Source organism: Heterocephalus glaber, unplaced genomic scaffold (assembly GCF_053883595.1).
Source record: "Heterocephalus glaber isolate CG9 unplaced genomic scaffold, H.glaber_assembly_v1.0 deba00001497, whole genome shotgun sequence".
In the NCBI taxonomy this organism is placed as follows: domain Eukaryota; kingdom Metazoa; phylum Chordata; class Mammalia; order Rodentia; family Bathyergidae; genus Heterocephalus; species Heterocephalus glaber.
The window spans coordinates 41,991,237-42,279,594 of record NW_028258320.1 but is presented as its reverse complement, the minus strand read 5'-3'; the positions used below and the strand labels follow the sequence as shown (position 1 = coordinate 42,279,594).

Here is a 288,358-nt window from a genome sequence, read left to right as displayed (position 1 = left end):
TAGTCTCTTAATGGGATCATGAAATGTACTGGCAGCTTTATCTTCAGCCAAGGCCAACAATCTGTTGCTTCTCTTGCTGTGGCTGTAGTCCACTGCAGCAAGCTTAGGCAGCTTAGGCAGTTGGCAGTTCAAGGACTGGATGAACTGGCTCACCACAGGAGGTACTTTTAAGGCAATTATAGAGGAGAGATCTTTGCTGCCTCCACTGAATGTAGGGGGCCATTTGCCAAAGCAGGCAAGGTCCCTTTGGGGCTGGATGCCCTGTTCAATTGCCAAAACTCTCAGGCCTTTTCTCAAACAGGAAATGTATTGCTTTATTAGCCATATATATATATATATATATATATATACACACACACACACACACACACATATATATATATGTATATATTTATATTTTTTTTTTATGATAGCAGGGCTGAGGCCACCTTCTTTCTCTTGGCCTTCTTTCCTTTCAGCATTTTGGGTAGCTAGAGGAGAGTGATATATATTCTCTTCTGTAATGTTGATGGATTTTCTATTAAAGACAAATCAAAAAATCACTGTAAGGGAAAAACAATCCCCTCTCTCAAAGGAAAAAATATCTAAACTGCACATCATAAATACATGCTCATGGACACACACACACACATACAGCATTGGGTTATACAGTAATAGAGCTGAAGACAGGCTGCTGGCAGATTTTAGCCCCCCAAAAAGCATCCCCAGTGGTTATTTGATCTCTCCGATGCCTTCCAGGAGCACAGCCCTAAGAAGGCCCAAGAAGGATGGCTTCCAGAGAGAACATTTGAGTTTCGAGAGTCTTTTGAGGCCATGACTCCTGAAGTATTACCCATGCCAGACAGCCTGAGAATGTGTGCAGGCATGCATGGATGGCTGGCTTCTGGAGGACTTCTTAGGGAGGAAGCAAGGCTTTGGAAGGCCCTTGAGAGGACTTGCTCCAGGCTTGGGGAGGGCATTTAGAGCAAAATAGAGATGATGCCTATGGCTTGTGGTAAAGAGGGGCATTGTAGGTGTCTTATCTTTAGGAACTGAAATTGAGCTTGCTACAAAATATGTGAGACTTACTACAGCATTGATATGGCAGCAGCTAAAAGAGGATTGATTTTGCTCAGTGAGACCTTCCCATAGCCTTTCATTACCTCCCTCTGCCCTGTCTTGTTCAACCTATCGTCTAATTACAATTTGCTTGAAGATTTTTCACTGTGACTTGCAAGAATATGGTTGACCATATGCAAACAGTGGGTTTTGCTAGATGGCAGAATTGTAAGTTACATTTGTATTCTTTCTTGTTTCTAAATATTCTCCAGCAAATATGTTTACTTTTGTTGTAAAGAAAAGCACAGCATAATCTTTTTCAATGTTTGCATGCAATTTTACTACCAAGATATTAGAAATTACAGCTTTTGGGGGAGGTTATATCAGAAATACAGGGTTTAGGACAGGTACAGTTACCACCAAGGCTTTGAACCTGTCTGTAGACTTTCTTTTTCCTCCCATGTTCTTTAAGGGTCAAAGGTTTAACTTTTACTCTTGATTCTCCTGCCCTGCATTTCCTAACCCCACCTCATTCCCCCAACACCTGCTAGCTGAGGCATCCTCTTGAACCATATTCTTCACTTCAGCTGCCTTTATAAATTAACTTTCTAAACTGGGAAAGCAATACTCCACACCGATAAGCAGAAGTTTCACTAAGACAGATGGAAACATTGAAACGGGACCACATTCACTAGATGATTTGCATACTGCTAGACACTGAAAACAAGGGCCTCTAGGATTCAGGCAAGGTGTTCTTACAACTCCTGAAAAGTTACCTCTGCCCTTGGTCCCAGGCCTCATTCAGTGACCCTCCACCCTGTAGGGCTGTAGCTGTATGAATGGAGGGTGAAGACCTGCCCCAGAGTCAAGCTGCCTTGGTTAAAATCCTTACACTGCCACTTCAGCTCTGGGAACTTGAACAAATTACTTCACTAAGCCTCTATTCCCTCATCTGCAAAATGGGGATAATGCAAATGAATGAGATAATGCATGTGACATCTAGTAAGCACTTAATGGATGTGAGCTATTTTTAATTTCAGTAATTCTACCACTTCTTCCTGATGCTTCTCAACTCTCATATCTAAATATCTCTCACTTAGATGTCTATTTTTAAGTAAAGAATGTTTATTTTTGCTGGACATTGGTATGTACCTGTAGTCCCAGCTACTCAGGTGGCTGAAGCAAGTTCACCTGAACTCACGATTTCAAGAGTTCAAGGCCAACTTGCCACAAAGCAAGACCCTGTCTCAAAGAAAAAACAAAAACAAAAAAAAAACCCAGAACATTCATTTTACTTTTGGATAATTTGAGGAATTTTGTCTGGATTGCATCAGAAGATCTGAAGTGTCACACATTTCCTGATTAATTGGTAAACTGTAGTTGAACGGTTGCTCAAAATAGTGTTCTGTGTATGGAAGAAGGAAGAGGAGAAGACAGTGCAAACCAAAGGTCTTACTGTAGAGAGGACAGATGAAGAAGTCAGTAAGGAAAGGCTCTCTGGAAGAATTCAATGTTTAATTGCGTCTCAAATAACATGATGGTCAGGGACTGGCAAAAAAACATGGTAGGTTATTAGCTATTTAGAACTGCACATCTACAACAATGATCCTCAATGGGAGGCAAGTACGTTCCTCAGGGGATACTTGACAATGTCTAAAGATCTTTTCAGTTATCAAAACTGGGTGGGAGACATCTACTAGGCAGAAGAGAAATATCCTACCTGCACAACAAAGAATTACCCAGCCCCAAATGCCAGTACTGGTAAGAAACTCGGATCTAGTGTTCCGCTTTTGGAGAGAAGGAGATCCTTGCTTTACCTTACCTTTGATAGATGAGGGTTTATGGAAGTTCTTATAATGTTTTCAAATACTCTTATTCCTGGCAATAAACAGTGTTTTCAGGACTAGCTAATGATCACATCCTCTTTTCCTGTCACTACTTCAGGACTCATCATCACTTACCTAATACTCACCCTACAAAAGCTTCCCTCACCTCAAGAAAGGAATCAAAATGTAGTAAAACAGTAGTCACATGTGCTAATGATTAGGTGATATCACCATAAAATTTCGGTAGACTTCTCACCAATGCTTCTTTAGATAAGGCAAGACACTTCACCAGAATGGGCTGCTGTCCAAGCAGACTAAATTAAAAGAGCTTATAACACACTACAAACAACAACAACAACAAAAACTTATCAACATGATTAATCAGAGTCACACTAGCTGTTTGTTAACATATTTCACCAAACAACTGAGGAATGTGACTGCTGGTTGTTGACGCTGGTAACCCAAAACCACTATGCTGTGTTAAATCGATAAATTAGTAAAAAGAATGTTTACCTCCTTTACTGTATGGCTCTGCTGGGTGTTGTTTTACAAGAGGATGAGGCTTGCTTCCAAGAATCTAATGTGTAAGGCCAGGAGGGCTGCTACAGTGGAACTGGGCTGGCACAAAGGAACTGAGCCTGCTATGTGAATGTATTGTTTTACACTGGTCCCTTCAGTGAAAAAGGCCACATTCAGCTTAGAAGCTACTCCTCTACTCTTGTCCTCTAAGAGAGAAAAACAAAGGTTTTACCATGGAGCCATGAGTGTCTCAGGTGGGAACATTAGGATATGTTCTCCAATCACACTCCCTTTTAGAACTACTTGGCTTCAGTAACTAATGCAGGTCTGACATGTGCCAAGCAAACATAAATGACATTCCAATCAACCATCACTGACCAGGAATTTAAGAAAAGCAATAGCTGACTGGCATTTGTAAGAACCAGTAAAGCTGTGCTCAAGGGATGGTTTACGAACTGTTTGAAAGGAGCTGGCACCGAGGTCAGACTTAATGACTTAATGGCTAAGGAAAAGGGCTACTGTTTATTGAGCACTTATTACAACCATTGTGCAAGACACTTTCTTTTGGATCACTTAATCTTTGCAATAGTCTGTGAGACCAGTATGGTTATACATACCTGAATTGCAGATGAGGAAAGTCTTTGGAGATAGGGATTAAGAAGAATGCTCACAAAATCTGCCTCTGCAAATTTATATGAGTGTTGGTGAGGCCCACAGACTTGTGGAAGCATCCTGAAAGAGACTAAAAGGAATGAAAGCTACTAAAAGAGGGGGTGGTGTAGGCATTCAAGGTAGGGCAGGAGAGATTAAGATAGTCTGATTAGAAAACCATCTGCAAAGGTCCAGAACTCCAATGTGTGCATCCAATAAAGGAATTACTGGCAGCATTTAATAATGGACAAGTCACTTAAAGAGGATATTGGTTTTTCAATTCTCATTTCTTTGTTTGGATTAAATCAGCACGTGTTATATTTGTGCAGCCCAAACTAAGACAGCCTACAAATAAGGAAGAAATTGAAAGCTGGGAGTGACCAAGTGACTTACCCAAGGTGTGGTCTACACACAGAGCCACACCCATGCCCAGGTCTCCTGACTCCTGTGCTGTGCTTGTCCCACTCCACAGCAGCTCACTTTGGCCTGCACCTCCCTCTGCTTTTGCAGAATCCCCAGACCCCACTCAAAGTCTGGCTACTCTTTTGTTTGTTTGTTTTTCTTTTCTAAAGCCAGAATAAAGTTTACTGGCCTCCTTTCATAAAGGCTATTTGGAATGGGGCTATTTCCCAACCCATTAGTCAGAGCGCCTCTCTGCTTCTTTAGAATTCATGATAATGTTAATGACAGTAATAAACTCTATGCAAGGCACTGTACTGAGAGCTTTGCAAGCACTGTCCATTTAAACTCCACAGCAACATTATGAAGTCAACACTATGACTCATTTTAGAGACGTGGCTTTGAGATCTTAAGGCTCAATCATGGGCACTGCTGGAAAGAGCTAGGACACCACACCTGCCTATCCCACTGGAGCATGGGTGGAGTTGATGTGCATTGCCAACTGGTCTCCTTTTCTCTCTCTTGTTTCCCATCACCTAAACCAAGGGGGAGTATATGGCCATACCACCCTTAACGTGCCCGATCTTGTCTTAACCAAGGGAGATCTCTAAGCCTAGGTGCATACAAAAACAAACTGGGAGTCTGTTCAAAATCAGACGCCAACAAACAGACCCACATGCTCTCTTTTTTTTCCTTATATGATGCCCTGCTCTGCCTGGGGCCTTTGTCCACAAGAAGGTATCACCAGATGAGGCCCCCGAGCCTTGTACCTCCAGAGCCAAATTGACAAGCCGATCTTATATGGAAATGCAGTGACCTAGAGCAGTCAAAAATATCTTGAAAAGACAAAGTTGGAAGACTTACACTTCTCAATTTTAAAATTTACTACAAAGAATCTACTGTAAAGCTGAGCATGGCAGTGCATGCCTGTAGTCCCAGCACTCTGGGAGCTTGAGGCAAGAGGATCCAGCCCAGTGTGGGCAATTTAGCAACCTAGCAAGACCTATCTCCAAATAAAAAATGAAAAGGACTGTGGACATAGCTCAATGAAAAGGCTCGAATTCCATCCCTAGTACTGGTTTAAAAAAAATAAAAAAGAATCTATAGCTAATTCCCCTGTTTCTGAATATGTACATAATTCCAATAAATATACTAAGCAGGTGGTATTATAATAATAATAATATGCTCAGGCCTGCAGCTCACCTACTGAATCAGTGTTCTAAGCTACAGCCTGTGAATCTGTACTAAAAACGACCTCCCCAGGTGCTGCTTGGGAACCTCTGTTTAAGTTTGTTGACTTTTCCAGCTGGCTGGAGCCAAAGTGTCTAGGGTGTGAGACCTCCTGCCCTTCTCTTCCCTTCGCAGTGGGCTGCTCAAGTAGTTTTACTTTATATCCACACATCATGTCCTTCAGTGGGAGTGAGGGTACTGTGTTAGGGCAAGGGTCCTGTAAGATGCCTAGCTCTTTAAGAAAATCAAGACTTCAGAGTCCTCCTTCCCAGAGGGAGAGCTGTTACATATAAAGAAAGGCAGGTGGGCAGGAGTCAGGGGAGATGTCATTTCCAGCTTCCCCATCTCCTTTCCCTGGGGAAACACAGTTCTTCCCTGCACATCCCTCAACTCTTTTAGTCAGTGGTGTCCAGCCAGGCCTTGGGTCAGGAAGTGCACAACAGGTTGGTCTATATGATTGAACTGGCTTCACAGCATCTCAGGGGAGGCAGAGCCATGAAAGGTTAGACAAGAATGAGCTGAGGGGTCACTTGGCCATCTTATGGGTGGAAAACTGAGGTGCAGAAATGAGATTAATAATCTTATTTTGGAGGGGGGTATCCTTATTTCAGCTCATATTTAGCTATGGAAAGATTTAGACTCAGTGAAATGTTGAAGAGCTTACCCTGAGTCAAATAGTGTTAACTTAGCAAGTAGATTAGTTAGTTGGCTAGTTATTTAGAACAAGGATTAAACTGGTGTACTGACTGGGTAGGTTTAGAAAGTATAACACTTGTGTCAGTGGGTACACAATTATTTGAAAGTTATTCTCAGAGAGAAGTACTCATATTGCCTAGAAACTTCTTCCCTACCCAAATCTGTCAATATCTAGAACTACAGTTGAGCAGCAGAATGTGGATTCCAGGCATGTGATGAGCCCAGGACTTGCCAATACCTGGGCCTTGGCTTTCATAAATCATTATTAAATCATGGTTGAACTTCATCGGCTCAGCTATTACTCAACTAAATAAATTCTCCTTCTTTTTTTTTTTTTTTTTTTGGTACCAGGGATCAAATTTAGGACCTTGCACTTGCAAAGCAGGCGGTGGAACCACTGAGCTAAGTCCCTGGCCCTAAGCTCTCCTTCTTTAAAAACTTTTAAATTGTAGATAATCAAGTGCCAAGAGTTTTTTACCTGAGCTATAAAATCTTCAGACTTTTTGGGAAAATACTGGCCAATGTTCATTTCCTGTGCAGCAGGCACTGTTCTAAAAACTATAAGCCTCTGTCATAAGACTGTTGCAACAATTTTTTGAGGTAGTCACTTTTTTTTTTTTTTTTTTTTTTGGTACCGGGGATTGAACTCGGGACCTTGTGCTTGCCAGGCAAGTGGCGAAACCACTGAGCTAGATCCCCAGCCCAGAGGTAGTTACTCTTTTTTTTAATAACAGAATGGTCTTTATTAGACTTACAGTTTTGCAGCCGTCACCATGTTTTCCTCATCCCACAAGCGAGTGCACCCTCCTTCCAGTCATCCCCATTCCCCCCTGCTTCCCAATGTTATCAGTGAGTCTCCAGCGGTCGCTTTCTGACCTCCGTTCTCCATGGCTCTGGCCAAACGGGGGTACCTGCAGCGGGCGACCCCTCGCCCGCTCACCTGCGCAGGGAGCCTCGGGTCTCCCGCCATCGGCCTCGGGGTCGGCGCCCCGCGTCCTTCCCTCGCGGCGGAAGCGTCCACTTGACCCCGGTAGTTACTCTTATTATCCCTACTCTATACAGTAAGGATATGAAACTCAGAAAAGCTCCATTACTCTCCTAAGGTCATGCAGCTAGAATCGAACCTCAGTCAGGCTTACTGCAAGACCTGCCCCCTTGACTGTAGTACATTTCATAATTCTGGAAATAGAATGTGCAATATTAAGAACTATCTACTCTAAAAAGATTTCAATGAATGTCTTTTGAGTGCCTTTGATAGGGAAAATTCTGCAATGCATATGAAGGTGTTTAAGAGTCAGCTCTGCTCATAAAGTCAGACAGGTAGTCAACTAACATATTAAAAGGCAGACTAGCTAGGGATTTAGCTCAGTAGCATCAAGCCTGCCTCTCAAGCACTAGGTCCTGAGTTTGATCCCCAATTTAAAAAAAAAAAAAGACAGACTAGTGGGGCATGGTAGCATGCTTATAATCCCAGCACTCAGGAGGCCTAGGCAGGAGGATCACTGTGAATTTGAGGCCAGCCTGAGCCACATAGTAAGTTCAAGACCAGCCTGAACTATATAGTGAGACCCTGTCTCAAAAAATAACTAAAAACAAACAAAGAGGGCTGAATAGCATAAAGTGCAATAAAAAACACCTAAGAGGAACCAGTAGTAGTAGTGTTGCATGCCCATAATCCCAGCTATTCAGGAGGCTGAGCCAGAAGGATCACAAGTTTGAGGTCAGCTTGATCAATTTAGGAAGATCCTATCTCAAAATTAAAAAGTGTTTGGGATGTAGCTCAGTGCGAAAACTCTTGCCTAGCACAGATGAGGCACTGGGTTTAATCCCCAGTACCACACACACACACACACACACACACACACGTGCATGCACACATGGGATGATCAATAGGTAGGCAATCAGCAATGACTTCCTTAGAGGTGGTGACATTTGTAGACCCCTTGAAATGACAAACAATGCATTACTTCAAATCTAGGCTCAAAAAAAAAAAATCTAGCCTCCATCACTTATTAGCTGTGCAGCATCATCTCAGGGCCAGTTTCCACCTCATGCCAAGTGGAGGGTGGTTCCATGAACCTCTCAGGGCTGTTGTGAGATTAATGCAACTCCAGAAGCACACAGGAAGGGCTAACTGGTATTCTGTTCCCTTTTGGGCTCACTGAGTCATTTCAGAACCCATCACTCTGGGGCCACCGTCCAGCAAAGCTTACTCTTCGCCAAAGCGGCGCCTCAGTCCACTATTCAAAAGCAGCTGAGCCACTTAAACTCACTACAGGGTTTGTAAAGGAAATGAGCACTGAGGCTCAACTTCAGTAGTGTGACTAGGAGCTACTGTAATAGAACAAATGGATTGTTTATCAGCTTTCTATCTGCCCCTAACAAAACCATGTGAAATGAGGCATTAAACCCCCGTTTTTTAAAACGATGACAAACACTGGCTAATTTACTGGAGTAGAGCATATTGAGGCAGATGTTTAGTTTTGCATTAAATCTATATCTAGCATTTTCATTAAAAGGGGCAAAATGTAGACTTTATTGATGCTTCAGTGCCCATTTCAGATTAACACTTAACATTGAAAATTGTGCATGAAATCGCAAATGTATCTGCAAACACATCAGAAGGGGAAGGCTCACTGCTGTGCTTATTCATAGCTTATTTGGCCATGCTTGCTTAGACCATGCATTGTTAATATCTCTGATTGCTTAGTTAAATACCCTTTTAAATAGAGAGAGAAAAGACATAGAAGAAATGGGGGGCCATATCACTTTTGTGTAATGAACAATTAAGTCATGATGTACTTCTTGATTTGTAGTTGATATTCCCAGGATAATTAGGTTAGTACCCTTCTGAAAAAGCTGTTAGCTTCCATAACATCATTCATGGTCACAGTTTAGCTGAGGTAGTTAAGGGGGAAAAAAGGATTAAAGACCTTAGATTAAAAATAATCATTTTAAAAATAGAACCTAATTTTTATCAACACCAAAAATAATAGGATGAGGGCCAGGGATTTAGCTCAGTGGTTCCGGCGCCTGCCTCACAAGTGCAAGGTCCCGAGTTCGATCCCCGATACAAAAATAATAATAATAATAATAATAATAATAATAATAATAATAGGATGAAGCTTTTCCCTACTATGAGATAAGAACTTTATTTTTATAACATTAAATCTTGGCTCATATTGTTTATATATGGATAACCAAATGGCTGGGGAGAAATTCTGTTGTATATTTCTCTACTCAGAGTAATAAAAATTGTGACATATAAATGAAAAATGATACAGTTTGAAAGTGAGTTCTGGAGTGTCCTTGGGTTTGAATCTCAGCTCTGGTTCTTACTGGTAATTACTGATCAGCAGATCCACATGAATTTGGTTTGTGTGGTTTTTTGGGTTTTTTTTTTGGTACCAGGGATCAAACTCGGGACCTTGTGCTTGCGAGGCAGGCGCTAGAACCACTGAGCTAAATCCTCAGCCCTCCACATGAATTTGGAATGAAGGAAAGTTAGTTCTTCAAAGAAGGGAGGTGGTGTACCAAGAAGAAAAATGGAAGAGGTGTAAGAGCCATAAACAAATCTTCTGTGTACTTCAAGGGATGAGAATGTAATGGAAGAATGGAAGGCAGGGACCAACGGCACATTCCTAAATCCACAGGACAGACCAGGGTCCAGAGGTTAAATATGTTTAATAAGAGGCCGGGGAATCATTTCCAACTACAAGGTCCATAAAATAGGTTCACACGCAGCCTTGCTGTACAATAGGTGTTCCACATTCATGTTTTTTCCATCTGCTGCAAGGTTGGTGACCACTTAGTCATCAGAGCAAGTTATGTAAACACAGTGGCCAGGAGGAGGAAAGGGGAGCCAATGGAATGGTCTAGAGACTTCCAGACATTATATTTTATCTTACTTTCTTTTATTTTTTATATTTTGCAATGTGAAGGGTTGAACCGAGAGCCTTGATTAGGAATATTAGGCAAGCACTGTATCACTGAAGTACAACACTGAACCCTAGACATTTTATTTTGACTTGATGTTTCACCTTAGTGTTTTGTTCAGCCACCCTCTCTGAAATCATACCATACAAGATTAAGCATGGAATACTCACCAAAGTCATTCCTGACTGCCTCAGAAACACCCAGCATCCAACCCTCAAGCCAGCTTTTGGTTCTAGGAATACTCTCCAAGGATTCATCTGGTACTATTTTCAGCGATCCTTGCTCTCTGTTTTGGTCCCAGAGAATAACAGATCACCCAGGCCTCTATTTCCAAAACTGTGTATGCAGAATATTAATTCTAACATAAATAATGGGTGCTGCATAAGCAAAGAGTTCTATGATCAAAAAATTTTTAAATGCATTTTGTTAAACAAAGTTAAATATATTTCTCTATTCTGCAGGCTTCTCGGAACCTTTAAGATACTAATGTGCCATGTAAATATTCAAAAGAGAATAAAATATGCCAAATTTCTTGTTTATTTTCCCCCAGAATCCTTTTCTCACATTCCATACTTGCTGAGATTAGTCTGCTGTTCTTTTTTTTTTTTTTTTTTGGTACCGGGGATGGAACTCTGGTCCTTGCGCTTGCAGGGCAGGCGGTGGAACCACTGAGCTAAATCCCCGGCCCCTTGTTCTTGTTGTTTTAAGAGACTTTAAGGGATGGGGTCTTTTTACTATTTCCTGGGGTAGCTTCAAATTCCTGGGATCCCACAGTCTTCTTGCCTCCACCTCCAAAAAAGGTGGTACTAAAAAAAAAAAAAAAAAGCTGGTATTACAGGTGTGCACTACCATGTATGGCTTAGACTAGTATATTTGTAAGAGTTACCCCAGAAACTATTTTTCTAAGCTGTGAAAGTGGACAGTTCATTTAGGAAGTAGAAAGCAACAAGGCAATGTTGTTCCCACATTGACAACAAGGATAACATAGATAACCTATAAAATCATAATATTTTTGAACCCATCAGCAAATTGAGCTACAAAACAATGAAATGAACTGAATTCCAAAGGATGACAAGTCCTTCTGAATAGAGATAGGGCCTATAAACTCCCTTTCTTTTTACAGGGAGTAGGAAGAATAGGTAGTCACCATAAAACTAGGTAAGAAGAAAGCAAATCCCAACAGGCTGAGCATAAACTAATATGGCAGTTTAAAATCCCAGAGTGCTCCAGACACAAGAGGAATCCCCATCTGTTTGTCATCCCTTCCCATTGCCTTTACTTGGTGCTCATGAGAAAGACTGGAAGTGGGAAAGAACGTGTGAGAGACCATTCCCTCTTGATGGCGCAACCCTGTAGGGCCTGCCAAACTTTTGGAATGGAGCAGGAACACCTCTCAGCCCTGTGTGGGGAAAAGGTGGTGCTCATCTGCTCTGGGTAAGGGGAGAGAGTTCAAACTATGCCCAGATTCAACCCCAGTATAAACCAGTGATCTGCTGTGGGTGAGGATCAGGAGACCTTCTTGGGCTGAAAATCTCCCAAATGGGAGAAGGGGCAGGACATCTGCCTGGGCTCTCAATCCAGAACTTAGTAGGAGACTGAGGTTGTCTGCTACTGGAGGAAGGGTTGAAATGCTGACCACCCACACACACATATACCATGAACTTATCTATGTTAATGAAAGGGTCAGATTGAAGGACAGGAGGATGGGCTGGCTGGGTGACTGGGAAGAAATAAGAGTGGTTACTGGGGTAGGCACTGAAGTCAGAAGATCTGGCCTGGGATCCAGGATCCAAGTTTTAGTTCCCCCCCCCCCAAATTAAGGAAAAGAGTAAAAATAACTTCTCCAGAGGATTATTGGGAAAATTAGAGTCATAAAACACTTGGCACAGTGCATGGCTCATGGAAAGCTATCAATAGGAAGCTGCTGCTTCAATTCCAGCAGTTGTTGGAAACTGACAAAGAGCAGCTGACCAAGAGCAGAAAGAGACACTTTCCCACTTGTGGCAGAAATTTTTTGGGTTTTTTGTTTTGTTTTGTTTTGTTTTGGTACTGGGGATTGAACTGAGGACCTTGCGCTTTTGGGGCAGGCAGTGGAACCACTGAGCTAAATCCCCAGCCCTGGAAATTTGTTGTTTTTACCTGACAAGCGCACCATTCTTTTTTTTTTTTTGTACCAGGGATCAAACTCAGGACCTTCTGCTTGCAAGGCAGGCATGGCACCACTGAGCTAAATCTCTGTCACCTCAATTCTTTTTATTCTGTTGTCTTCTAGGAAGTCACTTATTCACTAGCAATCCATGTGATTCATGTGGGGCTGACATTCCACCATGCCCATCTTTAGGACTGGGGTCATGACTAATGCCTGGCCAACCATCATGTTCCATCTCTGAGCTACAATGTTCAAGGACAGCCTGGTCTTCACATTGAGTTCAAAACTGGCCTTGACTGTATAGCAAGACTTTGCCTCAAAAAACAAGAAACAAAAGTCAAGACAATGAAAAGATAAGCCATAAACTGGGTGAAAATATTTACAAATCATGTATCTAACAAACAATTTATGCCCAGACAACATAAAAAGCATTTTTCAAAACTCAAAAACAAGAAGACAACCTCTCCCTCCCCCTTAAAACAGGCAAAATATTTGAACATGAACTTCACCAAAGATCTACAAATGGCAAATAAGTACAGTGGTGCCTCAATTCAAGAAATTAATCCTTTCTATGATTCTGTCACAAATCGAACTAGATGAGAACCAAATCAAATTCAATGGCTCGGTTCAATGCTGACCTTATGAGGAAATTTGACTCAGTTCTTCTCCAGTGCAGTTTGGGACCAGACTCATGGAGAGAATTAAGTTCATGAACGGAGGTGCCACTTGTATACAAAAAGATGCTTCACATTATAAGTCACACAAATGCAGCCCCAAACCACTTGATGCACCAATCAGTCAGCTGCTGGAATGTCTTAAAAATTAAAATTTAAAACCTGACAATAACAAGTGCTTGTGAAGATTGGGAGGAACCAGAACTCTGAGACACAGCTGGTGGGAAAGGAATGCAGTATAGTACAACCTATTGCAGAGGGTTGAGAAACGGCACCCTCCTCACTCCTGTAACTCCAAAACCCTGGGTGACTGAGACGAGAGGATGCAATGGAGTCTTGGCTGGGGAGCTTAATGAAACCTTGTCTCAAAAAGCCAAAACAAACTGCTCCTGGTCCAGAGGAAGGGGCTTCCTGGCCACCATCCCTCCCGCTGCTCCCAGCCCACAGGAAAGGGCTTCTGGGTCACCATCCCTACCGCTGCTCGTGGCCCCTGGCCCACCTCACCCAGCTCAGAGGAGGTAATCCGTGCAGGCGCTAACAGCCCCCTGGCCCAGTCGAAATGAGAAAACACGTAACTAAGTCTCAAAACCAGACTTCCAGATCATCTACAGCAACCCCAAAGGGAAATGAGATGGAACACTCTGATACTCAACCACCTGGACCCACTGAACTGGCAACAAAAGGGGATCTGGAAAAAATGAAATCAGAAATAATTTCTCAGATAACAGGAGAAATTGTGCCCCTAGTGCAAGACATGATTAATAAATCTAGAAAGGAGCTCAGGAACATGATGGAATCCCAAAATAAGAAACAAATGGAATCCATAAAACAGATGCAAATAGATTTCCAGGACATGAAAAACTCCATTGAAAGTCTACACAGCAGAATGAGCCAATGTGAGGACAGAATTTCAGATACAGAAGATAAGATTGCAATTAGTGACCAGGAAAAGAAAAATTACTTCAAAATTATAAGGGAACATGAGAAATCAATCCAGCAGCTGCTAGATGATGCAAAAAAGAATAACATAAGACTGATTGGGCTCAATGAAGAAATAGGAGAGAGTGCAGATGACATGAAAAAATCTCTTCACAGAAATAATGGCAAAAAACTTCCCAGGCATGGGAAAAGAGCTTGACATACAGAGAAGTGAGGCATATAGGACTCCAAATAGCCTTGATCAAAAATAATCTACACATAGGCATATAATTGTTAAGATTCCAGAAACACAACAGAAGAACAAAGTTCTCCAAGCAGTCAGAGAAAAGAAACAAATCACATTCAAAGGAAAGCCCATCAGAATCACAGCAGACTTCTCAACACAAACCATCAAGGCAAGAAGAGCTTGGAGTGACATATTCCAAGCCCTAAAAGAAAACAGCCTCCAACCCACATTGATGTACCCTGCAAAACTATCTTTCAAAATTGATGGAGAAATAAGATACTTTCATGACAAAGAGCACCTTAGGAACTTGGTGAATACCAAACCAGCACTCCAAGGAATTTTACACAATACCCTAGGAACAGACATTGAGGATCACAACCCCAGGAAGCAAAGCAGAATGAACCCATCTGGCATGACAAGAAATTAAATGTAAAGGGGGAGAGCCCAACAAAAAGAAAAAGTCATGGCAATGACAAGTCAATACATTTCAGTTAGAACCATCAACATTAATGGTCTCCATTCACCAATCAAAAGAAACAGACTGGCAGAATGGGTCAAGAAGCAAAATCCAACAATATGCTGCATACAAGAAACACACTTAATTCAAAAGGAAACTCATAGACTGAAAGTTAAAGGGTGGAAAACAATACTCCATGCAACAGGAACCCGAAAAAAAGCAGGAGTAGCTATCCTCTTTGCAGATCAAGTAGATTTCAAACCCACACTGATGAAGAGAGATGAAGAAGGACACTACATCCTTGTAAAGGGAAGAATCCAAGAGGAAGAGATGACAATCATAAATATCTATGCACCAAACACTAGTGCACCCAACTATATAAAACAAATACTAACGGACATGAAAAGTCATATATGCACTAATACAATTGTAGTGGGGGACCTCAACACCCCACTGTCACAAATAGATAGATCAACTAGACTAAAAATAAGTAATGAAATACTAGAACTCAATCGAACTCTTGAACAAATGACCTTAACAGATGTTTACAGAGTCTTCCACCCCACAAAATCAGAATACACATTCTTCTCAGCTGCACATGGGTCATTCTCCAAAATAGACCACATACTCACACATAGAACATGTTTAAGTAAGTGCAAAGGAATTGAAGTTATCCCTTGTATATTATCAGACCATAGTGCGATGAAATTGGAGATCCATAGCAAAAGAAACTCAAAAAATTTCATAAACACGTGGAAATCGAGCAACACACTTCTGAATAACCAATGGGTCACAGAGGAAATTAAAGAAGAAATCAGAAAGTTCCTTCAATTAAATGACAATGACAATACAACATATCGGAATCTATGGGACACAATGAAAGCAGTCTTACGAGGGAAATTCATAGCAGTGAATATGCATATTAGGAAAACAGAATGAGCCCAATTAAACAACCTGATGCTGAACCTCAAGCTTCTAGAAAAAGAAGAGCAGGACAACCCCAAAGCTCATACAAGGGAGGAAATTGTAAAGATCAGAGGAGAAATCAATGCAATGGAGACTAAGAGAATGATACAAAAAATCAATGAAGCCAAGAGTTGGTTCTTCGAAAGAAAACAAAATTGACAAACCTTTAGCCAACCTTGTCAGAAAAAGGAAAGAAAAGGCCCAAATCCATGCAATTAGGAATGAAAAGGGTGAAATGACAACAGACCCAGCAGAAATCCAGAGGATCATCAATACCTACTTCCAGAACCTATACGCCAATAAGATGGACAACACAGAAGAAATGGACAGATTCCTAGATGCATATGAATTACCAAAGTTGAACGAAGAAGACCTAAAAATTCTGAACAACCCAATATCAACCAATGAAATTGAAAATGTAATTAAAAACTTAGCAACTAAGAAAAGTCCGGGCCCTGATGGCTTCACTGCTGAATTCTACAAGACATTTAGAGAGGAACTGCTGCCACTACTCTTTAAACTCTTCAATGAAATTGAAAGGGAAGCAATACTCCCAAATTCATTCCTGGAAGCAAGCATCACCTTGATCCCCAAAGCAGAGAAAGACCCAACTGAAAAAGAGAACTATAGGCCAATCTCACTAATGAACATGGATGCAAAAATCCTTAATAAGATAATGGCAAACAGAATGCAGAAGATCATCAAGAAGATCATACACCCTGATCAAGTGGGATTCATCCCAGGGATGCAGGGATGGTTCAACATACGCAAATCAATCAGTGTAATACACTATATCAATAGAGCCAAGGACAAAAACCATATGATTATCTCCATAGATGCAGAAAAAGCATTTGACAAAATCCAACATGCATTTATGATAAAAACCCTACAAAAAATTGGAATAGATGGTCTTTACCTCAAACTGATAAAAGCCATCTATGAAAAACCAACAGCCAATATCATACTAAATGGTCAAAAACTGAAATCCTTCACAGGAACAAGACAAGGATGTCCACTAATACCACTGTTGTTCAATATAGTTCTGGAAACATTGGCCACGGCAATTAGACAAGAGAAAGAAATAAAAGGAATAAAGATAGGAAATGAAGAAGTCAAATTGTCATTATTTGCAGATGACATGATACTCTATATAGAAGACCCCAAGAACTCCACCAAAAGTCTTCTAGACTTAATAACCAAATTCAGTCAAGTAGCTGGATACAAGGTCAACACACAAAAATCAATAGCTTTCCTCTACACCAGCAACAGACTCACTGAGACAGAAATAGGGCAAACAATTCCTCTCACAATAGCATCCAAAAAACTGAAATACCTAGGAATCATCCTAACGAAAGAAATCAAAGACCTCTTCTCTGAAAACTATGGCACTCTGAAAAGAGAGATTGAAGATGATATCAGAAAATGGACAGACATCCCCTGCTCCTGGGTAGGAAGGATTAATATAGTGAAAATGGCCATACTTCCAAAACTGCTATATAGATTTAATGCAATTCCAATTGAGATCCCAGCAGCATACTTCACAGACCTCGAGAAAACCATCCAAAAATTCATTTGGAACAAGAAGAGACCCAGAATAGCAAAAGCAATTCTAGGTAACAGAGACATGGCAGAGGGTATCACAATCCCCAACCTGCAACTATACTACAAAGCTACTGTGATAAAAACAGCATGGTACTGGCAAAGAAACAGACTTGAGGACCAGTGGAACAGATTAGAAGATGCAGAAACAATGCCAGACACACTCAACTATTTCATCTTCAACAAAGGAGCCAAACACCCTCACTGGAGGAAAGATAGCCTCTTTAATAAATGGTGCTGGAAAAATTGGGCTTCAACTTACCAAAGATTAAAACTAGACCTGTATCTCTCACCATGCACTAAACTAAAATCAAAATGGATTAAAGATCTAAATATTAAAATAGAAACTCTGAACCAGTTGGAACAGAAGTTAGGTAGAACCCTTGAAGACAGTGGTGTAGGAAAAGATTTTATGAACAAAACCTCAGTTGCCTGTGAACTAGCACAAACAATCAACAAGTGGGATCTCTTCTTAATAAAAGGCTTCTGCACAGCAAGAGAAACCACCAGCAGTGTGAAGAGACAACCCACAATGTGGGAAAAAATTTTCACCTGCTCTTCCTCAGACAAAGGTCTACTATCTCGAATCTATAAAGAACTTAAAAAGATCAGACTTCCCACATTTAAAGACCCAATCGAAAAATGGGCATCTGAAATGAACAGACATTTCTCAGATAAAGAAGTAGAAATAGCAAATAAATACATGAAAAAATGTTCAACATCACTGGTCATTCAAGAGATGCAAATGAAAACAACACTGAGATTCCACTTTACTCCGGAAAGAATGGCTGCTATCATGAAATCAACCAATAACAAATGCTGGTGGGGCTGTGGGGGAAAGAGGAACCCTTCTCCACTGCTGGTGGGAGTGTAGACTGGTGCAACCACTGTGGAAGTCAGTATGGAGAAACCTCAAAGAACTAGGACTGGAAGTCCCATTTGACCCCGCTATTCCACTGCTGGGGATCTTCCCCAAAGAATTAAAAGAATCATACCACAGTGATATATGTGCACCCATGTTCCTAGCAGCACAGTTTGTAATAGCTAAAACTTGGAAACAGCCCAAATGCCCATCAACTGGAGACTGGATCAAGAAAATGTGGTTTTTTCATAAAATGGAGTACTACTCAGCCATAAAAAATGAGAAATTAGAGACATTTATAGCTAAGTGGATGCACATTGAGGTGATACTCTTAAGTGAAATAAATAGGACACAGATGTGTAAATACTGAATAGTTTCTCTGGTGTGAGAAACTGAAAGTGTAAATAAGGACTAAATGTATAATAGGTCATGTGAAATAGGAAGAAAAGGGGCAAAGGGGAAGGAAGTGAGAGGGCTAGGGGAAAGGATAGAAGGGAATGGGATTAATATGAGAAAATGGAAAAATAGGAACAAAATCTTTGTAAATAGGGAGGAATGGAGGGGTTGGAGGGAGGGTTGGGCAAGGGTGAAAAATAAGAACCAAGAGAGACTATGTAAAGTTGCAAATTTCCAATGATGAATGTCATTATATTGTATACCTAAAATGTACCAATGATTAGAATGAATAATCGATAATGTAAAATAGGAAGAAAAGGCCAAAGGGGTAGGGGTAGTGGGAGGGGCAGGGGAAAGGAAAGAAGGGAAAGGAAAAATGCTGAGAAATGGAAAAAATGGAAATAAAGCCTTTGTAAATAGGGAAGGGTGGAGGGTGTGAAGGGAGGGCTAGGAATGGGGAACAAATAAGAACCAAGGTGCATTATGTAAAGGTACAATTCCCAATGAGAAATGTAATTGTGTTGTACACCTACAATGTACCAATAAAAGAATTTAATACAAAAAAAAAGCCAAAACAAAAACAACTGGGGTTACAGCTCAGTGTGAAGGCCCTGAGTTCCTCCCTAGCACTGTACAGAAAAAAATAAAATCAAGTGAAATAAAATTTAAATCACCACTAAAATTTATGTCCACCTGTCCATCCCAAACCACAAAATGTGAACTTATTTGGAAATAGCGTTTGCAGTTAAATTAAGACAGCATTATACTGGAATAAGATGGGCCCTAAACCCAGTAACCTATGTCCCTAAAAGAAGACGGCACGATGAGGCAGGTGAGAGAAGGCCATGCAAAACTGAGGCAGGAATTGGAGCAATATACCTGCAAACCAAGGAAAGCCAACAATTTGCAAGAGCAAGCAGAAGCTTAAAAGAAGCACAAAAGAATTCTCCCTTAGCACCTTCAGAGAGAATATAACTCTCCAATACTCTGTTTTCAGACTTATACCTTACAGAACTGTGGGGCAATAAATTTCTGTTGTTGTAAGTTACCAGGTTTGGCCAGGTGTGGTGGAGCAAGTCTGTGATCCCAGCACTTGGGAAGCTAAGGCAGGAGGATTGCCTCAAGTTCGAGGCCAGCCTGGGCATCATAGTGAGTTCCAGGCCAGCCTGGGCTTTATAGCAAGACCCAGTCTTTAAAAAAAAATTTTTTTACCAGGTTTGTGGTAATTTATGGCAGCTTTAGGAATCTGAAAATTTTGACAGTTTCTTATTTAATTAAACTGACATTTATTGTACAACTCAGGAGTCCTATTCCTAAATATCTTTCTAAAGAAAGTGGAAGTTATGCTCTCACAAAATCCTTTACATGAAGCCAGCTGTGGTGGTGCACACCTGTAATCTCAACACTCTGGGAAGCTGAGGCAGGAGGATTGCAAGTTTGAGTCCAGCCTGGGCAATTTATCAACTTAGCAAGATACTGTCTCAAAGTAAAAAATAAAGAAAAGGACTGGGAATGTAGCTCAGTACAAAGCCCTGGGTTCAACCCCCCAGTACCAAAAACAGAACAAACAAAAACTTTACATGAGCTGTTTTAAACAGCTTTCTTTGTAATCACGAAAATCTGGAAACAATCCAAATATCCTTCAAGTGAAAAATAGACAAAACAAACTGTAGTGTATCCATATTATGAAATATACTCAGGAATAAAAGGAATTAACTGCTGACAGTCATAAGAACACAGATGAATCTCAAATGAAATGCATTATACTAAGTGAAAAAAACACATGCAAAAATCTTCACACTGCATGGTTCTATTTATATGACATTCTGAAAAAGGCAAGACTATAGAGAGATAGAACAAACAAGTGGTTACTAGGGATGGGGCTGAGAAGAGAGGTTGACTACAAAGGGGCGGCACAAAGAGGGAATTTCTTGGAGTGCTTGAATTGTTCTGCCTCCAAGGTGTGGTGGTGGTTACAGAACCTCATGCACTTGTCAAAACTTACAGAACTGTACAGCAAAGAAAGAATTTTACTATGTGTAAATCATAAATAAATAGAAACTACATCAAGGATTTAGAAATAGTTGCTGATATGATATAAATATTGTGTTGTTGCATTTAATGTCTTGCACACTTAAGATTGAAAAATCTTTGTTGTATATAGATTTTATCCATCTAAGGAGAATGAGACTTTCTCAACTACAATTTAATTCAAAACACCTTCTAAATATCACCCACACTCAGTAGTTTCCCACCTAGTGAAAGACGATGGGAGCTCTTGGTATTGACAAGGCAGAGGACTTCAACAGGAACCACTTTTGAGTTGTTGTGATAATAAATCAGATTTGTGTAATTTTCTCAAAATAGATAATAACCTCAAAACATCCATCTGAAGAAATAAGATCACAAAAAGAGGAAGGCAGAGGAGGATGCAAAACTATCTGAGCAGTCACAAGCCTCACAAAAATGAAGTTTTAAATGTGAAAAGAAAAATGAGTTTCAGTACATTTATCAGCCAGTGGGTTACCAATTAAGAAATGTTCACTAGTACAAACAGATTTTCAACCTTTTTGTTTACCTAACCTTTTGTAAACCTAAAGTAAACAACATTATTAAGCTTCAGTAATCCTTTCTTTTGACAGACAGTATTCATAATTCTTAAGAAAGTGGACACAGGGCAGGGGATTTAGCTCAGTGGTTCCACTGCCTGCCTTGCAAGCACAAGGACCCAAGTTCAATCCCTGGTACCAAAAAAAAAAGAAAGAAAGTGGATGTAGGAGTTGGATAATCTTGGTTTTAATCCTAGACTTACAACCAAATTTGTAACCCTGGACAAATTGTTTAATTTTTTAAGTTCAGGTACCAGTATTTACATTATAGAATTATATAATTCAGAACAAAATTGCATAGCCTTGTTATATAATCATCACAGAAATTATATAATATAATTTAATCACACACATTATATAGCAGAATGTATACTAAGGTTTATGGTAGAATTTGGCATATCTTAAGCCCTTAGCCAAAACAGTCTTGAAAAAGAACAAGGCGGGGGATGCAGCTCAATGGCAGAATACTTACATAGCATGTGAAGGCACTGGACTCAATTCTAGTATAGCCAAAAAAAGAAAAAGAGAAAGAAGAACAAAGATGAAAGACCCACACTTCCCGAATTCAAAACTTACTACAGAACTATAGTAGCCAAAACCATATGGTACTATAAGAATAGACATTTGGACCGATGAACTTAGAACTGAAAGTCCAGAAATAAACCATACATTTATGACTAATTGATCTCCAACAAGTGTGCCAGATGCTTTCAATGGAAAAAGAATAATCTTTGTAAGTGATGCTGGAACAACTGGATATTTGAGTGTAAAAAAATGAAGTTGGATCCTTATCTCATAACATACCCAAAAATTAACTCAAAACAGATCTACAACTTAAATAGAAGATATAAAATCATAAAACTTTTGGAACAAATCATAGGAGTAATTCTCTATGAACTTAGATTTGTCAATGGATTCTTAGATATGACGCCAAAAGCATGAACAACAAAAGAAAAATAGATTGAACTTCATCAAAACTAAAAACTTGTGCATCAAAAAACATTATTTAGGGGCCAGGGATTTAGCTCAGTGGTTTCACCGCCTGCTGTGCAAGCACAAGGACCCGAGTTCTATCCCCGGTACCAAAAACAAAACAAAACAAAAAACATTATTTAGAAAGTGAAAAGACAATCTAGAAAGTGGGAGAAAATCTTTGCAAATTATGTTGTGTAATATACGGCATGGTATCCAGCATATACAGAGAACTCTTACAACTCAACAAAAGACAACTCAATTTTTAAATTGGCAAAAGACATTTCTCCAAGGAAGATACACAAATTTCAAATAAGCACATTGAAGATGCTGAACATTTTAGTCACTAGGGAAATGCAAATCAAAAATGAGATATCACTTATACAGCCATACCTATGAAGTTTTGGTTCTTCTCTTCTCTTCTCTTCTCTTCTCTTCTCTTCTCTTCTCTTCTCTTTTCTCTTCTTGGTAGTGGGAATCAAACTCAGGGCCTTGTGCTTGCCAGGTAGGCTCTATGCCACTGAGCGACATCCCTGGCCCATCTATGAAGTTTTAAAGAAATGGAAAATAATCACTGGTGAAGGTGGGGAAATTGGAATCCTTTTACTTTGCTTTGGGAAATGTAAAATAGTGCAGCTACAATGGACAACAGTTTGGCAGTTCTTCAAAAAGTTAAATACAGAATTACCATATGACCTAATAATCCCACTCTCCAGTATATACCCAAAAGAATTTAAAACAAATACACAAATAGGGCCAGGGATTGAGCTCAGTGGTTTCGCTGCCTGCTGTGCAAGCGCAAGGACCCGAGTTCGATCCCTGGCACCAAAAAAAACACCAAAAACAAAAAAACAAAAAAATACACAAATATTTACTCATGCAAGTTCATAGCAACCCTATTCACAGTAGTTAAAATGTAGAAACAACCAAAATGCCCATCAACTGAGGAATGGATACACAAATTTTAAGTATGCACATACAATAGAATATTATCCAGCTATAAAAAAGAATGAAGCACTGATATATGCTACAACTTGGATGAACCTTGAAATATTATGGTAATGTATTAAAAACTACACACAAAAATCACATATTGTAGTATTCCATTTATGTGAAACATCCAATATAGGTAAATCTAGAGAGACAGAAAGCAGGTTGGTAGTGGCCAGGGACTGGAGGAAACACAGAATGGAAAGTGACTACTTAATGGGTTTTATTTCAGAGTGATGAAAATGCTTTCAAATTAGATAAAGGTGATGGTTTACACAATGTTGTGAATGTACTAAATGCCACTGGACTGTTCACTTTAAAAATGTTTAAGGTGCACAGGTAATGGGGAACAAAATAAGAACTAAGATACATCATGTACAGGTACAAGCACCCAGTGATAAATGTAAATGTATTGTTTACCTAAAATGTACCAATAAAAGAATTTAAGGAAAAAAATGTTTAATCTTAGCTGGGCATAGTGGTGCATGCCTATAATCCCAGCACTTGGGAGGCTGAGGTAGGAGGATCATTGCGAGTTTGAGTCCAGCCTTGGCTGCATAGTGAGTTCAAGACCAGGCTGGACTGCATAGTGAGAACTTGTCTCAAAAACAAAACAAAACTAAAAAAAACACTTTAAAAAAAGCTTAATCTTGTCAAATAAATTTTTCCTTAACAAATTTTTTAAGTTGAATGAGCATGAATTATGATGACATTTATAAAGATTTAGAAAAAATACAAGGCTTAAGTAAGTGTTAGTTATTTTTTCCCCAGCCTTTGCCTTATTTTTTCTTGAAAAAGATTTTCACTAAACTGCCCAGACTGGACTTGAAAGTGTGATCCTCCTGCCTCAGTCTCTCAGAGTACTGGAATTACAGGCATGTGGCATCACGCCTGGCTTTATATTTTTAATCTAAGTTTTTTTCTAATACAATACTGAAGTAGCTAAATTTAAAATATGAACGGACTGGAGGGCAAGACTTGCTCCCACATGTTAAAAGATTCAGTCAGTGACACACATAAGGCTTTCTAAGTTCTATGCCTGTTAAGTTTGGTGCTTTGTATGTCTGACAGTCCATTCATCCATAGCACCAGAGTCGTGAACAGGACAATCCAATGCCAATGCTAGTTGTTATCTATTTTAAAAGCCAGCCCACACCTTAGAAGAAGGAAAATCTGTGTAAGGAAGAGCTGAAGCTCTTATCCTTCTGATGCAAAAAGTAAATTCTAGTCCCAGCTGGGCCACAGATATAGTACAAGCTACAGAAAACAATTATAAGATCACTGTAATTAGTCCAGAAACCAATGTGTTTTTAGACATTTAATATAGGAAAAAGACTAAAAAGAAATGAGTATAGAACAAATAGGACATTTGGTTCAATATTTGAGGGGAAAAGTGGGGTTCCTCACTTGATACTGTAGAGCAAAATAACTAGCAAGCAATTTAAGCATTAAATGAAAAATGAGGATGAGGAAGGAGAAGAAAGAAAAAGTCTTGGGGAAGATTTTTTATGCAGGCATGTTCATTTGCTCTCTAAATGATGCAAGTTCATCTATTTGTCTAACTTTAACAAAAATAGAAGAAATCATAAAGGGGACCTTGTTACATTTGACTACATCTATTACCTGTTTTTCCACATTAAAAGCATAAATGCATTTCTAATAACTATGAAACATTTTGCAATAATTGGAAGGCAAAAGTTCATCATATTCCCCAACCAAAAGAGTTCAAATAAATGCATAAGAAAGGGGCAAAGACATGAAAGCCAATATGCTAAAGAAGAAAAAGAAAATTGATTTGGTGTGTGAAATAATTCAACTTTGGGGCTAGGGATTTAGCTCAGTGGTACCACAGCCTCACAAGCGCAAGGTCCTGAGTTCGATCCCCAGTTCAAAAAAAAAAAATTATTATAAGTGCTCACTTCGGCAGCACATATAATAATTCAACTTTGGTTATAATAAAAGACATAGACTAAGATATATCATGTACAAGTACAAATCTCCAATGATGAATGTGATCATAATGTATACCTAAAATGTACCAATAAAGTTAATTTTTTTAAAAAGCATGGAATATAAAACAAATATGTCGTTCATTACTATTCAACTAGAAAAATCACATTTTCCAATGGTGGAGTGATGCTGGAAATGAGCCCAGTGTTCCACTGATATAATATGGCAGAACTTTCCCAGGAAATTTCAGTGTTTTCAAATATTCATCCCTGTGGCTCAATGAATCACTGAAGTGATAGCAATTGTGCTCATGTTAGAAAATGTTATAATAACAAAACTGACGGTGTAGCTCAGTGGGAGAGGGGTTGCCTAGCACAGAAGAAGACCTAGGTGCAATCCCTAGCACCACAAAATAAACAAATACATACATACATACATACATACATACATACATAAATATCTAACAACCCAACAAAGAAAAAAGAATTTACTGCATCACTACATAAGAACACATCAGGCAATCATTAAAATGGTGTTTATAAAACAAAATATTTATATTTACATAAAATATTAAATACTTAAAACAAGGAATAAAACTATGTTTAGTATAATCTAAATTATGATAAAATATAGCAACTAAATTGGTAATATCTATTTAGATTAAAAATGCATTTATTATACTTCAATTCTACTTCTAGGGATTTGTTCTAAATATGCCAGAGCAGAAATGAAAGACATATAATGGGCCTGAGATTTACCTCAGTGGTACTGCACCTGCCTTCCAAATAAGGTCCTGGGTTCAATCCCCAGTACTGGAAAAAAAAAGAAAAGAAAGAAAGAAATGAGAGACATACAAGGTATTATTTTTTATTTTGGGTGGGGGGTTGAGAAAAGGTCTCCCTATATAGTTTATACTGGTCCTGAAATCACTATATAGTCCAGGCTGGCCTTGAACTTATGGGAATCCTCCTGCCTCAGCCTCCTGCCTCAGCCTCCTGCCTCAGCCTCCTGAGTGCTGGGATTACAGGCATTGCCACCATACACAGGTTACAAGATATTTATTGCAGCATTGCTTGGAATAGCACAAGGCTGCAAACAACCAAAATGTACATCAAATTAGCGAAATTCAGACATAAAATATAACTCAGGCCCCCCCCGCCAAAAAAGACGGAGGCAGAGAAAGAAAAGTTCTAACTATACTGATAGGTAAAAGTTTTAAGATCTATTGCTCAATAAAAAAAAGCAAGATGTAGAAATGAATGAAATATTTGGCACTGTGCTGGTGTACGTGGATGTAGAGACCACTGCTGGAGGGAGACTACCAAGGACAGCAACAAGAAATGGCCTCTGATGGGGAGCCTGATGGCTAGGGGATACGGACACTTTGTTTTTACTCTGTTGATTTTCCTATTATTTACACTTCTATTATTACATATTAATTACATTAATTATTACCTACTCAAAAGTAATGTTAAGATTCAAATGTCAAAATTCTAAAGTACTATATGTATAAACACAAGGGAAAAACAACTAAAGGAAATGTCTGAACACATCTATAAAGTTTAATCCCTGTTAGGATTATGGATAATTTGTTATTTTCTTCTACACATTTTTCTTTATTTCTCAAATATCCTACATTGAGAATGTATGGCTGTCATAACACAAAAAAAATTTTAAGAAAATTAAAAAGTTAAAATTATTTTAGATAGATCAATAGAGTTAGATCAACAAATAAAACATTTTGCTCACGTGTTTTTTTAAAAATGTTGATCAAACCCAAGCCCTTTATTTTAGGATGAGGAAACAGGATAAATGACATGTCCAAAGTCACAATGCTGCTTAACAGCAAACCCAAGAAGAAAGTGCGGGCCACTTTTCCATAGCAGCTTTGTAATTATAAACTGCAAAGCAACCAAAAAATAAAAGTAGAATGGAATGCAAAATAAATTCCTAAAAATACTCAACTAAAATACTATAACTACAGAGAGACCCATGTCCAGAGTTTAAATAATTTTGAGATTTTTTTACTTAACTCCTTAGGTTTTTTTATCATGAATAATGATGGATAATAAAATGAACAAGTGAATTGCAGAGAGTTGTCTTAAGAAGATATGTGTGTGTGTATATATATCTCCTACCTGAGTGGGAAAAAATAACCAATAGCTAAGTAACTGGTATTTCACCCCTTGTAATATGTAAAAGGTTGCATTAATCTGTTTATTGACAACCAGATGTATGCCTTTTTGCTTTCCTTCCTTCTGTGTACCTAGGAGACTCAGAACAACACATGGATCATGTCTTTTGAAAAATAGTTAGAAAATGTGAGCATCATTACTTGTAAATTTTATGATACGATTTTTATATTTAGATATAATATTTAAAGTAGCACAAGGGGGCTGGGGCTGCGGCTGTAGGTAGCTCAGTGGTAAAGTACTTGCCTAGCCTGCTGAAAGCCCTGTGTTCAATCCTCAACACTGGGAAAAAAAAGTAGCATGAAAATCACATAACGGACTACTATATAGTATTTAAGGGTGAACAAAGAACTACATATGATAACATTAACAAATTTTACTAACAAAAAACTAAAGAAATGGGAAACAAAAGAAAATATTGTGTAATCTCATTTTTATGATGTTCAAAAATCAGCAAATGAATCTACATCATCTGGAATCAGGACAGTGTTGCCCCTTGGGGGTGGAGGTGAGGGTATAGGTGAGTTAGAGGGGGACAATAAGGGAACTTCTAGGGACCTAGTAATTTTTTGTTATATGAATTCCAACTACATGCTGTATTCATTTTCTAACCTCTACACCTATCATTTGTATATATTTGGTGTGTTATACCTTAGTAAAGTTTCCTTAATAATAAAAATAAAATCAACAAGTCCATTTTTTTTCCTCTTCTCATATTTTTTCCTTTCCCTTTTTTCCCTTCCCCTACCCCTCCCAATTCCCCTGCTCTTTTAGACCTTTTCTTCCTGTTACACAATATCAGATATACATTTTTTGAATTACTATATTAAGATCTAGGAGACATTACCACAGATTTTACAGAATTTAAAAGGATATAGAAAGCATATTACAAAAATCTTTTTTGAAATAAATTTGACAACTTCTAAGAAGTAGCTTAGAAGAAGACAAATTAATGAAACTAACTCTGGAGGAAATATAAAATTTGAATAGCACCTATTAAAGAAAGTATATTCCTAGCTTGAAAACCTACCTATATAACAACAGCAGGCTCATAAACATTTTAACTGATAAATTATAACAAACATTTAAAGCAGAAAAAAGAAGGAACACTTCTCCCCTCATTTTAGGAACTCAACATTGTGCTAATCCTAAAACTGGATAAAGATAATAGAAGAAAAAAGTATGAATATAGATAGAAATTTGTTTAACAAAACAAACTATTAGAAGTCAGATCTGGCAGGATGTAGAAAGTGGTTTTATTATAGGGATGGCAGTGTTGGTTCAGCATTGGAAGATCCACCCCCCAAAGTCATCATTTTAACAGAGGAAAGGAGAAAACCATATGATCCTGTCACTAGTTGGAGAAAAAGTATGGACTAAATTCTACAGCTGTTCATGGTAAAAGCTATCAGGAGACTAGAAGTAGAACAGAACCTTCTCAGCAGATCAAAGACATGTACTCCATACTTTCAACAAAAATTCCTTCTATGAATGGAGACGATACAATGCTTTCTCCCTAAAGTGGGGAACAAGGGCATATATGCCTATCTGTCCATTAGACTTTGAAACATAGGTCTAAACCAAAATAGTCTGGCAATAAAATGACACAATTAGGATAGGATTGGCAGGGCAGAAGTAAAATCTTTATATGTAGATGAAATGATCATCTACAGAGAAAATACTAAGAAATCTCTAGGAGCCCCTAGAACTTGTACTTGAATTTAGCAGGATTAGAAAACACAAGGTATATATAAAAATTCAGGTCTGTGTATACTTGCTATAAATGAAGAACTGGATATTGAAATTTAAAAGTTATGTAGGAGTACAAAGGACCCAGAAAAGCCAAAAACAAAAACAAAAACAGTGTTGGAAGACGTTTAGCACCCCATTTTAAGACTTCTTCTAAAGCTACCGTAATCAAGGCAGTGAAAAGAAAATGGAAACAAGGTCTTTGCAAATAGGGAAGGGTGGAGGGGGTGAAGGGAGGGCAAGGGAAGGGGGAAAAAAATAAGAACCAAGAGACTCATGTAATGGCATAAGATCCTAATGATGAATGTAACTGTATTTTATACCTAAAATGTACCAATAAAGTTAATGGAGGAAAACAAAAAAAACAAGTCCATATTTTAGAAATGATTTCAAGCCAGGCATGGCTGCACACGAGCCTGTAAACCCAGCACTAAGGAGGCTGAGGCAGGAGGATCACCATGAGTTCGAGGCCAACCTGGGGCACACGGTGAGTTCAAGGTCAGCGTGGACCACTTATCGAGATCCTGTCTCAAAACAAAACAAAGCAAACCAAGAAACGATTTCATTGTTTAAAATGTATATTTTACAAATATAGTATTTTTAAAAAAACTTTCTGAAAAGTAAAGTATATGCAAATGTAAATGTATTTTAGTGCATCATGTTCAGACAGGATGAGTAATACTAAATAATATATATACCAGGAATTGCATGCTTAAATTCTCTGGTCACCATTAGTACTGTCTATTTCTTAATGCCTGAAATAACATCTAAACAAGGGGCAGCTGCTTCTGGAAAAATGGTATTTAGGTGATTTTAAAGACCTTAATGAGATCAGGTAATTGCTTGGTGAAGCTAAAAATTTCACCTTCAATTAACTAATCAACAGCACCATACATCATCATAACTATCTCACGCCCTTCCACCTACGTACCATCAAGTCAATATATTGGAGGCAGGTGTCTAAGAAACCACTTCCTCTGGATGTCTCAACCTGTACTCAGGGGACATTTTTTAAACATTTATTGAATTAGTCTGGTCTAATTTACAATTAATGGAAAGTCTGTCATAATGCAGATTCCATAAGCAGCTAAGAAAGCCAAAACTTTGAACCAGTGTGTGACACAAACACACTTTGCAATCCGTGAAATACTTTCAGAAATCATTTAAAAATGATTTGGGTTTCCTGCTTCCATTTGCTTAAAGGATGATGCTGATTAAAAATAATAACAGGCTACCCCAAAAGGTGTCACTTTCTGGTATATTTTAAATAAAACTCTTGATTGAAATTGAGAAGTGTGAATTGGACATTGAATGAAATTGCCAAGTCTGAAGGGAAAGATAGTCAATAAAAACCACAGAAGCACTTCCTCTTCAAATGTGTGCCAGTAAGAGTGGGGGTGGGGGAGAACATCTTTTAGTGCTTGTTTAAGTTTAAACAGACAAAACCTATCCTTCCTCACTGGTGGCCCCTGTCTGGCACAGACTCTTTCTCCAGCCCTTGAAACCACTACTTACTATGATTTCTTCCGTACTCCTGAAGTCATCTAGGAAAGCCATGTTTCTGTGTGGCCGAGGAAAGGAAATGTAATGAGGATGCAGGACTTGGGGAGGGAAGAAAATCTCTCTTCTCTCTTTAGGGGAGGGTACGCAGCCTTCACTTTAATTCTGTAGTATAATATTTATTACAGCTTACTGCGTGCCACAGTGCTAGATGCTGGTGACAGTAATAAGCCACCACACTGGTATGTTCAGTTTTTTTTGGAATACACATCAATGTGTCCGACAAAATAAGTATGATATTAAGCAGTTTATATGTTGGGAAAGTAACAAAAACCAGAAGCAGACTCTTTAATGCTTTGAAAGTTTTAAAGTGTATTTTATTATGTTCACTTCCCCCAGAAAATCAGAGAGAAATGGTGCCCCAATTGGCTCATTTTCCCAGGATAATAGAATAACATGCTATGTTCACCAAAATTGTCTATCCTGTACATTCTATTGTAATCCCTTCCAGATTTAATGCTATACTTGAACTAAGGAAAAAAACTAAGTAAGATGAAAAAAACCCCTCAGTTCTCTTCTCACAGTTAGAATAAGACCTGACTTGATGCCTTTTCAGGAGTGCAACACATTAAAAGAGGAAGCTCTCATTACAGCATTGGCTGCATATAGTAATTGAGGTCTTGAGTTTAACTTCTTGGTGACAGTTTCCTTATCTAGAAAATGGGGCTGATAAAAGGATCTACCTTGTAGGCTTGTTTCAAGTATTAAATAAAGCATGTAAAGAATTTATATAGCCAGGTGCTGTGGCGGTGTCTGTAATCCCAGTATTCTGGCAAACTAAGGCAGGAAGATTGCAAATTCAAGCCCAGCCTGGGCAATTTAGCAACTTGGTGAGACCCTGTCTCAAAATTTAAAACAGTTTTTAAAGGCCTGAGAGTGTAGCTCAGTGTGAAGGCCCTGGGTTCAATCCTCAGTCAAAGAAACAAACAAGAAATAACAACAAAAACCCACTTTACATATATGTATATATGTTCATTTGTTTCATACAAAGTTACCTAGAACCTATTTTGCATCAGGCTGGAGATATACAGCCCTGAATAAGGCAGACAAAAATATCTACTTCAGGGCACTATCATAGCACTGAAGAGAGATACATAATAAATCAGTAAAAATATTAGATCCAAGTGTAATAAGTAAATAGAGAAACAGTAATTATGGGAAAGGACAAGGAATAGGTGTTGATGATTGTAAATAGGATGGCTAGGGAAGGCCAAGCCTGAGGGAGAGGAGATAGAGAGTCATTAGGTTATTCAAAGAAAGAGGGTTCCAGACAGAGGAAACTTCCAAACACAAAAGTAAAGCATGGCAAAGAGACCTACATGGGCAGAAGGGGAGAATATAGGTCCAGAATCCTTTACCCAGACTTCTGCCATCCAAAAACTTTTGAAAATTCCATGCCCCTTTCAACTTCTAGCATGAGGACATGACTATCCCTCTTCAAAAGCAGCATTCTATTTCCTCTTCTCTGCATGAGGAGCTCTTGCAGATTCCACCACAGCACCTTGTGCCTGCCTTTCCTTGCAATATCTCTCTGCAACTCCTTTACACCCCTAGTGCTACCAAGTATCTGGGCTCTAGAACACTGGGATTGTCATAATGTCATTATCATCACTTATTTTGGTCCCTCCAAAAAGCTAAAGGACTGTTCCTCGAGGGATAGGAGCAGTATGTTAGGACTCCAGCCACATCTCCTGCAGACAAGATTCTCACTTCAGCTGAAAGCTGAACACTTCTGCATAAACATTTCTGCATGTTGGCCCTAACAGTAATATCTAATGAAGAACAATTAGTCATTTTCTATTCTTTTGAGAAAATAAATTAAATGAGGATAAAGAATAGGGGGGTGGTATGAATAAAAAGAAGAAAAAAAAGTGGAGAAAAGAGGAAGGATGGAAGGACATAATTAAACTATAAAAGAAAAATATAAACAAAATTGAAACAAACTCAACAGACATTCTCTTCCTACAAGTGTTTATGAACATGGAAAGGAACCCTTTATCATTGACTCTTTCCTGTACTTATTCATCTGAGATATGTTTTCAGGAAGTGAGGTTTTTAATTTGTATGATTTTTCATGGAGGGAAGCCGGAGAGGGGAGCAAAGGGGAACATAAAAAAATTAAGATCTGTTATGTACGTGTAACAACTCTTCACAATGAACGTGATCATTATGTGCAAATAAACACGTACTAATAAAAATAAATATAAAAAAAGATTTTTCAGTAATACCAACCTCCCTTTTCAGATTAAAAAACTCCAAAAACTGGTTAGAAAATATGCATTAAACAAAAATTTTAAAGTATTAAGTGACGTCATTGCCTTTCTCCCTTGAAACTGATAATAAAATTTTTTTCTTCTTTTTCTCCTTCTTCTTTTTTAAACCAGCTACACAGGAAGGTGTTGGTTGGCCTCAAAAACCTTGTTGCGACCCGGATGCTCCAAAGTCAAGATCCTCCACAGACAGGAAATGCCTTTGCCAACTCCAAAGTCTCCTTCCAGCAGCCCTCTCCATTGTCTAAGGAGATTTGTGTACATCTGACTTCTGAAGGTTTCCCCCCTGCAACTGAATCAAAGAGCTATCTCAAAAGAAGAGACTCACTGGTGCTTTCTAGCTTTTCTGGCTAACATTTGGCACCCATTGGGTGCCAGGTATTAATGCCACTCCAGGGGAGGCCCTCAACCAGCAAAGGAGGTGCAGAGGACTTCACCTGCCCTAGTGCCATCTCTGTTCTTATCCACCACAGTATAAATTCCGTAGAGACAGGGCTTCCTAAAGCCACATCTGAAGGAGTAGCTGCTATTCTGTAGACCTTGGAGCTAATACTTTGGTGGGTGGGAGGAATCTACGAAGTGTTTGTCATCAGGGTTTAACAACAATATCAAAAAAATATATCAAGGGACAAAATTAGATTAGACACAGAGAATCCAGCTGGGATTTCATGAAACTCAATGGGATGAAAAGTAACTGTTAACACAACGTGTGAATATTTTGACCACAAGATACCACACTAGCCATTTAGAAACATCCTGGGTGGCTAGTTTTCCATATTCTGTCCCATGTTACCGTTAGTCACATAACTATCACTTCTGATCAAAGATTTAAAAGACTGTTATTAGATTTTAAAGAAAAGTAAAAGGATGACCTTTTAAGTGAAATGGGAATTTTGGTGCACTCTGTCCCCAGCAAAGTGCATTTTCCTCCCAAGTCCAAATATTCAAGTTTGCTTGAATTCCTGCCCTCCCCCCATTTAACTAAGATGAATATTCACAGTAATAAAACCACAAACACTAAGTTTGTCAGAAATGTTGAAAGAGAATAGGTACTTTCACTATCAGAGATGGTTTCCTCTTTTCCCACAAGATGTCTTATCAGCTTTCACCCTGAGAAAACCATAAAAAGTAAGAAAAAGAAACCTTATGCAATAGTTCTCTAAATAAAATACTACACAACAGGCTAGTCATCCCTAAAAGTGATGTTGTTTAAAGAGTCAAAGTACATCATCCAACAAAATCAATATCCTATTAAGTTAGCAAGGTTTCTGAATATCAAAGAGCAACAAACTGAATAACTTAAAGTATAAGTACACGACCCAGGGGATTAATCACACACTGTCATGGTGAAATTAGGGCAATTCTTCCAATCATTAACGTTTTGCTTACAAAAATGTGCTTTTCTGTTTGTCTTTCTGCTAAATGATAACCGTTTTCAAGTTGAATCTCCTGATAAAAAGAGTTAAAAAACAAGACAGGAGCTGTGCTGTAAAGGTCATACATGCCGCTTCAACATGAAATAGCCAAAAGACAAACAAATAAAAAAATGCCTGGATTGTAGGAAGAATTTGTAAATATTCACTGGCAGTCTATAATAGGGCACTTTAGAAATGCTAATGCCAACTTGCATCCTGAGAATACTGTACCTCTTCCAGTTAACATGCTCTTGATTCTTAAGGACATGTTTAGTTTAGACTGTGAGCAACTTGAAAAGAATTAGGGTTAGCTTTAAATTGGAAAATAGCCTGGATTAAGGAATTGTCAACTTTAAAACAAGACTTCACTCCTCAAGTTTTCAAGTATCAATCAATACATGGTGTTTCTCTGCTTAATAGTCATGATACAGTTACTCATAAGAATAAATATTAACCAGAGGTTATCTGCAGAGGAAAAACACACGTACAGATTTCAGGATTACTTTAATTTAATTCTAGGTCCACAAGCCTTCCATTCTCCAAAAATCTGATACACACAGTCCCTATTTCAGATAAGATTGATTATGGCCTTTGAAACCTTGATGTAACTTGAAAGCTTCGAGTCAGCAGCTGATGGGAAGGAAAACTCTCCCACTGGGTGGCTGTTTTGAGCTCTAATACGGGGAGAAAATGTAGAATGGGGGGAAAATCAAGAGCATGAACTGAGTTGGCAAATGGGGAGCAGGAGAAGTCGTGTATTTCAGCTAGACCATCTTTGTTCTACAAATGAAAGCAATGAGGCCAAGAACTAAAACTCCAGTGCAAATCTTCAAGTTTCCAGGCCTATCCACATCTCTCTGCCTAAGAATCAGCACTCAGTCTCGAAAATCAAAAACACCTGCAATTCCAGGGGCTTTTGTAGAAATCTGCGGAGGGAAGATGTAGCAATCTGCTAAGAGAAATGATTTTTTCACTGTCTTTGCCTGAGGGTCCACATCTGGGCAGCCACATCCCTTGTCAGCCAGATCAGGGTAGAGTCATTCTGTCCCAAGGCCTCACCCAGTTTCACCACAACTGGAGGGTTGCATGGAGGGAGAGATTTCTAGGCCTCTTCCCCACAGGTCTTTGTTGTGGTTTTTCTGGAATGCCAAAGACCTGATGTCCCAGCTAAACAGGGAGGTGGCTGCAGGCTAGCCATATCCAGGACTGTTAGAAGCCTCAGATATGTCCCCCTTTGTCTCAGCACCTTCATTTTCCTAAGTCCCACAATAACCGGTCTTGCACCCTGAACCCTCCTCTAGCCATTAAACTTCACTGCTACCACCCAGGACACTCCCTGGTTCCCATAATCTCTCTCCCTCCTCCTCCCTCTCAGCTCCAACCCCCAACCCAAGGTTGAGCTGTCCCAGTTGCTACCCACACTAAAAGCACCTTAGACAATGGTTCTCAAAGTGTGCTCTGGGCACCAGCAGCTTTGGCAAAACCCACACTCTTGTAGAAACTCAAATTCTCTCTCCCATCCTAGAGCTACCAATCTGAGCTCTGGGGATGATGGGGCAGAGAGTTTCAAGCCCCGTTGGTGATTCTGAAGCTGCCTCAGCAGGAGAATCCTGCCTTGACGCTACCTCTCCGCTCGCCCCAACCCCGGCGGCTTGGCCTAGCAGAGGGGCTCCGGAGCCTTCACGGATGACGCGGTGTTGACTCACATCGGTCAAGGTCAGCGGCCCGGACCAGCCGCGCTGCCCAGGACGATCGATGGGCTCGGGCGAACCCGCCTGCCTCTGCTTGCCGGGCCAACTCGTCCATTTCGGAAAGGAGGGTAGGAGATATCCGGCTAGCAGAAGCCGCACCCAGCACCCCCACCCCACCCGGCTCCCGCCAAACTCCAAACTCACATTCGAGGGACCCTAGTCCACCACGCCAGTCCGCTGCGCCGCCAGGATGCACGGAGCGAGAGGCCCAGAGAGCTCCGCGCCCAGAATTCCCAGTCCCAGAGCACCCCCCTGGCACCCCGGAAGGTATTCTAAGAAAAGGTGTGTGTTTTGGGTTTGTTTGTTTTAAACCCAGAGAATGTGATGTCTCACAAGGTCAGTCGTCTCAAGGACAGATTTATTTTATAGACAATGAACTCATTTTAAAAAATTCTGGCCATTGTTTTTACAGTGAACAATTCTATATACACGTTATACACACTGTCTGATGTAAAACACAATATCTACAATCTACTTACACTTAATCTGGAATTTCTAGTTCATCTGAGATTGTTAGTCACCGATGAGTCAGTTTCTCTGCCTGTAGGACAGCACTATCCTCTTAACACCTCTGTCAAACAGGTACTAAGTGATAGAGCAAAGCAAGTATTTAAGAGCCTTATCAGCTCTGCTCTGAATTGGTTGTGGATTTAAGGCAACAGTTAAGAATATCATATAAAAGTAAAGACCATTTCCTTTTAAAGTATTCCAAGCTGCCTGAAATATGGGCCCCTTTTCCAAGGCACTGGATTTGAGGGTGCTTTCTGCTTTGCCATTAAGTAGGACGTAAATACAGATTACAGAGTCATTCAAGAAGAGCCCATTAAAATCTTTAAAATTATAACTTAAAAAATTTAACAAAAGTTCAAAATTACTTTTTATAAATAGAAATAACAATTTACTTTTTTTCTAAAAAGGGCATGAATTTTTATCAAAACAACCTAAAATCAGTACATACACCATTTGTTAAATTAAAATTAAGGCTTCAAGGTAACTTTTCTAATTAACCAGTGCACCAAAAATTTTTAGGTATCCAGAATACTAGAAAATGGGTTTTCCTTTCTCTTATAGTTTTCCAGTTCTTCTGTGAAGAATTTCTACAGCAAAATGTTACTTCCCAGTCCAGTTTTTTGAATGCTGGTGACCATCATCCAGCGTTAAAATAGCTTTTATCGCCTTCAATGTCCACTTCCTGGTCAGAATTCTCTGAAATCTCTGAATCAAGGTCTTCCTGGGAGGCAGGGGAGGGTGAACACTGTGAACTATCCAAAGAAGCACCTTTATTCTCTTCACTGGGCAAGTTTTGCCTCTGGTCGCAGGGATTGTCCAAACTTTCCAGTTCCTCCTTTTTATTGCTTTGAGGGTTCTCCTGGATGAAAGGGATGAAAATGGAAATAGGTAGGACCATGAAATATGGAGAAGAGGCGTATATCAAAATGTCTTTTCATCCTGCACCATACTTTTTTCGTTTATTAAATGTTTTCAGTTATAATCTTTTCATTTGGAAAATACATTGTGATTCTTTCTTGATTTGAAAGAAATAAAAGTATGAATCACAAATATAAGTGTAAATGTACTGTATCAATGGAACACTTAATCCTTTTATACCTAGTGCCCCACTTTTGGAATGGCATGTAACAATGGAACATAATAAAAAATTTTCTCTTCAAATTCTTATTCCTTGAATTTTCTAGATAACATATGAATTTCATGTAGAAATTCAAAAAATTGCAACCTTCAGCATAAACAGTTAATACCACCCTAGACCCATGGTGTCAGGATTCTTAAAAATTTGAGGGGGAAAACTCAAATCACAACAGCTGCACATTATCTTCATTCTTTAAATATTTAAATCTTGCCAATTAACACAGGCTTATAGACATTTTAAGAACACAAATGTTAGGGATTGGGGCCTGTACAAGGCCCCAGATTCAATCTCCAGCACTTCCTCCCACCCCAAAGTGGTGAATTAAGAAAGTTTCCAAATTATTAGATTGAATTATTTTTCATTCATTTTCTAATGTAAATATACAAACATGTACACACAAATACATAGCAAGTGACAAAATCATGGCAAAGAAAAATATGTAAGTAGAAGAATGTTGCTGAGAAGGGAGAGAATTAACTAAAATTTGCTTAAAATCTAGAGGAAATTTCTGAAAAATATTCCCATATTATATAGAAACTATCCTCGGAAAAGTAGAAACAAGCCTTTGAACAAGAACTAAATAAGTTAGTGAATTTTTAATCCTGTGCTTGTCTAAAATGAATATTAATACTACACAGAAGAAAAATATGATATGCTGTTTTTTAAAACAATATAAAGTAATACATTCAAGTTTTCAACTGTGTAACAAATGCACAAGGTCAGAGCCTGAGAAGAAATCTGCAAACATGTAAATCATGTTAGAATAATAAAATTACGGAAATTTTATTTTCTGTTTTAAAATGATCTTTCTTTGGGATATCATCTTGTTCTTAATGGAAAAGTAATGATCAATAAATTTAACAACCCACATTAAATTTCCTCACCCATATTATTATTTCAAAATATTGTATTTATTGTTTAAAACGGGAAAATTAACAATTCAGCAATTGTCAGATAACTTTGGAAACATATCCAGATTAGGATATCAACAATAAATCTTCAGCTTTAAACAAATAGAGCTTCCTTAAAAACTGAATAGCCCTTTCCTTTTTATCATATATTGCGTAACAAGGTCACTGGAAGAAAGACTGTTAGAAATTTTAAACTACTTTCCAAACAGGCTTGGATATTTTCTTACATGTTTTATATTCATTTTAAGAGTTGGCATTAGATGGAAAATAATTTTTAAACTTTTTGATATTTTATTCTTCTTAAAGACAGCACAAACAAGACTTAAAGGTGTTTGTGTCCTTATATTTACCCTTGAGTTCTGCCGGGTTTTATTATGGCTGTGTAAAGAAAAGAAACAATTTTCTCCCAAAGATAACTGCTTAAATCATTTACTGTCAATTACTTTATCTTTCCTGCGTTAATTAGATAAACAACATATGGGGTTTATAAAACAATTAGCTGGGAGTTTTACTAGCCAGTGTGTGAAAACCCAAGCATAATTGATATAGGAACTGCATTAGGTGCTTTTAGCATTATTGCCACCTGAGCAACTCATCCTGAATTTCAGCAGGACTATTTGCCTTTTTAATCAAGGTGAAGAGGTTAAATAGTCTCTCAAATGACTTTTGCATACAACCCATAACAGGCCTCGCATTGAGATAACATGATACAAATATTTATTCCCATAGAAACAGAACTACTGCGTTGATACCTGTTTTAGTCTTCTCCATTTAGCGCGTCGATTCTGAAACCAGGTTTTGACCTACAGGAAAGAGAAAGAAAACTTATCAAGAGCCCAGAATCCGGAGGAACTTGGGCAGGAGAAGAGAAAGAAGCAGATCCGCGACTGGGGAGCCAACCAACCCTCCAAATATTGAACAGTATCTCAGTGCAACGTGGTTTCTCCCCATTCTGCTGCCCTTGGTCCTGGTGACCCCGGCCGCTCGAGCCAGGGGGCGCTTACCTGTCTCTCGCTGAGCTGCAGCATCTTGGCCAGACGCTTCCGCTCTGGCGGGGAGAGGTATTTCTGCGTTTCGAATTTCTTCTCCAGCTCGATGGTCTGGTCGTTGGAGAACCTCACCTGGCCACCTTTCCTTTTATGTAGAGGTCTCTGCAAGAAGGGACTCCAGAGCACCGGCTTGCCTAGCGCAAGGAGAGTAGTGGTTAGCAACCGCCCTGGAGCTGGAGCCCTCTGGGGCACCCTCTAGACCACCCTGGCGGTGGTGATGAAGTGAGGGAGAAGACGCAGGAAGCCACTCGACCTGACCTACTCATTACAACCCCAGCACAGGGACCCCACGGGCTCCCACCAACCAACACATACCCTGACACACGCAGACGAACACCCAAAGTCACAAACTACACTGTATAGGCACACACTGAGCACCTCGTACACTGGGACACACAATCTTCATACTGATGACTAGGTAAGAACACAAATCTTTTCATCCCCAAACAAATGCTCAATGCCGGCTGGGCTTAAAACACCATGACAACTCTTTCAAAAGTTGGTCTGGAAATTATGCACAACTTTTTGTACCTCTCAGTCCTCTCCGTTGCTGAAACGCGCTTTCCAGAGACGCTAGTGTGTGGGTTTTGGGGAGGAGTGGGGCTGCTACAGCACCCTGGGCCTGGCTTCGTGAGAAGCCCGGGTGCTGGGAGCCGCACTAGGCCGCGCTCGGAGCCTCCAATCCTGGCCTGAAGGCGCCGCGCCTCCTCTGATTTCACACTCGGCCCGCGGGGGCGGCCAGTTAAAACCACCCCATGGACTATGGCAACATTTCCGTCAATGTGTTTCCTGTTGGTCTATCACGAAAAACCCTTTGCTTCCTCCTGCGCGGTCCCAGAAGTCACCTAAGGAAACCCAGGGCGCGATCTGTGAAAACGTTCGTCCTCAAGCCTGGTCGGGCTGAGGGTCCGCTCCGGCCCCCACAGGGGACAGAGCCACCGGGGCCCTGGCACAAAACCCAGTAGGCTGGGATAAAAAAAAAAAACAAACACAAATATAGTAAATAGCCTTTTTAGAAAATGTAACTCACACATCCCAAATCTTGTTAGCGTTGAGAAGCCAAAGTGGACTAAGTTAGACTAGAGACCCTGCCATTATAATGCCGATGAAGCTGCCAATAACAGTGTTGATTTAAAACTCTGGTGGCCCAGGGGAAGCTCCCCTTTCCCTTAACTACCCTAGGGCTTCACATCCTAGGGGCCCCAAGGGCAACCCGCGTCCAGACATTTATGGTGGCTTATTTCTTAGGCTGCGCACGGACGGGGCAAGTCCCTCAAACTGCCCAGTGCGCTGCTCTTCCTAACTGGTGCCCGAGGTCTGCACTTTCCTGCTCTAAAGAGGTGTCCGTCAGTCCGTCCGTCGGTGCGTCTAAAGGCCTGTGCCTAAGCGCTTTGAAAGCTGGCATTGTTTTTTCGAGATTTTGCTTGCGTCAGGCTTCAGACTGGTGCAAAACAGCCTCGAGAAAAAAAAAAGGAAGCAACTGGTTATTTTAGCTGCCATAAAGTCACATCCCACACAGAGGAAATGAACAATATCAGAAAAACGGATCCCGGCTATCAGAAGTCGAGTGTTTCCTGAATTTGTCTGTATTGAGGATGTCGATAAAATAATCAGCAGCGTGCACTACTCCGGGGGAAGGGTCTGCTTCATGCAGCCAGGAAAACACTTAACAGCTTCTGAAACCAGATTTACTCCTATCGAGAAGTCAAGATTTCCTGTATGAACGGAAAGGGTCAGGCTCTTTCACTGCACAAGCTTGTTGAACCAAGTCCAGCCTCGTAACCGCCCGGGCCCGGCAGCTTCCCTGCCCTTCTGGGGCAGGGCCGGGGTGCCTGGACACCGTCCTCCCCGTCCGTGTTGCTGGGGTGCCCCACCCTGGGTGACACGCGCTGCCGCAGGCTGCCCTCCGCAGCCAGCTCCCGACGCCCTCCCAGGGCCGCGCGCCCCGACGCCTGCAAGGTGCAGGAAAACCAATCTGAGTCACTGTGCGGTTAGCGCGGGCTGCGCGCCCCCGGGGTTCGCGCCTCCAATCCCCGCGCGCGCCCGAGAGCCGCTTTTCAATCGTTTTGGCCACAACTTTCAATTGCCTCTCCCCTCCGCCCCCGCCGCCTCCCGGGCGCTGCCACCTGCCGGGTGGCGCCTTCCTAGCAGTCGCCTCTGCTTGGCCCCGCCGTGACCCGGCCGCCTTACCCAGGGGGTCGTGGCGGAGCAAGGCGTGCGTGTAGTCGTTCACCGTCCGCGGGAAGGGGTACAGAGGGCCTCCGAGGCCGCCCGGGCCGTAGGCGGCGGCCAGCGCGGCAGCGGGGTGGTGCGAGAAGGCTGGGTGGATCGGCGTGGGCTCGTACACCGGGGTCCGGTAGGAGGACACGAGGCTGGTGAAGGAGGAGTTGGGGGACGGCAGCGTGGGGGTGGGCGTGGGGGCGGCGGGCCCGCGGCCCAGGATGTCTTCGATGTAGAAGGGCGTCGGGTGCGCGGGCTGCAGCAGCGGGGTGGGCGCGTACAGGGGCACCCCCCCCGCCGCCGCCGCCGCCGCCGGCCCGGGGTGCGGGTACTGCATGGCTCCTGCGCTCCGGGCCCTCGGAGAGCTGCCAGCCCGCGCCGCGGTGCTACATTTATCGGCGCCCCGAGCTCCCGGCGATAGGCTCTGCCGGCCGCGGGGTGGGGCCGGGCTCCTGGTCCCCTTCCTGCCGCCCGGCCCTGCGGCCAATGGCGCTGGTCCCGAGAGCCGCCTCCCGCCCCCACCCCTGGCCCGCCCCCGCCGGCCGAGCTCCACGCCCCCGGAACGCTCTAACTCGGGGCTCCGAGGACCCTTCGCCTAGCTAGGTGGCCTCCGCCGAAGTCGCCACTGGGCACTCCAGGCGTCGTAGCCGTAGACGCCCTTCAGGAAAGGCCGAGGCGCGTCCGTCGGAAGAGACAGGAGGGCAGCAGCTGCCAGGAACGCTGACCCCGGCGGCCATAGCCCCAGCTGGGAGCTTGGTCCAGGCCTGAGTCCAGAGTAGGGACAGCTTGCCCTAGGCGAGGAGCGACCGGATTGGGCTGGGTGGCTTCGCAGTCCCAAGAGAACCCTTCCAGGACGGTGCGCTCCCTGGAATAACGGTGACGCTGGTTATTGCCCGGGGCTCCTCTTACACTCGCAACTGGAGAGTGCCCAAGGCTCCTAGAGCTGCTCCAAAGAGAAGAAACTCCGCCCTTAGCTGCATTCTGGCGGGGTTCAGGCGACTAGACTTCAGGTGCTCCAGCCTCAGGGCGCTCCAGCCTATTTCACTGGGGAGCTCCTGGACCCCAGCCATCTCTGGGATGCTGGCAGAAGCTGCTCAGGACAGGACGCAAGGGGAGGACTAGGTCGAACAGCACCAGGCAGAGGCTATGAAGTCCTCTTGGATGCAATGGGGGATGCTCTGTGTCCTTTCTCCCCAGCCTTGGGGGTCACAGCTGCAGGCAGACGGGATCCTCCGTTTTGCACCTGCTTTCTGTTAAAGGTGGGGCGCTGTCCTTCCTAGTGCAGCGTGGCCTCAGCTCTGTGCGCCTCTGCGCGCCTCCTGTGCAAAGGGCCAATTTCTTGATTGACGCCCTCCTTCGGTCGTCACACCTAGCAGTGTGCTGTTTCCGCTAAGGTTCTATATTAGTCCTGGAAATAGAAAGATTTCCGACCTTTTTCTATAGGATTTTTAAAATTATTATTAAATCTACATCTTTGAACTGTTTCTCCAACTGCAGTGGGACTGAAGTAGGGAGACTGGACCGGGAGCCGGACTGCTTGGGTTCGAGTTTCACTTCGCACATTTTTGTTGAACAACTGCGGTGTGCAGCGAACAAGACATATAATCCTTGTCCTCACGGAGGCAGGAAACAAATTTAACACAGTAACATACATGTGCTAGGAAGGAGACGTGCACAAAGAGCTGAAACCTTATAACAAGAGAACATCACTTAGTTGTGGAGGTGGGGAGAGGGTCTTGGAACTGTAGGGAAGGGAAAGACTTCCCAAAGGGTTGAGGTTTGAAAGATAAGTAGGTGTCAACAAGACTAGAGTGAGAGACAGGAACATTCCAAGTCCAGAGACTTGGAAAGAGTGTTGTTAGCTAATAACGACACTTGGTCAATTCACCACCCTGAGCTTTTCTTTTCTGAAAGACACTTGACTTGTCCATGCCTAGACATAGGCATCTTTCAGGATCAAATGACAGGCAAGAGCTACAAGCACAGACAAACCTAGTGAGTGTAATGTACTATCATTTGAGTTAAAACCTTGGGAGTAAGAACATACCTATCTCTGTGTTTGTCCTATTATATAACAAAAAATTAATAATATTGGTTGTCCAAATAACATTGGCTGAAGACAGGGATGGGGCTGAAGGGAGAATGTGTATCCCATGAATATTTCAAGAATTGAACCATATGCATGTGTGACCCATTAATACTATAATTAAGTCCTTGAATAAGTGGCTGATTGTAAATCTGAGGCAGGAAAGGTACAACATGCACAAGAAACCATGTTGCCAGAAATCATGGAGGGTGGGGAGGCTACCTTGAAGGGGCTTGCTTTGGCTAAATTTGGGGACATTATAACACACTTCTGAAACCCTGTATGAGCTCGTGGTAATAAAGCAAGAGAAAGGGGTAGAGGGTGGGAAAACTGGAAGAATGCCAGCTAACAAATGTAGAAAGTTGATAAAATCAGAAAATATAACATTTCACTCAAAATCATCCTTGGATAGCAAAAGTAATGTGTGAAATGTTAAAGATGAGGAATCTCACAAGGTCTTATGGTATCAAGTTGATTGGACTCTAGGTTTTTAAAAAATATATTAAAAAACTTGTTCAAGGATAATGAAGGAATGTGAGTATGAATTGTATGTTAGTTAATATTGAATATTAAATATGAATTGTATGACAATATTAAATTAGTGTTGTCTTGGGTGTGATGTTAGTATTGTGAGTTATATTGGAAAATATAATTCTTCTCTAGGTTTTAAAGTTTTTAAAGTTTTCAACATGAAAGCTGGGAAAAAGTATGATTTTGAATGTTAAAAATGAAAGCACTGTTTCATTTTTTTGAAGGTAAAAATTATAAATTATCTGTTAAGTCTGCCTATAATTTTAGGTAGCACCTTGCCCCTGGAACCATCAGTAGAGGAGTTTTGGGGAATCATCGGGCTGTGTGTGGGTCAGCTCTGATGTCTGTAGACTCCACCAGCCATCATTCTCATTGTGTAGCCTGCTGGAGAATTTGATCTGTTCTGTGTACCAAGAACAGACACAGGTTCTGGGGACCAAGAAAGGACAGTTACTGTCTGAACTTCAAATATCCCTTCAAAAGTTTTATTTGGTCTTCAAAGATGAGGACCTCAGTGAACTAAGCAAATAACTAAGTATTTTTCTCACAAATGTTTTCCCCTCATTTTATTTTTCTTCATTTTTGCCCCTTCCGCCTAGCGAGTAACCGGAATAATTACTCCTGTTCATTTACAGCCTTTACAGAAATCACTAGGTAGCCTTCATACACCATCTTCAAAAATAGTGTGAGTTGATAGTACTAGTTTATTCTGGGCTTGATGCAGCCACAAGCCAAGAAGATCTAAATCAACAAACATCCCCCCAAATATTAAAATGCTAGAAGAATGATCATTAATAATCACTAATACTAGGGAAATTATCTCTAATCATTAAATAATCACTAATAAAGGAAGCATCACTCTTTTCTTTGATGTCACCACAGACCTTGGGAAGTGGATGTAGACCTTTAAAAAGGCAGTGGTATAACATTCCAAATCAGCTACATAATCCTCACCAGCAAATTGAAGCACTTAATTCTGTTAAGCTATATAACACTACCTTTTCTAAATCCAGTCATCAGATCCATGTTCACTTTGCTGTAGTTAAAAAAAATTACAACCACATTTGTGAATGTCACATTTATTGAACTACATAATTTTTAATATCACTTGTGTGGGTTTTATAGTTTGTTTTATTGTTTTAAAAGTCATTTGGGGCTCTAAAAGAACTAGATTTTTCCAACATTGTCCTTATGATTTTTTTTTCACACAGTCAGAACTAATAAAACAAAACTGTTGTAGCTATTTAATTCAAAATCTCTTGGAGTTTCAATATTTTTTCTCTGCTGGATACTAAAACCAATAAAGCTACATGAGATTTTAATTATATACCGAATTAAACAAGACTCTCTCCAAAAATTTGGCACCATTTATTTTCATCATTGTACAAAGGACCAGATTTTGTAAGAAAAGGTAGTTCTCACCTCTAATTTATCAAGTAAGAACTTAGGTAAATTTTTTGCAACTTATTTCCAATAATTAAATATATGTAGAGGTAAAATTCCAAATTAGCAGTGGCTTGAAAGCACAAATGGATTTTGTTATAGCAATTTAGTTCCATTTCTACTTATACTGCAAGACTTATTACCTTTGAGTGTTGGAATGACAATAATTTTTGTTTTTATTTTTTATTTTTATTTTTGCAGTACTGGGGGTTGAACCCACAGCTTTCACACTGAACTACATCCCCAGGCCTTTATTATTTTTTATTTAGAGACAAGATCTGGCTAATTTGCCCAGGCAGGACATGAACTTACAGCCTTGCCTCATCCTCCCTAAGAGCTGGAATTAGAGACTTGAGTCACCACACCAAGTGGAATGACAATTATTTATTTATTTATTTATTTATTTATTTATTTATTTTTGGTACTGAGGATCGAACTTGGGACCTTGCACTCTCGAGGCAGGAGGCCGAACCACTGAGCTAAATCCCCATCCCTGACGATAATTTATTAAATCTCATATCAAATTGTTTTATCTTATTTAGTATTTGACAAAATCTAATTAGTATTTTAATGGCTTATTGACTTAACAAAATGACAGTCTGATCAAATAGAAATGTTTCATCCATGTGATGAATGGGACCAGAGCCCGAAATACATGGGTGGTAACCAATAATTACTTTATCATCTCTTCACCCGTGCGCTCTTCCCTCATTTTTACTGGCATTCTGTTTATTTGTTTTATTTGCTTTGTTTTGGTTTGGTTTGGTGGTGCTGTGGATCAAGCCCCCATCCACACATGCTAGGCAGGTGTTCTACCACTGAGGCACACCCCCAGCCTCCTTCCCACATTTTACATACTACAATGTGTATCACATAGCATTGTGAAACAGGTGAATTTTACTGACCATGGATCCTTAGGTAGGATTTATGATATTTATTTATTCAATATAAAAGTGATGAAGTCTGCCTGTCTTGCAAGCACAAGGTCCCGAGTTCGATCCCCAGTACCAAAATAAATAAATAAATAAATAAATAAATGTGATGAAGAACTCAAAAAGAGCACAAGAACTGAATAGGCATTTCTCCAAAGAGGATATTCAAATGTCTAATAAGCACATGAAAAGATGTTCAATGTCATTAATCATCAGGGAAATGCAAATAAAAACCACAGTGAGCTACCACTTCTTACATACTAGGATAGCTACAATAAGTTTTTTAAGCAGCTTTTTTTTTTTTTTTTTTTTTTTTTGGTACCAGGGATTGAACTTGGGACCTTGTGCTTGCAAGGCAGGCGGTGGAACCACTAAGCTAAATCCCCGGCCCCACACAATAAGTTTTTTCAAAAACAAGTGTTAATGAGGATGTGATAATTTCAAACCCTCACACTTTGCTGGTAGCAATGTAAAATGAAGCAATTGCTTTGGAAAACAGCCCAGCAGTTCCTGAAAAAGTTAAACATGGAGTACCAGTTCCAGTGGAATACTGTAATTCCATTCCTAGGTATATATGTACCCAAGAAATGAAAACATGTTCACACAAAAACTTGTTCACAAGTGTTTGCAGCAGAATTCTTCATGATAGCCAAAGAGTGAAAACAGCCAAAAACTTGAACAACCCAATGTCTATCAAGTGATGAATGGATAAATAAAATGTGGTATATCCACACCATGGAATATTATTTGTTAATGAAAAGGAATGAAGTTCTGTACACACTACAACATGAAAGAACTTTGGAAATATATTTTTCAAAAGAAGCAAGTCACAAAATACCATATATAAAATGTCCAGAATATTTGAATCCCTAAAGACAAAAAGTAGAGTTGTCTAGGGCTAGAAAAGTTGGAAGTATATGAGGGACAATTGCTAATGGAGTCAGGACTTTTTGGGGGGATGAAAACATTCTAACAGTTATTGTGATTGTTACACAACTTTGTGACTATCTTAGAGAAAAACACTTTAAATTGTATGATATATGAATTATATCTCAGTATTATATAATTTTAAATAATGTAAGGATGTCATGTGGTAGCCAGTAATGTGACATACAATAATTTTTAACAAGTGTTAAAATATCCCAAGTGAGATTTTAACATATTATCTAAGTCTAAGGAGGTACAGCAAAATTCCTAGGCACCAACCTTTGAGAAAGTACCAGAAATGATGGACAGGGATTCTGGCTGTGTGGACCATGGGACTTTCTAATCAGCAGCCCAACCTGCTCCCTTGCATCCTATGCACCTTCATATTATCATTTTGTCACCAGTGAAGTGCCCTTCTTTTTTTTTTTTTAATTTTTTTTGAAGTGCCCTTCTAATGACCCAGAAAGGAGAGGAAGAACTTCATTGCCAAGGGAGCAAATATCTGAAGGAAAAAGGCAGACCAGATTCTAGTCCTGATTTTTAAATTTTCATGAAGTCATTTTAGATTTTATGGGCATAAAGTTCTCCTGTTCTTAACTCTAAAGATTCTATTCTTAGAAAAAGCAAAAGGCAACAAATGGCATGATGCCAGGCCAACAAAGCATTCACAAGACCTATGTTTTTCAGGGATGCTAGTGTGTGTGTATTTGTTTCTGTGTGTGTTTGTATGTGTGTATGTGTTGGGAGGGGGAGAGAGGTTGGTTCAGAGAATGCTGGCTGGAGGGACATTGTGGAGATACAAAATATGGGGCTTTACCAGCACTAGGGATGATCATGCCCTAGAAAAATGGAGAGTAAAGACACTGCAAGTTAACCTACAGGAGCTCCCCCTCCTTTTCCACAGACTTCATCTAAATTCAAGGATTATCTGGCTTCCTAAAGTCACACTTATCCCTCAGCTGTGAAATGGACCTGAAATAATGACTTATTTAAGACATCAAAGAAGTTGTGACTATTAAGAAAGGTGGGAAACATTACTCATACCAAGGTTTGATTCAGAAAGGAAATTAGCTGAAATTACAGGTCTCACAAGAAACATTGCTCACTTAGAAGAAAACTGAATAATGGTGGGTACCTAGGGGACGATGAGATAGCAAGCGGTGGTATGCAGTATACCATTTTTACTATTTGATTTTTGAATCCAGTCTCTGGCATGTAGCAGGGGCTCAGTAGATATTTTTTACAACATCAGTGAGTGGAGTGAAACAAACAATGTTTCAACTGAGTTTTGATTCTTTTCTTTTCCTTCTTTCCCTCCCTCCCTTCCTTCTTTCCTTCCTTTCCTTTTCCTGTGCTGGGATTAAAACCCAGAGACCTGTGGACTCACACATATTAGGCAAATCTGAATATCTTTGGGTTCCATTTCCTTAAAAGTTACATATGAACTACAATAATAGCTCTTTCATCATAGTGCTATGAGGATTAAATGAATTGTTATGTGTAAATCACTGACATACCACCAACCACTCAGTAACTACTCATTAAGTGGCAGTCGTGGTGGTGATGATGATGATACTGTCACCAATGACAACTACAATAATGATGGAGGAGGAGGAGTCCAAGGGGCTTTTAATTCTTTTTTAGTAAAAAAAGCATCTCTCTAGCAAATATTACTTGAAATTAATGCATAGCATTTGGATTTTGTATGTCTTTGACTAGAGGGAGAAATTTCAATAAGATATTCACCCACTATCTATTATATTAGATATAAATACCTAGTGGGGGATATAAAGATTAATCACAGACAAGGTTCCTTCCCTGTTATAATAGTATGGGCAAGTGTCCTGAAAATAAACTCAAGATTTATCTGTAAGAAATTTGATTAGAATGAACATATAACATGAAGATCCAAGGCTGGACATGCAATGAATCTGATACTCAAGTTTCTGTAGTTGTCAGTGTGGCAATGAGCCACATATCCCTAGACATCATTCTAATCTTCTTACCTTTTCTTTGCTTAGCAAATGGACTTTTGTATATTCTTCAGATATATTCAATTTTGTTTTAGCGTTATTAGTTCCTTGTAGATACAGATTGGTTTTTTGTTTTTGTTTTGTTTTGTTGGTACCAGGGATTGAACTCAGGACCTTGTGCTTGCCAGGCAGGCATGGCTCCACTGAGCTACATCCCTGGCCCAAGATGCAGATTTGTTTTATCTTCTTTTCTTTTTTGGGGGGGGTACTGGGGATCAAACTCAGGACCTTGCACTTGCAGGGCAGGCGGAAGAACCACTTTATGGATTGACCTTTGATTGTTTATAAATTGTTTTATTTTCAGTAAAAGAATACTTCTTGCCTTCAACTCTACTTTGATTGGTCTTATTAATTCCTTTCTAATTCCATCTGTTCTGCATTTCTTCCTGCTTCTTTTCCTGCTTTTGGATTATTTTATATAGTTCTATTTCCTCCTCTCACTAGCTTGTTAGTTTTAGATTATTTTACTATTTTTTATGGTTACCTAAGATAATTAAAATTTTACTTATTAAAGGCTAACATTTTCTTTATACTTTACTTACCAGAGTATATTATCAGATAAAGCCTTTTTCACGTCCCCAGAGGATTTTTTTTTTTTGCACTACTGAGGATTGAACCCACGAAGCACTGAGCTACATCTCTACATTCATTTTTTGCTTTTGTTTTTGTTTGGTACCGGGGATTGAACTCAGGACCTTGCGCTTGCAAGGCAGGTGGCAAAACCACTGAGCTAAATCCCTGGCCCTGTCTACAACTGTTTTAATTTTTTTTTTTTTTTTTTTGTACCAGGGATCGAACTTGGGTCCATGCACTTGCAAGGCAGGCAGTGGAACCACTGAGCTAAATCCCCGGCCCATCTGTTTTAATTTTAATTTTAATTTTGAAACAGGGTCTGTCTAAAGTTGTCTAGGCTAGCCTTGACTTTTGATTCTCCTTTCTCAGCCTCCTGAGTAGCTGGTTGTCCTCAAACTCATGGTGATCTTTGTTCCTCAGCTTCCTGAGTGCTGGGAATACAGGCATGCACCACTATGTCCAGCTTATATAGTATTATTTGAAGCCAAGTGTAGTGTAGCATGCCTGTAATCCCAGCACTTGGAAGGCTGAGTCAGGAGGATCACAGTGTGTTCAAGGCCAATCTGGTCTGCATAGTGAGACCCTGTCTCAAAAATAAAAAATAGTATTATTTGAATCTTCTGTTTCTTTCTTGATATTGCCTGCTTATTCTACTATTAAAAGTGACAAAATGGCCAGACATGGCCCATACTTGTAATCCTAGCACTCCAGAAGCTGAGGCAGGAGGATTGCAAGTTTGAGCCAAGTCTGGTCAAGTTAATGACATCCTGTCTCTAAATAAAAAAATGAAAAAGGGATGGGAAGCCAGGTGTGGTGATGCATGCCTGTAATCCCAGCACTCTGGAGGCTGAGGTAGAAGAATTGAAACAAGTTTGAGGCCAGTTTAGGCTACATAGGGAGTTCAAGATCAACCTGAACTACGCAGTGATACTCTCCCTCAAAAAAAAAAACAAAACAAAACATGAAAACAAAACAAAAAACAAGGGGAGAGGATGTGGGAGGGCAGGGCTGGGATGTAACTCCCTGGACCCTGGGTCCAATCCCAGTATGAAAGAAGAAAGAAAGAAGGAAAGAAAGAGAGAAAAGAAGAGAGAGAAAGAGAGAGAGAGAGAGAGAGAGAGAGACAGAGAGAGAGACAGAGAGAGGGAGAGAAAGCAAAAGAGAGAGAGAGAGAAAAGAAAAAGAGACAAAATGAAGTTGAAGCTCCAAATGCTACTTAAGTTACTTTCTACGTCTTCCTTCAATTCTGTCAGTTTCGGCATCATATATTTGAAGCTGTTGTTAATTACATATGTTTATAATTGTTACGTCTTGTGGATTAATTAATACTTTTATTAGTAAAATATGTCCCTCTTGCTGGGCACAGTGGCATGGATCCCAGCACTTGGGAAGATGAAGCAGAAGTCCAGGTATTTGAGATCAACCTGGCCACACAGTGAGACACCATCTCAAAGAAAAAGAAAGTCCCTCTTTATATCTAATAATATAAAATTTATCTTGGAGAATATTAGAACAGGCACTATACATCTCTTTTGGTTATTGAATGCACAGTATTGCTCTTACTATCCTTTTGCTTTCAACATATTTTTATCTTTGAATGTAAAGTATGTCTTGTAAAGAGCATACAGTGGAATTGCACATTTAAAATTCATTCTGCCAATGTATTAAATAATTTTGATTGGAGTATTTAATCCATTTAATGTAATTACTAGTAAGAAAACATTTGTTTATTATTTTGCTGTTTTCTAAATGTCTTATGTCTTTTTCCATCATCTTCCATTACTGCTCTCTTTTTTAGATACTTTAATGTACTATTTTTAACTCTTCTCATTTCTTTTACTATACATATACTGTTTAGATAGATAGATAGATACTAATATACAGAGTCCACTAAAAATGTATACACACTTCAGGAAAAGAAAAACTTGTATAAATATTTTAATACTAAATTTATTGAGACATCATGAAATTAATACAAGTTACTTTCGGCCACTGCAATTAAAAGAGGTGCTCAAAGTGGTGGCCATTAGGTTCCAGACATTTATTAGTATAGCAAACTACTGCTTGGGTAACTGCTGCTTGGTCTTTGAGACTGCTGCACATGCATTTTCAATTTCTTCTCTAAGGGCCAGCAGTGTAGTGGGTTTTCTGCCATATACGTACGACATTCTCTCTGTAATATACAATCATATGAAGGTAACACTATCTGTTGAAAAAACAATCATACTAGTTTTCTTTCTATGAAATGTATACATTTGTGGGTGGACTCTATATATACATATATACTTTTGTTTGGAATGATTTCAATGTACATCTTAATTTAACAATCTACTTCAGATTAATACCAACTTAAAATCAATAGTATACAAAAGCTTGTTTCCATATAGCTGAGTTCCCTTCTCCCTTCTTACAATGTTGTCATACAAATTACACATTCATACATTGTGTGCCCATCAGCATAAGCATAGATTTATAGTTAAAGCCTTATGCAGCTTTCTTTTTAAATCAAATAGGAGGAAAAAAGAATCATAAACAAAAATATATATGTACTTTAAAAAATTTGCCTAGTTACCTTCATCAGTATTCTTTTTGTGTGTGTGTGGCACTGAAGATTGAACACAAGATCTTTTTTTTTTTTTTTTTTTTGGTACTGGGGATCGAACTCGGGTCCTTGCACTTGCTCATCAGGTGGCAAAACCACTGAGCTAAATCCCCGGCCCTGAACACAAGATCTTTACACTGAGCTACATCCTCAGCCCTTTTAAATTTTTTTACATTGAGCCAGGGTCTTGTTAAATTGCTCAGGTTGGACTCACACTTGAGCTCCTCTTGTCTCGGTCTCCCAAAGTGCTGTGATTACAGGCATGAACCACCATGTTCTGCTGCTCTTTCTTTTCATATGGAAACAAGATACTCTTAAGTATTGTTTCATTTCACTGAGACTCTTTTTAATAGTCCTTGTATGGCAGGTTTACTGATGTCAAATTGTCTCTTCTTGTGTGTCTTGGAATAACATATTTTTCTTCTTCTTGAATTATAGTTTTGTAGATGTAAGTCTTGGTTGATGGTATATTTCTTTCAGCACTTTGAATACCCTCTCATGGCCTTCTAGTTTCCATAGTTTGTGATGAAAAATCACTTCTCAGTCTTCTGAAAGGTCTCTTCAATGTGAGCAATTGTATTTCACTTTTCAAGATCCTTTTCTTTAGATTTTGACGGTTTGATCATGATATGTATGGATATGGATACTTTTTTAGTTTGTCCTACTTGGGGTTTGATGAATTACTTGGATATGTAGATTAATGTATTCTAGCAAATTTAGGAATTTTCTTCTATTGTTTGTTTAAGTAATCTTTCTGTCCCTTTCTCTTCTCTTCTAGGACTCCCATTATGTGTATATTGATATATTTGATGATATCTCACAGGTTTCTGATGCTTTGTACATTTTTCTTCTTTCTGTTCTTCAGACTAAGTAACCTCAATTGGCCCATCTTCAAATTTGCTGAGTCTTTTTTTTTTTATCAGCTCTGTTCTTGAGTACACATATTGAGTTTAAAAAGTTTTAGTTATTATACTTTGGAACTCCAGAATTTCTGTTTGGTTCTTTATCATTTCTGTTTCCTTATTGATATTTCTGTTTGTGGCGACATTACTCTCATGGTTTTCTTGATCTTTAAAGACATAGTTTCCTTTTGTTCTTTGAATGTAGAAGAGGAGGCCATTTCCTGATGTTGAATTGGACAACCATAGGTTAACTGGTCACTATGCTTGCTGAGAAAGATATATTGCATCTACAGCCACTGCTGTAATGCAAACTCACTAGAGCAAGACAATCCTCGAAAGCCCTGCCAAACCTCCCTGCTTTCCCTTCATTGCCCTGCTTATGTAATTATTTTTAGATTGATGGCTGTTTCCCCAGCAACTACAGTTGCTCTTTCCCCCTCCCCATAGAAACATAAAGATATATAAAAATGGAAGGAAACTTCTGTTTGAAGCTCTCTTGAATCCCTTGGAGCCACCAGCTAATAAAAAGCTGATTATGGGGGCGGGGATTTAGCTCAGTGGTTTCCCGCCTGCTGCGCAAGCACAAGGACCCAAGTAAGATTCCCCGGTACCACCCCCACCCCACCCCCAAAAGCTGATTTGCTCCTACTCCATGTCCGGTGATCTGTCCAGAGACCCCCACAGAGGTCATGCTTCAAATGCACTTAAAATAAGTAAAAAGGGCTGGCAATTTAGTTCAGTGATGCTGTGCCTGTCTCGAAAGCACAAGGTCCTGAGTCCGATCTCTAATACAAAAAAAAAGGTAATTAAAAAAATTTTTTTTGGTGGTGCTGGGAATCAAACCCAGGGCTTTAAATTTGTTAGGCAAGTACTTCACCAGTGAGCTATAACCCCAATCCTGATGTAAATTCTTTGTCTAGTGAATCTAACATTTTCATTTTTTTGGCATTTTCTACATTTCTCTGCTTCTTTTTCCCTGCTGATTATTTTCAACAAATGTCCTAGGGAAAATGCTGTTCTCACTGTGCAAGATCTAAATCAGGTTAAGTAAAGGGAAATCTTTTGAATAAGGGCTTCCAGAGGATTGCCAGAGAGTCCAAATAATGACAATTCTCTAGGAAGGGTGTTTTGGGGGGACTCCAAACCAGGGGCTAGCCAGTGACTGGTAGGCTATTGGCTTTCTCTACAATTATGGGACTGATGCTTTATAACTCTAATGAAGAGCTAAAAAGAGTGATGAGAAGGCAAGTTAAAAACACCACAAAACTCATCATTCTTTTTTTTTTTTTTCTTGTACCGGGGATCAAACTCGGGTCCCTGCACTTGTGCAGCAGGCAGTGGAACCACTGAGCTAAGTCCCCAGCCCCAAACTCATCATTCTTATAAATGAGTCAATCAATCAAGCAATGCTTGCTCCCTAGACTATTGCAAGCTTTTAATTTCCAGAATTTTGAAAATTTTGAAATGAACAAATTATCTCAAAGTTTTTCCTGTTTTTCTGGAAAAATGGATTTTCATGGAATCTTATTCCACCATTCTCACTGATATCACCTCCTTCAGTTCTTTGGAATTCATTGTTGTTGGTTTTGGTGCTGGGGATTGAAACCAGGGCCTCACAAATGCTAGGTACACGCCATATCACTGATGGAGTGGTATGTAGTTCTTTGAAGTTTATGTAGTTCTTTGAAGCTATCTCATGTAGTTCTCATGTAGTTCTTTGAAGCTATCTGTTGTCTGCTTTTTATTTTTTATTTTGAGACAGGGGTTTCTAAACCATTAATTTGCCCAGGCTGGGTTTGAACTTGTGATTCTCCTGCCTCAGTCCCACTGAGTGCTAAAATTAGACATAGGCTGCCATGCAGAGTTTTATCTTTAGCTATGATGTATTTAGGTATAAATTTGTATTTATTCTGCTTAGGGTTTATACAGTGCTATACACTGAATTGCAACACCACCACCACCCCACCCAGAATCCACATGTTGAAGGTCTAACCTGGAGTATATTTGGAGATTTGGCCTATGAGGAGGTAAGCGTAAAAGAAGACATACGGGTGAGTATCCAATATGATAAGATTAGTGTTCTTATAAGGAAATACTAGAGTGCTCTCCCCAACTTTCCTACCCTGCCATGTGAGGTCACAGTGAGAAGGTGCCATGCACCAGTCAGGAAGAGAGCTCTCACTGGTGTGGTGTATGCCTATCACCCCAGAACTTTGGGAGCCTGAGGCTAAAATGTCACAAGTTGGAGCCCAGCCTGGACAACTTACGGACTTAGACCCCCCCGCCCCGCAAATAATGAAGGGCTGGGGATGTAGCTCAGTGCAAAGACCCTGTGTTTAAGCCCCAGTACTGCCAAAACAACAAACAAACAAACACACCCTCACTAAAACCAAAGTATTCTAGCACCTTGACTTCAGACTTGCAGCCACCACAACAGTAAGACAATACATTCATTCTGTTTAAGCCACTCTGTGGCATTTTATTACAGCAGCCAGGGCTAACTAATACATAGGGCTTCAGTCCCATTGTTTCTCTTGATCAGACTCCAGTTACATATACAGCTACTTCATCATAACCTGTTTGTTGCTCACCTTTTATCTACCCATTCTTTCAGTGTAACTATTCTTTTAACCCGTCATCCACTTTTCCCCTCCTTTTAACCATGGCTACTCAGCAACTAAACTCATCCTTTATTTATTATTTGTCCCATTTTTCAGTTCTAGAATGCCTACTTGTCTCATTTTTATAGTTTCTAGTTTTAGGCCCAAACATTCCATCTTGTCTGCAAATTTTCTGAATATTTAATTAAAGTTCTCATTCCAAAAGTCCATTAGCTGTATTTTCTGTAGTTTGTTTTTCTATCCTTTCTTTTGTTTTTTGATCAAGATTTAGCTACTTGTGTAAGTTTTTTTTTGTGCTGGAGATCGAACTCAGGACCTTGTGCTTATGAGGCAGGCGGCAGAACCACTGAGCCTAATCCCTAGCCCTGTATCCCATTTTTTTAAAAGTAGTGTAAACAGCTAAGTTTTATGGGTATACAACATACACACTACACCTCTAACTTGTAGTATTTTAGAACATTTTTTGAATCTGCTTATTAATTGTCGGGAGCAATGCTACATAATTTTAGGGTAAAATCATTTGGTTAGCCTAGTTCTCTTGCCTACAGCCCAGCTGTGGAATTCCGAGACATAATTCCATTTTGGCCTCTGGTCACAACTGAGACCTCAGTGATCCGGTGATGCTGTGATTCTCCAGGACAAGATTACACCAGTTGAAGACATCCTGGGAGGAACAAAATCTTCATCTACTCAGTTCCTCATTGTTCTTGGATTGTTACATCTTGTTTACTCGGATGTACGAACTCTCTGCAAGTCATTTGTTACATTTGTTTCTCCCGATGTACTGAATAAAAGGTGCGGTAAGCTGGGGGATTTCGTCTTTGTGGCCCAGAGCAGCACTGGTCAGACCCAAAGCTCATCTTCTCTTCTCAGTCTCATTTTTCTGCCTTTCCTGTAATTCGCCTTGTGCTGTCGTGGCTCGCAGGAGACTAGGTCTTAGTGCAGAGGTTCTAGTATCGTTCCCTTTCCCTGTTCTCTACGATTAATACTACCAACAATACTGATAATTCTTATTTTTTTATTAGTATGTGTTTGCAGTCCATAATAAAGGCTTTCTTTTTTGGAAGTTGAAATATATATATATATATATATATATATATATATATATATATATATATATATATATATGACGTTATCTATCTATATCTATCTATGACTTTAATCCTTTTACTCTTCTCCCCATTCCTAGATCCCCTTCCCATCTCCACAGTCTGTTTCCTATCATCTAATATCTCTAATTTAATACGTAATATACCATTTGTGTTTTGAATGACTTTAGGTGAAATTCACATAACATAAAAGCAATCATTTTAAAGTATAAAATTCACTGGCATTTACAGTGTTTTGAAACTACCGTCTCTACCTAGTTCCAGCACATTTCCAACACCCTAAAAGAAACCAACATATCCATTAAGCAGTCATTCCCCAACTCCTCCTCACCCCAGACTTGGTAATCATCAATTTGTGGTTTCTATGGATTTACCTATTCTAGATATTTCATAGCAATCATACAATATGTGAATTTTTTTTTCAATATGTGAATTTTGATCTGTTCATTTAGAATGATGTTTTTAAGGTTCATTGGCAGAGTAGGATGTATCAGTACTTCATTTTTATGGCTAATTCATCACATGTATATATTACATTTTGTTTATCCATTCATATATTGATTGACTTGTGGATTATTTACACCATTTGGCTGATGTGAATAGGGTTGCTATGAGCATTAGTGAACAAATTTTTTTGTGGATGCATGTTTTTTCTTGTAAGCAGACACCTAAGAGTAGAATTGCGGGTTAATATAATTCTGTGTTTAACTTCCTAAAGATCCACCAAACTCTTCTACAGCAGCTAAACCATTTTACATTCCTACTGGCAGCGTACAAGGATTCCCATTTCCTGTCATACCCATCAATACTTGTTAATTTCTGTATTTTTCATGATACCCATTTTCATGGATGTGAAGGGGTATCTCAATGTGGTCTTTGAGTCACATTTTTCTGATGGCTAGTCTCTTATTTCTTTTAAGATTCTATCTTCAGGATTTGAAAATGCCTACACTTGCTCTATTAAATTGGTGGTGGGACATTTTAAGATTAAATTTAAGTCTAGGATGAAAAAAATGTAACTCCATGTAACTCAGGCCTCTTGATCCTGAGGGTCAATGAGGTGCTACTCTAGGGGGTGAGGTGGGTTGGCCCCTGCACCTCTAGATCCTTATTGTGTGCTCACAACCCAGACTCCTCCAGACCTGCACCTCAACACATGTTTCCTGTTTGTCTTGTGTTTTTATTTTTTACTTCCCCCTCTGAAACTAACAGGTTTGTTGTTTCATGCACATGACCATTCTTTATTATCAGTGGTGCAAACCGCAGCTTATTAAAAAAAAAATCCAACACCAACAACAGTATGATTCTATCTTCAGTTTCAACAGTTTGACTATATTGTGTGTCAGAGTATATTTCCTTTTAGTTTATTCTGTTTGGAGTTCCATAACATTTTTGGATGTGTAGATTCAAGGATTCTAGCAAATTTGAGAAGATTTTAGCCATCATTCCTTCACATCATTTCTGCCCCTTCTCCTTTCCTTCTGGAACTTCCATTTTTAAATGTTCGTATGGTACTTAGTGGAGCACCCCAGGTCTCCTATTTTCCAACAACTTAGTTTACACTTTAATTGCTTATGCTCACTTCTACTATTGGAGTTCATTAGTGGTTTGTTTTTACCTGTTATTGTACTTGGAAGCTCCTAATTTGTATGGTTCCTTTTAATAGTTTAAGTTTATAGTTATTTAGTTTCTTTCAACTTATACTTTCTTTATGAATATTCTTTATTTGTTGAGACACTGTTTTCCTGGATTCTTTCAGCTCTTTTGAATGTATTTAGAAAAGTTGACTTTAAATTTTATCTAGTATTGGAAGTTCTGTTGCTCTTTTACACAGTAGGGTAACTATAGATATCAATAATGCCCTCTAGGAGTCTGAGGCATGGAGAATCACTAGTTTAAGCCCAGCCTGGGAAACTCAATGACTTACTGAGATCCGGTATTAAAAAGAAAAAAATAAAAAAGTGCTGGGGATGTAGCTCAGTGAAAAGGTGCTGGGCTCAATATCCACTGCTGGCAAAAAACAAACAGAAAGCTGTATATTTCAAAAAGGCTAGAAGATTTTGAATGTCTTCACCATAAAAGAAAATGAATAGGTATATACTGATTTAAACATACAATGCATACATGTCTCTAAACATACGTTTTATGGTTTTAGGTTAAACAATAAATTTCATCTTCAGAAGAAATTTTTGGCCTATTAAGTCCAATATCTATTCTTCCTTAGATTGTTTCTCCTCATTTTTCTTTTTCTGGTACCAGGGATCGAACTCAGGACCTTGCGCTTCAAGGCAGGTACGGCGCCACTGAGCTAAATCCCTGGGTCTTATTGCTTTTATGAATGAGCCATATATTTTTTCTTTCTGTGCATCAGTTTCATTGGCAAAAGCTAAACATTTTGATTGTAATGTGTTAACTCTGGAATCAGACTCCACTCATCAGGATTTGCTTTTGTTACTTGCTGTGAGCTATAATGCTTAAGACTTTTCTAAACTGTTTTTGTAGTCTCTATTCTTTGACGTACATGGTCTCTAAGGTCTCTTTATTTTGCTTGTGTTCAGCTAATGTGTTGACAGATTTCCTTGGACACTAGTCACTCCAAAAATAAAACAAGAACCCTCCTAGTTTTTACAAATTGGCTGTGTTGGGGAACACCTTCAGTGCCTAGCCAGGGCATTTAAAATCAACCTTTACCTTTACTTCCGCCTTGCACTGAGTGTAGAAATCAGGCACAGGTGGAAACTTGGGTCTTCTGGGTCTTTTCTACATGCAACTCACCACAAGCAGATGTCTAGTTTTCTAAACTTGCAATATATGTAGGTGCTTCTAAATAACCTAATTTCCTTAAGAAATTCCACTCCTTTTCCTTTGAGGTGTCAGGCACTTATTTACCTCAACTGCAATTGCTGCTCCCAGGTGGCAGTGGGCTACTACTCATTTGCCATATATATATTTCATTGTTTATTGGTACATTTTAAGTATACAATAGTTACATTCATCATTGGGAACTTGTACCTTTACATATGTCTTGGTTCTTATTTTTTCTCCATTCCCCTGCCATCCCTTCACCCCCTCCACCCTTCCCTATTTACAAAGACTTTGTTTCCATTTTTTCCTTTTCTCATATTTTTTTCTTTTCCCTTCTTTACTTTCCCCTACCCCTTCCACTTCCCCTATTCCTTTAGACCTTTTCTTCCTATTTCACATTATCGATTATTTTTTTTTTTTTTGGTAACGGGGATCGAACTCAGGTCCTTGTGCTTGCGCAGCAGGCAGCGAAACCAGTGAGCTAAATCCCCGGCCCTATCGATTATACATTTTGAACCTTATTTACACTTTTAGTTTTTCACACCAGAGAAACTATTCGATATTTACACGTCTTATTTCACTTGAGTATTGCCTCAGTGTGCATCCATTTAGCTATGAATGTCTCCAGTTTCTCATTCTTTATGGCTGAGTAGGACTTTGCCTTACATTTTTGACAAATGCACACTTTTCCACCTTGAGTTTAAACTTAATGAAACAAAAGGTGAGTGCCTTGTGTACATCTTTCTCAGACAGAACAATCAAATTTTTGAGAATATAGCCTCTCTGTTGCCTAGGAATCAAGGACCACCAGACTTTATGCTGAGAGTGTGGGCTATTTCCTTTAGAAGATTAATGTAGAGCCTTCAAGATGGGGAGGGAAATGTGGAAAGGCCAAGTAAAACACTACAAAGCTTTCCTATTTTGGGGGGTGGTCTTTTTCTTGACTGCTTCCAGAGTTTGGAGAAGGTTGAGTCTGAATGTTTTTGCTTGAGTTTTTGATGCTTTTGTGAATTAACAGGTTTTTGAAGTTACTCTGCCATTTTTGCTAAAGTGACTCTTGGCTGTTTTTTGAGCATGACATATAAAAAGTTGTAGAGCTAATAATTTATGGTTCTGGATGTTAAAATTTCCTGGAAATTTTTTCTTGGCAGGCATTAGCATTCCTAGATAACTTTTAAAAGTCAGAATGAGAGAACTTAGAGCTGATCTTGAGGTTATGTATGGATGAAGCTATTTCTCAGTCTTGCACCTAAGGTACTCTTAGAGTGCAAGTGGAAGCATGGCATATTTACCAAGCCTATTGTCCCTGTTGGTGACTGTATAGAAGTTTACTTTAGGAGTCTTAATGCGGATTGCTTATACAAATATAAATTGCCAGGTAAGAAATTATGGGGCAAGAAACCAATTTATTAATTATAAATTTACAAAGGAGAGATATACTCTCCATAATCCATGTTGACATATTTGGAGAGAAATTATACCTATAGTTTTATTAAATCTTTTTTTGGTACTAGGAATCGAACTCAGGACCTTGTGCTTGCCAGGCAGGCGTGGTGCCACTGAGCTAAATCCCTGGCCCTAAAATACTACTTCTGCAAGGTAAATTTAGTTCTTCAAAGTTGCACATTTTCTAATTCTCCAATAGGGTCTGGGTTTTGTTAGCTATCAAAGTCTAAGATTTATATACTAAATTTGATGTGGGCACAAAATGGTTTCCTTGCACATATTTCTTCTAAGTGCTCTGTAACTTCATGTTCTCACTTCCAAAAATACGGCTGCCAGATAAAAATATCAGGGCCCTTAGGCATGGTGGTGCAGGCCTGTAATCCCAGCTACTTAGGAGACTAAGGCAGGAGGATTGCAAGTTTAAGGCCAATCTGGATAGCTTGGTGAGACCTTGTCTCAAAACAAAAAATGAAAAGCGCTGGGGGCATAGCTTAGTGGCACAGCACCCTTGGTTTTATGCTATAAAAACCATAAAATGAAAAAGAAAAAGCCAGAGCCCTTCTAAGGGTTAAGATTAAATGTATATAAACATGTTTTATTATATACAAAGAACAAGAAGTTTCATAAGACAAACCAAAGAATATAAATTATAGTCATAATTGGCAGTTTCAAAAAGTCTTTAAATCATGTAACCTTCTCCTAAAAACATAAACCTTAGAGTAGGACCACAAAGCCCCAATTCAAAGATTTAGGAAGCTCTATCATAATAGCAATCTATATATATGGAGGCAGTTTCTTAAGAACTCCGTGTGGGCTAATGTGTTATGTTTTCATGTTTAGGGGAAAATAAAAACTGAAAGAAGAGATACTTCCAGAGGAGGGGTTGGGGGGAGGGGAGAGATGTAGCTTGGCACTCCTCAGATTCAATTCCTAGAACTACAACAAAAAGGAAGAAAAAAGGAACCTTTTTGAAGCTCTAAAAAAGATTCTGTGACAAATGAAGAGAAAGTGACCTGAGAGGTCAAAATAGAAAAATCTAGGGAAAAGAAAAAGACTTAAGTCACAGCAAGAGAATAAATGGGATGATCCCTTGCAAGGCCAAAGGTGAGGGATATTTACTTATTTAAGTTCAAGCCTAAAGCAATGCAGCTCCCATACATTTGCTATTTAATAATATACAAAGGAAATACAAGGGCTACTTTATATGAAAAGCTAGAAACATATTTACTCAATTCAGATCCCCAAATGAAACCCAATTTAATACACAGGGAATTACAAGGATGACCAAAACATGGGTAGATATTAAAGTTAACTACATTTACTAGCTGCCTTGATACATTCTATTCCTTTTTAATCTGTACATAAGGCTCAAGTTCTGAGGCTTCAGGTTTTATTTAAAATCATGTAAATCTCAAGTTAACCAAAGATTTCTCTAGGCTCGAAGTGGTAATCTGCTCTTCATAACAGAGTGCTCTGTCGTTTCTTCCACTTTAGACCTCTCCATCGGATTAATGCCTCTGTTTTCTTTGTCTTTTCCATGTGATTTTTTATGCTAAAGATTTAAGAAAAGAAATTCAGTCAATACAACATTTGATACACATTAGCTATACATTCTTTTCTTTTCTTTTTTTAAAATTTTATTTTATTGGTACATTTTAGGTATACAATATAATGACATTCATCATTGGAAATTTGCACCTTTACATAATCTCTCTTGGTTCTTATTTTCCCCCTTCCCCTGCCCTCCCTTCAACTCCTCCACCCCTCCCTATTTACAAAGACTTTGTTTCCATTTTTTCATTTCTCATAATAATTCCATTCCCTTCTTTCCTTTCCCCTCCCCCTCCCCCTTCCCCTTTGCCCCTTTTCTTCCTATTTCACATTATCTATTATACCTTTTAGTCCTTATTTACACTTTCAGTTTCTCACACTAGAGAAACTATTCAGCATTTACACATGTGTGTCCTATTTATTTCACTTGAGAGTATTGCTTCAATGTGCATCCATTTACCTATAAATGTCTCTAATTTCTCATTTTTTATGGCTGAGTAGTACTCCATTTTATTAAAAAACCATTTTCTTTATCTAGTTTCCAGTTGATGGGCATTTGGGCTGTTTCCAAGTCGTAGCTATTACAAATTGTAATATGAACATGGGAGCTGCTATGAACATAGGAGCACATATATCGCTGTGGAATGATTCTTTTAATTGTTTTAGGAAGATACCCAGCAGGGGAATAGCTGGGCCAAATGGGACCTCTAAGCCTAATTCTTTGAGGTATCTCCATACTGATTTCCACAGTGGTTGCACCAGTCTACACTCCCACCAGCAGTGGAGCAGGGTTCCTCTTTCCCCCCAGCCCTGCTAGCATGTTACTGGTTGAATTCATGAGCTATACATTATTTTCATAAGTTCTGTGGGTTATAAACAAGAAAGCTGAATTATGAAAACCTTCAGAAAAGGTTCAGCACAAATTTGAGCTAACCATTTTTTTCTGGCAAGTACAGGTGAACACCTTCCTTGTTTTACCACCTTCACTGGTAAAGCAGTAGGGGGAGAAAGACTAATTTTCTGCATTATTTTCTAAGGCATAATTATAAATTTTACTATAGGGTAATAATTCTCAACAGGGAATGATTTTGCCCTGCAGGGGACACGAAGGTGACATTTTTTTGTTTTTTACAAACTCACAGTGCCCCTGGCTTTTAGTGACTAGAAGCTATGGATGCTGCTAAACATCATACAATCAACAGGAAAGTCCACAACAACTATTCAATTCAAAATGTCAGTAGTGCCAAGCAGTGTGGTGCATGCCTGTAATCCCAGTGCTTTGGGAAGCTGAGGCAGGAGGATCAGCCAAGCCTGGGCTACATAGCAAGTTCAAGATCAGCCGAAATAGTGAGACCTTATCTCAAAAAGAAATAGATATAACCAAACATAATCAGAAGCAGCATTTCAACTATAAAATGTAGACACCAATGTCCTACTTAAAGAAATTCTTACTTTTCTAGGCTCATACCTTCAAAATAGTGGGAAAGATGACAGGCAGTTTACAGTGCCATGTTTCCAGCAGCGTTAAAAAGGTGGAAGGAAAGGTCACAGCATTTAATTGAATAGGACCAGAGCAAGCAAGACACTCAGGAAAGAGAGGAATGGTTAATAAGAGAAGAGCCTTGGGCATGAAAAATCACTCATATAACCTGAGAGACCTTCAGTGTCTCCATTATAAGCCCCTTAGCCTTCAAAGCCTGACGGAGAGACAGGCTCTTAAGACTTCCGAGTCAGTGGTAGAAAAAAGACAGAAATGACTGATCTCAGTATCCATTCTGAGTAAAAAAGCAGAAAGGGAGAAAATATAATAGTCAAAAATTACCAGCCAAGGATATAAAGTAAATATTTGCTTTTTATTCCTCCTATAGGAAATCCCTTATTAATATCAGACTATGTAGGGCTGGGGATTTAGCTCAGTGGTTCCAGCGCATGCTGCACAAGCACAAGGTCCCGAGTTCAATCCCCGGTACCAAAAAACCCCCCCAAAAAACCCAAATATGAGACTATGTACACAATTTAAATCATAAATTAATAAGCCATTCTAAAAGAATGACTGAAAATTTTGTTTTTCTACAAAAAAAGTAATACCTTTCTACAGAACAGAGGATGACTGACTTAGGGCAGATGTGTAAGGCGTATCTGAAATGATTATCTTCAGTACCTGGAAAAACGGAACCCCACCACTTGAACACTCCACGTTGACATCTGCAGGTGGGTTTTCACTTAGAGGTTCAATGTACTGCTCAAGAACTTCCTTTTCTTCATTCATGACCTACAATAAGAAGTGAGTGAATAAATACAATGGCTTAAATGTTATCACAAAAGTAATTTTCTTCTTTGAATATGATATAATGTACATTATATAAAAGTCCAATCTTAATAAAATTAGTAGAAAGTTGACAAAGCAATAAAAATAATCCCTATTGTGTTTTTATACAAAGAGCAGAAGTGGGCTGGGGATTTAGCTCAGTGGCACTGTGCCTGCCACCCACGCGCAAGGTCCTAAGTTCAAGCCCCAGTAAAGTATCAAGAGCAGAAGTTCCTATTCTACAATCTTAAAATTGGTAAGAGCCAGGTATGGTGGCTCACACCTGTAAGCCCAACACTCGGGAGGCTGAGGCAGGAGAATAGTCTCAAGTTCAAGTCCCGCCTGGGCTACACAGTGAGTTCAAGGCCAACCTGAAGAACATGTCTAGCAAGACCATGTCTCAAAAAAGCCAAATAAATAAAATAAAATTTTAAAATTGGTAATCTCAGAATAATAGGATTACAGTTTACTTTTATTCTTTGTTAATTTCTAAATGTTCAACTTTTCTACAATTATTATTCACTAGAGTACACACTGTGGGTTTGACTGTATAGGTTCTAACTGCAACTTCATCTTTTTGACTTGGGACGAGGCAATTCTTAAGTTTCTTCATCTATAAGATGTGTATACAGCAGTACTAGCATCCACCTCATAGGGTTATTGAAATAACGTTAACATACATATAAATAGCTTAGAACAGTATCCAGCAAATAATAAGTACAGTTTCAACACTGGCTATTATTATCTACTAGTCTAATACTTAAAAACTGATGAGGTTAAAATGAGAGGCTTAATTATAAGATACAGGGTAGGCCTGAAGCATAAAGAGTAACACTCTTCATATAAAATCGACCACATTGAGAATTTACAGGAGAGTTCTCAAATGATGCCTTAAATTTTACCTGACTCTTCTCTTCTTCATTGTTTTCTGAATGGGTCAGCATCATTAACAGCTCAGGTCTTTCTTTTTTCAACTGATCAAGGAGCTGTTCTCGTGGTTCAGTTCTCACCAGTGTTGATGGGTATAAATAACGTTTCCTCTGTGGTGTTGTACCTTTTGCAGACATTAGACAAATGAGGAAAATTGAAGTTTGGTATACAAACAGATTTTTAAAAATACACTAAATGGGGCCAGGGATTTAGCTCAGTGGCACCGCACCTGCCTCGCAAGTACAAGGTCCTGAGTTCGATCCCCAGTACCAGAAAGAAAAAAAATACATTAAAACTTATACTTCCAAATGAGTCTTGTTTTCCAAAAGTACAACCATTGCCATACATGAGAATCAGTCTTACTACCTGTCAGGCACATACTGCTTGCAGTTAGTAATATTCTCCTAGCCCTGGGGATTTAGCTCAGCTCCACTGCCTGCTGCGTAAGCACAAGGACCTGAGTTCAATCCCTGGTACCAAAAAAAAAAAAAAAAAAGAAAAGAAAAAAGAAAAAAAAAAGTAATATTCTCCAATTTGATAACTGATCTTAAATAAATTTCACCATTCTCAATACCTCAAAAATGTGAAGTTTTCCTCTGAAGATATACAGCAAAAGATGTGTGGTAGGTTCTAAAAGGATTATACACAGTTGTGAGAAATGGTAGCATCATTGGAATGACAGTACAGTTTTCCCAATATGATTTCTTTGGTCAGAGTAATCATTTTACTATAAATGTGGTATGACAGTCAAATATTAACTACTTACATTTCTTCATAATGAGTTCATGCTGTTATAATTTACAAAGACATTGCCTTTTCACTTAACATTCCTAATTTCATTGATGAGTGAACAATAAATCTTTTTTAGGTTTTGTTTTTTGTTTTTTCTGAAACAGGGTCTTGCTATGTAGTGCAAGCTGGCCTTGAACTCATTCTGCAGCCCAGGCTAGCCTTGAACTCGTGGCTATCCTCCTGCCTCAGCCTCCCGTGTGCTGGGATTACAGGTGTAGGCCACCATGCTTGACTGAACAATAAATCTTATAGGTCTGTTGGGAAAAAATAAATCACCATTCTTTACCACAATTTGCTTTTTTAATGGCTTCTTTAAAGCTTTGAGGTGTAATTTATATGCCACAATATTCACTCATTTTTAAGTGCACAATTCAATGATTTTTAGTGAATTTACAGGTTATGCAACCATTACCACAATCCAACAAATAACCCCCCAATTAGTTATCCTGTGTAAAGCAACTTCTTATAACCTTGTTCCACAAAGGATTCTCTGAATCCTGATAGCCTACTGATCTTTGCAATGCCTATTCTCTCAAAGTGGTGATTCCTAAATGTTAACAATTCATGGTGATGCCCAATCTTTCAAAATGGTGATTCTTAAATGCTAACACTTCATAAGAGGGACATATAAAAAAATATACAATGTGAACAGTGTGCATTAAACTACAATTTATTCAATTACATTTCTGCAATAGTTTGTTTTTTGTGGTACTGGGGATCGAACTCAGGACCTTGCGCTTGCAGGCAGGCACAGTGCCACTGAGCTACATCCCGGCCCTACAATAGTTTTGGTATTAAAATTGTCTTTTTACAAAGAGTCCTAGGTATATGGTTTGTCAGTTTTATTTTTAAAATGTCTCTTCTAGCCAGGTGTGGTGGCACATACCTATCATCCCAGCACTTGGCTGGGCTGAGGCAGGAGGATCGCCTTATGCCAGCATGAACTACAAAGAGAGAGCCTCTCAAAAATAAAAGTCTTTTGTTAGCTGGGCATGGTGGTGCATGCCTATAATCCTAGCATTCAAGAGGCTGAGGCAGGAGGATCACCATGAGTTTTGAGTTATTGTGAATTACAGAGAGACTCTGTCTGAAAACAAAACCAACCAACCAAAACAAAAATAAAATGTCTTTTCTTAGGCCAGGGATTTAGCTCGGTGGTTCCGCCACCTGCCTCACAAGCGCAAGGTCCCGAGTTTGATCCCCGGTACCAAAAAAAAAAAAAGTCTTTTCTTAACAAAGCTAGTTCCCTGAATGTAAAATTTTCTAAATTATGATGCCCAAATTTCTAAAAGTACATACTGCCTATTATCAAGACATCAAACACTTGATGAAAATTATTTTAGGTTTCCAATTTCTCCATATTTGAATTGATTACAATGAAATCGTAAATTCCTATTCGGCAATGGGAAGACTCAGTTTTAAAGAACACCTAACATTACAAAAAAAAAGAAAAACTGAACAAACAAACCTAACATTGTGAACTCAACTTCAAAATGTTAAATAATTCTATTTCCTTTTTAAGTACCTGTTGCAATATCCAATTTGAGATCTTGCTGCAGAAAGCAATTAAGCTTACTCAGACCCAGTTTTGTAGTTTCATTAAGTTCTAGACTTTGTGCTAACAAATTTTCTTCATCAGTTCTTATCCGGCTAAGAAAAATATCATGCTGGCTCTCATTTTCTGCTTTATGTCCATTTAATTTTTCAGTGATCTCTGACTTTGAAGCCTCCCAACATTCGTTTATACCCTGTACAATGTAAATAAGCAATCATTACTAAAATAAAATTGCCAATGCTTTACTGGATATATCACTTTCCCTTACCTTGACATTTCCATAAATGAAAGTTTTAAGAACACATATAAAAGTAGAGGAAACAGATATATTCATTGTCTGGCCTTAACATTTAGCAACACATAGGTTACAGATAAAACACGACTGAACACCTATTTCTTCTCATACTCAAGAGTTATTTTGAAGCAAATCCAGTATCATTTCATCCATTTACTTTGGCATGTACCTCTTAGAGTTAAGACCATATAAGACCACTGTCACATCTAAAAAATTTAACATTTATTCCTTCATATCAAAAGTCTACAGTGTTCAAATTCCACCAAATATCTCAAATGTTTTCCACAATTGGTTTATTTGAACCAGAATTAATCGCTAGATAAGGTTGATATATTGCAAGTAGGGGATTATATAGTTTATTGCCCCAACTTCTCAAAGCAAAAGGATCCATTCTTAATCATTACCTATCTTTTTTTTTTTTTTTTTTTTTTGGTACCGGGGATCGAACTCGGGACCTTGCGCTTGTGAGGCAGGCACCAGAACCACTGAGCTAAATCCCCGGCCCAATCATTACCTATCTTAATAGATGCAGAAAGATTATCCCAGACAAACTCAGATTTAGTTTTCTACTCATTGGTGTCTTTTGATCTGTGTTAACCTTCTTCATTTTTTTTCCCTTAAAAAACTTTTGTTGATGAAGAAACCAGACTTTATCCTATTGAATATCTCTGCTCTAGATGTGGTTAATTGCATCTCTGTTGTATTTTCAACGTCCATTTATCCTGTGTATTTTTTATAAACTGGTTATCTATATAATGGCTTGATCTAATTCATATTTAATTTTTTAAAATATTTCATAGGTGGTACTGAAAGCACATAATACCTGGTTGTATCTCCTGTGTTAGGAGTAATAAGGGGGTTCGGGTACAGTTACCCTGTTCAGGAAAGTTTCCCAAATCAAATCATTTAAGCAATCATTAATGGCCACCAGGGCTATTTCACAAGAAGCTGCAAAATCATAATATTCTAATTATACCATTTCTTCTCCATTTCACTAGCTGAGATTCTATGAAATATTTTTCTTCATCGATCACCCCACTAAACCAAATATACTTATTTCAACAAAGACAGACAGATGCTCTTTCTATTTACCACCTTACAAAATAACACTGCTTCTCTAGCATGATCCAAAGGAGTTCTGTGAAATTTTTATGAATTTATGAGTATTTAACACGTTTGAATTTTTCCACCTTGGTACTGGGGATTAAACCCAGGGCTTTTGGACTGAGCTATACCCCCAGGCCTTTTATTTTATTATTTTTTGAGACAGGGTCTTGCTTAAGTAGATAAATTGCCCAGGCTGGTCTTGGAACTTGCAATCCTCCTGCCTCAGCCTCCCAGAGTGCTAGGATTAGGGTATGTACCACCACACCTGGCTTCATGTGTTTTAATCAGAGTAACCATTACTCTTTTTGATGCTCAGATTATGTTTTTGAGCAAAAAGAGTGTCATCACGTTGGCTACTAAGTCCTTCTGACACAACCCCAGGAGTATTAATAACTTCCTTACTTTCTGGTATGATGAGTTGTCTAGGCTCATTACTTTGTACATTTTTTGAAATTAGTTATTTCTCTGTGGACCCTGATTACTTTTTTTCCAGTTTAGTTATATAGCTTAGAAAACTTAAATTCCTTTGAATGTAGTAAAATCCTTTTATTGAACAGAAAGGAAAAACCAAGTCACAATGGGTTCAGGCAAATGTAAAGTTCCAGCAAACCCACAAAACTATCAAATATCCTTTGAGCCATTAGAACAATATCGTAAATACTTAAAACAATAATACATTTGAAAGTACCTGAGGAAAGTTAATAAAAATGGAAGGCATGAGGTGTCAAAAGAGAGTGCCCTTCTCCAAAGAAACTAACAAGTCAAAAACCGAAGATAAGGGCTGGGGATTTAGCTCAGTGGTGCCACCACCTGCCTCACAAGTGCAAGGTCCCGAGTTTGATCACGGGTACCAAAATACAAAACAACAAAAAAACCAAGGATATACACAGGACAGACATTAGACAAATGTTAAATAACTTTAAGATCTAGAAGACATATACCTCAAACAAAAACAAAAAGAAAAAACTAAATAAACTTGGGCCGGGGATTTAGCTCAGTGGTTCCGCCGCCTGCCTTGTAAGCGCAAGGATCCAAGTTCGATCCCCAGTACCAAAAAAAAAAAAAAAAAAAAAAAAAAGATGATGTATAAGTATACCAAATATTATAGGTAAGGATTTTGAGTCATCCATTATGTCTTAAAATAGAACTTGTTCTGAAACCAATTCTAGGCCAGAATATTTAATTATCTGGTTATAACTATTTTCCTTAAAGTAGGTTCCAGGTACAAAGTTATTACCTCCAATAAGCTCTGAAGTTCCTCTTCCTTTTTATTTAAGGATGACATCCATTGTTCAGAAAAACAAACTGTACTCATGTTCAGACACTCACATCTTGGTTCAGTTTCTTGAGATATTTTTTCCAGGTTGGAGTTGAGTGTATCACACTGTTTCACAGACTCTTCAACCAATTTTGTACCTTCTTGGTTAAAATGCCTGAGTTTTTGTGACAAGCCATCAAAATCAGTACAAAATTTTTTATTGTGAAAAGTTGCTGTGCTGATTATATCCTTAGATTTCCTATGGGGAAAGAAAATAACACTGTAGAAACAGGAAAGTGGGCTACAACCTTCCAAAGATCAGACAGCTCTTAAATGGCAGATTGAATACATGCAGTTTGGCTCCACAGCCTGTCCTCTTAATGCATTTAAATTGAGCATCTGTGCTTTGATCAATGTATTTTCTAGCAGACTGACATGGCTGTGCCATTAAATGACCTTGAAAAGGTCTTGTCTTATGACACCTTTACTTGTCCTCCTCCAGATGATGCCTTCTTTTGTATCTCCGTTATAGTATCTGATGGTACTGTTATCAAAATTGTCAGTCATTCTACTATTAAGCAGTTCCACTCACCTATGATATAAAACATAAATGTTATTTTAAAATTCAAGTATGGGGATGTAGCTCAGCAGCATAGCGGATGCCTGGCAAGCGTGAAGTCCTGAGTTCGATCCCCAATACCAATCCTCCCCCCCCCAAAAAAACCCCTCAAGTATAAAGCTTTTTTAATAGTGAAAAGAAAACTCTATTGGGGTATGACACACTGATACAGCACATATCATATATATGACATAAACATTAATGTCGAGAAATACATTTCAAATTTATTATTTTCTACTCTCAGTTTCTCTAGAACAGCATTCAGTCATCTCATAAGACCACAGAATTAAACCTCAGAGAATTAAATTCACCCTCTTTTACCACTAGATGGTATGCCATGTGAGTAAACCAACTAAGTAAGCAAAGATGATGAAAATCAACACCTACAGATTAAGTGGCAATGACTAAAAAATGAAAAGTAACATAACATCAACATAAATCACTCCCCTCACAAAATCACAACCTAGTGGTAATATAAGACTTAGTCAAAAGTGACTAGAAACTATCATAAATGCCAAAGTTATCATGTTCAGTGTACTTTACAAGTATTGCTTAGATTCTTGGATGATTCTGATAGTCCCTGGACACATGAGAAACACTGGGGGAGACAGGAAAATGCCGGAACTTTATGAAAGTGTATCATTGTTTCTTTCCCACTTCAATCCTACTAAAAAGACTTAAAAGGGAACATTTTTTCCAGGGCAAGGGGCAGATAGTACTTGGAATTAAACCCAGGGCCTTCACATTGAGCTATAGCTCCAGAAGTCCTGTTAAGTTGTCCAAATTGGGCTAAAATTTGCAATCCTTCTGCCTTGGTCTCTCACAATGCTGGGATTATAAACATGTACCTCCACGTTTGGTGTAAACAGGATCTTGAATCTCCTTACATAATATCCAAAATGTTCAAGACATAACTAAAAAATCACTCCTATCCAGAACCAGGAAAATCACAAGTCAAATGAGAAAAGGCAATCAACAGATGCCAATAATAAGAGAACTTGTATCCTGGCATTATTTAGCGAGGATTTAAAACCAGCCTTTTGAAATAAATAAAGGCAGCCAAATGCCACATTGAGCAGCTTAAACACTCCTGAAAAAAATATTAGCAAAGAAACAGAAGGTATTAAAAAAAGAGCCAAGCACTGAACAGACTGAAAGATGCAGAAACAACTCCAGAAATACTCAGCCATCTCATCTTTGACAAAGGAGCCAAACCCCTTCACTGGAAGAAAGATAGCCCCTTTAGTAAATGGCACTGGAAAAACTGGGTTACCACTTGCTGAAGATTAAAACTAGATCCATATCTTTCACTCAAATCAAAATAATCAAAGATCTAAATATTTAAACAGAAACAATGCTGGAAGATAGAACAGGTAGAACTCTGAAAGACATTGGTATAGACAAAGACTATGAACAAAATCTCAGTCATGCAGGAACTATCAACTTGGGAACAACAACAAAGAATCAACAACTGGGACCTCATCTTATTACAAAGCTTTGGCACAGCAAGAGAAACCACCAGCAGAGTGAAAAAACCAACTCACAGTGTGGGAAAAAATTTTGCCAGCTGTTCCTCAGACAAAGGATTAATATCTAGAATATATGAAGAACTCAAAAAAAAAAAAATCAGACCCCTCAAATTTAAAGACTCAATCCAAAAATGAGCACCTGAAATGCATAGATACTTCTTAGATGAAGTAGAAACAGCAAATAGATATATGAAAAAATGTTCAACATCACTGGTCATTCAAGAGATGCAAATTAAAACAATGCTGAGATTCCACCTCACTCCAAAAAGAATGGATTGCCACTTCAAACAAATGCTGGAGGGTCTGTGGGGAAAGGAACCCTTCTCCACTGTTGGTCAGAGTTTAGACTGGTGTAACCACTGTGGAAAATTCAGTGTGGAGATTTCTCAAAGAACTAAAACTAGAGGTTCCATATGACCCAGCTATTCCTCTTCTAGGTATCTTCCCGGAAGAAATAAAAGCATCATACCACTGCGATATATGCACATCCATGTTTATAGCAGCACAAATGTAATAGCTAAATCTTACAAATAGCCCAAATGCCCATCAACTGATGAACGGATAAAGGAGATGTGGTTTTTTATACAATGGAGTACTAGTCTGCCATCAAGAAGACGAGCTTGAGACATTTATAGCTAAATGGATGCACTTTGAGATCATACTCTTAAGTGAAATAAATCAAACACATATGTTTAAATACCACATTGTTTCTCTGGTATGAGAAACCACAAGTGGAAATAAGGACTAAAATGTACAGTAGACGTTGGGAAATGGGAAGAAAATGTTCAAATGAGAAGAGAACACGGAGGGGGGAGTGGGGAAAGAAAAAATGGACAAGAAAAATAAGAAAAAAGTCAAAGGAGAAAATGAAACAAAGCTTTTATACATGGGGGGATGGGGAAAAAAGAAGCAAGATATATCATGTACTGGTACAAATTCCCTATGATAAATGTTATCATTATGTATATCTAAAATGTACCAATAAATGTTTTCCTAAAAAAAAAAAAAAGAAAGAGAGACAAGCCACCTGTAGTCCCAGCTAGTCAGGAGGCTGAGGCAAGATCATTTGAGCCTTGGAGTTCAAGAGCAGCTTGGGCAGTATGGTAAAATCCCATTTCAGGGGCTGGGGATTTAGCTCAGTGGTTCCACCTCCTGCCTTGCAAGCACAAGGACTTGAGTTCAATCCCCGGTAACGCCCCTGCCAAAAAAAAAAAAAAAAATTCCATTTCAAATGAAACTACGAAACTGTAAGATATAAGACTGAGCCAGGCATGGTGTTGCACACCTGTAATCCCAGCACTCAGGAGGCTGAGGAAGGAGGATTGCCACCAGGTTTGAGGCCAGCTTGGGCTACATAGTGAGTCCAAGGCCAGCCTAAATTATATAGCAAGACCATGTCTCAAAAACAAGATGCAATATTGAAATAAAGTACCTTATTGAATGAGTTCAACAGTAGGTTAGAAATGACATAGGAAAACTCAGTGAACTTGAAAACAGATCAATGGAATTTACCCAATTTGAACAACAAAAAGGTAGATAGATAGACAAGATGATTAGATAATAAAATCTCAGGGACTATAATAAAAGATCTAACATTAGCTCAGTAGTGACGTCATCTGCCTCGTCTGCCTCGCAAGTGCAAGGACCTGAGTTTGATCTCTGGTACCAAAACAACAACAACAAAAGATCTAACATTTATGTCATCAGTTAGTCATAGAAGCAGAAGAGAAGGAGTATAGGGCTGAAATATATTCAAAGAAATGACAGATGAAAATTACCCAATTTTGGTGAAAGGTATAACCTATAGATTCCTAAAGCTGAACAAATTTTTTTTTTTTTTTTTTTTGGTACTGGGGATCGAACTCAGGACCTTGCACTTGCGAGGCAGGTGGGAACCACTGAGCTAAATCCCCGGCCTGAACAAATCTTAAACAGGATGAACTCAGGGGTAACTAGGTAGATACAATGTAATCAAATTTCTAAAAAAACAAAGTCTTAAAAGCAGCTAAAGAAAAACTGCCTATAGGGAAGCATTTCACTTGAATAATGATGGGTTTGTGATCTCCTAGGAGGAAATAAAACAACATATTGTAAATACTGAAAGAAAAGAACTGTCAACCCTGAATTATATGTCCAAGAAAAATATCTTTTGAGAATGAAAGGGAAATTATAACACTCTACTCTGAAGAAAGTTTAGAACTTCAGGAAGGAACAATTAAAAGTGCAAAAACAGGAGTAAATAAAATGTCCTTGTCCTCTTGAATTTAGAGCACCCATAGGCAAAAACAAAAAACAGCTTGACAAACCATATATAGATATATATTTTTTAAATGGCTCATAGACTTAATATACTTAAATCTATACTTAAAACACTGGGATAGAATTGTAGCTCAGTGGTAAATCCTACCTACCATGTGTGAGGCCTTGGGTTTGAAAACAAAAAAAGACAAAAAACATAAAAAGAAAACAAAAGTCTAGCTGGAATGTGTGTAAGCATGTGGGACTAGCAAGTGATGATGCTATAAAGCCTCATCAAACTCTAGTGCAGAAATTAGCCAAGTTTTTCTTAAAAGCTAGATAGCGAGTATTTCAGTTTTATGGTGTATGAGTGATGCAATGATAGTTCTGCTGTTGCAGCGCAAATGCAGTCAAGGTAACATGTTAAGCAAACAGTCATGGCTGTGTCCAGGGAAATTGTAATCACAGGCATCCAGCTCATGAGACAGTGTGCCAAATCCTGCCCCCAGCAGGTGTATTTTTCATCAGTGATATGGGATAGAAATTGTGGAATTACTTTATACTTAATGTATGAGATTGAAGAAATTAGAAAATATGCTGTTAATGAGAGTCAGGTTTCTCACTAAGGAAGTACAAACATGGAATACAAAGGTATTTAGTGTGTATCGACATACAAATATACACATCCACAAAAAACATTAACAAATGAGAAATTTGGTTAAAAGTATACAAGACTTATTTATGCTCTTTGAAATTTTTTTTTCTAAATAATTTTAGTCTTACAGAACTTTAAAAAGATTTAAAATAGCTTACTGCTTTGTATTTTCTTGAACACTACTGAGTGGTTTCCAGACGTTTTCACACTTTTCTTCCAAAGTACAGAATCGCTCTGCCCAAAGATTTATGAACTGGCAGAGTTCCTGTAAGAAATATGAGGGAAGGGGAAGAGACTTGGAATTATGACACTTGAACACTTTTTCTGTATATGACCAATGTTGTGAAGTATTCTCCCATAGGTAAGAATTATACAAATTCTTTTTCTTTTTTTTTAACAGTGCCAAAAATTTATTTGAAAAATGAGGGGTGACGGGACATAGGAAGAACTAGCTCTGCAGAGTGAACTTGGGCCAAACAAAGAGAGGAAAGGATAAAAGCAAAAACAGAAGAGAGACAAAGGTTGGGTTGCCCTGTGAAGTTACAATAGCAGGCTTCTCCTAGCGTCTCCTCTACTTTATGCCATCCACATCTCAGGGGGGACCAGAAGAAGTTCCACCAATAGGGTCCCAAGAATTATTTGGCGCTGTCTGGGTGATAACAGGGGGAATAGATATAGCTCCCAAACCTGCTAGATATCTAAAACTCTAGGTTCATGTAATGAATTCTAGGAAAAAACAGAGGTTAAGAGTAGGAAGAATTTATTGAAAGATAGCTTCTGTCTAAAAGAGACAGAGAGGGAACCGGAAAGTGGGTTGCCCCAGAATTATACAAATTCTTGACAAGAGATCTTTAACTCTACCTCTCTAGCATAGAGCAAATCAGTGACTGCGATACTATAAGGATTTTGTAGGAATTTTTTAAAAAAGTTGATAAGCAAACTTTGCTATTTTAATAGCAAATTACTTCCACTGTATGTCAAAACTAATCAAACATATTCAGATGTCATATTATGTTTAAGAACTACGTTGACAGATACACTATCTGATAACACTACAAGGGGGAATTAATACTGATAACCTGATAACCTCGTCAGTTAAGTAATCCAAAAATATCAGCTACTGGAGTTAAAGAATACTTACAGAGTTTAGTTGGGTCATACTAATAAAAATACACTGTTACGTTTGCTCATACTTGGTACCTTTAAAAAGAACTTCTTTACAGGCACAAAACATGCTACACTGCAACATGAAGAAGCTATACCAAAGACCAATGAAAAGCTGAAAATATATCCAGGACTTTTATTCATTGTTTAATGAACAGTTATAACACATCAGGTGATAATGCATACCTAACATTCTGATTATTAAAAACTCTTACAGTATTTTTATTAGTTTTTATTTTTCTTTTTTTGGTACTGGGGATCAAACTTGGATCCTTGCACTTGTAAGGCAGGCAGCAGAACCACTGAGCTAAATCCCTAGCCCTATTTTTCTTATTTTTGAGACAAGGTCTCACTATGTAGTTCAGATTGGCCTTGAGTCCACTATGTAGCTCAGGCTGGCCTCAAACTCACCACAATCCTCTTGCCTCAGCCTCCCAAGTGCTGGGATTACATCAGGCTTCATTAATCTTAAAAGTAGGGAGTAATGCAGATATTTTCAGATTTATCTTCATGTAAATTTGGGTTCAAAATTTACACATGCCATATATGTATGTGTGTGTGTGTGTGTGTGTGTGTGTGTGTCTATGGTAGGTTTAAGGCAAATACCCTGTGCAAAGGTCTAAGAAATGGCTACAATTTCAAAATGCCAAGAAATGTACAGAAGAAGCACACACAAATGCATGCCTGTCAAGCAACACAATCACTACCAAGATGGAGCATTAGTAAGATGAACACCATACTACTGGGGCTCCCAAGGTCTCATTTTCTTCACTAGAAAAATGAGCAAGTCATAGAATCTGTACCTATACTGATAGGAATAAACACACAGTGGATTGCTTAGTAAATGTAGACCATTATTTCTACTAATTTCTGATGTTAATCCTCATGCTTATCAATTAGGGAAGCTGACCCTCTTAAAGTTGTTTTCACTTATCTAAAAAGCTTAGGTGTGTTTATTTTCTCATTTTTATGACATGCATGAATTCCTTCTCCCTCATTTTGCCAAGGAAAAGAACTCTTTCCTACTCAATATATCCCATCAAGTTTTACTGAGTAGAGTGCTGTCAAATCTTAATAGGCTCATTTAAATAAAACTTTAATGTTCATTATTACTCAAGTCTTAAGAGTAACAGAAACTTCCCATGTATCTAATATTATCGATTATGGTTTGAAGGTTTGGGTTTGGTTTAAAGCCTCATATGCGTAGGTTGCATAGACAAAGATAAGTCCTGAATTGTTTTTATTTATTAGAATTTAAGTGGCTTTCATCAGTGAGACAGAACTAAGAGAAAGTAGGGCTTAGTTTATGAAACATAATAACTACCCATGTCATACTAGAAAGAAACAACTTACATTATATGTTTATTTTAAATGTTATAACCATTTTCCTATGGAAATATGTTTCTTCATAAATCTTTCATCTTGGTATATGGAAGGACTGTTTTCTTTGTCACAATGTGCTTCACCATGAGGCTGTATGTGTAGAAAATTCTCAAATATTAACTGATCAAGAGAAGTATTCTCAATTATTTTAATTACTGTTATAAGCAACAGAAACTATGATATCTTTCAGGTTTCTAAATTAATACTATAGCACTCAGATTGTATAACATCAGTTAAGTCATATCAGTCATCACAAAACTTTATTTTTACACTCTCCTATCAGATACACAAGATACCTGTGAATGGGTTTGCTTTATTGTTTTCACTTCTTCACTTAAGGTTTCACACAGCTTCTGTGATTCGACCAAGGAAGAAACTGTACTCTCTTGTAGTTCACGTAGTCTGTTACACATTATACTGAGAAAGTCATCCATTTCTTTTTTCTGATCTTCTATCTTGGAAAGAAAAAAAAATTAGCTTCTTAAACAACTCATCAATTTTGAGATACTAAGAACATAACAAGCTGGGCATAGTGGAGCACACATATAATTCCAGCATTAAGAGGCTAATTCAGGATGACTGCTGCAAGTTCAAGGCCAGCCTGGGCTACATAGTGAGTTCAAAGCGAGACAGAGCTACATAGTGAGATCTTGTCTCAAAAAACAAAACAAAACAAAACAAAACAACATTTGTTACCTGTCCAGCCTCTGTCAATGAAGTCTTGAAAATATGTTTGAGTTGACTATTGATTTTCAATATAGACACCACAGTAGGGGACAAAACCGTTCGCAGTGAATGTAGAAGGTCTGTTGTAAGTTCATTCTAGTTTCAAAAATAAATAAATCTTTAAGAAGAATATTTTTTACTTCCATAAATCTGGCTGGCTAAATGATAATATTTTAAATATTTCAACAACTAAACATGTACATTAAAATTCTAAATTGATATTCTCTATTCTTTAAAACTCATATATATACACGTATATGTGTGTGTGTGTGTGTGTATGTATGTTTGTTTGGTTTTTGGTACTGGGGATCGAACTCTGGTCCTTGCGCTTGCAAGGCAGGCAGCAGAACCACTGAGCTAAATCCCCGGCCTTACAGATATATTTTTATACCTAGTTTATATTCAACGTAAGTCACTTAGTCCTGACTTTAGTAATTAAGAAAATAAGTCATTTAATATAGATAACATTATAGTCCAGTAGTGGTGAACCTATGGCATACATGCTGCAGTGGGCTATTTGTATCACTGAAAGCTCTAAAAGGTTCGCCATCACTGTTATAGTCTAATGAAACAGAAGTCAGAATTCAGAAGAGAAGAAAATGACAGTCAATTGATAAGATTTCAGTATTCCAAGCAAAGGGAAAAAATTCAAAACCTACAGGTACATTCAAATAAAATAAATTTCAAGCAACTTTAGATAGCTAGTCAAAAAGGTTGAGTCCAAATAGCTGTCAAGAGTAGGGTTTGGGCTGGAGGTATTTAACTGTGAAGACTTGAAGACATTCAACCTATTGTATCAGAACTTGAGACAGTTCTGTTTATTGCCAAGGTATATGGAAAACCGAGGATGTAGTGTAGACTGGTAAGTTCTACTAAAAAAAAAACTGAACTAAGCTCCTTTTACTAATGCAGTAAAGCAAATAACAGAAAAATCTAAAACACAAATGAATTAGTGAATACTTAGAATCTAGGCAAAGGATCAGCTAACACTTGTAGTATTTATTTAGAAAATGTTTAATAAACCATGGAAAAAGCCCTAGTTAAAGCTCAAAAGTTGGCCACATAGTTCTAGCCCCAAGAAATATTACATGTATTTCTAGAATCCTATTTGTTGTTTTTCTTGCATTACTACCACATATTGCTGTTACTATCACCTATTACTACAGTTTCAAAAGTAACTACCCAACACCCTCTTCTGGTTGGGTTAGTGTAACATGGCTACTCCAAGACTCTTGGCATTCCAGTTTCCAACTAACAAACAAATCATGGCTCCTTTGAACTCATCTGGAGCCAAATCTTCCCTTTAGTCATTAGAAGGCTTACTAGTAACTCCTGCTCTTAACCACACCAGATGTGAATGAAAAAAGTTTAAAAGCGGGTCTAGGAGCTGGGCGTGGTGGCACATGTCTGTAATACCATCACTCGGGAAGGTGAGGCAGGAAGATTGCCCCAAGTTCGAGGCCAGCTTGAACTACATAGTGAAACCTTGTCTCAAAGGAAAAAAAAAGCAGGCTGGAGATGTAGCTCAGTAGTAGAACACTTGCTCAGTGTGGACAGGCCCTGTGTTCAATCCCTAGCTCTCTAAAAGTAAAAGTTTAAAAGCTTGGTTGTATATATTTGGAAACCAATCTTGCTAAGGAAAAAACACAAGCTTAAATATCACCTGATTGCTAGAAACCCAAATTATAAATGACGAGCAAAATAAAAGATAGATAATAGGAAGTAGTGAGATAGATGTTTCTGAAAGGGGAGGAATCAAGACATGGAGGGAGGGGAAGGAAAGGGGATAAAAAAAGGAATTAAGATGTGTCATGTACAAGTACCAATTCCACACAAGGAATGTGAACATTATGTACTGCACACATGTACTAAAATTTAAAAATTAAAAAAAAATCTAATCTAAAAACATATAAACATACTTGCATAGTGATATGTCTGTCACTGTGTACTAACAAAGCTTAGCATGAAAGAGCAGTAAACATTTTGAAAATTCATCAAATGTAACTCTTTGAGAAGATTTTTAAGAGATTTACTAACAATCAATTTCTGCAGTACAGTTTTACTTTCTGCTGCTAATGACTGTTCTTCTAGTATCATATTAGAAATTCGAGAAACATGAGTCGACACATTTTCTGAAATAGATGTGAGAGATCCAAGTGCTGTTGTAGTAAAGGAATCTAATGCAGACACACTGGAAGACATCAGATCACCTATCACGGAAAAAAGAAAGATATAAACTTTGGCATAATTAAACATATTTAAATACAATTAGAAGCATCCTCAAAGATGTTGGCAAAATTATATCCTTGTTATGGAATTTTGTTTGTTTTTTCAAAACAGGGTCTCGTTGTAGAGTTCAGGCTTGCCTTAAACTTGTGGCAATCCTCCTGCCTCAGTCTCCTCAGTGTTGGCTGGGATTACAGGCATGTGCTACCATACCTGGCTGTTGTGGAATTTGTAATAACAAGTAAGCTTATTTAAGAAATGACTCACTAGAAAAAAAGTGTCTCACTACAGAAGCAAGGAACGATATATACATTCTATAGTGTTGTACAAGCTCTTGACTTATTTGTGAGTATCAGACTCCTAAATACTACTTAAAGAGTTATCATTCCAAAAGGAGATACAATGCAATGGTTAAAAATGATATATATGTCCAATGATAAATGTCATTATATTGCATACCTAAAATGTACCAATAAAATAAAATTTAAAAAATAAATTTTAAAAAATGATACATGTACTCTGACAATACAGCAAACATTCAACATATACATTCCCAAAAGAAAAATTGCAGAATGTTTACACAGAAAAAATTCTAGGCCAGACATGGTGGCACACAACTGCAATCCCAGCACTTGGGAGGCTGAGCCAGGAGAACTGCCGTAAGTCTGAGGGCACCTGGGCTACATAGTGAGACTCTGTCTCAAAAAAAAAAAAAAAATTCTAAAACAAGATCCAAGAAATTTAACAGTAATACCTATAAAGAAGGAGTGAAGTTCAGAAATAAAGGGGAAGCTCTAAGATTTGTTTTAGTTCAAAGAAAATAAAAGCATTAATTACTTAATCTAAACAATATGTGCACTGCGGGGCATACTAGTGACCCTGTCATCAGTGTTTTACAGAATTATTACTTGGGAAATTAGCCTCAAATGAAACATAAAACAAGAGTAATTAGAAATGCTTGACCTTACCAAACAAGGTCTTGTGAACTTCTAGCATTGCCTTTTGTTTTGAACTGCCATCCTTAATTAATTCTTCCATATTATTAAACAGACTCTTTAGTTTTTTGCCAAAAATATGCTGAGCTTCTGCATTGTGTTGCTCAACTGCCTTCTTACGATCCAGTTTGGAATGGAGACCAGATACATCTTCTGTACTTTCTTTAACTGTGTCAAGCAACTATACAAGAAATTTAGAAACAAATGTTAAGACAAAAAAAATCCAATGACAATATCTAAGCTATACAAGAATTTCTCCTACTGAGAACTAGTAAGATTTAATACTATATCAAAAGAAATACATGCTAATGTATCCAGATATCCAAGAATGTTTAATTCTCCTTTACTAGCTATCTATGTAAGGAAAACTGATTTTGCAAATTTATTGCAGTAATCATGCTTCCTCACAAAATTTTATTTCAGTTGTGTTTTACCATCTCCTCAAAGGTACACCTAATAACCTAATAAACTTAATATTTTCAATATCTTCATATCTTCTTCCATTAGGAGTTAGTATATTCTTTTTGTTTTGTTTGTTTTTTGAGATTGGGTCTCACTATGTAGTCTAGGCTAGCCTCCAATTTGTGATCCTTCTGCCTCAGCCTCCTGAGTGCTGGGATTACAGGAGTGTGCCACCATGCCCCGCCAGAAATTACTAAATTCTTAATGGCTCTTTAGTTTCAATCATTCAATATCACTAGTCTAAACGTCCACCAAATACAGAGTCATGCTCTATTTTCAAAAAATCCAGGTGTGGGGTTTTTTTCATTTTTGTTTTTAAGTCAGCACCTCCAAAGAGAAAAATATGTATGAGATAGTAAAAGTGTGTTTTAAATTGACAGACAAACCTTGCTGGCAGCACCATGAAGCTTCTCCTCATTGTTTTCCAAAGCTGATGAGATGTATTCTTCTTTAACAAGTTGCAATTTAGTTTCTTGCAAATGTTTTTGAGTAGTTTCAAGTTCTTGTGTCTTATTTTGCAGGTCAGATTTACACTGGTTAAGTTCATTTTTATTATCCATAAACAATTCTGTAACCTAAGTACAATACATTAAACATTTTTTTCCTTTTTATAAATTTTTAATTTCATTTTTGAACTCAGGGTCTTCACATTGAGCTATATCTCTAGCCATTTTTATTCTTTATTTTGACACAGGGTCTTGCTAAGATGCTAAACTGCCCGGGTGGGACTGGATTGTGCAATCTTGCCTCATCCTCCCAGAGGGCTGGGATTACAGACAGGCGTGCTTCACTACACCTCCCTACTTTATTTTTTTAACCATCCAGTATCTAATTATCTATATTGCTTCATTTGACAAACATGTCAATGAAAATGCCTTAGCATTCAGGTTTCATAGCTTGAACAAGAAAATCTCACGTCTGATATATAATGGCATTTTAATCAACAAAAGACTGTATATAAGAATGGTCCCATAATATTATAATGGAGCCAGCAGCAGAGGTGTAGGTTGTTCAGTGTTAAGAGTGGTTGCCTAGTATGCACAGGCCCTAGGTTTTACTCTCAGAACAGTCAAGAGGAAAAAAACACTTTATAATGGGGCATTTCTATTACCCAGTGACACCAGAGCTGTCATGTTGTAGCAAATGTACTACTCAACTTTCAGTGATGCTATAAACAAAGTTACTGCTGTATAAAACTACAATACATTCAATATAAGCAGACCATAATATCTGATAATAATACTAGGCTGTGTTGCTTGTTTATATATTTTCTATACTTTTTATCATTAGTTTAGAATGTACTACTCAAAAAAAAACTGTATAAAAAGCCTCATGCATGTAGATCCTTTAAGAAGGATTACACAAGGCATTGTTATGATAGGAGAGGACAGTTCCACGTTACTGGCCCTGAAGATTGTCTAGTGAGACAAGCTGTGGAGATGGAAGGTGGTAATACTGGTGATTCTCACCTTGTGTAGGTCTAGGTTAATGTGTATGTTTGTGTTTAGTTTATGTAGGTTTGTATAAATACAATCTATGATGTTGCAAAACAATGAAATCACCTAACAAAGCATTTCAGACCATATCCTTGTAATTAAGCAGCATTCAACTATAATTTCTTAAAACAGTGTTTTTTTTTTTCTGGTACTGGGGTTCGAATTCAGGACCTTAAAACTACATTTTTTTGTATCAAATCTTTTTTCGTTTTATCGGTACATGTTTACAGCACACAATGACCACATTCCTCATGTGGAGTTGGTACATGTACATAACACATCCCAGCTCCCTTTTCTAGTCCTCCTCTCTTCTCTCCCCTCCCTCCATCTCTTGACACCCTTCCCTTTTGCAAAAGACCTATCTCCCTATTTTGTATTATCTATCTTTTATTTTGCTCTTATTTATGCTTGTGATACTTCAGCTTGTCTGATTAATTTCACTTAACATTATGGTCTCAAGGTGCATCCATTTTCCTAAAAAGTATGACTCAAGTTTATCTTTCTTTATGGCAGAGTACTACTCCATTGTGTATAAATGCCAGATTATAACAGTGTACTAACATAAGTATCAAAATTAAAAACTTTTTTGTTATCATTGATGATAGTAAACATAAAACGTATTTTCAATGAACCATCAAGACATCAGTCCTTCACATTGTAGAATTTTCTTTTAATATTTGCTTTTCACATAACATTGAATATTGTTTTGATACTTACCCTACTTAGTTCCTCCTCAAGAGCACCAATTTTTTCAATGAATTCCACAATCTGCTCTTCTTGAGCAGTTAATTTTCCACTCATGATTCTAAAATAAAGTTTGAGTTTAACAGTTAACATTTTTTCTAAATCCCACAAAATATCTGAATCTAATGCAAGTTAAATAAATTTGTCTCCACCACTTATCACCATCAAAATCACACCTAAATATTGGTAAGCAATAACTGCAAACTACAAAGAACAAATGTATTCTCAGTCTTTGTTTTACTTGAACATTTTTCCTTTGACCTCCCTTCTGAAACTCAAATCTTTACCTATGAAGGGGAAAACAAGTGAGAGTGTATCAAATTTGAGAAACTGGAAAGCCAATGGAGGACTGTAACTAATCAAAAGTAGAGACTAGGAGGATACTACATAATCTAAGTGTCTGTAGTATGGGATATGGAATAAAAAGTGATACTTCCTTAAAAAAAAAGTGATACTCCCTAACCCATGAAAGTTGGAAAAGCTTCAGAGTTGAAGGCATATGAAATATCACAAAAGGAGGGGGTGAGCTCAGGGGCTAAAAATACCTAGAGGACTTAAGGTTATGTACAGAGCAATACCATCCCCCTAACACATATACCATTATCACATCACCACATACACTCTCATGAGATCAAAGGATTATTCTAGAGCAGTTTCTCAGCCTTAGCACCACTGACATCACTAGATAATTGTCTGTTGTGGGAATATCTTGTGTACTTTAGGATGTTTAGTATCATCCCTGATCTGTCCACTAGATGCCAGTAGCACACCCCAACATTTGCCACTGTAATCAAAAACTGTCTCAGCAAGGCACGGTGGCACATGCCTATATTCCAAGCATCACAGGCTCGAATCACATGTGGATAACTTAGTGAGACCATGAAGGAAGGAAGGAAGGAAGGAAGGAAGGAGAGAATGAGAAAAGAAAAGCAAGCAAGCTAGCTAAAGAAATACGGGGGATGTAGCTCAATGTTAAGACCCTTGGTTCAATTTTCAGTGCAACAAACAAAACTCTCTGGACATTATTGAATGTCCTCTAGGCAGCAGCCTTTCCCTGTTCCTTGAGAGCCACTGATCTACAGTAACTGCATAAGAACTTCTAGCTTCACTTTGACCAAACACAATGGAGAGTTGGGAGTAAGGTAGTCTGGAAACAGGTGTTTAAGTGAACATATACATACTGAATGTTGGGAACCTCAGCCCTATGCTCACTAAACAAATATCAGCAGCCAGAATAATCTCTAAGCAGTAGACATGGTCAGTCTTCACAGGAAAATCTAAAAGGTCATCCCCAAAAGAAAAAAATACAACTAAGAAAAAACCTTTTTCACCCGAGAGTAAACCCACAGGTCCACAAGCCTCACCTACATACAAAGTTGTTCTTTAAATGTGTTGATAACTATTATTTATTTTATTGGGGGAGTGAGACAGGGTCTCACTATGTAGCCCAGGTTGGCTTCAAACTCATGGCAATCCTCCAGAGTGTGGGGTGATTACTATTTAATGTCAAAACCAAACATTTAGAAGCATTAGGTATATTTTACTCATTGCTACGAAAGTAAATTCTACTTCAAACAACATGTAATCAGAAAATGCTTATTTTTGGAAATTAACTCTATAGACAAAGGCTTACCTAAAATTTTCTTCAGAAATGTACACTCCATTTTTCTCTCGGGCTGCAGCAAGATCTCGTTTCAGGCGCTCTATCTCTTCTGTATATTCCTACACAAGAGAAGTGACGTAGTGTCAATTTAGTACCTTTTCCCATTCTGTTTGGGGATTATATGCAACAAATAAAACATGAAAAGTATAATAGAAATTTCTAACTATATATATATATTTCTATATAATAGAAAGTTATAACTATACTTTTCAATCAAAACTAATTTGCTCAGAAACAGTCAGTGGCCTTCAAAGCTCCTTTACGTGTATTCATTAAAAACTTCTTTTAAGGGCTGGGGATGGAGCTCAGTGATAGAGCATTTGCTGGTCCTAGGTTTTATCTCCAGCACTGCAAAGATAATAGTATAGTAGTAGCAATAGAACTATACTATAATATAGTAATAGACTAATACTAGTAATAAACAAGGACAGAAAACCTTTTGCCAGGCCCAGCTATTGGAAAAATTATAGTAAGACCCCATCTAAATAATAAAAATAAGAAAAAAATGCCTAATACAGGAAATTTATAAATACTGTTTAACAATTATCTGCTTCAGCTCATTTTTGCATTTCTCAAACAGGAACACATTACTCTACAAAAATTCACAATTACCTTAATAAGAGCTTTCTTGGTGAGTTTCTGATTAACTTCAGGTTTATTCAATATGTTCTTTGCTCTATGAGCATATTCCAATGTACTCAAAGTTTCCTGTCATGAAAACAAAAGTCAACTACTGAAGACTTTATAAGAATAATGTAGTTTTATCATCTACAATGTACTATATAACTTACAGGTAATAATGTGTGGTTATATCTAATCTAAAAATATATTCATTAAGAATACTGTATGTAGCCTGGCCTGTAATCCCAGCAGTCCAGGACACTGAGGTAGGAGGATCCCAAGTTTGAGTCCAGCAATTCAGCAAGACCCTGGCTCAAAGTAAAAACTAAAAAAACCCTGGAGGTATAGTTCAGCACAAAGACCTTATGTTCAGTTTCCAGTAACACATACCCAACACACAACTCATCTACCTAACTTCCTTATTTTTCTCTTTCAACATCTTCCTTCTTACCCTTTTGTTCAATTTATCTTTTGTTCTTTCTCTTCAACTTTGTCCTTATGATAATTTGATCCAGTAATTTTTATCTTTGGATTAGTCTTAAATTCAATGAATTTAACAAATCCATATAATGACAAGATATGGATGAACCTTGACAACATTATGCTAAATGAAAGAAGCTAGTCAGAAAAAACACACATAATTGGAATAGTGTATGATTCCATTTATATGAAATATCCAGAAAGGCAAAGTCAAATCTATAGATACAAAAAGTAGTAGGGCTGGGAATTTAGCTCAGTGGTGCTGCTGCCTGCCTCGCAAGCACAAAGTCCTGAGTTCAATCTCCAGTACCACAAAAAAAAAATAGTTATAAGGTTGGGTGTTGTGGCACATGCCTGTCTTTCCAGCAACTAAGGAGGCTGAAACAGGAGGGCTGCAAGCTCATGGCCAGCATGGGCCAACTGGTAATATCATGCCTCAATAGATATATATATATCTATATCTATATAGATATACCCTGTCTGTCTCTGTCTCTCTCTCATATAGCTATATGGTGAGCTGGTAATGTAACTCAGTAATAGACCAATTGCCTAGCAGGCAAGAGGGCCTCAGTTTAATCCTCTACATTCCCTCCATCTCCCCAAAAAGTACTAGTAGGAGAGAGAATAAAAAGTGTTTATGTGCAACAATTTTGGAGTGATAAAAATGTTTTGTTTCTTTTGAGACAGGGTCTCACTATGTAGCTCACTATGTAGCTGGAACTTTCAGCGATCCTCCTGCCTAGCCTCCAGAGGGCTAGGATTACAGGCATGTGCCGCCAAGTCAGGCTGATAAAAATGATGGTTGCATAAGTCTGAATATAAGAAAATTAAGTTAATATATTTTACATGAGTAGGTTTTATAACAAATGATTATATCTCAATTTTTTTTAAAATGAAAGGGAAGTTTTCTAATACCATTTAAAGCAGATGATACAATAAAATAAGAGCACATTTACCATCTTTGCTAGATCTCTAAGTTTTCCCTTCTATTTCTGCACATTCAACATCAATATCAGAGCTATCTAAGCAGCCTCTGTAATACCAGCATTCATCTGACCCACTCAGTGAAATCCCCACAAACTAGCCACTGCTAATGATTCAAAGTAATTTTCTTTGAAGATGGTGTAAACGTCACTAATTATAAATTAAACTTTTTTATAGTGGTATCCTCAAAGATATGTCCATATGCAATGTCCAGATTCTTTTACAGTGCAGTATAAAATGAAGCCAGTAAATAAACTTTTAAAATACATGATAGCTAAACTGAAAATAGAAGGAAAAAATGGAAACAAAGCTTTTGTACATAGAGAGAAAAGGGAGCTTGGGGGGGGGTATAAAATTTAAAAAATAAAATAAAATACATAATAACTAAATAAGAATTATACCTCCTATACTTGCAGTTTCCTTTCAAAGGGCTTACCTCAAGATTGAGAGATGCAGGAGAAACTGTTGCAATTATAGACGTTCTTGTGCGGCCCCCGAGAGAATCTTGGAGGATTCTAGTTAATTTAGATTCTCGGTAAGGAACATGAGGTGTTTTTTCTACAAGAGCAGTAATCACCCTTCCCAAAGTCAAGAGGGATTGATTGATATTTCCAGCTTCCCGAGCTCTCTTGTCAACAGCTCCAGAACGACCAATGTTTTCACTTCCTGCAAGATCAACCTTGAATTTTAAAAATAAAAAGTCAATCTACTGGATTTGGATTCAAAGATTTTCATCTTATGTATAATGTGCTAAATATACAGCAAAATTAATTTTCTATAACAAATTTCTTCTCCCACTATGAGGTCAGCAATCAAGTGACTATAACAAATCATCTGTAAGTACAAAACTACAAGCTGATCTATGAGGTCAACAAGAATTAAACAGTGATATTAAGGTAAAGGCTTACCAAGTTCAACTTTCCAATTTTAACAAGTTCTTCTCCATCAATTGTAGTTTCTTTCATGTGTATTGTAACAGAAAAAACTGAGTGGGAACGACTAGAAAACAAGATAAGGTTGCCCATTCATTATAATGTAAAACATAGTTTGCTTCCTATATAAAATACTAAAAACAGTAAAGAAAGATCTAAATCCACAAGGACAAATATATTATTAAATAGGAGATATCAATCAGTTTTGTTTTGTTTTTTTGAGACAGTCTTGCTTCATAGTTCAGGCTGGCCTTCAACTCATTGTGTAGTCCAGGCAGGCCTAGAACTTGTGGTGATCCTTCTGCCTCAGCCTCCTGAGTGCTGGGACTGTATGAGTGCGCCACCATACCTGGCTTCAAAAAGATTTTGGAAAATAGGAGATGAAAGAACAATGCTTAGGTTTTTGCTGTCTTTCACATGCTGCCTGCAGGGTACACTCCAATAAACTACTTGGAAATACACTAAGACTTAGATCTAGAATTTCAAGCACCTCTGAAAGCTGGATATGGGGCATTGTCAGGACAGTTGCCTGGTGTTTCATTGTTGAAGGCTCCCAGTTTCCATATTCATAAGAACCACCTGTAATATGTCATTACCCTAAATTCAAATAATACTAGCAAGCCGTCAGATTACAACCCCCCGCTGTGTCAACTCTTGTCTAAGTATATTTCTGTGCTTTGAGAATGTCATCAGAAATAGCTAATTCCTCTTCCTCAACAGCAAAAATAGTAAATAGCAGATTACTGATATACTGCAAAATAATTCCTGCTAGAATCTAAAGTGTTCAAAAGGTATAGTGGCACATATGCATAATTCTAGCTACCAGGGAGGCTGAGTCAGAAGGATTGCAAATTTGAGGTGCTTGCCTCAAAACCTAATTTTAAAAGGTTTGGGGATATAGCCTAGTAGTAGAGCATTTCCTTAGCAGTCACAGGGCCCTGGGTCCAATCCTAGTAGCAGACACACATACAACCTGTTCAAAATTATACCTTATGCTAAATACTGACATTCAGATTTTACTTTATCTTACAGACAAAAATTAAATAGATGCCTAAAGACATCTTTTTGTATCAGTGGCCTTTGATAAATATCATTATTATGATTGTTAGTGTCACAGAATTGGTGGAGAATATGGTAACTTTTAATTTTTTCTTTGTACTTTCTATGTTATTTAAAAAGTTTTATAAGTAGCTTTTTTCTTCTCTTTTTTGGCAGTACTGGTGAATGAACCTAGGTCCTTGAATGGAGCTATAACCCTAGGCCTTTTTATTTTTGATTTTGAGACAGGCTCTCACTAGGTTGCCCAATGTGGCCTAGAATTGCAGTCTTCCTGCCTCATACTCCAGAGTAGCTGGGATTACAAGTATGTCCCACCACACCCACCAAAGTATGATTATTATAAAAATTATTTAAATCATTTTAAGTTTCAGGAATGGAGAAAGTACAAGGATTGCCATAAACAAAACTGTAAGTCTGAGTTATAATATTCATCTCATGTTTTTCTATCATTACCCACCAAGCTCTAATCCAGGATTATAGAATTAATGCAATTAAGCATAGAAGTCAATACTAATTTGGGAAAAATGAATTAATTTTTCCTTCCTTTATGACACACACTCATAAAAAGTGATCTTTAGTCAGGTCTACATATAAAAGAAAGGAGTTCCTAAGTCATAAAAATTTAGAGCAGAGGGCTGGGGATTTAGCTCAGTGGTTTCACTGCCTGCTGTGCAAGCGCAAGGACCCAAGTTTGATCCCTGGTACCAAAAAAAAAAAAAAAAATTTAGAGTAGAAATTTTGTGTTTTAGTGGATGATATTTAGAGAAAATAAATTTGTCCCTTTCTCCTCACAAAAAGCCAGTTTTAGTAACCACATGTCTCTGAACATTTTAAGTGAAGTAATTTTCAACTAAAGATTTGAGCCACCTGTGGCAGTGCAAGCCTATAATCATACACTCTGGGAGCTGAGGTAGGAGGATCAAAAGTTGAAGCCTTGTCTGGGCAACTTACTGGCTTAGCAAAATCCTATTTCAAAATAAAAAATAAGCCAGGAATAGTAACACATGCCTGTAACCTCAGCACTTGGGAAGCTGAGGTAGGAAGATCATGGCAAGTTTGAGGCCAGCCTGGGCCACATAGTGAGTTAAAGGCCAAGCTGACTATCTGAGATCCTGCCTTAAAAAAAAGGAAATGGAACATGGCCTTCTCACCTGGAGTATGCATTCATCAAAGTTGCTGCAGTTGTCCTTTTTGCTGCTCCCTTCTCCAAAATTTGATAGACTTCATCCTTGTTGTGTACTGTAATTTCTTCTAAACCTTTGATTATCACTCCTCTCTGACCAAAGAGCAAAAGAACATTTCATTAAATTGGTTAAAAAAAAAAAAAAAAAGTGAAACTACACTGACTTCTTAAAGCCTTACCTATTAAAATTTGGAAACATTCCATTTTATAATACTGAGTTACCTTGTTACGGGGATCATCAAACATCTGTAATCTCTCAGAAACATCAGAAGAGGGATTAAGAAGATCAAAAAGTTCTTCATTATATATTTCCAACAGAGACACTTTGACTGAAAATTCAGTACCATTATCAGTAAGCTTCTCAAAAATTTGATGAAGTGTACGTGGAATTATACCAGCCAAAGGATCCTGAAATTACAATATTAAATAAGGATTAACATAAAGGAAAAGTGCCATTTACAGTAGCAGATAAAACACAATAAAGGGCCTCCTTTAAAGTATGTTTAAACATAAGTACAGTCAGGTCTCCAGATCTACTGGCTCTGCATTCTACCAATCATGTATAGAAAAATATTCGAAAAAAATGTTGCATCTGTACTGAACATGCAGAGTTTTTCTTATCATTTCCTAAACAACATAGTATAAGAGCTGTTTATATAGTATTTACATTGTATTAGGTATAAGTAATCTAGAGATGATTTGGGTGTATGGGAGGATGGACAAAGATTTTATGCAAATACAATACCACTTAAGAGATTTGAGCATTGTGGGGTTTTGGTATGGTCAGAGGAGAAGGGGCAGTTACCCTGGTATAAAGCCCCATGCATGCCAAGGGATAACTGTAGGCCAAAGCAACTTAAAAACACAATAATCTTTTGGTAAAAGAAAAGATTTTAGGTTTTCTTACCACATACACACGAACAAAATGAGTAAGTGAAATGATGAATATGTTAATTTGACTACTGTAATCATTTTACTATTTGTATTTCAAAACATGTACACTTTAAATATATACAATAAAATTTATGAAAGAAAAAGAAAAGTTATAGGAATTTTCTCAAAAGATCTTTCAAAGAAAAGCAGCAGAAGCCAGAAACAGTGGTAGATGACTGTGGTCACAGTTCCTCAGGAGGCTGAAGTAGGAGGATTGCAAAGTTGAGGCCAGCCTGGGCAACTTAGCAAGACTCTGTCTTAAAATAAAATAGAATAAAATGTCAAAATGGAAAATAAAGGGACAAGGAAAAAAAAGAGAGTAGAAAGAAAAATGGAAACAAAGCTTTCATAAATAAGGAGGGGAAGAAGGGTGGGGGGGTGATGGGAAATAATGAAGAATCTAGATATATCATGCACAGATACAAATTCCCTATGATGAATGTGATCATTATGAACATCTAAAATGTACCGATAAAGGTTTTGCTTCAAAACAAACAAACAAAAAAACCACAATAATCTGTTCAGTACTATTTTTCAAACTTTCTCTTTCTTGGTTAGTCATCTTCCTCCCTGAGAATGCAGATACCAACTGAACCAAGCTACTTTATATAATTTTTTTGTTTTTACACTTTTTTTTGGTACCAGGGATCAAACTCAGGTCCTTGCACTTTTGAGGCAAGTAACAGAACCACTAAGCTAAATCCCTGGGTTTAATTTTTTTTTTTTAACTTTTTTTTTTTTTTTTTTTTAATTGTGGTACTGGTGACTGAAGCCAGGGCCTTCACACCAGACTACATCCCCAGCTCTTCTTTTTAAAAAAAATTTTAATTCTGAGACAGGATCTAAGTTGCCCAGGCTGGGTTCAAACTTGCAAAGTTAAATAATCCTATTCAACTTTCTTCATAAGTAAATAATACCACCACGGAAATTTTTTAAATGGCCCACTGATGAGCATGTTTTCTAATTCTGACATAAAACAAGGATGTTTCTCAAATATACAAGTGTCCATAATAAAATTGTTAAAAATCTCTAATTTTTGAAATTATAAACCAATTTCTTATTTCTCATGGTTATAACTTCATAACTTTATTCACCAAATGTAATATAAGTTAATGACTGAGCTCCATAACCACTAGAACTTGCCTAAATGTTAATAATTTGAAGATTAAGTTAATTAGCTCATTTAAACACATTTGATGAAAATCTTTGTGAAATGTACTATATGCTTTCTACATATATTCAATACAATGGCCTTAATTTCCTGAACTCTTGAGGTTGTCATTAATAAAGTACCATACCATCCCTTGCTGTGCTTTTACTCCCTCACTACAAAGCCCTTTCCTTCAAGCCCTACATGTATTACTACTTTTCCACACTATCACCCTTATAAAGTTTTGCAGTCTGTAGTTTCAGTTACTCACAGTTAACTATAGTCTAAAAATATTCCACAGCAAGTTTCATAAATCAACAATTACTAAGTTTTAATCCTGCACCTGTCAGGATTGGTGTGTGTGGTACTGGAGATGAAAACAGTTTTGCAAAAGCTAGGCAAGCACTGTACTACCGAGCTACATCTCCAACCCTTTGTAAAATTTTATTTTGAGATGTAGTCTTGCTAAGTTGCTTAAACTGGCCTTGAACTTGTGATCCTCCTGCCTTAACCTCCTGAGTAGCTGGGAGAACAGGGAAGTGCCACAGAGCTTAGCTGATTATGCACATTTCTGCATAGCATGAATGATGAAATCTTGCCTCATCTAGCTAGGGACATGAAATCACCCCCTTGTCCAGCATATCTATACTATATGCTACCTGCCATTAGTCACTTGGGAGCCCTATTGGTTATCAGATCAACTCTTCTGGTATCAGAATGCTAGTGTTCAAGTAACCATTATTTACTCAAGATATTTTGTGACTACATTCATGTAACTTTTATTATAGTACACCGCTATATTTGTTGTACTTTATTATTCATCTCTGCTATTAATTTCTTATTGTGCCTAATTTATAAGTCAGCTTCATCACAGTACGTCTATACAGGAAAAAAATGCAGAATTACAGGGTTTGGCACTATCTACTGTTTTAGGCATCCATTGGAAGTCTTAGACCACACAAATACGCGGGGAGCACTGCATTCTGCTCCAATAATTCTGTCCCAGAGAGACCTCTTTTATTACTTCAACTATGCCCTATGTGTTGATCTTCTCTTTCCCCAAGAAACTATGTGTTTCTCAAATAGCAGTTTATATACATACACACAGACACACACACATATATATTTGTATACACACATACACACACATTTCTCTCTCTCTGGTTTTTGAAAAAAGTTCTCTCTACATAGTCCAGGCTATATTTGAACTTGCTATATAGCCTATGCTGGGCTCAATCTCAAGATCCATCTGCCTTAGCCTCCTGCATGTTGGGACTGCAGGCATGTACCACTACACCCATCCCTACCATATATTTTACTATAGTAGTTTATGTCTGACATAGGTACTCTGATATTCTGTATTTCAAGACAGAGGCCCAGAACATGTTTTATTCAGCTAGATTTCTGCCACGTTAGAGATAAAATTATATTACAAACAATACCTCCTCCCAGGTATATGCTTCATTAGGTGACCTTTCACCTTCCATTGTAAAGGTTTTTCCAGTGCCAGTTTGGCCATATCTGTCAAGATTTAAAAACACTGTTACATCAAAATTAAACACACACACATCTAAACTTTTTCATCAACTTGAAAAATAATGTTCTGCTTACGCAAAGATAGTACAATTATAGCCCATAATAACTTCATCCAGAATTGGACAAACAACACTTCGGTAAACATCAATTTGTTTGGTGGATGCTCCAAAAACCTATTAAAAAAAAAAAAGATGTCTTAAAGAAACAAAAATTATTCATTTAAATAATTTTGCTTGTAGTATATTAAGCAATTCAGCCCATTAGAAACCATCTGAGAACTCAAAGAGCCAACTGAAATTCACAATGGTACACCATATTCCAGGGAAAGTATGTGTGTTAGGATTACTTTACAGTAATAGATAATCAAGTAGTAGCATCCTTCTAAGAAGTTGGGCCAGGGATTTAGCTCAGTGTTCTGCTACCTGCCTCACAAGCACAAATAAGGTCCTGAGTTCGATCCCCGGTAAAAAAAAAAAAAAAAAAAGAAGTTAAGTACCATATCAAAAGTATACGTTTTCCTCGAGCTTTTATCGGTCAGTCCTCCAGTTCGTACACTAACTTCTTTCCGTGTTTGATCACATTCTACTACTGAGTGGGCATTAGCTTTCCGCTCGGCCAAATTAAATGGTCTATAAAAAGAAATGCACAAAGTTACTGAAGAACTGTTAGCAGGTTAACAATGAGATTTTCAATATCTGTATTAGTCAAGACAAATGTAAATGGAAATTGTGACTATACCGTTTTTGACTGGAATTAAATGGATACTAAATGATAAAGCAGAATCAATTTTAAGTGTCTCAGTTCCCATAAATAAATTTTTTAAAAAATTGTCAAAGATGTGTACATTACAATTCTAACTGTCCTAGAGAAGAAGTTAAAAGAACTTAACTGATGCCAGGCATGGTAGTGCATGCCTGTAATCCCAGCACACACAAGGCTGAGGCAGGAGAATCACAAGTTTGAGGCCAGTCTGGGCTACTAGTGACTTCAAGGCCAGCCTAACCTACTTAGCAAGACTGTGTCTCAAAACTACTACAAAAAGCTGGGTGTGGTGGCACATGCCTGATATCTGAGCATTTAAAAGGCTGAGGTAGGAGGATTGCTGAGTGTTTGAAGCCAGCCTGGGCTACATAGTTCAAGGCTAGCCTGAACTACATAGCAAGGTCCTGTCTCAAAACGCTCCCCCCCACACAAGAAAAACAAAAACAAAAAGCAAAAAAACACAACCAAAACTGCTAGCATACAGCAAAAACATGGCTAAGAGGGAAATTTATACCTACAAGTCCTTACATTGAACAAATAAGATCTTAGGAGTGTGGCACAGTGGTAGAGTTCAGGCCTTGCATGCCCAAGGCCCTGGGTTCCATCCCCAGCATGGTGAGGCAAAACAAAATAAAACAACAAAAATAAGCCAAGATCACAGCTGGGCATGAAGAAGCATGCCTTTAGTCCCAGCACTCCTGACGTTGAGACAAGAAGATCTTGATAGCAAACCTGGACTACATAGTGAGAAGGTCTGAAAAAAACCAAAACCAAAACCAAACAAAGATCTCATTTCAACATCCTAACTTTACAATTTAAGAAACTAGAAAAAGAACAAAGTTATCTCAACATAAGAAGGAGGAAGTAAATAATAAAGATTAAGATGAAAGACAAAAGCAAATCAATGAAATAAAAATTTGATTTAAAAAAAAATAACAAAACTGATAAGCCCTTAGCTAGAGGGACTGAAGGAAAAATGAAAGGAGATAGGTCGATGCAGCGGCACATACTAGTAATCCCACCTACGTGGAAGGCTGAGGCAGGGGGACTGGAGCTCCAGTGCAACCTGAATCATTTCAGACCATCTCAGAAATACAAAGGGCTGAGGATGTACTTCAGTGGTACGGTGCCCCTTGGTTAAATCCCCAGTATCACAACAAACAAAACAAAACAAAACAACAAAAACCATGTGCAATCCCAGCACTGTGGGATGCCAAGGAAGGAGAATCAGAAATTTGAGCCCAGACTGCGTAACTTAGAGATTTAGCAAGAACCCACCCCCCCCAAAAAAAAAGCTGGGGATGTAACTCAAGTGTGAAGGCCCTGGAGGATGCACACTTCCAGATTTCAACATTTACCTCAAAGGTACAGTAATCAAAACTGTGTGGTACTAGCATAAAGACAAACACAGACAAAGCAAGAGAATAGACCAAAAGAAATCCTTCCCTATATAGCCAAACTAGTTTTTTTGGTACCGGGGATCGAACTGGGACCTTGTTCTCGCGAGGCAGGTGGTGCAACCAATAGGCAAACTAGTTTTGACCAGGGCACCAAGATCATTCAATAAATAGTGCTGGGAAAACTCGACATCCACATGCAAAAGAGTAAAGTTGGCTGGGTATGGTGGTGCACAACTATAAATCCCAGCACTCAGGAGGCTGAGGCAGGAGGATAGCCAAGGCCAGCCTGGGATATATAGTTAATTTAAGACCAGCCTGAACTACGTGGTGACACTGTCTCAAAAATTTAAAGAAAAAAAAAAAAATGAAGTTGGACCCTTATCTAACATTGTGTACAAAAACTAACTTAAAATGGGCTGAAGACTTAAATCTTACACCAAAAACTACACAACTCTTAGAAGAAAGGAGAGGGGAAAAACTTCATGATGCTGGATTTACCAATGACTTGGATATCACACCAAAGGCACAAGCAACAACAAAAATAGACAAATTGGATTTCATAAAAATGTTTAGATTTGTGCATCAAAAGACATTATCAGCAGGGCATGGTGGCATCTGAGTATAAGTCCAGCACTCTGGAGACTGAGGATTGCAAGTTCAAGCCCAGTCTAATCAACTTAGACCCTGTCTCAAAATTTAAAAAAATAAGAAATGTGCCAAGAGATCTTTCTCAAATGGGAAGAGGATCAAGAGATGGAGGGAGAGCAGAGAGAGGGGAAGGAAAGGGGAAGAAAAAGGAAATTAAGATGTGTTATTGACATATACCAATTCCACACAAGAAATATAAACATTGGGCAACCTGCAGGGGATTTAGCTCAGTGGTTCTGCCACCTGCTTTGCAAGGACAAGGTCCTGAGTTCGATCCCTGGTACAAAAAAAAAAGTGGGCAACCTTTTCAGAACCCCTCCTGTCTCTCAGGAGCCACTCCTATTTCCCAATAAATTTTCATACTCTTTAAAATAAAGTTTAATAATAAAAATAAACATTACATACCACAAAGATGTGCAGATATTCCTTGTTTAATGACCTGTTTGACAACTGTTTGGACTTATGACCTCTCTTTTTTTCTGTACAGTTCTGTATATATTGTTTATAAAGCCTCAATCTTTTTGGGTACAATATACCTTGGTAATACAGTACTGTAATTTCTGTTGGTTGTACTACACAGTACAATAGTTTTATGTTGCATTATAAATTACAGTATTGCATGTAAGAGTTATGCAAATAAAAGCAAAGTCATCAAGGGGGAGTTTCCTTTGACCATTTCTTTGTTCTGAATATTGTAATGTACATACTATATACAATTGCTCATTTTCTGTCCAATTCATTTAATGATCTAGTAGTGGTAACTGGACCAAGTCATTAAATGAGGGAAAATTTTAAAGTTTAAAAGCCAAGGGCCAGGGATTTAGCTCAGTGGTGCCGCTGGCTGCCTTGCAACCACAAGGTCTTGAGTTCAATCCCCAGTACCGGGAAAAAAAAAAAAAAAAAAAAAAGCCAAAAAGACTTTGAGCATAATAAAAACATTTGAAAGATGTTTTTTAAAAACTGAGCTGGGGGGGCCAGGGATTTAGCTAAGTGGTTCCGGCGCCTGCCTTGAAAGCGCAAGGTTCCGAGTTCGATCCCCAGTACCAAAAAAAAAGAAACTGAGCTGGGGATTTAGCTCAGCATGAAGGCCTTTGGTTTAATACCCACTATGGGGGGACCAGCAACAGAGTATAAAGACAATCCACAGAATGGAATAAAAATTGTACAGATCATATATTTGAAAAAGGATTAATATCCAGAATAAAGAACTCTTAAAAATCAATAATAAAGTCCAATTTCAAAATAAGCAAAGGACTTAAATAAATATTTCTTCAAAGAAGATATAGAAATCGGTGATAAGCACATGAAAAGATGGGAAATACAAATCAAAACTATAATGACTTCACAAGCGCAAGGCCCTGAGTTCGATCCCTGGTACCAAAAAAACCCCCAAAACAAAAAACAAACAAACAAAAAACCCAAAAACTATAATGAAATAACACTTTACATCTACCAACATGGCTACCCTGAAGAAAACATACAATAATAAACATTGGTGAAGTTGTGGTGAAACTGGGACACTTCGGCACTGGTAGCAGAAATGTAAAATGATATAGCCACTATTGAAAACAGGATGCTAGCTCCTCAAAAAAAATCAAGAATTATTATATGATCTAACAATTCTATTTCTGGCTAAACAATCAAAAAAATTTTAAACAGAGTTCAAAGAGATATTTGCATACTCACATCCTAACAGCATTATTCACAAAATCTAAAATGTGAGAGCAACCCAAGTGTCCATTGAAAAATGAGTGAACAAAATGTGGTATATTGTAGAAGACCACATGAGAAGAATGAGGCATTGGCCTCCTCAGTGAGCACTAAGAAGAGGGCATGCAAGCATGCCAACCTGCTGCAGGGAAAAGTAAAAACACCTGAGATCCTGTTGTTCACCCAGACAAGTACCATGGAGGGAGGAAGACAGATGAATACTGTGTAACTCTAATTACTTGTGCCTGCCTCTGAGTGAATAAAGCCAAGGCACGCCAGTCACTTGGGGCTCTACATCAAGGGAGACACAAGCCCCCTGGCATTCCAGATTTTAACCTGTTTCTGTGTCTATTTTTCATTATCGTCACCCCTTGGTCAGGTTTGAGCTTGTAGGTTGGTTTCTATAGTATATGCACACAAGGATATATTACACAGCCTCAAAAGCAAAAGGACCGGAGTTTGATCCCTGGTACCAAAAAAAAAAAAAAAAGTGAAGGAAATTCTGGCTTGCACCAGGAAGGCTATCTGAAAGAAAAAAGTCACCATAAAAGAAAAGATACAAAGCAAATAAACCACTTTATACCAAAATTATTGTACGTAGGGCCAGGGATTTAGCTCAGTGGCACTGTGCCTGCCTCGCAAGCACAAGCTCCTGAGTTCAATCCCCAGTACCCAAAAAAAAATATTGTACGTATATTAGACATAACCTAACTAATTTCCATTGTTAATAAAGTCAAAGAAATCTAAGGCATGTCTTACAAGCTAACAGTTATCTGACTGGGAAGGAAGAGAAAAGTGAAGGAATCTATAGGAGGCTGTAGGAATAGCCATCTATTTATTTATTAATTGGGGTAACGGATACACAAATGTTTGTTACAGTGTTCTTTATAATATAAGTCTTAAATATTTTACAGGTAACAACAATAAATTAAATGCCAAGCATGGTGGCACACACCTGTAATTCTAGCACTCAGGGAGCTAAGGAAGGAAGATTGTGATGAGTTTGGGGCCAGCCTGGGCTACATTGTGAGTTCAGGGCCAGCCTGGAATACTTAATGAGACCCTATCCCCCCCCCCCAAAAAGAATGAAAGGAATTAAAAGCACGTAGAAAGTTAATATTGCCTGGCTTTATTACACAAAATTATTTTAAAATTTGCATTTGAAATATGTGCTGTTGATTTAAAATCTTTTTAAAAATCTTCAAAATAAGCAATTATTAACAAAAGTCCTAAAACACAACTGCTAAGTGTCCTTGCTAGACTTAAGATAACCAGCAAGTTTCATCTCTGAAACCTAGTTTAGAAACTTAGTTGTTACCTTTGATAGCTAAAGTTCAATTAATTACGCTAACAAGAATCTAAGAAAATTTGTTGATACAGGCTTTTCAAAATAATCTTAATTTTAGAACACTTCTGGATTCACAGAAAAGTTGGAGGATCAAAAGCAGACACACAATATACATACACAAATGAATTCCAGAGAGCCTCTAAAAAGTTAAACACAGTGTATCAATGTCTAACTAAGCAGCAGTTTCTACAACTATGTTCTTCCTCTACTACCTTATTTTAAAATTGAGAAGTTGGAACTAGATGGCACTTTTGGTAGTCCCAGCTACTTGGAAGGGTGAGGCAGTAGGGTCACTTGGGGCCAGATAGATAATATAGCAAGACCCCATCTTAAAAAAGAAAAAGAGAAAAAAAAAAAAAAAAAAAAGGAAAAGAGGAGGAAAGAGAAAAGAAAAAGGAGAGAGGGGGGTGGGGAGAGAAAGTTATTTGGAAACCAGAGAGGACAGCTGAACATCCTACATAACCCCTCATCCCGACAATTGTCTTTTAGTCTGCTATGTCTTTAGTAAAGTTGCAGCGCAGCCAGACACCTACACTAACTTAAGTTGTCTTGATCTTCATAAGCTCACTTTTAAATTTAACTTTCAATGTTTAAATTCAGGAATGTGCATTTGTTAATAGAGATGAAGATACTGCATTTAGAAGAAAGAGAACACATGATTGATTACGTACTTCGAAGTGATAGATGACAACCCCAAGGTAAGCGCTAAAGTATCTACAAAACACGTATGCAGCCTATTTCCATAGTGAAAAACTGAAGTAGCAAAGAAAAGTGACACCTAAATCTTTATCGACGTTTAAAATAACGCACTTCTCAGTAAAGAATGATGTTCACATTCGTTCTCTGAATACCAATTTAACTATTGTCTCATATAAACATCTAAAAGTAGACCCTAGCCAGGCGTGGTGGCGCACACCTGTAATCCCAAGAGGCTGAGACAGGTCTACTGAGAGCTCGAGGGCAACCTCGGGTACACAGTAAGCTCAAGGACAGCCTGGAGTATATAGCGAGACCTTGTCTTAAAAAAAAAAAAAAAAAGTAACCTTAAATTGAATCCTACCACATCCTGGAATCATTTTTATCAAACAGAATGTGGGAAACCAAGAAACAGATTTGATCCCCTCAAAATATGCAAACAATATCCCTCGCCCGGCACCGTACAGAAGGGAGCACAGCAGCAAAGCTCCGGTGCTCCGAACACTGCCAGCTTCTCCCTACCTGCACCTCAACACCACCTGGATGTTCTTTCCCTTATCCTCTTTCTTCTTCGCAGAGGAATTCGGCTGGGACGCCATGACTGTCCCAGCCAAAAAGTCAAGACCTGACGGCGTGGGGTGAGGAGGGCTCAGCGATGGACGCGGGCCTGGGTGTCTGACTTCTCCGCCCCGGTGTTGGCTGGGCCAGGAGAATCCACACAAACAGCTCGGCGACCCCCGGTCCACCCGGAACTCTTAACAGGCGGTGGAGAAAGTCTCCTAACACCCAGACAACTGAATCTCCAATCACTTCCCCGCCCCGGACCTGACCAACGACTCCGCGCCTCAATTTGAAAAAGCAGCAGAGTTGCCAGGCCAATAGCAGCGCAGTTGCGCAAGGCACCATGGGAAGTGGTGTCGTCATTGGAGTCCGTCCTCCGGAGTGGGCTCGCGGTAAAGTGAAAAGCCGGGAGGGGCCACAGGCCCAGAACTCCTAGTGTAGAGGGGTAGTTGTAGGAGTGCTCTGTGGTCCTTCAGTGTGTGGTCCTTGCTCAAGTTACCCATATCTGAAAACGGAAATAATAGGAAACGTCCCAGAGGGCTGTGTTGAGAACTGATGGGCTTGTACGGGTAAGTAGGTTAAATCCGCATATATAGCGAGCGCTCAGGAAAGGCTGACCGTGGTTGTAATTATTATAAAATTGTGAGAGTTATGTGTAAGCACAGAAGAGATGTCCACAGCGAGCAGCGTCCACAATAGTCCTAAAAGAATAATTAGGAAGTGTTAAGAGCTAAGGGTACAACGGGCTCTAAGTAGTGTAGAAGACACTGAATGAAAGTCACATGGAGGACTATTTATTTATCCCTGACTTGAAGAGAAATCATCGCTAAATGGTTCCAAGCGACAAAGTAAGGATCTGCGATTTCAGAGCCGCTGCTCCGCGGGTCTGACGCCGGCTTGGAGGAAATTACGCCTGCGCCTGGGCGCGGCCTACAACTCCCAGCATGCCGCGCTTGCTGCGTACTGGCCGTGGCCTCCGGCCCTCCGTAAGAGCGTCGTAATGGAGACTGGGCCAGTTAGAGAATGTCTTGTGCCCGGGACTTGAACTGGTTCTGGAGCTGCGCTTCTGGGCCACACAGCCAACAGGAACCTAGAAGTCAATTTAGCCTCTTATGTAACAGCCAAATGCAGTAGAAAGCTTTCGTGTACCTTTTCTGTGCCTCAGTTTAAAAACATCTACAGCTCGGACCTCTGATCATATCCATTGTGCACAGCTGATGACTTGCTTTAGGTGGCTCGTTGGTAGCTTTAAACTGGACCAATCCCAAACAAACTGTCTCCTTATCTGCACCTCGATCTTTCCGGTCTGGACGGTTGATACTAACCAGAACCTTTGGCTCCTCCACGTCCAGGGCGTGTTTTATCTACTCTGCTGCCTTGGTCCAAGGTTTTTAATCTTTTTCCTGAAGAAATTAAAAGAGGTCATCAGTTTTCTTAAGTTTCTTCTACTCTTTTCTCATTCCCTACAACATTCACTCAGCAAGGAAAATATCTTTTAAAAAGCAGTTATAGCCGGGGATTTAGCTCAGTTCCGCCGCCTGCCTCACAAGTGCAAGGTCCCAAGTTCGAACCCTGGTACAAAAAAACCCCGCAGTTATGCACTTCTTCTGCTCCCCGACACCACCACCCCCCCTCGCCACCTCCCCCAGGGATACTGAACCCAGGCCCTCTGCACTGAGCAACATCCCCAGAGTCTCCCTAGGTCACCAAAATGCCCAAGCTGGATTCAAACGTGTGATCCCCCTGCCTCAGCCTTCCAGAGTGCTGGGATTACCGGTGTATGCCCAGGCTGGATTCAAACGTGTGAACCCCCTGCCTCAGCCTTCCAGAGTGCTGGGATTACAGGCCATGCCACCACACCCAGCCTAGTTTCAGTATTGTAGATGTGACTGATCTGAATTCTACTAATGCAACATTACTGCTGATGTCTTTGGTCTAGCATTTCTCTTTTAAGAGTGTGTGTATTTCAAGTATAAATTATTTTAAATTGATTTTATTTTTCTTACAGTAAAACATGGAAGTATTTTAAAGGTAAATACAGTAGTTTTAAAAGTCTTATAAGATAAGCAAAAAATTATCTGCTTTATCCAGCCCCAGTGCCTCCAGATCTCTACCCAAGAAGCCACCACTTTCAACTCTTTTAGGTTTTTGTTTTTATTGTTGTTGTTTTTTTTGGTACCGGGGGTTGAACTGAGGACCTTCCTCATTCCAGGCAGGCGGCGGAACCACTGAGCTAAATCCCCGGCCCTCTTTTAGTTATTTTTTAATCTAGCATTGGCACATTTCTATTTTTGCAAGGAATTTGTATATACTGTTACCGTTTTTAGATAGTATTTGTTGATTTATTGTAGATGAAGGTTTAATTCTAAAGTTTACCATCCTCTCCACTTGCTTTGCCTTGTGTACCCAATATTACAATTTTTAGATAAATCAAAAATCTGTATTTAGATTATTATGCCTGTTCATAGCACAGCATTTCGATAGCTGGACTAGAAATTCAGCAGTGCTATGCTTTGGTGTGCATTTATTTTCATCCATTGTGCTAAGTGCTCAGAGAATCCTTTCAGTTTGGCAGTTTATTTCTTTCAGTTCTGGGAAATGTTTTTTAATTATTCATTGAACATTTCAGTCATATTCTTTGTTCATTCGTTCTGGAACTCCAATATATAGATATTAGATTTCCACTGTGCAGCTATTGCTACTAATATTTTGTTCTATTTCTTTCCCATTGTCTGTATTTTAAATAACTGAAGTCATAATTGAATATATACTTTTGAATCCAAAATTACTATAATTTCTGGGTGGTGGCACATGGCTGTAATCCCAACACTTGATCTGCTGAGGCAGGAGGATTGCTACAAGTTTGAGGCCAGCTTGTGATACATAAGGAGTTCAAGGCTAGCCTGGATGGCATAGTGAGACCCTGTCTCAAGGAAAAAAAATTAATAATACTTAAGCATTCTTCCATGACCTTAAAAATTTTTTTTTCAAGAATCAACAAATGGGATCATATCAAATTAAAAAGCTTCTGCACAACAAAGGTAACAACCAACAGAGTGAAGAAACTGCCAGCTATACCTCAGAGGACTAATATCTAAAATAAATAAAAAACTAAAAAAATTAGTCTCCCAAAAAATGGGCAACTGAAATGAATAAAACTACTTAAATAAATACAAATGGGCAATAAATACTTGAAAAAATATTCAACATCTCTGGCCACTAGAGGAATGCAAATTAAAACAACACTGAGATTCTATCTTGTACTAGAAAGAATGGTCATCATCATGAAATCAAATAATAGCAAATGCTGAAGAGGCTGTAGAGAAAAAGGAACTCTTTTACACTGTTGGTGGGAATAAACACTGGTCCAACCAGTATAGAAATGAGTATGGATCGCTTCTCGGCCTTTTGGCTAAGATCAAGTGTAGAAATCAGTATAGAGATTTCTCAAAAAAACTAAAGCTAGAAATTCCATTTGGCTCAGCTATTTCCCTTCTAGGTATCTTCCCAAAAGAATTAGACATCATATTACAGTGATATATGCATACCTATGTTTATACCTGCACAACCCATAATAGCGAAATCTTGGAAGCATCCTATATATTCATCAACAGGTGAATAAATAAAGAAAATGTGGACTACTACTGTGCCATAAAGAAGGATAAACTTGAATCATGGAAAATGTATGCATAATGCTAAGTGAAATAAATCAGACACACAAGCTTAAATATTGCATGGTTTCTCTTATATGAGAAACCCAAAGTATAAACAAAGAGCAAAATAGAAGATAGATATTAGGAAAGAGAGATCACTCTTTTGCAAAAAGGACAAAGAGATGGGGGGAAGGGGATAAAAAAATTAAGATTTGTTCTATACATGTACCAACTAGCCACAATGAATTTAATCATTATGTGCTGCAAACATGTACTAATAAGAATTTTTTAAATTCATAATTATTTTTATTTGTATGTTGGTTTGTTTTTTCATTTGTTTTTTGAGACGAGGTGTTGCTACATAATTCAGGCTGCTCTTGAACTCACTATGTACCCCAGGCTGGCCTTGAATTCATAGTGATCCTCTTGCCTCAGCCTCCTAAGTTCTGGGTTTATAGGCATGCACCACCACATCCAGTATTTGTATGATTTTTCTAAGGCTCTTAAGTAATACTCTTGTGAACAGTTGAGAAAAACATACTTGACTTTAGTCATCTGTTTTCATATTTCCCATTATCATGTTAGGTTTTGTTCCATATGTCTGTGGGTATGAACCCTCAGGAGAACAATACCTATGTCTGAATGTGCTTATAAACTAAGAGAAAAGCCCAATTTATGAAACGTTCATAAACTTCTAAAGAACAGTTTAAAATGCTTATATAGAGTTTCCCAAACCCAAATTTTGGTAACTGTTTTTAGTTTCCTAATAGTAGAATCTTTGAAGCAAAAATTAGGGAAAGGTGTTTTCTATTTCATTTCCTAGCCTCCTGTCAGTCCCTGGAATGTGCCAGAGTCTCTCCTATCCCAAATGATGTTTCCCATGTGTAGTTTTTCCCTCTCATTGATTGCTTCCTTTTACCTTTCTAGCCACAATGTACTCACTTCCTCAGAGTCCTTTCCCAATCACTCTTTCAGAAGTAGCCTGCCAAACTAACAAAACCTCATTTACTTCTTTCTCCACGTGGTAGAAGAGGTGCCAATTTCATTCTCAGTTCTTTTCTTTATTAAACCTTGGGACACTTTCCAAGAGAAAAAAGGGGAATTATGAGGGCCGGGGATTTAGCTCAGTGGTTTCACCACCTGCTGTGCAAGCGCAAGGACCCGAGTTTGATCCCTGGTACCAAAAAAACCAAACCAAAACAAAAGGGGAATTATGTGTTTTTTTAGTACATGTTTTCAGTACATAATGTTTACATTCATCATGAGGAATATATATATATATATATATATGTCACATCTTAATTTTTTTTACATCCTCTTCTCCTTGCCTCCCAGGAATGACATTCTTGTGGCAGGAATGTGAAGAGAAAAATCCATATTCAGTGTTTGTAACTTTAAACTGAAGTCATAAGGGAAAACTCTGAGAGGAGCCCCAGACAAGACAAATGACTAGCCCTCCCCAGCTCTCAACCATTAAGTGAGAAATTTGGCCTGGACATTGGGTGGAGGAAAGAAAGGATGTGAAGGAAAGAAGCTGTGAAGAAGCAAAAAGGTTAAGGGAAGGGGACCTTGTGGAGAGTTAGTACATGAGAAGAGTCACAGACGTTGGCTGTCCATTGACAGCTGAGTCCTCAGCCCAAACACCGACCCCAATGCTCTAAAATGGTGCTGAGCTGCCACCTAAAGTATGCCATGTGCACTCCCCTTGTTGATATCCATGACAGGTGTAAGCCCCCTTAACACACAGGCTGAGATCCTTGTCACCTCCTCCGACCCTGAGGAGCAGTAGCGAAACAGAGTCCCAGAACTGTTACATAGGTGAAACCTACCTTGGTCAACCTAATATTTGAATCACAGTATGAAGCTATTTTACATAAGATTAATTTCCTTGTTCATCTTACACTATAGTATACATTTCTAAGAATAGAAACTTGGTTATTCTTTTCTCTGTTGTGTGTTCTCAACATTGAAAGCAGGGCCAGGGCCCATAATATTTATTGGACAGATAAATCAAGAGTAGTCTTCACTGTGGAAAATATGAATTATTGATTTTTTACATTACTACTTTAAGAACTGTCCATAAAGTAACTAAAACTTATCTTTAAAGACTAAGCAAGTGAGGCCAGGGATTTAGCTCAGTGGCGCCATGCCTGTCTGGCAAGTGGAAGGTCCTGAGTTTGATTCTCGGTACCGAGAAAAAAAAGTCTGAATCCAAAGACTAAGCAAGTGGCAGGCATGGTGGCACATGACTGTGATTCCAACTCTGGGAGGCTGAGGCAGAAAGAGCACAAGTTTGAGCCTAGCTGGGCAACTGAGTGACTTAGCAAGACACTGTGTCAAAGTAAAAAATAAAAAAAGGATTGGGGATGTAGCTCAGTATGAAGGCCCTGGATTCATTCCCCAGTACCACCAAAAAAAAAGACTCAGCAAGTATGAGTCATTTAGGAGAACTCTTTAACAAATTCATAATTAATAAACATTCATCTATAAACATTTTTAAAAATTCATGTTGCTCTTAGATATTATATTCCTATAGACTTAGACTGTCGTTCATTTCACTTTATTTTTCGTTTTTTTTTTTTTGGTGCCGGGGATTGAACTTGTGACCTTGCGCTTTCGAAGCAGGCACCGGAACCACTGAGCTAAATCCCCGGCCTCTTTATTTTGGTTTTGAGACAGGGTCTTGCTGTGTAAGTTAGGCTGGCTTTGAACTCATTAGGTAGCCCAGACTAGCTTTGAACTTACAGCAATCCTCCTACCTCATCCTCCCTTGTGCTGGGAATTACAGGCATGCACCACCACATACAATGTTTTTATACATTTAAAAACCATTTATTATGGGAAGATTCAAACATACAGTACCAAAGAGAATAATATAATAAATATCTTCTATCCTGCTTCAGTAATGATCAGTTCTTGGACAGTATTGGAACTTTTGTTTGTTTTGTGACAGTATCTTTTTTTTTTTTTTTTTGGTATGGGGATCGAACTCAGGACCTTGCACTTTCGAGGCAGGAGTTGGAACCACTGAGCTAAATCCCCAGCCCAGTGACAGTATCTTTCCGTGTAGTCCTGGTTGGCCTTGAAAACATAATCCTCCTGCTTCAGTCTTCTTAGTCCTGGAATTACAGATGTGCACCACTATGTCTGGCTGCCAATAGTATTTTATGCCTACTTTCTTCTACCTCCTTATCCTCTACTGAATTATTCTGAACCAGATCCTAGACCTGATATTATTTCACTTCTTAATGTTTCATTATATATATCAAATTCTTTTTTTAAAAACTGCAGCTTTGAGCCAGGTGTAATGTTGTAAGTCTGTAATCCCAGGACTTTGGGAGGCTGAGACAGGAAGACTGCAAATTTGAGGCCAGCCTGGGCAATTTAGCAAGACCTTATCTCAATGAATGAATCAATCAATCACAAACACTCAGGAAGCCGGGCCTGGTGATGCACACCTGTAATCTCAGCATTTAGGGGGCTGAGGCAGAAGGATTGCCCTGAGTTCCGGGCCAGCCTAGACTCACATAGTGAGTTCAAGGCCACCCTGAACTACACAGCACGCTATCTCAAACAAAACAAAACAAAACAGAGAAAAAGAATAGCTGTAGCTTCTAACAAAACTAATGTCATCATTATCCTACTTTCCTGATTGTCTTGTTTCTTTTTCACAAGGAGCTTGTTCAAGTCAGAATCCAAATAAAACACCAAAATTTCATTTAGTTAATCTCCCTCTCTGTCTCTCTCACATTTTGGAAGATTATCTAGTTTTGCAGATTAAAGTATTGCAGACAGAAAAAAATGAAAATAATTTATAAATGTACAGCTCAGTTAATTTTCAAATACTGTACACACCATGTAAAACAGACCTCTAACCTGCCTCACCTTATTCTCCCTTTCCATCACTGTCACCCTGAGTCAGTAACCACTAACTTGCCTTCTAGCACTAAAGAATGGTACTCTTATTCTTAGTTATTTACGGTACTGGCCTTTGTACTGAGCTGTGACCATAGCCCTTTTCTTATTATTTGAGACTATCTCACTAATTCACTAAGTTGCCCAGGCTAGGCTCAAACTTGCAATCCTTCTGCCCCAGCCTCCCAGAGTACCAGGATTTCAGGTGTGCCCAGCCACAGTTGGCATGGAGATTGGTTTTAACTATTTTTTACCTTTATATAAGTGGACATATAGTATATATTCTTTTGTGTCTGGGCTCCTTTACTATCCTTTTGAATTTTTGTTCTTTTTTTCATTTACTATGTGGTATTCCATGAATATTCCAGTTTTGTTTTTTTGAGATAGGGTCTCAACTATGTAATTCAGGCTGGCCTCGAACTTGCAGTGATTCTCCTGCCTCAGCCACAAAAGTGCTAGGATTACAGATGTGTGCCACCACACTGGCAGTTTATTTTTGTGTGTGTATTTTGCTGTTAGATTGGTTTTTTGTTGTTGTTATTGTTGTTTTAGGGGGGTACCAGGGATTGAACTCAGGACCTTGGCCTTGCCAGGCAGGTATGGTGGCACTGAGCTACTTCCCCAGCCCCTGTTAGATTGTTTTTGTTTTGGAACTATTACTAATCTTGTTATGAACATTCTAGTACATGTACTTTCATACACCTATATTTGTTTCTGTTGGGTTTGTAGCTAGAAGTGGAATTGTGAGGTCATAGCATATGCATAGATTTGCTAAAGCATACATTTAGTAGATACTACTAAAGTTTTCCATGGCCTGCCTTGTCCTCATGCCAATATCATGTTGTCTTACTTATTATAGCTTAATAAAAATTCTTACTATTCAGTAGTATATTCTTCTTCAAAATTGGCTTAGATCATCTTGGCCAATTGCACTTTTACATACATTTTTATAAAAGCTTGTCATGGCTTGTCAATTCTAAGACCTCTTTCATCCATAGGCATTGGCTCCCCCTTATTTATTTGCAGTACTGAGGACTGAACCCAGTGCTTCACTCATGCTCACTTTTCCACTGAGCTACATCCTCAGCTTTTTTTTTGACCTGATCTTGCTATGTGGTTCAAGCTGGCCTTGAAGTATGTAGTTTAGGCTGGCCTTGAACTTGCCAGTGATCCTCCTGCCTCAGCATCCTGAGTGCTGGGATTATAAGCATGCTCACCACAGCTGGAAGGCCTTTTACAATTTTATTTTGAGACAGGGTCTTGCTAAGTTCCCCAGGCTGGCCTTCAAACTTGCCAAATTCCTATTTCAGCTTTACAAGTAGCTAGGATTACATGTATGTGCTACCCTGTCTGGCCTTACTCTCTTATTTTGCAATTATTTATCAAAGAAATCAGGTCATGTGTCCTATATATCCCAAACTTTCTAAATGCTGTTGCTTGTATCCTTATGATGTGATTTGACATGTTTTTTTTTTGCCTGAATGTCCTGTATATGGTACTTAAATCCAGAGGCTTTATCAGATTCAGCAAGTATGCATTTGCTAAGCACGGTGCTTATTGCCAGGTGGGATACAAAAATGACTAAGAAAAAATAAATTTAAAAAAGGAAAAGAAAAAAAGTAGAAAAAACATCAAAATGACTTAGACACAATTCTTAATCTATTGGTTATTATTAAGTATGGAAGATTACGATCCAAATACATGTCTTTAGAGAATGGCGAACTATTTTTCATCTTGGATCAGGAAGTGATTACTTCCATTAGTGTATGTGAGGAATGGAAATGAGAACGTTTTGGGCTGGGCATTTAGCTCAGTGGTTCCACTGCCTGCCTTGCAAGCACAAGGACCCGAGTTCGATCCCCGGTGCAAAAAAAAAAAAGAGAAAGTTTTGTGAAGGCAATAACATTTTAGCAGGACTTGAAAGTTGCCAGAGGACTAACAAGTTAGAACGTTGTAAGCATCAGGAGTCTGTGGGGGCTGAGAATAGAGGCTGGAAGAGGGCTGTAGTCCATGGAGTGATGGCCCTCCAAAGTTACGTTCTAATTCCAGGAGGCTGTGAATGTTAATTTACTTGGAAGGACTATCTTTGCAAATGTAATTAACATAAAGGATGAGATGAGATCATCTCAGAATACTCAGTTGTACCTTAAATCCAATGAAAAATGTCCTTATAAAGAGACAGAAGGGGAAAGACACACACACAAGGCAATGCAAAGACAGGTAAATGGTGCAGTGACATGGCCACAAGGCATGGATGCTGGCAACTACCAGAAGCTGAAAGAGGCAAATGAGTTCTCCCCTAAATCCTCTGCAGGGATACAGCCTTACTGACATCTTGATTTTTTGGGGGGGGAGGTACTGGGGATTGAACTCGGGACCTTGCACTTTCAAGGCAGGCTGCAGAACCACTGAGGTAAATCCCCAGCCCTTGATTTTGTTGTTTTAAGCCATAAATTTGTGATAATTTGTTGTGGAAGCCACAGGAAGCTAACACGTGTGGGTTGGGCCTTGAGTGCATTACAGTGGAATTTTATACTGCATGAGTAGTCAAATTATGCGTTTCTTTAATAAGTATGTTAGGTACATGTAAGACTCTATAGAAACTATAGACTGTATTATGACATTGGGAATACCTCTTCTCTTTGGGTATTGTCTTCCTTCCATTCCAGTAAAAACTAGAGGCCAAGGCGTTTTTTTTTACTCCAGTCTTTGTGACTATCATAGGGTCTTCACCTGTGCTCAGTAAACATTTGTCTAATAACTAAATCGAACTTTAAAGTTTGGTTCATTATTGTTTACTCAGGTGTCCCTTCTCTTTAGTTGCTAGCACAGACTTTTGATTTGGTAGGCTTAGAATTCAGGACATATTTTATTTATTTATTTGGTTGGTTAGTTGGTTGGTTTTTCAGTGCTAGGGATCAAACCCAGGAGCTTGTACATGCTAAGCAAGTATTCTACCACTGAGCTATTATCCCAGATTTTATTTTTTAAATTTTATTTTTAAAAATAAATTTATTTTATCCCATTCCTCCTTCACTTCCCCTCCCCTCCCTATGTACAAAAGCTTTGTTTCCATCTTTTCTTCTATTTTGTTTTTTCTTGTCCTTCTTTCCTTTCTCCCTCCCACCTCCCTTGTTCCCCTTCCCATTTGAACATTTTCTTCCAATTTTCCAATATCTATTATATATTTTAGTCCTTATTTCCACTTTAAATTTCTCAAACCAGAGAAACAATGCAGTATTTAAACATGTGTGTCTGATTTATTTCACTTAGGAGTATGGTCTCAAGGTCCATCCATTTAGCTGTAAATGTCTCAAGCTCATCCTTCTTTATGGCAGAGTAGTACTCCATTATATACAAAAACCACATCTTCTTTATCCACTCATCAGTTGATGGCCATTTGTGCTGTTTCCATAATTTAGCTATTATACACTGTGTTGCTATAAACATAGGTGTGCATATATCGCTGTGATATTATGCTTTTAATTCTCTCGGGAAGATACCAAAAAGGGGTATAGTTGGGTCAAATGGAATCTCTAGTTTTAGTTTTTTGAGAAGTCTCCACCCTGATTTTCACAGTTGTTGCACCAGTCTACACTCCCACCAACAGTGGAGAAGGGTTCCTTTTTACCCACATCCCCTCCAGCATTTGTTATTGTTGATTTCTTGACAGCAATCATTCTTTCTGGAGTGAGGTGAAATCTCAGCCTTGTTTTAATTTGCATTTCATATATGACCAGTGATGTTGAACATTTTTTCATATGTTTACTTGCCATTTCCAATTGGTTTAGTTCAAAAGACGTTCTTCTGAGCTGGGAATGGTGGCACATGCCTGTAATTCCATCACCCTGGAAGGCTGAAGCAGGAGGATCAAAAGTTCAAGCCCAGCCTGAATAATTCAGCAACTTAGTGACACCCTGTCTCAGAAAATAAGCTCTATGCAAAGGCTGTGGAGTGACTCTCTAGTACCACAATAACTACCTACCTAAGTCATTTTTCTGAATTAGGAAATAAGTGCCTATCTGCCAATCCATCACCACTGGGCTTATCCCCTCCCCCATTTCATTAGGAATGGTGAACCACAGTCTTTTCTTTTCTTTTTTTTTTTTTTTTGGTACTGGGGATTGAACTTGGGTCCTCGCGCTTGTGAGGCAGGCACTGGAACCACTGAGCTAAATCCCTGGCTGGTGAACCATATTCTAACTGGGGTAATGGAAGGGACTTATGACCAAAAAAATTTATATTTTGCTTCAAGTATGTTAGAACACTTGTATTTGAATATATATAATTTTCCCATCTGGCTCAACCAATGACTTCAGGGCATTAGTGTTTTCTGCATTTCAAATTGGGTCTACTTGGTATGTGAGGTGGGAAATATACCACAGATCTTCCTATTGCCCACTCTTGTTTGTTTTTTGGAACCGGGGATTGAACTCAGGACCTTGTGCTCACGAGGCAGGCGAAGTGCCACTGAGCTAAATCCCCGGCCCCCTATTGCCCACTCTTTATCATTATTCTGGGCTCTGCTCAAATGTCACGTCTTCAGAGAGGCCTTGTCTGACCATCCCATTTAAAAATAGTCCCTGCTGCATTTCTCCCTGTTCCCATATCTGTTCTTTTTCTCCATATTACTTGGTTATTTTCTGCTTCCTTGTATGGCCAGAGGCGCCACAAAGACAGAAACTTTTGTCTTTTTTCCCCCATTGCTATATTCTCAGCACTTTTAATATCTGACACCTAGAAGGCACTTAATAAATATCTGTCCCCAAGGACTCGAGTTCGATCCCGGGTACCAAAAAAAAAATAAATTAAAAAAATAAATAAATATCTGTCCTATCAACAAATGAGTGAAAGAACCAGAGGTTTTGGAGTCAGTCCTGGATTCCATTTACAGTTCTACTCTTTCTGACCAATTGTTGGCAAACTACTTGACCTCTGTGTGCTACAGCTTTCTAGTGCCTGGTAAGAGGAAATGTCCTTTTGGGGGTGTTGTAAAGATTAATGAAGGATCTATGTACAATGCCAGAAACATTGTATACTCTCAAAATTGTTACTTTCTGTTTACATCCTCTTTATCGAGACTTTAGTGTCCTTTCCTATCAAGCACATCCATTCTCACCAGAGGTAGAAAGATAATGAAGTTTAAATTGCAGGGTTACTCCCTTGCATAGGTCCCAGACTGGGCACGTTAGAGGGGAAGCCATTTGCTGTGTTGGGACTCAAACACTTTTAAGGCAAGTGCTCTAACACTGAGCCTTCTGGAAGATTTAAAAACTTTTTTAAATGGAGGGTCTCACTATGTAGCTCAGGCTGGCCTCAAATTTGGTATCCTTCTGCCTCAACCTCTCAAGTCCTGGGATTGCAGGTGTGTGCCACCTATCCATCTTGGATGCATTTTTTTTTTTTTTTTTTGAGACAGGGTCTTGCTTTGTAGTTCAGGCTGGCCCTGAGCTCACTATGTAGCCCAGGCTAGCCTTGAACTCGAGGCAATCCTCCTGCCTGTGCCTCCCGAGTGCTGGGATCACAGGCGTGCACCACCGGCGGAAGCATTTTTATGCAAGCATTTCTAATAGCCTAGAGTTCTGTATCTCCAAGTCTTGAGTCATTTGCTATGATTTACTTCCCCTTTCTACATATTAATTTAATTAATATTAATTTGTTTTATTTTTCATTTTATAGTCATAATATGCATTCTGTTTCATAAAGAGGCACCCCAAATTGTGTATTTCAGGATCTACAAAACTGAATTTACTCTAGACCGAACCTATTTATAGATTCCATTAAATAAGCATGAATGCATTCAGAGTCTTCATTAACACAGTCAACGGAGGAGCTCCAAGATAATTGTCTCCTCTGCACTGGGCCTAGTAATTTAGGGTGGTTATTAAAACCACTGGGAGGTGGTGCACACCTGTAATGCCAGCAGTCTCGGAGGCTGAGGCAAGATGATCACACATTTGAGCCCAGCCTGGTCCCCAGGGCGTTAGAGCTTTCGCAGTCTATGTTCCCTCCAGGCTCTAGAGGGAGCCCGCGGGTCGCACGCTCGCCGTCGCTCCGGACGACTTTGTCCCAACACCTGCAGAGCCTGGGCCTGAGCCGGCAGGGCTGCCTCGAGAAACAGGGGCCGTGTGCCCTCGCCATTTACGAGAGCGCCTGACCCCATACCAGATTTCCACTGCCGCCCTCACGGGCGCGACCCAACTGTGACCCTCCTGCTTAGGGAATCCTGGGGCCCGGATTTTTGAAGTTCGCCGGCCAGAACCGGACCCACCTGACCCCAGCTCTCGCTACTGGTTCTTGCTGCTGGCTCCCGGCTGTCCTTGTCGGGTCCGGCTCTGCGGAAAACCCGGAGCGGAAGCATCTCCTGCGGCAGGGCGCGAAGTGAGCATGCGCAGTGAGCTGGGCCGGCTCTCAGCGCCAGGAGGAAGCGTTCGCCGTGATCCCAGCGGCTGCGCTGGGGTATGTGGTACCGGCTCGCGTGCCTGCTGCACCCCGCGCTGCCCAGCACCCTCCGCTCCGTCCTCGGGGCCCGCCTGCCACCCCTGGAGTGTCTCTGTGGGTAAGCGATCAGAGCACCCGGCCTTCCAGGCCCACAGATCACGGTGGTTTGGCGCCCGGCTGCAAAGTGGTGATTCAGCACTTAAAGCTGCCGCGGTAGCCCCTCACGCTGACGGTCCCGCCGGCCTGGGGCGCGACGACAGACAGTCTAGGAGGGCGGCTCGGCGGGCGGGAGCCAGGGGCCTGGGCCGGTGAGGGCGGACGCGGGCTGTGAGCCAGCGACGTGGGGCGGGACGTGAGATCGTACTGAGTCGCCGGGCCGCTCCCGGGAGCCGCTCGGGCGGTCTTCCGCTCGGAGCTGGCGACCTACCGGCCGCCCTCGCCCTCAGGTGGAGGAACCGGGTGAGCCGGGGCGGGGACTGGGCCGCTTCTCACCCTGCTCTCAGCTTTATCCTGAGGCTACTGAGTTTCCAGGACCGGGGAAATGCCCGCGTTGGGAACTGTAAAAGTTTTCCTGTCTCTGTGGCAGTGAGGAGACAGTGTTGGAGGATATTGGGGAGCCTAAAGATACCTTGCGATCCTCCGCAGGAGCTCCCTTATTGTACACCTTTGACAGCTGAGCCCCTGAGGGATTGTGTGATTTCCCATAGTTGCAGAGATTGTGTCAAAACCAGGATTAGGACCCTGCTTCTTTTTGCCGTCCGGTGGCGCGCTCCTTCCACTTGAACACTGCTCTGTGTGTACTAGACATTTTCAGTGGTGTAGTAACGCCAAATATCCTTTTGTAAATAGAGACAGGTAGTATTGTCTGGCCCTACTTAGGTCGTTATTTGAGCCCCTCCTAGTTTTAATCAGTAATGTGTAGGACCTGTTACACATGCAGGGCACTGGGATAGATGCTGTGTGTAAGTACGTGGTCGGCCTGCCTCCCAAGAAACTGACTTGGTTGGAGCAGTTTGATATGCCACAACAGTATAGCCAGCCGAAAAGGATGACTGTGACGAAACTAGTAAAATGGAGAATTAGTTTGTCCTTTAGAAACACAGGGAGGGGCACAGAGAGATTAGCGTGTCTAGGCTGGCTTTAGAAGGAATGGCAGAAGGGGTGGAATGTGGGTAGGTGTGGGTGTAATCCAGCCTAGGTGTCCAGGTAATTTGTATTGAGAGGATAATGAAGAGATTAGTTGAAATTTTAGAGAATTTTCCGTGAGGGAATTAGGAGGGCCTGGTCCTATATTATAAGGATAAGATAATGCTAGCCTGGGCCTTGAATTTTAATTGGGATTTTTTTCCCCAATTAAATAAATATGTAGAATAACAGTGAATACTGTATAGGAAGTCGTTAAGAGTTTTCAGCTGGGGGCCGGGGATTTAGCTCAGTGGTTCAGGCGCCTGCCTCAAAAGCCCAAGGATCCGAGTTTGATTCCTGGTACCAAAAAAAAAAAAAAGTTTTCAGCTGGGATGATCTAGTGAATACGGTAGTTAGTGACTGTGTGGGATGTAAGGGAGGAGAGAGGGAAAGAGGGCTGGAGGGAGAAAAGGAAAGAGTGAGGGAGGGAGAGAGGGAGAGAGAGAGACAGAGATCTGAGAAACCTGCCTATGTAGACTTAGTCTTTACTGCTTGGACTGTGATGGCAGCAGTGATACTAAGAGGGGCTAGTGCAAGTGAAGAGTCGGTGGAACTCCCCCCCCACCCCCGCCCTTCGTATTATCCAGGGCGTCACAAAATCCTCTACAACTTGCAAAAAGATCCCTGGGCAAAGAGAAAGAAGTAGGGACAGTGAATATGGGCAGGATGCCTTCTTCAGTCCTCTTGCCAGTCAGAATAATTTCTTTTGTTCCAAATTCATTCCTGGTAGGCTAGGCTTAGCTCTGATTGTCTGCAGCGTGCAGAATTTGTAGTTCTAAAGGAAGCATTTGTCTTAACAGTTTTATATAGGTAAGTGCTTTGTGTGTTTTAGGTATAGATTTCTATATGGGTCTCCCACTGCTTTTCACTTTCACTGATGAAGTCCAGGGCATAGGATGACCAACCAGAACTTTAAGATAAGGTTCTTTGAGAGGGAAGTTCAGAAAATTGAAACCAAGATAACCACACAGCTCTTTACTGGAAGAGCATAGATTTAACCAATGTCTGTATGGCTTGAGAGCCTGAACTATTAACCTGTTGGGTTATTTCTCCTCTCTCAATATTTGGGGATTCGTTTGCTGGTCAAACATCTTGACGAAGAGATATAGAAGATCCTGTATGAACCTGGGCATGGTGCCACATGCCTGTAATCTCAGCATTTGGGAGTCTAAGGCAGGAGGATTGACATGAGTTCAAGGCCAGCCTACATAGCGAGTCTCTGTCTCAAAAAACAAGAAAGATCCTATATGTGTATTTGGATAATTTCTTAGTTTTTCTTTCTGGTTTATCACATCTGAAATCTTATGTAGTATATTCTTTTGTCTGCTTTTAATCTTATGGAAAATTTTTTCTCTGAGTTACTTTTTTTCATTTAATATTTTTGAGGCCTATTCATATATATGTATGTATATATACATATCCATATATAATATACACATATATGTATATTATATATAGAGTGAATTCATTGCTGAGTGACAGTTATATTTGAGTACACCACTAATTTTCTATTCTGTTGTTGATGGTGATTTGCTCCCCTCCCATCAGTAATCCATCTTATTGACCCACACTCTTACCCAATCTTTAGGCATCTTCTCTACTTGGCACTCATCTATTTAGGATTCTCATCCAGTCACATTGATTTAAATTCTATCTGTATATGCTTTGTTTAATATGTAGCCATTAGCAACATGTATCTGTTTAAATCAACAAAATAACAATTTAGTTCCTCAAACAGCCTGGTTTTCAAGACATCTGGCCAAGTGGCTACTACTTGAGACAGTGCAGATACAGAAGATAACCATCACCACAGGAATTCTATGAGATAGGCCTGATTGAAATTCTGACAACTCCCAAGTGTGTATCTAGCCAGAATGTCTCCTCTGAATTTTAGATTTAGGTAATAAATTTCCTATTCAGCATTTCTCCTTGGATACCGTGAGTATTAATACTGATCTGTCAGTTTCATTGGATTAAGAAATGCCTAGCACATTAATAAAGCATGCTTCTGGGTACGTCTGGGTGAGTTATGGAGGCATGACTTTGGAGACTACATATGGTTCCTTGCCCAGTCCTCTGTGGCACTATTACCCTCCTCTGTTTCCCAACCACCATGAACTGAGCAACTTTGCTCCTTGTACTCTTCCAGTATGATATTTTGCCTTGGAACCAGACTATCATTGACTGAAATGGTGAGGCAAAATAAACCTCTCCTCCTTTAAGTTGCTGATGTCGGGTATTGTCCTAGTGACAGGAGAGTGACTGACTGGTACCAGAGAGTGAGGTTGTTCTATGACTGTGGTTCTATGGTTTAGAAGCCTTTGGGTCAGGTTTGCTGGAGTTTGGAAAGGTTTGGAGATGTGGGCTAGAGAAGAAGCCTTAGAATACAGATGGCAGAGCCTGATGGATGGTTCTGGTCAGGGCTTGGAAGACCAGAGTGCTAATAGGAATGCAGATAGTAAAAGCCAGACTCAGGAGATTTCAGGTGGGAACAAGGACTGTAATGGCATTTGGACTAGAGAACATGTGTGTTATACTCTGGCAGAAAATTTTGCTACATTTTGCATTGTCCAGAGACTTTGCAGAGGACTGAGGTTAAGGGCAGTAGACTAATCAGATGAGGAAATTTCAAGACAGCCCAACATTCAGGCTATGGCTGGATACTCTTAGCTGTTTTTAGTTAGATTTATAGTAAGAATAAGGGGCAAAAGGAAGAGCAAAAAGTTTTGGAAAATTTAAATTTTGGCCCAGAAGGAACCGTGCATAAAATTGGGACCAAAAGAGATGTGACTGCTAAAACAATTAGACCATTAAACAGAAACCAAGTACTTTGTACAGGGATAAGAAGTAAGATGCCTTGAGAGCATCTCAGAAATCAGCAAAACCCCACTCATTGTAAGACTCAAGTTTACAAAGTGTCAACCTTTCATTTGAGGAGAGAGTTCCTAGGACCCCTTACTCAAGAAAGGCTTCTTTGGAATTGATTTCCTCAGATTCATTTCACCATACTTCACCAGCCAGGTATTCAAAGGCTGCTGTAGCCAGGGGCCTGGCTACTGTCCCTGCTTACAGCAGACCTTGTCATCATCTGTGATGCTGGTTGTACTGGCATTCAGAATGCAAGGGTTGTGGGGTCAGGGAGGCTTGCACCCAGATTTCAAAGGAAGACCTCAAAGGTCAGGTAAAGAGACCCTGAGAATGCAGTGTATGAAGCAGTGGAGATTCTATGAAGTTGGGAGATCCCAGAAACATGGAATGTTTGCTGAGGAAGCTGGAGGGTATGAGTGGAGCCAGCCCAAGAAAGAGGCTACATGGGCTGTTCTAGCAAGGCCATAGGAATGGGGCCACCCAAGCCCTTTGGAAGTCGTGTCTACCACCACTGCCCCAGATGCTAAACATAATGGACTTAATGTTTGCCCTGCTGAGTTTTGGTCTTGCTTTGGTGTGATTCTTTTTTATCCACTCTTCCTCCATTTTGGAAAGGGAATGTTTATCCTGTGTGATTGTACCTTGGGATTAGGCAGTAAGTTTCTGATTTTTACAGAAATTCACACCTAAGAGTTTGCCTTGAGTCTCAGAAGATACTTGGACTTCTGAAAAATGCTGTAACCATTGAGACTTTGGGGAAGGGATTATTTTGTTTCTGGTTTTGTGTGGGATAGTTCCATTATGTTAGGTGGAATTATGAATTTGCTATTGTTATTATTCTGTATATGGTCTCTTGCCTGTTTCTCTCTGGCACTATTCCCCTGTTCTGCTTCCTGGCTGCTATGAACTGAGCAACTTTGCTCTTCTATGTACTTCCACCATGATGTTTCTGCTTTGGAGCCAGCCAATCATAGATTGCAAATGTGAGCTGAAGTAAACCAAAACTATGAACCAAAATAAACCACTCTTTTTTTTTTTTTTGGTACTGGAGATCAAACTCGGGTCCTTGCGCTAGTGAGGCAGGCGGTAGAACCACTGAGCTAACTCCCCAGCCCTGCTCCTCTTTTAAATTGCAGGTGTGAGGTACTTTGTCTCAGTAATGAGAAAGTAACTAATGGAGATGCTCATTACTGTAGAACCTCGGTTCATGGACTTAATTTTTTCCATGATTCTGGTCCCAAACTGAATTGAATGAGAACTGAATCAAATTCAATAGTTAGGTTCAATGTTGACCTTATGGAAAAATTTGATTTGGTTCTTATGCAGTTCAGTTTGTGATTAGAATCATGGAAAGAATTAAGTTCATGAACTGAGTTACACTGTATCTATTTTATTTTATTTTTTCACGTTAAAATACTGCAGAGTTTTTTTGAGCAAACAGTAATCCACAAGTCAGGCAGCTCCTGATGGCAGGTAGTTTCAGTTCTGATACAGGGTCAGGAGGGGGAAAGCCTTTATGGGTAAAATCCACAGACAAGATTTGAGTAGTAGTTCTTCAGTTCTAGAGAGCTGGGGCAGCCACAGCCAGGGTGGGGGCAGGTGCCACCCTTTTGACTTTGGACCCTTCTGTACCATTTGCATTTCTAGATGAAACAAGTAATAAACAGAGTTTTAATAATTCTTTTTTTTTTTGAGGCAGGGTCTCACTATGTAGTTCAGGCTGGCCTTGAACTCATGGCAGTCCTCCTGCCTCAGCTTCCTGAGTGCTGGGATTATAGGCATACACCATTGTACCCAGTCAATAATTTTGTTCTTATGAGTAGCCTTATTTTTTTTTGAAGCAAAACATTTATTGGTAGATTTTAAATATACATAATGATAATTTTCATTATAGGGAATTTGTATCTGTACATGATACATCTTTTTTCTTTTTTTTTCCCATCCCCCTCCAATCAGCCCTTCTTCCTCTCATTTACAAAAGCTTTGTTTCTATTTTTTCCTTCTATTCTCTTTTTTCTTGTCCCTCCTTTCCCCCTCCCCCTTCCCTTGTTTCTCTGCTCATTTGAATATTTTCTTCCAATTTCCCAATATCTATTTTACATTTTGGTCCTTATTTCCACTTTGGTTTCTCACACCAAAGAAACAAGGCAGTGTTTAAACATGTATGTCCAATTTATTTCACTTATGAGTATGGTCTGAAGGTGCATCCATTTATCTAGAAATGTCTCAAGATTATCCTTTTTATGGCAGAGTAGTACTCCATTATATAAAAAAACACATCTTCTCATCCATTCGTCAGTTGATGGGCATTTGTGCTGTTTCTAAGATTTAGCTATTACAAATTGTGCTGCTGTAAACATGGATATGCATATATTGCTGTGGTAGGATGCTTTTAATTCTTTTTTTTTTTTTTTTTTTTTTTTTGGTACCAGGGATCGAACTTGGGTCCTTGCCCTTCCGCAGCAGCATAGAAACCACTGAGCTAAATCCCCGGCCCGGATGCTTTTAATTCTTTTGGGAAGTTATCAAGAAGGGGGTTAGCTGGGTTGAATGGAACCTCTAGTTTTAGTTTTTTGAGGACTCTCCACACTGATTCCCACAGTGGTTGCACCAGTCTACACTCCCCAAAAGGGTTCCTTTTTCCCCACACCCCTCTAATATTTGTTGTTGGTTGATTTCTTGATAACAGCCATTCTTTCTGGAGTGAGGTGGAATCTCAGCATTGTTCTAATTTGCATTGTCTCAAATGACCTGTGATGATGAACATTTTTTCATGTATTTATTTGCTGTTTCTACTACTTCATCTGAGAAGTGTCTATTCATTTCAGATGCCCATTTTTAGATTAGGTCTTTAAATTTGAGGCAGTCTGATTTTTTTGAGTTCTTTATACAGTAGACGCTCAAGTTACGACTGGCCTGACGTGAACAACTTGGGTTATGTTAATGGAAGATTCATCTGGCTCTTGTTATCTATAGCACACACCTAGGAGAACATCCATATCGCAGTTGTATTGACTTATAACCAACTCTCCCTCAGAAATCAATTGAGTTCATAAGTCAAGGGTCTACTGTACATTCTAGATAGTAGTCTTTTGTCTGAGGAACAGCTGTCAAAAATTTTTTCCCATACTGTGAGTTGTCTCTTTACTCTGTTGGTGGTTTCCTTGTTCTGTAAAAGCTAGCTCGCTCGCTCTTTCTTTCTTTCTCTCTCTCTCCCTCTCTCTCTCTCTTTCTTTCTTTTTTTTTTGTACCGGGAATCGAACTTGGATCCTTGCGCTTGTGAGGCAGGAAGTGAAACCACTAAGCTAAATCCCTGGCCCGCAAAAGCTTTTTCATAAGATGGGATCCCAGTTGTTGATTCTTTGTGATAGTTCCTGTGCGATTGGGGTTTTGTTCATAAAGACTTTGAGAGTTCTACTTATTCTATCTTCCAGCAGATTAATGTTTCTGTTTTAATATTTAGATCTTTGATCCATTTTGATTTGAGTTTAGTGCATGGTGAAAGATATGGGTCTAGTTTTAATCTTCAGCACATGGAAAGCCAGTTTTTTCAGCACCATTTATTAAAGAGGCTATCTTTCTTCCAGTGAAGGTGTTTCACTCCTTTGTCAAGGAGAAGGTGGCTAAGTGTATTTCGAGTTGCTTCTGCATCTTCTAATCATTTCCATTTGATCTTCAGGTCTTTTTTTTTCAGTACTGTGCTGTTTTTTTATCACAGCTTCACAATATAATTTCAAGTCAGGGATTTTGTGGCCCACATGCCTTGCCTTTGTTTCCCAGAATTGCTTTGGCTGTTCTAGGTCTCTTCTGTTTCCAAATGAGTTTTAGGAATGTTTCTCTAATTCTGTGAGATATGCTATTGGAATTTTGATCCAGATTGCGTCAAATCTATATAACAATTTTGGAGGTATGGCCAGCTTTCACTATATTGGTTCTTCCTACCCAAGAACAAGGGATATCTTCCAATTTTCTGATATTTTCTTGGATCTCCTTTTTCAGAGTACGTAGGATTCCATGTAAAGGTCTTTTACTTTCTTTGTTAGATTGATTCCTAGGTATTTCATTTTTGTGGATGCAATTGTGAAAGGTGTTGTTTCCCTAAATTCTCTCTCAGTGAGTTTGTTCTTTGTGTACAGGAATGCTATTGATTTTTGAGGGTTGACTTTGTATCCAGCTGTGCTAGTGAATTTGGCTATCAAATCTAGAAGTCTTTTGGTGAAGCTTTTGGGGTCTTCTATGTAGAGTATCATGTCATCTGCAAATATTGGTAAGTTTAACTTCTTCCTATCCTTATTCCTTTTATTTCTTTCTCTTGTCTAATTGCTTTGGCTAATGTTTCCAGAACTATATTGAATAAGAGTGGTGCCAGTGACATCTTTGCCTTTTTTCTGATTTTATAGTGAAAGCTTTCAGTTTTTGTGCATTTAGTATGATGTCTGTTGTTGGTTTGTCATACATGGCTTTTATCAGTTTGAGATAAAGACCATGTATTCCAATTTTCTGTAGGGTTTCTGTCATGAATGAGTGTTGGACTTTGTCAAATGATTTTTCTGCATCTGTTGAGATGATCATAATGGTTTTTGTCCTTGACTCTTGCCAGAGACCCCTGCAATAAGTTTCTGGTCCCCACCTGGCCAGTCTGCAATGCAGACCTCAGAAAAAAAGTACACTAAGAGACAGAACTAGGAGAGAAAGTGTGGTGCCAGAACGACCAATGCCGATGCAACCGACAAAGGTGCTGGACAGTCCCAGGCACTGACTTTTATTGGCAGTCATTTGGGGCAAAGGCAATGTGTGGTCTCTATAGAAAGTAATGTAAACAAGGCTTATAAAGGGCAAGCATTCTCAAATTAGGAACAGAATAGACAGAATGTAATTAGAACATTGTCCTTCTAGTCAGAAGATTTTACTTGTGGGAATGGAATTTGGGTATGAGCTATTCTGACCTTGGCACATAGGCTTCAGCCAGACTCGCTTCTCAAAACAAGCCAATTGTGGGGTTAACTCTTTACAGCCTCCTTTGGGCATAATTAATATTACAGTCCTCTGCAGGCTCTGTTATATAGTATATTATATTTATTGACTTAACCTATGTTGAACTATGCCTGCATCACATTCTTGATGATTGGTTGCATTTTGTTTGCCAGTATCTTATTGAGGATTTTTCCATCTATGTTCATTAGGGAGATTGGCCTGTAGTTGTCTTTTTTGGTTGGATCCTTCTCTGGTTTTGTTATCAGGGTAATGCTTGCTTCCAGGAATGAATTTGGGAGCACTGCTTTCCTTTCAGTTTCATTAAAGATTTTGAAAAATAGCAGCTTTAGGTCTCCTCTAAATTTCTTGTAGAATTCAGCAGTAAATCCATCAGGGCCTGGGCTTTTCTTTGCTAATAGGTTTTTAATTACATTATTGTTTCAATTTTTTTTTTTTTTGGTACTGGGGATCGAACTTGGGTCCTTGCGCTTGCGCACAGGTGATGAAACCACTTAGCTAAATCCCCAGGCCTGTTTCGAATTTTTATACCTTCTTGATTCAGATTTGGTAATTCATATGTAAATAGGAATTTGTCCATTTTTCTGTTTTCTATCTTATTAGAAGACAGGTTCTCAAAGTAGGTGTTGTTGATCTTCTGGATTTCTGTAGGATCTGTTGTGATTTCATCCTTTTCATTAATAATTGCATGGATTTGAGTCTTCTCTTTCCTTTTTTGGTTAAGGTTGGCTAAGGGTTTGTCAATTTTATTTAATCTTTCAAAGAAGCAACTCTTTGATTTATTGATTCTTTCTATTATTTTCTTAGTTTTCATTGCATTAATTTCTGCCCTGATTTTGTTTTTGTTAAAGCTTAACATTATGTATTTATTATATTTTATAGAACCATGTTATACATGCTTGGTACTTTAAATTGAGTTATCAGTGTTTTTCTGGATGCAAAGCCATCTGATGCTTGATGTGGATGCCTTAAATACTATAATATTTCTGCATTGCCCCGATCTTTATAATTTCCTCCTTTGTACACCCTTTGGGGTTAACTTGCTCTTCTTTTTATAGACGCTCTAGGTTCAACTCTAGTTTGCGTATTTGAGCCCACTCTGTTTTCCTGATATGAGACTACATCCCTATAAATTTTCCTCGTAGGACTATATCCCGTAAGTTCCAGTATATTATATTGGTATTAACATTTAACTGTAGAAACCATCTAATTTCTTCTTTAATTTTATCTGTGACCCGTTGGTGTTCAGGAGAGTACTATTTAATTTCCATGTGTTTATGAAGTTCTTCTGGTTTCTTTTGCCTTGATTTCCACTTTCATTGCACTATGGTCTAATAATATGCATGGGATAATTTCAATTCCTTTGCATTTACTTAGCATGTTCTATGAGCTAGTATGTGGTCTATTGTGGAGAATGTCCCGTGTGCAGCTTAGAAGAATGTGTATTCTGATGTCGTCGGGTAGAACATTGTAGACATCTAGTAAGTCCATTTGTTCAGAAGTTTGGATCAGCTGTGATACTTCTTTGTTGATTTTTTTGTCCAGTTGATCTGTCTATTTGTGACTGTGGGGTATTGAGGTCCCCTATTAGAATTGTATTGATGCTTATCTGACTTTTCATGTCTGTTATTATTTGTTTTATATTGTTGGGTTTGCTGGTATTTGGTGCATATATATTTATGATTGTTAGCTCTTCTCTTGGATTATTTCCTTTACAAGAATGTAGTGAACTTTTTTGTCTCTCGTAATCAGTCTTGGCTTGGAATTCACTTTCTCTGCAAATAGAATAGTCACCCCTGCTTTTTTCTGGTTTCCTTTTGCATGGAGTATTATTTTCCATCCTTTGACTTTTAGCCTATGAATTTCTTTTTAAGTTAAGTATGTTTATTGTATGAGGCATATTGTTGGATCTTGCTTTCTGATCCATTCTGCCAGTCTGTTTCTTTTGATTGGTGAATTGAAACCATTTCCATTGATGGTTATAGCTGATATATATTGACTTATTCTTGTATTATTTTCCTGCTGTTGGTTCCTCTCCTCCCCCACCCCCCACTCTGTTTAACTGCTTTCCTTGCCTGGTGATTCATTGTGTTGGGGTTTATGGAATTGTAGTCCTCGTCATTTCTTTCTAGAATGACCCTCAGTACATTTTGGAGTGCCAGTTTGGTGTTCATGAATTTCCTCAGGTGTTCTTTGTCATGAGGTATCTTATTTCTCCATCAGTTCTGAAAGATATTTTTGTTGGGTACATCAATCTAGGGTAGAAGTTGTTTTCTCTTAGGGCTTGAAATACTTCACTCCAAGCATTCCTTAACTTGAGGTTTTGTGTTGAGAAGTCTGCTGTGATTCTGATGGGTTTTCCTTTATAGGTGATTTGTTTTTTTTCTCTAACAGCTTTTAATATTCTGTTCTTGTGTTGAATTTCTGGAATCTTGACTATTATGTGTCTTGGTGTAGATTTTTTTTTTTTTATCATGACTAATTGGAGTTCTATCTGCCTCACGTATCTGTATGTCGAGTTCTTTTTCCCTGCTTGGGAAGTTTTCTGACATTACTTCTGTGAACAGATTTTTTTTAACGTTGTTTGCCCTATCTTCTTTTTCATTGATTCTGATCAGTCCTATAATATTCTTTTTTGCATTATCTAGCAGCTGTTGGATTGATTTTTTTGTGGTTCCCTGCTATTTTTAAGAAATCTTTCTTTACATGGTCACTAACTGCAATCCTGTCTTCTATATCTGATATTCATCCTCACCTTGCCTCATTCTGTGTATACTTTCAGTGGAATTTTTAATTTCTAGCATATTTGTTTGAATCTGTTTCATTGATTCCTTTTCTTTTTTGTGTTGAGCATTCATGATTTTCATTGTTTTCCTAGGCTTCTCAATTTTTTTATCTCTATGTGTTCTGGAGTCACTAACCCTGTCTTTCATTATGGTCACCATCTCTGTAGGTATCTGAGAAACTATTTCTGCTTTGATTTTTCCTGGAGCTTTATTCATCTGTTTTGTTATTTCTGCTGTTACCACTTCAGAGAGTCTAAGTGGATAGGTTTTGAATTACTTTACCTCATTTCCCGCAAGTCTGCCTTTGGTGGAGTTGCATCTTGTTTAAGTGTCTTCTCATTTTCTATTTTTTTTAAAGTTCAATTCCTGGTTTGAAGCTTGTAAATTGCTTATGGCAAGTAGCTTTATTGCCAGTATTTAGGAACCTTAAAAAATGACTCCTTCTTGGAGTTGTCTTCCAGGTGTAGCTGGCTTTTGGGTATTGTGTCTGTTGCAAGATCCTACCTCTTCAATTTATTTAGGATGAGAATTGCTGCCTATTTGGCCTAGCCCCTTGTTCTTTGGCACTGGCCTATATATATATATATAGTTTATGACCTTTAGGCAGTCTCAGTCTTAGCACACCAGGAAGAACAACTGATTAGAACAACTATGTCACTTTTGCTAAAGTAGTACAATCCACAACAATGATCGCATCAAATACAGCCTAGAAAATGACAAACTGTAGTAACTATTAATTTGCCACTTTCAACTAGAACTAGATTTGTGGTTATAGAACAAAACCTTTAAAAGCCCAGAAAATTCTATACAGTAAATATGTCCTCAGTATGGTGATTTTACCCTCAGTGGAGAAAAGAGGTTAAAGGAGAAATGGGGTTATAAGAGGTTAGGAGGAAAAAAATAGAGAAATAGAAAAAGAGGAAGAGATTAGATATAAGGCTAGAGAACAAAGGAAGATTATGTAAACTTTGGAAAACTGTTGAAGAAAACAGGAGGAGAGGGCCAGGGATTTAGCTCAGTGGTGCGTGCCTGCCTGAGTTCAATCCCAGGTACCAAGAAAAAAACAAAAACAGGAAGGAGAGAGAGAAGGAAGAAATAAAAACAAGAACTAACAGAATAATAACAACAAAGAAACTAGAAACAATGTTCCCACTTATATGAGAACAAGAACAAACAGCACAGAAAACCAAACAAACACAAGGAAATAAAAAAAGGAAATAAGAGGGGGAAAAGGTCCACTTCAAGGCATGTCTCTTCTGTCACTGGTAGACAAAGTGGGCAGAAAGAGTCCAAATCCATGTTGATTAATCCCAGCAAGCTAGCAGTAGATTTATAGTGGGGGTAGTGGATAATCCCAGCAAGTCTGTTTCTTTAGTTCTGAAGCTCAGCCTGGTTTCTGGCTGTGAGGCTAGAACCTGTTTTGTTTAGCCTGCAACACTCCCTGTGCCTCCTGCCAGCTTGAACTCAGGTCCTCCTCACCCTGATGGAGCTAGCCTGCAGCTGCTTTGAGTTCAGAGCTTAGTTGGGCCCACTCTTAAGATGGCTACCTGCCAATTAATTGCCCTCACTTGGGGACATCTGAACCTGAATAACTCACCAGTCACTGCAGTCTGTTAGGTCCCCTGCTCCGTTCCACTGGTATGTTTCTCTGTAGAGCCCTTTAGGATCCACCAGTAGTCACTTGCATCTGCAGATTCTAGTCACCCTTACCACACAGTGAGTCAAGTCCCAGGGAGAAAGCGCCACTTGGCACCTCCTTCTTCATTGAAGTTTCTTCGCTCTCCTCATGGACTTCAGTTTTCTCACTTTATATCCTTGCTCCGTCCTAGGAACCCTTTTCCCTCCTCCTTTTCTTCCTTACATTGCTGTATTCCAGTGTCTGGATACCAAGTCTTGGAGAGGCTGTTTCTCTGTTGTTCACCATTCTGCCATCTTCCTGAAAGTCAAATCACACTGTATCTATTTTAAACTTATGTCTGGAACCTATCTTTGTATCTTTCTCTCTGTGTGTGCATGTGTGTGTGTGCTTGTGTGTGTGTGCTTGTGTGTGTGTGTGTGTGTTGCTGGCATTTAAACCCAAGGCCTTTCATGTGGTAAGGAATGAGGTACACCCCCAGACCTGTCTTGATATCTATGCTCCCAAAGCTATTCTGCCTCCAGTGTTTCCTCCATCTCTGTTTGTGATGTCTCTATTCTTTTTTTTGTTTTGTTTTGTTTTTTGAGGCAGTCTCCCTTTGTAGTTCAGGCTGGCCCGGAACTCTCTATGTAGCCCAGACTGGCCTTAAACTCGAAGTGATCCTCCTGCCCCAGCCTTCTCACACCCAGCTGATGTCTCTATTCTTTTACTTTGTTTAAACTAATGACGTTGAGTCATTCTTAGCTTCTTTCTTATTCTTATATCCCTCATCCAGTCAGTGTGTACATCTCAATTTTGACCATTTCTCATTGCTACCACTCTGGTCTATATTATTCTTTCACCCAAATTAGAATAGCCTCTGAACAAATTGCCTTGAGAGGAGCCACTAGGGATGAGAAGGCATAGAGATTCAGCTGCATATTGTGGGAAGAAGTCCAGCCGGGTGACATGTCAGTCCTGGCTGGCAGGAGACAGGTCTTCCAAAGACCAAGAGAACAGGTTGGTGGATGCTGATAATTACCAAATAAAGAGTAGAGACAGAAGCCAAATTTCACAGGGGACTACAAGGAAGGTGGTTTTGAAAAATGTGAGCTATTGAGTTTGAAAAAATTTTAGATGGTAGCTGAGGAAGAGCATCCTTAAACAAAAGCATGGGGAAAATAAGGACTGTTTTATGGGTAACTGAAGCAAGAAGCTAGTGGAGGAGAACAGTGCCTAAGAAAAGGCTTGTAAAAAGCAGAGTGACTATGAGGGTATAGGTAAAGAGGTCACTGTTAGAAAAATAAAGATTTGCTCAATATAGGTTTTGATTTAGAAGAAACAGTTTCTTACAATAAATGAGAAAAATCTGGGCCTCAGTTTACTCATTTGGAGAAAGAGTCTTTCCAGTTCTAAGTTCCGTAATTTTTTTCTGTGCTGTTACCCTACCAGCCAAGGTGCTAGATTTTTTTTTTTTTGGTACTGGAGATTGAACTTGGGACCTTGCGCTTGTGAGGCATGCGCTGGAACCACTGAGCTAAATCCCCAGCCCACAAGGTGCTAGATTTTTAGGAATGCTACTAGGATCTAGTAGGGAATTTAAGTCCTATATAGTTAACATAATGATCCTTTGATCAGCTTTATAGGCTACTTGTTTTAGGCGTGTGGAATCATACCAGAATTGAATTTTTGACAGTAGACATTATATAAAAGTATTCCTTTTGGGGCCAGGGATTTAGCTCCGTGGTGCCACCGCCTGCCTCGAAAGTGCAAGGTCCTGAGTTCAATCCTCAGTACCAAAAGAAAGTATTCCTTTTGACATCTCATGTGAAATATATCAATGTTTATAATCAGTTGATATTCTTAACTTTTTATTTTTAAATAGCTTTTATTTCCTTTGTAACATAACAAAGTCTAAGTAAACATTATGAGGAAGATACTACTAATTGTGGAGCTTCTTATCCAAAAAAAGGTCCAAGTTTTTTTTTGTTTGTTTGTTTTTCTTGAGACAGTGTCTCACTATGTAATTCAGGCTGGTCTTGAGCTCATTATGTAGCCCAGACTGGCCTCAAATTCATGTCAATCCTCCTGCCTCCACCCTCCTGAGTGCTGGGACTATAGGCGTGTGCCACCAAACCCAGCCAAGTTTTCTTGAAATAGAACATATTTACTGATGCAGTGACTGACATGATGTATCCTGCTATTCATCAGTTAGTTTTTCCTTGTACCTATAAAAGAAAATGACCTGTGAGGTAAAGCAAATACATAGACTCTTTGAAGGAAGAGATTCTGAATTCAGTCTTTGTATTGGTTATTTTTTTTGAATGAGCAACATACCTCATGTGTGAGTCAAACATTCTGCCTTTTAAGGGAAAATTTAAGTGAATCTATTTAATATATAGTTGATTCTTTTTTTTTTGATTCTTAAAATTAATTTTTTAGTGATACTAGGTAATGAACCCAGGGGTGCTGGTATAGCTTGGTATTCTTGGTTTATTAATTTTAGAAATTATCTGTTGTTTTGTTTTTTCTCTCTTTTTTTTCTTTTCAGGGGGTGCGGGGGGGTGTGGGTCAAACTCAGGACCTTGTGCTTGCCAGGTAGCAGCCCCACTGAGCTAAATCCCAGGCCCTGTTGATTTGTTTTTATAGTAGGTAAAGATTTAATTTCTTCCTTAACCATACTGCTTCTCAGCCTTTTGGCTAAGATCAAGTGTAACATTTTCTTTATCCTTCAGTCTTGCCCCATCTTACCAAAAATCACAGATTTGTTTTTTGTTTTATTTTATTTTATTTATTTTTTGGTACTGGGCATTGAACTTGGGACCTTGCACTTTTGAGGCAGGCGGCACCACTGAGCTAAATCCCCGACCCTGTTTTATTTTTTGAGACAGGGTTCTGCTATGTAGTTCAGGCTGGCCTCAAACTCATGGTAGTGCTCCTGCCTCAGCCTCCTGAGTGCTACGGTGGGTGGTTTTTTGTTGGTTTTTTTTGTATTTTTTTTCCCCATTAACTTTATTGGTACATTTTAGGTATAAAATACAGTTACATTCATCATTGGGATCTTCTACCATTACATGAGTCTCTTGGTTCTTATTTTTTTTCCCTTCCCTTGCCCTCCCTTCAACCCCTCCACCCTTCCCTATTTCCAAAGACCTTGTTTCCATTTTTTTCCTCTTCTCATATTTTTTCCTTTCCCTTTTTTCCCTTCCCCTACCCCTCCCAATTCCCCTGCTCTTTTAGAACTTTTCTTCCTGTTACACAATATCAGTTATACATTTTTAAAATTACAATATTAAGATCTAGGAGACATTACCACAGATTTTATGGAATTTAAAAGGATATAGAAAGGATATTACAAAAAATCTTTTTTGAAATAAATTTGACAACTTCTAAGAAGTAACTTAGAAGAAGACAAATTAATGAAACTAACTCTGGAGGAAATATAAAATTTGAATAGCACCTATTAATGAAAATATATTCCTAGCTTGAAAACCTACCTATATGACAACAGCAGGCTCATAAACATTTTAACTGATAAATTATATCAAACAAAGCAGAAAAAAGAAGGAACACTTCTCCCCTCATTTTAGGAACTCAACATTGTGCTAATCCTAAAACTGGATAAAGATAATAGAAGAAAAAAGTATGAACATAGATAGAAATTTGTTTGACAAAACAAACTATTAGAAGTCAGATCTGGTAGGATGTAGAAAGTGGTTTTGTTATAGGGATGGCAGTGTTGGTTCAGCATTGGAAGATTCACCCCCAAAAGTCATCATTTTAACAGAGGAAAGGAAGAAGCCATATGATCCTGTCACTAGGTGGAGAAAAAGTATTGGACCAAATTCTACAGCTGTTCATGGTGAAAGCTATCAGGAGACTAGAAGTAGAATAGAACCTTCTCAACAGATCAAAGACATGTACTCCATACTTCCAGTGAGAATGCCTTGTGTGAATGGAGAAGATACAATGCTTTCTCCCTGAGGTGCGGAACAAGGGCAGATATACCTACTCTTCATCTGTCCATTAAACTTTGAAACATAGGTCTAAACCAAAATAGTCTGGCAATAAAATGACACAATTAGGATAGGATTGGCAAGGTAGAAGCAAAATCTTCATATGTAGATGAAATGATCATCTACAGAAAAAATACTAAGAAATCTCTAGGAACCCCTAGAACTTATATTTGAATTTAGTAGGATTAGAAAACACAAGGTGTATATAAAAATTCAGGTCTGTGTATACTTGCTATAAATAAAGAATTGGATATTGAAATTTAAAAGTTTTGGATATTGAAAAAGATATTGAAATTTAAAAACATTGTTGGAAGAAGACATTTAGTACCTAATTTTAAGACTTCCTCTAAAGCTACAGTAATCAAGGCAGTTTTGGTATAAGGAAAGACATATAGATCATTGGAATAAAACAGAATCTAGAAATAGAACCATTCATATATGGTCCACTGAGTTTTGAAAGATTATTTAACATTAAAATTTTGTAGACTATAAACTCAATTCAAGAGCGGAGGAAAAGATAGTGTTTTCAGCAAATGGCTCTAGAACACTTGGTATCCATATATAAAAAATTAACCTCAACCCTTTATTTCCGTACATAAAAATAACTTGAAAGGATCTATGAACCTAAATATGAAAGACTAAAACTATGAAACTTTAAGAAGAAATTATAAGGGTTGACATTGTTAAGGGTATGACATTGTTAAGAAAATGAAAAGTAATCCTTAAACAGACCATATTTATAATGCATATAACCTATGACCAGAATATATAAAGAACTCTTACAGCTCATTAATAGACAACCCAATTAAAAAGTAGACACAAGGAGATGATGAATAGCCAGTACAGGACAAGGAAAGGTGTGCAACACAATCAGAAAAATACTAATCATTGCAATAACAAGATTGAATTATACACTCATTAGGGAGATGAAGTTAAAAATTTTAAAAGCCTTGTCATGACTTTTTCTTTTTGTTGGATTCTCCCTCTTTGTGTTTAATTTGTCACGCCCAGCGGATTCATTCTGCTGGGGTTCCTGGAGTTGTGATCCTCATTGTCTTTTCCTAGGATATTGTCAAAAATATTTTGGAGTGCCGGTTTGGTATTCATGAAGTTCCTAAGGTGCTTTTTATCATGAAAGTATCTTATTTCTCCATCAATTTTGAAAGATAGTTTTGCAGGGTACATCTGTCTGGGTTGGAGGCTGTTTTCCTTTAGGGCTTGAAATACGACCCTCTAAGCTCTTCTTGCCTTGAGGGTTTGCACTAAGAAGTCTGCTGTGATTCTGATGGGCTTTCCTTTGTATGTGATTTATTTCTTTCTTCTCACTGCTTGTCGAATTTTGTTTTTCTGTTGGGTTTCTGGAATCCTAACTATTATATTCCTATGTGTAGATTTTTTTTGACCAAGGCCAGCTGGAGTCCTATATGCCTCACTTATCTGTATGTCAAGTTCTTTTCCCCTGCTTGGGGAGTTTTCTGCCATCACTTCTATGAACAGTTTTTTTTATGTCATTTGCACTCTCCCCTGTTTCTTCATTGACTCCGATCAGTCTTATATTATTCTTCTTTGCATCGTCTAACATCTGCTGGATTGATTTCTTGTGGTCCCTTATAATTTAAAGCAGTTTTTCTTTTTCTCCTCACTAATTGCAATCTTATCATCTGTATCTGAAATTCTATCCTCACATTGGTTCATTCTGCTGCATAGACTGTCAATGGAGTTTTTAATCTCCTGGAAATCTGTTTGTATCTGTTTTATGGATTCCATTTATTTCCTATGTTGGGATTCCATCATGTTCCTTGGCTCCTCTATTTTTTTATGTGTGTCCTGTCTAGGTTTATTAATCATATCTTGCACTATGGGCACAATCTCTGCTGTTATCTGAGAAATTATTTCTGATTTCATTTTTTCCAGATCCTCTTTTATTGCCAGTTCAGGGAGTCCAGGTGGGTTGAGTATCAGGTTGTTGCATCTCCTTTCCCTTTGGGGTTGCTGTAGGTGATCTGGAAGTCTGTTTTTGAGGCTTGTTTATGTGTGTTCTCATTACGGGGGTGGTGGCATGGTGGGTTGTGCTGCTGGGGCCCGGACGGCTCACCTCCTCTGCCCTGGGAGCGGTGGAATAGCAGCTGGGGAGCCTCTTCCTGAGCGCTGGGATTGGCTCACGTCCTCTGTCCTGGGAGTTGTGGAATGGCGGCCGGGGAGCCTCCTCCTGGGCCCTGGGATTGACTCACCTCCTCTAGGGCAGAGAGGCTCCGCGTCCACCATTCCACTGCTCCCAGGGCAGAGGAGGTCCAATCTTCTTCTAAAATCCCCATCTCTGAATACTTGAAGCTTTGGGGAGCCATCTAGATATAAACCATAACAGTAATACTTCATCTAGTTATCCATACCAGAGACAGCTTTTCTCATGCTGTCTCATGTTATTCATCAGCACCCAAGGCTATTGAAAGTTCTTTAGTTAGACTGCATATAAACCCTTCCACCTCTACCAAAACTGATACAATAGACACATTGAGAACCAGGATATCATAAAGCAGAGATACAGACCTATAAACAAAAAAGATCAGATAAGAAAAGAATAAGCCCATTGTTCAGATTGAGATTGGATAATATACCCATCTTCACTCATTTTTAGGCTGTATGTTCATGGACTAATTTGGAGGTAAATCCATGATATTAAAATACATAATGGCTTGTTATATTTCATTATGGCCTTCCCTGGCTGTTTTTAAAGTGACCTTCAAATCTTTGCAGAAGAATAGGGCTGTACCTGGATCTGGGGTTGCTTTTCTCTAGGACTGGTGACTCCAGGTTGGGTTGTTCTAGGTTTGGTTGCTCAATATTGGAAAATTCTAGAAGTATTCACCAGATGTCCCTGGTAATAGGAAGATTTGAGGCCCAGGTACTCACCCTGAGTCACAGTATTGCTATTCTTTGGACAGTTGTTTTTCTGCTCCGTCTTACTTTTCATTTTCTCTTTGTAGAATCAAGTCTTATCTTGTAGCTTAACCTTTGTAGCTAAGATTCAGGATGTTGAAAAGTTTCTGAATCTGTGGAAGGCCAAAGTATTTCTGTTTCTGAAATCACTGAGCACACACAGTTGGGTGTGAGAGATTATGGCTTTGATCTGATTTCTTGACCTGGCCATTATCTTTCTTACTGCACCATTCTGTATAGAAGCCAGTAGTTTTACTTTGGGACTAGTAGAAGAATCAAGGCTCATCTGAATAAGCAGAGATATGGAAGAAGAAAAGATACAGTCTCTGGATAGGGCACTTCATTAGATAATGTTTACAGATTAAACATAGCATGATTTTCTTCAGACGTAAATTTCAGCCTTGGTGAAGAGTCCCTGTGATTGGATACTTCAAGGCAAGGCAGGTTTGGCAAGAAGAGGAAAAAGAAAAAAAAAGAAGAGCTAGACTATTAGAAAGCCCAATGGTTTAAAAAACTTAAGTTTTTGTTTTGCTGTGCTGGAGGTCAAACCTGGGGGCTTGTGCATATTAGGTGATTGCTGTACCACTGAGCTATTTCCCCAACTGAGAAATAAAATTTTGAGATCGATTGCTTAGCATAGTGACTATAGTTAATGTATTATATATTTCAGAATTGGTAAGAAAGTAAAATTCAGATGTTCTCATCACAAAAAAGATGAGTGATAGATATGTTAATTAGCTTCATTTAATCATTCTGCAATAAGTGCATATATCAAAATACCACATTATACCCCATAAATATATGGAGTTATTATTTGTTCATTAAAAATAGAAGAGAAGGGCTGGGGATTTAACTCAGTGGTTACGCTGCCTGCCTTGCAAGCATAAGGACCCAAGTTTGATCCCCTGTACCAAAAAAAAAAAAAAAACAAAAACAAAAATAGAAGACAAAAGAAATAGAAGAGCAAGAAAGCAGAAGAAAGAGGAGAAAGTAGGCGGGAGTAAAAAGGGAAAGAGGGAGAACATTTTCATTGATATATTACAGTTGTTAAAACCTTAGATCTCATTCAGTTTTCCCACATAGCATTTATTGAAAATAACTTTAATGAAAAGATTCAGTTGAGAAAATGTTGCCTTTAGTTACATCTTTTAGTCTTCTCAAACTGCAACTGTTTTAGTCTTTTATTGCTTTCATAATCTTTTTTTTTTTTTTTTTCCATTACCGGGGATCCAACTCAGGACCTTGTGCTTGTGAGGCAGGCACAGTGCCACTGCGCTAATGCCTGGCCCACTGCTTTCATAATCTTGTCTCTTGGAATTTAGAGCAGTTACTATACTTTGTAGAGTGTCCCTAGTTTTGGTTGTCTGATTATTCCTCGTGACTAAATACAGCTTTGGCAGGAATATCACAGAAGTGATGGTATCTATTTTCTTATTGCATCCCATCAGATGGCAATAAATTTTGATGTTTCTTTACTGATGGTGATTACTTTGATCAATTTAAAATAGTTCATCCTAGGCTTCTCTGCTGTAAAGTTAATCTTTTTCCTTTATTATTATCTTCTATGAAAATACATTAAAACTAATATCTCATCAAACTGTTAATTTGTTCATTGCATTTATGTATCAGTATGGATTTATAATGTTGTATTTTAAAGTTTTTTAATTCATTCCTCTCCTTATTTAATCTTGTACTCAAATTGTCCCAAATATGGGCTTTAATGCTGGCTCCTGCATCTATTTAACATCTATAATTCTTTTAGCACGCGTGTGTGTGTGTGTGTGTGTCTGTGTGTGTGTGCACATACCCACTGCCATGTTTCAGTTTTCTTTTGTAGTTTCCCTATCCTAGCCCTGAAATCAACCATCTTTTCCAGAGCCATGGTTGCTTTTAGCAGAGAAGAAAAATTATAAAGTAAGTTCTGGATGGTAGATATACTCATTGCTATTTAACGAGGAAGGGAAGATTCAGGGCTCAGGCCCTCTTAGTGGATAGTGGACAGAACTAGGAAATACATGTATGCAAACAAATAGGTATTTTACATATGTGTGGTTATATGTGTCCATGTATGTTTATTCATATACATACATGTGTGTACCTATTCATGAATATAAATACATATGGACACAGACATATGTTTATATCTGTATTTCTGTATCTGGCAATAGATACTGAAAATCACAAATTCACACAAACAGCTCTGATTCCAATCCAAAACTACATAGTTCTTTTTAGCTTTTGTCCATTCTATATTTCTGATTATTTTCCAGTATAGTTAGAGCCATGATTCTAAGTGTCCATAGTACATAAACTTGTTTACTACAATCTTCCAAATGTGACTAAGATCACTGTCACCATCCTTTTGCCCTTGAAGTTGATCCTCAGGCTCTGTCACCGTGTATCAGGCTGCCTGGGCTGTTCTCTTGCAAATCCACCTTGGAATTACACTTCCTTGCCCTACTCAGGCTTTAACTACCATGTTGGGCCACCAAGGGCAAGAACATTCTTCTCAATACACTAAGAGATATGGATATTTTAAAACTTGTATTATTTATTTTCATTAACCTTCAAGTTTGTAAATAGAGCTAAGTGCAAGGCCTAACTTTGTATGTTGACGACAAAATTTAAGGAACGGAGTAATGAAGCAGAGGTGTCTCCTTGTATGTAATAAAAACAGTAGCATGTTGTATTTTTCCTCAACATACACTGGTTGGTGGTTTTCAACAAGTACAGAGTGGTTGTTGGGCTGAATTTGTAACCACTTATATAGGAAAAGTATTGTGTATAAATACATTTTCCAGAAGAAGATGGATAAAGAGTGTATTTATTTCAGGATGTTGAAATCTAGGTAATTTGTATTTCTTTTTTTTTTGGTGCTGGGGATCGAACTCAGGACCTTGTGTTTGCAAGGCAGGTGGTGGAACCACTGAGCTAAATCCCCGGCCCTGTATTTCTTTTTTAAAAAATTTTAAAATTTTATTTGGGATTACATAATTATGTTTCATGTGTGTGTGTGTGTGTGTGTGTGTGTGTGTTTCTTTATTGTATGATAATTATAAATTTTTTCCTAATAATAGGAACTTATATTTTAGTATGACCATTTACCCAGTTCTATTCTTAGGAAAACTTCTGATAAACATAATTTAATTTTTTTTCATTGTTGCTTTATGAGTTCTTTATATATTCTGAATATTTACACTTTATCAGGTATAATTTTTGAATATTTCCTCCTATTTCACAGGTTACATTTTCACTGTTAATTGTGTCCTTTGATCCACAGAATTTTATTTTAATTAATTAATTAATTTGGGGGCCAGTACTGGAAGTTGAGCCTAGGCTACTCTACCACTGAGCGAGGTCTTCAGCCCCTTTTATTACTAAGTTGCCTGGGCAGGACCTGAACTTGGATCCTCCTGCCTGAGCCTCTCTCAGTGTTGAGATTACAGGCATGTACTATTCTGCAGAATGTGCCACTGTGCCTCACTGCAGCACCCCCACCCCCGGATTGTACTCAGGGCCTTTGCACTGAGCTGCATCCTCAGCTTTTTCTTTTTTATTTTGAGACAGTGTCTCACCAAGTCACTAAATTACCCAGGCTGGGCTTGAACTTTCTATCTTCCTACCTCAGTCTTCCAGAGTGCTGGGATTATAGGGGTGTGCTACCATGCCCAACTAAGAGTCCATCTTAGTAGAGATACTTTTGGATGTGGGTAAGGTATAGGTAAATAATCAAGTGGCATTGCTATTTGGATTCTGGAGCCACAGTGCCTAGGCATGAATCTGACTCCACTGTTTGCCTATGTGTAACATAGGATCCATTACTTCCTTTTCAAGCCTCTATTCCTCCTCACCAAAATAGGGACAATAATGGTAGGTATCATAGGTGTGTGGTAAGAATTCATAGCAAGATACATGTGATGTGTATGGCTCTATCACATAGCATATGTTCAATAAATCTGAATTAATAACAATGTCAACATAACCGTGGAGAGAAGAAAGTGCTGATATATACATTATTTTTCTGGATGACACAGTAGGGATATAATTTCAGAGTTGTAGGCATCTAGCTAGATGGAAACTGGAGGAGGTTCATAAAATCAAAATCTATATCAAAGTCTGTATCTAAATAGAGAAACAAACCAATAAAATAATTTAATACAAAAAAAAATTAAAAAAATAAAGAGCAATTTCAACAAAACAATGGGAAAAAAAATAGAGAAACAAATAGGTTGGGGGTATGGCTCAGAATACTTGCCTACCATGTGTTTGATCCCCATCCCTGCAAAATATAAAAGAAGGGAAGGGAAAAGTGAGGAAGGAAGGAAGGAGGGAAGGAAGGAAGGAAGGAAGGGAAAGGAAAGGAAAGAGGGAAAAGGAAAGAGAAACAATAGCACCTGTGATTAAAAAGAGAGAGAAAATTGACATTATTTTCTAAAGTACTGGAAGCCGTTATTATCATATGTGCAGAAAGAAACAAAATAGAGCCTAAAGTTGATAGCAATACTGAGCCAAACCACACTGGATCAGCAATTGAGTGAGAAAGTAGGTTCTGAAATTAGTTGGTGGATTCTGTTCCATTGTCTGCTTAGACCTTTCACCTCACATCACAAATGTTTTGGAAGTTGCCCTTGTTATGAGCCAGCAAATTAGTTTTTTAAGGTAATCGGGTTGTCAGCAACAACAGTGAATTGAAATAGAGTCCAGAGTTTTTCTCTGTTCATTAGCCCTATTAAATTATGATGTGGACAGTCCAAGTTAACAAAAACAAATTTAGTTTGGGCATACAACTTTATTAAGCCTAGTGCATCAGAGTCCAGTAAGATTATCTTTTCAAAAATTAAGAATAAAGATCACCTAGCTAGGCATGGTGGCACATGCCTGTAGTCCTAACTCAGGAAACTGAGGCAGGAGGATTGCAAATTTGAGGGCTGACTGGGCAACTTAGCAATGCTGTGTCTCACAACTGAAAAATGAAAAGCACTGGGGATATAGCTCAGTGATAGAGTGCCCCTGGGTTCAATCCCCAGTACTGGAGGTGGGGAGCACCTAATAGTATTAGGTAACCCTCCTCACCATTTCTATGGACTATCTTTCCAGAAATTTAGTCTCTGTGCATAAGCAAGACTTTTTAACTTAGTGAAGTGGTTAAGAGTTTGTTGCTTCGATATATAAAGAATTAGATGTGAGTTCTTGTTCTTCAGTTTAATGCCTTTGTGGCTGTAATCACATAACTTCTTTGGTTTAATTTCTCCATGCAGGAAAAATAGCGACAATAGGATCTATCTGATGAGACATATACAAAAAAGTATATGTGCTGTGCAAAATACTAACTGAACATTCAGTAAGGGTCTCTCCAGTACATTGGCTGAACTCCTTTCCAAGGCTGACCCCTTTATTTGTGCACTAGATGCTTATTCAAAGACAGGCTTCTCCTGAATAAACCTCTCCTGACTTTCTTTCCTTCATTTCAGTATTTCCCCTCTCCCCATTAAAACTTTTTCTGGTTTAAATTTAGATGAGTGGGTGGGTGGATGGATGGATAGATGATAGGAATTTAAAACAGATACCTTCCTGTATTTTGATGAAGCTGTCTCCTGGGCTTAGTTTAAATGACTAGAATTGGTCAAAGTGATTCTTGTCCATAATTTTTAGGTGATAAAATCAGAATTGAAAACTAAGGTCTTTCATCTAAAGCATGGACATTTAAGGTCAGATAATTCTTTGTCATGGAGGCTGTCATGTGCATTGTAGGTTCTTAGCAGCGTCCTCTACTCACTACACACCAGCAGCACTCTTCATTTGTGACAACCAGAAATGGTCACCAGACATTGCCAAATGTCCCCTGGGGGAGTGGGCAAAATTGTCACCTGTTGAGAACTACTAATTGCCTCACCAATAACAATCATATGGGGATAATTATTTGCCTGTTTTCCTCATAGTCTTATAAATTACCATACTATTACCAGCCTGCCCAGTGAATGTTTTTAACTTCTGGAGATGACAGTAACAACTGGAATTCGGATGGTTATACGTTAAGAATGCTAGTGATGACAAGATGATTATTAAGGTAGTCTATTTCCATCTAACTCATAGGAACATAATAATGATGATTATAATAAGGCTGGCATTTCTGGATGCCTACAATGTTGGTTTATTTAAACATATTTTAAAGCTGTTCATGAAGCTCAGTAGTACAATTACTCCCTAGTATGTGTTAGGCCTTGAGTTTGATCCCCAGCACTAGTACCAAAAAACAAAACCATATTTCTTTTAGGAGAAGTCCTATGAAGGCTGCCCAAATCTGACAGATTTAGGTGCCTCTGTCAATTTAGGTGCATGTAAAAATTTCACCTGATTCTTGATTGACAAAACTAAATGAGGTCAAAAAGTCCATTTTGACCAAAAGAGTCCAGCAAAGAGGTCATTTGTTAAAGGTGAAGCATGACTACCAAAATAGGCTAGAAGTGCTCAGTTCATCAGGGTAGGCTTGAAGAATCATACTAAAGGAGAGTACATACTAAGTTTCCTGAACCACCATTATCCAAGGTGGGCAGATTGTCTTCTCTCAGAACCAGGGTGTCCATAATGGGTGCAAATCAGCTGGCAAGGGGAGAAGTACTCTTCTGTTTAGAAAAAAAATTAATCATTTGGTTTTTATTTGTATTACATTTAGTGTTTAGCACTCTAACTTGGCTGCTGAGAATATCCAGGATTTGTTTGTTTGTTTGTTTATTTATTTATTTATTTATTTTTGGTACTGGGGAGAACTCAGGTCCTTGCGCTTTCGAGGCAGGCGGTGGAACCACTGAGCTAAATCCCCAGCCTCCCAATTTTATTTTTAATTTTTTTATCACTTTTTTTTGGTACTGGGGATTGAACTCAGGACCCAATTTTATTTTTAAACTGGAGTCTAAAGTAAATTACTAAAAGCTATTCAGCATGCTTTATTAACTTGGTTTAGTCATCCCATTCTTACTTGGGCCTCCTATTTCTCATGGCCAAGATACCATCAATGGAAATAATTATCTCTGGATACACCCAAGAAGGTTTAGATAATTATCACAATAATTGGACTATTATTTTTTAGCCTTTTAGATTAGAATCTATGGGTAAGGTTAGCTACTTCCTACTATTCAAGTAGTACTAGTTCCAGGATGATTTTTGGTGACTGCTATTTATAATATCAGTGATTCATGTATTCCCCCCTCCCTTTTGTCTTTTTGTATCTTATGATATTTTTAAAAATGTTTTAAGAATTTTTATTGCTATACAGTAAGTATTCTGCTTGATATATTTCACAGAGTGAACATACTTATATAATTGGCACATGACCCAAAGCCCTGTTTATGCTCCCTTCTAATCACTAGTCCTACTTCTAAGGGTAGTGACCATCTTGACATGGAGGCATAATGTAATATTACTTGTGTTTGTGCTTTATATAAATTATAGTCTTCACTGTTTTGTGTTTAGCTCCTTTCATTTCACCTTGTATTAGTGAGATTCATCCTTATTGTTGTATTTTGTTCTATATTATTCACTTTGATTGCTCTATATATTTCATTATGTGATTGTACCACTATTTTTTTTCACTGTTGATGGACATTTAATCATTTCTAGTTTGGGCTATTATGAATAGTGGTGCTATGAATATATGAACATTTATTTTGGATTTGTTTATTTCATTTATTTTGTATATATAACTAACACCAGAATGTTAAGTTATATTGTCAAGTTACAGTGTTAACTTTATAGTGCTGTTTTGCATTTTTATAACAGTGCATGAGAGTTTGGGTTGCTCTGTAACTTCTAGGACTCTGTGTGTGTGTGTGTGTGTGTTTGTGTGTGTGTGTGTGTGTGTTACTAGGAATTGAACCCAAGACCTTTGTTTATGGTGGGCAAGTGATCTGCCAATAAGCTTTATCCCCGGTCCTGTCGTATAACTTGTCTAACACTTGATATCTGCTGTCTTTTTCATTTTAGCCATTCCGGTAGATATGTGGTGGTATTTTAGAAGTACCCTATGTTGGCTGGTGTAGTGGTGCACCTTTGTAATCCTAGCACTTGGGAGGCTGAGCCAGGAGGATCACCTCAAGTTAGAGGCCACTCTGAGCTACATAGTGAGACCTTGTCTCAAAAGAAAAAAAAAAAGAAGTACTCTGTGGTGAATCCAGGTAATCCCAGCTACTTGTGAGGCTGAGGCAAGAGGATCACAGGTTCAAGGCCTGGCTAACTTTGAAATTTTGTATCAAAAAAAGAAAGAAGGAAGAAAGGAAGGAAGGAAAAGGAAAGAAGGAAGGTAAAAAAGAAAGGAAGAAAGAAAGAAACTGGAGATATAGTTTGGTGCAAAGGCCGTTGGTTCAGTCCCCAGTGGGAGAGGGAGAAATCTGTTATGGAAAAAATTAGTTGGAAATCTGGGAGCTCTTGAGACTTTAATCTGCCACCCCTACCTCATGCCACTTCTCAAAGCTTTCATGATATCCCTTATTATGCAGTCGAGTTTGGACCTTTGTTTGGATTGAGAATGATTTCCAGTTTGCACTCAACTAGCAGAATACCCACAGAGAAGAGGTCAAGAGATAATCATCAGCTCACTGTAAAGTTGTGATTTTGTAATTTATTGTGGCCTTGTGTGTGGGGGGAGGGGCAAGGGATTGAACCTAGAGCCTTATACATACTAGGCAAGCACTTTACCACTGAGATTCATCCCCAGCCCTACCGTGGCTTTTCTTATTGTTAAAAGCTAAGTTAGTTTGCCTTAAACTACTATAGCCTTTGTAGAAGTTGAAGTTGTCAATAAAGTCTTGAGATTTTTTATATACTCAGTCATGTCTGTGAATCATGTTAGTTTTTTCCCCTTCCCCACCTTTATGTGTTTTTCTTCTTTTTCTTGCTTTATTGGACTGCTTAGAGCTACCAATATCATGTTGACTAGAAGAAGTGATAGTGAGCGAGGTGTGAGTCTAGCACTGTGGGAAACTGAGGCAGGAGGATTATAAAGATGAGCCCAGTCTGGGCAATTTAGAGACTTAGTACTACATTATCTCAAAAGTATAAAATTTTTTAAGCGGTGGAGGAGTGGGTGGATGTGTAGCTCAGTGTGAAGGCTTTGGATTCAATCCTCAATACTGAAAAATGATAATGGCATCTTGTTCTTGGGACTGGGTCTGTACACGATTTCACCATTGAGTATGATGATTGCTATCCTTCCATAGACACTCTTTTTCACATGAAGCTATTTCCCCGTTTGTTATAAGCTATTTCCCTAGTTTTCTGAGTTCTTTTTAAAACATGTAAGTGAGCTGGGCATGGTGATGGACACCTATGATCCCAGCACTCAGGAGGCTGAGGAAGGAGGATCACTGTGAGTTCCAAGCCAGCCTAGGCTACTTAGTGAATTCAAAGCCTGCCTAGAGTACATAGGGAGACCCTGTCTCGAAAAAATAAAGAAAATACATAAATTGTTGTTGAAAGTATTTTGATACTTTTTCTGCATCTACCAAGATGATTATGATTTTCCTTCTTTGTTCCTATTCATATGGTTTAATGTAGACTTCTGCTGCTTTTTTTTTTTTTTTTTTAGCAATGGCAAAGTTTATTTAAAAAAGTAAATATGAAGAGTGAGGGAGAAACTGGCCCTGCAGAGTGAGCTTGGCCTGAGTAAAAGAAAAAAAAGCAAGATAAAAGTACAACCTGGAGAAAGTAGGGCAGGCTATCATGAGGAAAGTCACGATAGCTTAATGTAGACTTCTGAAAAATAAGTCATGCATAAATGCACTATGTCTACAGTAGTAATTTTTTTCTTCTCTCACACACAAGATAGTTCTATCCAATCTCCCTCTAACCCACTGTACATTTAATTTTGGGTGGTGGTGGTGTTTGTTTGTTTGTTTTTTGGACCTTGCACTTGCGAGGCAGGTGGTGGAACCACTGAGCTAAATCCTCAGCTCATTGTTTGGTTTCTTGAGACAGCATCTCAGTATGTAGCCCAGGCTGGCCTCAAACTCACACCAGTCCTCCTGCCTCAGCCTCCCCAGTGCTGGAATTATAGATGTGCACCACCATGACCATGCAAATGTTATACAATTGCTTTTGTGTGCATTGTTTAGTGAGATATGGTTTTAGCTCAAGGACTTCTTCGGCAGATTAAAGCATTCTTCTAGGCTCCTTATACCACCTATCTCTTTTTTATATGAGGAAAGAGTAAAATTCCTTGGAGCATTTTTTAACCTACTTTTCCTTCCTTCCTTCCTTCCTTCCTTCCTTCCTTCCTTCCTTCCTTCCTTCCTTCCTTCCTTCCTTTTTTTGGAGTGTAAGGAAAGAGAATGGGGTCAGAGAAGGGCTGTGTACTGTGCTGTGTGAGGGTGGTTACCCGGAGCTAGGGATCACCCTCTGCTCCTCCCCTTCCCACGCTTCCTCTTTCTCTGTTCTTCCTGCTTTGCCACAAGTCAGATGGATGATTGAACACCCTGGGCAAGTCACTTAATCGCTGAGCTTCTGTTTCTCTTTTGGGGTTCAAGATGACCATCACTGCTGCTGTGAACCACCACCTGGGGGAATAGGAGGATTATTTATAAAGAGTATGACACTTTTCAAAACATGCTAGCAGTTGTTAGTTTTGTACAGTGGCATATATCTCACATTTTCTAACACCTTGAAGACTTTTCATGTAGAAGGGTTCTTTGTGAAACATCCTTGTCTCCACTGCACCTGTTAGAAACCTCTGTACTTTCCTATGGTAAGAGATATAACTGGCAATAGGTAAAAAGTGGAAGTAGAGTGTTATTTATTTGCTTAAACCTTGCTAATTATCCTGAAAAGATTCCATATGAAGTCTGTCACATTGGGAATTAACAGGCACTGTTAAGCATGACCCAAAACTAAAACAAAATTTGCAAAACCACTTATCTTTTGGGCCAGGGATTTAGCTCAGTGGTTCCGGCACTGGCCTCACAAGCACAAGGTCCCGAATTCGGTCCCCGGTACCAAAAAAAAACAAACCACTTATCTTTTTTTTGTCTTTTTGAGATAGGGTCTCGTGATGTTGCCCAGGCTGGACTTGAACTCCTCTTGACCCTCTTGCTTCAGCATCCCTCGCAGCTATTGGCCAGTGCTACTGTGCCCAGTACAAAAGTACTTATCTTTTCTTTTTTTTTTTTGGTACTGGGGATCGAACCCGGGTCCTTGCGCTTGCAAGGCAGACAGTGGAACCACTGAGCTAAATCCCCAGCCCCAAAAGCACTTATCTGTAAAGTCATGTTACTATAGAACTAGTTGAGATTGCCACCACCCTGAGTCATTTAAGGATTCATTTTTTGACCGTAAATACTTTCAGAGGGTCAGGGCACAGTTAGAACAGCGAACATTCTGCCTGAAACAAAGACAAAGCATCTAATTATAGGAAAGTAAGGTTTAGTTGACAGGATTTTAGTTTATACCCATTTTTATGATCTAGCTGGTATATGAAATGAAGAATTATCTGTCTCTATCACTGAAGAGCAATGGGTAGTTTCCTGAGACATGTTATTTTCCTTTCTGCACAACTGCCAAGTTTTTTGTTTTTTGGTTTATTTTTGGTACCGGGGATCAAACTTGGGACCTTTCGCTTGCGAGGCAGATGGCGGAACCACTGAGCTAAATACCCGGCCGACAACATGTTATTTTTTAGGTCAAGTAACACTTGGTAATTGTGGTCTTGAACTGTGTTAATATATTGAGACATCTTAGGGTTTATACCACTACTTTGACATTGAACTGTCTTGTACAGAAACCAGGGATATTTTGTAATGTTGTCCTGATTCTGGGCATTTTATCTCTATGCCCTTCTTCCACATTTGGGAGTACCAAAGGCCTCGAAAGCTTCCACCTATGGTTTTGGGAGTAGATGGGTGGATTTCAGCCGTTAGCACAGTCACTCACCTGTTCAGGTTTATAGGTCATCATTTCTAAATTGGGTATAACTTTAAATTTACAGAGTACTATGAGAGTGGGTAGGAAGCAAAAGACAAAATAAAATTTCCCAATGTATTATTAAATATGCTGTGAAACATGTAAAGAGGTATGAGAAAAAATTGTAAAAGTGCTTGTTTGCACATGCTAAGCTCACACCCCACTGACAAGGTAGTAGATCACCAGCCTCAGTCCATAATTTTTAAGTAAAGGCCATGGTTGTAGTTTTGTTAACATCAGGCTTCTAAGTTTTTTCCACAGTTTCTCATTAGCAGGTCTTGCTCAGGTGTCCCCTTGCCTTTTATTTGGCATGCTTCTACTCACATATTTTCTCTTTCTCCTCTTCCTAGATAGTGTTAGGTGCCCTTTCTGTCATTATTCCTATAGTGCCCCAGAGACAACTATCACCACACTTAAAAGATAATGACCTATTTTCCTAACTGTTCCTGTTACTAGTCTGGTTTTTTTCAGAGCTAAGGGTAGCCAACATACATGGTGCAGTATCTGGGCTTTATAATAGGCCTTCTTAAATATTTGTTTTGATATGGGAGGTAAGGTTGAATACAGGAAGAGGTTAAAGTTGACATCTAGCCAGGCTCGATGTCATATGCCTTTAATCCCAGCACTCTGGGAGACTGAAGCAGGAGGACTGCCAGTTAGAGTCTAGCCTGTACTGTCTTGTCACTGGCTAGTGGGGGTCCTTGCTTTAATAGAAATGGAAATTAAAAATGAAAGTACAAATATACAGAAAGAAAAACGAATTGAAAAGTTAAAGGGAAAATGGAAAAGGATTGCATTTTAGGTAGCTGGAGGGAGCACACACTTATACAGGGTTTCAGACTGGCCCACCTGCAAAGGTGAGGCCAGCTTTTAAGGATTAACTGTTTGCTGGGGTCTAGGTGATCATTATTTCAGTCCTGGTGTCATAGCTCTGGGGTGAATTTTTTTGACTAAGGGATAGTTTCCTTTCCAGGAAAGGATTATTTGTCTGTGGTGGTCTCAATCTGATGGGGCTCCACCATCCTTGGAATCCAGGTGATCATAGGTTCAGGACAATGGCTTGGATACTTCTAGGCAAAGTTGAATGTCCCTGGAAATTCCACACCCTGGTGTCCTCAGTCTTGAAGAGGGTGAGATTGTATACATTTTAAGATAACAAAGGATACAAAATTATCAAGCTTTGTTCTTAGTTACCTAAAGGGAATCTGTATCCATAGCAAAAATGGTCCATAAGTGTCCCAAAAGAAAACACAAATCGTGTTTTTATTGAGTAGGAGGTAAGGGCCCACCCATGATTTTGCCTGTTTCCATCTCTATGGCGGTCCCTTGCTATGGTCATGACTACATCACTCTCACAAAGTGGATGGTGGTAGAGATGTAGCTCACTGCGTAGGCCTTGGGGTTTTATCCAAACTGGAAAAAAAAAAGATTCTAATTGTAACTTTTTGTGAAATGATTTTGAGCAAGTGGCTCAAGCTTCTTGAGCTTGTTTCCTTATGGATAAAATGAAAGTAGCCCACTTGGAGATCTTATTAGAATGCAGATTTTTGGCTCAATTATTCTATGGTATGTTCTGATATTTTGCATTTTTAACAAGCTCCATGAACTACAGAGGACTAGTTAACATGTAATGGCCTTCCAGCTTTTACCTTCTGTGATTATAATCCTTGTTTTAAATTCCAAACAAAATAATGTCATAACTATTAGACATCTCTCCAGTTTATCAGAATGCTGAAAACTGATCATTGTGTACCTTATGAAGTTTTCAATATATGATAATGTTCCTGTAGTTGAATATAATCTTATTGCTCCTAAAATTTTGACTTTGACAAGTTAAAAATATCAGACAAATGTCTGGGAAAGCATTTGAGTTAGCACTTGCTTGTCATCTGAAATGTCACAATGCTTATTGGAGAACATTTGCAATAAGTAAAGTTACTCTTGAAGGCTTTATGCTAATGTGGAGCTGAGATAGACAGACATGTGATCTCATGAGTATAAATATAAATACAGGCAAGCTGTTGATGAGTTAATCATCAGAGGAGTTCCCAGTCATTCCCTTCAATTCTCCAGAAGGTAAGAATCAAATCTTTGTAAAAAGCATTAGTGATATATTATTGAATATGGAGTGCTGGGGTGGGTCTTGTTTGAAAATGTTGCTACTGTTTTCTTTGGACTTTTAGATCCTCAGGAAATCATGATACTTGATTTGAGATCCTGTGTCCAAATGTCTAAAAGTAGTTGCACTAATTTTTACATGTAACTTACAGAATAAATTTTATCTCTTTACTTTCAGCTGCACCAAGAATATTAATCAGGCTTCAATATCCAAATAAGTTATATCTATCCCTGTGATGGACTCTGATCGTTTATAAATGTTTATTACTGGCCAAGAGCTCTCAATTTCTGCTCTTCTATCTACAATATATGAATCCTACTCTGTTTTAACTTCAGTATTTTGTGTCTGAGAAAACTGAAATCTGTACATCGGAAATTGAGACCCTGACAAAAGTACAGCATGTAGCCTATAGTTGAGGTGGTTATGTTTTTAACCTCTCATAGGGGAAGACAGTTTATACTGCCAAAGTGACCTTTGTTTCATCTTCCCACAACAGGTCTGGATTAAACAGTTTTAGTTTAATCATGAGTAGACCTTTGTTCCCTTAAATCTGTGGTGGCGAACTTAACGTACGCGTGCCACAGCCAGCTGTTTGTTATCATTGAAAGCTCTAAAAGGTTCGCCATCACTCCCCTAAACCAAACCAGCTGAGGAAAGCACAGTAGAGGGAACTGGGTATAAATGGTGTTAAAAGCAAATAGCCTTTGGAATCCTTCACCAGAACCCTGGCCCCTGTTCTCCCTCAAGTAGAGCCTTGCTGAGGGGTGGTGGGTGTTAGGAATTTTCTGTGGTGCACACTGAGCTTCTTATTGCCACCTTTTTATCCTGCCCTTCTTATTGGGGGTGAATTTATGGCTTATTTAATATGTTGCTAGTTTGGAACTCACTTTTTAAAGTAATAATAATTTATGTTGAACTCAAATTAAGATTTTTGAAACAAACTATTTACGGAAGGCACTTGCTGTGTTCTGAATAGATTGTCCTTTGGGAATGTTAACTAGCACTGTTATATCTGAGGTTCCTTGTGCCCCTCTTTGGAGTCTTAAATAGACTTGTTCCCTCCACTGGTTTATCTTTGAATGTGGCTATCCATCTTTTAGGACAGTCAATTCCACTTTTTTGGGGGGTGGGTAGTAGTGGGGATTGAATCAAGAACCTTCTCACTGAGCCATGTCCCCAGCCTTCAGAGTCTCTAAATTACTATTGCCCAGGTTGGGTTCAAACTTGTATTCTTCCTCCTCAGCCTCCCAGAGTGCACCATACCTGGCCAAATCCACTTCTTTTGTTTTCTGGGTAAGAAGCCAGTGTGCTAGCACGGGTTCACTCATCCTGTAGCATGTGGTTTCAGACATGCTTTTGGCTTTACTGGATTGGTACATGAACCTGCCAACAATAACATGTTCAGATTTTTGTCTCTTAAGCAAAAATAACATCAAAGCTGGGCACGGCAGCACATATCTATAATCCCAGCAGTTTGGGAGGCTGAAGTGGGAGGATTGTGATTTCAAGGCTAGCTTGGGCAATATAGTGAGACTGCATCTCTAAATAAATAAATAACCTACTCTCAAAAAAGTTAACATGGAAAATCACTTCACTGCATTAATATATAGTACCAGCTAATACCATTTTTGTGTGCTGCTAGTCCTTTCCTATCATTGTGTCTCCAGCGATCCTAGAGAAGAAAAGAGAATTATCAGAGGAAGCACTTTGTAAGAGAATTTATATAACATCTCTGTTACAATTGCCACACTGTTCATGCCCTGGCATTCAACTCTGCAGCAGATTATAAAAATTACTGGAGTCTTTCCAATTTTTTCTTTGTTTCATGTGGTTGCCTTTGTTGCTTTCATAGGACAGCTCATGCCTCTTACTTTGTGTTAAGGTTTCACAAAATTGTTCCTTATTGCTGGGGATTTAGCTCAGTGGTGGTGTGCCTGCCTTGAAAGCTCAAGGTCCTGAGTTCGATCCCCAGTAAGGGGGGGGGGTATTGTTCCTTATTGAGGATTATTCCCTGTGCTCTTATGTTCTCTTGAATGTGTATCAGACCCATGAGTTCCATATCTGCCATATCCTTGAACATCATCAGGTTGAGCAATGTTTTGGCTGACCTAGTAATAATTCTTTTACAACTTCTCACCTTACTGTAGCAGATACCTTTGAAATATGTATGAAAGTAGTCATTGGTAATTGAAGACTATTCTAGGTCAGTGCACTCACCAACTCATGGCCCAATCCACTTTGTGTCAAATCCCAATCCATGTGCTCTTCTAGATGTAAATATGGCTCTGTGAAAATTGTTATTGTCAGCATTTCTCCAAAAGAATGAGAGGTAAGATGGAAGAGAAGAATGACTAGGTCCTAAAGATAGGTTATAAAAGGTTTCCTCCAGGGTGAAGGATGTAGTTCAGTAGTAAAGGGCATGCTTAGCATGCCTGAGGCCCTGGGTTCAACCTCCACAAAAACAGTGTCCTCCAACTAGTTTTTAAATATGATGATGTATTGTATGAATTTGCTTAAAGTTATTTTAAAAAAATAGCCCAAAACTCAACAATTAATCTTTTTCCTTGCAGCTTTCAAAAAAAGACTTACATCAAAATGAATAATCCAGCTGTGAAGAGAATAGGAAATCACATTATCAAATCTCCTGAAGACAAGCGGGAATACCGTGGACTAGAGCTGGTGAATGGTATCAAAGTACTTCTCATCAGTGATCCCACCACGGATAAGTCATCAGCAGCACTTGATGTACACATAGGTACAATTTAAAATTATAAATCAAACTTTGTTCTGTTTTATTGAGCTAATATTTATATTTATTAGAACTTTCTATATGAGTGTGATTAAAGACCCAGTAGTGATCTGTTCTTTGATAAAAAAACATTTCATTGATTTTTAAATATCTTATTTTGTAATGGGAAGCATTATGCATTTATTGGTAAACTACAATCATATAAATCACAATAATCTTATATTTACCAAAAGTATCTTTTTAGGTTCCCACTTAAGGTGACCTAGCAGCAAGGAAATTTATTCCCGTCTTTATAGTAGTGGTTCTGTTTTTAAATTTTGGTATATTTGATGTCATATTTGCAGATCCTTGTGTGTACATTCCTTCTGCATTTATTGTTACTTAAATTAGATTGCTTTTTACTTGTGTGTATACTTGGCAAGACAGTTTATTTTTTCATAGCTTGCTTTTGTGGGGGCAGTATTGGGGACTGAACTCATGTCTTGGGTATGCAGGGCATTACACTGAGCTATATCTCCAGTCTTTTAACATTATTGTGAGACAAGGTCTTGCTGAGTTGCCCAGGCTGGCCTCAATCTTGTGATCCTTCTTCCCCAGCTTCCTGAGTAGCTAGAATTAAGGCATGGATCGCTAGTAGGCATGCCTGGCTAGTAGGTTTTTTGTTATTTTTTTTTTTAACTCCATAACATTTTAGAATTGAGAAAATAAGGTAATACTGAACTAATAATGGTTGCCAACATAATGCAAAGTGTTTTGCAAATACTATTTTGCACTTATCTTTGAGTAATAAGTAATAAAGATAAGTAATATATTTAAGTAATATATATATAAGTAATATATAAGTAAAGGATAAGTAATATAAGTAAAGATAAGTAATATATATAAGTAAGTAAGGGAAGATAGGTAAGTATTGTGCTTAAAGTCTCACAGCTACAGAGCTGCTAATCTCCAAGCCCATCCTCTTAGTGCTATGTTGTATGGTCGCTTACAATAAAATAAAACCCATAACAAAAAGTTTTAGATCTTATAAAACAGTGAATTCACCCCGAGTTCGATCCCTGGTACCAAAAAAACCGAAACAAAACAAAATAAAAAACAGTGAATTCAGCTTTTTATTTCCTTCCTCTGTGAGGATACTATTTTCCAGAGAGGTTAAGTAATCTCCTAGTGTACCAACTCAGTAATGTCAACAGTAGGGGCTAGAATCCAGATCTTCTGACCACTCATTTACCTTCTAAATAATATAATTTTAGAGCAGTTTAACTTTCTCTAATTATGTGGTCATAGTTGTCATACTAACAAGAATTCTAATTTTCTGTAATTACTAGCTTTTGACATAAAAAATAATTTATTATATATGTGTTTTCTCTTTCAGGTTCATTGTCAGATCCTCCAAATATTGCTGGCTTAAGTCACTTTTGTGAACATATGCTTTTTTTGGGAACAAAGAAATACCCTAAAGAAAATGAGTACAGCCAGTTTCTTAGTGAGCATGCTGGAAGTTCAAATGCCTTCACTAGTGGAGAGCACACCAATTACTATTTTGATGTTTCTCATGAACACCTAGAAGGTGCCCTAGACAGGTAATGCTGAATATATTATAAATTATCCAACTTTGTGCACTTAATCACATTAATAGAAATAATCATAGTTATTTTTACAAAGACGGCTTCATTGCTCTATAGCTTAACAAAATACATTTTAGCCAGTTTTCCCCCCTTATTTTATAAAAAAGAAAGAATAATAAGAAATGTTGTATATTCTGCTTTCTGATAAAGAAATAAATGGCGTGACTTTAAACCAGCCTTCAGGCCCACAAAATATTATATTGATTTATAAAATTCTCACTGGCCCTTTCCATTCTAATTGGCATTGTAGCTAATGTAAACAATAAAGAATAGTGATTAGTGTTGTGGATCACTTTTCAAACATACTTCCTCTCCTCACTTAAGGAATAATGTTTTGACCTACTGTTTGAAACTTGAAGGTATTTTAAAAGTATTTTCTGTAGAAAGCTCCATTAGGCCAGTTTAACTTCTTGGTCAATTTTCTGTACAGCCAACAATTTCCTTTTATCTTTTTTTGTGTTACTGGGGATTAAACGCAGGAGTTCATGAATGCTAGGCAAGTGCTCTACTACTGAGCTCCACCCCCAGCCCTTTTCGTTTTTTATTTTAAGACAGCTTTTTGCTAATTGGCCAGGCTGGCCATGAACTTGGAATCCTCCTACTTCAGTGTCTTAAGTAGCGAGGATTATAGGCACGTGTCACCGTGCCTGGCTACAGCCAGTGATTTCTAATTTTTTGTTGTGTTAGTGATTTGATTTATTATGAAAAGGATAATTTCTCTCTGGTGAGTTTTTATAGTTTTATAGATTTCTGTATTAAGGTGTAGTTTTGCAGCATTTGAAGTTTGACTTTTAGTTTTTTGAATGGTAAGTAAGATTTTACATTTATTAAAGGTAGGAAAAGAAAACTGTGTAGAGTGAGTATGGTCCAAGTAAAAGCAGGAAAACAAGTACACTCTTCAGGATGAGAACAGGTTACTATAGAGAACACAGTAGCCTTAAGTTTGACACTGTAATTTTAGTCATTGCCAGCTTTATTTGCTTATTCATATTAATGTCATTATATTTAAAAAATGAATAGTTTTCATTTATTCTTTTTTTTTTCCTGTACTAGAGATTGTACCCAGGGCCTAATGCATATTAAACAACAAGCTATCCCTTAGCTACATCCCCAGGCTTTGCATTTATATTTTACCACAAAGAATATTAACAGGAAAAGGCATGGGTTTGTGATATATGACTGGATCAAAGTAGCCTGTTTCCTACTTACTCTATATTGTGTTTCAGTCTTTAGGCTGCATCTTTGAGGTGTAGTCATCTTCTGTAGGTATTTCCAAAGATTTCCATTAAGGTGTTCCATGGGAGCATACACTAAATTTCATTTTCTGTTTTGCAAATACTGGAGCAAATTTTATATATAACAAATCTCTGTGTGTTGGAGTAGGTCTGCTGTATAGCTCAGAGTAAAAATTCACTTGTGTAAGAGCATCTTTTAAAAAAACTTGATTATTCCATGTCATAAACACGATTATTTCCACCTATGCAGCTTTGGTCTGTAGCTGTTAAGTATTTTTCCTAGCCTTGATGTATTCAAGTAGGTAAAAGAGGTTACATGTCTATCTCTTTTCATACATCTTTGATTATAAACCCAGGTAGATGGAGTTTCCCTTTGGATTGGCATGTGTAAAGTACTTAGCACAGTATCGTATTCATTATGCACTTAAAATAAATGTTGAGTAATGACAATAGCCTCTTTGACAGCTAGACTGAGTTATGGTAACTGAGACATTTATAGAGCCAACATTCTTTTAGGTCCACTGAACAATAGTCCTGTTCAGAACTCCTGCTATTGGCTTCATCTGAATTCTGGATCTTGTTCCTATATGATAGGAGCTAATGTTTCTTGAGAAGAATTGCTACATGAAACCATGACCCAAATTGCTAATGTAGAACTAATTTATTAACTAAGGGTATTTTAGTTAAACCTTCTTATTGTTTAAGAATAGCCTCAACAAAAGTATAGTGATTACTTTTGTTGGAATTGCATATTATGCTATTTATTTAATCACTGCTTATTAAAAATGCATAGATATTGTTTGTATCTTAATGTTTCATAATCATAGCTAGGTCAAAGTACTATGTCATAGCTCGAGTGTTTCAGTTTAGTTTGTTTGAATTTCTCCAAGGGGGACAAAAAAACAAAACAAACACACACAAAAAAACCCCGGCATGATAGTCCATGCCTGTAATCCCAGTATGGGAGGCTGAGAGTGGTGGAGGATCACAAGTTCAAGCCTAGCCTGGGCAATTTAGTGACACTATCTCAAAAAAAAAATTAAGAAACAACAACAACAACAACAAAAAAGGGCTGCGAGTGTGGCTTAGTGCAGAGGTCTTGGGTTCAGTCCCTAGCACTGCATAAAAAAGAAGACCAAAAAATTCAAATCATGTCTTTTTAAAAGTAGATCACTTAGCTGGGGATTTAGCTCAGTGGTGCCGCCGCCTGCCTTGAAAGTGCAGGGTCCCGAGTTTGATCCCTAGTACCAAAAAAAAAAAGTAGATCGCTTAATTTATGCCTCCTGAGGTGCCCAAGTCTTGGTGAAATTGCACCCAAAACTGTAAAGTTAATATTGAGTTAAGAGCTATTTTCTACTTTCCTTTTTTTTTTCCTTCAGAGAATTAACTACATAAAACAAGGGTTTGTTGTTGTTGTTTTGAGACAAGATCTCACTATGTTGTGCAGACTGGCCTTAAACTCACTATGTAGTCTAGGCTGGCCTCGAACTCACAGTGATCCTTCTGCTTCAGCCTCCCGAATGCTGGGATCACAGGTGCATGCCACTATACGCGGCAAAACAAAGTTTTTAATAGACATTGAAAATCTTTTTTTGCTGGGAGGAGGTTACTGAGAATTAAACTCAGGGCTTTTGTAGTGAACGATATCCCCAGCCTTTTTTAATTTTCAGTTTTGAGACAGGGTCTCACTAAGTCACTAAGTTACCCAGGCTGGCTTTGAACTTGCAGTCCTCTTGTCTCAGTCTCCCAAAGTGCTAGGACTGCAGGGATGTGCCACTGATAATCTTAAATAGACTACTACTATCTCTATAAGTCTGCCTTGAACTTTTGGTGTTATTTATTTCTGTTTTCCACTACTTATTTAGCATCTCTGGAGCAGATCAGCTCCTCTGACTTCATATGTGTCCAATGTTACGTTTTTCTTCTGTTGTCTAGAACTTAGTTTATATTCTTTTTTCTTAGCAGCAAAAGTAGTGTTTTCTGATCTTATAGAATTCATATTTTCTATTTAATAGGATTCAAAACTATTTTTTAAAGACTGGTTTTTTCAGGTAACAGTTTTCAAGCTGTTAATTATATTTCCTACCCTTAGGTTTGCACAGTTTTTCCTGTGCCCCTTGTTTGATGAGAGTTGCAAAGACAGAGAAGTGAATGCAGTGGATTCAGAACATGAAAAGAATGTGATGAATGATGCCTGGAGACTCTTTCAGTTGGAGAAAGCTACAGGGAATCCCAAACACCCTTTCAGCAAATTTGGAACAGGTTTGTCAACAGCGGCTTTCAAACATTAAGCCTCCTTGACCTCATTTAAACTCTTGGCCTCTTTGCACAGTATTGTATTTTACAGTTGAGGATAGAAGATTTCAGATTTTCTCATTCAAGTAGGGGTCTAAATGTTTAGAAGTTAGAAAAACAGTTAGAATTGTGGACAGATATTAACCAGCATTTCAAAAGGAGAAGATAATAGATTCTTTTATTCTGGAGTCTACCTTCTAAATGGGAGTGCTTTTTTAACGTTCATTTCAAGGCTTTTCTAATCCTCCTACCCAAATTGCTCATCCTCTACCCCTCCAGATGTGTAGCATCTGCTGTGGGGGGCAGCTACATGGGAGATAGGACACTAAGGCCTCTGCTCTTAGCAGGAAATAAGAGGGATGACAGAGAGTAGAATAAAATAAATATGGAGGTTCTTGATTTTATAATTGTACCCTTTTTCTTTATTCAATTTTTAGTTCGAAAGTACATGTTTAATTTACACAATAATTTCACAATAATTTCATAATAATTTACACAATAATTACACAATAATTACACAATAATAATTACACAATAATTTCAACAATACAAATGTATTTAAAGTATAAAACAAAAAAAATAAGATGTGTTATATACATGTGAATTAAGATGTGTTAACATGTACCAACTCCCCACGAGGAAGGTGATCATTGTGTACTACAAACATGTACTAATAGAAAGATAAAATAAATTTGCAAAAAATAAAGCAAAAAATAAAAGCAAAAATCCATTTTCACTTTTTCTCATCTTACTCTTGCCTATCCACTCACCAGAGGTAATCATTTTTTTTATACATTACCATGCTTTTAAAACATTTTATGTGTTATAAAATTACTTAAAAATGATAATAGATTATTTAATGCACTTACAAATATGCTTTTTTTAAAGGTTAATTTTGGGAGAAATTCAGCACTAAAAAGTCATTTTTTAAAAAGTTTGGATACAATTCTGATCCATCCAACAACAACCAGGGAAGTTACTTACTGTAGCTTTATTAAATGAGGAGGAAAAGATAAAACTAAAACTAGGAGAAGTTTTCAAAAATTGCAGGGAGAAACAGCGATACTATATTGTTATACTACATGCCACTGAATATCAACATCACTCCTAATATAAATACTGTGGTCCTTAACGTATAACACTAACTTTTTTTGAAGTTATTTTTAGCTAGGTGTGGAGACATACTCCTATAATCCCATCATCGCTCTGGGAGGCTGAAGCAGGAGGAAGATCTGAATTTCAAGCCCAGCCTGGATCACTTAGCAATTTAATATGATGCTGTCTCAAAATAACAAATTTAAAAGGTTGGAGATGTAGCTCAATGTGAAGGCCCTGGGTTGAATTTCCAGTACCACAAAACAAAGAAATAAGCAAAAGATATAAATATGGACCATGAAAGCATATTTGAATGCCCGATAAACATGAGAAAGATGCTGAAATCATTAGTAATCAGGGAAATACAAAGTGAAAAACACACCATTTCACCCTGAGTATGGGGGCATACCAGTTGTAATCCTAGCTTTCTGGGAGCCTGAAGCAGGAGGATCTCAAGTCCAAGCCCAGTCTAGACAACTTAGTGAGACCCTATCTCAAAATAAAAAGTAAAAAAAGGACTGAGGATGTAGCTCGGTAGGAAAGCCCCGGGTTCAATTCCCAGTATGGGGGGCAGGGGAGAAGCATTTCATCCTTTTAATACCTATCAAGTTGGCTTCAAAGTCAGACACAACCAGGTGTGTTGTTGAGAATATACAGAAAATCAGAAACTCATACTTTTTTGGGAAAATAAATTGGTTCAGCCACAATGATAATATGTAATAAATTGGTGTGCCTGTCTACTAACACAGGGACTCTACTTCTTGACATATATCCTAGAAATAAATAGCTGTAGCATTTGTGCACAGGGAACTCACAAGAATGGCATGAAGCATTTTTTGTACTAGTAAGAAATAGAAAATGGCCCATGAACAGTTGAATAAATTAGTATATTTTGGTCAATTCATACAATAGAGTATTCTGTAGCATTTAAAATGAGTGAGCTAGAACTCATATATATAGAGGACTAGGTAGAGGAAATATTCTGAGTAAGATGCAAGTTGCAGAGTATGTTTAGTGTGATAACTATATAAAATTTAGAAACAGGCAAAACAGTAGTACTACATATTGTTGAGGTCTGTATGGAATATAGTACACAAATATGGGAATGATTAAACACCAAATTCTGAGTGGTAGTCTCTCAGGAGAGAGGCAAGGGCTAGAATTTAGTTCAATCCCTATTTTATTATAATTAATTGATTTATTTATTTACATAGTACCGGGGATTGAACCTGGGGCTTTCACACTAAGCTACATCCCCAGCTCTTTTTTATATTCTTAATCTTGAGGCATAGTATCACTAAATTGTCTGGGCTAGGCTTGAACTTGTGATCTTCCTGCTTCAGCCTCCCAGAGTGCTGAGATTACAAGGCATGTACCACTACATCTGGGTCCTACTATTTTATTATTTGAGGGAAAAATAGATTTGAAATAAATATAGCATAATGTGAAGACTGAGTAAAATGGGTTGTGAGTACAGGGGTATTATATACTCCTGTATATTTAGGTATTTTAAAATATTTTAAAGTTTTAGCCGGGAATTTAGCTCAGTGGTTCCGCTGCCTGCCTCATAAACACAAGGTCCCGAGTTTGATCCCCAGTACCAAAAAAAAGAAGCTGAAAAATATTTTACAATTTTAAAATTGGAAAAGAAATGTAATATTTCTTGTACCTCTTTAACCAAAAGGGCAAGTAAAAGACAGAGGATGATACTCTTCAAGATAAATAGGAGATAGCTTTTGTGTTTTGTGTGAGAATTATTATTAGGTATTGCTTATACCATCCAGGAGTCTATGTCAAAAGAAACTTGTAAGCTGTGTTGCCCTAGTAAGTCTTGGGTTTTACAAACCTTTTTCTGACAAAATGGAACAAGCCCCCCAAAATGCTGTTCTTTCTCATGTCTCGAGGATTCACATGCTCTGAGTTCTTACATTTTTAAACTGATAGCTGGCAAGAAGTTTTCTGTTTTGAGTCAGCTACTTTCTTTGAAAGTTGTTTTCATAGATATTCTGGGTTAAATCTGTCTCCACTGAACCTGTCTGCATCTGTCATGGTGGTACATGCTTGTAATCCCAGCACTCAAGAGGCTGAGTTCAGGGTAGTCTGGGCTACATAGTGTGACCTGTCTCAAAAAGAAAAAGAAAATTCTGTCTCCATACAGATCTTCATGAATCCCTGTGTAACTTTCCTAGCCTCAAAGTTCAGCTTCTATTAGCATTTTCCCAGGTGATTTAAAGTTTCTCTCTGAGGTTGAGTAGTGTCAGCTATGAACCTCTGCTCTCCTGCTAGCTAATGAGAAACTAGACAAGTTTCTTAACTTCTCTCAGCCCATTTCTTCCCATATCCAGTTGTGAGACTTATGTGCAGTTGTGTATGTGAAGTGGTTGCCAAAACATCTGGCCATAATAATGCTCAATAAATGGTAGTAGCCTTCATGATGACAAACGAAAGCTGATTAATAGATGTGGGAAGGACATCAAGATTTTGAGAAGGTCCTTTCTGTGAAGGATGGGCAGCCAAGAGCTTCTCAGAGCTGGTACATTTGATAAAATAACTGTAGGTCTTATGTTATTAGAGAAATATCTTATTTTCTTTTTAAACTGATCTCATGGTATCCACATGCCTTTGTCCCTTCATTTATCATTCACATCATGTGGCTTTAGTTGTAGTTCTATAGTTTTGTTTTGTTTTCTTGGTACCACAGATCGTATTCTACTGAGCTGTATCCCCAGCTCTTTTTAGTTTTATTTTGAGACAGAATCTCACTAAGTTGCCTGAACTGGCCATGAATTTGTGATCCTCTTGTCTAAGCATACCAGAATACTGGAATTACAGGTGTGTGCCAAGTCCAGTTTAGTTCTGGTTGTTCTTCAGCAATGTCTTCCTCTAAATATAACTGCATAGACACTGTGGGAGCAACTGGCTTTAGTCAGCTGTAAAGGAAATAAAAGAAGGAAGTCAAAGGCTGGGCAGGGGAAACAAAACAGACACTCTTTTGTATGGAGGTAGAAGGAAAGGCAAACTGGGAGGATACATGGAAATGGAGGGTGGAGCTGTGTTTCTGCTATGAAGGACGTTTTTCTTACTTGTTATGTATTCTAGTACCCTTGTTGCAAGTGCCTTAAGATTATAAAGGGCCAAGGATTTAGCTCAGTGGTGCTGCCGCCTGCCTCGCAAGCATAAGGTCCCGATTTCCATCCCTGTACCGGAAAAAAATGCAAAGAAAAAAAGGGAGTATTTCTCTTTAGAAATTCCCTACTAGTCCAGAGTACTGTCTGCCATCTGTCTTTCTCTTTCCCCTTTTCCCCCATCTTCAAATAAATCATCATCTTTTACTTAAAAAAAAAAAAAGAAAGAGGCCAGGGATTTATCTCAGTGGTTTTGCTGCCTGCTGCGCAAGCTCAAGGACAAGAGTTCGATCCCCAGCACCAAAAAAAAAAGAAAGAAAATGCAAAGAAGCATAACCAGTATCTTTGCTGAAAGGTGCTTAAAGTTTAGGTGAGGAGGCAAGGCAAATCCAGGGTTTCACTGCAATATAATTTTAGCTTTGATATTCGGGGATTGTCATCTCTTGAATACTTAGAATATTTAATTCACACAATAATGCTAGTAGGTAGATGTTTTTAATGTCCGTCTTATTCATGAGTAAACTAAGACTTAAGAATAATTGCACAGGATCAGTCAGTTGGAATGAGGACCTAGAGATTTAAAGAATCCATTCATTAATTTCATTCCATATGGGGGGTGGGGGTGGGGTCCACTACCAGCAAGCTACACCCTTTAATAGCCCTTTAAGTTTGTGATTCTTTTTTTTTTTTTTTTTTTTTTTGGTACTGGGGATCGAACTCGGGTCCTTCGGGTCCTTGTACTTGCAAGGCAGGTGGCGGAACCACTGAGCTAAATCCCCGGCCCAACTAGCCCTTTAAGTTTGATTCCTGAGTTGATGCTTGTAAATTGCTTATGGTGAGTAGCTTTATTTCAGTATTCAGAATCCTTAGGAAATGACTACTTCTCAGAAGCGTCTTCCAGGTATAGTAACTAGCGTTAGTGTTTTGAGTCTGTTGCAAGATCCTACCTCTTCAGTTTATTTGGGATGAGAAGTTTCTGCCTACTTGGCCCACCTGCCAGTTCTTTGGCACTGGCCTATAAGGGGTTTTTTTTGAGACCCTTAGGCAATCTCAGTCTTGGTATACCAGGAGAAACAACTGATTAGCACAACTATGTTACTTTGGCTAAAGTAGTATAATCAACAATGACAGTAGCATCAAATACAGCCTAGAAAATGACAAATTGTAGCCCTTAATATGGCAATTTTACCCTTAGGGATGAAGATTTAAAATGAGTTAGGGGGTAAAAAACAGAAGTAGAAGGGGCGGGGATTTAGCTCAGTGACACCATGCCTGCCTCACAAGTGCAAGGTCCTGAATTTGATCCCTGGTACCAAACAAACAAAACAAAAATAGAAGAAAAGGAAGAGATCAGAAGCTCAGAAGCAAGGCTGGAGGACAAACTTTAGGAAACTGGTGAAGAAGACAGGTGGGAAAGAGTAAAGGAAAAAATAAAAACAAGAACAGAACAGCAACAACAACAGAAAACTAGAAACCATGTTCAAACAATCAAGTAGAAACAAAACAAAAACTAGAAAGAAGGAAAAAAGAAAAAAAAAGAAAAGGAAAAAGAGAAAAGAGAAAAAATCCCCCAAAACGTCCAATTCAAGGTGTGTCTCTTGCTGTCACTGTTAGGCAATGTGGGCAGAGTCCAGAGCCAAATTGATTAATCCTAGCAAGCTAGCTGCAGCTTCACAGTGGGGTAGTGCATAATCCCAGCTAGCTTGCCCCTTTAGTTCCTCTGAAGTTCAGGCCAGTTTCAGGCTATGAGGCTAGAACTGGATTCCTTTGGCCTACAACAGTCTATGTGTCTGCTGCTGACTTGAACTCAAGGGACCAGAAGCCATTAGATGGAGTCCACCCTGAGCTATTCTCTGAGCTCAGTTCGGCCCTCTCCAAGATGGGTGCCAGCCAGTAATCCTCTCCCAGGGTCTGAACCTGGATAACTCAATCACCCTCTCCCTGAGGTCTGAACCTGGATAACTCACCAGCTGCTGCAGTCCAGTGCATCCACTGCTCTGTTCCACTGGTGCATTTCTGTGTGGAGGCCTCTGGGGTGGGGTCTTCAGTAGTTATTGTGTATCTGCAGTCAGCCCACCATTCTCATGGAGAGTCCAGGCTCTGGGAGAGAGTGCTGTTTGGTACCTCCCTCCTCTTTGTTAAAGTCTCTCTCTTCACTCTCCCCATAGACTTTAATTCTTGCCTCTTCCCTCCTTGTGCTGCTATATTCCAGTGTTGGGACACCAAATCTCGGAAAGACTTTTTCTCTGCTGTTCACCACTCTGCAATCTTCTCTCTAGCCCTTTAAAAAAATTGTTTTTTTAAGACAGGATCTCACCAAGTTGCTCAGGCAGGACACAAACTTAAGATCCTCTTGCTTCAGCCTCCTTAAGTGCTGGAGTTACAAGGTTGTGCCACCATGTATGGCTAGATTTGGAGCTTTTAACCACTATTCTATCTGATTTGCTTTAGTGTTGCCTGAAATTGAATTTTCCAGGATATCGAAGGAGATACAAATTCAATTCTCCTGAAAGGTAGGTAGGATTTTCTTTAGCAGAAGGAAGAGCGATTCAAGTGGAAAAGGAATGGGATTTGTTATGTATTGTATGAGCACTAAGTGCTATATACTCAGAAGGGGTTTTCCTTAATACTCATTAAACCTTCACCACCACAATACTAAATTTCCTTACCCCTTTTGAGAGATGTCAACAATGATACTAAGAATAATGAGACCAAAGTTTCATATCATTGCAGTGAGTGCAGGGGCAGGGAGGAAGGGTGGTAATGAAACTGTTTTCAGTATCAAGCCAATTGGAACTCAAAGCCTGTTCTGCCAGGTGGACTAGCGCATACCTGTAATCCCAGTTACTCAGGAGGCTGACATGTGAGGAGAGCAAGTTGGAGGCCAATGAGCAATTTAGCAAGACCTGTCTCAAAATAAAAACTAGGCTAGGTGTGGACTGCAGTGATGGAGTACTTAACTTCAGGTGCCCAAGGCCCTGAGTTTAATTCCCCACCACACTAAAAATCAACAAAAAGCCTGTGTTCTTTGTGATGATGTTAAATTGACCTCCAAAACCATGACAAGAAAAGGCAAAGAAGGGAGCCCAGGGTCTTTCAGTGAACAGGAGTTAGGATAGTTAGGCCTTTTTTTCCCTTTTGTGCTGCTGGAGATCAAACCTAGGACTTCAAACATGCTAAGCAAGTGCTGTACCATTGAGGTACATTATTTGGCTTTAACAAAGGATATCTTTGCATTGGAAGGTAAGAAGGAACAGAATAAGAAAATGAATTTAGAATGATGAATTAGAAAACAACAAAAAATTTGAAATTTTAATTAGCAGTCAATTCAGTGACTATTGATCCTGGGAGGTAGATACTAAAGCACAAAATCAGACTGTAATTAAAGTTCGTTTGCTTTTTCTGCTTTCTCTCCTACCCTGTTTCCTTCTTTTATTTTAATGAAGAATAAAACCCTACACAAAAGCACACAGAATACTATAGTGAACTCCATTTCTGCTTCAGCCTGCCTTGTCCTATGCAGTCCATCTTCCCATTCATTCTTTTGTATTGTTTTCAAGAGGTCCTAACCATCCTATCCTTTCACTCATAAATATTTCAATACGTACCTTTAAAAGATAATGACTTCTTTTTTTTTTTTGGTACCAGGTATTGAACTTGGGTCCTTGCGCTTGCGCAGCAGGTGGCGGAAACCACTGAGCTAAATCCTTGGCCTAAAAGATAATGACTTTTAAAAAAAAAACCAGGCATGTTGCCGCACTCCTGTAATTCCAGCACTTGGGAGGCCGAGGTAGAAAGATCACCTCGAGTTTGAGGCCAGCCTGGGCTACATAGTGAGTTCAAGGCCAGTGTGAACTACATTGTGAGACCCTGTCTCCAAAAAACAAATAAAATAATAACAAAATAATATCAGTATCATTAAATATCCAGTCACTGTTCAAATTCTTAGTTGCCTTATAAAAATCTTAATTTTTAAAAGCTTATTTGAAGGGCCACAAGTGTAGCTGCACATTTTCTTTGTCCATTCTTTTATTAATGGGTGTATAGGTCATTTCCATATCTTGGCTATTGGGAGCAATGGTACAATACATGAGAGTACAGATATCTTTATGAGGTGATAATTTCCCTGTACTCAGAAGAGGCATGGCTGGGTTGTATGGCAGTTCTGTTTTTAAAAATTTCTTTAAGAACCTCCATTCTAGCCAGGAATGGTAATACATTCCTGTAATCCCGGCAGACTGGGAGGTTGAGGTAGGAAGATTACAAGTTTGAGCCCAGTTTGGGTAGTTTATTGACTTAGCAAGATCCTGAAGATGTAGCTCTTTCTGAAGGCCCTTTATTCTGTTGTCTATAATTGCTGTACCAATCTACATTCAAACAGTTTACTAGGGTTCTTTTAGTTCAGTTATTTGTTTTCCTTTCTTTGGTACCAGGAGTCGAACTCAGGACCTTACACTTGCCAGGCAGATGCGGCACTGCTGAGCTACATCCCTGGCAGTTATTTGTTTTTCTGCCATTGAGTTCTCAGAGTTTTTTATAAATTTTCGATATTAATCCCCAGATATGTGGTTTGCAAGTGTTTTTTCGTTTTGTTGATTGTTTCCTCTGCTGTGCGCAAGTTTTTTTGTTTTTTTTTTGATACCGGGGATCAAACTCGGGACCTTGTGCTTGCGAGGCAGGCGCCGGAACCACTGAGCTAAATCCCCGGCCATGTGCACAAGTTTTTTAGTTTGATTTAATCCTGTTCCTTTGTTTTGCTTTTGTACCTTCTGCTTTTGGTGTAATACCCAAAATATCATTGCCAGGGCCAATATTGAGCAGCTTTTCCTCTGTGTACTTTACTAGGAATTTTATGGTTTCAGGCCTTACGTTTAGGTCTTCATTCATTTTGGGTCAACTGTATCTCCTGTGTTTTTACAAATCGGCAGGAGCATATGAAGCCTTGATCAGATTCATGTTTGATTTCTTTATTTTCTTTTTGACAACACAACTTTATAGATGGTGATGTTTTTCCATTTGGTATGCAACATTTGCTTGTCTCTATAATATTGCAAACAATGATCCTCAGTGCATCACCTGTAATTCTAATTCTTTAATTCTCCTTTCTTCTCTGTTGATTAACTTGTATACTACTATGAAAAGAAAATCTTTTCTACTACTGTATTTGGCTTGTCACTGGTACAATTACCTTGTAAGAGACAGGACAAATACTTGATTCATTCCATTCACTCACCAGTTTTCAAACTAATGAGTTGGTTCGCTAGCATCTTTCAGTAGTAACTAACTTGTTTTTGAGTATCACAGTAAATTCATGGATATAAAATATTTGATATTTCAACTCACTTAATCATTTATTATTCCTAAGGCTTTTCGATAGATTTTGTTACGGTCTTTTGTGGGGCGGTGGATATGTGTCTAAGGAAATTTATATATTTATTGCAAACAGGAATTGGATTAATCAGGTACAGAGGTGCTTTGTGATGGCACTTAAGAGGTTTATGCTGAAGTACCTTGTCATAATGTGGATCGTACTTGCATGCACTTACCCATGCATATACTTAGCCAGGGAGAATTGCCCTTTTTAATTTTATATGAAACAATACACATATATATTAAAAAGCTGTATTATTTTAAAAAGTTTTTTAAGGTAATTTATTTTTCTGGACCCATTTTAAATTTTTTTGTTTTTGTTTTTGGTACTGGGGCCCATTTTAAATTTTTATAAAAATTAATTTTATTGGTATATTTTAGATACACATATTGATCATATTCATCATGGGAAATTTCTACCTGTATGTAAATGTACTGTGATTCGTCTTTTTTCCCCAATTCCCTCTCCTCCCTTCAACCCCCCAACCTTCCTTCTTTATAAAAGCTTTGCTTCCATTTTTTTCCTTCTGTTCTTTTTTCTTTTCCTTCCCTTCTTTTCTCTCTCACCCCTCCCTTGTTCTCTATCCCATTCAAACATTTTCTTTTTATTTCCCAATATCCATTATATTTTGATCCTTGTTTACTCATCTGGTTCTCACACCAGAGAAACAGTGTGATATTTAATTTATTTCTTTTAGGAGTAGGGTGTCAAGGTGCATCCATTTACCTAGTAATGTCTCAAGTTATATCCTCCTTTATGGCAGAGTGGTATTCCATTGTATTAAAAAAACATCTTTATCTATTCATCCATTGATGAGCATCTGGGGTGTTTTCAAGATTTAGCTAGTACAAATTGGGCCACTATAAACATGGGTGTGCGTATTTCACTATGGTATGATGCTTTTCACTTTTTCAGATACAAAGAAGGGGAATAGCTGGGTCAAATGGAACCTCTAGTTTTAGTGTTTTGAGGAACCTCAACACTGATTTTCACAGTTACTGCACCAGTCTACTCCCACCAACAGTGGAGAAGGGGTCCAGAAAAGATTTCCTTTTTCCCCACAGTCTCGCCGAGCATTGTTATTGGTTGATTTCTTGATTATAGCCATTCTTTCTGGAATGAGAAGAAATCTCAATGTTCTTTTAATTTGCATGTCTCGAATGACTAGTAACGTTGAACATTTTTTCATATATTTATTTGCCATTTGTACTTCATCTGGGAAATGTCTATTCATTTCAGATGCCCAGTTTTGGATTGAGTCTTTAAATTTTGGGGGGGGTGTCTGATTTTTTTGAGTTCTTTATATATTCTAGATAGGCCTTTGACTGAGGAACAACTGGCAAAAATTTTTTCCCACTGTGTAGGTTGTCTCTTCACTCTGTTGTTGGTTTCTTTTGCTGTGCAAAAACCTTTTTAATAAAATGAGATCCCAGTTGTTGATTCTTTGTAATACTTCCTGTGCAATCGAGGTTTTGTTCATAAAGTCTTTGCTATACTTGTCTTCAAAAGAGTTCTACCTATTCTATCTTCCAGCAAATTGTTTGTTTTAATATTTAGATCTTTGATCCATTTTGATTTCAGTTTAATGCATGGTGAAAAATACAGATCTAGATTTAATCTTCAGCATGTGGAAAGCAAGTTTTCCTAGCACTATTTATTAAAGAGACTACCTTTCTTCCAGTGAAGGTGTTCGTCAAAGATAAAGTGGCTGAGTATGTTTGGAATTATTTCTGCATCTTTTCATCTGTTGCATAAATCCTCTGATAGTTTTTTTTGTCAGTACTGTGCTGTTTTTTTTTAATCACAGTAGCTTCATAGTATAATTTCAAGTCAGGGATTGTGATGCCCACCCCCTCACTCCCCCAACCTCCCAGCTTTGCCTTTGTTGCCCAGAATTGCTTTTTCTATTCTGGGTCTCTTCTGGTTCCAAATGAATTTTAGGATTGTTTTCTCAAGTTCTATGAAGTATGTTATTGGAATTTTGATCAGGACTGCATTAAATCTAACAATTTTGGAAGTATGGCCATTTTTACTATATTGGCACTTCCTACCCAAGAACAAAGGATATCTTTCCATTTTCTGGTATCTGTTTTTTGAGAGTACTGTAGTTTTCCATCAAAAGATCTTTAACTTGCTTTGTTAGATTGATTCCTAAGTATTTTTTTTTTTATGGTGTTGTGAAAGGTGTTGTTTCCCTAATTTGTCTCTCAGTGAGTTTGTTCTTTGTGTACAGGAAGGCTATTGACTTTTGAGGGTTGACTTTGTATCCAGCTGTGCTAGTGAATTTGGTTATCAGAGTCTTTTGATGGAGCTTTTGGGACCTTCTATGTAGAGTACCATGTCATCCGCAAATAATGATAGTTTAACTTCTTCCTTTCCTGTCCTTATTCCTTTTATTTCTTTCTCTTGTCTAATTGCTCTGGCTCGTGTTTCCAGAACTATATGGAATAAGAGTGGTGACAGTGGACATCTTTGTTTTGTTTCTGATTTTAGAGTGAAAGCTTTCAGTTTTTGTCCGTTTGGTATGACGTCGGTTGTTGGTTTGTCATAGATGGCTTTCATCAGATTGAGATAAAGACCATGTATTCCAATTTTCTGTAGGGTTTCTATCATGAATGAGTGTTGGACTTGTCAAACATTTTTTCTGCATCTGTTGAGATGATCATAATGGTTTTTGTCCTTGACTCTGTTAATATAGTGTATTACATTTATGGATTTACGTATGTTGAACCATGCCTGCATCCCCGGGATGAATCCTATTTTGTCATGATGTATAACCTTCTTGATTATTGGCTGCATTTTGTTTGCCAGTATCTTACTGAGGATTTTTGCATCTGTGTTCATTAGGGAGATCGGCCTTTTTTGGTTGGATCCTTCTCTGGTTTTGTTATCAGGGTAATGCTTGCTTCCAGGAATGAATTTGGGAGTACTGCTTTCCTTTCAGTTTCATTAAAGATTTTGAGAAGTAGCGGCATCCTCTAAATTTCTTGGAGAATTCAGCAATGAATCCGTCAGGGCCTGGGCTTTACTTTGTTGGTAAGTTTTTAATCACATCTTCAATTTCATTGGTTGATAATAGTTTATTGAGACTTTTGATGTCTTCTTAATTCTGCTTTAGTAATTCATATGTATCTAGGAATCTGTCTATTTCTTATGTGTTTTCCATCTTATTAGAAGACAGATTCTTGAAGTAAGTATTGATGATCTTCTGGATTTCTGCTGGGTCTGTTGTGATTTCACTCTTTTATTCCTAACTGCATGGATATGAGTCTTTACTGTCCTTTTTTCTTTTGGTACCAGGGATCCAGCTCAGGACCTTGCGCTTGCAAGGCAGGCGTGGTGCCACTGAGCTAAATCCCCGGCCCTATCTTTCCTTTTTTTTTAAAGGTTGGCTAAGGGTTTGTCAATTTTATTTAATCTTTCTAAGAGGCAACTCTTCAATTCATTGATTCTTTGTATTGTTTTCTTAGTCTGCATTGCGTTAATATCTGCCTTGATATTTATAATGTCCTCTCTTGGGCCAGGGACTTAGCTCAGTGGCACTGTGCCTACCTCGCAAGCACAAGGTCCTGAGTTCAAGCCCCTGTACCAAAAAATAAAATAAAATAAAATAAAATAAAATGTCTTCCCTCATATGAGCTTTGGGCTTGACTTGGTGTTTTTTTTCTAGAAGCTCTAGGTTCAACACTAGCTTGTGTATTTGAGCCCCCTCTGTTTTCCTGATATGAGAATACACCACTATAAATTTTCCTCGTAGGACTGTATCCCTTAAGTTCCAGTATATTATATTGGCATTATCATTTAACTGTAGAAACCATCTAATTTCTTCTTTAATTTTATCTGTGACCCATTGGTTGTTCAGGAGGGTACTATTTAATTTCCATGTGTTTATGAAGTTCTTGTGGTTTCTTTTGCCTTGATTTCCACTTTCATTGCACTATGGTCTGATAATATGCATGGGATAATTTCATTTCCTTTGCATTTACTTAGCATGTTCTATGAGCTAGTAGGTGGTCTGTTTTGGAAAATGTCCCATGTGCAGCTGAGAAGAATGTATTCTGATGTCGTCGGGTGGAACATTGTAGACATCTAGTAAGTCCATTTGTTCAGAAGTTTAGATCAGCTGTGATACTTCTTTGTTGATTTTTTTGTCTAGTTGATCTGTCTATTTGTGACTGTGGGGTATTGAGGTCCCCTATTACAGTTGTATTGATGCTTATCTGACTTTTCATGTCTGTTATTATTTGTTTTATATTGTTGGTTTTGCTGGTATTTGGTGCATATATATTTATGATTGTTATCTCTTCCTCTTGATTGTTTCCTTTACAAGGATGTAGTGACCTTTTTTGTCTCTCATAATCAGTCTTGGCTTGAAATTCACTTTCTCTGCAAATAGAATAGCCACCCCTGCTCTTTTCTGGTTTCCTTTTGCATGGAGTATTATTTTCCATCCTTTGACTTTCAGTCTATGAATTTCTATTTATTTATTTATTTATTTATTTATTTTTAGTACTGGGGATTGAACTCGGGCCCTTGCGCTTGCAAGGCAGGCGGAGAAACCACTGAGCTAAAACCCCGACCCTGTGAATTTCTTTTTAAATTAAGTGTGTTTCTTGTATGAGGCATATTGTTGGATTTTGCTTTCTGATCCATTCTGCCAGTCTGTTTCTTTTGATTGGTGTATTGAGATCATTTCCATTGATGGTTATAGCTGATATATATTGACTTATTCTTGTCATATTATTTTCCTGTTGTTGGTTCCTCCCCTCCCCCACCCCCCACTCTGTTTAACTGCTTTCCTTGCCTGCTGATTCATTGTGTTGGGGTTTACGGAATTGCAGTCCTCATCATCTCTTTCTAGAATGTCCCTCATTACATTTTGGAGTGCCAGTTTGGTGTTCATGAATTTCCTCAGGTGTTCTTTGTCATGAAGTATCTTATTTCTCCATCAGTTTTGAAAGATATTTTTGTTGGATACATCAATCTAGGGTAGAAGTTGTTTTCTCTTAGGGCTTGAAATACTTCAGTCCAAGCTTTCTCCTTGACTTGAAGTTTTGTGTTGAGAAGTCTGCTGTGATTCTGATGGGCTTTCCTTTATAGGTGATTTGTTTCTTTTCTCTAACAGCTTTTAATATTCTGTTCTTGTGTTGAATTTCTGGAATCTTGACTATTATGTGTCTTGGTGTAGATTTTTTTTTTAATCATGGCTGATTGGAGTTCTATATGCCTCACTTATTTATATGTCAAATTCTTTTTCCCTGCTTGGGAAGTTTTCTGACATTACTTCTGTGAACGGGTTTTTTATGTCATTTGTGCTATGTCCTGCTTTTTCATTGACTCCAATCAATCTTATGGTATTCTTCTTCGCATCATCTAGCAGCTGCTGGATTGATTTCTTGTGTTTGCCTGCTATTTTTAAGATATCTTTCTTTTTATGATCGTTAACCACAATCCTGTCTTCTGTATCTGATATTCTAGCCTCACCTTGGCTTGTTTTGCTGTGTATACTTTCAATGGCATTTTTATTCTCCTGGATATCTGTTTTAATCTGTTTTATGGATTACATTTCTTTTCCATGGTGGGTATTTGTGGTTTCCATCATTTTCCTGAGCTCCTCTGTTTTTGATTGTTTGTTTGTTTATCTGTATCTGTTCTAGAGTCACTAACCATGTCTTTTATTCTGGTCACCATCTCTATAGCTAACTGAGAAATTATTTCTGCTTTGATTTTTTTTTTTTTTAGAGTGTCATTCATCTACTTTGTTAGCTCCACTGTTACCATTTCAGAGAGTCCAGGTGATTTGCTTTGAGACTGTTCCACCTCATTGTCCCTGAGTTTGCCTTTGTGAGCTGAAAGTCTGGGGAGAGTTTGCATCTTGTTTGTGTCTTCTCTTTTCCATTGTTTTTTAAGTTTAATTCCTAGGTTGATGCTTATAAATTGCCTAGGGCAAGTAGCTTTGTTGCTAGTATTTAGAACCATTAGGAAATGAGTACTTCTTAGAGATGTCTTCCAGGTATAGCTGGCTTTTGGGTTTTGAGTCTGTTGCAAGATCCTACCTCTTCAATTTATTGGGGATAAGAAGTTGCTGCCTATTTGGCCAAGTCCCTGGTTCTTTGGCACTGGCCTATATATAGTTTATGACCCTTAGGCAATCTCAGTTTCGGCCCACCAGGAAGAACAACTTATTAGAACAACTATGTCAGTTTCACCAAAGTAGTACAATCAGCAACAATGATAGCATCAAGTACAACCTATAAAATGACCAACTGTAGTAACTATTAATTTACCATCTTTAACCATATGAATTTTATTTTTATCTATATAACAAAATATAAAACAATAAATATACCCTCAGTGTAAGGGAGGGTATTCTCTCCTAAGGGAGAATGTTTAAAAGTAGTTAGGGCTACAAAAATAGAGAAATAGTAGAGGAAGAGATTAGATGAAAGAGTAGAGAACAATGGAAGAGTACACAATCTTTGGGAATCTGGTAAAGAAGACAGGAGGGAAAAAGAGAAGGATGAAATAAAAGTAAGAACAGAACAGCAACAACCAAACAAGAAATAATGTTCACATGTATATAAAAATAAGAACACTCAAGAAAAAACAAAATAAAAACAAAGGAAAAAAGAAAAAGAAATGTCCACTTCGAGGCATGTCTCTGCCGTCACTGGTAGACAAATTGGGCACCGAGAACCCAGATCCACGTTGAGTAATCCCAATAAGCCAGTGGTAGATTTACATCAAGGTAGTAGTTAATCCCAGCAAGCCTGAACCTTTTATTCTGAAGTTCAGGCTAGATCTGGCTATGAGGCTGGCACTTGATTTGTTCAACTCACAACATTCCCTGTGCCTCCTACCTGCTTGAAAGAGGCTCAAACCACTGATTTGAAGTCAGTTCTGCTTCACTCTAATGGAGCCAGCCTGTAGCTGCTCACAGTTTTGAGCTCAGTTGGGCTCTCTTTAAGATGACTACTAGACAATAGCCTTCTCTTGAGGGACATCTGAACCTGAATAACTCACCAGCTTGTGCAGTCCACAGCATCCACTGCTCTGTTCCACTAGTGTGTTTCTCCATCAAGGCTTCTGAGGAAGTCACCAAAATTCACTGTGTGTCTACAGGTTTGAGCTGCCTTTCCCACTTAGTGAGTCAGGACTCAGGGAAAGTGCCACTTGCCTCCTCTTTCTTCTTCATTGAGGCCTCTCTTCACTCTACCCATGGGCTTCAATTCTCACTTCAGATTCTTGCTGGGGTCTGGAGACCCACTTCCCTCCTTTTCTTCCTCATGTTGCTATATTCCAGTGTCTGGATGCTATATCTGAGAGAGGCTATTTCTCTGCCGTTCATCACTCCGCCATCTTCCTGCAAGTTTGAGAAAGTATTTCTGATTTTTTTTTTCCTAGAGCCTCATTCATCTACTTTGTTACTTCTGTTACTATTTCAGAAAGTTCAGATGAGTGGCTTTTGATTTCTTCCACCTCACTGACTCCTGGGTTTTGCCTTGGGCGAGCTGGAGGTCTGGGGCTGCATTTTGCTTCCTTGTCTTTCTATTTTGTTATTTTAAACATTTGTTTTCTGCATTGGTGCTTGTAAATTGCTTATAGTAGGTAGATTTATTAACTAGTATCGAGGACTTCTTAGGGAGTGACTACTCTTCAGAAATGTCTTGAAAGTGTAGCTGGATTTTGGCTCTCCAGCCTGTTGCAAGATCCTACCTCTTCAATTTATTAGGGATGAGAAGTTACTGCCTATTTGGCCTAGTTCTGGGTTTTTTGGTAGTGGACTCTAGTATTGTTTACGACTCTCAGACAATCTTGGTCTTGGCATACAAGGAAGAACAACTGACTAGAACAACTATGACACCTTGGCTAAAGTAGTACAATCAGTAATAAGAATGGGCTGTAGCACAGCCTAGAAAATGACAAACTGTGGTAACCATTAATTTGCCATTTTTAACCATGTGAACAAGATTTATAGTTATATAACAAAATCTGAAATCAACCAGAAAATTATGTACAACAATTATCCCCTCCATTAGGTGATTTTTACCCTCTGGGGAGAAGATTTAAAAGGGATAGGGGAAAAATAGAGAAAGAGGAGAGTAGAGGCAAGGTTGAAGGACAAAGGAAGATTACCTAAGCTTTTTGGGACTAATAGAAGACAGGAGGAAAACAAAAAGAAATAAAAACGAGAACTAGGGCCGGGGATTTAGCTCAGTGGCACCGCACCTGCCTCGTAAACATAAGGTCCTGAGTTCGATCCCTGGTACCAAAAAAACAAATGTCACTGAAAGATTGAACCTAACTAAAGAGATCTTCATATTGATAATAAACTTCACTCTCTTTGACCTCAGTTCTCACCAACAAAACAAAAAAAAAACAACTAAACAAACAAAAAGTAAAGACAATGTTTACACTCTTAAACAATATACAATTTTTAAAAAGTGAGATTTCAAGCCTGTGGTTATCTTCTGGGTTCTACAGTTCTGTTGTTGTGGTCACTCCAGGGCATGTCTCTGCTGTCTCTGGTAGACAAAGGAGGGAAATAGAGCCCAGACCCTAATTGTATGATCCCAGCAACCCTATGGTAGAATTAGGGTGGGATACTATATAATCCCAGCTAGCCTGCAATAGAAATAGGGTGAAGTGCCAATTCAACTCTCTAGAAGTTCCGACTAATCTCATTCTCTGATTGTGGGTCTGTGACTGGAATTGTTCAGTCCACAGTGTTGTGGGTGTTTCTTACTGGCTTGATCTTGGCTCCCTGACCCTGGGTATCTCCCAGGGCAGCACCTCACCTAGACATTGGGAGCCCAAGATGAGTCTAACTTATGGCTGCTCCAAGTCCCAGGTTCAGCTGGCCCTACCCCCAAATGGCAGCCGGTCAATCACCCCCTCATGGGGACATTTGAACTGAGGTCACTCTCACCAGCCATTGCAGTTCACAGCACCCACTTTTCTGCTCCTTTGGTGTGTTTCTCCTTGCAGGACTCCAGGGACCTCCCCTGGCATCACTGAACCTCTAGGCTCAAGCCTCCTCTCTCCTGCTGTGAGCTGGGAGTCAGGGAGAAAATGCAGTTTGCCACCTCCCTCTTCTGTGTTGAGGTCCTTCACGTTGCTGTCCCCTTGGCCTCTGATTCTCCCTTCAGAAGTTTCCTGGGTCTTGGAGATGCACCTCACTCCTATTTCTCTTCCCCAAGTTGCTGTATGCCAGCAACTGGTCTCTAAAAAGCTTTAGTTTCTTCTAAGATTTTTAGAATATTGCTATAGCATGACGAAAGGGCTTTTAAAATAAAATGTTTATAATAATTCCAACAAATAAACTATAGATGTATTAACCTAACCTTCAGATTCCCAGGTTTTCAGAGAACATTTAAGATTATCATGATTATAGCTATCAAATTGACCTTTTTTGAGAATCTTATCTTACATATTCTTAGAGACAGATTTTTAAAACATCAAACTCATTCTTGCCTATAGTGTAGAAAATATATTGCTGGTATATTGCTGGCCTCCGAATTTTTTGGGAAAGTATATTTTATAAGCTTGTTTGTTTTAAGTAGCATTTAAAATAGCTATTACAGGGCTGGGAATGTAGCTCAGTGGCATAGAGTCTGCCTGGCAAGTTCAATTCCCAGTACCAAAAAATAACTTAAAAAAATTTTTTTAAATAAAATAATTATTTACAAGCTGGGCATGGTAGCACATGCCTATAATCATAGCACTTGGGAGGCTGAGGCAGAAGGATCACCGTGAGTTTGAGGCCAGTCTGGACTACATAGTGAGTATATCTATAAATACTATAAATCTGGCTGAAAGCAGCCAGCACTGCCCATGTCACAGCCTGAATGTTGGGCTGTCGTGAAATTTCTTCTGCCAGATTAGGCTGCCATCTTGAATCTCCCACAGAATCTCAGGACATGAGAAAAATGTAAAAAAATTTTCTTCCAGAGTGTAACACACATGTCTTATAGTCCGTTGTCACTGGAGTGCTTGTTCTCAACTGAAACCTCCCGGGTCTGGCCTTTACTGTTCACATTCCTGTCAGCATTCTGGTCTTCTGAGCTGTGACCACAGTCACCTGTCAGGCTTTATTTGCTGCATTCTAAGGCTTCTCTACTCTACATTTCCAAACCTTTCCAAACTCTTCCTGGGAACCAGTTCCAAAGGCTTCTGAACTACATGGTCAGGTACAGTCATAACAATGACTCCACTTCTCTGGTACCAATTTTCTGTATTAGTTAGCTTTCCCATTACTGAGACACAATACCTGATACCTGCAACTTAAAAGGGGAGAAGTTCAATTTGGCTCCATGGCTTTAGGAGATTCAGTATGTGGTCTGCAGACCTCCAAGGCCAAAACATCATGGTAGAAAGGTGTGCCAGAGCAGTCACGTAGTTCTTGGCAGTTGGGAGCAGAGCAGGGAACAGTGCTGGAGAGAAACAGGCTAGGGACTATACATAGTACTCAAGGTCACGCCCCTATGGCCCATCCAAACATACCCAGTAGCATGCTTTTCTAATTTAGCGTTTCTTAATCCAATGAAGTGGACAAATCAGGATTAATAGTCATACACACACACACACACACACACACACACACACACACACGCACACCTGCTTTTTAAAAATAATTTGAGACAGGATCTTGTTAAGTTGTCCAGTCAGGCCGCAAACTTGTGATCCTTTTGCCTCATCCTTCCAAGTACCTGGAACTGCATGTATGCTCTCCCACACCCAGTGGATTACTTATTTTTAGTCTTCATAGCAATTGATGAGTTGATTATCTTATGTTGATTTATGAACAAGTAATCTATGGCTTATAGAGGCTAATCTGTGTCTCACTGCTAAACAATGATGGAGTCAGACTTGAGCCCTTACTCTTTCTTAGCCACTGGGCATCTATCCATATTATACCTATTTTATGGGTAAAATTAATGGCCCTTTGGAGATATTTGGATATTTTTCTAAAATTGCTTAATTAGTACCTGATGGAGTCTGGAAAAATCTCTGAATCTCCCAAAACTGTGGCAGTACTTTCTCCCAGTAGTCCCCTGGAGAGGTGTCACAGTCAGCAACCCTGATTTTCAGAGTGCATTGCTGAAGCTTGCTGTAACAACAGTCAGAAAGGCATGATTCAAGATTTTAGTAGCAGCATTTAAATTTGATATAAATGACCCAGCCAAATTAGCACTAAGTTAGAATGCTATGTGTCTAGAGACTGAACTGGTATTTGTTATCACAGCCATATTCACATTGTTCTCCACACATGAATTTTTAGGTGCAGGAAGAAATCATATGGACCATTTACTTAGCTTTCTTCCCTACTTTTCTTTCTTTCTTTTTTATTTTTTTGGTACTGTGGCTCGAACTCAGGCCCTCACCCCTGCGCAGCAGGCGGCAAAACCACTGAGCTAAATCCCTGGCCCCTCTTCCCTACTTTTCTAGCCACCGAGTCTTTTGTTTGTTTGTTTGTTTGATATTTGCATCATTTTGTTTAATGGTTTACTCAGGAGCCAAGAGCCAGCTGGGCATTGTGTTGCTCGCGTGCCCAGCACTTTGGGAGGCTGAGACAGGAGTATTGCAAGTTAGCCCAGCCAGGGCAATTTAGCAAGACCCTGTATCGAATGAATGAATGAATGGGGATGTAGCTCAGGGCAAAGGCCCTGGGTTTCTGAAAGAAAAAAAGCTGGGAGTCCTTGCTGTAATTCAAATTTTAGCAGCAGCAGTTGATGTTTATTTTCTGTTTCTGCTACACATTGAGTATTATGTTAAATACAAACAGGTAGGTGCATAGGTGTTTGCCAGATAATTCTCCCTGCTCCTGACAGATAACCATTATCTTAAGTTTGGTAATTATCATTCCCATGCTTATAGTTTTATAAAAAATTGTATTTTATTGTGTGTAACATCTGCCACTGTGTTTTTTATTCAACATTATATTTGTAAGAGTTATCCACACTGATAATTTTTACATCTGTATTGCTATTTGAAAAATTCATGAAATAACTACCACCATTTATCCATTTTTCTTTTAGTGGAACAGTGTTGCTACAAGCATTCTTTTACATGTCTCCCTGTACATAGAGTTTCCTGGGGTACATATATCTAGGAGTGGAATTGCTGTGGAGTAGGATATGTACATCTTCAGATTCACTAGATATTGACAAATTACTTCTGTGGTGGTTGATCCAGTATGTACTCCCTCAAGCAATGTCTGCATTCTTATTTCTCTGCATCCTAAATATCAGTTGATATTATCAGACTTTGCATTTTTTGCCATTCATTAGATGTTAAATATTTGTCTTTTGCATTTTTATATGTATTTTTTTAAATTTAATATAAGCCTGCCAATGTCAGGTTAGGATATTGAGCTCAAGAGAAGTAAAGTAACTTGCTCAAGGTCATGCACCCAGAAGATGCCTGACCCCATATTAAGTTATAATTCTTTTGGCACCAAAGCCAATACCTCTTCCTCTCCATCTCACTACCTAGGGATCATGGCACCGATGGTAACACTCTGCTTGGTAATTTAAGACCTAAGTATGGAATTTTATGCTTTTGCTTTCTTTTCCTTTATAACTGTTTCTTCAAAACTTCCATTAAAATATAGAGTTGTAAAAATAAAAGTCAGCCAGCCTTCTTGTTTTTAGTAAATGCTTCTAAAGCATTTTTTATAAAAGGGTTAATAAACTTATATCAAGACTGGTTCTGTCTGTGACTCATTTGTGCCCAATATCCATTATTTCTTTGTCGGTGTACTGAGAACTGACTGTCCTGAGAGTAATAATGGAGAACTGACTCCTCTAAGTGCTTCTAAGGAATACAGAACTGCCACTCTGGGCTGTTACCAAATGGACCACTTTGCTATAACCATCAATTATTAGAATGAATTCCTTCTCAACCTTTTGACAAGATCAAGTGTAGAAAGACTGAAAATATCTAGGCAGGAAAGGAGTGGGATGTGTCTTTTGTAAAACCGCTTTTTTGCCTAAATTGAGGCTCTGTTTAGCAGTTTGACCAGAGATCTATTATCATTAGATTTTTTTTGGACTAGCGAAAGCCAGGTTGCTCTTAACAACACCTCCTCCTTTTTCCTTTCCTTTCCTCCTCCTCCTCATCTCTTTCTCCCCTCCTCCTCCTCTTTTTTTTCAGTGTGGGGCCCCTGAGAATGCTAGGCAAGTACTGTACCACTGAACTATATTCCTAGTGTATTTTTTAAATAGTTGATTAAAGTATAGTAAACATACAGAAAAGTGTTTGTGACTGATAAATTATTTTTTTACTTGTGATGTTACTTGAATCCATTGAGTGATTGTACTTTTATTACTTATATACGAACCATTTAATTTTCAAAAACTAAGTACACTAGGGAACCAACAGCCAGCCAGGAACAAAAGATTTCTTCACTAGTCTTCTTTGTACCCCTTTGTACCCAATACCCACCCACACATTGCTAAGCTCTATTCTGATCTCTTAATAACCTATATGAGTTTTGCCTGCTTTAATGCTTTATATGAATTAAATTATAGATTGTATACTCTGTGTCCTGCTTCTTTCATTCAGCCTTAAGGCTGTGAGGTTACCCACACCTTTGCTTATGAGCAGTAAATTATTCAGTTTCCTTGCTCTGTTATTCTACAGTGGTCCCTTGGCTTCCCCCACTCCTAGTCTAGGCAAGGGGTTTGCTCTGTTTGGCTCATTTTAATATAGCATTGTCAATGTTTTGCAAGTGAGCAATGTCTTAGTATGTCTGGGGTATATTCCTGCTTTTATTTTCTGTGTTTTAAAATGGGCCTAAAATTAAAGGGTAGAAAGGGTACCGGGGATCAAACTCAGGACCTTGTGCTTACAGGGCAGGCTCAGTGCCACTGAGCTGAATCCCTGGCCCACAAATTTTTAAGTTTTAAATGAAAGCCATGATCTTGGTTTTCATAAGCTTTGATTTGAAGTTTTAAATTTTTAAAAATCAAGATATTGGGGTAGAGGATGTAGCTCATTAGTTCTGCTGCCTGCCTTATAAGCGCAAGGTCCCGAGTTCGATCCCCAGTTACCCCCCCATCAAGATATTGATGTTATTGTGAATAGGCAAATCAGATCACATTTAGACCAAATACCTAATTTTGACCTAACACTGTAACATATTTTTATATTCACATAGTCTGTTGAAATAAAGCTTAATTCTCTAAAACTTGGGTGTCATAATGTGTCAGTCTTACTCTACTTATTGTAAGAATCTGAGCTTGGCAGTGTAAAGGACTAAGGAACCTCTAAGGACAAGTCCCTCTGGTACTGAGGCTTTTCAAATCTTCATTTAGTGGAAGGGGGGAGACACCATCAGGACTCATATTTCATAGATATGAGAGAACTTCAAACTACTCACCAGCAAAGGACCCCTCCCTGCCCCCTGAGGAGTTGGTACTAGAGATGTGTATATAGATATATTCATCTGTTCGCTTAAGTAATGTAATATACATAGTTCTAAGTGTTTAGCTCCAAACAGGCTACAGGGGAGAAGGAACCTGTCTATTCAAGATGTCCCTGTGGTTCAGGATCTTAGAGTAAATGGGATGGCTTTGAGGTAAGGAAAAGGTCAGTCCTCATCTGGGTACTTGATGTTTTTAAGAGTACCTGAACCCACCACATAGAGGGTGTCTTAGGATCCTAAGAAGAGCAGATCTGAAATTCAACTAGATCTTAGTGGAGAGGACAGCAGTAATTTACATCCTGGGAGCTGGGTTCTAGTGAGTATGAATGAATACATATGATTTCTTTGTGACTAGAAAAGGGCAAATGACCACTTGGTAAGCTGTTTGATACACAGTCTCTCTTCATAAAACCTCTTCATTCAAACATCCTGGGACATGAATCTTGACTCAGGTCTGTGCAACAGTGACTGAGCTGACGACTGGATCTGAGAATGCCATCTGGTGGCTTTCTGTAGACACCCAAGTTAGTGAGAGAAGGATATTCTCCCAGTGCCAGTTCATCAGCCATTATAGAAACAGAACAAAACAAAACACCAAGAATATCTTCTACCAGTTTCATATCTGCAGGAGAGAGAGACAGGATCCCATTTAGTAGTGCAAGCAGAAGCAATGGAGGAGTTACCTACTATATTAGGATATTTCCAGTCAAATGCCATTTTGGAGAGATACCATACCAATCATTGAAATTTCTCATTTCCTAGTCCCTAATTTGCAGTCTTAGAAAGATAGTACTTACAGAGGTGCACTTTTAGTTTTTGACTGTATATTATGTCTTAATTGGTTATTAAAATTTCATGAGAGCTCATAGAGGAATACTATATACATCACTTGAGATTTATAAAAATAGCAGTGCATCCTATTTTTACCAGGCTAGATCAGTGCTTGTTTCGGCAGCACATATATTACCAGTCTAGAACACATTCATGAAAATTCACATCACAAATGTAATGCTCAGGTCAAAATAGTAAGTTTTTTCTTTTCTTTCCACAAGTAATTTGGCAAGTTCTAAAAAGATCCCTCAGTAACTCTGTTCAATTAATTACAGGGCACACAGAGAATTGAAATTAAAGTTAAGTGTGAATAGAGGCCATGTGGATCCCATTTTGTCTTAAAACTGCTCATAATACTTATAGGGATCTTAAGGACCATATTTTTATTTTATTTATTTATTTATTTATTTAGGTACCAGGGATCGAACTTGGGTCCTTCCACCTGCGAGGCAGGTGGCGGAACCACTAAGCTAAATCCCCGGCAAGGATCATATTTTTATAAAGCACCTTTAGTTCCTTAGGGAAAAATGTAGTTTAAGATACTACGGTAGTAAAGATGAGTGTGGTGGTGCACGCCTGTAATCCCAGCACTTGGGAGGCTGAGGCCGGAGGATTGCCATGAGTTTGAGGCCAGCCTGAACTACATAATGAGTTTAAGGCCAGCCTGAATGACATAATGAGACCCTGTATTTAAAAAAAAGATTAGGTACTAATTTGCACTATATCATCCTGATAATGTACCTTATGTTGAAACATATTTGACCATTGTGTATCTTGGTTTGAAATCTGTTTTTTATATTCTGTAGTAGTGTCAGTAATAATTAATGCTGTAAAGTGCACAAATTCTGCTTTTTCTAAGAAATGCTTCCTCTTGCTTCCAGGTAACAAATATACTCTAGAGACTCGACCCAACCAAGAAGGCATTGATGTAAGGCAAGAGCTACTGAAATTCCATTCTACTTATTACTCATCCAACTTAATGGCTATTTGTGTTTTAGGTCGAGGTAAGAATTCTTTAAAATTTTCATGGAATTGGAATTGGATTTTTCCATGTTGACATTTTTCAAAGTATTGGAAGAGGGGTGTAAGGTATACCTGCTTGTTTGTTCTGTGTTTTGAAAATGATCTACTTGTTGAATTCATAGATGAGAATTTTATTTTATTTTATTTTATTTTTTTGGTACTGGGGATCGAACTCGGGTCCTTGCGCTTGCGCAGCAGGGGGCGAAACCACTGAGCTAAATCCCCGGCCCCGAGAATTTTATTTTTGACACATTGTATTCCAGAAAGACACTGAGATGCGTTTAAATAAAGATCTGGAGAACATAAAAATTACTAGTAGGTTTTCCAACCATATAAAAGTAAGGGAAGAAAGCTTGAAGAAATATTAACATATTTGAACTTGTAACAGTTCAGAAAAACCATAAACAAAATAAAAAGGAGATAATAATAAACTGAAGTTTATAACTTTTTTTTTTTGGTACCGGGGATCGAACTCGGGACCTTGCGCTTGCAAGGCAGGTGGCGGAACCATTGAGCTAAGTCCCCGGACCAAACACTGACTTTTAACAGTGGGCTTAGACTATGTCTAAAGGTGAATGTTATAATCTCTACTCATATTTTAGTATGTGCCTATTGGGCATTAGAGGTAAATCAGTTTTCCAAATACAACTTAGTGTTCTATTATTGTTTCTAATGTTTAAGTTTCTATAAGAATATTTGTGAAACAATATTAATATGAATATCTGCATATTTAAATTTTTACAGTATATAGAAATAAATACAGATTAAGCATAATTATTATCGGTACTGCTTAGCAATTTTACAAGTTATATAAATAATAGAATTTAACTGATTTGTCTTTGTCAAAAGCAGTTTTCTTTTAAAAGCCTTGAGACTTTTGAGGAGATGCTAAAGTCTTAAATGCTACCTATTCTTAAGTTTCACTGTCTGTTTTCTTGTAGAATCTTTGGATGACTTAACTAATCTGGTAATAAAGTTATTTTCTGAAGTTGAGAATAAAAATGTCCCGTTGCCAGAATTTCCTGAGCATCCATTTCAAGAAGAACATCTTAAAGTAAGTGCATGTACTTGTGGGTTTTTTAAAAAAATTTATGGACATGTCATATGCAGTTTATTATGAAATAGATGAAAATTTGGGGAGTTGTCATTACTTACGTAGTTTTGAATATTTGTCAGGATAACCAAATGAATTTTATGTTTATTGGGAGCATGTATCATCAAATAATATCAGCATGTTCTGATCTTCATGCTAAAAATAGTTTTGGTAGCTATAGCCTTGGCAGATTATTGGAAGCTATTCTCTAGTGCCAGAATGCAAGCATCCAAAAGGGACTAGGGAACCAAACTGGATAGTTTACCCACTATAATGGAATTCCACTAAGAGCCTAATTCATTTGTTTCTTTACAGGCTATTCTTTGTGTCTGGCAGTTGATTTGCCCATCAATTTGGGATTCTTGCATGAAAATCCATATTCCTCATAATTTGTAAATAATTTTATTCAGTAGGAATTCTTCTTAGTGACTCTTTCATTATTATTTTTTTCCCCAGCAACTTTATAAAGTAGTGCCCATTAAGGATATTAGGAATCTGTATGTGACATTTCCCATACCTGACCTTCAGAAGTACTACAAGTCAAATCCAGGTCATTATCTTGGTCATCTGATTGGGCATGAAGGTCCTGGAAGTCTGTTATCAGAACTTAAATCAAAGGGTAAGTTTCTGGGGCAGCATTTTCTGAATGTTGTACCCTGCTACATCTTTGACTCTGGCTCTTATTTTCTCCTAAATATTTTCCTGTGAAGGAACATTTTTAGATGAGACCATTTAGGGTTAGTGAACTGAAGCGGTGATTGTTACAGTGTGCTGCCTTTGTGTATGTGTGTGTGTGCACGTGCGTGTGTGTGTGTGTGTGTGTGTGTGTGTGTGTTAAGAGAGATCCCAGGACCTTGTGCATGGTAGGCAGGTGCAAGCATTCTACCACTGAGCTATGATCCAAACCCTTTTTCTTTTTTTAAATTAGTGTATGTTTGTGATACACAATAGCCCCAGTCCTTTTTTAAATTTTGTTTTCAGACATGATCTTGCTAAATTGCCCAGGATGGCCTTAAACTTGGTCTCCACTTAGTTCTTGAGTAGCTGGCATTATAAGTGTGCACTACCATGACTGACTTTTTAAAATGATTTTGGTTATTCTTAAGTGTTTGTTTGTTTGTTTGGGTTGTTGGAAACAGGGTCTCCCATTTTGTAGTTCAGGCTGGCCTCAAACTCACAGCAATCCTCTTGCCTCAGCCTTCCGAGTCCTGGGATTATAGGCAAGTACCCTCCCTTTGCCTTCAGTATGGAGCAGTAAAGTTTAGATGTTACAAAAGATATCATTGTGCAAATTTTTCTGTTTCTGTTTTAGTTTTATGCTGCTGGGGATCAAACCTAAAGGGCTTTGCGCATTCTAGGCAAATGTTCTGCCTCTGAGCTATTCCCAGCCATGTTTTAAATGAGGAAGTAAAAAAATAAAAGCCACATTCGTTATTCTTTACTTTCTCTTTGAAATGTCAGTACATGTTATTTATTTGCCTTCTCTGATACATCAGATCAGAAAGGAGTAAGATCTAGATAGTAGTTGATTTCCAAGGCCCATACTATCTCATACTCTTTGCTTTTACATAACACTTAAGCAGAAGGCCTGGGGATATAGCTCAGTGGCGCCTCACCTGCCTGGCAAGCGCAAGGTCCTGAGTTCAATACGGGGGGGGCACAAAAACACTTAAGCATAATAATCTCCCCTTGATTGGGAGTTGATTTGAGGAGTCCTTAGGAAAGCTTCTATCCCGTAAAACCTTTGTCTGAAACTATTCTGAACTGATTTTATTTTTTCCCGTGCAAGAATTCCATTCTAATCTGGAGCAGATAGTATGAATTTTTTTTTTCTTTTTTGATTTTTTTGAGACAAGGTCTCACTGTGTAGTCCAGGCTGGCCTTGAACTCACTATGTAGCCTAGGCTGGCTTCAAACTCGCAGCAATCCTCTAGCCTCCCTAATACGAGGATTACAAACATGTGCCACCATGCCCAGCAGTAGTAAGAATTTGTAATTTCCATGTCTTGAAAGAAGCCACACATGTAATCGTATTGATTTTCTTTGAATGTTGCAGGCTGGGTAAATACCCTGGTTGGTGGACAAAAGGAAGGAGCCAGAGGTTTTATGTTTTTTATCATTAATGTGGACTTAACTGAGGAAGGATTATGTAAGTATTGAATGACCATTTTGCTTTTGAATGAAAACTGACTTCCTATAATTTTTAAGTTTCTTTATATTGCAGACCTATTTCATGTTGAAAAGTTATAAGCACATTTTATTTTACTTCATTTTATTTTATTTTACTTCACTTCACTTCACTGACAGGGTCTCACCATGTAGTTCAGGCTGGCCTTGAACTCACTATGTAGCCCATGCTGGCCTTGAACTTGTGGTGATCCTCCCACCTCATCTTTCCAAATGCTGGGATTACAGGCGTGCACCACCATACCCAGCAAACACTTTATTTCATTTTATTTTTTTCAGTACTGGGGATTGAACCCAGGACCTTTACACTGAGCTACATTCCCACCCCTTTTTTTACTTTTTTATTATGAGACAGGGTTTTACCAAGTTATTACATTGCTCAGACTGGGCTTGAATTTGCAGTTTTCCTGCCTCAGCCTCCCAGAGTACTGGGATTAAAGGTTATAAACACTTTAATTTCTACAGTTTATCCATTGTATTTTTCATATGTAATTTGGCCTTTGTTTTGTGGATGACTCCCCCTCTTAACTTTATGCTGTGCTTATAAAATGTGCACTTAGCTTTGCATTTGCTTATGTATTCTCCAATACCCTGTCAGTCACGTGTCCTGTGCCCAGAGGGCCATGTATGGAACACCTAAAACCGGTCTCAAGGAGGTGAGGACTCTTATTTTCTAAGAGAGACCATCTTCCACTTATCTGACTTTACCTTAGGAGTGAGCTCACTGCTTTGAAAGATTTGAGGACTGAATGCTTCTTAAGTGTGCCCCTTTTTTCCAGTACATGTTGAAGATATAATTTTGCACATGTTTCAATACATTCAGAAGTTACGTGCAGAAGGACCTCAAGAATGGGTTTTCCAAGAGTGCAAGGTACTTTTGTTTCACCAAAATTTTTCTTAAGGAATCTATTTTTCAAAAACAGATATATGTGAAATAATTTAAATTTAAGGCCCAGTTAAACTTTCAAAGTTTTTTGGTTTTTTTTTCCTAATTAGTTAAGGCTTAGTTGTATTAGCCTGATTTGCTGCTTGGGGCACAAGTAAAGGTAAAGGCATAATGTTGCCTTTTTTAGGAGGAAAAAGGAAAGAAAATATATTGCTTTTCTATCCCATAGAAGAAAACCAACAGTTTGTTAAGTTGATATTTTTACTTCCGTTACTCCCTGCCTAAAGCTGCATGAAATCTGTCATTTTCAAATCTGGTCATAAAAGTCTGTAGTGAACTCTAAAGAAATAGTGAATGGTTTTATGTATGATTGTGTTCCTAAAAGTGACTTTATTATTGTGTGTAAAGGAAAGCCTCACTATCTTTTTTTTTCTTTCATAACACAAAAGGTGTTTGTCTTTCAGAATTTTAAAAGCTTCCTTTAAATAAGTTTTTAAAAAAATACGTACTTTGTATATAAGGCCTATCAAGATTCTGAAATGCATCTTAGGTTGAGAAGAATTCTCTTTAAATAGGTAATAATTTAAAGATTGTGGTAATTTAATTTTGCTGCATTTCTTTGTATGCATCATCAAATCGTAATCTGTGGAATTACTGAATCTCTCCAGGTTCTTTCACATCACTTTTAAAATTTAATTTGTTGACTAATAGTTTCAACAATTCAGCCAGTAGAATCATATTTTGTATTCGTTATTTGTTTTCATTCAGAGTTATTTACCTACTTTACATTGATTTTAAGCCAGATTGATGGGTTGAATTTTATAAACATTAAGAAATTTTCTTTCCATGCTTTGTACATTTCTAAATCAGGATAGCCATTTTTTCAGAAAGTGTGATGAAGGTGAATATGGAATAAAAACACTTTAAAATGTTTTTGTAAATAATAGTTAACTCATGTCTAATTGGGATTAATTTTCAATTTTAGGACTTGAATGCAGTTGCTTTTAGGTTTAAAGACAAAGAGAGGCCACGGGGCTATACATCTAAGATTGCAGGAATGCTACATGTAAGTTTGTGGTTATTTTGCTTTTTCCTACATATTATTAATGTATAGAATATTTCATATTATACACATGTTACTTTCAGTACTACACAAATGATAAAATTTGATGCTACATAATGATAAAATTTAGACTATAGAAACTGGGTGAATTTTGAGGACGAGATATGTGTAAAAATCTTAATTTTCTTCATCCTTAAAAGTTATCACCTGTAGTATTTTCATTATAGCCATTTTGCTTATTGCCTTAAAATATTTTTCAGTTCTACAATATGTCAAATGCTACCTTTGTGACAGCTAAGCTTAAATCAGTTACTTTTCTCCATTTCTTTTTTTACCACCCTATTCTGCACCATCTACTGTCATTTCTTTCCTAGACTAAAATCATAGCCTCTTACCTAGCTCCCTGTTTTCTACCTTGTCCCCCATTGAACTTTATTTCCCACCTTTAGTTATCTTTTGAAAACTAAAATCAGATTGTTCCACTCTTCTCTTTAAAGTCATTCAGAGTTACATAAAATCCAAAATTGTCCTTGGCCTACAAAATAAATCAGTTGCAGCCTACTGTTGTGGCCACATTCCACATCCCATTCTCCAGTCTATTGCTCCCATTCTGTTTACCTAGGCTGGCTTTCTGTCTAATTTTCAAACTTTAAGCATATTCTTCCCTTTTAGGGCCTTTACATTTGCTCTTTTCTCTACATGGAACATTCTTCTGTTGGATCTTTGCATGGCTAGGTTCTCCTCATCATTTGAAACTCCACTCAGATATCTCCTGACAAAGAATTTCTGTGGCTTCTCAATTTAAAATAATGCCCCTGCCCCTCCTCCTTTTTTGTTTGTTTATTTAATTGTACCTATCATTAAAATGACAATATCTGTTCCTTTATTGTTTCACTCCATCTCAATTATAACACGTGCTTCTTGGAAGCATTTACCATTGTTTCCACAGTTCCTAGAACAGTGTCTGGCACAAGGTAGGTGTTCATTCAGTTTTTTTTTAATTAATCAATCTGTCTAAGCACATTGGAAGTTGCTTTTGCTAAAAAGCATCTTCTACATTATTTTGGCAAATGAGACAAAAATGTAATCTATTTCTTCCCACAACTTTGTCAGTGCTTATGTGATTTTATTCATAGAAACTTGAGAGGAAATTCTGTTTTTAAAAATTCATATGTCTTGGGCTCAGTGGCACAGTTCCTACCTGGCAAGTACGAGGTCCTGAGTTCGATCTCTGGTACCAAAAAAAAACCCAACTAAAAATGCATATCTTATATTAAAAATTTAGTGTCAGCATTTCACTATCAATTTTTTTATTAAAAATATTCAATTTTTTTTTACTTTTTAAATTTAATTTTCTTTTGTATTAGTATATGTTTGCAGTGCTTACATAATTACATTCTTCATGGGGAGTTGGTACATGTACATAACATATCTTAATTGTTTTTATTTTCTCCCCTCTCCCTATACTCAGTGTTTTAAATTTCTTTTTAAAATTTTTTTCCCATACTTAATTTTTAACCAGAAACATTAACTCACATTTTTCCTCCAAAGAAATATGATTTTGCTTTCTGTAATAAAAATATACTTGGAGATTAACAGTATTTTTGGCAAAAGTTTTTTCCACAATATTAAAGTAGTTAAAGATGTGGGGTGGTAGGGCTTCAGATGTAGCTCAGTGGTAAAGCATTTGCCTGGCATATGAAAGGCCCTTGATATAATCCCCAGCATGGAAAAAGAAAGAGAAAAAAAAAAAAGAAAAAGAGAGAGAGAGTAAGAAGAGAAGATTCAGGGCTATAGAAATTTCTCCAGTGGAGTAAAATTTAATAGATGGATGAGGGGGTATAAAGTAATGGATTCAATTTGTTAGAGATCTGTTTACTTTAGTAAATTAAACTCTATGCGCTGTGGTAACCTTACAAATTTTATTTATTTATATTTTCCTTTTTCAAAGTATTATCCCCTAGAAGAAGTACTCACAGCCGAATATTTACTGGAAGAATTTAGACCTGACTTAATAGAGATGGTTCTTGATAAACTCAGACCAGAAAATGTCCGGTGAGTCACCTAGATTTTGATGTTCTGTGCTAGATTTTCAGTAATGCTTAGAACATTAGACATTGTGAATAAAATGCTTTGAAACTTTTTCCCAAGCGTGGTTCCGAAAGTAGAGAATAATGTAATAAATCAACACCAGGCGTTGACAATCATTACATGGGCAGTCTTTTTACCTGTACCCACCCCTCTTCACTTATCTTCCCTCTACCCAAGATTATTTTGAGAGAATTACTGTTAAAGATGAAGAAATTTAATAAAAAAATTCATTATCATGAATGAAATATAATAAATTATTTTAACCTAGATTAATCTTTATTCAAATACACAAAGTATCAGTTCACCTATCTGGCTTTTATAAGTAAGTGAAGGTACCCTCGCTCTTTTTTTTGTTGTTTTTTTTTTAAGTAGAAGTAAGAAATCCTGACTAACCAGTGGCTGAGAAATCAAAAGTTCGAGCTCTGATAATGGCAGAAGTATTTTTGCTACACAAAGTCAGCCTCAAAGAGCTTATAGCCACATATATTTCTGCCTTAAAATTAAATTTTGTATGTATTTTCTAAAGTCAAGTGACAGCAATGACATAGAGAACCAAACCAAATTCAAACTCAGTTTCCCCTATATTCTCACTCAGTAATGCACTTCTGGAACCAAGTGGGTAGGAGTTTTTCCCTTTCCCACCAAACAAGATGTGCTGCAGCAGTGGACACCAGCTAGTATCCTCTGATCCAGTATAGCACTTACACTTCTACCTAAAGGTAGGATTTGGCTAACTAACTAGTTTATATAAGGATAGAATGTTTGAGTGAATACAGATAATTATCAAACTTTTGAAATTTTAAAGTTGTAATGAAGTGCCTTGGTTTTGAGGTTTAAAATTACATTACAGGTAAAAATTTACAAATTTTCTCCAGTGATAATAACTCGTGACATTGTGTAGAAGTTAAATTTCTGGTTTTATGTATCTGTCACAACATGTGATAGTACATCTCCCCTTCAGTCTCATTGACAATATTTTAAATCTATATATATTTGTTGCCTATTTCTAACCCAAGAATTGATTATGATATGTAAAATCCTACTACAGAACTAGTAGTAGAAGTTACCATTAGCTAAAGATTGGTGAGCTTATTCTGTTATGTCAGTGCTCTTTTTCACCTCTAGATAATTTAAACACTAAGGAATTTGAGGGATCAGGAGCTCTTTCCTGTTCTGGTCAGTGAACAACAGAGAAAGTTGAAGATTAAATACTTAAATAAATCAAGTTGTGCATGTCTAAAGTACCCTTGGTAGAGATGGGCTGTACAATCTGTATAATTTAAATGGTTTAAACTGATACATGCATAGATGACTTGGTTATATATGTAGAAAATCCTATGGAAGTCACCCCAACTTGCAGAATCAATAACTAATAAGTGAATTCAGCAATCACAGGATACGAGGTCAGTATACGACATCAATTTCATTTCAGTATACAGCAACAAAACATGGAAAATTAGCTGAGCATGGTGGCACATACCTGTGATCCCAGCACTCAAGAGGCTGAGGCAAGAGGATCACCACAGTTCAAGGCCAGCCTAGACTCACATAGTGAAACCCTATCTCAAAAAACTGAAGGAAAAAAAGAAAGAAAAGAAAAGAGAGAAATACTTTATAACAGCAGTAAAAACATAATATATCTAGAAATTAATTTAACTAAAGGTAAATGATACTGCTACACAAAAAGCATAAAACAGTGCCACGAGAAACTAAAGATCTAAATAAAGGGAGAAATATACCTTGTTCAGAAATTAGGAGACTTGAAGCCAGGTGTGGTGGCACACACCTGTAATCCCAGTACTCAGGAGGCTGAGGCAGGAGAATCGCCACAAATTTGAGGCCAGCCTGAGCTACATAGTGAGGTCAAGGCTAACCTGAACTGCATAGCAAGACCCTGTCTCAAATACCCACCCCCCCACACACAAATTGTCTCATTGAATAAAGATATGCTTTTTTGCAAGAAAATTCTTCATTTTTGGAGTGCTAGGCATTGAACCCAGAGCCTCCTCCACGTCAAGCACTGAGCTAAACCCCCCAGTCCCTGAACAGTTATGATTTAAACTGTAGTTCTTGGGCCAGGGATGTAGCTCAGTGGCACTGTCCCTGCCTTGAAAGCGCAAGGTCTGAGTTCTATCCCCAGTACCAAAAACAAATAAATAAATAAACAAATGAACAAACAAACTGTAGTTCTTGTTACTCTAGCTCAGTGGTGGCAAACCTATGGCATGCATGCCACAGCAGGCTATTTGTATCATTGAGAGCTTTAAAAGGTTCTCCATTACTGCTCTAGATCAACACTTTGTAAAAATGAAATTTTTTGGTATATGTATTTTCCTTTTTCTTTCTCCTCCCCCCTCTCTTTTTCTCTTTTTTTTCTCTTTCTCCTTCCCACTTTTCTCCTCTCCCCCTTACCCACCCTCAGATTGAACCCAAGGCCTCATGCCCACTAGGCAAGCACTCTATCCTTGAACTATATTACCAGCCATTTTCCTGATTCTTTCTCACTTAATTCCTTACTTTAATAAACACTTTTTCAAAATGGTTTTTATCTCATTTCATGAACCTCAGTTTCTTCAGCACTTAAGCCCATCACTGTTCTTTTAAGTTTGATTTTAAGTTTATCACTAGAGATGTTTTTTGGATTCTATTACTTTTTTTCTTCTTTCTGTTACCATCCACCACCACCCCCCACCCCCACCCCCACCACCACCACCCCACCGCCCCGTATTGAGGATTGAACCAGGGCCTTACACTGAGCTACATCACCATCCCTTTTATTTTTTAATTTTGAGACAGAGTCTCACTAAGTTGCCTAGGCTGGGCTCAAATTTGCAATCCTACTGCCTTAGCCTCCAGAGTGCTGGGATTACAGGTGTGTACCCCTTTGCTGGGCTTGTGTATGTCTTTTAAATACCTAACTCAAGGGTGTGGTTCAGTGGTAGAGTGCCTGCTTAACATATGCAGGGCCCTGTGTTTGATCCTTAGGGCTGAAAAAAAATTTTTTAAATCTAATTTGAAATTCTTTTTTAGAACTCAACTACTGGAAGAATAGAGTTCATCTAATTTGAATCTGTATTTCCTTTTTTTTCGTACCAGGGATTGAACTCAGGTCCTTGTGCTTGCGAGGCAGGCAGCAGAACCACTGAGCTAAATCCCTAGCCCCTTGAATCTGTAACTTAAAAGCAATGAAACTGAAGCCCAGAGAGGCTAAAAGAATTGCCTAATTTAGATCTTAACTATGATTTTGGCATAATTTCACAGGAAGTAAAATCACTGTCTGTCAGAATCAAGTTACTGATTGCCAGGTCTGTGCCCTTTCCACTGATTGTGTTTGAATTCATCATGATTACCTATGAGGCCTCTTACTCTTTGGCCATCCCCCTCCTTTTCTCTTAGAGATTATTTGCAGAAATCTCATGAGAAGTCATTCCTTGGAAATCATACTGCCTTTAAATGTCTGTAGTCAACAGACCTTTTGTTGCCAAATGGATCCCATCCAGCTCCTCCAGCGCTACATTCCTTCTGAACATGTTTAAATGTGACTTGAAGTCAACAGTCAGCATTCACTATAACCCACTGTTACCTTTGCTCACTATTTAGGCTTCATTATGAAAAAGAAAAGGTCTTTTTCTCTCATCTTTCTAAGGATCGCATTAGCTCTCTCCACCTCTGTCTTTAAGAAAACTGTATTATCAAAATAAGGGCCGGGGATTTAGCTCAGTGGTTCCACTGGCTGTCTTGAAAGTGCAAGGACCTGAGTTCGATCCTGGGTACCAAAAAAAAAAACTGCCTCAAAAACAAAAGTAATGTCTATTATCAAAATAATTTTTTAACAGTTGGGCATGGTGGCACAGACTTGTATACTCAATTACTCATGAGGTTGAGGCAGGAGGATCCCAGGTTTAAGGCCAGCCTGGGCAACTTAGTGAGATCCTATTTCAGAACAATAAATAAATGAATGAAAAGGTCTGGAGTTGTAGCTTTGTGATAGAGCACTTGCCTAGCATGTGTGAGACCCTGGGTTCAATCCTTAGTACCTAAAAAAAAAAAAATTGGGGAATGGTGTGGATTTTTAGCAGATAGCCTAAAATGCTATAGCAACACTGGCTGCAGTTAAATATACAAAAGTATCTGTAGTATACTGTGATTACTTGCCTAGCCTTTTCCCTCCTTTTTCTCCTAATTCAGGTATTCCCTGTATTTCTACACTTTGCTTCATAGATTTATATATGGGTTTGAAGTGTGTATCCACTTGTATCTACTATCTTTATCTTTCCCTTTATGTATATATGTATACGTGTATTTTTTTTTTTTAAACTAAAGACAATTTATTTGAAGATGGGGAAAGAGGAGAAGAGAGATGACAGATAGCTACTTGGAACAAGTATGGAGAATTCAAAAGTGAATTGCTCCTGTACATATGTATTTTTGGTACTAGGGATTGAGCCCAGGGCCTTTGAGGAGCTACATCCCTAGGCATTTATATATATATATATATATATATATATATTTTTTTTTTTTTTAGTACATGTTTGCAGTACATAATGATTACATTCATCATGGAGAGTTGATAAATGTACATAACACATCTTCATTCATTTTTTTCTCCTTTCCCTCCTTGCCTTGAGATAGGGTCTCACTAAGTCACTAAATTGCCTAGGCTGGGCCCAAATTTGCAGTCCTCTTGCTTCAGCTTCCCAAAGTGCTAAGATTATAGACATGTGCCACCACTCCTGGCTTTATTTAATTTCTTAATGGAACACAAACTCTTGGTCTGCCAAGTTATCTCTCTTTGTTATTTCAGTATTTGATATGTGCCTAGTTTGAGGAACTGTGTTTGTCTGCTTCATATTTACTTTTTTGTGATAGCATTTCAAATGTTACCCATACATTTTGTTTTGGTTTAGAGCTATGTAAATCCCTAAGGATTGTACCAATGATTTTTCCTCCTTCCCTTTCTCATTACCCAAGTTTTACTGGATAGCCTTCAGTATTTGCTTCTTTCTGTATCATATGGTCTTCTCCAGACCATTGGTTTGGCAGGGTTCCCTGAACTTTTTCATTTTTTCTCTTAGATTTGAATTTAAAGTTTTCTTTTTCAGAGGGCAAGTCCACTGCCAAATGAATGCTTTGGTCTTTGTTAAGTTGTAATCAGTCCCTTGCCCATTATTCTAATGCTTTGGGCTATATCCAAGAACCAAAGCAACCTGTATAGTGAACTCTTTCCAAATTAGTCATCTCCTAGAAGAGAAGATGGGAATGCTACCTTTCTATATTTTTACACTTCCTGCTATATTTTTCAGAGATGTCCTTGAGAATCCATTCATTCTCTGAGAAATCAACAACAGTAGGAGCAGTTTCTAGGCTTAAGTCTTGGTAGGTTCTGTCATGTATTGTCATATTTTGAATATCCTTAACAAACACCACACATCCTTCCTGTGACCACATAAGTTCTACATGTATCTACATTGTCTACATGTATCGCATGCAGGGTACTTTCGAACTAGCAAATTGCATCACTTCCTTCTGGAGATAATCATAGAGCTCTTTCATCTGCTAAATCCTATGATTTCTCTGTGTGTTTCTGTGAAACATATTCTTACTTAGCATGTTTTCTAGAACTGGTAGTGTTCAGTGACAGACTAGGCCAGGCACACTTGGAGCTGGAAGCTTAATCAGTGACAGGTGAGTCACATTGCATAGGACAGTGGTGGCAAACCTATGGCACATATGCCACAGTAGGCTGTTTGTTTTGTTTTTTGTTCTTTTGTTTTGGGTATTTTTGTTAACGGGGATTGTCTCAGGACCTTGTGCTTGCCAGGCAGGTGCAATGCCACTGAGCTACATCCCCAGCCCTCACAGTAGGCTGTATCATTGCAGGATCCAAAAGGTTCACAATTACTGGCTTAGGATATCTTGCAAACCAGGTGATAAGACCAAGTCCAGTGAGCCAGGTAGAGCAATTTGTCTAGAGTGAATAAGAAATAGAAGGTACTTAAGACAATCAGGTGTTACAATTTGGGAGGGCCAACAAGGGGCAGTGGTTTGGAATATAGACATTGAGATTCTGAAAATCAAGAGAATTCCTAGGCTTTCAGCTGTGAGGCCAACATTCAGAGGCCAGAACTAAACCTGTGGGACTATAGGTGAGAAGAAGCAAGTACAGACATGGTCTTATTTATTTGAATTGGAGCATAAGAGAGAAGCAGAACCAGTAACAGGACAGACTTCACACCAAGCCATCCAAGCTCTTTGCTAGAATTCCCCTATCCACAAGATTCAAAGACTTGTCCCAAGCCTAGGACTGTCTGCTGGTATAAGTGTAATGATTCCAACTTAGATAATTAAGAGGCAGCAGAGACTGACGTGTCCCTCATGTTGCTTCACAGACAGAGCTTATCAAGTTCCTCTGATAGAGCTGCTTTTGCCCCTTTACTCTTATAATCTTCTGTTTACATCTTTTGAGATTATTTTAACTGAACCATGTCTCTTGAACCTCCCACCTCATTTGACTTCTTCCCTGGGCTATTTCTCATCAAAAAAAGTTTTTAGTAAATCATAAGATAGACCTTTCTTGGTCTTATCTCCTTTTCCTCTAGCTACTCTTGTTTTAAAATTAGTCAACATATCTAGAAGAATCTCTCCTGTAAGGCCTTTTTTACACTAAAACTAATGGGCTGTACCTAGAGGATAACAGGGAATATAATCAGAAACTTATACAAACCTATAATTGATTGTTCAAGCAAACCCTTCAGAATATACTGGGTTTTTAAGAGACTCAATGCATTCTTCCATATTATTAACATTTTCATGAGCCAGTCCATATATGTGTGTATACAACATGAGTTTACTCTTTTCTTTTTACTTCCCTACTTGCTTTTTCCATATATTTCTAGGGTTGCAATTGTTTCCAAATCTTTTGAAGGGAAAACTGATCGCACAGAAGAGTGGTATGGAACCCAGTACAAACAAGAAGCTATACCAGACGAAGTCATTAAGGTAGATAAACTCATCTGTTCATAAGCCTGGTGTGAGGAACCATGAGAGCAGGGGCTCCCTAGGACTGCCAACTCAGGGCCTGCAGTGTAGAGAGTGATAGCTTAGTGTTGTCGGAGAGGAGTGAACGGGAGCTGGAAGACAGGAGTTTAGGTTGTTGCCTTAAGAAATGGCCTTCTGGCCATCTTCTCATATATCTCCCTAAACACCAAGGCTGTAACACAGCCACCTAGCCTTATGCAATCAGAGAACATTGAAGTATGAGGTAGAGAAGCAAGACCCTAAAAAAGCCAAGAAGAGGTGAGGGAGTAGGAAGCACCAATGACAGATGCAGGGCCTCCAGAGAGCTCATGGTCTTGCAGGCAACACCACCTGGGAGTGTCCTCTTGGATTCATGATTTCTAATTATTGTACTTTAGGAAGCATTATATTGTACATCTCATATCGTTGGGGTTTTTTGTTAACACAAGAGAATTACGATTGATTTCAAAACAGGTGTGTTTGCCACATTCATTTTACCACATTCATCAGTAGTCAAGATTTTGCTTTTGAGTTTTATCTGCTTATCTTTTTTGTTTTGTTTTGTTTTTTGGTACCAGGAATCGAACTCACAACCTTGCTCTTTCGAGACAGGCAGCGGCACCACTGAGCTAAATACCCGGCCTTTATCTGCTTATCTTAATACTCTTTCTTTCTTTCTGTCTGTCTGTCTTTCTGTCTTTCTATTTTGGCTCTCCATTAGGGGTCCATTACTTATGCGGAAATAGCAGAAACCAGATCAAATAGATTCTAGTTAAAGTCAAATGAATATTTTTTAAATGTGCCTGTGTAATGACAATAAAGAAAAAAGAAGATCGCTGCCTGCTGCGCAAGCGCAAGGACCGGAGTTCGATCCCCGGTACCAAAAAAAAAAAAAAAAAAAGAAGAAGAAATAATTTAAGAAAGAGAATCATTGTTTGTACTTTAGGGGTCTCTGACATATTCATAGTATAGGAAGAGATCACTGAAGCCCTCTGGAGTGTATACAAATCCATCTTTTTTAAACTATGAGGAAACTGATCTTCCATAAATCAATACAGGCTCTGAAATAGTCCTAAAATGCAGGAGAACTTCCCTATTCCCCAAACTACAACTTTAACAAACTTGCCTTTAATGGGATGTATATGGAGATAGACGTAGATAGACAGGCAGACAGACAGACATATAGATATACTATGTAGTTATAATTTTTTTAAATGGTACTGTAGTAGGTTCAAATCCAGGGCTTTGTGCATGCTCTTTAAGCCCTTTACCACTGAGCTACAGTACCCACCCCCCTTTTTCAGACAGGATCTTGCTAAGTTGCCCAGGCTGGCATCAAACTTTCAAGCCATCATGCCCACCCTGAATGAGAAGTTTAAAAAAATTTATCTGGGGACCGGGGATTTAGCTCAGTGGTGCTGCCACCTGCCCCACAAGCACAAGGACCCAAGTTCAATCCTTGGTACCAAAAAAAAAAATGTTATCTGGGAGTTCAGCAGTGAAATAATTTGCTATTTCCTTCTCCTTACTATTCAGCCATTCTGGAGACTTAAGCTGCAGTTTAAGTAATATGCCGGCTGTTTTCATCATCCCAGTGTCAAGTGACACACGTACATGGACCAAAATAGAACTGTAAAATCTGCAAGTTGTATGCCACTTCTGCTGCACACTGAATTATTGAACCCAGAGTTACTGTCAGTCATTTACCCTTTTTTGTTTGTTTTAAATAATAGAAACTATTGTAAATTGGGGTTCAACAATCAGTGGTCTGTATTCTATCCCACTTAGCTTTTGGAACCAGCCTATAGAACAGAACCAACTAGTGGCTTGTGCCAATCCAGACTTAAATCTCACTTTGTCCTTAACTTCATCTTGAACTACTGGTCCACTTCAGAATTCATGTGGTAGCCAGGGATTTAGCTCAGTGGTTCCACCACCTGCCTTGCAAGTGCAAGGACCCGAGTTCGATCCCTGGTACCAAAAAAAAAAAAATTCATGTGGTCAACCAGGAGAGATGTGGGCCAGGCCTTAAGAACTACTAAAGTGAAAGAAATCCCCTTTAGACTTTCAGGCCACACATGAAAGTAACATAACATAGCTGAAAGTATAATTCTTACATAAATGACCTGTGGTCTATCAGTTGTGGAATATATCCCTTTTACAGGTTATTCTTTATTGTTTAAAGAACCAGAGCAAAACCTGATTCTCTATGTTCCAGAGTTTCAGATTGTCCCTTAACCCGATGTGTTAGTTACTTTTCTGTCATTGCTGAGACAAAATACCTGACACCCAAAGTTAAAGGGGGAAAGGTTTATTTGGCTTACACTTCGTAGAGGTTTCAATCCATAATTGCCTGGCTCCAAAACAGGGTGGCAGAGGAGCAACAGTTCATGGCAGTGGAAGACAGCAAAAGCAAGAGTTTGACAGCATCTTTCTGCCCCTTTTGTCTTACTCAGACTACTGGGATTAGGGCAATGCCAAACTAATCAGTATACTGCTTTAATAAGCACACACACCCTTAATCCCAGCATCACACACTCTAGATTCAGCTACCTCATGAGGCTTTGGGGGGACATCTAGACCCAAACCATAACACCTGAGGTAGTCATTTTGGAGATGTGGAAAGGAAAGATAGACATAGCTAAATGGAAAGTCTTCGTTAATAATAGAAAGACCAACTCAAGTTTTGTGAAAACCCATCAATAGATCCTGGTTATAGCCTCTTTATATATGATGGACAAGAAAGCTGTGTGACATTTTATCTCCTTAATATTTGCTTGAATATGGAGGTAGGATACTGTTTTAAACTTTTGGGTCAGATTCTAATTGCTTTTATGTGTATATATTTTATTCATCCAGAAATGGCAAAATGCTGACTTGAATGGGAAATTTAAACTTCCAACAAAGAATGAATTTATTCCCACGAATTTTGAGATTGTAGCATTAGAAAAAGAAGCCACATCATACCCTGCTCTTATTAAGGTAATATGTTGAATTGATGATTTTTTTTTTCTTTTTTTGATATAAAATCTTATGTTGTCCAGACTGGTCTCAAATTCCTGGGGTCAAGTGATCCTTCTGCCTCTGCCTCCGAGTAGCTGGGATTACAGGTGTGTGCCATCTTGCCCGGAAAAATCAGTGGTTTTAAATGGGGAGGGGACCCATGGAACAAGAGGAATGATTTCTTATATTGAATATTTTGTTGATTTGAGAGGCTCACATCCTAAGAGATGTCAACAATATTGCAGAAAGAATGCAAGAAATATTAAAAGGTTAAAAATATTAAAGCAAGCAAACAAAGCTACTAAACCATGTAGGATCTAGAGAAGTGCTGTCTTTTCAGGAGAAAAAAATGTCTGGGCTATGATCACAAGTCTGTTAAAAGATATCAGCCTCTTTCCATATCCATTGAAGATGCAGAAAGGAGGTAGGTTTATGCTGCATAATAAAAGTTAGAGATTAAAAAAAAAAAAATCTCTATAGCCCAGGAAAGAGCCTGTCCAAAAGAAGCTGTTGGATTTCTCACCCTTAAAAAAAATTCTCTCTGGGGCTGGGGATTTAGCTCAGTGGTTTCGCCGCCTGCTGCGCAAGCACAAGGACTTGAATTTGATCCCCGGTACCAAAAAAAAAAAATTTCTTTCTGTGGGCTGGGGATTTAGCTCAGTGGTGCTGCCACCTGCCTCACAAGCACAAGGTCCCAAGTTCAATCCCCGGTACCAAAAAAAAAAATTCTCTTTGCAATACAGTAGCTGTATGAAGCTAATAGAGTTCCAAGTCAGTGGGAAGGGTGATTGAGAACTAGATTTTCCCACTCTTTTTCAGATTGTTCTTGTTTGTTTGTTGTGAGACAGGGTCTCACTCTGCAGTTTAGGCTGGCCTGGGACCTCCTGTATAGCCTAGGGTGGCTTTGAACTTATGATTATCCTGCCTCAGCCTCCAGAGTGCCAGGATTACAGGTGTGGACCACCATGCCCAGTTTAGAGTATTGTTTTCATGTCATTATTTCACCCTTTGGGTAAAGAGTGTAAAAAATACCAAATTATTTGATGTTAGCACATTCTCCTTTCTAAATTTAAATACTAAAATGACTATAAACACAGATTTTTTGTTGTTTTCACCTTCTTTTTATATTCAGATTAGTGAGATTGGAATTAGTGTTTAGGAACATACAAGTTAATTTAAGAGTAACTAGATTATTAATGAGATAACTTATTTTCTTTAAAAAAAAACTCATTTTAATGAGTTATATATTAGTTAATAAAGAGAAAGCTTCTTTATCTCCACTTTTTTATGAGTTTGTTTGTTTGTTTTTTGATATGTATGCTGGAGATCAAATCCAAGGTCTTTCAAATGTTAAGCACACAATCTGTATCCCCAGTCCTTGGCTATCTGTTTTAAATAGGCTTTCTCAGAGTAAACTGAGGAGAACATTAAACCATTATATCTCTTGCTGGAGTTTCAAGGTAGTTTCAAGTGGATATCTTAAGGCATTTCTCAGTAAAACATAAGCAAAGTGAAAGTCAAGGAGGTGGCTATTTCTCCGTTCTTGGTGATTTTAATTTTCCATTGCTACATAAGAAATTATGCCAAAATTTAGCAGTTTAAAACAATGAGGGTCAGGAATCTAGAATTGTCATAATTAGTATTTCTGGGCCGAGGATTTAGCTCAGTGGTTCTGATGCCTGCCTCACAAGTGCAGGGTCCTGAGTTCAATCCCCGGTACAAAAAAAGCAAAAATTAGTATTTCTGTCTTGGGTTGTATAATGAGGTTGTAGTTAAGCTGTTGGCCAGGGTTTTGGTCATCTGCAGGCTCAACTAAAAGTGTAGATATCTCTGTCAAGGTCACCAATGAGGTTGATGGCAGGTCTGTTTTTCACCACACAGACCTCTCCATAGATTCGTTTGAAATGACACCTGGCTCCCCCAAAGTGATTGATCCAAAAGGGAAAGTGAGTGATCAAGATAGAAACCACAGAGTCTGTTAAAATTTAATTTCAGAGATATCATTCTGTTACATTCCTTTATTTAAGCAGACTAACTGGTCCACTGTGGCCAGGGGACTACACAAGGGTGTGAATCCCTGAAGGCAGGGATGGTGGGGGCCACAGTGTAGACTGGCTGCCTGCCACATGTCCTCTGCAAAGGAGTCCAGCATCTGCCTGCCTCCTAGAGCCCAGAAGATTGAGGACAGGACAGCTGCTATTGGTTTCTCCAGCCTGTCTCTTCCTCCATTATGCCTTCATCTCCATAACTGTGGGGATACAGGAGGCTGATTCCACGCTGTTGTTGGAGTCAGCAGTCTTCTCTCCAGCTTTCTACTTACTGGCCCTGGTACTGAGGATTGAACCCAGGGCCTGTGCATGCTAGGCAAGTGCTGTAACACTGAGGTACATCCCCAGCTGTTTTTTTGTTATTGTTTTTGTTTGTTTTTTCCTTTCAAACAAGGTCTCCCCAAGTTGCCAGAACTGGCCTCAATCTTGTGATCCTCCCGTGTCTGTCTCCCAAGTAACTGGCATTTCAGGAATGTACCTCTGTACCTGGTCCTCTCATCCTCCTCTTCAGTGATGATCTGATTGAACATTTTTTCTGCATGTGCCTTTATTTCTTTAACCAAGTTGTTTCTCCACCACAGGATACAGCTATGAGCAAACTATGGTTCAAACAAGATGATAAGTTTTTCTTGCCAAAGGCTTGTCTCAACTTTGAATTTTTCAGGTATGTAAGAACCATCTAGCTATAAAACTAATGAAAAATCAACAGTTACATTTGTTAAGCTTTTGGTCCTTCTTGAGCATCCATGTCTAGAAATAAAAAGAATTAAGAGTTATTTTGCCTACATGGGAGAATGCTACTGGTAAGAACTATTGTTCTAAGTTATTAATTAACTAAAGTTATAAATACATCTTTCTTTCCAACAATGAATGTGCCCTTTAACTGAAATGATTTATGTTAGCTACTATTAGGAGGACCTTCCTGTCCTTCAGGATTTTGGAATCCAGAGAGACTATCAAACCCAGAAAATACATTGAGAAAATAATAATAATTTGGGGTATTTTGGGTTTTTTAGTTTTATTTTCCTGGAACTTGCCCAGAAGGGGTCGGAGTTATAAAATGACTTTAAATCCTTTCCAGATCTTTAATTATCTGGAACTTTCTCTGGGTTGAGTATTTTAAAATTGTTTAATAAGAAGGTCTGAGCATAGTGGTGTGCTCCTGTAATACCAGCTACTCAGGAGGCTGAGGCAGGAGGAATCAGGAGTTCAAGGCAAGACCCTATATCAAAAATAAAATAAGGGGCTGGGGATTTAGCTCAGTGGTTTTGCCACCTGCTGCACAAGCAGAAGGACCTGAGTTTGATCCCCCAGTACCAAAAGAAAAGAAAAGAAAAAGAAGGGCTGAGAGTGTAGCTCAGAGGTAGAATGCTTGCCTTCCATGCACAAGACGCTAGGTTCTATCCTTAGAACTGGAAAAAATGTATAACTAAAAGAAGAAGATGTTTATTAAATTTTATGAATAATGGTACTGTTGGCAATGATTTCTCAGTGCATCTTCAATTCATGTCTGTCTTCTTTTATTTATTTATGTGGTTAAGTATATCACCGTTCAAATTTTACTTTGTAATTTTATACTTTATAACTTTATACTTCTAAAATGTAGTGAGTGGTCTGTGTGAAATAGACCTCTCATTATGTAATAATGTTCAAGATGATGACCAGCTTTTTAATTAGTTTTTCATTATTTGGTTGTCTTGATATGAAATTAGAATGAGGTGTGTATTAAATGTTTTGGAAGAGGGAAAAAGAATCTCTGAGTAGTTAATGTTCCATCAATAAACGTGTGTAGGTTATAGCGATATACATACTGTGTTTTATAGCATTAGATGTATATGTGTTCTGGAACTGTGCTGAGATTTTAAATTTAATATCAAACCTGGGCTGTCTGGTTATGGTTTATTGTTGGTCAAGAGCATTACAGATGCTTATTTCATTTTTGATAGTTGAGAGTGATAGTCTTAACACTCTAAGCAGCTTGTCACTACTTTTCCATTTTGCTGCTATGATTATTAATTTCTTTGGAATGCCTTTTGAGACATTACTTAGCATTTTTGTGTTCTTTAAACTACCTAGCACAATCCCTAGAATTGAAAATGCTTGCTTCCAGCAAATCTCTATCTCCTATCTCTTGTTTGGGTCTTCCCAGAGGTAACTGCCGTTGGGTTTCTTGTACATTTTAATGGAGTTTTGTTTTGTTTTGTTTTGTTTTTGTTTTTGTTGTTTGTTTGGTTTGGTATTTACTTACTTACTTATTTATTTATTTATTTATTTATTGGTACCGGGGATCGAACTCGGGACCATGGGCTTGCAAGACAGGCGGTGGAACCACTGAGCTAAATCCCCGCCCCTGGTTTGGTTTTTAAATAAGGTTTTTCTGAATTTCCCAAGCTGGGCTCAAACTTGTGATCCTTCTGCATCAGCCCCCCAGAGTGCTAGGATTACAGGTGTGTGTCACCATGCCTGACTAGTTACAGTTTCTGAAACCTTGTGATCAGCCCTTACATATTTAAGCATATAGTATTTGACTACAAAATAATATTTTTTAAATTAACAAATGAACCAGAGTTTATGTATTACAGTTGAATTATGTGGTCTTTTAAAAATTAGCTTGTGCCCTTAAGCAATGTGAATGTAGCATTTTAGGACAATTGTTGAAATTATATTCTGAGCTTGATTCATTTGCCTTTGAACTCCCAAACTTGGCTTTTCTGGCTTTTCACTTCCTCCTAAAAATTATACAGTTGCCTATGGGGCTGAGCACTGTTTCTTTTGTTTTAAAATAAAATTCATTATTTTATTTTCATGAATCATATGTTTTAAGTTTCTGAGCTACTGTTTGCCTAAAGAAGGACATCATTTTATCAATGTGTATAATGTTTTAAAGAATTAAATAGCAGAACATACTTGCAGATTTTCTAGCTGGATAATGTGATAGACGTACAATTTTCTCTTTGCATTTTAGTTGTCTAAGTGACTAAGCATTTTACCTCTATTGTTGGTTTATTATCAGCTTTGATAAAATTGTTGACTTTCCTATCAGTATATCATATTATATTTATTTATATTTACTGTGCTACAAGAGAGTGAAACATTTCCTTTGCTGCCAAACAAACCCATCAGGTATCTGCCTTATCTGCAGCACTAGCTGTTCCTTCATCCTGGAATGCTCTCACCCCACCCCCAGATCCACAGGGCTTGCTTTCTTGCTTCCTTCAGATGGAGACCCCTAAGTCAGCATTGTCAGAGTGGCCTGATTAACCATCTTCTATAAATTAGCAATCTTCCTCTCTGCTGCTGCCACCCATCATTCCTCTTCCTCTTGCTCCATTTAATTTTTCTTCATAGCACTGTCACCACCGGATGTATCAGATTTCACTTTATTTTTTTTCTTCTCTGACTAGACTGTAAAGTCAGGGACTTTGCCTGATTTGTTCTTTCTTAATTCTCAATGCCTGGAGAAGAAGCTAGCACTGTAGTAAGCATGTAATAAGATACTGAGTGAATGAATGAATCTGTTACTTGCTTGTAATAAAGGTAAGCAGTGTCATATAGTCAAAGGAGGAGGCCATTTAACTTGCACTTAAATCCAGCTCTGCTCTGGCCAGCCTAGGTGACCTGATGAAGTTATGTTTCCTGCCTGAGAAATAAACATTTTTTAAATTTTCTTATCTAGAAAGTAAAAGTTGATCTCTGCTTCTGTTTACTTCTTTTTGTACTCTATTTTTTCTATTTTGTTACCCTTTCTTTCTTAAATATTTTTCTATTTTAATTTTTTCCCTAATTTGGGGTGCTAGTTATATGATAGAATTTATCAAGTATTTTACTGATCATTCTGTAGCTTTATTGATTTGAGGGAAGACTCAGGGATAAGATAATATTTTCACAATTTTTCTTAGTTTTCTCTTAATTTTATAGTTGCTATATATGTGTGTGTATATGTTATATATATATTATATATATTTAACTTTATAGCACACAAATTTCTACACCTCATATTCCTGTCCACCAAGGATGTGACTTGCTTAGAGAAAGGAAAAAAGACATGCAAATGTTGTATCAACTCCAGCTGCCATGCTTCCCCCATTAGCCTGAGGACAGGCATGTGTTTTAGCCCCTTCCCTCTCTTATCTGCCTTGCATTTCTGTCTTGTTTCTGTCTTGTCAGTTCTACCCCACCATATTGGGTAAGCAGTTCTCTCTCCCTCTTCACTTCCACCAAGACACATACATGGCGTAATTCAGGCTTCTTTTTCAGACTTCTCTTTTTTTTTTTTTTTCTCCCACGACAAGAAGAAACAGACTTGAGAATTCAACCATATCCTCAGGAAATTATATTAATTGATATTTAATTTCTTGATCCATCTCAAAAGGCCACATCACATTGGGAAGTAATAAATCAGCTATTTTATTGTCAACATTTTTTTCCAGCCCATTTGCTTATGTGGACCCCTTGCACTGTAACATGGCCTATTTGTACCTTGAGCTCCTCAAAGATTCACTCAACGAGTATGCATATGCAGCAGAGCTAGCAGGCTTGAGCTATGACCTCCAAAATACCATCTATGGGATGTATGTAAGTACCCATGTCTTAGAGCCTTCCACTCATCAACATTTTTTATATTGATTTGATGGAAGCATTTTTGACTGAGGGTATGAGTTTAATTTCTTTTTTAAAAAATCTTTATGGCTAATCATTTTCTCATTGTTTTAATTTTTAAGTTAGCTCTTATTTTAAGTATTCAGCTATATACCATTCATATTATGCAGATTTTTCTTGATTTCTTTGTTTTCTTTAACATCTTTCATCATATTGCCTTCTCCTCAAACAAAATTGGACTCCAACTTAGGTTTAAATCACATTCTTTCTGTATCTGAAGTCTTGATGTTTGGTAAAAGAGAATTAAGTCTTCTCTTTGTAAAACATAAGGTTGTCTTATACTATTTCCCTAGAAATCCAGATCATGAGGCTGCATATCCATACTCTTCAGTCATGTTTCTTCATTATCATGCCATTGCTTGAGGTATCAAAGCATTTCTTTTGTTTTTCTTTTTGTTAGTCGCTACATTTATGCTGATCCTCTCCATTGCAACATGACATACCTGTTTATCAGGTTATTGAAGGATGATTTAAAAGAGTATACATATGCAGCACGCCTCTCAGGTTTGAGCTATGACATTGCATCAGGAATGAATGCAATACTTGTAAGTAAAATGAAAACCAAAGAAAAGGCACCACACCGTTTAAGCATTATGTTGAGCTTGGGAAAACTATTAACTTCTGCATTTTTAAATTAGGAGGTTGATCTTTTTTGCACCATTTTTTATAATTGAAGAACTCAGATTAGTAGTGGTTCCACTAATGACTTAGTAAAGCTTACTGCATTTTGTGAACATGTATGTGTGCTGCATTTATTTGCATGTTCTGCTTGAGATGTTTAACACACTAATCCTGAAAGCATGTTTTTCTTTCTTTCTGTGTATTTTAGTACTCTACCATCTATAATTTGAAAATATCCATAGTTACTGTTGTGGTGCTTAAATTTTACTTACATATAACCTTTATTTTTGTGGACAGTAGTAGAAAGTTCTATTGTTCAAATATACTTGACAGTTTATTTTGTAGCATGCATCATTAACTACATGTGCTTTAAAATAAGCATTATTAAATGCAACCCAAGAAATAACTAGATTCTCAAAAATGTTTTTGGTATGTTTCCAAATTTGACTATATCTCAGTTCCAAATTAACATCCCTTTTAATACACACATTCATTTTCACTTTTTTGGAAAATATATGTTTTAGTAAAAACCTAAAATTAGAGTATTTCTGAGTACTCCTTTTTTGGGGGGGGCGGGGGGGGGTACCGGGGATCAAACTCTGGACCTTGTGTTTGCAAGGCCAGTGCTGGAACCACTGAGCTAAATCCCCAGCCCTGAGTACTCCATTTTAAAAAACAGTTCCAACACAAAATTTTTAGGTTTTTAAACTTTGTTTTGCAGTGGCTTTCTTCTATATATAAATAATTTTTCTGGTAGAGTTTGTTTAATGCATAAGAATGAATATAATTTAATATAATATATATAATATAATATCATTCTCAGCATCTACAGAAATTTTCAGACTCGGAGATCAAAATTAACTCCAATAAAAAGTAATAATCTGTTTTCTATTTCTTGCTGTTGACTTTTAGCAGAATATTATCATTAAATCAAATAATTTTTATTTATGATAAAATGAGCTTTCTGCTTATTGTCAACCCAGTTCCTGTGGTACATGATGTGTTTTACATAGCCAGTGGCCTTCGCTTCTACTGAGGTTCTTTTCTGTCATTCTTCAGAGCTAGAGACTTTCCTAGGTACTCCAGTGTCAGTACTGCTTCAGGTGCCATGATGTGGGAATGTAGTCATTCCCCATTCCCTGCTTTTCAAAATATGAATCTTTCAGGAATGTAAATTATCCTAAGGCAAAATTGTGATGGATGTATATGGTGTTTTGCCATTGGCTTTTGGGACATCAGCAGAATTCATCGAATATGAGAATGGTTAGAATTGTGGCTCCTTACTGAGTAACACTGAGTGAGTGAATAACACTATGTCATGTATATATTTTGGTATATGTCCAGTAGTCAGTTTGATAACAGTCCCCTATGATCTTTACCTTCTTGATACACCTATAAAAACTTGAAGGCTATCATTCACGAGAAAGTCTTTTTTAAGATAAAACTTAGGGGCTAAGGGTGGTAGCTCAGTTGTAGAGTATGTACTTAGCATGCACAACATCCTAGGTTTAAACCTCAGCACTGAAAGAAAGGTAAAATTTAAACACATTCTATCCAGGCATGATGCCACGCACCCTGCAGTCCCAGCACTCTGAGAGGCTGAGGCAGAAAGATCAAAAGTTTCAGCATAGCCTGAACAACTTAGCAACACCCTGTCTCAAAAATAAAAAGTAGAAAAAAAGGTAGTGATGTAGCTCAATACAAAGACCTTGGGTTCAACCCCAGTACCAAAAATAAATAAATAAATTTTAAAATTAAACACATTCTGTAATTAAGTTTTACGTGATGTAGTGTATGTCACCATAGTTTAGCATCAGGTGAGTTTATCTACTTTGACTATTTAGGAAAACTGAAATTACGCTTTTGACTATTAATATCAAGATGGTCAATGTTATCCTCCTCAGTGTTAAACTATTTATGAGAAGTTAAATTCATTGAATTTCTTTTTTCATTTTCATCTTAATGCACTTGAATTTGGAGTTTTCTAAGTTTTGGGATTTTCTTGATTTAAAAATCAAGCTTAAGATGTTTATTTGGAAGTTGTTGGATTTTTTCTTTTTGACTTTTAATACCTTGAACTCTTTCCGTAGCTCTCTGTGAAAGGTTACAATGACAAGCAGCCAATTTTGCTAAAGAAGATTACTGAGAAAATGGCTACCTTTGAGATTGATAAAAAAAGATTTGAAATTATCAAAGAAGCAGTAAGTTTTCTCAGTCATTTTTATATTTTTTAATTCATAAATTAATATTAGGGGATTGGAGCATAGGAAACATTCATAATCCTGTTGCATTCCTCTCACTTTCTCATTGCTAAATCCTATACTCACAAAGAAAGCCTAGCAGACTCTGGTGGACACCTGCCTCTCTTTGTGGACTTCAAGAGCTAGTCAGCTCCAGTGCTGACTTTCAAAGAGAAGCCCTTAGTACCAGTCTGAGATATTTAGCAGATTTCATCCCAACGTTTATTTCATATAAACACATTTGAGTAGACTGAGGTCAGCCCTACCACAGGGCTTTGTCATGTTGGGGTACACTCTTTAGGTTTGATGTATCTTCCACTTAAATTCACCTCTTGTTTGGCCCAGTATTGCAAATAGGGGATGGATGGCTACTTTCACAGATAAACTGTGACCTTCATTGTACACCATAAAAAACTACCATTAATTTTCAATTAAAGATCCAGTATATATCTGTCCATGTTAGTTGCTTATCAAGACTTTTCGGATGACCTTATGTGCAATATTTAAGGATGCCAAAAAGACAAGAGTCCCTGAAAAATTAGGATAACTTTCTGAGAGATGAAAGATTCCCATAGTAGCTGGGGATCTAGCTCAATGATAGATGCTTGCCTAGCATGGTCCAGGCTCTGGGTTCATCTCTAGTACCTTCTCTCCCCTCAAAACAATAAAATGGTTTCCCATAGTGAATGCATTTGTAGTACATGTCAGATGCCAGGAGTTAAAGATGCAGCCAGGACAATGGAAAAGCATGCCCGTTAGTTTAAGGATTTGGAGAGGAAGAGGCCCCATTCTTAAATATATAGCTTCCTAGTAACTGAGAAATATACTGCATCCCAATAACACATAATTTATACAAAATGAAGTCTTTTGAAATGATTTTTTAAAGAGTTATAAAATTAATGAATCCATATCTACTTTCACTAGTATATGCGGTCTCTTAACAATTTCCGGGCCGAACAGCCTCACCAGCATGCCATGTACTACCTCCGCTTGCTGATGACTGAAGTAGCCTGGACTAAAGATGAATTAAAGGATGCCCTAGATGGTGAGACTCTTTCTACTTTTTCTAAAGCCTAATGCTTTCTTTAATTTTAATTAGGATCTTTTTGGTTTATTCTAATACTGAATATTTATATTTTAATAACCTGTAGTTCTAGTTAATCCAGCTGTGCATAATTTTCATTAAATAAATATTGGCCTTTGAAGAGGCATGTGCATTCAGGCAATTTAACCACATTTATTATTTTCAACCTGTACCCACATAGTTAGCTATTATTGTTTTAGGTTTCTGCGGATGACCAACTGCTCTGACCCAGTCATTTCCCTTGTTAATGTTGAACTCTTCAGAAAGGAAAAATGGATTATACTTGAAGGTCTAGGCATTTTTTCATGCCCTAGCATCTTTAGAGTTGTTCACTACAGTTAGAAACTAGAAAATAAGTAAAGCCTAAAGACTGGACCCTTGTTTTTTTTCCCCTAAAATCTTTTTTTTGTTTGTTTTTTGAGACAGGGTCTCACTGTATAGTTCAGACTGGCCTTAAACTCGCTATGTAGCCCAGGCTGGCCTCAAACTTATGGCAATCCTCCTGCCTCAGCCTCACAGGTGCTGAGATTAGAGGTGTGCACCACCACAGTACACCTGTGGTGTGCCCAAGTGCTGGCAGTTCTGAGGAGTTTTGCCTGAAAATAAGTACTAAATTCTTTGAGGGCAGTAATTATGTCTTCCTTTCATCCCTTTTACTTAGTGTCTAATTTATTATGCCCTCTGTGTATGTCTATTGGATGCCCATTGAATGAAATGGAAATTCTTTCAGGGTTGCTTTATTGGAAAGAATGTAAATGATATCACCCTTTGTTATTGTTTAATATTTTTCACTTCCCAACATTACTCTTCACCAGTTAATGTTTCCTACCTGTTCAACAGTAAGAAATAAAATCCAGAGCTGGGTGTGATGGTGCACACTTGTAATTCCAGCACTCAGGAAGCTGAGGCAGGAGGGTCATTGTAAGTTTGAGGCCAGCCTGGGCTATGAGTTTAAGAGTAGTCTGAACCTATGTAGTGAGACCCTGTCTCAAAAAAAAAAAAAAAAATGCAATTTAAGCCAGGTGTAATTCCAGCATTCTGGAAGGATGAAGCAGGAGGATCCCAAGTTTGAATCCTGCCTGGGCAATTTAGCAAGATCCTGCCTCAAAATTTTTTTTAAAAGGTGGGGATGTAGCTCTGTTGAAAGCTCAGGGTTCAACCTCCAGTACTACCCCCAAAAAAGGCAATTTAGGAGAAAATTTTATTTAATTTTTAATAACCATTTATTATAAGCCTTTACTAAACTGTGCTTTTGATAACTGCAGTGTCAAATCAAGCAAGAGCAAGTACTGAAAGTCCTCGTTTTATTGATTGCCTTGGCATTGGGTAGGAAGATAGATTATAAAATTCATTAAATAGAACATATACATTTTTAATCTGGATGGTTATATCTTTTCTTTCCAAAATGGTTATGAGTCTTGTGCAGTTAATAACAAGAATTTTTACATTTTTAAAAAGGATACAACATAATTGACTTTAAATATGTTCTCAAGAAACAACTTATTTTCATTGTAATCAAAAAGCAGAAGTTTTGAGTTTTTCCTCCTTTGTTAGAATTTGGGTCAGCTGGCAAGTGAATTTTTTTTTTTTTTTTTTGGTACCGGGGATCGGTGAATTTTAAGAATAAGCTCTAGAGTATCTCACAGGCATATGAAGCCTTCGTAAATTTTTTTTTTTTTTTTGGTACTGGGGATCAAACATGGGACCTTGCACTTTCAAGGCAGGTGGCAGAACCACTGAGCTAAATCCCCAGCCCACTAAAATGTGTTTTTAAAGAGACAGTAATTTTTTCATTAAAATTCTCTACTGTAATAAATAATCATTCTGGGTTATGATACAATAATCCAGAATGCCAATGTGGCTGACTTTAGAGATAGCTCAATCAGTGTCTGATGCTGGCTCCCCTACCTCCCCGCCCTGGTCTTTTAAGTCATTCAACTATCCAAGTCCCAAGATAGCAAGAACCTCAGAGTTTAATGTGGTCCAGCGTTAAACTGACTGCCTGCTGTGCACCTGACCCTGCACTCCAGGATAAAAAGCAATCAATTAGATAGCATTTCTGGGGGGTTAAGGAGCTTCAGTCTAATGGTGAAGCATAAATAGAAAACAGTGACTTCAGTGGGGTGGGGGCAGGGTGAGTGTTGTGCTAGAAGTCTGTGGAGTCTTGAGGGATCTAGTAAAGGGGCACCTGAGGCAATGCAGTGGAGTACAGTGAATGTCAGACTAACGCTCAGATTCCATTTTGCAATTACTAGCTTAGTGACTTTTGATAAGAAACAAATTTTCTTCAGTTTTCTCACCTTTAAAACATAAATAATAGTACATACTTTACAGTTTGAAAGATACCATGTATAAAATGCCTACTAGTTAAGTAATTTATTATTTGCCTTCTCTTGCCTTTCCATAGATTTTAGTTACTAATTTTAGCAACCACTGGTGGATCCCACCTGTAGCATTTATTACCCTGTGTCCTACTGGAGAACAGTCAACTCTTAGAGAAAAAAATAAATCAATATATGTAAAAGGAATGGGAGAAATAGAAAAATGACCATTAGGACACCATAGTAATAATTACCACAGTCAATTTCCAGCAAAAGACTAAAATTAATAAAAATTTAAGGAAAAACAAAAATATCTGTATTATCTCAAATTACTTCCCCCAAAATATCTTCTAATTGCAGTGGGGAAAACTGGCAGGCAGGTGGAGTTTTCAAATTGCATGTAGAGCGTACATGAGTTACTCCATTATAACCAAAATGATAAAATAGTACATTTACAGTGAAGACATCTGGCAGATCCTTTGTTTACTAAGTGATCAGTGTTAACATAACCATTGCTACAGCATATCAACCTCATTTACCACTGACATGATGCCCTGAGCAAGGCACATTACCTCTATACTGTATTCTTCCTAGGAATGCATAAATGGAATCTAATCCTGAGAAAATGCTAGACAACCCAGAGGAAGGACATTCTATAAAATAATTGCACAGTACTCCAAAAAGTCTTAGGGTCATGAAAGACAAGAAAGTCTGAGAAACCATCACTTCTTGGAGGACACTAAGGATGCTTGACAGCTAAATGTAATATGGGATTTTAGACTAGAACCTGTAACAGAACAAAAGTCATTGGTAGAAAAAGTGAAATCTAAATAAAGCCTGTACTTCAGTTAATAGTATTGTATCTGTGTTCATTGCTTAGGTTTGGTCATCATATTATGGTTATGAAAGATGTTAACATTAGATAAAACAAGGTGAAGGGTATAAAAGAACTCTAGTATTTTTGCAAGTCTTTTCTAGTCTCAAGTTATCACAAATACTATACCAAGTTTTTATTTGCTTGTTTATTTTTTAAACTTATATGTAGAGCTTAGTGTTTCTTACTTCTTTATAGATGTCACTCTTCTTCGCCTTAAGGCCTTCATACCTCAGCTCCTGTCACGGCTGCACATTGAAGCCCTCATTCATGGAAACATAACAAAGCAGGTGAGTAGGTGAGGTTTTAGCATCTTTTGTGGATCACTATACAAAGTGTTTTTCCTCTATGCTGTGTGAAGACTGTTAACCAACACAGTGATGAGCACATTAAAGCTGACTCGCCTTCCCTATTCTATGGAGGAAGGTAGAAGAGGATACAGGGGACATAATAGTTGATAATAGATAATAGTAGTTAATTGAGGACCTACTTCCCCCTTTGCCTTCTCTATTGTTGTCACTGATTTGTGCAATCATAGGAAGAAATGGAAATAACTATCCCTACTTTGTATAGGATCACATATTGTGGAATCAGCCAGCCTGCATTCAAGTCCTGACCCTGCCAAATATTAGATGTGTGATCTTATCTAAATGTCTTAACTGTGTTCCATTTCATGGGATGTAAGGATTAGTAGTGATGCCAAGTTCTTAGCACATGGAAAGTACTTTGAAATTTCCTTGACAGTCTATTTCATGGGCTCTCACTGTCCACCACTGTGTTACACTACCTCCAAAACAATATGCTGAATGTCAGATGCTGATAAGTGGCAGAGACACAATTCTCGCCAAAGTTGTTTCATTCACAGTAAAGCCTTATGCTCACCTCTTCAACTTTGCTGTGACCTCAGGTATCTGTGGTCAAGGCATTTTCATGGGAAGAACTTTCCATTACCAGTGCGTCTCCAATTTTGGCACTACCTTTTTCCCAACATCACAGACAGGATTAATGATTGTTCTGTTTCTCTTCACTACTACCATATTGACTGACAAATTCAATTTTAATCCATTTAAATAGGAGTAAGTGAATTTAAGATTTAAAAATCCATTTTTGTTATTAAGGTACTTTATTTTATAAACATGTTGTTTTCATATTTTAATGGACTATCCAATATAGTGGGGTTTTTTTCCAATATGATGGTTTTTATTTACACACAGACAAGATATGTTTGTTTGTTGTTGTTGTTTTTTTTTTTGTAATGTGCTGTGATATCTTTTTACTCAGGCTGCATTAGGAATTATGCAGATGGTTGAAGATACCCTTATTGAACATGCTCATACAAAACCTCTCCTTCCAAGTCAACTAGTTCGGTATAGAGAAGTTCAGCTACCTGACAGTAAGTTCAACTGTTACAACTTTGGGTATGGATGACTTTGATATAGTAATATGGGTGACTGCAAATACGTTGAGTTCATTTCTATGGTAATATATTGTTTTATGGTAATGATTCACTGAGGTCTCCTACTATTTATAGAAATATGATTAGAAATAAATAATTCTGCCAGAACAGTGTTCTGATAGGAGAGCCAAAGAGATGAAATTGGAAGTAGTCAATAATTTTGAAGAGAATAATAGTGGAATTGACTGGAACTTGAGCACTGGGGAGTTAGGAAGTAAAATACCACAAAACTAAAATAATTGACCAAAGTCTGAAATGAAGTTTATTTATAAAAAAATGAAAGCTAAAGCCAGGCGTGGTGACAAATGTGGATGATCCCAGAACTCAGGAGGCTGAGGGAGGACGATTCTGGCGAGTGTGATGCTGGCCTGGGCCACATGGTGATCCCCCACCCTGTACTGGGGATCACACTCAGGATCTTACACTTGCCAGGCAGGTGTGGCACTGATGAGCTATATCCCAGCCCTGCATGGTGATTTCAGGGCTGGCCTGAATGAACTACATAGCAAGATCCTATTTTCTTTCCTTTTTTTCTGGTACTGGGAATCAAACTCAGGACTTTGGTTGCCTCTATAGACCTTAATCCCTGTTGAGATCAAAACGGACAGAGAGGGAGAGTTGTTTTTACAAAATGTTAATCTAGAGCAGCGATGGCAAGAGAAAGGGAAGGAAAGCAAGCTAGCTAGAATCATAACATTTCATTGGAATCTCTTAGGAATCTTTAGCAGAAATAGCTTTAGGAAAGTCACAAAGCAAAACAACATGTATTTGTTAAAAGTATATTTTATAAGGGATTAAGATAAAGAATTTATTTTTTTCAATGTTGAGTTACTTTTACATTAACAGTTTTTTTTATATAAACTAATTACTCATTATTTCATTATTGTTCAGAACTATATAATGGGAAGTATATTGGACCAAAAATGAGAGTTTCATTTTTGGTTATTTTTCTCTCAGCTATTTCATCCTTTCCTCCTCCTTTCTCCCCTTTCCCCCTTCCCCTTTCTTTCCCCCTTCTTCCTTATGAGCATGTGTACTCCCTTCTCCTCCTTTCAGGCCTATTATATAAGCTACCTACTCTACCATATTAGTCATCAGCTTTCCATCACTGACAGAAATACCTGTGAGAAAGCAGCTTATAAGGAGGAAAGGTTTATTTTGGCTCACAGTTTTGGTGTGGCTGATTGGACTATTTTTAGGCCTGTAACAAGTGGTGGTGAAAGCCCTCACCTCATGGCAGCCCAGTGCCCCCCCCCCCCAGTTACCTAACTTCTTTCCACTAGGACCCACCTCCTAAAGGTTCCTCTGCCTCCCAGTAGTGCCACATGCTAGGGATTAATCCTTCAACATGTGGACCTCTGGGGGATATTCAAGATCCAAACTATTGCAGCCACTAATCTTTTTCTGAAACTACCATCTAGAAGTTATCACTTCTGCCTCTGAGGTTCCAGCAGTTTTCTACACTTGATCTTAGCCAAAAGGCCAAGAAGCAATCCAGTAGTTTTCTGAACCTCTATTAACTCTACTCAGCCCTTCTGCTCTTGCATTTGGAGGAAAGTGCATCACCATCTTATTAGATGGTCTGCGTCTGGCTCATTTGAGTAGCTAGTAGAACAACTCAAACATACTCTTGCCTCGAAATATCTTTGCTGAATACTTGAACACAGCTCTTCCTTGCCAGTCTTCACAAAGCTGGGAATGGCTTAGTACATATTTCTGGTTTGTTCCTCTGTTTCTACAGGCAGAGCAGAAAGGAAGAATGGGATCTGCTTTTTAAGACCCATAGCATTGGGAATATAACTCAGTCATGGAGCATTTGTTTACCATGTGCAAGGTCCTGGGTTCAATTCCTAGCGCCCAAGATTTAAAAAAAAAAAAAAAGAACCACAGCATTTGTCTTCAGGCAAAATATGACCAGTCTACAAACAAAACATCAAGCTGGACATGGTGCTGCACGAGTATAATCCCAGGACTCCAGGAGGCTGAGGCAGGAGGATCACTAAAGTTTGAGGCCAGCTTGTGCTACATGAGTTCAAAACTAGCCTGAACTACATAGCGAGACCCTGTCTCAAAAAAACAAAAAAAATTAAAGTGATATTTATCTTTCATGCCTCTTTTATTCTATTTCCCTCTTTCTCTTTCCTAAGACTCTTTTTTGACCTCTTGAGTGTCCTCCCATAAGTCTCACACTCAAAAATAGCCCAATTTACTTCCCATTCTCAGTTTACTGGGTGTTAAATTATTTTGATTTAGCCAAGTGGTCAGGTGTGCGTGCCTTAAATAATCTTTCACTTAACTCACTGTGGGAAGACATTTACAGCTTTAAAAGAAAAATATCATGCACTGTGAAGGAGGTGACACTTTGGAATATGTATGAAAAGGCTAGAAGTGGAAGGGGCAGGACTTACAGTCCATCTGTCCCTCTCTTTTTCCAGTTTACAATCAGACAGTTATATGTAAGAGTGAGCAAATGTAGCATTGACTTTTTTAAACCCTAAATAAGTTTTTGAACCTGTTGCTCTCTTTTTGAAACTTCCTAGGAGGATGGTTTGTTTATCAGCAGAGGAATGAAGTTCACAATAATTGTGGTATCGAGATATACTACCAAACAGACATGCAGAGCACCTCGGAGAATATGTTTCTGGAACTCTTCTGTCAGATTATCTCTGAACCTTGTTTCAACACTCTGCGCACCAAGGAGCAGCTGGGTGAGAAGGAAGTTGGGGACTAGTAGGATATTCTAAACCTTAATCAATAACCTTTGTCCTCCAGAAACAATTTCCGTATGTAGAATCACCTGCCACTGTGCATCAGGCATGCTGTATTCAGAGAGACTTGTGTAAACTTTGTTCCCAGGAACTCCATTTCTAAAAGATAAGCAATCAGTATCTTATAGACATTAAAGCAGTTTTTAATGAGATGGCACTATATTCATATTACACACACGTCTATAAAGAAGACATCTTAGGGGCTGGGGATTTAGCTCAGTGGTTTCGCCACCTGCTGCACAAGTGCAAGGACCCAAGTTCGATCCCCGGTACCAAAAAAAGAAGACATCTTAGGGAGTAGAAGATAATAAGAACAGACTTATGTGTAGCAAGGTAGGAAGCAAGCCTTCCAGAGGAGCTTAGAGTCACCAAAGTTTGGGGTTCAGGAGGACCAGAATCATTACTATTCTCTATATCCCAAACCCAGACACATACCATAGAAGGTACTCAGTAAGTGTTTGCAGAATTTTAGACACTGTTAAAAATACTTAAAGATCTTGGCAGGTTTGATCAATGAGGGGAGATGTTCAAAGAAGCCCCCATAATGGCAGGGAAAAACCAATGAAAAAAGATTTGGGTGAGTCTCCAGGTACTTAGCATTTTTTAAAAATATTTATCATGCTAGGTGCTAGACAAATGGGTAAGTTAGGGATAGTCCTTCCCTTTAAGGAGATCATAATCAAATCAGATGACAGACCTATAAAGGAATATTATAGTACAATATGGTAAATTTTACTATATGAGTATTCAGACTATAAAGCTAGGCTAAAGATAGTGACTTCCTTGGAAGTAGGACCCAGGGGCCCTGAAGTTGTGAGAGGTGGTAGATCAGTGTGCAGCAGCTGAAGGAAGCAAGAAAGGAGCTCATTTTAGAAAAGGTGTTGAAACGAGGCAGTGTGTGGGCTCATAAGATACCAGTGGCCCAAGAACAGGTTATCTAACAAGAAATGCAGTATTAGAGCTAGGTTCATATAAAGACTTTAGCTGTTAAGCAAAGAGAATTAGGACAATGAGTAGGGGGTGAAAATGAGTGCAGCATTTCATGGGAGTGGGAATAACTTCAGTTTAGATTGATGGGGATTAGCTCACAGAGTGAGGAGTTTGATGAATATGGTTGAATTTTTTTTTTCTAAGAAAAAGTCATCCACAACTTTCTAACTACTCTTCAGGAAGCTAATCTGTTCAGTCCTTAGAAACTGAGACTCTCTTAACTGTTGATGTTGAGGTAAATAATCTAAAGTTCTATAGTAGGTTTTATTCCCCTGAGAGATTAAAAGTGACCTGAGTTTTAGACATCAAGATCTTGACTTACTGGTGTTGTGTTTCAGGCTATATTGTCTTCAGTGGGCCACGTCGAGCCAATGGCATACAGGGCTTGCGATTCATCATCCAGTCAGAAAAGCCTCCTCACTACCTGGAAAGCAGGGTGGAAGCCTTCTTAATTACCATGGAAAAGTCCATAGAAGACATGACAGAGGAGGCCTTCCAAAAACATATTCAAGCATTAGCAATTCGCCGACTAGACAAACCAAAGAAGCTGTCTGCAGAGTGTGCTAAATACTGGGGGGAGATCATCTCTCAGCAATACAATTTTGACAGAGGTAAGGTGAAATTAGAGCCCCAACATTTATAGCATTTAAGTCTAAAATCTGAACATTGAAACAGTGCTACAAAATAGTATGCATTTTGTAGGTGATGTTTCAGTATTGATTTGGCAGCACCATAGGACTTCTAAAAATCTGTTATTTAATGTAACAACCATTTCCTGCTAGAAATGTTTATCTCCCTTTCTTCTCCAAAAGCACAAACCTAATTTCACTAGTTTTATATTATCACTAAGCACAGATACATAGGCATCTATTTCCAATAACACTGAAAAATTGAAAAACTTGTAGGTTGAACTCCCTTGAGGCAAGCACTGCCCTAAAATTACAGGAGTTCAAATATTTGGCTTTAGAAATCTCCAAAGATTTGTTCAGGTTTGAAAGAGGTGTGCTTCCTGAAGCTTCCCATTCATTTCCTTTCACTTTTCCTCTAGAACAGAGATTAACACCAGTGCACTAAGCCACACTTGGGTTGTGTTCTTATTCTAACACCAATAAGCTGCAGATCTTGGCCAAATCACCTGTTTTTGGCCTCAGTTTCCTTGCCTTTGTTTCTAGCAGTTGGATCTACCATTAATGATTGAGCACTTACCATGGTCCGAGCATCATTTTCTTAGCACTCACATCAGCCTTACCAAGAAGTTATTTTCTCCAGTTTCCACATGAGGAAACTGAGGCTTAGAAAAGTTGAAATGACTAACCTAAGATCCAGCAGCAGATAACAGAGCCAGGATGTGAACCCAGGCTGGCATGATTTCTGAGCCACAGCCTTTCCCTAGGGCACTACATCCACTTACTTTTACTTGAAACCTGTTCCCTTCCAACTTGGAGGAGCAGATGATCAGTTTAAAATATGGATACTTGAGAGTTTTAGAGTGAAGTATATTGCTGTTTGGTGTAGTATTTTGTACTACATAATATGGAAATATTAAAAAATTATTATTTGATTACCTTTTCAGATAATATAGAAGTTGCATATTTAAAGACACTTACTAAGGAGGATATCATCAAATTCTACAAGGTAAGTTGTATTTATTCACTTATTTAGATTTGGACTGATACAGAAATATGTGCTATGTTGTATGTGGCTGCTTTCGACCCATTCATATTGGATCTGTAGAGGTGTTTTGTGGACTTAAGTAATTTGGGGGCTTAATTTGACCTATTACTGTTAGAAAAAATAGAGACAATTCATATTAAGACTCAGGTATAAGACGCGTGTTTGCCGCCAGCATGTTCAGTTGTCCAGAGTGGTCTATTAGGTCTGCTAATCTCAGTCATCTTAGGGTTTCCTTTTTGCCTGGAGCAGCAACAGGAGTGTGTGAGAGGCCTCTGAATGCAGACCTATGGCTCACCTGTGCCGCACCAGCTGGTAGCTGTGTGACCTTAGCCAAGTTACTATCTCAGTTTTCTTATCTACAAAACAGAGATTAGACTATTGTTGGAATGAGGTGTATACAGTGATTAGCATTTAGCTTTTAATAGTCTCCAAGGTTTTGATTCTTTAAATCAGAATGTGCTTTCCTCCTTGATATATCAGGTTTTTGTACCTAAAATAAATTTTGATTGTGTTTACTTACCACTGAAAACCATTTCACCTTGTGAGGATAGTGATGGTGTCTGTGTGTTTGTGTGTGTGTGTGTGTGTGTGTGTGTGTGTGTGTGTGTGTTTGTTTTTTGAATACTGAGGACTGAACCCAGGACCTTCACACTGACCTATATCCCTAGCCCTTTTCTTTCTTTTGAGACTGGGCCTTGCTAAATTGCTTAGGCTGGGCTGGAATTTGGAATCTTCCTGCTTCAGCCTCCTGAGTGCTAGATTAGAGGTGTGTACCACCACACCCACCTAGATGTTTGTTCTTAATTGGCTACAAAAGAGTGGTCAGTTCAGCGCTTTCTAGCTTTTGAGATATGCATTTTAAGGCATTATTATTATTTGCTATAGTTTTTCAAAAAAAGACAATGTTTTAATGCAACTTACAACCATGGGAAGGCTTTTTTTCTTTCCATAAATATGTTATGTGTTAAAAATTACAAGTAAGGGGCTGGGGATTTGGCTCAGTGGTGCCGCCACCTGCCTCGAAAGTGTAAGGTCCTGAGTTTGATCCCTGGTACCAAAAAAAAAACCTTACAAGTAATTGCCAGGTGTGCTGGGCAGGATGGCACATGCCTGTAATCCTAGCACTCTTGAGAGATGAAGCAGGAGGATTGCCACAAGTTTGAGGCCCTCTTGGGCTACATAGTGAAACTCTGTCTCAAAACACACACACACACAGAGGAGTGTTGCCAGGCATGGTAACACATATTTGTAATACCGGTAGGTGCCTAATGTGGGAGAGTATCACCTGATTGATCGGGGGATTTTTGTTCTTCATTTTTTGGTTATTTTTCATGTGTGTGTGTGTGTGTTCAGGAGTTTGAGACCAGCCTGGGCAGCATAGTGAGACCACATCTCAAAAAAAAAAAGTAATATCTTATTACTATATTGAATTTGTGAAAATAAGAATTATAAGACATACTCTTTTTTTTTTTAATTAATTTTATCGGTACATTTTAGGTATACAATTCATTTACATTTATCATGTTTGTACCTGTACATGATGTATCTTGGTTCTTATTTTTTTCCCCATTACCTGTGCACCCTTCACCCCCCTGCCCTTCCCTATTTACATAGATTTCATTTCCATTTTTTTTTTCTTTTCTCGTAGTTTTTCCTTTCCCTCTTTTCCTTTCCTCTTCCCCTCCCTTCACTCCTTTGTCTTTGGACCTTTTTTCCTATTTCAAATTATCAGTTATTCATTTTAATCATTTTAACCCTTGTTTACACTATCGGTTTCTCACACTAGAGAAACTATTCGGTATTTACACATGTGTGTCCTATTTATTTCACTTAAGAGAGACATACTCTTTCTTAAAACATGAGTGGGGGGTCGGAATATGAGGATGGTTATAATTAACCTTCACCTAAATCTAGAAGAGAATTTCCCTAGCTGTGTTCCAGCTAGTAGTCTACAAAATATTAATAGGGTTGTCAGGGAAAAATTTGGGAAAGATCACTCCCCTTATTCCCATTCTTGGAGGATTACAGATTGTGTTAGCATTTTAGAAGTTCTAAGAAGCACCACAGTAAAGAATTTACCCAGTATTTGTTTAATTTTGATTAAGAAAACATTTTCTAAACTAACTTCATTGTAGACCCTTTTTGGCCCAGAATACCTACAAATATCTCCTGGGATTCTAATGATCTTTTTTTTTTCTGGTCCCAGGGATCGAACTCAGCACCTTGAGCTTGCCAGGCAAGCATGGTACCACTGAGCTACATCCCTGACCCTCTAATGACCCTTAAATCACAATACAAGAAAGTGGAGTCGTTTTTTTTTAAATTGGGATTGTCCAATGTTGGTCAGGAAATGGAGAGTAGTCCTAAAACCAAAGAGTGTTCTGTCTACTGATAGAGATTCACAAGAGGACAATGAAGGTTGAGTGAAAAGATATCAAGAATAGATCTTTGAGGGCTGGGGATTTAGCTCAGTGGCACTGTGCCTGCCTTGCACACTTAAAGTCCTGAGTTCAATCCCTGGTACAAAAAAAAAAAAAAAGAATAGATCTTTGAGCTGGGTGTGGAGGCTCACACATATAATCCCAGCACTTGGGAGGTTGAGGCACAAGGATCACTACAAGTTCAAGGCCAGCCTGAACTACATAGTGAGACCTTGGTCAAAATAAATAAATACATGCAGTGCCTGCCTGGCAAGTGCAAGGTCCTGAGTTTAATTCCTAGTACCAAAAAAAAAAAAAATCAAAATAAATAAATATAAATAAGTAGACCTTTGGAAGCAAACTTTTTAATCTAATGAGAAAGACATTGTCAGATGATATATTGTATGTTACTGGAGGCAGGCATAGGCTGAGCTTCTAAAGGAGGTGGGAGAGGTTAGAGAAGGCCTGTGGGGGAGTCTGGGCTGTTCTGCCAGCAGGAAGTGGGGCACCCACGATGGTCAGCCTTACCCATGCAACCCAAGCAGGGCTTCCCTTGCAGCTGTACAGGACCAGGCTTATAATCATTGCTCCATAAATAACTTAAGTCTTGCTTAATGGTCTTTCCCCTCTGAGGATATGAACTGTTGCATCTGATTAAAGCATCAGAGGAAGCTTCGTTACAGTTTGTACTTCTTGTAGTTTGTACCCCTTTGGAAAAGACAGTAAAAAGCCCAGCATCAGGGAAAGGTCAGGTGACATTTCCCCACAGGATCCACCTGCCAACCTAACACTACTGTCACTCATGGAAATAACCAAGGGGAATCTTCAAGTAACATGGTGAGTAGAGAGAGCAACCATCACTTAGGAGCTGTACGGCGCATGCAAGTCAGTATTTCTCTGTGTCTTAAAGCCCATGTTGCTGAAATAGGCATCATCATGAAGTTTAACTTACAGAGAATTAAGTGAGCTAACAGGAGAGTGCCTGATACAAGGCAGGACTCAATAAGTCTCGTTCTCCTTTCTTTTGGTAGATGAAGAATGACATCTTAGCAACAGAGCCTTCATGCAGAATCAGGTTTTTAGAGGAGTAAGAACTGTGGTTGTCCCCTAAGTAAGCTCAGGCCATCATCTCTGTAAACACTAAAGATCACTAGGTGCAGACCCTGCAAATCACATTCCAGTGAGTACTAGGATAGGTGTTTAATCCCCACTTAGGCACATATTAACTGTAGGAGTTTGAACAGTTCACTAATCTCCTTGGACTGTTTTCTCATCTGTAAGTAGAGTTCAGAATAGTTCTTTCCAGGGCTGGGGTTGTAGCTCAATCATAGAGCACTTACCTAGCATTCAGGACTTGGGTTTGATCCCTGGCACACACCCCTCCCCAAAGATGAAATAAAATAATATGAGGGGAAAGGAAAACATTTCTGTATCTCTGTGATGGCTGATAATTTAGTCTTCAAAGAGAGCCTCATTTAGGGTTCCTTAGTGGGGTAGAAAGGTGACTTTGTTCTTTCTCACTAGGAAATGTTGGCAGTAGATGCCCCAAGGAGACATAAGGTATCCGTCCATGTTCTTGCCAGGGAAATGGATTCTTGTAAGTACTGATTATTACCTTATTTGTAAGTCTACTTTTAGGCTCAGATTGAGCCATATGATTGCTTTCCTTTACAATATCCACATGCCTTACTGACCACCAGAAAGGAAAAGGGCAGACAAAGGGAACTGGAGACAGGGTCTGCTCTCACAAGCACAAGGCCCGAGTTCAATCCCCAGTACCAAAAAAAAAGAGCCAGAGGACAGTGCCACTCTAGCACAGCTGGTTGCTAATAGGGATGTCTCCAGCGAAGTTGTATGGAGCCACTGCATGTGAGGAAGAAGAGTAGTCACATTTGCCTGCCTGGTCCTTCTAGTCTCCTCCTCCTAACTGGCCATACTTTGCTCTATGGCCATTAACATTCCTGTCCTTCTGTGTTGTTTTACTGTGGTGTTATGGGTGGCCATAGCCTCAGAGTCTGGGTTAGACCTAGACACTGATGCAGCTGCAGCCAAGGCTTCATGAGCTTAGTAACATCATCAGACCATCACCAGGACACTCCAGATAGAAGATAGGACAAACAGTCAAGTCCTTGGGAGCAGGCAGCTGAGAAAATCTTGAGAAGTGCACAAACTGGGCTTGGTACAATTTTTTAATGCATTGAATTTTGCATGTTTGAAAGTTGCTGTTGCCTGCGAGTATGAGTTAAATGCAAAGCATTAAACCTTTCATTTTCTTATAGGTCCTGTTGTTGGAGAGTTCCCATGTCAAAATGATGTAAATTTGTCACAGGCACCACCCTTGCCACAAGTAAGAAACATTATATTATGTTGTGCTTTGTACTTAGAAGTAGCTTGTTCTTCAGGACACATAAGACGTAGAGGGCTTCAGGGTGTTTCAGGTCACCTTCTACTATACATCCTCCTTGAATGCCTGGCCATTCAGCCTCTGCCCTTGTCTGCTGTTCCTCTTATTTGAACAGTTACACCATTCTTCAGTACATTATTTCAGTCCACATCTGTTCTAAGGATTAAATATTGAGTGAAACCTCTTAGCTTTTTCCACGGTCCCCTTTATTTTAACCATCTAGAAGGAGAGGTGTTTACCTGCAGTATAACCAGGCTCATGCTGGGTGGGCAGACCAGCCTCTGCTGCTCTGCTGGAGCTTTGATGCTAAGCTCCTGGCACCCAAGCATGTTCCTACTGGCCCAGAGTCCCACTGAAGACACTCACTGCAGGTTTGCATAAACCAGTCCATGACACCTTGCCCTACTAATCTAGAAGAAAATTTGGCAGATGACAATATATGGGATAGAAACTAATACACCCTGCCCCACCCCCCAAAAAACATTGATATCCTGTTCAATCTAATTTTTAAATGAAACACACTAAAAGGAAACTTTTTTTTCTCTGCAGCCTGACGTGATTCAGAACATGACTGAATTCAAGCGTGGTTTGCCACTATTTCCCCTTGTGAAACCACATATTAACTTCATGGCTGCAAAACTCTGAAGATTCCCTGTGGGTGGGAAAGTGTGCATGGATCTATTCCTTAGTCTTCCAAGCCTAGGGAAATAATTGTGGCCACTGGAGTAGTTTGGGGTTCATGAATAGACAAACAGAAAAAAAAGAAGTTATCAAATGTTACTATGTAGAAATATTAAAAATCCAAAGTAATTGTAAAATCTTATAGATGTAGAATATTTTTTAAATACATGCCTCTTAAAATATTTTAAAATTTTTCTTTTCATTTTTAAGAGAAATTTCCCATATATAACTGCTTAAAATGATGAATGATATTCTTAGATCTTCCCCATTCTGTAAAATAGTCATTTGTCTGAAGAAGAAAAGTTACCTTTTTTCAAAAAAGCATCCTAGGTTGGCAGAGAAGGCTTAAAAATATTTAGAAAGGTATTAATTGCCTTTTAAAACCTTGATCCTCAAATTTGCTTTCTACTTCATGGTTCATATAAATCAGTGGAAAACATTACATTTGGCAGGTAATGCACAAAGCAATGTCATTTTCTTTTATTAGTGAAATTACTGTTATAAAAGGCATGGTTTTAATCTTTTTATAAAATATGAACATGTTTTTTATTCCAACTAGTAAAATGCTGGAAAACCCTAGAATAATCTACTTATTTACAGTGCTAGAAATACAGATTTACCTTACAACAATTTTGTCCCAAACTGAATTTCTCAGGATTACTGTGGTTTCTTTCTGATTGAACTGTATTGACATTCTTAGTGTTCGTAGTTGGTTTGCAATGTTCTATCACTTTTACTTTTTCTCATCAACATGTTGCTGTATGTACTTAACAAGGACAAATTATGTCAACTTCAGATCCTACTGAGTGTATGACATGCTTTTCCAACATCAGCTACTGTAATTACCCATAACTTTTAACTGTGGTGAAATTGCAATTAGTGTGTGAACCAAAATATTTTATCCCTTCATGAATTTAAAATGCAACAAATACAAAGCCACCTTTTTGGAGATATAAAAAATAAAGCTTGTGTTTTCAAATAGCCAGTCTCCATAAAACTCTAAAATCCCTTGTTGCTACCAGTCTAATCTTGCCTTAAGTGTTATTTTTTGAACATATGAACATAGAAACACACAGATGATGACTGGAGTGGACTTTTTAAAAATATTTTTTTCATGAGATACTATTTTAGGTGAAATTGTTATTGTAGATTTAACAGCTATTTTAAAATATTATTAAAACTTGTTTAAGTTTTAATATTATTACTATTATTAAATTTTGTTTCAAGAGAAATTGTGAATATATTTCCACATATAGGCACTAGCAACAGTGAGTGGTCCCATTGTCCACGAACTCAGGCAAAGAATGGCATTTTATCTCCCCATAGGATTGATTTGCCAGGAATTCTTTCTGCAGAGTCATGTCTTTTCACATCTAAAGTTTTTACATTTCCAGTTTTCCAAATAATCTCACTTTGGGGCAAGAATGATATAGTCAAAACTAAGGAGACTGCTTTCAAAAGTGGGGCTCCAGTTCTGTCAGGTCAATGTGGTGCTGTAACTGTCTTTTTATCCCTGCCTTCCAGAGCCTCCTCGTGTGAAGCCTGTAGTTGTCCATCAGAAGGTGTGTGAAAGCACCACTTCTTTCTGGTTTTATGCATTTTATGCAGCTTTTCATCAAACTGCAAATATATACAAGATGAATCTAAAATTAGTCCTGAGTGTTTAAATCCGTCACTGTAAAAGTAAATACAAATCCACCTACCTTTTCTGTGGGAAGTTATGTGCTGTTGAATAATTTTTAGCTCTTTTTTAAAAGTGAGCAGAATTTTAAAGTGTCATTTTTATGAGGAAAGGCACCTGAAGAGTTATGAAAGCAATCTTACGTGGTCTTCCATGAACCTGCACTTGTTCAGTGTGCTCCAGTATTTTCTAGTTTCCAGATTGGATCTAGAGCTGCTGTTGGGTCACTCAGGCATACTAACGGATTCATGAAAATGGGTCCCAGCTGCAGTCCATGAGCAATAAGAGACTACCCTAGATACTGCTATCTACACAATGCTTACCAAATGAGATTTGTGAAACACTAAGTTATTAGTTACCAGGGACTTTTTTAAAAAGTCTCCTTTTTGACTAGTTGATGTGAAAGAGAGAGCATGTGACACAGCCAGTATGCTGGAGTCCTAGGGTTATCCTGTTTACAATAAATGGCCTGAATTAAAACTCTGGACTTTGTGTTTGTATTATTATACAGTTTAAGTGAGAGAATACAATGACCAATCCTCACCCTTCCTCTCAACGTCCCTATATGACCTGGTTTTTGGGTTTCATTATTCCTGATACAGAAGGTATACCAGTGATTGAGATAAATGGCTCAGTTTCACACCTTGATGAAAGGATCACTTTTGTAAAACAGAAGCCTCCATATCTGAGTTTGAACTCCTTGCTGTAAGCTAACCTGAACCCTCAAAGGATTTGTCCCTGGCCTATCCTCTCTCCTCTCCTTAATAACAAAATATTTGTCTCCTTTATAGTCCGTTGTGTTTTTTTCGAACTCAGGACCTTGGGCTTTCAAGGCAGGCCTGGTGCCACTGAGCTAAATCTCCAGCCCTCTCCTTTATATCTTCTTGCCACATCTTCAGCTGAAGATTAGGCAAGGTATTTTATCTAATCTCTGACCTGTGACTACTACTCAACAATCATTCTACTCATGTACTGGCCAACTGGCTCATTTAGGCATTTTAAGAAGAAATCTGTTCATTCCTCAGTTTCCAGCCTAGGGCAGCATTGTGCTTGGAGATGATATAGGAGCCCCATCCAGAGGCCCAGAGAAACACCGTGTTTTCTGGCCTGGGCCAGTCTTCCTTTCTCTTAAATGTGTATGAGGAGAACCAGTAGGTATTCCCCGCCTCTCCCCCATTTTGGTCCCTTTATCATATTCTGGCAGGAATGTTTTTTGGTTTTTGGAGACAGTCTCACTATGTAGTTCAGCCTGTCCTTGAACTCACTTATGTAGCACAGGCTGGTCTCGAACTCACAGTGATCCTCCTGCCTCTGGTGATCATAGCCTCCAGAGTGCTTGGATTACAGGCTTAGGTCATCATGCCTGGCTTTTATTTTTAGCTTTTTAAGATTCAAATTCCATTCAAATCTTCAGACTCTAGGTCTCATTGTTCTATGGGATTTCCTGTAATAATAGCTTCCAAGTTCATCAATATACTTGATGCTTTTCCATTCATATGTAACTTTACCTTTCTCACACACATCATCTTACTTGATCCTCTGACGCTTTGTGTATTTCAGAAAGCATCAGAACAGATCTTACAGTTCATGCTTCTCTCGTTTCTACTGTGGTTTCCACTTGCTAGGCTAAATTATCACCACTGCCTGCAAAGTCCTCCTCCTTGTTAATACAGGCCCACACTGCCTGGCCTGCTAAGGCTGTAAATCCATGTAAGTTCTCCTTCCTGTTGCCCCTGGTATAGTAGAGAATGTCTGGGATCCTTCAAGAAATTTGGAAGAGGTGTAAGGATTTTGGCAGTCAGCTTCACCTGTGACACCACCACTCAAAAGCAGCCACTGTTTGCAGTTTCTTAGGGTCTTTCTCCTTTTCATATAAAAAGAAGCCATGTATTCAGTGTTGAAACTTTTCCTCTTAGTAGTCTACATTGAGCATTTTTTACATGAATATTCTTGAAAAAAGTATGATTTTTGTTGTTAGCAGTTTGATATATTGCAGTATATTTATCAGATGCTATTTGTGGAATGTTTAGGGTAGCTTTGACATGTGATAAACTTTCTAATTTGCAAAATACCTATGTAATTTTTCCAAATATTTAAATTGCTTGTTTGTAAAATATGAATACTTAACTTTATATTTTGATAAATTTCAAATCTGGAGAACAGCTGTTAAAATAGTAGTGAATTTTATATGACCTTCATCCTGTATTCATTTCGTATTTGATTCACGTCTGTTTTTCTCTCTCACTATGTATATATATCTTTAATTTTATTTTTGCTGAGCTTTAGATAACACGATTCCATCGGTGCCACACCTGCCTGGCAAGGACAAGGTCCTGAGTTTGATTCCCTATACCAAAGAAAAAAAAAAGAAAGAAACATGATTCCTTACTTCTGAATACTAATCAAGTACTACTTAATAACAAGGTCAGTAGATGGTACGGAATTTGGCCTCAGCCATGGAGAGGCCCAGGCCTTTGTCCCCTCTGCCTTTGTTACTGACAGCTATGTACCCCGTAATTTTGACAGCTTAGGTGAGATGGAGACTTTCTTTGAAAGACATAAATTACTAAAACAGACATGAAAAGAAATAGGAAATTTGAATATTCCCTCATCTATTAAAGAAATTGAGTTCAGCTGGGGATTTAGCTCAGTGGTTCCGCCGCCTGCCTTGCAAGCGAGAAGTCCCGAGTTCGATCCCCGGTACCAAAAAAAAAAAAAGAGATTGAGTTCATAATTAAAACCCTTCCTATAAGGAAAATTCCAGACCCAGAGACTTTACTGATGAATTCTGTCAAACGAAGGAAGAAATTATACCAACTTTACATAACATTTTAAGAAATAGAGAAGGGAACCCCTTCCAACTCACTTTATGAGACTAGTTTTACCCTTACATCAGATAAAAATATTTCAGTAACAGAAAGCTCCAAACTAATTACACATAAAAGCAGTCACCAAAGTCCTTAACAAAATATTAGCAATTTGGACCCAGTAATACATGAAAAAGAATTTTTTATACAGTTGATTTTCAAATATACGTTACGTAACGGCCAAGTAGAGTTTTCCCTAGAATATAAAGCTTATATATTTAAGAATCATCTAGTATTTTTTACCATCATAACAGAATTAAGGAGAAAATACCTTATAAGTAAGAACATTTTACACAGTTTATAATGATAGCTTCGGCAAACGAGAAGGGAACTTCCTTGACCTAATAAAAGGAATTTATGAAGTAGCTACAGGTAACGTTAGCTTTAGTGAGATATTGGTCACTTTCCTCCTAAGATTTTCACAAGAACTCCACTTCTATTCAGATTTGTATTTGAGGTCCTACTTAGTGCAGTAAAGCATAAAAATCACAAAAGATAAACTAAAACTATTTATTGATGACATGATCATATGACTGCCAAAATGCTACTAATTACTGAGTTGACAAAGTTCCAGGAGGCAAATCAATACGTCTGTGAGCCATCCATAAAACTGAAATATTTTCAGCAGATCAAAATATAAAGTATTTAAGCTGGTTGTGGTAGCATGTCTCTCTAGTCTCAGCACTCTGGAGGCTGAGGCAGGAGGATTGCAAGTTTGAGACCAGCCTGGGCCTCAACAAAACCAGACAAAAATATAAATAAACATATATATATATATATATATTTTTTTTTTTTTTTTGGTACCGGGGATTGAACTCGGGACCTTGTGCTTTCGAGGCAGGTGGCGGAACCACTGAGCTAAATCCCCAGCCCATATATATGTATCTATATATAGATATAGATATAAAGAGAGAGTATTTAGGGGTAAAACAATTTTTTTAGACAGGGTCTTGCTGTGTAGTCAAGGCTGTCCTCTAACTTGAGGCGATCCTCCTGCCTCAGCCTCTGAAGTGCTGCGACTACGAGTGTGCACCACTACACATGGCAGAAGTGAAATTTTTAAAACATGAAAAATTTGTAAACAGAAATCTTGAAAATGTTGCTGATCACTATGTTCTCAATTGCATGGTGGCCCAACCTCACACTGTAGGGTGTACTTTTCCTACTTTTACTTGGCCTAAATTCTCTCTGCAGAGCCTCTTTTCTTACCTTTAATAAAACTTTTCTACCATTCAAAAAAAAAAATGTTGCTGAGAAATTTTGGAAAATGTAGTTCAGTGGCACAAGTCTGTAGTCTTAAGTTACGTTTATATCTAGCTATCCCACTAAAGCCTCATGGGATCAGAGGTGGGACCTTAGAAGGTGACTGGAATATGAGGGCTTACAGCTGACCTGCTGTTAGGGGGTGCAGCCAGCCTGGTCGGAAGAGGCGGGTCACTGTGGGTGAGACTTGGAAAGTTCTTTCTCCCTTCTTGGCTTCTCCATTGACTCTGCTTCCTGGATGCCATGAGGTGAGCAGCTTGTCCTCCACCATGCCACCTTATCTTAGAGCCAGCCAACTGTGGACTGGAGCCTCTACAAGCATGAGCCACAATAAACCTCTCCTTTAAGTTGTGAGTGTTGGGTGTTGTGTCTCAGTGATGAGAAAGTAATTAAGACATCTACCTGGGAGGCTGAGGTGGGAGGATCATTTGAGCCTGTGAATTTGAGAACAGCCTGCAACACAGCAAGACCTTGTCTCAAAACAACTCCAGGTATGGTGGCTCTTGCCTCTAATCGCAGCACTCAGGAGGTTGAGACAGGAGAATTGCTTTGAGTTCAAGATGAACCTAGGCTACATAGCGAGTCAAGGCCAGCCTGAAGTACAAAGGGAGACCCTGTCTCGAAAATAAAAAATTTATGAGCTGGGCGTGATGGCACATGCCTATAATCCTACCACTTGGGAGGCTGAGGCAGGAGGGTCACTGCAAGTTCAAGGCCAGCCTGAACTACATAGCAAGACCCTGTCGCAACAAACAAATAATTTTAAATTAAAATTTAAAACATCCTAAAATATATATTATTGCATTCATGAATTGGAAAACGGTGTGCGGGGGGGGGGGTATCTTCTGGGGCTAGAGGTACATAGCACAGTGGTAGACTGTCTAGCATGCAAATGGCCCTAGGATTGATCCCCAGCACTGAAATAAGTTTTTCAACTTTAAAAATATCTTCTTTTCCAAAGATATTATTAAGAAAATAAAAAAGTAAAGTTGCTAACTGGGAGGAAATATTAGCAGTACATAAAGCAAACAAAAGACATTCTTAGTTAACATATAAAAACTTTATATTAACCAAATTAAAAAATCTGGTGAAAGAATTGACAAGATGTTTTATATACACATGGCAGTCAATATAGATATGAAAAGATACTCAAGATCATTGGTTATCAGGAAAATGGAAATTATAGCTACAATGACAGGAAAAACTGTGACAAAAGAAGTGGTTGCCTGGGAATCAGGTCAAAAAGTATGGAGAAACTTTTCAAGAAAATAGAAATACAGTATACCCAGAGTTTGCACTTCAGTCCTTTGCTAATTTCTCCTTACTTGTTTGAGGGGACCAGGGATTTAGCTCAGTAGCACTGTGCCTGCCTCGCAAGCACAGGGTCCTGAGATCGATACCTGGTACCAAAAAAACCCCCCCAAAAATCAGTCTTGGCTTGTTTTCCCATAGCCGCTTCTAGATCAAGAGCATCCTGGAAATCTTTAAGATGTCTTTCCTCATATTATTTTTCTCTGAAAATTCTGTTTTGCCATAAAACCTCCTTTTCATGCCGAACATGCATGAGCAGCACGGCAATCCTGCGCTCCTGTGGGGACTGTCGCATGAGTCTGCCTATCAGCCGCTCCTCATGGTGCCTCCTCCTGTGCTTCGTGGGCAATGAACTGGGCCAGTAACAACCTCTGCCATCTTTTTTCCCTGTGCTCTTGTGCAAAAGCCTCGTCATCTAGGCGCTTCTGGATTTTTTTTTTTTAATGTCATCGTCTAAGAGTTTAACAAGTCGGTAGTTGTATGGTCTGCTGTATCTAAGCCAGTATTGGATGCACTTTCTTTTGCCTCGAGATCCTTTTTTTTTTTTTTTTGGTACCGGGGATCGAACGAGGGACCTTGAGCTTTCAAGGCAGGTTCTGGAACCACTGAGCTAAATCCCCGGCCGATCCTTTTTTATTAATGCTTCAAACTTCATGATCTCATCAATGACATCTGCTGCCACCTGTTGCTTTTTCATCATTTTGGGGGGCCTCAAGTGCTTTCAGAGTGTGATTGAATGCAGGTTTAGGAATTTGTATGATAGCTGCTTGGATGTTGGCCATTATTTCACTTTGTTCTCTTCTGTTTAGTGTTGCTCTTGGGAAATCTCACTTTTCGTGTTTTGAAATTTTAAGCTTGCCAGAGTCTGTGTGGTTGGTACTTGTACTCTGGTCAGCCAACTTTTCTTCTTTTTCTGAAGAGCAATGTACACTTGATATAGGAGTTTTGTTGCTGCTCCAGGCTTTTCTGTGATGATGCTTTGGACCATATTGTTATCAAATTGCACACCCAGAAGGTGAAGAAGAATTGGCTCCAATCAGGAAAGATTAAGTCTGGCTTTTGAAATCTTTCTGTCTGAAAATTCTGAAAAATCACCCTGTAGTTAATTTGTGCAGAACTTCTCCAATCAGCCACTGGAAAAGCCTTTGCAAATGACTTGGGATCTGCTAATCACAGAGAATGCTGTCTTCAATTCTTGTGGCGCGAGATCTTCATGGGATGGAGCCAAGCCCGTACACCTAAGACCAATCAGGGGATGTTGTCTGCTATTCTTCTGCAACTTCACGAGATCAAGTGAAAGCCTGCACCTGATACCAATCTTCTGGCATGCGCTCAAGCCACAGCCCTTCAATTGATACTAATCAAGTGAGAGAGTAAGAGAGAGGCCAGGGATGTAGCTCAGTGGAGCTGCACCTAGCCTGGTAAGTACAAGGTACTAAGAGGGGGAGAGGGGGAGAGGGAGAGGGGGAAAGGGAGAGAAGAGAGATTGTCTCATGGAGTAATACACCATAAAAATTATTTATTGTGATAATTTGTTTTCTCTGGTTATAATATTCATGTGTATCAAGAACATGAAACCATATATAGTAACAAAATGAGCCTTCAGAACTTTAAAAACTCTCAGCACACACACATACACAAAAAAACTCTCAGCACAAATACTCCATCAAATCCTTGCACAAGGAGACCTGATGAAATTGTTACATGGCTTCTAGAGAATAAGGCTGCAAGCTAGGCCCCTTTTGAGTTCCCATCTGGAAAAGCTCAAAACTGTCAAAAGAATTTACAATTTGTTCTAGCTAACACCTGCTAGCCCCTGACCTCTTTTTTTTTTTCTAGATAATTCACTGTAAAGGGCTTACAATCATGACTCCTTTCTCTTCAACATATATGTGTCTCTCATAATGCAGGAGAGTCTTTCTTGGGGACCTGAGAGCCATTCTTCTGGGATATAATCATCAAGAAGGATAGACTTTCTGTCTGCCAGTTTCTGTGGAGGGTCAGAATCCTAGCTTCCAGAATTGCCAGCTGTCAGACATGGCTGGGCTAATCACATTTATACTAACCAACCATTTCTAATATTTTACTTGAATCTTGGCTTGCTTCCCCTTCCTACACCCTCATTCACACACACACACACACACACACTTTTTTCCTGTGGTGCTGGGAATGGAACCCAGGGATTACACGTGCTAGGCAAGTGTTTCATCAATGACCTACACCCCCAGCCCTCCTCTTTCCTTTAAAATCCCCAGTTACCTCTGTGCAAACCACAGTGGAGCTCAGATTTTCTTTCCTTTCCTTTTTTGGGTGGTGTTGGGAATCAAACCCAAGGCCATGCACATACTAAGTAGCAAACATTCTACCACTAAGCTACACTTCAGCCCATGCTCAGCTCTTCCTATTTTTGTCAGTAATTTCTTTCAGTTTTGTTGTTGTTGTTGTTTTGATTTTTCCGGTACCAGGGATCGAACTCATGACCTTGTGCTTGCAAGGCAGGCAGGGTGCCACTGAGCTAAATCCCCGGCCCTTATTGACAGTAATTTCTGAAGAAAAAAAAACTTTTCACCATTTTAATTAATATCCAGTTTTATTTGTCTTTGTCAGCCTATTTAAAAGTTATTAGGGTGCCAGGGATTTGGCTCAATGGTTCTGGCGCCTGCTTTGCAAGCACAAGGTTCTGAGTTCAATCCCCAGTACCAAAAAAAAAAAAAAAATTTATTAGGATGTCATTATTCTGGACTGAGCACCTGCACTGGGACCCAAAGACCAGATCAAAACGGAGACATTCACTCTAAGTGCCGTACAATCAAACTGAAACTTTGAAGGAAGCAAGAAAATCTCCAAAACAGACAAGTTTTTCCTAAACACAGGAGATTTCCTGCAAATAATCAGAAGGGCTCTGATCAGCCTAAATCAGCATGAAAAAAAAAAAGTTTCCTCTACTCACAAAGAAGGTGGCCTGCTGTTAAACTACGTACTTTTTTTATTACTCTATTTTCTTGTTCCTGCTCTGGCTGCTTTGTAAAAACCAACTGTTATGCTGTGCCCAGTGGAGTACCTATCTTTTCCTCAGATGAGATGGTGCCTGATAATGAATGCTAGCAAAAACCAGTTAAATCTTTAATTAAAAAAATTTTTTTTGATATAAAGTCTCTCTATGTAGTTCAGGTTGGTCTTGAACTCACTGTGTAGTCCAGGCTGGCCTCAAACTTGAGGTGATCCTCCTGCCCCAGCCTCCCAAGTGCTGGTATTACAAGTGTGTGCCACCATGCCTGGCTAAATCTTTAAATTTGTGGAAATTTTGTTTAACAGCTTCATGGTATGGATTCACCCTGATTAAAGTTGTCAAGAGATCTAAATGTAGAAACATAATTTCTGTGCATCATTTATTTTTGGATTCTCCTTGTTCTTAGATGATTATTTTTAAATTTGTTTCAGGAGGAAAACTGAAAACTTTCTCTCTAAAATCAGGAAGAAGATAAGGATGCCCACTATCACCACTCCTATTAAATAGAGTAATCAAATCTTTAGCCAGGAAAATAAGGCAAGAGAAAGAAAAGGGATATGTATAGGAAAGCAAGAAGTCAAATTATCATTATTTGTAGTCTCCTCATAGAAGACCCGAAAAAACCCATCAAAAGACTCCTAGATTTTAGTAGTATAGCAGAATACAAAATCAATACACAAAATCAAGCATCGTGGCACATGCTTGTAATCCCAGCAGTAGGGAGGCTGAAGCAGGAGATCACCAAGAATTCAAGGGCTGCATGGGCTACATAGTAAGTTCAAGGCCAACCTGGGCAACGTAGTGAGGCCCTGTCTCAAAAAACAAAACAAATCACAAAAATCAATAGCATTCTTATACACCAATAATGTTCTCACCCAGAAAGAAGCTAGGAAAACAATACCATCTACATTAGTGTCAAGGAAAATTAAATTAACATAACAATGGAAGTAAAACACTTCTACAACACAAAAACAGTAATCTGAAGAAAGATTGAAGAGGACATTAGAAGATGGAAAGATACCCCTGTTCCTGGAGAGGCAGAACCAATATAGTCAAAATGGTCATACTTCCAAAACTGATATTACAGATTTATTGTAATCACAATAAAAAATAACATTCTTTACAGAACTAGAGAAAATAATCTAAAAGTTCGTAAAGAAATGTGTTGTTTAAACATGTGTGTCTGATTTATTTTACTTAGGAGTATGGTCTCAAGGTCCATCCATTTAGCTATAAATGTCTCAAGCTCATCCTTCTTTATGGCAGAATAGTACTCCATTGTATAAAAAAAACCCACATCTTCTTTATTAATTAGTCATGTATGGACATTTGGGCTGTTTCCAAGATTTAGCTATTACAAACCGTGCCACTATAAACATAGATGTGCATGTATCGGTGTGGTATGATGATTTTAATTTGGAAAAATAACAAAAAGGAATATAGCTGGGTCAAATGGAACCTCTAGTTTTAGTTTTTTGAGGAATCTCCACAAATCTCCATTGATTTCCACAGTGGTTGCACCAGTCTGCACTCCCACCAACAGTGGAGAAAGGTTCCTTTTCTCCCCAGAGCCCCACCAGCATGTTACTGGTTGATTTCTTTATAGCAGCCCTTCTTTTTGGAGTGAGATGGAATCTCTGCATTGTTTTAATTTGCATTTCTCCAGTGACCAGTGATGTTGAACATTTTTTCATATATTTATTTGCTGTTTCTACTTCTTCATCTGAGAAGTGTCTATTCATTTCAGATGCCCATTTTTGTATTGGGTCTTTAAATCTGGGGAGTCTGATTTTTTTGAGTTCTTTATATATTCTAGATAGTAGTCCTTTGTCTGATGAATAGCTGGTAAATTTTTCCCACGCTGTGGGTTGTCTCTTCACTCTGTTGGTGGTTTCTCTTGCTGTGCACAAGCTTTTTAATAAGATGAGATCCCAGTTGTTGATTCTTTGTACTATTTTCCATGTGGTCTGGGTATTGTTCATGAAGTATTTGCCTACTCCTATGTCCTCATGCATTCTACCTATTCTCTTATCCAGCTGATTTTGTGTTCCTGTTTTAATATTTAGATCTTTGATCCATTTCAATTTTAGGTAAGTATATCGAGAAAGATATGGGTCTAGTTTCAATCTTTGGCGAGCAGAAAGCCAGTTTTCCAGCACCATTTGTTAAATAGGCTATCTTTCTTCCAGTGAAGGTGTTTGGCTCCTTTGTCAAAGACAAGATAGCTGAGTATATCTGGAGTTTTTTCTGAATCCTCTAGTCTGTTCCATTGATCCTTAGGTCTGTTTGTGTGTGTGTGTGTGTGTGTGTGTGTGTGTGTGTGTGTGTGTTTTGCCAGTACCATGCTGTTTTTATCACAGTAGCTTTGTAGTATAATTTCAAGTCAGGGATTGTGATACCCCTGCCTTGCCTTTGTTCCCCAGGGTTGCCTTTGTTATTCCCAGTCCCTTCTGATTCCAAATGAATTTTAGGATTGCTTTTTCTAATTCTATGATATATGCTGTTGGATTTTTGATTGGGATTGCATTAAATCTGTATAACAATTTTGGAAGTATGGCCATTTTCACTATATTGGTTCTTCCTATCCAACAAGGGACATCTTTCCATTTTCTGATATCCTCTTTGATCTCTTTTTTCAGAGTACTATAGTTTTCAATGTAGAGGTTTTCTACTTCCTTTGTTAGATTGATTCCAAACTAGAGATTTTAAAATACATTCTAAGATAAAATGTATGAAAATTTTAATGCTAGATACATGTCATTGACTGAAGATTCAATAGATCTGAGATTGGAATCAGAATCTATGGCTGGTTTTGTCCAGATCATTTTTGGACTCATGGCCGTCTCCGCTCATGTGTTTATGATTGCTCTCGTGCTGCTCTGATCTGAATGTAGTTAGAATGTGTCCTCCAAAAGTTCATGAATGTGAATCGTGACCCCAGTGTAGCAGTGCTGATGAGGTAGAATCTTTAAGAGATAGAGCCAGTGGAAGGCACTTAGGTCTGGGGCCGCCACCCTCAAGAAAGGATTAATGCTCATCTCACAGAAGTGGATCTGGTCTGGTCAGAGTGGATAAATGAAGGGGCCTGGCTTCAACCTGCTTCTTTGCTTAATATCTAACCATGAGAACTCTTTCTTCCTCTTTTGTTTTGTTTTGTTTTGTTTTGTTTAGAGATTCACTATATAGCCCAGGCTGGCCTTGAATTTGCAGTGATCCTCCTGTCTCAGCCTCTGGAGTGCTGGGATTACTGGCTCAAACCACCATGCCTGGCTTTGAAAAAATATTTTTAAAAGGAGCTGGAGTGTAATTCAGTGGTAGAGTGCATAGCACACACCAGGCCCTGGGGGCAACTTGCAGTACAAAAAAAGATAATAAGTAGAGAAAGAAGCAGATCCCAGAAAATAAATTTTAAATGAAGCAGCAGATGGAAAAGTAGGGTCTGAGTGAGTGGCCCCCTCCAGCTCGCCAGGGCTCTGTGCTCCTGGGTGAATACTGGCATCCCTGGGAGGAAGCAGGAACACGGTAACAGGTTCTCAGAATTAATGAGAAAAACCTAACAGAGTTGTCTGTGAACCTACAATTGGATACAAAGTATTGTGAAGCATCTCTTTACTTGCATATTATGCCTCATTGTAGGGAAGTTCACACAGGAAGTTTTTAGATTTAGATTTGTTATGTTGCTAGTAACTCCTTGATGATTTCTACTCTGGAAGGTGTAAAAGGGGTTTTGGAAGATTAATATGATTTGCTTGCATAGATCACTCTTTATGGCAGTCATTAAAGGAGGAATGGTTACTATTTATAACTGATTTAGAGTTTCTTTTGTCACACTCTACACATTATAATTGGCAGATCATAAAACAGCAAAAAGTGACTCTAGCCTATTCCAGCCCTTCTGACTGAATTGGCCAGGAGAGGCCTGGCTGTCAAACAGTTTACAAACAGGACTGCGCAGAGGTGCGGACCCTGCAAAGCTAAGATTGTCCACCAGATGGAGATAGAGCACTTTTCAGTGAAAAAGACTCCCGTATTAAAACCCATCCTCTGACTTTACATCAGCACCAATTGTAATTTATGCAATGTAACAAGCAAGGCAAAAATGTAGGAAGATAGGTAAAACTATATTTGATACTGTTGCTTGCTAACCAAAGAAATTCTTGTTACCACTGGAAAATTTCAGAGACTAACTTAAAAAATAATGTGGCTTAAAATACGATTTTATTCAAAAAGTATTTTATTCACCCAATTACCTGAATTTGCATCTAGAAATATTTTCAGTCATTTTCCTGGTTCAGTCTGATAAAATAGACCATCTCAACTGACATCCACACTGAGGATCACGGGAATGCAGCTCAGTGGTAGAGTGTGCACTTTTCGTGAGCAAGGGCCTGGCTTTAATCCCAGCACCCTCCCCAGTTGAAAATAAAAAGGATAGATAATACTGTTCATATATTACATAATGGAAAGTTTTGAAATGAGATCATCCTGAGAATTATGTAAATAGAAATCATCTGCTGAAGTAAATTAGCTTAAGATGTGTTGCTCACAGAATTTCAGGAGATATGTAGATGTAATAATGTCTAGATTTATTCCTAAATCTGAAATGCTTGTTGGCAATTTCCACTTCCATTTCTTCTCTCTTTTTCATTTGGTGCTAGGGTTAGAACCTAGGGCCGTGTGCATGCTGAGCACACGCTCCACCACTGAGCTATACTTCCAGCCCCTCTCCCATCTCATTTGCTTTGCTCTATCATAAAAACTGTAAGAGCTACAGACTCCATCTCTCTGTCCCCTTGCAGATGGAGATGGCTGCCAAGATCTAAGTGAAAAATCACAGACACCTCCCTTTCTGAATAAAATGGCAAAATGTTAGTACAAGAGATTTCTTTTCTCCTTTGTCCACCTCTCCTTTGCCCCCATCTTCCCAGAGACATGAAACTTAGAGGTGGAACAGCATCTTGTCCTGAGATGAAACGTATTCAGGCAAAAGCCAGTGTAACTGAGGAAGGACTGTAGAGAAAACAGGCAGGAGCCTGGGGCCCTTTTTGATGACAACTCTCAGCAACTGCTATGTTAATCTGGGATTGCCTCTCCCTGAACTTGTTATGAGACAGGAAACCACTGTTGGTCAGTTTTTCTGTTGTTTGTGGCTAAATTTATTCCTAACTGATCCATCATTGAAAAGTTACTATTTTGACACAGAGATTTTATTTATTTATTTAATTTATTCACTACCGGGGATTGAACTCAAGATCTTGCACTTGCAAGGCAGGAATGGCACCACTGAGCTAAATCCCCAGTGGCACAGAGATTATAAATAGAACGTATTTATAATGTTTATTTATTTATTTGTCTGTCTGCCTGACTGACTGTTTTGCAGTACTGGGGATCAAATCCAAGACTTGGTGCATACTATACAGTGTGCTCTACTACTGAGTTACATCCCCAGCCTTTATAATGTTGCTTTAGCCATTTTCCTTTCTAGCTAAGGAGGCCCTATGGGTTTTACACAAAACTAAGACTTTGGACACTCAAATTCCTTTGTTGTTGTTATAAAAAGATTGTATTGAGTACCTAATTATAAATACCAGGCAGTCTGCCAACTCTTTTTGCCCTAACATTTCCCTTTTTGTCTCTTTTCTTTTTTCAGCACAGTGAATCAAACTGAAGGGCTTGCAAATACAAAGCATACACTCTCACTGAACCAAATCCCCAGAATCCCCAGGGGGTGGGGGTTGTAGTTCCCTCCCAAGCTCCTCTCTGCTCTTTCTGCTTCCAGGCTGCAGTGAAGTGAACAGCTTTCCTTCTCCCCAGGGGCTTTCCACCATACTGTTTCTGCCTGAGAACCAGCAGACTATGGACTGAATCCTCTTAAAAACCATGAGGCTAAATAAACCTCTCCTCCTTTAAGTTATGGGTGTTCGGTGTTTTGTCCCAACAATGAGGAGGTAACTAAATAACTGCTGTGGCCAAATGCAGACAATGAGTTAGAAACAATAAACCAAATAACAGCAACGATCAGAAGTTTACATCAAGACAGGGTTAGTTTGGTTTTAAGCATATTTTGGATCTTAAATGCATCCTACAGGCCCATATATTAAAGGCTTGATCCTCAGGCTCACTCTACTGGGAAGCGATGGAATGCATAGGAGAAGCCCAGTTAGAGGTCCTTAGGTCACTGGGAGTGTGTGCCCTTCAAGGGGATCATGGGACTTTGCTCTCTTTCTCTCCTTTTTGCTTCCTGGCCATGAGGTGAAGTTTGTGCCACCATGGCCTCCCTGTCATTGCTATCTAGCATGACCACCAGTGGCCCAAAATGACGGGTCTACCCGATCTTGGACTGGCATCTTCAAAATTGTGGGCCAAAATAACCTTTTTCACTTTGTACATTATTTATCTCTGGTATTTTGTTATAGTGACAGAAAGCTGACTAAGTAGATATCAAACAAAGATATGTAATAAAAAAAGAACTAGGAAAGAGTAGTATTTCCATGTTTGAGTAAGCAGAGTGATAACTTGGTAGTCAGTGGTCAGGATGTTCAAGATAATTGCTATTTTGTGGTCCATCTCAGAAGAATTTTGTGGAGAGGGTTTCACTGAATCCATATATTGTTTAAAGACCTAGAGAAAACTGAATTGACAAAAGGAAGAAAAGTATAGGGACATTATGTTGCCTTGGAAAGATAATGAAAGCAAAGGAGAGCTCCCTCTGGAACATAATATAGAAATGTGTCCCCTGATGTTGTGTCAAATGTCAGCCCTGTAAGAAGTCCTGGAGGCCAAGCATGGTGGTGCACACCTGTAATCCCAGCACTCCGGAGGCTGAGGCAGGAAGATTGCTGCTAGTTTGAGGCCAGCCTAGGCTACATAGTGAGTTCAAGGCCAGCCTGGACTACATAGCGAGACCCTGTCTCAAAAACAAAATAAAACAAGGGCCAGGGATTTAGCTCAGTGGTTCTGCCACCTGCCTCACAAGTGCAAGGTCCTGAGTTCGATCCCTGGTACCAAACAAACAAAAAAGAAGTTCAGGAGACGGTCAGTGACAGTATACTTGGAAAAGGCAAAAGTAATTGACTAACATGCAAAAAGAACAGATTCATATTAAATGTTGAAATTCATTGTGGTCTACTCCTCACACTCATCTTAACTTTCATGCTTCTGTTTTATGCTGGTCAGCTCTCAAATATTTATAACCAAGCCTAATCCCTCCCCTGAGTTTCAGACTCATTTCCGGGGTTGCTTGCTTATGTCCACCTGGAGTTTTGCATAATCATTTCAAACTCACCATGTCCAAGAAAGAACCCATTAGAGTGTCTTTTTTTCCTGGTATATTCCTTTCCTTATTTTAATTTTTCCAGCTTCACTGAGGTATAATTGACATAGCTTTTGACAATAATTTATTGAATGCCTATTCTGTGCCACTCATTGTGCTAGTGCTGGAGATACAAGAATGAGCTGCATTTTTATTCTAGAGAAGCAGACTGCCACTAAACAAAAAAAAAAAAACAGCAGTAATTACTCATCTCAATCTTTGAGGACTAAGGAATAGCCTGGGTGCTGTCTGAGAGTGCAAAAGGAGAACTTGATGTCTAATCTTTCAAAACTTTACCCATCTAGGCACCCATGCTAGAAAGCTGGGCATCATTCTTTCCTTTCCCTCTCCTTGCCATCCAAATAAAAGCAGCCACTTCATCTTACCTATTGGACATCCTAAGTATTTTTCAAAGCCATATCCTCTTTCTGGAACTTCTTTTTTACCCTATTTCAGATTATTGCCCTTTTCTACTTTTTGGGGTCAGGCAATGCACACTTCCTTTCTCCCTCACCCCCACCCCTTTCCAGCCTAGAGCCTGTCTAGTGGTTTCTTATTTTATGAGTCAACCCCAATTTTTAAAAAATTAACAAATTTTATTTGGAGGGGACAGTTTTAGGTTTACAGAAAATTTAAGCAGAAAGTAAAAAGTTTCAAAATACTCCACTTTCTTCCACTTCAGCCACCAGCACAGTTTCCCCTATTGTTTATTTGATGCTTGGGATTGAATGCAATGCTCTAGTACTGAGCTACATCCCAGCCTTCTGTTATGAACATCTTGCATCAGCGTGGCATGTTTGTTACAATTCACAAATCAACACTGATACGATATTATAGCTAAAGGCTACAGCTTATTTTAGAGTTCACTATGTGTGTTGTACTTTTTTCTTTTCTGTTTTGTTTTTAGTTTTGTTTTAGACAAGGTCTTGCTATGTAGCCCTGGCTGGCCTTGAACTCACTGTGTAGCCCAGGCTGGCCTTGAATTCACAGTAATCTTCCTGCTTCAGTCTCCCCCAGTGCTAGGATTAAAGGTGTGTGCCACCATGCCCAGCCTCCTTTTCATTTTTGATAGTAATAATTTGCATCATCTCTCTTTTTCTTGTTTACCCAGGCTAGAGATCTACCAATTTTATTTCTCTTTCCAAAGAACCAGGTTTTGATTTCATTGATTTTCTTTACCATTTTGCCCTTTTCTTTTCTTTTTTGCATTACTGGGGACTGAATCCCCTAGGGGAGCCTTGTTACTGAGCTACGTATTAGTCCCCCCAACTTTTAAAAATATTTTAAAATTTGAGACAGGGACTCACTAAGTTTTTAGATTGCCCAGGTGGGGCCCAAATTCATGGTCTTCTTCCCTCAGCTACCCAGGAGCTGGGATTACAGGCAAGTGCCACCCCGCTCAGCTTTGTTTTAGTTTCATATTATTCTTTCTCAGGTTTTTGGGTTTTTTCTGGTGCTGAGATTAAACCCAAGGTCTTGGCACGCACGCCGCGTGTACACACACATACACACACTCACACACACACATCCTTATTTATTGAGAAAGACTCACTAAATTGCTAAATTGCCTCGGCTGGGCAAGAACTTGCCCATTCTACTCCTTCTTTTTCTTCTTCCCCTTTCTTTTATCCCTTCCCATCTCCTTCCCCCTCCCCTCCCTTCCCTTGCTTCTTTCCTTTCCTCCTTTCCTTTGTTTTTGAATCAGGGTCTCACTAAATTGTCCAGGCTGGTCTTAAACTTCTGGATTCATGATTCTGTCACTTCAGCTTCCCAGGTGCTGTGGCTGCAGGCACGCACCACCTTGCTCAGCTTCTTTTCTAATGTACATATTCAATGCTATACATTTCCCTCTAGCGTTGCTTTTTTATTTTTTTTGTGGTACCAGGACTTGAACTCAGGACCTTGCATTTTCGAGGTAGGCATGGTGCCACTGAGCTAAATCCCAAGCCCTTCTAGCACTGCTTTTACTGTATTGCTTCATCTCCAAAACTTTGTTGAGTTGTATTTTCATTTTCATATAGGGTTTGGTTTTGTTTTTTGAGACAGGATCTTACTATGTAGCTTATGTTGGCCTCGAATTTGTGATCCTCTTGCCTCCCAAAGGCTGAGATTACAGGCATGTGCTACCATGCTTGGCTTTTCTTTAGTTAAAATATGTTTTTTTAATTTTTAAAAATTTGTTAAAGTATGTTTTATGCCCCAGAATGTGCTCTATCTTGGTGAATGTTTCATTTGGTTTGAGAGTAATACATATGTGCACCAGTTGGATGAAGTATTCTGTAATGTTGGTAGATCCACTTGAACTGGTTGTGGTGGTATCTGCCTGTAATCCCAGCACTTGGGAGGCTGAGTCAGGAGGATTGCCAAGAGTTAGAGTCCAGGCTGAACTACATAGTGAGTTCAAGGCCAGCCTGGACTACACAATGAGATCCTGTCTCAATAATAATAATAATAAATCCACTTGATTGATGGTGCTGTTTAGTTCAACTATATCCTTGCTGATTTTTTGCCTATGGATCTGTCAATTACTGACTGGTCCTGAAGTATCCGGTTCTAATGGGTTTGCCCATTTTTTCCTTGCAAGTCTATGATTGTCTCATGTATCCCAATGCTTTGTTGTTTGGTTCATACATATCAAAGATTGCCTTGTCTTTTTGGAGAGTTGACCCCTTTGTCATTATGTGATGCTCCTCTTTGTTCCTGGGCATTTTCCTCCCACCGGCTTTCCCTACAGGAAGCTGTATATTGCTCACTGCCCCTGAAACCCCCCATCCCTTTGGGAAGGAGATGGCCGTCCCTGTCTGGTGAGGTTGTTGGATGGTTCTGTGATCCCCAGAACAGCAGCCAGGAATGAGTGATGAAGTACCAAGTGTTTTGCCAGGAACAGTTCCCACACCCCACTGCTTTTGCCTTCATTTACAATCTAATCAGATTGAGCAGAAAGAAACTGTTCCCTTTTTCTTCTAAACTCTTTACCTTTGGCAATAGCTGCTTACAGTTTGGCTACAGTGTCTTGGTCTTGAGCAATCTGCAGATGAATTTTTCTTTCCATGTCAGCACCTCCATACCTCTGCCAAACTCTCCTTTCCCAAGTTCTGAGTTCCAGCAGCCTGTGCTGAAGCCTTAGGCCCCAAGGACACTGCGGTCAGCCAAGGCTGGCAGCCGTTCTCTGTCCCCTCCACCCTTTGGCAGGCCCAGCCCTGGTGCCGCATCCAAGGCCACTAAGGATTCTGATACCAAACCATTATCCGGAAAGGAGTCATGATTTGAATTTGTCAGAAGCCACTTAAATACTGAAGAAGCATTGCTTCTCCTTTAGGGTACCTATTTTGGTCTATTTAAGATGTGGAGAAGGATAAATTTTGTTTGTTTGTTTGTCTGTTTTTATTCTATACCAAAAGTGAGTACTGATCTGCAGGTTCAGATTTTGTGGGTGGTGGGTTGTTGAGGTTACAGAACCACAAAAGTCTTCTGGTGTAGAGTTGTGGGCGTAGGCGTTAGAGCCAGATGGACTGGCTGGAATTCTGTCCACACATATCAGTAATGTGACCTTAACTCCAATCTCTTCCTCCTTAACATGCTGCTTGCTCTATTATGTCTATGCAAAGAGCAGATGGATTTTAGTACATGACAGTAGACTGTCAACTTCACCAATTGTCACTTGCTATTTTAGATGTCATCTCATTGTTGGATCCAATCAACACATTGTTAGGCCCCCTGCTATATCTAAGTTTGAAATAACTTATAGCCTTAATTTTGTTTGTTTGTGCACATAAATAATATCCATGGCCTTGTGAAGAATGGAAAACAAACAGAAAGAAGAAAAGTAGGTATCCTGAAAGCTGCACCCTAAATTAACCACCAGCATCCCAGGAGCCTGGTGGACAAGGGGCTGGAGGTCTTAGTCTTTGCTATGTGGACTCACTTGTTACCTGTTTTCTGCCTAAAGTCCAGAGCTTTGCTGAATTACCACAGAGTAAACCACCAGTAATCTGTGAGTGCAGAGAGGATGTGGGCTTCCAGCCACTTCGGATTCAGACTTCCAGTGAGGCCCATCTTCCTGTTTTCTGCCCCATTCAGAGACTTTGGGGGATCTGCAGCAGGAGTAAGCCGCCCATACCTGTGCCTGTGCTGGCCTAGGTTTGGGCCTCCTCGAGTTTGCTACAAAGCTAATACTCATATCTGCACTCTTGCTTCCAAAATTATTGCTGTTGTCTCCTTGCCACTTCTATCTATTTTGTGGTTTGACCTTTAAAATTATTCCCATATCCATGTAGGGAAGTTATGAGAGGGAGTAGAGGTAAATGTTCAAGATCAGTCTTTGATGATTAATGGAACACCTCATCCCCCTGAACCCCCATACAGGCAATTGCACCCAGGGGCATTCTACCACTGAGCTTCATTCCCAGTCCTTTTTTATTTTTTATTTTGAGACAGAATCTTGCTAAATTTCCCAGGCTGAGGCTGGGAATGTAGCTCACTGGTGCTGAGCCTGTCTGGGAAGCACAAGATCCTGAGTTTGATCCCCTGAAACCAAAACAAAAAATTCCCCAGGCTGGTCTCAAACCTGTGATCCGCTTTTCTCAGCTTCCCAGAGTGCTGAGATTACAGATCTGTGCCCTCACACCCAGCTTCCATAAACTTCTTATATACTTTTTTTTTCTTCCTTCAGTACTGGGAACAGTAGGAAACCCAGGGCCTTTGCATTAAGCTCCATCTCCAGCCCTTTTTAAATTTTGAGACTGGACCTCTTCAAATCATTAAATTACCCAGGCAGGACTTGAACTTGTGACCCTGCTGCCTCATCCTCCCACAGTTCTGGGACTTCAGGCATGTGCCATCATGCCAGGTTTGTGCACATTTTTTTTTAATCCCTATTTAAATTTAATCTAGTGTTCTAGAACATTAGGGCAAAGTAACTTTTATGCATGTGTACAATGAGGATAAAAAGGATCAGCACTAGACTCAGATGCTTAATTGAGCCTTAATTTTATGCTATTACTGTATTTATTTAATCACAAATAAAATCTCCTTCACTCCCTTTCCCTTCATACTTTATAAATAGCTAAAGTTTGAATATCTATTCTTTCATATACTGACATTAAATCTATGTCAAATGTTTTCTTTTCCAGGAACAAATAGTATTTGCATTTTCTGTAACTTAATTTTTTTCCAGTGGAACCTCTTTGAACATACTTGTTCCCACTTACAGGCATTAGGGAAAACTAACACCTAAAAGCTAAGAAAAGTATTTATCATAGCCCACACAGATGAGGGACTATAAAAATGTATAATCATTTCCATTTTCGTCCCCCATTTCATTCTTATATGATTTATGTCTCTAGCCCAAACAAGTACAATCAAAAAATGTTGAGTGCCAAGGCCTGTTTGCTTCTTGCTGGTTTTGAGCCTGGGTCTTGCTATGTTGCGCAGGGGAACCTCCAACTCCAGGGCCCAGCAATCTGTTTGTCTCCATCTCCCAAGTAGCTGGGACTGCAGACCTAATCCACTGTACCCAGCAGGTGCTACCACTCAGCACCCATAGCCACCCACTCCCACACTTGCCTTGAGGTTAGCAGACACCTCACCTCTCTGCCCTGCTTGTCCGTGCAGCCTATGGAGGGTGACACTGTCGGAAGGGAAGGCAAGGGAGCCAAAGGTATACAACGGTGAGTAGGGTGGGACCGGTCCGCTGTGAACTAGCTGATGCCCAGGTAAATGCCAACAAGGGGAAGCAACAGGGAAGAGGGACTCGGCAGAGGCTGCTGTTAGACAAAGGCTCCCCAGGACTGGGGAGTGTGTGGTGTCACTGCAGCCTGGAGACAAATGCAGTCTCTGCTCCCCGCTCCCGGGGGCGCAGGGAGGCGGGGTGGCCGTGGGCCTGCGGCTCGGCTCGGCTCGGCTCGCTCAGAGCACACCCGAGCCCCTTGGGCTGGAGCAGCGAGCAAGCGTTTCCAGGGGCTGTGGGGAGGCTGCCTGAGGTTGTCGCCTGCGACCCTCAAGCCATGAGGACTGGACGAGCTCCCGGTCCCCCGGGGTTCTACTTCAGCTGGCTGAAGCTGGCGCTTTTGTTGGAGCACGCAGCTTTTAAAACAGTTGATTTTGTATAAACCAGAGTTCTTTGTCTCTCAAAATTGAAGAATAAATTTGAGGACAAAAGGAGGAATGTAGGAGAGTGTTTACTGGAAATAATAGGCATTTAAAAAGCTCTTGGGGGATTCCAGGAGGGGTGAGAAGTCCAACATGCTTTCTTTGTTTTGGCCTTACATAGATGGGAGAGGGGGGACTTGTTTCAAAGGAAATGAGTTCAAAAGAGTTCAAAAAGAAACTGGTTATCTTGTATTTCTCCAAGTCTGGTCCAGAGGTAGGGAAGAGCTGCCAACTAACTTAGTGTATCTTTTTCCTGGGAGGAAAGGTCTTCATCTCCCCTCTCATTGCAGCTTTTATCTTCTTGTCTTTACCTTTGCATCTCTAAGCTTGGCTTGAGTTAGTTTTTTGTTGTTGTTTTTTTTTCTTAGTACCAGGGATTGAACTCAGGACTTCGCACTTTCAAGGCAGGCGCAGTGCTACTGAGCTAAATCCCTGGACCTTTGAGTTAGTTTTTAACTTTTTATGGGTTCATCTGCAACCATCCCCCTGGGGTCCGGGAGTGAGGTTCCTCAGATTCCGCTCAAGGGGTAGTGAACACTTGACTTTCAAGTTTGAGGATCTAAACAGATTTCTTCCTGTGCAGTTGAACCTGAACTTGCTAAAGAAGCTCCCCGCGGCTCCCTGCTGACCTCAGCCTTTTCTGGAGGGTGAGGCTGGGGTCACACCACCGGGCAGAATCTGTGGAGCTAACACAGGTCAAGGTTTAGAGAGGGACTTCCTTTGGACACACGCATGGAAACTGGTTTTCTGGAGTTCACTGTCTCTGCTGACTTCATGGATGGAGGTGACCACAGGGTAAGGCTTCAGGTTTTGCTTGGCAGTGTCATCTCCCAGCTACTCTCCATGGATACATCCCAGACCGTGGCACGTTAAACTGACTTTGCCATTCTGGATAGAGGTCAGGCCACTGCCAGCTCCCCACAGAATATGGAATTCCTGCTCTGTTATGGGCTGGTGGACAATTCACCATTCCTAAAGGTGGCCTTCTCTTCAAACTTGGGAGGGGCTGGCAGGCATACTGGCCGTGCTGTGGCTCTCTGCCTTTCAGCATCTGTGCTGCTCCTCTGTCTTAATTACTTCTCTTGTTGCTGAGATGCAATGCCTGATACCCACAGCAGTAAGGAGCAAAGGCTTATTTGGGGTCACAGTTTGTAGAAATTTCAGTCCATAGTCAGCTGGCTGTAAGGCAGGCAGTGTGCCAAAGGTCATGGCAGAGGAGAAAGAGCTCAAGGCACAGCAGACAGCAAGCAGAGAGTGATCAGGGGAGAAGGAGGGAGAAAGACCCTTCCAGGCCACATCCCCAGTGACCACCTCCTAGCAGGCGTCGTCTCCCAACATCACATTTAGCTATAAACTCATCAGTGGACTAATCCTCTGATGAGCATCACACATCCATGATCCAATCACCGCCCCAAGTTCCCCCTGTGAGCACATGAGGCTTTCAGGGGACATCTAGATATAAACCATATGCCGGGCATGGTGCTGCACACCTGTAATCCCAGCACTTGGGAGGCTGAGGCAGGAGGATTGCTGTGAGTTTGAGGCCAGCCGGGTGTACACAGTGAGTTCAAGGCCAGCCTGAACTGAGTAGCAAGACCCTGTCTCAAAAATGTATATATATATAAACCATCTGAGGGGGATCTGGTGGAAGGCTGCGGAAGCTGCTGCTTGAGCTGAGACTCTGAGCTGTTCCTTGTGGGATGGGGAGAGACAAGTTGCTGGTAGTCAAAGCAGTGAAAGGCTGGGTTCCTGGTGATGGAGCAGTCCTCTACCTCAGATCTCTTAGAATTCAGGAGTAGACAGAGATAGCCACTTTCTCCTACATTTGTGCATCAATGAATCCTGGGTCTTTTTCTGTCTGTGATCCGTGGTTACTGTGAACTTAGTTTGCTGGGGGTCCTTGTCAGGGAGTGACACCACACAGTGCTTAAATTCCTCCTGTTCATGACACATATTCATTCCTAGGTCCTGCACAATGTGTTCAAAAGTGACTCTTGCTAGGACTGAGAATGAGCCACTTCTTGAGCAAGTTTTTGCCCTCCAGGGGCATGTAGGAGAAATATAATATATTCTTTTCAGTACCCTTCTGGCAGCTCCTTGAAGTTCTGTCCATCAAAGCAGGAATCTGTTTACCAATGCATATAGTTTCCAGACTGCATACATCTACCAGATCATGTTTTTGGCCCCATAAGAATGCCAAGAGCAGCCACGCATGATGTAATCCTAGCACTAGGAGGCTGAGGCAGGAGGATCACTATGAGTGCAAGGCCAGCCCAGGCTACATAGTGAGTTCAAGGCCACCCTGAGCTATATAGTAAGACCCTGCCTCAATAACAAAACAAAGCAAAACCATAAAAATAGAAGGAAAAAGAAAAAGAATTCCAGGTAGGCTCAAATTCCTATGGAGAGACTGGCCTATAAGGGGGCGCTACTACAGGAAGTATGTGAAAAGGTGAATTTGTTGCAGAAGCCAAAGTCTAATGTTCATGTCAGCATCTCAGAGCAGTTTTTCTGCCTTTCAGTCTCTGTGGACAATACACTTCTGGTGACAGCTTGCACAGCAGATGCCAGTGGTGATTTTACATTGACTTTTTCTTTCCTGCTGTCACAAGGCACCATAGGTAGTTAATATCTTTCCTCCACAAGCATATTTCATAACAGGTAGGAAGCGTCTCAGTCTCAATCACATTAAACATTTTACACCATCTGGTGGTTTGAGCCTTCCTGATTCCTGCTTCTCGATATGTCTCTGGAGGCTGGAGCTCTGTGAGTCTCCTCAGTGACCGACACACCTGCTGCTTTCCCAGTTACCTGTGCTGAGCCATCTTTACCTTAGCCAGGTGTCTTAGTTACTTTTCTCCTTGCTGAGACAAAATACCCAACACCCAAAGTTAAAGGGGGAAAGGTTTATTTAGCTCAAAGTTTGTAGAGGTTTCAATCCGTAATCAGCTGGCTCCAAGGCAGAGTGGCATGGAAAATTTGGGAAAGAGAAGATTGGAGAAGATGCTGTGCAGTTCCTCTTCAGTGTGAGCACACTGGTAGGACTGTACAATTCTTCTATGTCAGGAAGACGGCGGTGTGACTATATATCTTCCTTTGTTTTCCTCATGTCACCTCAGCTTTTTTTTCCCCCTCCCTTATGCAATAGTCTCAGGACCAGGACAGCAAATGCAGGTGCTGGACAGATAAATGATTTCTAAGCAAGAAACTACCGATACCTATAAAAATTTTCCTCCCAGTACTGTGAATTGAATCCAGGGCCTTCAAAATCAAATCAGCTACAACCTCAGTTCTTTTTTTTCTTTTTCTTTTTTTCTTTTTTTTAGTTTTGAGACAGGATCCCTCTAAGTTGCTAGGTTTTTCCAGGCTGGGGCTGAACTTACAACCCTCCTGCCTCAGCCTGTCAGAGAGCTGGGATTACAGGTAAGTACTACCACAACTGACTACAGTAACTGTAAAACCTTATAGCTCTGTTTCTTCATTTGAAAACCAAGGGGTTAGAGGCAAAGACTTCTGTGTCCTGACACTGTAAATATGTCTAATGGGCACCTATGATTCTGTTTCTGACTGGGGACATTTAGTGCAACTCTTAGCACCCTGGCTTTGAGGCATGGCTGCAGCAAAAAACAGGTCAAAGAAATGCCAGATGACCCAAATTCTCATTTTGAGAACATTGTGATATATTATGAATGAGTCCTTCTGAAGTATAGTTTGTACACCGAGTTAAATAATAACTAATTCTTGGATAGGAGGCACTTTGAAAGATAGGCTCTAATGAAATAATATGAATTGCAAATTGGAGCATTAAATTAAACATGATATTACATTTTTTTCTGTCATTTTGAGCTTTCTTCTTGGGAAAAAAATGAACTTCTACAGAAAGCAGAGGTTCCTGAGCTTTTCACATGGCCTTTTTGTGTCATTAATAACACAATCTGTAAGGGGTAGAAATAGGAGAAACAATCTTGTAGTCTTTTACTCAGATACTGAGTCCTGACCCTCTTAGTAGATTTTTAAGAAATTTTTTATAGTACTAGGGGATGAACTCAAGGCCTTTGCATTGAGCTACATCCCCAGCTCTTTTTTTTTTTTTTAGTTTTTATTTTGAGGCAACATCTCACTAAGTCACTAAGCTGCCCGCACTAGGCTCAAACTTGTGATCCTCCTGCCTCAGCCTCCCAAAATGCTGGGATTACAGGTGTGTGCCACCATTCCCAGCTTTATTCTGTTTAGGTTGCTATAAGAAAAATACCAAGACTGAATGGTTTAAATAATAAATATTTAGTTTTCACAGTTCTGGAAGCTGAGAAGTCCAAAATGTAGGTGCCAGCACATCAGGTCTTTGATGAATGCTTGCTTCCTGGTTTGCAGGTAGCCCTCTTTACCTTGTATCTTGACCTATGAGAACAGAGAGAAGAAACAAACTCTGTCTCCTCTTAACAAAGGCACTATTCCAGTTCATGAGGGTTCCACCCTCATCACCTCTCAAAACTCGAACTCCTAATTACCTCTCAAAGACCCAAACTCCTACTACTACAACATTGGTAGCTAGGATTTTGACCTAAGAATTTTGGGAAAACACAAACATTAAGACCATGACTGTAAGCTGGTGCCCAAGATGCTGGCCCTGAGGTAAACAGACCTTTGTGTGAGTTCTGGATCTACTTACAAGCCAGGAGGCAGGTTACTTAAACTTGCTGAGCCTGCAAGACTTACAGGTACAGGAACCTTCAGAAAACTTTTCCTTTGTGATTTCTTTTTTTTTTAAGACAGGATGTCATGTAGCCCAGGCTAGCCTCAAACTAGCAGCAATCCTCCTGCCTCAGCCTTTGGAGTGCTGGGATTATAGGCTTGTGCCACCTTGCCCAAACTCCAATTTCTTCTTTGATTGATGAGTTGCAGTATTTTTTTTGAGAGGGGGATTTGAGATAGGGTCTTGCTATGTAGTCCAGGCTAGCCTCAAACTGTCAGTGATCCTCCTGCTTCAGCCTCCTGAGTGCTGGGATTACAGGCGTGCATCACCACACCTAGCCTGAGTTACAGTATTTACAAGCATTTTTTTTCTTTCAGTACCAGGGAGCAAACTGAGGACCTTGCCCTTGCCAGGCAGGGACAGTCCTGCTGAGCTATATTGCTGGCCAAACATGTTGTTTAATTTCCAAGTAGTTGTGGAATTCTTTAATTTCTTACTTTTTAAATTTCTAATTTAATTCCATTGTGATTAGAAGACATTGTGTTTACACCTTTCCACATTTATTTACACTTGGTTTTTTCATACTGTTTAGTTTTTTGATTCTTTTCTTTTCTTTTTTTTTTTTTTGAGATAGGGTCTCACTTTATAGTTCAGGCTGGCTCTGAACTCACTGTGTAGCCCAGGATGGCCTCAAACACATGGAAATCCTCCTGCCTCAGCCTCCTAAGTGGTGGGACTACAGGTGTGTGCCATCACACCCTGCTATTTTTTGTTTCTTGAGACAAGGTCTTCAACTTGCCCGGTAACCTGGGCTGGGCTGGAGCTCTTGATCTGCTTCAGTCTCCCCAGTGCTTGACTTACACATGTGTGCCACTGTGTGTGCCTTACCCACTTTTTTTTTTCCATCCTGGAGAATGTTCTCTAAGTGTGCTTAGAAAGAAAGTATATTCTGCTCTTATGGGTGAAATGCTCTATAATTGTCAGGGTTTTTAAAATATACTTTCTTATTTCTTAGCTAGTTTATTTCTTGTCCTTTTTTCCATATATTTTGTTCTTTATTATTGGGTGCATGCACAATTACAATTGCTATATCTCTTGAGGTAGTGACCATTTTATTCTTTAAAAACTGTCCCTCTTTGGTTCTAGTATTAATCCTCATTTTTATTTTTAGCCTGAATCCCTAAGGGACACCTCTGCATCCACATAACTTAGTGGTTAACCGTTGATCTGGGCAGAGGTTGGTTTCAACACGTTGAGCCCGTTCACTTTCACCCTCCACTGCTGTGACAGTCAGAGACCGCAAAGCCTTTTTTGCTATGAACCATGACTCTTCACTAGGGTCTACAGATTCCCAAGAGGTAACTAAAAACAGAACAAAATGCCTTTCATTTTGTATCCTTTGTTTCTGTAAATCTTGGGTCAGTGTCTTTCTCAGCTCTCCCTAGGCTATATTGATCATTCAGGAAGTGAATAAGAGCTGGCCGAACAGGGTTGATTAGCCTTAAATTTACAGAATCTCATCCCCCTTCAGTCTGAGGGCACCAAGATAAGAGGTTACAGGGACATTCAGCTGCATCTGGAAGCCTCCAGCCATTGTCCAAAACCTGTGATCATCTGGATATCAGGAAAGGTAGGGCTCCACGTTGACTGAAACCACCACAGACAGATGCAGCCCTTTCCTGGGAAGGAAACCACTCCATAAAGACTCCAGAGATATGACACCAGGACTGAGATAATGAACAATTGGACCCCAGTCCACCAGCTGATCCTTAAAAACTGGCCTCCCATCTTGGCAGGTGGGCCGGTCTCAACCCTTGCATCTGAGTGTGCCCTCTCCAGCTACCTAAACTGCAATCTTTTTCTATATTCCCTCTAATTTTCCAATTAAAGCTCTTTCCTATGAAGGTGTGCTTTTGTTTTAATTTCCATTTCTATTAAAGCAAGGATCCAAGCTACACAGAGATATGGGGTAGGAACAGACCTCAGCAAGAAGCCTGCAAATGCCTGTTTTCACCCACAGTTCTAGTGGTTCTGTTTTGAATAAATACCTCTCAACTTGTTGTTTGCCTTTGGTTGATCTCCAGAACCCTGAAATGATTGTTTTTGATAATTGTGTCTAGTTTTATTATTGGGTTTTTTGGGGGGGGGATGTCTACATCTTGATACTGTTGTAGTTGATATCCCATTTTGACACATTTGAAAGTTTTTAATCTATCAAACTTTTCTCAAAAGGCTTCTCTCCCACCTGCAAACTTTAAGAGACAGACTTTCATATTTTGTCTTACTTGTAGTTATAAACACCTTACCTAGTTCTAAAGAAGACTTCTTATCTTATTTTAGTAATAAAACTCTTGCTTTTTAATGACAGCATTGAGATATTCACTTCATTTTTAAGCATTCATGAAGCATAAGTAGAAATCAGAGTAACCTAAGGAGTTCCAAGTAACCATCAATCAGTCAACATTCTTTTCTCCTGTTCTCTTTCTTAGCCTGTTGGTCTCCAGTTTCCATGGGATTTGGGGTTTGGGAAGAAATCTAATCACACTGGCACATGTTACTAGCTTGGAGAGACAGGCACAGTGGGCAGAAGAGAGAGTGGCTGGAAAATCATATCCAGCTCTCAGAAGCTTTGATGAAATGAATCTGGATTTCTCAAGGCAAATAGATCTAAGTAGTTTAATGATACTTTAAGATAATACAAGCATATCATTTTTCAAAAGTCTCAAGTAAGGTGGGTGTGGTGGTAAATGCCTGTAATCGTAGCACTCAGGAGGCTGAGGCAGGAGAATTGCCCTTGAGTTCAAGGCCAGCCTAAACTGTATAGCAAGACCTTGTCTCAAAAAAAAAAGAAAGCAAGCAAGCAGTGGGGATGTAGCTCATTGCAAAGACCCTGGACTCAATCCCCAGTATGCAAAATGGAGAGAGAGGGGGGAAGGAGAGAGAGCTAGGAGGCTGGGTATGTATTTCAGTGCAGAGGCCCTGAGTTCAACCCCCTGCACTGCAAAATGATAATAATAATTTTGAATTTTTAAATAACATCAGGCGTAAAAATAACATTGCACAAGTAGTACAGATAATTCTGTATCCCCTTTGCACAGTCCCCTCACATACTAACATCACACATAGCCACATGACAATTACCAAACCCAGGAAATTAATATTGTTTCTTTTTATTTTATTTATTTTGGTACCGGGCATTGAACTTGGGACCTTGCACTTGCGAAGCAGGTGGCAGAAGCACTGAGCTAAATACCCGGCCCTCAGGAAATTAATATTGACATAAGACTATTAAGTAATCTACAGACCTTCAAATGTTTCCAATTATCTCACCAACATTATTTTTCTGGACCAGTATAAATCAGCATCATACATTGCATTTAGTTTTCATAATCCTCCAGTCTGGGAGAGTTCCTCTGTCTTTTTTTGTCTTTCAGGCCTTGAAATTGTTGAAGAGCACTGTGCAGTAATTTATAGAAAGTCTCTCAATTTGGGTTTGCATCACAGTTAAATTCAGGTTGTGCATTTTTAAAAAATCCACAGAAATGATGTTGTGGCCTTCTCCTATAATATCAGGAGGTATATGATGTTGATATGTCACATTACTAGTAATGTTAACTTTGTACAATTAAGATGGTATCTGGTGGTTTCTCCACCATAAAGTTAGTTTTTCCCTTTGCAATTAGTATCTTATGGAAGGATACTTCTTCTATGTAAATATCCTATTTTTTCATATATACGTTTACCAACTAATTTTAGTATCCATGATGATCCTTTATCTATTTGGTTTGCTGTCATAAAATACCATAAAACACATGACTTATAAACAACTGGAATTTACTTCTCACAGTTCTGGAGGATGTGAAGCTCCAAGATGAAGATGCCTGCAGATATGGGGTCTGATAAGGGCTCAGCAGGGTCTCCCTGAGTCCCATTTTACCCGGGTGGACTTGAATTATTGTAGGATTCTTGGACCTAGATGACCATGGAGTAGAAGGAAGCCTGTTCAAGAGTAGAAACCAGGCCTCGTGTGAAGTGGCTTGTCCTGGATATGCTGCTGGTGGCTACAGAACGAGAACCTGAGTGCAGACTGCTGCTCTGTTCTCCACTGGTCTCCATAACAATGAACAGGGAGATGTCATAGAGGATCTTTTCAGAGATCTGACTGTGATCCTCAGACCTAGGATGAAGAGAGGAAACATGGAAGGGACAGTGGCCCACATTCTGGGAATTTCCCTCAGTTGAATCTCATTAAATGTTCTCACTCATTTTTTTTTTTTTTTTGGCGGTACTGGAGATCAAACTCAGGACCTTGCACTTTCAAGGCAGGCACGGTGCTACTGAGCTAAATCCCCAGCCCATAAATGTTCTCTTTCTAATGACAACCACGAGTCATATTAATTATCAGTGTTCAAAGAGGAAAAAACTGGCTTTAAAGATATGGTAGGTACAAAATGTTTCTACATTAGTGATTTGGCCAGAGAAATATTTTGATTTCTACATTGCCAATTCCTGTCTCCTTCCACAGGGTCCAAGGGTTGAGTCAATAGAATTTGTTCCCTAGCCAGTCCTACCTGATGCTAGAGGGACAGGGAGCTGAGCCCGTTGCGGAGTGCAGCGGGCTGCAATTAGATACATCTTCCTGCTCGTGGGCACGATGGAGACCCAATTCATCCTTCCCAGCTCTATAGTATCAAACAACAATATTAAAGGGGGGTGGACAGCAGCAAGTCATGATCCAGAGAGACCTCAAACTGCTCACACTTCTTTCATACTAAGGAAAATTGTGAAAATTTTGTGTAAATCTGTATGTTGGGCTGGAGTTGATCTAACAAATCAGACCTCCATGCTGGAAGTCTAAGAAGACCTTAAATAAACTGTCTGAACATTTTGCTCTGAACCTATTTCCCCAACATTATTAACCTCCCTTCACAGATAACAAAAACTGAGGTGAGAGAAATTAAATAATTTGTCTAAGGGACAAACTAGTAAGTGACAGAGCTAGAATGGGACTTCCAAAACCTTAGACTTGATCTTAATCATTATATCATATTTACTGTGCCAAACCAGCTAGTACGCCACCAAACACTTCTCTTCACTTTGAGGAGAGTGGGGTGAGGGGTGTGGTGACAGCACTGCTCTACCCTGTCTTTTTCTTATACACAGTTTTTATTTATTTATTTATTAGTTTTTAGTACCAGGGATTGAACTCAGGACCTTGCACTTGCAAGGCAAGTGCAGCACCACTGAGCTAAATCTGCAGCCTGATAGACCAGACTTCTAATGGCCATATAAGAATACCTCATAGAGGGCCGGGGATTTAGCTCAGTTGTTTCGCTGCCTGCTATGCAAGCACAAGGACCCCAGTTCAATCCCTGGTATCAAAAAAAAAAAAAAAGAATACCTCTTAGAGGATGCCCATCCTTTCCCCTGACTCCTGCCCTTTCTCAATGACTCAGAATATTTCTCTGTTAGCACTTGGCTATATATTTTTTTTACTGTCTTATTATGAAATATACTGAAAAGTCCAGATAACTCCAATGTGTAGTTAAATGAATTACTTGAGGTGAGCTGTCTTATAATTACTTCCCAGGCCAGGAATCAGTGCACAGTGAACACTCTGGAGCCCACCATATGATCCCTTGCTCCTCCTGACTCTCAGCTATGGCATTTTAAAAGGTCAATGTAATATGATGTTCATGATCTAATTGCTTTGGACCACATTAGAGGTGCAACCTTTGTCCATAAAGGGACAGATTCTTTTTCTGAGCTTTGCATGAAGTTCAGGATCATCTGACTGCCCAGAATTTTTAAAAAGTTGTACATGTCTTGATAGTCATTCCAAGACCATAACTTTGCTGAAGAGTTTTTTGCTTTCAGGCCTTTTCTAATGACTATTTCCAGATGCCTAGATCTGCTTGTCCTGCTATTGGATCTCACGTTCCTAAAAATAGCCTCCTTTCATGTTTTATCCTGGCTTTTTGGGCCTCCCCAGTGATCTCTCATCTGGGTCCTTGCCTTCTGTCTAATTACCTCTGTCCTGAAACCTCTGCCAGGCAATTCTGCCTTCTCTTGTAATGCCAACATTGACCCACTTCAATCCCCACTAATAAGAACTTTTTCCCTACCTGAGCCAAAAAGGGATTCTCTCAAAACCATATGGAGGGGACACAGGCATTGTAGTGCTTCCTTGCTCTCAAATATACCATGTACTCAGAGAAATGATGCCCTGGAATTATACCACTGGGGGTCATTTCCTTCAGTCCCTTTGATCTTTCATATTTTTGTTATAGGTAGTACTAGGAATGTGAATGTCATGCAGGTCTATCCCTCAGCCATAGGATGGAGCTAATCCTGAGCTCCATGTGCTGATGGAGGGGGTTACACTCCCCCAACTCATGACAGGATAAAAATTGTAAATGTTAGAAACAAAGCTTCAGTGAGATTAACCATGGAAACCATGTGGCATAAATCAAAGAAATCAGGGACAGAGTAAAGCAGCAATATTTTCATTGAGATGAAGATAAAAATGAAGAAAATCCATGAACAATTCGGTGATATCCTGGCACACTTCTGCGTGTGGTGAATTGACACCAGTCCTATCCAAGTTCTCTTGGCCCAGCAATGTTCTTATTCTTCAGTCAAATGATTTTTAGGCCAGCATTGGTTGAAGTTTCACCTTGGTAACAGGTTATGTGAAATAGTATCCAAATTAGAATCATTCTTACTTATCCCTGGCAACATCTTGCCTAAACCTGAGAGTAGGGAGAAGTGACTCTCTAAGGAGAACTAAGGCAAGGCCTTCTCAGAAGATCATGAAATTGATGCTAACAAGGGGAGAAAAGAAGGCCGCAGATGTCCACTTCATGGGCTATGGCAATGGGCGTGCAATAGGGGAGTGACTCCCAAACTGTAATCCATGAGCAATTCAATGTGTCTGGGCTCTTGCTTCTTTCTCTCCATGTAGCCTTGGCTGGCCTTGAACTCATGGCGATCCTCCTGCTTCAGCCTTCTAATTGCTGGGATTTACAGGTGTGCACCACTCACTGAACTTAGGGCTCTTGATTTTTAAAAGATGCAGAGACACACTGAGGCAGACAATCTAGGGATGAAACTTTGCAATCAGTAATTTTTTTTTTGAGACAGGGTCTTGCTATCACTATGTAGCCTAGGCTGGCTTCAAACTTCTGGCAGTACTCCTGCCTCAGCCTCCCAAGTGCTGGGATTACAGGCGCATGCCACCATGTTCAGTGATTTTTGTCGTACTTCACCACTGATTTTGCTGTGCAGTGAGGCTGGGAACTAGCGCCCAATGTAGAATGATGGTTCAGGACCAAGGACAGCAGCCCGGTGCCCCCACTCCTCTGGCAGACCCTCTGTGGGCCTGGGTGGAAAGGGGTTTGGGAAGGACAAATCTCTAAAGAGGGCCTTTCACAAAGCAAGGCCAGATGAAAGAAGGTGACGCTGCCATTTCTTGGCAATTCCAGTGTTCAGATCATTCTTTCCATTTGAGCCCCTTTGTGCTGTCAAAGCCAGGTTCTTGCTTTGTCCCCTGGCACCTGGATTCAAGGCCTTGCAAAGCTTTCATCTTTATCAGCCCTTAATATAGCAATAAATCTATGGCTGGTCCTTGTGAGAAAGGCACACAGAAAAAGCAAAGCAGCTGCTGGCTTAACACTCTGCCATTGTCCAAAAAGCGTTGTGAGAGGGGAGAAAAAGGATTTTAACATCCAGCAGTTTAAAAAGTTCAAAGATTTCACTGCAGAAGCTGCTCTCAGATCTCCCAGATGTCAGCAGCCCTGGAGAAATACAACCTAGAGTGAACAAACCTGTCCTAGTGCCAAACAGGAAATGTCTGTCCACTGCCCTGGAGGAGGATAGGAGAGGCAGTTGGGCAGGGGCTGGCCTGTGCTGGCACCCTAGAGTCCATTCCTAGACTCCACTGCTCTTCCTTCTCTGAACAGGGCCACATATTTCCTAGTGAAGAACCTTTAGCTCTTCTCTCTGTGAAAGTCAAAAGGAGACAAGGTGTTCATTTAGAGCCCTGCTTCTAAACTATAACATGCACAGATCTGAGGGATCTGTTAAATGCAGATCCTGGGGTTGGGGTGTAGCTCAGTGGTAGAGCACTTGCCTAGCATGTGTGAAGCCCTGGGTTCCATCTCTGGCAGCACAAAACACAAAAACAAAACAAAAAATTTTCCAACTACCAGATTGATTTTTCTAATTACCAGCTAAATTCTAATTACCAGCTTCTTGGTCTTAGAAGGCCTATTCCCTGCCATTTAAAATGCAAATTACTTGGATTTTCTCATGAAGCTAGCTTAATATAAAATTATTCACAAAATAAAACAAATTTTCATTAACTGACCTGTCTAATGGAATCATTGACTTGAAGTGATAATCATATAATTTCTCTTAACTATCTTCTAAATGGATCCTGTTTTTTCTTCCTTGAGAAGTGATGGTAATTATTACAATAGGGGCTATGTATTTCTTGGTATTAATAAAAATTAAGAGCTGATTTTTAAGGAGTACTTAAATATACCAGGCAGTGAGCTAAGAATTTTCTACATTATATGTCAGTTACTTCTTATAATACAAGACTTGTAATTCTTATAATGACTTGTAATTCTTACAACATAAGACTTGTTATGATTCTTATTTTATTTTACTTTTTTGGTACCGGGGATCAAACTCGGGACCTTGCACTTACAAGGCAGGCGGCAGCACCACTGACCTATATCCCTGGCCCATGATTCTCATTTTATTGATGGGGAAATAGGCACAAAATTTTCTAACTTGCCCAAGATTACAAGGTGGTACCACTGGAGCTGCTATTTTCATCCCAGGCAGTTTAGCTCCAGAGTCCATTTGGATGATCACTGCGCTAGACTTGAGATATTCTTGCACAAGTGAGGAAGGTCCTAACAGAGGGTAATCATAATGTTTATTTCAGGAGAGAAACAGAGAGAAAGGAAACCAAAATTAATTGGTTAAATAGGATCAGGTATATATCTACTATGCAGCTATTAACTAACAAAGTCAAAGCTACATGTATAGACATAGAAGGCTGAAAAAGGTTATTGATGAAAAAAAGTGCATTACAAGGTAACATATACAATATAGGCTCATTTGTGTTTTTAAAACCACAACAACCAAAAGCCATATAGACATCTTTATTTCCATCTAGAAAAAGGTCTGGAAAGGAAGGTGTAAACCAAATTAATGCTAGAATGTGGATGGTGTTGTGATTTAGATCTAAAATGTTCCCCCAAATTCTCATGTGGTGGAAGGTGATTGAATCATGGAGTTGCCATACTCATGATGACTTTGTACCTGACCTGCTGTTAGGAAGTGGGGCTTGGTGAGAGGTGGGTCACTGAGGACACAACCTGGAATGCTATGTCTACCCCACCTCACATACCAGTGTCTCCTTTGCTCTCTGCTTCTGATGCCATGACATGAGCAGCTTTTCTCTGCCAGACCCTTCCCACCAGATCCTTCCAGCCTTGGAGCCAGCCAACTTAGGAATGAATTCCCTAAAAATTATGAGCCAAAATAAACAAATAAACCTCTTTTCTTAATTTGTGGGTATAGGGCTGTGGATTTAGCTAGGGCTGGGGATTTAACTCAGTGGTTTTGCCGCCTGCTGCACAGGCGCAAGGACCTGAGTTTCATCCCGGGAACCAAAAACCCCCCAAAAAACAAAAACAAATTTGTGAGTATAAGGTATTGTGTTTCAGTAAAGGAGAAAGGAACTAAGATAACTCTAGTGCTGTTTGGGAATGGGGCTAGAAGTATGAGTATAAATTAGCTCACAACCAAGTACTGGTAGCAGAAGGGCATATATTATTGTCCCTGGTTCCTCCCTTTTTCTCTGCTTCTGGTATGCCACAGGATGAGCAGCTGTCCTCCAGCCAGGCCTTTCCACCAGCCTCGCAATTTCCACCTGAGAGCCACCTGCCCAAACACTGGAAGTGTGAGCCAAAACAAGCCTCTGCTCCTTTAAATTGTGGGTGGTGGGTATTTTGTCCTAGTGACAAAAAAGTGACTAAGACAGAAGATATACACCAAATTAAATGAGAATAGAAATGTATAAAGGGAGAGATTTTTGCTTTCAATGATATGCTTCTGTATTAATCAGTTTTTGCAATGAGCACATAATATTTAGAACACTAAGAAAAAATGTTTTTGCTATAAAGAGAAAATTGGAAGAATATTCTTCAGTTAATTGTTTTTCTGGGGAGCTAGGAAATGGGTTGACTTGTTTTCTGTTGCATATTTCTGTAATGCTAATTTTTTTGAGGTACTGGGGATCAAACCCATGAATATTCAGCCACTAAGCTACTTTCCAGCACCCTCTCCTCTTTTCTTCAGTTCTGCAAATTGAACTCAGTACTTTTACCCCAGCCCTTTCTAAATGTTTTTAAATTTTGAGACAGGATCTTGTGAAGCCACTACATTGCCTGGGCTGGGCTTGACCCTGTGATCCTCCTGCCTTAGCCTGCCCAGTACTGTAGCTGGAATTACAGCCAGGTGCTACCACTTCCAGGTGTAATTTACTTTTGCATAAAAGAGATGATATAATTATATTGTTCATGTGGTGCTTCTGGAATCAATGGTATCTTGGAGACTTTCTTAGCCTGTGTCTAAGTTAGCAAAGTGAAAAACTACATGGAAAGTCTTGCTGGAGGAATATGTGTGTTGCCAAAGCCGGTGATATCCTAGGTTTGGTATTGCAGCCCCCCACCTTCTCCAGGCTCAGCAGGTCTCACCAGGCTCAGCCGCCTGAGACTCAGTTTCTAACCAGCTTCCAGCAGGTCGCACTTGGAGCAGCAAGACTCTACAGTATTTTGCTTAGTACTTGCAATGGGCTGAGGATCCTAAGTACTGAGAACCTTGTCAGGTGGTAGTGTGTGATATGACCTTCAGCGGCCACCAGGGATGCCAGACAGGAGGCAAGGGGTGCCACTTGGTGTGGCCCCGAAGAAAATTTACCATGAAAGACTGGAAGAACCTCTGTGATTATTCCCTGAAATCACACTTTGGTTTTTTCTTGGAAGCTATTTTATGAGCCACAAAGATAGTAATAAATCTTTGCCTCCTACCATTTAGACCAAGAATTCACTGCAACAAGGTAAACAAAACAAATATATACACATAAATATGCAACATATGTATTTTCCTCTGGAGTTTCTTCAGGCTTACTATACTTTCACCCTGAGATTCTCTCAGGTGGTATTTACAAGTTAGTGTGGGGCAGGCTCCCAGTGGAATCAGAGCACCGTTATGAGGTGAGCTGTGACTCATTTTGCACAGTCTTCTTCATTGTCCCTTTTGGATGATCAAGTTCATTTCCACCCAAAGTCATAGCAAAGGTAGAAATACTTCCCCCTCCCAATTTTTTTAGTGTATCTGTGTGTGTGTGTGTGTGTGTGTGTGTGTGTGTGTTACTGAGAATTGAACCCAGGAGTGCCTTACCACTAATCTACATCTCCTGTCCTTTTTATATTGAGATAGGGGATTGCTAACTGGCCCATGTTGGCCATAAACTTCCTCTTTTCTTTTGGTTTCTTGAGTTGGTGTCTCACTATGTAGTTCACTCTAGCCTTGAACTATGTACTCTAGGCTGGCTTCAAACTCATGGCAATCCTCTTGCCTCAGCCTCTCCAGTGCTGGCCTTGAATTTATGATCCTTCTGCTTAGCATATTGAGTTGCTAGGATTACACATGCATTATCATGGCCAACTTTTGTTAATTTCTAATATTGGAAATAATGGCTTGTATTTGTTTGAATTCCTTGATGTTTATTATTTGAATTTAGTCTCTACCCTTTTTTGTGCAAAAGAGGGTATTTATCCATAGCATGGGGCAAGGAATATGGAAATATCAAGGAGGAGATGGAAGCCCTGCCCTAACCTGGTGGCTTGCCACAAGGCATACTCTTTCTCAGATTGTTAGACTAACCCCTTCAGACAAAGATACTTAATATTTCCATTATAACAACTATTGGAAATATTAAAAGGGGAAGAAGTTACAAATCATACCCTGTAGCACATTTACTGTCTTAAATTTTCCATATTCTTTTCTTTTTTTTTGAGACAGAGTCTTGCTATGTAGTTTAGGCTGGCCTCAAACTCACAGTGATCCTCCTGCTTCAGCCTCCTGAATGCTGGGATTACAAGGATGTTCGACTGTGCCCAGCTTCTCATACTCTTTTTTTGGGGGGTACCAGGGATCGAACTCAGGACATTGTGCTTTCGAGACAGGTGTGCACCACTGAGCTAAATACCTGGCCCCCCTCATACTCTTTTGTGGTCCTTGTTCCTATACAAACTTCTTTTTCAAACCAAATGTCATCATTCATAGATTTATAAGAAACTTATTTATTCTGCCTTCCCGGGGAGAGTATCATTATTGGTAGGGTCCAAGTACAAAATTGAGAGCATTTTTGTTTCTTTTCTATTAGTATATGTTTGAAATATATATCAATTGCATTCATCTTGGGAAATTAGTACATATACATACCATATCTTAATCATTTTTACTTTCCCTTCCCCTCCTGTTTCCCCTATTTCCAGATTCCCTTCCCATCTCTACAAAGTCTGCCTGCTTATTTCCTACCACCTGTCTTTTATTTTGCTGTTTAAATTATTTATGTTTTGTGTTTCTTATATAAGAGAAACCACGTGATACTTAACCTTCTGTGTCTTATTTATTTCACTTAGCATTATGGTCTCAAGGCATATCCATTTTTCTACAAATGACTCAAATTTGTCCTTTTTTATGGCTGAGTAGTAACCCATTGTATATATATACCACATTTTCTTTATCTGTTCACAAAGTTGAGAACTTTTTTTAAAAAATGACATGGAATTTGACTGTTGCTACAACATTTGACACCTTTGTAAATAATTCTTACATTCTGCAAGAAGGATCAGGTTTATCAGTATCCAAAGAGAGCCAAATTCTAGGAAGACAGACCAGGATACAAAAGAATTCCTGTCTTGGTACTGCTGCATTCAGAACTCAGAAAATCTAGTATAGCCCAATGAGCATGCCATATTAAGGAGTGAATTCTCCCAGTGTCACTTTCAGTAGGATGTATAACAGCCTGAAGAGAAGAACTACTTCTAGCTGGAGCCCAAGAAATAGGCAACTTGCTCAGAGGTGGGCCCTCCTCCAATCATCTGAGCCTCCCCAGCCAACAAGCACAGAGCCTGGCCCAGGCTTAATCCTTAGCCAAAGATAAAGGATGAACAAACACTATGTATAAAACCTATCCACAATAGAGACTCTCAGATAGACTTGGATTCTAATCTTGCGTCACTATTTCCTACTTTGTTACTATAGCTAAGTAACTTAGCCCTCAATTCCTCATTCATAAAATGGGCATAAGTATAATTAATTCTCGGTGCTTCAATAGGATAATGAGTATAAATTGCTTAGTGAAGTCCCTGGTAAATGATAAGTAATTAATAAACAATAGTTTCAAAAATTATGTTTCCTCTCCTTCTTCCTCCTCTTCCTCCTCCCCCCTCCCCCCTCCCCTCCCCCTCCCCCTGCTTCTCCTTCCCCCCTCCCCCTCCCTCCTCCTCTTCTTCCTCTTCTTCTCCTTCTCCTCCTTCCTCTTCTTCTTCTACTTCCTCTTCTCCTCCTTCCTCTTCTTCTTCCTCCTCCTCCTCCTCCTCCTCCTCTTCTTCTTCTTCTTCTTCTTCTTCATTTGAACCCACCTTCATACTGAGCTATATCCCCAGCCCTTTTTTACTTTTTTATTTTCAGAAAGAGTCTTGCTAAATTGCCAAATTACCTAGGCTGAGTTCAAATTTGCAATCCTCCCAGAGTGCTGGGATTACAAGTATGTACTACTGTGCCCAGGAGTGAAATAATTCTTTTATTTTTAGGAGTGAAATAATTCTTGATAAAGAGTTGGATCATAAGAAGGAGAGGTTGCCAGGCTTGGTGGCGCATGCCTGTAATTCCAGCACTTGGGAGGCTGAGGCAGGAGGATGTCGTGAATTCAAGGCCAGCCTGGACTGCATAGTGAGATCCTGTCTCAAAAAAAAAAAAGTTAAGTCATTAGAGGACTGATTCCGAAAATTCAACATCTGACAAACAGAAACTGCAGGAAAAAAGAAGTAAAACCAAGAGGGCAGAGAATTATCAAGAAACAAAAAGTCTGAGTCTTCTGGTTGAAAGAGTCCACTAAGTGTCCATGATATGGTCATAAAATTTTGGAACAGCAAAGAAAAAGAGAAGTTTCTGAAAGCATCTAGAGAAAATACAGAGCATAGCCAAAAGATTAGGATTCAATGGCATTGCATTTCTCAACATCAATATTAGAGGCAAAGTATAATGTTTGAAATTCTACAGGAAAATGATTTCTTTTTTCTTTTCTTTTTTTTTTTTTGTATCGGGTATCGAAGTTGGGACCTTGTGCTTGCGAGGCAGGCACCGGAACCACTGAGCTAAATCCCTGGCGATTTCTTTTTTTATAGTATGATGCTGTTTATTTTATAAAGGGAAGTTATATATTTTGCTTTTATTTTAAAGATGAAGAATTATCAAGAAATTAATGATGATTTCTTATAGGGAAAAGGGGAGGACACGGATAGAAACTAGACATAACTTCAGAATTGTGTAAACATTTTATACACACACATAATGAAGATAAAAAAAGTTATATACCCAAAGCAAAAGCAAAATAAAATGAAACTAACTGTACTGGTGTCTTAACCACCTAGAGAAGAATTAAGTATTTTTAAAATACATTCATTTGGGGCCGGGGATTTAGCTCAGTAGTTTTGCCACCTGCTGCGCAAGCGCAAGGACCCGAGTTCGATCCCTGGTACCAAAAAAACCCCATTCATTTGTCTATACATTCTTAGTGGGTGTGTTACTTACTTTTCTTTCATTGCTGAGACAAAATACCCAAGACCCAAAGTTAAAGGGGGAAAGGTTTATTTGGCTTATACTTCATAGAGGTTTCAGTCCATAACTGGCTGGCTCCAAGGCAGTGTGGCAGAGGGGCAACTGGTCATGGCAGGAGAAGACAGCAAAAGCAACAAGATTTGTTCAAAAAGCAACAAGAGACCTTAACAGCTTCTTTCTTCCCCTTTTATCTTATCCAGAGTACCAGGATTAGGGTGGTTCAAAAACCATTCATGTGTAGTGGTTTAGTTATCGCATGCCCTTAATCCCAGTGTCATACACTCTAGATTCAGCCACCTCTGACCGCATGAGGCATTGGGAGGAACATCCAGACCCAAACCACAACATTCTGCCCTAGACCCCTAAAGACTCATGTACATTCACTTATGCAAAAGGCATTTAGTCCATCTCTAAGAGTTGCCCAAGTCCTTATAGTTTCAGAATTGCTGGAAAGTCCATGTCCAAAGTCTTCTCTCAGATTTAAGGCAAACTTCTTTTTTTGGTACCGGGGATCAAACTCAGGTCCTTCCCCTTATGGGTGGGTGGAATCACTGAGCTAAATCCCTGACATCTAAGGCAAACTCTTGCTGTGAGCCCCTGTACAAATGTAAAGAAAGTTAAACACTTCTAACATTCAATGGTATGAGAGAGACATTTCCATTCCAAAGGTTACAAATGGGGATACAAAGGAATGGGACCAAAGCAGGTCCAAAATCCAGCAGGGCAAATACTAAATCCCACAGTTCCACTTTCAGCATCTGAGGGAACCTGTGGCAAGATGTGAATTCCAAAGGGCTTGGGTGGCTCCATCCCTATGGCACTTCTGGGGATTGTAGCTCCCATGCTTCTCTTGGGCCAGTTCTCTCCTTCTTGCAATTTTCCTCAGACAATCCACACTTCTGGTTTCTCCAAACTTCTGGGGTCTCCACTGCATCTTCAGCTTCCCACTAACAGCTTCATACACTGCCCTCCCAGCCCTTCTTCTGAAATCTGGGGGGAAGCCTTCCTGGGTCCACAACTCTTGCATTCTGCATGCACCTAAAACCAGCACCACATGGATGATACCAAGGTCTGCCACAAGCTGGGGCAGTAGCCAGGCTTCCTTCTCTCTTGGCTGTGGGGTTGAGTGCCTGGATCACTGAGCACTCTGAACCCAATCCCAAGGAGCAACTTCCCTAGGCTGCTGCCATTCTGGAACAAGGTGCTCTGGGGCTCTCTTCTCAAAGCAAATTCTTTCACCTTTACAACTTTGAGGCTGTAAAGGGTAGAGTTCTGCTGCTTCCTGAGATGCCCTCAGACCATCTTTTCTATTCTTCTGTTTCTTCTCAGCAATCAAGATCTCCTCTGCTCTATCTTTGCAGTACACAGCTTTACTGGAGTTTCCTTTCTGGCCAAACTCAAAAAGTTTTGAATAATTTTGCTGGGCTCTTTGCTCTTGATTCTCAACATAAATCTGGCTAAAAGCCCCCAACAGCAGCCATGCCACAGACTCAACATTAGACTGCCTTGAAATTTCTTCTGTGAGATTAATTAGTCTGCCATCCTTAATCTCAGTCTCAGGCAAAGTCTCTGGACACAAACATAATGCAGATGATGCCATAACACACATCTTCTAAAAAACAAACAAACAAAAAACCCAACATAACACACATCTTCTGGAGTCCAATAGCCAATGCCATCCTTCTTCCCAGCAGAAACTTCCTGAGCCTGGTCTTTACCAGCTTTCTGGTTTTCTGAGCTCTGACCAGACTCTCTCATACAGTATAGCCTAACATTTTTCAGCTCTACTTCTTCAGCCAGCATCTGTGAACCTTTCCAAAGTCTTCCCCATCCCACAAGCCAGTTCCAAAGGCCCTTGAGCCACATGGCCAGGTAATGTCACAGCAACAACCCCACTTCACTGGTAGCAAATTCTGTGGTGGTTACTTTTTTCTCATTGCTGAGACAAAATAACCAACACCCAGAGTTAAAGGGGAAAAGGTTTATTTCGCTTACAGTCCATAGAAGTTTCAGTCCATAATTGACTGGCTCCAAGGCAAGGTGACAGAGGGGCAACAATTCATGGGGGTGGAAGACAGCAAAAGCAACAAGAGGGGAAAATGAATTCTAATCCCTAATAACATGGAAGAGAAATGAAACATCTTCATTAATTCCTCCTAGGTTTTCAGTTGTGATAAGCCTTGTTAGAGAGTCTTCAGTTTGGAACAAGAAAACAAAAGGCTCCAGGAGCAAAGGACACCAGAAAAAAAATGAAGTTATGTATTTTAAAGAATGGACAATATTATTGATATGTATTGGGCAGATAGTATAGCATATGGAGAAAAAAAATTAAACTACATACAAGCTCAGGCAAATGGATTTGTTTTCCCCCCGGTACCAGAGATCAAACTCAGGACTTTGAGCTTACCAGGCAGGCACGGTGCCACTGAGCAACATCTCCAGCCTCAGGCAAATGAATTTTTTTAAAAAGGCAATTATAAACTTCAGGAAAAAAAATTAAGGGATAATAGAACAAAAAGTTGTGGTTTAATAGTTTAAAAAATTATAGTCAATAAAGTGAGATTAACATCACAGTAGTATATTGAGGAGAGTGGGAGAAGTGTTGGTCTTTTTATAGAGCCATTCCTTATACACCATGGCAGGGAGTGAATAGATAATGGTGAGAGAAAAAGAGAAAAAAGCAAGAAATAGCTGTATGTTATTTAAAAATATGACAGATACCAGGGGAAGTAACTGAAAGTGTTGATGATATACCTTAGGGGAGTGAGACTTGACTCTCACAAATTTAACTATGTATTACTCTGTGAGTGTGTGTGTGTGTGTGTGTGTGTGCGTGTGTGACTAGGGGTTGGATCCAAAGCTTTCACATTGGACAAATAACAAATTGATGAAGCTGGTTCTTGGTATCAGCATTACATGCCTTTCTTCCACTTTTTGGTAGCGCAGCACCGTGTGGGACTACTGTGGGCCACTGGGTATCTAGATGTCTTCATTTACACTTCACCATCTAGAGGAGCAGGAACAGAGGCATGCAAGCCAGGCTGCAGTCCTGCTTCTCTCACTATTGAGGACCTTGGGGAAGCCCATGAAATCCACTCTAACTCATAATTTAGTTCAATGACTAGATTAAGAATCATCCTAGAGATTCTGAACAGTAACCACTTGCCAAATTGGTAAAATGATAAGATTTTAAGTAATGTATGAAGGAAGAAAAACATTTTAAAAGTAAGCCATTTTAAGACATTAAGAACTTGTGTTGGGGTTAAGATGGTAAAGTTTATATTATGTGCTTTTGTTTTTAAAGAATCTATTTCATTAGAAAAAAAACAAAAAAGGAATCCATTTCAGGAGCTAAAGGAGCAGTCTGATGAGAAACTTTGAAAAAAAATCATTATTAATGGGAAAACAAATTAAGAATATAAATATTCTCTTATAAACACTTAAACTGAATTTTAAAACATTGCCCCTTTGTGCAGACTTCAATTAAGAGCCAAGCATGGTGATGCACACCTGTAATCCCAGTACTCTGGAGGCTGAGGCAGGAGGATCTCTGCAAGTTTGAGGCCACCTTGGGGTCCATAGTGAGTTTAAGGCCAGCCTGAACTGCATAAAGAGACCTTGTCTCAAAAAACAAACATACAAACAAACAAACAAACAAAAAACCCTTCTATTAAGAGCACAGTAAACAAATTACCACAAAGTCACTAATACTTCAGAAGAAGAAAGATGTCCTTGAACTAATTAGACAATTAGACAAGTCAGAACTAATTAGACAAGTCAGAAAGGTCATGGTTTTGATTAATTAGCATAAGAGAGAAAAAAAGGAGTTTTTGATTGATATAAATAATTATACTGAGATGAACAACCAGCCAAATCTGCCCCACAGCAGCTGGTAAAAAAACCGGCATAACAAATCTTAAAGCTTCTGAAAAATCTTTGTTAAGATAAATTAGATTAATGATTGTATTATCTAGATATAAGAGGCTTCTTATAACTGTGGACTACGAGCTCTACAAGGGCAGGAACCATTTCTGTTTGTTTTGTCCAATGTTGTAGCTGTAGTCATATAATTACTTGTGGAATAAATAAAATGGATATTTTCTCTAAATGCTAATCTATTATAATCTCAGTGTTTTAATTATATGTGTATCAATCCGTTTCTTCTTATTCATGGGGAAATAAGAGGATTTGAATAGTTACTGACCAAAGAATAAAGAACTGGGCCAGCTTCATTTTTTTCAGCCACAGCTGCAAAGCTCTTGCTACTTTTGGGGCTTCTTTTGTAGCAGTCGGAGGGCTCAGGCAGCATGTTAGCTGTACCCTCCATAACCATTGCTCAGAATCACATCACAGTCAGGCCGGGGATTTAGCTCAGTGGTGCCACACCTGCCTTGCAAGCACAAGGTCCTGAGTTTGGCCCCTGGAACCAGGGGAAAAAAAAAGAATTACATCACAGCAATGAGATATTACTATACTACCACCAGAATGGCTAAAATCAAAAAGGCTGTAGACAGATTTCAGGAGAGGGTTGTTTCTTGTTGTATTGACTAGAAAGAAAGAATACTTTGTAGGGAGATGGAAATGTTCTAATAGAACAGATGATAGTTACACAGGGGTATACATGTATAAAAATCCAAGGAGTTGTAACCCTTTAAAGATTTGAATTTACTGTACATAATTCAGAGAATTGCAGTGGAGATTATAGCCTTGATAAAAATAAAATAGGCAAAGAGACATACCCATCACTCCAGCACCCACGAGGCAGGAGGATAGTGAGTTTGAGGCTAGCCTGGGCTACACAGTGAGACCTCATCTAAAAAAAAGGCAGAGGGGAGTGTAGAGCAGTTAAGGTATTCAACCTTTATGTTCTCATCTTCTAAGTGTCAGGAAAAAAAAAGAGTATAGAAATCCACAGGAGATGAGTATATGTTGCATTGGTTTGTAGCTGGGTCTTCTAAGCATTAGGGAGTTGAAACTGTCCTTCTGCTTTGAAGACTCAAACACTTGCTCTCTTCAGTCCTTGACAATTAAATGAAAAGCTGCCACAACATGGAGGCAGGGTTCAGAATGCCTTTTACAGTATTGAGTTACAGTGGTAACTGCAACTCTCATGAAGACAGACCAGTACTCTAGTGGTCTTATAATCCACACATTCTCTCCTAGTGATCAAGTTTCAGGGGATGGCAAAGAGATCCTTTTACTAATTCACCATGGGGCCTGTAAGGCCAGAATGAGACATACAACATACAGGCAGTGTCTCCTTTAGGCTAGTCTCTGAAGGCCAAGCATGAGTGTCCAACCTGCAGCCTACAGCTAGTAATGTGGCCCTTTTAACACAATTATGTGATTTTTTTCATGAATTGATTGCTGCTTAGGTAAAATAAAATGCCTAGGGGAGGGCTCAGTGAAGCGCTGACTCCACCTCCTGTGCCCACCACTCACAGTGGTGTGTCAGACATTACATGCATGTGTGTGCATCTGTGAAGACAAGAATTGTTGGTAAGCAGACATATACATTTTCCTATTTGATTATTAAACTTTTGCTTGTGTTATTCACAAAATATTAAGTTAAAATATAAAAAAAGAGAGGGAGTTTTGTTATTATATATATTAACTGTAATATATAATTTTATATGCAGCCCAAGACAATTCTTCACTCAATGTGGCCCAGGCAAGCCAAAATGTTGGGACACCCATGCCTGAGAAGGATATCTGGTGTGAGTGGTATCTGAACAAGATAAACTTTATTGGAAGCCATCTGTCTAGAGAAGGGTGTGGTGAGGGCTAAAGAGAGAAAGACAAAGAGACACAATTTCAAAGTACATGGGGGGCTGGGAGGTCAGTGCCAGAGGGGGCAAAGACAAAGACACTCCAAGCTAGCCACTATTTATTGGGTGCACACAATAGTGGGAGGAAGTATCTGGTGACTCAGAAGGCAGTGGTAATCCTATGTTGATGAGGACCTTAGGTTGATGAGGATCTTATGTTGATGAGTACAGTGAGATGGGCAAAGCATTCTTACAATAGTAGGAGGGGTGAGATAGCAGGTTATAAGGAATTTGTCCTTCTCCAGGCAAACTTTCCTCTTTCTTTCTTTCTGTCTGTCTTCCTTCTTTCCTTCCTTCCTTCCTTTCCTTTTTTTTTTTGGTACCTGGGATGAACTGGGGACCTTGCGCTTTCCAGGTAGGCAGTGGAACCACTGAGCTAAATCCCCGACCCCTCCTCTTTCTTAATTACCACTTGGTTCTCAAGGAACCAGGATGTCTTCAGCTGATGCAGTCTTGCTCTGGAGTATTACAGCATCATGGACCCACTGAGGCCTCAGCTGTGACTGGAGGCACATGGAGTTATGTTTCTGCATACCATAACTGGCTTGCACGGCAAGAACACTAGGCTTTAGACAGTCCTAACTACAATTTTTTTGTTGTTGTTGTTCTGGGGATCGAACTCGGGACCTTGCACTTGCGAGGCAGGCGCTGGAACCACTGAGCTAAATCCCCGGGCCAAACTACAATTTAATTATGAAATGATTTTCCTTCCAAAATTATATAGAATGGCTCTCGACAAAACTTGAAGGATTTTTGACTAGCCTAAAGGACCCTGCTGCTTTCTTCATGAGGGACTAGGCCAAATATCCATCAACTGATAAATGGATAAATAAAACATGGTATATTTATACATTGGAGTATTATTCAGCTACAGAAAGGAATGAAGTACTATTACTTGATACAATATGGATGAACCGTGAAAACTTCTCCCTACTTCCTATTTATCTATGTATGAGTTCATTTATATCCAGAATAGGTAAATGCAGATTGAAAGTTGGTTAGCAGTGGGCAGAGACTAGGGAAAGGGGAAATTGGGACTGACTGGTGATAAGTATGGGGTTTCTTTATGAGGTGGTGGAAACATTTTGGAATTGAGGCTTTGTACATGCTAGTCTAGCACTCTACCATGGAGCCACATGCTTAGCTTTCACTGATTTCTTCACTGCATTATTATTATTATTATTATTATTATTATTATTATTATTTGAGACAGGGTCTCACTGTATAGTGGATCCTGGGCTTGAATTCACTATGGAGCCCAGGCTGGCCTCAAACTCACAGTGATCCTCCTGCCTCAGCCTTGTGGATGCTGAGATTTCAGGCATATGCCATCATGCTTGGCCCAGCCTTAACTGATTTAAATGCTACCTTTTGTTTGTATTTGGGTCTATTTTGTACTTCTGGTCCAAAATTTTGGACTTGCTCATTTATATGACAGTACTATATATTTTTTCTTCAGTGTTTATTTTTTATTAGTACATGTTTGCAGTAAATAATGATCACATTCCTTGTGGGGATATGGCACATGTACATAACACATCTTAATTTTTTTTCATCCCCTTTTTCTCCCCATTATCCCACTATTTCTTGATTCCCTTACCATTTGCAAAACACCTCTATCTCCCTATTTCTTATTACTTATTTTAAATTTTGCTCCTTATTTTGGGTGTCTCATATAAGAGAAACCATCTCATATGTAAGCATGCATATCTGTTTTATTTCACTTAACGCTACAGGGCCAGGCATAGTGGTACAGGCCTGTAATCCTAGCATTCAAGAGGCTGAGGCAAAAGGATTGCTGGGAGTTCATGGCCAGCCTGGGCTACATAGTGAGTTCAAGGCCAGCCTAAACTACACAGTAAGACCTTGTCTCAAAAAACAAGCAAAATAAAACAAAAAATTGGGGGCTTCTGGGAAGATGGTGGGGGTGGTGAGCAACAGAGAAAGAGCTTCTCTGAGATTTTCTTTGTTTTCTCCAGCCTTACTGAGGACTGACTTTATTTACTTATTTAAAGATCAATTTTTTACAAAATGAATGAAACCACGTGAGATCAAGATACACAAACAAAACTTCATATAGAAAAAAAGACAGCTGGGCAACAGTGGAGGAGGACACTGGAAGAATTTCACAGATGCACAGAAGGCTCACATTGTCAACAGGATTGAGCTGTTACTAATTCTCCCCTGAACATCAAGGTTTCATTTTGTTCAGCCTGAGATCTCACTCAATTTCAAACTGCCTGTGGTCGACATGCTCTAGAAAAGCTTTCCATTCAATGTACCCCTCTTTCCCTTGATTATGGAAAGCCAGTTCTTCACCAATCCCCTCTTCCTCCTTGAAGCTCTCCCAGTCCAATTTGGACTTCTCAAGGGTGCCCATTTTCTGCTTCTTGGCTCCAATTTTCCCAAAAATGCTGCTCATGCCACTCGACCTTTTTATCCCTGACCCAGCAGAGAGTTACAGCACAGCTGAAGGGACATTAGCCTGTGGTTTTTCCTTCTCATTTTGCTTGAAGAAGGACCTGGAATATAGCAGTGTGAGGAGGAGGTAAATGAAGGAAGTGGGTTCCCGGGACCCAGGAAAGATCTGAGGAGAGATTTGAAGTCTACTGGGAGAGCAAAGAGAAAGATTTCAACAAAAAGGAGGAAAGTAGCAAGGCAGCACTTTGTCCCAGAGTTCATATTCATGGCCTAGGAAGAGCAGATTGAAGCTGCAGATGCACAGTGACTACTGGTGACCCCAGAGGCCTCCAAAGGGAAACACACCAGTGGAATGGAATTGCGGATGCAGCAGACTGCAGAGGCTGGTGAGCTATTAGGGTTCAGACATCACCCAGGAGAGGGAGATTGGCCAGTATAGCCATCTTGGAGAGAGGCCAACTGAGATTGGAATTTAGAACAGCTATAGGCCGGCTCCACCTAGTGGTTCCTGGTGTTGCAGTGAGGGTGTTGTGTTCAAGTTGGCAGGAGGCCAGGGAGCGAACTTCAAGCTGACATATGGATTGTTGCAGGCTCAACAAATCTGGGTTTCTAGCCTCATAGCCAGAAACCAGCCTGAACTTCAGTGGAACTAAAGGTCCAGGCTTGCTGGGATTATCTACTGCCCCCCATAAATCTTCTGCTGACTTGCTGAGATTAATCAACTAGGATCTGCACTCTGCCCACATTGTCTATCAGTGACAGCAGAATCCTGCCTTGAATTGGATTTTCTTTTCTTTTTTTCCCCTTATTTTGTTCATTTCCCCTCTCCCCCTCTTTTCTGGTTTCTGTTCTTGTTCTGTTTTGTTTTTTCTTGATTGTTTGTTATTGTTTTTGCAAGAGTGTGAACACAGTTTCTATTTTTTTCTTGTTGTTCTGTTCTTATTTTTATTTCTTCCTTCTCACTTTTCCTCCTGTCTTCTTCACCTATTTCCCAAAGTTTGCATGATTTTCCTTTGTTCTCCATTCTTGCTCCTAATCTCTTCCTTTTCTTCTATTTCTCTATTTTTTCCCCAACCTGTTTTGAATCTATCCCCAAAGGGTAGATTGAGGGCTTATTTACTGCATACAATTTTCTGGTTTGTTTTAGATTTTGTAATAAAACCACAAATCTAGTTCATATGGTTAAAGGTGCCAAATTAATAGTTATCACAGTTTGTCATTTTTTAAGGCTGTATTTGATGCTATTTTTATTGATGATTGTACTACTGTAGCCAAGGTGACATAATTGTGCTAATTAGTTGTTTTCCCTGGTATGCCAAGACTGAGATTACCTAAGGGTCTTAAAAAGTACTATAGGCCAGTGCCAAAGAACCAGGGGCTGGGCTAAGTATGCAGAAACTTTTCATCCTCAACAAATTGAAGAGGTAGGATCTTGAAACCAACTCAAAGCCCAAAAGTCATTTATGCTTGGAAGACACCTCTGAGAAGTACTCATTTCCTAAGGGTTCTGAATACTGGCAATAAAGCTATGAACCATAAGCAATTTACAAGCTTCAACCCAGGAATTAAACTTTAAAAAAAAAAAGGAAAATGAGAAGACACTTAAACAAGATGTAACCCCTCCCCCAGACTTTCAGCTCACCAAAGGCAAACCCAGGGGGCAGTGAGGTGGAACAACTTAAAAGCCACCCAACCCGGACTCTCTGAAATGGTAACAGCAGTAACAAAGCAGATGAAAGAGGATCTAGAAAAAAAATCAAACCAGAAATAATTTTTCAGGTAACTACAGATGGTGACCAGAATGAAAGACATGGTTAGTGACTTTAAAGCAGAAACATAAAAAAATAGAGGCACTCAGGAAAATAATCGAAACCATGAATACCCAGCATGGGAAAGAAATGGAATCAGTGAAATAGATTCAAACAGATATCTAGGAGATTTTAAAAACTCCATTGAAAATATACACAGGAGAATGAGCCAAAGTGAAGACAGAATATCAGATATAGAAGACAGATTTGAAGTTAGTGCTTATGAAAAGAAAGATTTCTTAAAAATACCAAGGCACCAAGAGCCACTAGGGTCACCATAGTACCGTCCCTGAGTGCTGAGGAGCAGAACCACTCAGGCACCAGCAGCACCACTCCCTGCCCCCCCGCCTTGCTGCACCATTCTGGTACCTAGATCCACAACACAGAGGTGCAGGGGGTCATAAAGGCCATTGTTCTGAGATCCAGAAGATAGAGCAGAAGTGAACAACAGAAAGAGGGCCTCTCTCAGGCTCCTTGATGAAAATTGAAGCCCACTGGAAAAGTGAAGAAAATCCCTGAAATAAAGGCACACCAGACCACTCTAGTTGGAATTAAAACAAAAACAGTACCAACAACAAAACAACAAAAATAGAAAGGAGAAGACATCTAAACAAGGTGCAAACCCAGACTTCCAGCTCACCAAAGGCAAATTCTGGGGTGAAATGAGGTGGAAAAAATCTGATAATCAACCACCTGGACACCTTGAACTGATAGCACAGGAAGTAACAAAACAGATGAATGAGGCTCTAGAAAAATTCAAAACAGAAATAATTTCCCAAATAACTACAGAGATGGTGAGCAGAATGAAAGACATGATAAGAGACTCCAGAACAGTAATAGACAAAAAAAAAAATAGATGAGCTCAGGACCATGATGGAAGCCATGGATGTCTAGCATAGGAAAGAAATGGAAACCATGAATGCCCAACATAAGAAATGGAATCCATGAAACAGATTCAAACAGATATCCAGGAGATTAAAAACTCTACTGAAAGCATTCGCAAAAGAATGAGCCAATGTGAAGACAGAATTTCAGATAGCAAAGACAGTACTGTAGTCAGTGAACAGGAAAAGAGAGATCTCTTAAAAATAGTAAGGGACCTTGAGAAATCAACGAATAGCTCCTAGATGAAGCAAAGAAGAATAATATAAGACTGATAGGAGTCTATGAAAAAGCAGGAGAAAGTACAAATGACATAAAATGTTCACAGAATTAATGACAGAAAACTTCCCAAATGGAGTGAAAGAATTTGACATACAGATAAGTGAGGCATGTAGGACTCCAACTTGCCATGATCAAAAAAAATCTACACCCAGGAGTACATTTGGTAGCTCACTCCTTTTTGCTCATGGATGCTGCCAAGGAAACATCATTAGTCTCTCTTCTGACTGCTGTCATGTCTAAGTCAGAGTCTCCTAAGGATCCTGAACAGCTGCGGAGGCTCTTCCTCAGAGGGCTGAGCTTTGAAACAACAGATGAGAGTCTGAGAAGCCATTTTGAGCAATGGGGAATGCTTGCAGACTGTGTGATAATGAGAGATTCAAACACCAAGTGCTCCAGGAATGCCACTGTGGAAGAGGTGTACACAAGGCCACACAAGGTGGATGGAAGAGCTGTGGAACCAAAGAGAGCTGTCTCAAGAGAAGATTCTCAAAGAGTGGGTGCCCACTTAACTGTGAAGAAGATCTTCATTGGTGGCATTAAAGAAGATACTGAAGAATATCACCTAAGAGATTATTTTGAACAGTATGGAAAAATTGAAGTGATGGAAATCATGACTTATCGAGGAAGTGGGAAGAAGAGAGGCTTTGCATTTGTAACCTTTGATAACCATGATTCTGTGGATAAGATTGTCATTCAGAAATACCATACTGTGAATGGCCACAACTGTGAAGTGAGGAAAGCCCTGTCAAAACAGGAGATGGCTAGTGCTTCATCTAGCCAAAGAGGTTGAAGTGGTTCTGGAAATTTTGGTGGTGGCCGTGGAGGTGATTTTGGTGGCAATGACAATTTTGGTTATGGAGGAAACTTCAGTGGTCGAGGCGGCTTTAGTGGCAGCCATGGTAGAGGTGGATATGGTGGCAGTGGGGATGTCTACAATGGATTTGGTAATGATGGAAGCAGTTTTAGAGGTGGTGGAGGCTACAATGATTTTGGCAATTATAACAATCAATCTTCAAATTTTGGACCCATGAAGGGAGGAAACTTTGGAGGCAGAAGCTCTGGGTCCTATGGTAGTGGAGGCCAATACTTTGCCAAATCACAAAATCAAAGTGGCTATGGCAGTTCCAGCAGCATCAGTAGCTATGGCAGTGGCAGAAGGTTTTAATACTGCCAGGAAACAAAGCTTAGCAGAAGAGGAGAGCCAGAGAAGTGACAGGGAATTTACAGGTTACAAAAGATTTGTGAATTCAGCCAAGCACAGTGGTGGCAGGGCCTAGCTGCTACAAAGAAGACATGTTTTAGACAATACTCATGTGTATGGGCAAAAAACCCTCAAGGACTGTATTTCTGACTAATTGTATAACAGGTTATTTTAGTTTCTGTTCTGTGGAAAGTGTAAAGCACTCCAACAAAGGGTTTCAATGTAGACTTTTTTTGCACCCATGCTGTTGATTGCTAAATGTAATAGTCTGATCATGATGCTGAGTAAATGTGTCTTTTAAAAAGAAAAAATCTACATGTAGACATATAATAGTCAAGACCCCAGAAACCCCAAAGGAGAACAAAATCCTACAAGCAGTTAGAGAAAACAAACAAATCACATACAAAGAAAAATCCATCAGAATCACAGCAGACTTTTCAACACAAAACTTCAAGTCAAGAAGAGCCTGGAGTGAGGTATTTCAATCCCTAAAAGAAAACAACCTCCAACCTATACTGATGTATCCTACAAAACTATCTTTCAAGGGGTACCCACTCAGAACCCCTCCTGCCCCTCAGGAGCTTTCCTATCAATAAACATCTTCCTACTTAAAAATAAAAAGAATATTGGGCCAGGAATTTAGCTCAGTGGTTCCGCTGCCTGCTTTGCAAGCAGAAGGACCCAAGTTCGATCCTTGGTACCAAAAAAATAAAAATAAAAATAAAATAAAATAAAATAAAAAGAATAAAAATCAAGATATATCATGTACAGGTGCAAACTCCTTATGATGAATGTGATCATTATGTATTCCTAAAATGTACTAATAAACTTAATTAATTTTTTAAAAAACTATCTTTCAAAATTGATAGGGAAATGAGATAATTCCATGACAAAGAACACCCGAGAAACTTCGTGAATGCCAAACCAGCACTCCAAACAATTCTAAACAATATCCTGGAAAAAGACAATGAAGGCCACAACTCCATGAGGCCCAAATCCATCATGCAAGGCAAGAAATTAAAGGGAAATTAAAGAAATTAAAGGGAGAGGAGGAAAAATAAAAAATAAGAGAGCCAACAACAGGAAAATAACATGACAAGGATAAGTCATTACATATCAGTTATAACCATCAATGATAATGACCTTAATTCACCAATCAAAAGAAATAGACTGAGAGAATGGATTAAGAAGAAAAACCCAACAATATGCTGTATACAAGAAACACACCTAGTTCAAAAAGAAATTCATAGACTGAAAGTAAAAGGATGGAAAACAGTTCTCCATGCAACAGGAGACTGGAAAAAAGAAGGGGGAGCTATCTTATTTACAGACAGAGGAGATTACAATCCAAAATTAATTAAGAGAGACAAAGACTAATTAGACATCCTTGTAAAGGAAACAATCCAAGAGGAAGAGATGACAATCATAAATATATATGCACCAAATACAAATGCCCCCAACTATACAAAACAAATATTAATGGACACGAAAAACCAAATAAGCACTAATAAAATTGTAGTGGGGGACCCCAATACCCCACTATCACAAATAGACAGATCATCTAGACAAAAAATCAACAATGAAATACTAGAACTGAACCAAGCTTTTGAACAAATGGACTTAATAGATATCTACAGAGTGTTCCACCCCACAAAATCAGAATATACATTCTTTTCAGCTGCACATGGGTCATTCTCCAAAATAGACCATATGCTAGCTCATAGCACATGTTTAAGTAAATGCAAAGCAATTGAAGTTATCCCTTGTATATTATCAGACCATAGTGCAATTAAACTAGAGATCAATGGCATAAGAAACCACAAAACCCACACAAACTCAAAGAAATTGAGTAACTCTCCTGAACAATCCATGGGTCACAGAGGAAATTAAAGAAAAAATTAGTTTCTACAATTAAATGATAATGCCAACTATGACATACAGGAATCTATGGGACACAATGAAAGCAGTTCTATGAGGGAAATTCATAGCAGTGAATGTCCATACTGAGAAAACAGAGTGGGCTCAAATAAACAACCTAATGATGAACCTTAAGCTCCTAGAAAAAGAAGAGCAAGACAAGCCCAAAGCTCATACAAGGAAGGAAATTGTAAAGGTCAGAGCACAAGTCAATGCAATGGAGACTAAGAGAATGACACAAAAAAATCAATGAATCAAAGAGTTGGTTTTTCTAAATAATAAATAAAATCGATAAACCCTTAGCCAACCTTATCAAAAAAGGAAACAAAAGGCTCAAATACATGCAATTAGGAAAGAAAAAGGTAAACTCAAAAATCCAGCAGAAATCCAGAAGATCAATACTACTTCGAGAACCTGTACTCTAATAAAATGGAAAACACAGAAGAAATGAACAGATTCCTAGATACATAGGAATTACCAAAGTTGAATGATGAAGATATAAAATTTCTAAACACCCCAATTACAATGAGTGAAATTGAAAACTTAATGTAAAATTTACCAACAAAGAAAAGCCCAGGTCCTGATGGCTTCACTGCTGAATTCTACAAGACATTTAGAGAAGAACTATTGCCACTACTGATTAAACTATTCAATGAAATTGAAAGGGAAGCAACACTTCCAAATTCATTCCTGGAAGCAAGTGTTACTTTGATTGCAAAAGCAGAGAAAGACCCAACCAAAAAAGAGAACTACAGGCCAATCTCCCTAATGAACATAGATGCAAAAGTCCTCAATAAGATACTGGCAAACACAATACGGAGGGTCATCAAGAATATCGTAGACCCTAATCAAGTTAGATTTATCCCAGGGATGCAAGGATGGTTCAACATATGTAAATCAATAAATGTAATACACTATATTAACAGAGCCAAGGACAAAAACCGAATGATCATCTCAATACATGCAGAAAAAGCATTCGACAAAATCGAACACCCATTCATGATAAAAACTCTACAGAAAAGTGGAATAGAAGGTCTTTATCTCAACCTGATTAAGGCTATCTATGAAAAACCAACAGCCAACATCATACTAAATGGTGAAAAACTGAAAGCCTTCATGCTAAAATCAGGAACAAGCAAAGGATGTCCACTATCACCATTCCTGTTCAATATAGTTCTAGAAATATTAGCCACAGCAAGTAGAAAAGAGAAAGAAATAAAAGGAATAAAGATAGGAAAGGAAGAAGTTAAACTGTCATTACTCCCTGATTATATGATACTTGACATAGAAGAGCCAAAAAACTCCACCAAAAGACTTCTAAACTAAATTGGCAGATTCAGTAGAGTAGCTGCATACAAGGTCAACACTCAAAAAACAATAGTCTTCTTGTACACAAATAACAGACTCACT

The 288,358-nt window shown here is 38.9% G+C and overlaps 3 protein-coding genes, 2 long non-coding RNA genes and 2 pseudogenes across 12 annotated transcripts; 3 read left to right on the top strand and 4 right to left on the bottom strand.

Annotated features, from left to right (window-relative positions):
• Window positions 1–21,644: 21,644 nt before the first annotated feature.
• On the bottom strand, window positions 21,645–25,896 carry LOC147825654 (uncharacterized). The gene is made up of 3 exons (XR_015440210.1): window positions 25,843–25,896; window positions 22,538–22,686; window positions 21,645–21,672 (listed from the first exon to the last, which is right to left on the bottom strand). It is a non-coding gene; the product is annotated as an uncharacterized LOC147825654 (long non-coding RNA).
• A 10,461-nt stretch (window positions 25,897–36,357) lies between these two features.
• Hhex (hematopoietically expressed homeobox) lies at window positions 36,358–42,284 on the bottom strand. Its single transcript, XM_004838513.4, has 4 exons — window positions 41,820–42,284; window positions 39,585–39,763; window positions 39,333–39,383; window positions 36,358–37,390 (listed from the first exon to the last, which is right to left on the bottom strand). The coding sequence occupies exons 1-4, from the start codon at window positions 42,184–42,186 to the stop codon at window positions 37,169–37,171; spliced, it is 819 nt and encodes a 272-aa protein (XP_004838570.2). The 5' UTR covers window positions 42,187–42,284; the 3' UTR covers window positions 36,358–37,168.
• A 123-nt stretch (window positions 42,285–42,407) lies between these two features.
• On the top strand, window positions 42,408–57,540 carry LOC147825653 (uncharacterized). The gene is made up of 3 exons (XR_015440361.1): window positions 42,408–48,792; window positions 55,797–55,905; window positions 57,048–57,540. It is a non-coding gene; the product is annotated as an uncharacterized LOC147825653 (long non-coding RNA).
• Window positions 57,541–62,427: 4,887 nt separating this feature from the next.
• Window positions 62,428–117,574, bottom strand: Kif11 (kinesin family member 11). Of its 5 annotated transcripts, XM_087184912.1 has the most exons (24): window positions 117,398–117,543; window positions 114,900–114,982; window positions 104,884–104,961; window positions 96,930–97,062; window positions 96,509–96,606; window positions 96,340–96,418; window positions 93,037–93,222; window positions 92,783–92,907; window positions 90,549–90,639; window positions 90,077–90,319; window positions 88,168–88,263; window positions 87,526–87,614; window positions 85,866–85,953; window positions 84,039–84,227; window positions 83,164–83,371; window positions 82,007–82,179; window positions 79,940–80,065; window positions 79,540–79,698; window positions 76,855–76,961; window positions 71,635–71,914; window positions 68,966–69,188; window positions 66,621–66,772; window positions 65,572–65,682; window positions 62,428–63,411 (listed from the first exon to the last, which is right to left on the bottom strand). In XM_087184912.1, the coding sequence occupies exons 4-24, from the start codon at window positions 96,930–96,932 to the stop codon at window positions 63,292–63,294; spliced, it is 2,946 nt and encodes a 981-aa protein (XP_087041038.1). In that variant the 5' UTR covers window positions 96,933–97,062; window positions 104,884–104,961; window positions 114,900–114,982; window positions 117,398–117,543; the 3' UTR covers window positions 62,428–63,291. The 5 variants fall into 5 exon arrangements, with proteins under 5 accessions (XP_087041038.1, XP_087041036.1, XP_087041037.1 ...); XM_087184910.1 differs by lacking the exon at window positions 114,900–114,982 and having other exon boundaries at window positions 104,708–104,961; window positions 117,398–117,574; XM_087184911.1 differs by lacking the exon at window positions 114,900–114,982 and having other exon boundaries at window positions 117,398–117,574.
• On the top strand, window positions 117,502–231,557 carry Ide (insulin degrading enzyme). 4 transcript variants are annotated; one of them, XM_087184914.1, is made up of 25 exons: window positions 117,502–117,685; window positions 154,602–154,786; window positions 156,156–156,363; window positions 159,736–159,905; window positions 185,670–185,792; window positions 186,753–186,865; window positions 187,361–187,523; window positions 188,961–189,053; window positions 189,871–189,962; window positions 190,963–191,043; window positions 192,992–193,095; window positions 200,028–200,130; window positions 203,008–203,130; window positions 205,781–205,863; window positions 210,259–210,403; window positions 212,570–212,680; window positions 213,644–213,764; window positions 217,197–217,288; window positions 218,280–218,391; window positions 220,995–221,162; window positions 222,551–222,823; window positions 223,786–223,847; window positions 227,831–227,903; window positions 228,586–228,653; window positions 229,260–231,557. In XM_087184914.1, exons 1-25 carry the CDS (start codon window positions 117,588–117,590, stop codon window positions 229,353–229,355), a joined length of 3,060 nt encoding a protein of 1,019 aa, XP_087041040.1. In that variant the 5' UTR covers window positions 117,502–117,587; the 3' UTR covers window positions 229,356–231,557. The 4 variants fall into 4 exon arrangements, with proteins under 4 accessions (XP_087041040.1, XP_087041039.1, XP_087041042.1 ...); XM_087184913.1 differs by lacking the exon at window positions 210,259–210,403 and adding an exon at window positions 209,630–209,774 and having other exon boundaries at window positions 117,532–117,685; XM_087184916.1 differs by lacking the exons at window positions 117,502–117,685; window positions 210,259–210,403 and adding exons at window positions 117,927–118,026; window positions 209,630–209,774.
• A 5,566-nt stretch (window positions 231,558–237,123) lies between these two features.
• LOC101706548 (sperm flagella and cilia-associated protein 2-like) lies at window positions 237,124–280,859 on the bottom strand (annotated as a pseudogene).
• A 3,203-nt stretch (window positions 280,860–284,062) lies between these two features.
• Window positions 284,063–285,227, top strand: LOC101696926 (heterogeneous nuclear ribonucleoprotein A1-like; annotated as a pseudogene).
• Window positions 285,228–288,358: the final 3,131 nt, after the last annotated feature.

Coding starts and splice junctions, on each gene's coding strand:
- Kif11 (XM_087184908.1), bottom strand. CDS start 103,596: ATGGCGTCCCAGCCGAATTCCTCTGCGAAGAAGAAAGAGGATAAGGGA. Junction 96,607..96,929: donor AAACGTATACTTTTGATATG/GTACTTAACTTC, acceptor TTTTTTTAATAG/GTTTTTGGAGCATCCACCAA. Junction 80,066..82,006: donor CTGTACTGCAGAAATTGATT/GTTAGTAAATCT, acceptor TTTTGAAACTAG/AATGAACTTACAACAGACCT.
- Ide (XM_087184914.1), top strand. CDS start 117,588: ATGTGGTACCGGCTCGCGTGCCTGCTGCACCCCGCGCTGCCCAGCACC. Junction 187,524..188,960: donor ATCAGAACTTAAATCAAAGG/GTAAGTTTCTGG, acceptor TGAATGTTGCAG/GCTGGGTAAATACCCTGGTT. Junction 223,848..227,830: donor ATATCATCAAATTCTACAAG/GTAAGTTGTATT, acceptor CTTTCTCACTAG/GAAATGTTGGCAGTAGATGC.
- Hhex (XM_004838513.4), bottom strand. CDS start 42,186: ATGCAGTACCCGCACCCCGGGCCGGCGGCGGCGGCGGCGGCGGGGGGG. Junction 39,384..39,584: donor TGCAGCTCAGCGAGAGACAG/GTAAGCGCCCCC, acceptor TCTTTCCTGTAG/GTCAAAACCTGGTTTCAGAA. Junction 37,391..39,332: donor AATGGAGAAGACTAAAACAG/GTATCAACGCAG, acceptor CCTTTCATCCAG/GAGAACCCTCAAAGCAATAA.